Source organism: Natrix helvetica (genome assembly GCF_964273705.1).
Source record: "Natrix helvetica genome assembly, chromosome: 5".
In the NCBI taxonomy this organism is placed as follows: Eukaryota; Metazoa; Chordata; class Lepidosauria; order Squamata; family Natricidae; genus Natrix; species Natrix helvetica.
The window spans coordinates 110,791,254-111,057,441 of record NC_138551.1 but is presented as its reverse complement, the minus strand read 5'-3'; the positions used below and the strand labels follow the sequence as shown (position 1 = coordinate 111,057,441).

Here is a 266,188-nt window from a genome sequence, read left to right as displayed (position 1 = left end):
TATCTATAGAAGTTGACATTCCTAGAATTGTATGTTACAAGTTTAAGTAACGTACATCAAGCTTACTTATTTTTTTGTATAACCTATACAAAGTTATATGCAGAAGAAACAACCTGGAGGCTAAAAAACACACACACTTACAAAGGGCTTGGGTGTCTTTCAAAGCTGCTCTACAGTTTAATTGAACACTAACTTTTTGCCCTCACATGTTACTCATGAATCAACCCTTCAGTCTATCTGAATATTCTTTTTTTCAATTGAGGTGGAGATAGCATCCATACATGGGTTGACATTGTCTGCCTTCTGATTGGACTGAGTCTGATTAAAATTAGTTAAGACACGTCCCTTGTTGCTAGCCTTACCCAGTTTTTTGACTCAGTCCACTTTAGGGACGGTAGTGTCATTGAATATCTCCTGAGAATATTGATCAAATCATTTGGATATACTGTGGTCATGATCTTATTCCAGTGTTTCTTGCTATTGGGACTAAAAATTGACCTTGAGCGGTCCATCTGGGTTGGAGCGTGAGACCTTGGGGACATAGCTTGCCCTATAACACACTGGCTTGCTCCTGAGGCGCTGTCCAGGTGGGAGAGAGTGAAGCCCTCTTTGACTGGTCACTCACCGTGACTACGTTACCAGCTTGTCTTTGAACAATCGCAACTGTTGCCATAGCTCTCCTCCGAAAAAACATGGCTTTGACAGCTGGAAAGAACTGAGGCTTTCAGATTGCCGGCTTGACAACTCCGGCACAACTGTCTTTGAAGTGGCTGTGCAGCTACCGTTTCCCTCAGTTCAGCTTAACAAAGAGGCGGCTGGAGAGATTGACAGGAGGCGTGTTCTGCGGCGCCGCTTCTAAAATAGCTAAGGTGGCCGAAGCAAGGAGAGCGGGGGGGTGAGACGGCTTTAAATCGCTGGTGCGCCGCTTCTGATTAACCGGCTAAGTCGCACCGCAGCTGCAGCCAGCCCTTTGACTTGGCTGAGTTGGGCTTCCCATGCTTGCCTGAGAGCCAGGAAAGCGATCTGCAGGGAGGCAGGTGAGTGCCCCAGACAAACCAGGGCCATAAGCTTCAGTTTTAATTTACTGTCGAGGCCTCAGCAAACGTTTAAAGAAACATGTGAGCCGCCATTTTGTATTAATTTACTGTCGAGGCCTCACTGAACGTTTAAAAGCATGAGCTGCCATAAACACCTCAAGTCTAGGGGGGTCTGGCACTGAATTGCAGGGACACATTTTGCAAGATGTTCAGTTTGGAGCCATGGGTAGCAGACCTGTGACAGCCGCTTTCACCCCTATAGCTGCAGGGCTCCGCCCTGATATGCCAGTGCCCGCTATGGTAGTACCTAATATTCAGGAAGACATTTCTTCGGCTATTGCCCAGGACATAGCGGCTGGCCTGCAGCAGAGGTCTGGGACTGCCCAACTACCGCCTCCTATGGCTGATCCGCCTGCTCTGATGGTCCCATCAGTGCAGCGACCTCTGTCACTGGCTAGGTCCCATGGGAGCCAGTCTCCTCTTTCAGAAGATGGGGAGATTAAGGATGCAGAGTTCTCTGGAGATGAGAAGCCTGTTCCAGAAAAAGCCCCATTTTTGGGGTTATTCCAGCCGGTACACTTCAAGACCTTGCTGACTAAGGCCAAAGCATCTGCTACCTGCATGGCGTTATGAGCTGTGGCGGCACCTGCACGGTCTTCCTTGTTTTGAATTGGATTTATATGCCGCCCTTCTCCCAAAGGACTCAGGGCGGCGTACAACATTAAAAAACACATATCACAAAAGTTAAAAGGAAATTTGATAAGTATCCCAAAAAACAAACCCAATTAATATAACAATAACATTTTAAAAATTAGATAAAATTAACAGGCCAGGCCGACTGGCTGGAAAAGCCAACTTTTTAGGTCACGTCGGAAGGACCAGAGGTCGGGAATTATGCGAAGCTCCGGGGGCAGCTCATTCCAGAGGGAAGGCGCTCCCACAGAAAAGGCTCTCTCCCTGGGGGTCGCCAGCCGATACTGTCTGGCTGATGGCACCCTGAGGAGGCCAACTCTGTGGGATCGTACTGGATGGTGGGAGGCTACTGGTGGCAGTAGGTAGTCTCGCAGGTACCCTGGGCCAAAGCCATGGAGCGCTTTGAAGGTCATAATTAGTACCTTGAATCTCACCCGGAAAACAACTGGTAACCAGTGCAGGCCGCCTAAAAGGGGTGTAACATGGGAGCACCTAGGTACCCCCATGATAACCAGTGCGGCCGCATTCTGGACCAGCTGAAGCCTCCAGGTCTCCTCCATTCCTCTCCTCCACTACCCCTCCATGTTTCCTTATTCATTGCCCGATGTCTCGTAATCCGGACAGACAAGCCCTCATGAATTTGGCTATTCAACATCTCCTGGACATCAGGGTGGTTCAACCTGTTCCGGATGACCAATTACATCAGGGGTTTTCTATTCTTTTTGTCATCCCTAAAGCCTCGGGGGGTTGGAGAGCAATTCTAAACCTGAAATGCCTCAATCGGCAGTTCAGATACCACTGTTTAAAATGCATTAGTTGCAGTCCATTTTGACAGGGGTGCAGGAAGGTGACTTCCTCACATTAATTGACTTGACGGAGGCTTATCTGCACATCCCGATTCTGCCCGAGCATCGTAAATTCTTAAGATTCGGTTACAGCATTACCGTGTTTCCCCCAGAATAAGACAGGGACTTACTTTCTTTTGACCCCCACAAATGTTGGTTAGGCCTTATTATCGGGGGGGGCTTATTGGTTTGAGGTTGCCAGGTGGCTGCTCTCTTGCGAGCAGCTGCCTGAAGAGCCTTGCACAGCCTCAGGGGCAAACGGCTGTATTGCGCTGTCGCAGCAGCGCAGCAGTGCAACAAAGCCGCCATGAGGTGACCACGCTCATGAGCAGCCACCCAGCAATCCTTTCTAGCCGGGCAAAGCGCCACTCACCGACCAGTAATATCCCAAAGGCGCTAAGCCGCGTGGTGCTCTGCCGGGCTGGAAAGGGAGGTTGCACGAGCGCCTGTCCCACCAGAGTCATCCAACAGCCACCCCACAACCATAGAGCGTAGTCCCAGAGTGGCCGCTGCCGGAAGACTCAACAGCAGATCTCCGGAGTTTGGAAGTTGTTTATGCTCGGAGCATGGTGGTGGCGGGAGTAGGGCTGCAGCGGCAGCAGGGCCAGGGCATGGTGAGGCTGGGAGGCACGCAAGCTGGGGGCAGAACAAGTGCTCGCGCAACCTCTCTTTCCAGCCGGGCAGAGCGCCACGTGGCTTACCGCCTTTGGGATATTACTGGGTTGGTGAGTGGCGCTCTGCCTGGCTGGAAAAGGGTGTTGCCTGGCGGCTGCTCGAGAAAACAGCTGCCCAGCAACTCCCCACTCCAGCTGGGCACAGCGCCACCCACCAACCTAGCGGTATCCCAAAGGCGTCAAGCAATGTGGCCTTTGACCCCTCCCCCCCAGCTCCTGCGGCTTTGCGCCTTCAGGATATTGCTAGGTTGGTGAGTGGCGCTCTGCCTGGCTGGAGGGGGGGTTGTCCAGTGGGCTTATTATTGGGGGAGGGCATATATTTTTGCCCACAGGAAAAATATGGCATGGCTTTATTATCAGGACATGTTGTAATTTCGGAGAAACAAGGTATCAGTACAAGGCCCTGCCATTTGGGCTTTCGTCTGCCCCCCCCCCGGGCATTCACCAAGGTGCTGGCAGCATTTGCAGCACACCTGAGGCTCTTGCCCATTCGTGTCCAAGGCTACCTTGATGACATGTTATTGCAATCCAGGTCACTATCTGGAGCAAGGCAAGACCTTGACTTAACTATACGCAGCTTGGAATCCCATGGCTTCTCTATAAACATGAAGAAAAGCCATCTTGAACTTACCACCCGGATATTACACCAAGGGGTGTGGATTGGTTCCATCTCAGGTCAGTTGTTCCTGTCAGAAGATAGATAGGAAAGCATTAGACACTGGTTGGGGAGGTATTGGGTTGGCACAAAGTCTCCCTGGCCACCTTATCCCGCCTACTAGGGACCTTCAGTGCTTTCTCTTACCGTTCCAGAAGGCTTGCAGGGGTACATCATTGCTGAAGGTCACCGTTCTGGTGGACATCCTCCGCTCTGTCCGTTGGTGGAAGTCGACTGCCATTACCAGGGGCTGCCACTTCAGGGTGGTTCACAGGGTGACGGTTACCATAGATGCCACCCCGTATGGCTGTGAGGCTCATCTGCAAGTGCAGATGGCCCAGGGGCAATGGGACCAGGTGGACAGGACTCACAACATAAACTGGTTAGAACTCAGAGCCATCCACTTGGCCCTCCAGAGATTCCTGGGCAGTATAGCCGGGCAACACATGCTAATCTTAACGGACAACATGGCCTCCAAAGCCCACATCAACCAGCAAGGCGGCACGAAGTCCAAGACTCTTATGAGGGAAGCCAGGGATCTGGGCCTCTGGGTGGAGAGGCACTTGGCTTCATTGACTGTGGAATACATCTCGGGGTGGCGAATGTTCGGGCCGACTGGCTCAGCCGGGCCAAGGTGGACAATGCGGTATGGTGCCTCCACCTGCATATCTTCTGACATCTCGGCCCATTTCGGATCGCCAATAGTGGACCTATTCGCCACTCCAGACAATTTGCAACTTCCGCGCTTTTACATGAGGTTCTGGACACAGGGTGGAGGGGACAGACACTCTCAGGTGTCAGTGGCTCCCTGGCTTCTTTATGCGTTCCCCCCGCTGTCCCTGATTCCTCGGGTGTTGTGCAAGGTGATCACCGAATGGACAGAGGTGATCCTGGTGGTCCCGCATTGGCCACGACAGCCGTGGTTTGCCGACCTACAAACCCTGTCGGTGGGCAGACCCTGGAGGATCCCTCAGACTGCAGGTGCCCTCAGCCAGGGTTCGCCGGAGTATCCAGATCCTCAGTGGCTCCAAGTGACCACCTGGCGCTTGAGCGGGACTCTCTGAGGGAGGACAATCTTTCCTCCAGGGTCATGGGCACAATCCAGGCCTCCAGGAGGCCTTCCAAGGTCCACATATATGACACTATGTGGCATATTTTCTGTAAGTGGTGTGACAAAAAGTCTATTCATTCCCCAACTACCTCTGTGCCACAAGTATTGGAGTTTCTGCAAGATGGTCTAGAGAAAAGGCTATCACCCAATACGTTGAGACGGCAGGTTGCCGCTCTGGCCATGATTCTGACTTGTGGGGAGGGATAGCCTCTATCCCACCACCCAGCTGTCAGGAGGTTCCTAAAAGGGGCAGTCAACCTGAGACCACTGGTGGTTCACTGTTATCCCACATGGGATTTGCCCAAGGTTTTGACTCTTCTAACGGGAGCCCCCTTTGAGCCCTTTTGTTCTGTGGAACTACAGTTCCTTACTTGGAAGGTGGCCTTTCTGGTGGCCATCACCTCCACCAGGAGGATCTTGGAACTGCAGACTCTGTTGGTGAGGGAGGATCTTTGCATCTTCCACACCAACAGAGTTGTGCTTCGATTATACCCTTACTTTTCACAGACGGTCTCCTCTTGGTTCCATAGGGTGCAATAAGTCCTTCTGCCCCTCTCCTGCTCACCCCTTGGAGAGACACTGGCACAGGTTGGATGTGCAATGGACCCTTAAGGTCTATATCAGTCACCTTTCTTATTCGTCTCCTTTCAGTCCAAGACCCTAGGTAAGAAGGTGTCTGCCTCTACCATTGGCAGGTGGCTCTGCAGTTGTATAGCCAGGGCATACATTTTGCAGCATCAGCCAGTACCTGAGGGCATAACAGCACACTCTACGAGAGCGCGGCCACCACGGCAGCCTGGGCCACACAGGCTTCTCTGGAAGAGATCTGTCAGGCAGCTACCTGGGCTTCACCTTCCCCATTACCATCTATAAAATAGATAAGTTTGAGTGCGGCATTTGGCTGCAGGGTCTTACAAGCAGTTCATTCTACTGCAACTATTTCAGATCAGTCTGATTCCTTCCTGTAGGGACAATTGGGCTTGTAATATGTCCCATGTATGGATGCTATCTCCACCTCTATTGAGAAAGGGTGTTGGCACTTACCTGATACCCCTCTTCTAATAGGGTGGACATAGCATCAATCTCTTCCCTTCTTTGACTGATCTGTATCGTTTGTGTGCTATAAGAATACGCTTTCATGTTATGAGTTACAAAGGGATCTGTGTTAACACGTTACTGTAAATATATGGTTTGTTTCTCTGGTTTGACACGTTTGTTTACTAAAAGGTTTGTCCGATGACACGTTGAGTCTGTCTAAGTTCTTCGCTGAAAAGCTAGGAACAAGGGGCGTGTCTTAACTAACTTTAATCAGTCCAATCAGAAGGTGGACAATGTAGGAAGGAGGAGCCAACATCGCGACGATACAACGTGCGGTCTCGACATTCCGATTGATACTTTTGCCGCTGGACAGTCCATTTGGACCTAAACCATCCCACAGAGACAGTGATCAGGAAGACAAAGCCTTGCTGGTCTCAGGGACACCGCAAAGTCCCTGATTGAACCAAGGGAAGCTCTTCAAGCCTGCAGTAAACAGGCAGCCCCAGGCTGATGAAGTTGGGATGGCTCCGGAAGGAAGGAAGTGAAAAGAGAAAGTGAGTCCATCTGGTGAGATATTTTTTCTATTTTGAGAAAGACTGCCCAAAGAAACTTTTTCTTAAGCCAAATTAAATCCTTAAGCAAAAGAATTAAGCGGTGAAATTAACCTATATTGGATTGCTCTGGACAGCTTTTTTTTTCTTTGTAACTATATTTTGTAGATTGAAGTGCTTGCAACATCTTTTGTTTCTCCTCTTAAAGTGAATGGATTAATTTTTCTTCCGTTTTTGTTACTTTATTTTTTGACTTTTGGATTAAAACCTTCCTTTTTATTTTAACAATTCTTCCTATTATTTGTTATTAAATTTCATTAAAGAACTTTGTTTCCTATAAGCCAGAGATAAATATTAGAAAATGAAAGGTAGCAACACTGCCACTCGGACTCAGAGGCTGGAGTTTTTGAAACAACATATTCTCTTTTCCTCTTTGATCTTACTGACTTTGTAGCTGAAGGGTTTGCAATTTGTTTACAGAAACTGATAAAGAGCCAAGGGCACAAATTGTTTTTGAAGGTGCTCTTTGAGAACTATTTTGGCAGGGGAGAAAAAGGAGAGAGAAAAACAGAATTCTTCTCCTTTGAAGAGCATAAAATAACTTGTCTTTAAGTCAATCTAAAATAAAAAAATAAAAGAGGCCTGGAAGGCTAGAGTGGCAGTGGTGTAAATTCACCACAATAAAGGAAAAAAATATTTCACTATCTGAAACAATTTAAAAATGATGTAATTTGTTCACAAGAAACACATATTAGGACACAGGATCAGAAATATTTGATGAACGCAAGATTGGGACCATACTTTGTGACATCTGCTCCAGAGAAGAAAAATGGTATAGTTATATACTTAAGAAAAGATTTAAAGGCTGAATTAATTGAAGCATATCCTCAAGGAAGATATATTGCAATTGAACTACTAATAGAAGGAAAGAAAACACTCTTAACAGGAGTATATGCTCCCAATCAACAACAAGAAAAAATTTACAAGTTGCTTCATACTAAATTAACACAATGAGATTATAGATCATGTATACTATTGGGTGACTGGAACGGAGTACTGGACACCATCAAAGATAAGAAGAGACTACTGCAAAATAGTCAAACACAAACAAGACTGCCTAAATCCTTTTTTGAGTTGATGGATGATATGGAACTGAGAGACATTTGGAGAGAATGGAATGTTAAAGAACGGGACTTACATTTTTTTCCGATAGGCATCAATCCTTTTCCAGAATTGACTTCATACTAATTACAAATGATTTACTTTCTAGGGTGAAGAAGACGAAGATATGCCCGAGAACTCTAACAGATTATAATCCGGTTTGGATGGAATTGGAATATAGAGAGGGATCTAGGACAGTGGTTCCCAAACTTTTTCAGTCCACCGCCCCCTTGGTGCTACAAACTGATCCTCAGTGCCCCCCACCCAGTGGTGGAATTCAAATTTTTTTATGACCGGTTCTGTGGGCGTGGCTTGATGGGCGTGGCTGTGGAAGTCATGTGACTGCGTGGTTTGCATGAAGGAATAAAGATAGTAACAGTAAAATTCAAAACTGTAACAATTAATTGCACATTTATTCAAAATCCAATTTAAAAACCTTTGTAGTTAGTTAATTCAACAAAATTGTTGAACATGATCCAGTGATACCAGGTTTTCAAAGTCTGATAGTCATTTATCAAGAACCTTAATAACTAGTAACTTAGTAAACTCAGTAAAATTAAGTAACTACTTCACTGTTCAGTAAAACCCAGGGCCTGAGGCTGTTGCTATGCAATGCGAGGTCCGTTGTTAATAAGCCCCCCCTCATTTACGATCTAATTTTGGAGGGGGAGCCGGACCTCGCGGGAATAACGGAGACCTGGTTGGGCCACGAGGGAGGTTTACCCCTCGTGGAAATGTGCCCACCAGGCTACCGAGCATTTCACCAGCCCCGGGCCCAGGGAAGGGGCGGTGGGGTAGCAGCGATTATTCGGGAGGATTTAGAGCCGAGGGAGTCCATTGTGCCACAGACGTCCGGGTGTGAATCCCTTGTCGTGAAATGGGGCCCTGGGAGACAGTTGGGCCTGCTGATAGTATACCTGGCTCCTCGCTATACATCAGCGGCCCTGCCTGAACTCCTCGAGCTGATCGCATCGGTGGCGGTTGAGACCCTCAAACTCTTAGTGATGGGGGATTTTAACCTGCCATCGGTGGGAGAAGCATCCGAGGGGGTTCGGGAGTTCATGGCTTCCATGACAGCCATGGACCTGACTCAATTGATTCAGGGCCCGACACACGAGGGAGGTCACACCTTGGACCTTGTTTTTGTCTCTGGCCAGTGGCTGAGTGATCTGGGAGGAGGGAACTTAACCATCACTCCCCTGTCATGGTCAGATCACTCACTCCTCCGACTTGACTTCCCTGGTGCTACCCCCCGCTGCGGGGAGGCGGAACCGGAAAACACTAGATGGTTCCGCCCCAGGCGCCTGATGGAACCAGATAGGTTCCAGATGGAGCTTGGGCCACCTCCTGTAGCCCTGACCCGCCCTCAGGTAGAGGACCTGGTGGTCGCGTGGAACAATGCGACTACCGGGGCCTTGAACCGGGTGGCGCCTTTGCGGCCTCTCCGGCGGCAACGATCCACCCTGGCCCCTTGGTTTACCGAGGAGCTAAGGGTGATGAAGCGCCGCAAGAGATGCCTAGAGAGTCGTTGGAGATCCTCCCGTTCCGAATTTGACCGAACACAGGTACGAGCCCATTTAAGGATGTACCTTGTGGCATTGAGAGCGGCCAAACGTCAATATTGTGCCGCTCATTGCATCCGCAGAGAACCGCCCTGCCGCCCTGTTTCGGGTGTCCCGCTCCCTCCTGTTTCAGAGGCCGCGGGAGGCCCCTTTACAGGGTAGGGCAGAGGAATTTGGGAAATATCTGCAGGATAAAATCACTCAAATCCGGAAGTATTGGGTGCCTTTCAGTGGCCCAGTGGAGACGTCCGTGGCGAGTCTTGAGAAACCAATCTGGGAGGAGTTTGACTTGGTTGCCATCGAGGATTTGGACAGAATGCGTGGACGACTGCGACCTACCACATGTTTACTGGACCCGTGCCCCTCCTGGCTTGTACTGGCATCCTGGGAGGTTACACGTGACTGGCTCCTGGGCCTAGTGAACGCTTCGTTGGGTGAGGGGTCTCTTCCGGCCGCCTTGAAAGAGGCGGTGGTGAGACCCTTGCTCAAGAAGCCTTCCCTGGACCCTACGGAGCTGGCCAATTATCGTCCTGTCTCCATCCTTCCCTTTTTGGCGAAGGTTGTAGAGAGTGTGGTGGCTTATCAGTTTCCACGACATCTGGAGGAAAATGATTATCTAGACCCGCGCCAGTCCGGCTTTCGCCCCTGGCACAGCACAGAGACGGCCTTGGTCGCGTTGGTGGATGATCTCTGGAGGGCCAGAGATTGGGGTTGTTCCTCTATCCTGGTCCTATTAGACCTCTCGGCGGCTTTTGATACCATCGACCATGGTATCCTGTTGCACCGACTGGAGGGGTTAGGGGTCCGGGGCACCGTTTTGCGGTGGTTCGGCTCCTACCTTTCCGGCCGGACGCAACGTGTGTTGGCAGGGGAGCAGAGGTCGACCCTAAGCCCCCTTACTTGTGGGGTGCCACAGGGGTCGGTCCTCTCGTCACTCCTGTTCAACACATACATGAAGCCGCTGGGTGAGATCATTCGTGGCTTCGGGTTGGGATATCATCTGTACGCTGATGATACTCAGCTGTACATTTCCACCCCGAACCACCCCAACGAGGCCGTCGAAGTGATGTCCCGGTGTGTTGAAGCCATATGGGTCTGGATGGATGACAACCGACTCAAGCTCAACCCCTCCAAGACGGAGTGGCTGTGGGCTCCGGCCCCCCGGTTCAACCAGTTAATTCCATCTCTGGCCATCGGGGGCGTGGAGCGGGCGCGCAATTTGGGCGTCCTCCTGGATGCCCGGCTGTCCATGGATGACCTTGTGACAGCCGTGGCAAGGGGGGCGTTCCACCAGGTTCGCCTGGTGCACCAATTGCGCCCCCTATTGGACCGGGACGCCTTGCGCACAGTCACTCATGCGCTGGTGACGTCTCGCCTGGACTACTGTAACGCTCTCTACATGGGGCTTCCCTTGAAATGCACTCGGAGACTACAGTTGGTCCAGAATGCGGCCGCGCGGGTAATTATGGGGAGTACAAGGTACTCCCATGTGACACCTCTCCTGCGCGAGCTGCACTGGCTTCCTGTGGTCTATCTGGTGCGTTTCAAGGTCTTGATAACGATCTTTAAAGCGCTCCATGGCTCAGGACCTAGTTACTTGCGGGATCGTATATTGCCCCATACATCCCTGCGACCCATTCGCTCGCACAGAGAGGGACTTCTCCAGGTGCCGTCCACCAGACAGTGCCGAGGGGCGGCGCCTAGGAGCAGAGCCTTCTCTGTGGCGGGCCCAGCCCTGTGGAATGACCTCCCTCCGGATATTAGGATTACCTCTGACCTCCGCTCCTTCCGTGTAAAGCTCAAGACCCACCTATTCCAAGTAGCTGGCCTGGCTCAACCATTGTTTGATCATATCGCTCCTGACGGGTTTTTAATTTTGTAATTTTATTTAGGGGATTTTAAATTACGATTTTAATTGTTTCCATTCATCTGTCTACCTCCTCCACGTACACGTATACGTCTATATTTTTGTGTATGTATTGTCCATTTTTGTATTTTATGTGTCTTTTATTGTACGCCGCCCCGAGTCCTTCGGGAGAGGGTGCGGCTAACAAATAAAATTTTATTATTATTATTATTATTAAATTCTTAATGTGATGGATGGCTTGATGAAGTGATACCAGTTTCCCAATGTCTTGTTTTAAGTCACTTAGCAGGAGTCTTAAATCACCATGTTCAGTAATCTGGAGTTGATTTCTTTGCTTGGAGACCACACTGAAGCTATGTTCCACCAAATATGATGTTGGAAATGCAACAAGGAGCTTCTTAACCACTGTCCATAGTGCAGGATAGCGACCAGAAATTTCTTTCTGTAACTAAAACTCTTGGTACAATTTCTTGAACTTTGGCTTCAGCTCAATGTCACCAACATTTGCTTGAATTATTTGATGAGATTATTGCATGGTACCTAGGGATTCCCAATATGGAAAGTGAGAATGGGAACATTTTAACAGATCTATATGTTCTTGGGTTATAATTTTCACTAAAGAATCATGGGGATGGAAAGGGAAATATAGACAATGGAGTCCAATCCCCTACCTCAACAGTTTGGAAGCAAAGAATGACTCTAGCAAAATGTAGCCTTTTACCTCTTTGGGGAATCATTTATTATTATTATTATTATTATTATTATTATTATTATTATTATTATTATTATTATTATTATTATTATTATTATTATTATTATTATTATTATTATTATTATTATTATTATTATTCCCAATACAACTCATGCAAAGGGTCATCTACAACTACATTACATTTTCCACACTCATATTTGTGATTCCTTATAACTTCTTTAAACTAAACATTTTTAGTACAAATCAACGCATTGACATATATATCACTAATGCAGTTTCCTATCTCTTCCATTGACATAATTAACACCTTATGTATTGAATACAAGTATATCAAGTATAGGTTAAACATGAATTGAATAACATCTAATTCAAATGTATAAGCTGTGAATTTATTATATAATCACAGGGAAACATTGCACTTATGCCTAAGTCCACTACCCATGGACATTATAAGACAAATAATTTATTTATTTATTTATTTATTATTTGAACTTATTAGTCGCCCCCTCTCCCCACAGGGACTCGGGGCGACGTACAAAAGCAACAGTCAAAACAGTGTCATACAGAGGAGGTAAAAATAAATAAATAAATTACAATACTCAGAAAGGTTAAAACCCCAATAACATTAAAAATGTAAACAACTAAAATTAACAATTAAAAATGACCAAGGGGTGGAAAAGTTGTAGAGTTATGCCAGGCCGGCTAGACGAAACAGGTGGGTCTTCAGTTTACTACGGAAGGAGCGGAGGTCGGTTGTTGTCCTAATGTCTGGGGGGAGGTCGTTCCAAAGGGTAGGGCCCGCCACAGAGAAGGACCTACTCCTGGGCACTGCCCTCTGACAATCTCTAGAGGACGGCACCCGGAGGAGACCCTCTCTGTGTGAGCGAATGGGTCGCAGGGATGTATGGGGCAGGACACGATCCCGCAGATAACTAGGCCCTGTGCCATGGAGCGCTTTGAAGATGGTAACTAACACCTTGAAGCGCACCCGGTAGGCCACAGGAAGCCAGTGCAGCTCGCGCAGGAGAGGTGTTATATGGGAGAACCTCGATCTCCCCATAATTACCCGCGCGGCTGCATTCTGGACCAACTGCAGTCTCCGGGTGCACCTCAAGGGGAGCCCCATGTAGAGAGCATTACAGTAGTCCAGGCGAGACGTCACCAGCGCGTGAGTGACTGTGCGCAGGGCCTCCCGGTCCAAAAGGGGTCACAATTGGCGCACCAGGCGAACCTGGTGGAACGCCCCCCTCGCCACGGCTGCCACATGATCTTCCATAGCCAGCCGGGCATCAAGGAGGATGCCCAAATTGCGTGCCCGTTCCACCGGGGCTAATTGTTCATCCCCGATGGCCAGCGATGGAATGTGCTGGTTGAACCGGGAAGCCGGAAGCCACAGCCACTCTGTCTTGGAGGGGTTGAGCCTGAGCCTGTTGTCACCCATCCAGACCCGCACGGCTTCCAGACACCGGGACATCACTTCGACGGCCTCGTTGGGGTGGTTTGGGGTGGAAATATACAGCTGAGTGTCATCAGCGTACAGATGATATCCCACCCCGAAACCACGGATGATCTCGCCCAGCGGCTTCATATATGTGTTAAACAGGAGAGGCGAGAGGATCGACCCCTGTGGGACCCCACAAGTAAGGGGCCTCGGGGTCGACCTCTGCTCCCCTGTCAACACACATTGCGTCCGGCCAGTGAGGTAGGAGCGGAACCACCGCAGTACGGTGCCTCCGATCCCCAACCCCTCCAGACGGCGCAATAGGATACCATGGTCGATGGTATCGAAAGCTGCCAAGAGGTCTAATAGGACAAGGATGGAGGAACAACTCCCATCCTTTGCCCTCCAGAGATCGTCCACCAACGCGACCAAGGCCGTCTCCGTGCTGTGACCGGGCCGGAAGCCGGACTGGCGCGGGTCTAGATAATCAGCTTCCTCCAGGTGACGCGGGAACTGCTGAGCCACCACACTCTCAACAACCTTCGCTAAAAAAGGAAGGTTGGAGACAGCTAAAACTATCTTAGCTGGCTGTTGTAAATATTACTCTGCTAATTCAACAAGAAATGCTACTACATGAATTCTTAATGCAGAACACAACTAAAAGTGATTTTAGCAATTTTCTTTCCAAGTTAATTCAAAATGTATATCCAAATGTTCCTCTTATTTTTTCCCCAAGCACTAGGGAGGATTATATTCAAAACCAGACACTTTTGCTGTGTGTGTGTGTGTGGTTTTTTTTTTTTTTTGCTTGCTTCTGGTCTCCAGAGTCAGAAGGGCCAGTTGGGACCCCCAGAGGTCATCTAGTCCCACCCCAGACAGCGCCTCCCCACCCCACATTCCCCAGCCCCACCTCCTCTGGGAAAGCTCCGGTGGGGGGGGAATGCAGAGCCCCTGCAGAGAGCCCCTGCTGCTCTCCCTCACCCTTCACTTTTACTCCTTCCCTCTCTTCGCAGGCCGAGCGGCCGCAGCATTACTGGGACGGTGATCATGGATGTGCTGTCGCCCCGGGGAGGGGAGGTCTGGCCGCCAGCAAAGGGCTTCCGCCGAGGCACCCCATGCAGGCAAAATAGCGAGCGAGCGAAGGAGGATCAGGCAGGGCACCGAGGCCCCTTCGCCTCCCACTTTGTCTTGATGAGGTCGCTGCAGCTGCGGACGGACGGAGGTAGCCAGAGTGGTGGGGAAGCCCAGGGGGCGGGCGAGCAATGGAGGATCAGGCAGCTCTCTCGCTCGCCCGCCCCCCGGGCTTCCCCACCACTCCGGCTACCTCCGTCCGTCTGCAGCTGCAGCGACCTCATCAAGACAAAGTGGGAGCGAAGGGAGGCGAAGTGGCCTCCTTTTGATCACTCGCTCCCCCTGCCTGTCCGCACTATGCTAGCCCTGCTCTCACTGATTGGCTGGCTCACCAATCGTCCCGCCCACCTCTAAGAGCCCTATCTATAGAAAGCCAAGCAGAAAAAAAGTTAACTGGGTTTAGATAGGGCTCTTAGAGGTGGGCGGGGCGATTGGTGAGCCAGCCAATCAGTGAGTGGGCAGGGCTAGCATAGTGCAGATGGGCGGGGGAAGCGAGCGATCGAGCAGCTTCTGAATGGGCGGGGGTGAGTGAGCAAACTTGTTCTGAATAGCTCGCTAGAGGAGGCCACCTCCAGAACTCCTTTGCCACCCCTCTTGCCTCTTACCGCCCCCCTGCTGCCCCCCTGGCCTCTTACCACCCCCCTAAGCCATCTCACCGCCCCCCAGAGGGTGGTAGCGCCCACTTTGGGAACCACTGATCTAGATGGTAACAACTAGTCAATTTTAGCTCATTTCAAAAAAGAGCTGGACCAGGCTGATATTTGGATCAGTGAACAGGACATCCCCTTAGTAGGAGAAGATCAACATGACTTCCCATTTACCGTGCTTTTAAATGATCAGAATTATAACTCATTTTTAACAGATAATTTCCTTTACAAAAGGCATTTTAAAAATATTGTTCATACAATGTTAATTTTTAACGCAATTAAGTACTGCATGCATGGCTCCATTGATTTCTGATGTTCCTCTTTTTAAAAAAAATCATTGTGATGATCCTCATTATCATCATCCAAAAATAAGAGCAGAAAACTAATAAGAAAGTCAGGAACCAGCATTTTGGAAGATTGATTGATTGATTGATCATATGGTATCTACAAACATTATGCAATCATTGATATACAACACTAATAAAACACAAATTTTGAAAGTTAACCAGATATCAATATGCAAAAACGAAGCAGGAACAATTAGGAGGCAGGCAGTATGAGTTTCTAAGAACAGGTTGCTGCATGTGTTTTCACATCTGATGCCATTTCTAAGAGTAATAAAAAAAGATAACAAACAAATCTTTCAGGTCATATTGTCTAAACCATTAATGCAATGCATGACATGTGCATCATGATGGATGTAGACATAATGCATGCAAAATATCTTCGGACTGGAAAAAGAAGAGGAAGAGGGACAAGAAGAAGATGATGAAGAGGAGGAGGAGGAGCAGCAGCAGTAGCAAGCAAATATTTTGAAAAAGTCTGTTCAAAATGCCATTCTATTATTGTCACGAAAACTACATGTAATGTCGATACGAACATGTAATGTCCGTATGAAAATTGAACTCTAGGAAATTTGAGTAAATTTTATAAAATTCTCCCTGTTGTTTCTCTGAAGAAGGAAGATTCATTCAGACATTTGCAAACATTACTTTAAATCCACTGATGCAAACTGGAAGATTGATTCAGAGTTACTCTTTTGCCTATACTTCATAGACAATTGAACCATAATTTTCCATAACATAATTTCAAATATCGGGGACACTGAAGAACAAATAGAATAACAGAATATATATACACAGAGCAGGGGAGGGGGGAGAGATCCTTGATGAGCAATCTTTGTCTGTCTGTTTGTCTATGGCAAGGAGCAATCGCTTTAAAAACATGTGGACAACCTTGTATATTTTGGACCAAAATATAACAAATTAATGTCCCAGCTCCTCAAGGACATTTCCAATAGATAGTTAACTCTCTTGAGCTTCAAAAGCAAGGGAGGTGTTGACCAAAAGAACCCGGGACAAACGTTTCTTCCTTTCTTGTAGACATTTCCCATAATTTGACTATTGATCTTCAACCACTTTGTAACTCAGAGCTCTTGTCTCTTGGGAATGAGAGGGTTAATCGAAAGCCAGACTTCCAACTTTCCCCTTTTAAAAATGCCACTGTGGCCTTTTATTGAGTTAAAAATGGCTTTTCTGAGAATGAAATGGGCTAAGGTTAATGGGCGTGGGGAAAGAGTTAAAGTATCCCCATGACTCCCTATCTTTTCCAAACATACTTAGCATTTTTAAAAATAAATTGGCACAATTTATAAAATGTAAAATATCAGCTGCTGTAGTTTTCTGACATCCCCGCCACTAAACAAGCTTCATATTTATGGTCTTGTTATGCTTGCAGCCGATCCCTCCTGCATTTATCACTGCATAAGTGAAGGCAGCCTATGACGTCTCTCTCCTTCCCATCCATATCGACACAACCTGACTGTCAGCTTGCTCTGCAGACTTCTTGCAATTGCAAGAATGGAGTGACACAGATGGTCATTAAAAGAGATCCAATATGTGTTCATTTATGTCTCAGTGGCCTCACCTATTGTGGATGGACCATCTGTTGTATTAGCACAAGTTAGTAATATGTTTCCACAATACTAATGAGCTAGCAGTTGAAGCTTGACAGCTTCGGATAAGATTAAAAGTAAAGATAAAGGTTCCTCTTGCACATATGTGCTAATCGTTCCTGACTCTAGGGGGCAGTGCTTATCTCCATTTCAAAGCCGAAGAACCAGCTGTCCAAAGATGTCTCCATGGTCATGTGGCCGGCATGACTCAACGCCAAAGGCGCACGGAATGCAACAGCAAAATGGTCCCTATTTTTCTACTTGCATGTTTACATGCTTTCGAACTGCTAGATTGGCAAAAGCTGGGACAAGTAATGGGAGCTCACTCTGTTACATGGCGCTAGGGATTTGGCCTTTCTGATCGACAACTTCTGTTTGGCCTTCTGTTTAAAGTTTAGCATAGGGCTAATTCCAGGAGTTAATTCCAAATGCATCTGGAATGGAGAACTGTTATGGAAGCTTCCAGTGAGGGGAAGATTTCAAGGCGATCGGCAAAATTCAAGATACTTCATATTAAATTGGTAAGTTTCTATTTTAAATGTGCACAGAGATGAAACATAAAATGAAATATAGTCTATTTTTGTTCAATCCACAGAACTGAAATTAATTCGCTTTGACTCTAAATACAGTTAGTAGATCCCAGAAATTAAGCAGGGAACTCACAATTATATAAGTAAAATTACTGTGCAGGCAACCCATTCCATATTTCAATTGAATTCATGCCAATTCAGTTTTTTACAATAGCAGCTTTCTGTTCCAGAAACTGAAAGTCTTCCCTAGAATTTCAAGTCCCACCATTACAGTTTACTGCTTCATAACCCCTGCAAATGTTTCTTTATAATAAGCATCAATTCTCCAAATTACCATCCTTTTCTGAGTATAAGAAACACCCCCCCCCCTAAAAGAGGTGGAAATGTTGGTGCATCTTATATACTGAATACAGCAATTTTTGGCCTCCTGAAACCCTGCTCCGCGGATCCGTTTTCAGCAAAAATGGGGCACGCAGAGGGTTTCAGAGGCCTGCAGAGTGCTCCTGGGGGCTGGGGAGAGCAAAAATGACATGCCTGGGAGGGTTAGGAGGACAAATACGGGACTGTTTTTCACCCATTTTTCGCGAAAAAAATGGGGCACACAGAAGTCTTGGGAGCCCTGTAGAGTGCTCCTGGGGGCTGGAGAGAGCAAAAACCAGATGCGCGGAACCCAAAGACTATTATTATTCTTGTTTTTCTCTGCGAATTTTTGGTGCGTCTTATACTCTGGTACGTCTTATAGTCCAAAAAATAAGGTGACTTGGTTAGAACACGCTTGGAACAACCATATTCTTTTATTAAATGATACTTTCCCCCCGTCATACTAACCATGAATTGATTCGATTTAGAGCAAAATGTCATGAAAATAAATTGGAATAATTGTATATATTTCTTTTCTTCCTTTTTTTTTAATTAGAAGTTTTAATAAATTTTACAAATATTGCCCCTTCCCCTACGCCCCCCCTCCAACCCTCCCTCCCCCCAACCTCCCAGAGCAAAATACAGGGTATAAACATTTGACAATCATAAGCTAACATAAGCTAACTGATTTTCAAACCTCCTCTTTCCCGTATGTCTTGCATTATTTTAAGTTTTATTCTTGGTTTCTTCCCCGCCCAGACAAAGTTATTAATACCTTTCTGCCATTCTTCCAAATTTGCATCTTTTTAAAGAATTGGTATCATTTGAAAGAGAAATAGAAACTTAGGCATTTTTACTGCTGCTATCCTTCCCAACAACAACAATTGTAGTTTTTTCCATTTATTCATCTCTAACTGTATTTTATGCCATAATGGTTCATAATTATACTTATATAATTTCCCATTTGAGGTTGTAATGTAAACTCCTAAATATTTAACCTTTTCTACTATCTCGCATCCTGTTACTCTTTCTAGTTCTTCTTTTTGATTTGTGGTAATATTTTTAACTATCATCTTTGTTTTTCCTAGATTTATTTTGAACCCAGATACTTGACCATATTGATTAATTATGTTCATTAAACCTATAGCTGATTTCCCCGGTTGGGTTAAGGTTACAAACAAGTCATCCGCAAAAGCTCGTACTCTATATTCATAATGCCTCATCTTAACTCCCTGTAGGTCATCTGACCCATGTATTCTATTCAACAATAACTCCAACGTTAAGATAAACAATAATGGAGACAGGGGACACCCCTGTCTTGTTCCTTTTTCAATTTTAAAGGATTCTGTTAAACTACCATTAACTATAATTTGTGCTGTCTGTTTCTGGTATATTGCCTTGATAGATTGTGTGAAATACTCTCCAAAATGCATCTTTTGTATTATTTTTATTAGAAATCGCCAATTCACTTGGTCAAATGCTTTCTCCGCGTCTAAGAATAAAAGCGCTGTGGGGACTTGGTTGTTCTTCCCCAAATATTCCAATATATTAACAATTTGTCTTACATTACTTTTCATTTGTCTCCCCTGTATAAAACCGGATTGATCATTATGAATCGTTTGTTGTATAATTGACATCAACCTATTTGCTAATATTTTAGCAAAGATTTTATAATCTGTATTAAGTAATGAAATAGGTCTATAGTTTTTTGGCTGAGTGTGGTCCTGATCTTCTTTTGGAATCAGGGAAATAAAGGCTGTTCTCCAAGATGGTGGCACCCTTCCTTCCATTTGAATTTTATTAAATAATTCCTTAAGAGGATCTACCATTTCTAATTGTAACTTTTTATAATAAACCGCTGTCAATCCATCTGTACCTGGGGCCTTCCCAATTTTTAATTGCTTAATTGCCAGGAGAATTTCCTCCGTGGTTACAAGTTGATTCAGTCTTTCCCTTTGTTCATCTGTAACTATAGGTATTTTCTCTTTCTCCAGATATCTATCTATATCTAAACCTTGTATTTTATCACCAGCGTACAATCTAGTATAATATTCTGAGAAAGCCTTTTTAATCATATCCTGCTGATAAACTTCTTTGCCTTTGTATTCTACTTTCTCTATAGTACGAGACTTTTGTTTTTTCCTTAACATGTATGCTAGCCATCTACCTGGTTTATTTGCATTACAAAAACTATTATGTTTAGCATATATCAGATTAGTGGCTACTTGATCTGACATCAACATATTGAACTGCCCTCGCAGTAAAGTAATTGCTTCTCTTGTCTTCTTATTATCTGGGTTAGATATTAATGCCTGCTCTTTCTTTTTTATCTCTTCTTCTAATTCCCTTCGTTTTTTCCCCTGTCTATGCCTATATAGATTGTTCAAATTTATTAAAAAACCTCTCATGTAAGCTTTGCTTGCATCCCAAACAGTTTCCATCGATGTCCCCTTATGCATGTTAAAAGCAAAATATTCTTTCAATAGTTTTTTACATTCTATAACATTTCTCTCATATCTAAATAAATTTTCATTTAACCTCCAAGACCTCCTAGATCAGTGGTTCCCAAAGTGGGTGCTACCGCGGTGAGATGGCTTAGGGGGGCGGTAAGAGGCCAGGGGGTGGCAGAGGGGCGGCAAGAGGCAAGGGGGGCGGCAGGGGGGCGGTAAGAGGCAAGGGGGGCAGCAAAGGAGTTCTGGAGGTGGCCTCCTCTAGCGAGCTATTCAGAACAAGTTTGCTCACTCACCCCTGCCCATTCAGAAGCTGCTCGATCGCTCGCTTCCCCCGCCCATCTGCACTATGCTAGCCCTGCCCACTCACTGATTGGCTGGCTCACCAATCGCCCAGCCCGCCTCTAAGAGCCCTATCTAAACCCAGTTAACCTTTTTTCTGCTTGGCTTTCTATAGATAGGGCTCTTAGAGGTGGGCGGGACGATTGGTGAGCCAGCCAATCAGTGAGAGCAGAGCTAGCATAGTGCGGACAGGCAGGGGGAGCGAGTGATCAAAGGGAGGCCACTTCGCCTCCCTTCGCTCCCACGTTGTCTTGATGAGGTCGCTGCAGTTGCAGACGGATGAAGGTAGCCGGAGTGGTGGGGAAGCCCGGGGGAGCGGGCGAGCGAGCGAGCGAGAGAGCTGCCTGATCCTCCATTGCTCGCCCGCCCCCCGGGCTTCCCCACCACTCTGGATACCTCCGTCCGTCCGCAGCTGCAGCGACCTCATCAAGACAAAGTGGGAGGCGAAGGGGCCTCGGTGCCCTGCCTGATCCTCCTTCGCTCGCTCACTATTTTGCCTGCATGGGGTGCCTCGGCGGAAGCCCTTTGCTGGCGGCCAGACCTCCCCTCCCCGGGGCGACAGCACATCCATGATCACCGTCCCAGTAATGCTGCGGCCGCTCGGCCTGCGAAGAGAGGGATGGAGTAAAAGTGAAGGGTGAGGGAATGCAGCAGGGGCTCTCTGCAGGGGCTCTGCATTCCCCCCCCCACCAGAGCTTTCCCAGAGGAGGTGGGGCTGGGGAATGTGGGGTGGGGAGGCGCTGTCTGGGGTGGGACTAGATGACCTCTGGGGGTCCCAACCAGCCCTTCTGACTCTAGAGACCAGAAGCAAGCAAAAAAAAAAAAAAAACACACACACACAGCAAAAGTGTCTGGTTTTGAATATAATCCTCCCTAGTGCTTGGGGAAAAAATAAGAATTAGCAGAGTAATATTTACAACAGCCAGCTAAGATAGTTTTATTTGTCTTATAATGTGCATGGGTAGTGGACTTAGGCATAAGTGCAATGTTTGCCTGAGATTATATAATAAATTCACAGCTTATACATTTGAATTAGATGTTATTCAATTCATGTTTAACCTATACTTGATATACTTGTATTCAATACATAAGGTGTTAATTATGTCAATGGAAGAGATAGGAAACTGCATTAGTGATATATATGTCAATGCGTTGATTTGTACTAAAAATGTTTAGTTTAAAGAAGTTATAAGGAATCACAAATATGAGTGTGGAAATAATAATAATAATAATAATAATAATAATAATAATAATAATAATAATAATAATAATAATAATAATAATAATAATAATAATAATAATAATAATAATAATAATAATAATAATTTATTTGTTAGCCGCACCCTCTCCCAAAGGACTCGGGGCGGCGTACAATAAAAACATATAAAATATACAAATGAACAATACATATACAGATAAAAATAAACACATACACGTACGTACACATATACATGGAGAAGGTAGCAAATATATAAAATAGAATTTAAAATTGACAATTTAAAACACCCTAAATTAAATTACAAGATTTAAAAAACCCGTCAGGAGCGGTAAGGTAAAACTATGGTTGAGCCAGGCCAGCTAATTGGAAGAGGTGGGTCTTGAGCTTTGTACGGAAGGAGCGGAGGTCAGAGGTAGTCCTGATATCAGGGGGGAGGTCATTCCACAGGGCTGGGCCCGTCACAGAGAAGGCTCTAATCCTAGGCGTCGTCCCCCGACACTGTTTGGTGGACGGCACCTGGAGAAGTCCCTCTCTGTGCGAGCGAATTGGTCGTAGGGATTTATGGGGCAGGATGCGATCCCGCAGGTAGCTGGGTCCTGTGCCATGGAGCGCTTTAAAGATCGTAATCAGAACCTTGAAACGCACCCGATAGACCACAGGAAGCCAGTGCAGCTCGCGCAGGAGAGGTGTCACATGGGAGTACCTTGTACTCCCCATAATCACCCACGCGGCCGCATTCTGGATCAACTGCAGTCTCCGAGTGCATCTCAAGGGAAGCCCCATGTAGAGAGCATTGCAGTAGTCCAGGCGAGACGTCACCAGCACATGAGTGACTGTGCGTAAGGCATCCCGGTTCAATAGGGGGCGCAGGATAGAGGAACAACCCCTATCTCTGGCCCTCCAGAGATCATCCACCAACGCGACCAAGGCCGTCTCTGTGCTGTGCCCGGGTCGGAAGCCGGACTGGCGCGGGTCTAGATAATCATTTTCCTCCAGGTGTCGCGGAAACTGATAAGCTACCACACTCTCTACAACCTTCGCCAGAAAGGGAAGGTTGGAGACAGGATGATAATTGGCTAGCTCCGTAGGGTCCAGGGAAGGCTTCTTGAATAAGGGTCTCACCACCGCCTCTTTCAAGGCGGCTGGAAGAGACCCCTCGCCCAACGAAGCATTCACTAGGCCCAGGAGCCAGTCCCGTGTAACCTCCCAGGATGCCAGTACAAGCCAGGAGGGGCACGGGTCCAGTAAACATGTGGTAGGTCGCAGCCGTCCACGCAGTCTGTCCAAATCCTCGATGGCAACCAAGTCAAACTCCTCCCAGAATGGTCTCTCAAGACTCACCTCAGACGTCTCCACTAGACCACTGAAAGGGACCCATTCCTTCCGGATTTGAGCGATTTTATCCTGCAGATATTTCCCAAATTCCTCTGCCCTGCCCTGTAAAGGGGCCTCCCACGGCCTCTGAAACAGAAGGGAGCGGGACACCCGAAACAGGGCGGCAGGACGGTTCTCTGCGGATGCAATGAGAGCGGCACAATATTGACGTTTGGCCGCTCTCAATGCCACAAGGTACGTCCTTAAATGGGTTCGTACCTGTGCTCGGTCAAATTCGGAACGAGAGGATCTCCAACGACTCTCTAGGCGTCTCTTGCGGCATTTCATCACCCTTAGCTCCTCGGTAAACCAAGGGGCCAGGGTGGATCATTGCCGCCGGAGAGGCCGCAAAGGCGCCACTCGGTCTAAGGCCCCGGTAGTCGCATTATTCCACGTGACCACCAGGTCCTCTACCCGGGGGCGGGTCAGGGCTACAGGAGGTGGCCCAAGCTCCATCTGGAACCTATCTGGTTCCATCAGGCGCCTGGGGCGGAACCATCTGATATCTTCCGGCTCCGCCTCCCCACAGCGGGGGGTAGCACCAGGGAAGTCAAGCCGGAGAAGTGAGTGATCTGACCATGACAGGAGAGTGATGGTTAAATCTCCTACTCCCAGATCACTCAACCACTGGCCAGAGACAAAAACAAGGTCCAGCGTGTGGCCTCCCTCGTGTGTCGGGCCCTGGATCAATTGAGTCAGGTCCATGGCTGTCATGGAAGCCATGAACTCCCGAACCCCCTCAGACGCTTCTCCCACCGATGGCAGGTTAAAATCCCCCATCACTAAAAGTTTGGGGGTCTCAACCGCCACCGATGCGATTAGCTCGAGGAGTTCAGGCAGGGCCGCTGATGTATAGCGAGGAGCCAGGTAAACTATCAGCAGGCCCAACTGTCTCCCAGGGCCCCACTTCACGACAAGGGACTCACACCCGGATGTCTGCGATACAGTGGACTCCCTCGGCTCTAAGTCCTCCCGAATAATCACTGCTACCCCACCGCCCCTTCCCTGGGCCCGAGGCTGGTGAAATGCTCAGTAACCTGGTGGGCACATTTCCACGAGGGGTAAACCTCCCTCGTGGCCCAACCAGGTCTCCGTTATTCCTGCGAGGTCCGGCTCCCCCTCAAGAATTAGATCGAAAATGAGGGGGGCCTTGTTGACAACGGACCTCGCATTGCATAACAACAGCCTCAGGCCCTGGGTCTGCAGCTCCTGACCACCTAGTACGCGGGGGTTGGTACAAGCGACCGGGTGTGACCAACAACCACGGTCTCCCAACCGACTACGGGTTCTTAATCTGTCCTCGCACCTGCCCCTCCCTACGACCGTTGGAATCAAAGAGCCCTGTATTGGAACGATATCCTCCCTCTCCTCCTCCCTTCCACTCCCTCCCCTCGCGACCACACCTAGTGACCTGGCTCTATGTAATGTAGTTGTGGATGACCCTTTGCATGAGTTGTATTGTGGAAAATAAATAATAATAATAATAATAATAATAATAATAATAATAATAATAATAATAATAATAATAATAATAATATAGTTGGCAGTAGGGAATGAGAACTATGGAATGGTTAATATCAAGCGAGGAATTTTCCAGGGTGATTCACTTTCACCTCTTCTCTTCATCATCGCGATGATCCCACTATCAGTAATCTTAAAAAAAATGAAATTAGGCTACCAAACAGCCAAAGAAGCTGAAAAAATTTCACATTTATTATATCTGGATGATTTGAAACTCTATGGAAAGTCAGAAATAGAAATCCAATCACTGACAAACACAGTCCGAGTATTCAGCACCGATATTTCAATGCAGTTTGGCATGGAAAAATGTGCCACTGTATCCATAAAAAGGGGCAAAATCACTACATGTGAGGGAATTGAAATGCCCAATGGCCAACTAATTAAATGCAACGAAAATGAAGCCTACAAATACTTAGGCATTTTGCAGTTGGATAACATCAAACATGGACAAGTAAAAAATATTGTCAGGAGAGAGTACACCAACAGAGTTAGGAAAATTTTGAAATCTAAATTAAATGGTGGAAATACAATCAAGGCCATAAATACCTGGGCAATACCAGTTATAAGATACACAGCTGGTATAGTTAACTGGACACAAGCTGATTTGGACATTTTGGACCGAAAAACCAGGAAACTAATGACAATGCACTACAGTTTACATCCACGTGGTGACACTGATAGACTATACCTGCCCCGAAAATCAGGTGGCAGAGGATTATTACAAGTGAAGCAAATAGTTGAAGAAGAAAAACATGCACTAGCTGATTATTTAAAAGAAAGTCAAGAACATCTATTAATCGAAGTAAAGAACAAAAATCTACTGAAGGCCCAACAGACGAAACAAGAATACAGAAAAGATGTGATAAAATCAAGAATGGAGAGTTGGCAGAACAAAGCCTTACATGGTCAATTTCTGGAAAAAATAAAAGATAAAGTGGACAGTGAAAAAACTTGGTTATGGTTAACAACAGGTACATTAAAGAAAGAAACAGAGTCACTAATCCTGGCTGCACAAGAACAAGCTATCCGAACAAATGCCATTAAGGCCAAAATCGAAAAATCCTCTGATGATGCCAAATGCAGACTCTGCAAAGAAGTTGATGAAACTGTTGACCACATACTCAGCTGCTGTAAAAAAATTGCGCAGACTGATTATAAATTGCGGCACAATTCAGTAGCACAAATGATCCACTGGAATTTGTGCAAAAATTATAATATTAAAACAACAACAAACTGGTGGGAACATAAGCCTGAAAAAGTCACCGAAAATCAGATGGTCAAGATCCTGTGGGATTTTCGTATACAAACAGACAAAATACTAGTGCATAACACACCAGACATCACACTGGTTGAGAAAAATAAGGTTACAATCATAGACATAGCAATACCAGGTGATAGCAGGGTTGAGGAGAAGGAACATGAAAAAGTCGCGAAATACCAGGACTTAAAAATTGAAATCCAACGATTATGGCACAAACCAGCAGTGGTAATTCCAGTGGTAATCGGCACACTGGGTGCTATTCCAAAAGCACTGGAATTACATTTAAAACAGTTAAAACTTGACAAAATCACCATCAGTCAAATGCAAAAAGCTGCACTGCTTGGATCTGCACGTATATTACGAAAATACGTTATGACGTCCTAGGCCCCTGGGTGGGGCCCGACTAGTAATCAATGCCAAATCCGGCAAATCAACTGGCCGCTGTGATACAATTGTATAATAATAAATGATTCCCCAAAGAGGTAAAAGGCTACATTTTGCTAGAGTCATTCTTTGCTTCCAAACTGTTGAGGTAGGGGATTGGACTCCATTGTCTATATTTCCCTTTCCATCCCCATGATTCTTTAGTGAAAATTATAACCTAAGAACATATAGATCTGTTAAAATGTTCCCATTCTCACTTTCCATATTGGGAATCCCTAGGTACCATGCAATAATCTCATCAAATAATTCAAGCAAATGTTGGAGACATTGAGCTGAAGCCAAAGTTCAAGAAATTGTACCAAGAGTTTTAGTTACAGAAAGAAATTTCTGGTCGCTATCCTGCACTATGGACAGTGGTTAAGAAGCTCCTTGTTGCATTTCCAACATCATATTTAGTGTGGTCTCCAAGCAAAGAAATCAACTCCAGATTACTTAACATGGTGATTTAAGACTCCTGCTAAGTGACTTAAAACAAGACATTGGGAAACTGGTATCACTTCATCAAGCCATCCATCACATTAAGAATTTACTGAACAGTGAAGTAGTTACTTAATTTTACTGAGTTTACTAAGTTACTAGTTATTAAGGTTCTTGATAAATGACTATCAGACTTTGAAAACCTGGTATCACTGGATCATGTTCAACAATTTTGTTGAATTAACTAACTACAAAGGTTTTTAAATTGGATTTTGAATAAATGTGCAATTAATTGTTACAGTTTTGAATTTTACTGTTACTATCTTTATTCCTTCATGCAAACCACGCAGTCACATGACTTCCACAGCCACGCCCATCAAGCCATGCCCACAGAACCGGTCATAAAAAAATTTGAATTCCACCACTGGGTGGGGGGCACTGAGGATCAGTTTGTAGCACCAAGGGGGCGGTGGACTGAAAAAGTTTGGGAACCACTGTCCTAGATCCCTCTTTATATTCCAATTCCATCCAAACCGGATTATAATCTGTTAGAGTTCTCGGGCATATCTTCGTCTTCTTCACCCTAGAAAGTAAATCATTTGTAATTAGTATGAAGTCAATTCTGGAAAAGGATTGATGCCTATCGGAAAAAAATGTAAGTCCCGTTCTTTAACATTCCATTCTCTCCAAATGTCTCTCAGTTCCATATCATCCATCAACTCAAAAAAGGATTTAGGCAGTCTTGTTTGTGTTTGACTATTTTGCAGTAGTCTCTTCTTATCTTTGATGGTGTCCAGTACTCCGTTCCAGTCACCCAATAGTATACATGATCTATAATCTCATTGTGTTAATTTAGTATGAAGCAACTTGTAAATTTTTTCTTGTTGTTGATTGGGAGCATATACTCCTGTTAAGAGTGTTTTCTTTCCTTCTATTAGTAGTTCAATTGCAATATATCTTCCTTGAGGATATGCTTCAATTAATTCAGCCTTTAAATCTTTTCTTAAGTATATAACTATACCATTTTTCTTCTCTGGAGCAGATGCCACAAAGTATGGTCCCAATCTTGCGTTCATCAAATATTTCTGATCCTGTGTCCTAATATGTGTTTCTTGTGAACAAATTACATCATTTTTAAATTGTTTCAGATAGTGAAATATTTTTTTCCTTTATTGTGGTGAATTTAAACCATTAACGTTCCAGGTTAGAAATTTAATTGTCATCTTCAGCTCCCTGAAGCTTTCTAAGAGCTGCCTGGAAATCTTGCTGGGATTTCATCTTTGGTCTTGCTCCCCCCCACAGCTTCTGTGTTCGTATTTGTAATTTCTTGGATTATTGTCTGGGCTTGCTGCATCTTTAATTCTTGCTCTTTGCGTTTAGTGGCCGCTCGAGTTTGTCTTTGTTCCATAATTTATTCTGTCTCCTCAGGTAAATCCAAAGCTTGAGCAGCTCCCGCTTGTACCTGAATATCTTGCTGTCTGGTCTTGCCTGCTTCTTTTCTTCCTCTAGATCCTGGGGATGGAGGGTATTCAGCCTTTAATACATTGCTATAGAAATCTCTTGCTTTCCAAACTGAGTTAAGACGATATCTTTCTCCTTGATAATTCACCACCAATCCGGCTGGGGCCTCCCATCTATATTGTATCTAGCGATTTCTAAGTTCATCCACTAAAAATGCGTAATCCTTTCTGGATCTCAACATTTTTGGAGGGATTTCGTTCAATACTACCACGTCTTGTCCTGCCACTTGTAACTTGTTTTTGTAAATTGCTTGCAGTATTTCATTCCTAGTTTTCCTGGTGACAAAATAAATTACAATATCTCTTGGTAGTTGTCTCTGTCTGGCAATCCATGAATTGACATGGTAAATTTTATTGATCTGCCAGGCACACTTTACCTTTGGTTCACCAGTTAATTGAGCGAAAGCTTCAGCAAAAATATCTCTCAGATCTTCTTGGTTATGTTCTTTCAGACCTCTTATTCTTAAGGCAAATTCCATTGTTCTGTATTGTATCATTGTAACTTCTGCCTCTGATTTATCAATTTTGCTTTGTACCTCCTCAACTTTATTCTCCAACTTGATTAATTTCTTCCACCTTCTCATCCAGAGATGTTACATAACCAAGTAAACCCCTTAAATGCATCTACAATGTCCTCCCTAATCTGTTGATTACGGGTTTGGATTAAATCTTTAATTCCAGACATTTCCTCAGACACGTCTTTAAAAGCATTTGAAATCTTTTCCTCCAAAACAACGGCTTGGTCCTTTAATGCATTTTGGAGAGCCTCAAGTGTCAGAGTTTGTGTTTCTACTGGGGGTAATAAAGATTGTAATTTCTGTGTCTGGGCTGGGGAACTTCCAGCACTCTTGGAAATGCTTAGTTTTGTTTGTTTTGAAGCCATTTCCAGATATTCAAACAAACTTTTCAACAGCCGGTTTATTGAGTCCAAAAAGTCCACCTATTCCCCCAGATTTGTTAGCTAATACTGTTTTCTTTGATCTTAAACTCTTGAGTCTTTTAACATCGTTAGCAGGCAGTTAACAAGTGCTGTCCCTTTTAGGTTTCACTTTCTACACATCCTTTGTTATTCAATCGCCATCTTCCTTTAAGTCCCTTTGTCTTCACAGAGGGAAGTATATTACATCGGAATTAAGGTTTGTACTTAGAATTATATTCACTCCTGTTTTGTTCTGCCTGCGTATCATTCAAATATAGATTTAAACATTGACAGCAGGGGTGGTCATTTCGTTTCTGCAAAAGCAGAAGCATCCTGGACGAGAAGCTATGTCGGGCTTCTGGGGAGCTCTCACCCTTCGTGCCCCAGAATTTCTCCTGGGGATCCTGGGGAGCTCTACCCTCGCCTGTCTGCTCACCCCCCTCTTTTTCTTCCTCTTTTTTATTGAAAGACAGAACAAACCCAGTAATTAAATGTCTCAGAGCCTCAAATTCTTCAACATGATATAGTACAGTTAATTACAATGCTGGGATTTAACATCATTATTTCTGTTGCTGCCTGAGGAATGTTGGGCAGAAATGATATTTGTAAAATGCCAGCCATACAAATATTTTAACTACAGCTTATTAACTGATCAGAAAACCAAATTCATACACATAAAATGGTTTTTTCATTCAACATATCATGGTTTACACCAGTGGTGGGTTTCTGCCGGATTGCACTGGATTGCGCGATCCGGTTGGTCAATGAACCCGGAAGTAAGTTCCTGCCCCGCCCCTGTCATGGGACGGCGCTTGCCTGCGCTCCACCAGGCTTGGGCGCGGCCGGAGAAATTTCTCTTCTCAGAAATGTCTTCAGTGGAGCAGTGGCAGCCTACGTCCCTGTCAGGCGCTCCACTGAAGAAACTTCTCTGGTCGCGCCCAAACTGGTGGAGCGCAGGCAAGCACCGTCCCGTCGCCAGGGAGACAGTGAGTGAGGTGAACCATGTGGTTGCTCAGATCACACGGGCGCAGCCCGAGAAGACATTTCTGAGAAGAGAAACGTCTCCGGTCGGGCTGTGCCCGTGTGATCTAAGCAACCATGTGGTTCACCTCACTCACTGTCTCCCTGGCGATGGGACGGCGCTTGCCCGCGCTCCACCAGCTCAGGCGCGACCAGAGAAGTTTCCTCAGTGGAGCTCCTGAAAGGGACACAGGCTCAGCCTGCCAGGCTGCCACTGCTCCACTGAAGACATTTCAGAGAAGAGAAACTTCTTCGGTCGCGCCTGAGCTGGTGAAGTGCTAGAAGGGGGTGGGTGGGGGAAGGAGCAGAAAGGATAAAAAGGAGAATGAAAGGGAGAAAGAGGAGGTGGGGATAATGGGATCCTTGCTGCTTTCTGAGCTTGGTGGTATTCTTACAGACATTTGATTACCAAACTAGGTAACATCATCAGTGCTAGAAGGGAGTGGGGGGGGGAAGGAGCAGAAAGGACAAAAAGGAGAAAGAAAGAGAGAAAGAGGAGGTGGGGGATAGTGGGATCCTTGCTGCTTTCTGAGCTTGGTGGTATTCTTACAGACATTTCATTACCAAACTAGGTAACATCATCACTGCTAGAAGGGAGTGGGGTTGTGGGAAAAGGAGGAGGAGGAGAAGTCGAAGGACAAAAAGGAAAAAGATAAGGAGGGAGAGGACTGTGGGGTCCTTTGGTGTTCTCTGAACTTGGCCGGCAAGCCACTCCCACCCGGTCACATGGCCGGCAAGCCTCTCCCACGAAGGAGGCCACACCCACAGAGTAAACCCACCACTGGTTTATACATTCAAGTGATGCAATGATTTCTTTTGCAAGAGCCAGGCAAATTTGAGTATCAGCGAGACAAAAGCAGCATCCATTACAATATAGTCCATCTTTAATCAGTTTACCACAGGGGTCTAAGACCATTCTTAGACATAGAATATACTTTGAAGTAGGCTGCATCGTGTCCATCCACTTCAATGCTCCAAGTTTTTATGAGCTATTTGTCAACTTGTAAAGCGTTGCCATGACTATCATCAGGTTGGCATTGGAGGGAGGATTCCATGTATACCTTCGGCCATAGTTGGATCTCAAATTTCTACAAGTTTTGGTGAATGTGATTTATGACCCAGACAGAGGGGAGGAGACACAAGGGTAAACTTCAAATGCAATTAAGCGAAAGTCAGTTTCGGCTCCACAGAAGAGCATGCCACAATGTTGATCCTAATAAATGAATTGATTTCTTTTGAACTTCGTGTTGAGGCTCGTAAATTAATTAGGTCATCTTCTGGGAACTTCACCGAGAGCTGAAACTGACTTTAAAAATCAATCAAGATTTCCAGGTTTCCTGAATCCCGGGCTCTCCAAGCACTCCCACAATAATTGGGGTGCTTGGAAGGAAAATCAGGCAACCATGGCTGAAGACAAAACTCCAGACAGCCCAGCAGCAGAAGCAAGAAAGGATAAGTACTGGTGGAAATTAGCCCCTAAGGCAGCTGAAGTAGAGTTCCCTTAGCCTAGTCCCCAGATACAGGGAAGGGTCTCCAGCGAGCTGGCAAGGGTGGACTGGAGGTGGGACTGTACACAAGCCAGGCTCCCAAAGCCCCAGATGGAATCCCTGGAGAGTGCAATAGAGCAACAGAGGGAGGATTTTGACCTGACCACCCTTGCTGATGAGGAGCCATCATGCCACCCAAAAGAGAGGGAGGAACATCTGATCCTGTTGAGGGGACTGCAGACTGGAGCATAGCCCCCCTCCTCCACCCCATAGAAGGAGAAGGAGCCCAAAACTGCAACCTATGCCTCTCCCAAGCAGCAGGCAGGCTGTCTAGGGCAGGCAAACCCCTCCCTCCCTCTGAACTAGAGGTGAGGAACACAGCCAGCCATATCAGGCACAAACATACAGAGGCCGACAGGAGGTTGGAGGAGTAGGGCTGAATGACCCGCCCCAATTCAGGGGAAAGTTTGACGGGGACTCAGACCAGCTAGCTCTATTCCTTGATTCAGCTGATATCCACCTAGAACGCCATGGGCACCTCTACCCATCCCACAGGGCCATGGTGAATACCATCAGAGAGGGGCTAGAGGGAGAAGCAAGGGAATGGTTAGCAGCCCTCCACAAGAGGAGAGCCCCCCAACTGCAAGACATAGATGTCTTCCTGCAACTGCTAGAGGCCAGATTTGAGGAGGTGGAGGAGGACCCATATGCAGAAGAGCAACTCAGCAACCTAAAGCAGAGGGGCCGCCCCATCAAAGAGCACTTCCGAGAATTTAGGAGGGTCATACGAAGGCTACCCCCTTTACCAGAGTGGCTGCTGGTGCATTTTTTCAGAACAAGCCTGGACAAGCAAATTGCCCAGGTAACTGCATACTGCGACATCCCAAATCGACTCTCTGAGTGGTTCCAAGTAGCAACAAAAGTCAACAGCGGACTGTGCACCAACAACATGAGAAAGCAACCAGACACAAAAGAGAGAGGTCAACCTGACCTGAAACCACCCAGCCAATGGGGAACCACAGCACTACAGCAGTCTCTGAGATCAGCCCTCCCTCTAAGTCCACTGAAATGCTGTAGATGCGGGGGGATGAGCCACATAGCAGCTGCATGCCAAACCCCAGCCCCAAAACCAAGCGCAGATCCACCACCCAATGAGGCCCCAAACAGACCACCAAAACATCTGGGAAAGCCCTCCAAACTGCAGAGGTCCCTTCCTCCTCAGGCGATAACAACCAGTCACCTGAATCATATGACAGCGAGGACGAGGGAGAAAATGACCCATGGTGAGTGAACCAATTCACCCTTTCCTTTTTCCAATGTGCCTCACATCCCCAAAAACAGGAAACCAAGGGGATTTTCAAGCACTAATAGACTCAGGCTGCAAGAGGTGCTTGATCAACCTAACCAAACTTCCTGAAACTGGGGATCAGAGCAAAAAGACTGGTCCACCCAATCCAGTTCAAGCAGGTTGATGGGTCCCTAATGGGAGGAGTCTATGCCACCCAACTGACTGAACAGTGAGGCTCGAGCTAGTGGCTCACTGGGAAGTAATTTGATTCATAATAGCCCCCAAAATGACAGACACAGTCATACTGGGACTTTCCTGGCTAGACAAGTGGGGACTGACCATCTGGTGGAAAGGGGGTACCTGCAGACTTAGGATATCAAGGGGCCCCCAATCCCTCCAACACCAGCTAGCAGAAACACCATCCACATAGGAACTCCCCCAAAAGAGCCCACAAGAACAACTGGCAACTACATCCGACAAAACCCCAGAGGCCGAACTGATTCCAATGGAAAATCAGGACCTCGCAGAAGTATTCAGTGAGGCCAAGTGCGATGTTCTGCCTCCTCACCATGAGATAGACTGTGCCATCGAAATCATCCCCAGGGAAAACTACCCAAGCCCAAACTGTACACCATGACGCCCCAGGAAATGCAAGAGATGCACAAATACTTAGACAAAAACCTAGCAAGGGGGTTCATTGAGCCAGCCAAGCCACGGGTCATGGCACCAGTCCTCTTCAAAGAGAAAAAAGATGGAACTATGAGATTGTGTGTGGACTTTCGAGGGATAAATGGGATGTGCGTACACAACGTATACCCCTTCCCCCCCATGAAGGATATGCTATCTCAGTGATGGCGAACTTATGGCACATGGAGTCATTTGTCAGGGCACGTGAGGTGCTGCCCTGTCAGCTGGCCAGCGCGCATGCTCGCGCTGGCCAGCTGAGTTCACCTTCTTAAAAGCCATTTTTTGCCCTCCCCAGGCTCCAGAGGCTTTATAGGAGCCTGGGGAGGGCAAAAAGAGCCCCCTGCCCCCCTGGGGCCCTCCAGAGGCTTCAGGGACTGTCCAGAGGCTTCCCTGAAGCCTTCGGAATGCTTAAAACCACCCTACGAGCAAACCGGACTTCTGGGTTGCTCGGAGGGTCGTTTTAAGTGTTCCGAAGGCTTCAGGGACCGTCTGGAGGCTTCCCTGACACCTTCAGAGCGCTTAAAACGACCCTCTGAGCAAACCGGAAGTGACCGGGTTGCTCGGAGGGTCATTTTAAGCGTTCCAAAGGCTTCAGGGACCGTCCGGAGGCTTCCCTGAGGCCTTCGGAATGCTTAAAACATCCCTCCGAGCAACCCGGACTCACTTCCGGTTTGCTCGGAGGGTGGTTTTAAGCATTCCGAAGCCTTCAGGAAAGCCTCCGGATGGTCCCTGAAGCCTCCGGAGGGCCTCCGGGGGGGCGGGGGGCCTCTTTTCGCCCTCCCCAGGCTCCTATAAAGCCTCTGGAGCCTAGGGAGGGCGAAAAAAGCATGTAAAAATGGGGGGGGTTTCACGCGTTGTGTGCGCATGCGCACTGGGGGGGTCGCATGTTGCATTATGGGTGCGGCACGCCAGCACATGCCCCCCCTGCGCTCCCCCCACTTGTGGCACGCAAGCCAAGAAAGGTTCGCCATCGCTGTGCTATCTCATCTGGCCAAGGGAAAAGCATACTAGCAAGTACGTATCAGAGAGGGAGATGAGTGGAAAACAGTATTCAACTTCCCCCTAGGGAGCTTTCAATTCAAAGTGATGCCTTTCAGACTGCAGGGGGCTCCAGCGATATTCATGCAGTTAATAAACGAGGTGCTGCATGAGCACCTCTACAAGGGGTTTTTTGTCTACCTGAATGACATCCTTATCTACACGGAGACCATGGACGACCACATACTCCTGGTCTGCCAAGTACTGGAGAAACTTCTGGCAGCCAACCTGTACATCAAGGTATCAAAATGCGAATTCCACCATGCACGGTTAGACTACCTGGGTTACCAAATGTCAAATGAGGGAATAGAGATGGACCCAGACAAAGTACAAAGCCGTCTTAGGCTGGCAACCCCCTCACACCTGCAGACAGCTACAAAGCTTCCTAGGGTTCGCGAACTTCTACAGGCAATTCATCCCCTCCTTTGCAAAAATTGCCAAACCTCTAACAGACCTCCTGAAGACAGGGAGCCCAGGAACGGAATGGATCAACTGCGGGCCGAGGTGAAGGGGCCTCCTGCACCTCAAAAATAATAAGATCTCCCTGAAAATATGGCCAAGTACTTATTTCAGGGATCAAAAGAAAATAATACCCTGTCTTATTTTTTGGGAAACATGGTAGCACTGGTTATGTTACCTAGTTGAGTAATGAAACACCTAGAAAAAAACAAAAACAAACTCGGGCTCAAAGAGCATCAAGGACCACAAAATATAAACTAATTTTCAAAAAATTTATTGGATATCTCTATAGGACACTATAGGACAGTGATGGCGAACCTTTTTCGCCTCGGGTGCCAAAAGCACATACGTGCGCACTATCACACGAACTCGAGTGCCCACCCACATAACTTAATATCCCCCCTCACCTGTGTGGACCGTGCATTTTTGCGCAAGGCTTCCTCGCCACTCCCTGCTCTGGCTGCTTCCCTTTGGATAACACCCAGTGAGGGGAGAAGTTGCTCTGCCACTAATGGGCAGAGATTGGGGTGGGGGTGGGGGGATGCTCAAGTGTGCTCCTGTGTCAAAAAACCTTCCCTTATCATTCTCCTGTGTAAAGATTGGGCCCTTTTTACAATGGCAGGTGTGAGTCCAGTTGCTAAATTCTCCCCTTCTATTAAAGAGGATCCTGGGCACTACAGTCAATAGACAAATGAGGAAGGGAGCTGCTGGCACAGGGGAAAGAAAAGCAGCAAGGAAATAAGGAAAAGCAGCTTTTTCCCCTCAAGGTGGCTGCTCTGTTTCCCCCCCTCCCCCGTGCTAGCACAGAGGATCCTGCCTGGTCCCTGCAATCCAAAGGGAAATGAGGAAGAGAGCAATCTGCATGAGGGAAAAACAAGCAACAAGGAAAGAAGAAAAAGCAGCTTTTTTTCCCTCAAGGTGGCTGCTCTGTTGCCCTTTTCTCCATTTCAGCACCACTCCATGGAGCCTGCCCCACCACCCATCGCCCAGGTCCTGGCTTCTCCCAAGCATTTCTTTGCCTGTTTAATTTCCCCTCCGTAGCATTTTTCCATCGTGTTTCTTGCCGTTTTGGACAGGAAAACAAAGTTTGTGGGACTAAAAAAAACTCCTTTCAATCAATCAATTCCAACTTTGCGAGATCTCTCCCCCCCCCCCAAGTTGTAATTGATTGAAGTTTTGTTTTAGTCCCACAAACCTTGTTTCTCTGCACACGATGGCAAGAACCGCGATGGAGCTGGAAATCAGGTAGGCAAAGAAATGTTTGGGAGAAGCGAGGACCTGGGCGATGGTGGGTGGGGCAACCTCGATGCCATATCACTGAAATGGAGAAAAGGGCAACAGAGCAGCCACGTTGAGTGAAAGAAGCCTCTTTCCTTGCCGCTTGTCTTCTCCCCCTCCCCCCTGCTGGCAACTCTCCCCATTTCCCTGTGGATTCAAGCGATCGGGCAGGATCCTTTTTAGTAGCAGGGGAGGAGGAGGGAACAGAGCAAGTGAAAGAAGCCTCTTTCCTTGCCACTTGACTTCTCCCCCTCCCCCCTGCTGGCAACTCTCATTTCCCTGTGGATTCAAGCGATCGGGCAGGATCCTTTTTAGTAGCAGGGGAGGAGGGGGGAACAGAGCAGCCAGCACGAGTGAAAGAAGCCTCTTTCCTTGCCGCTTCTCTTCTCCCCCTCCCCCCTGCTGGCAACTCTCCCCATTTCCCTGTGGATTCAAGCGATCGGGCAGGATCCTTTTTAGTAGCAGGGGAGGAGGGGGGAACAGAGCGAGTGAAAGAAGCCTCTTTCCTTGCCGCTTGTCTTCTCCCCCTCCCCCCTGCTGGCAACTCTCATTTCCCTGTGGATTCAAGCGATCAGGCAGGATCCTTTTTAGTAGCAGGGGAGGGAGGGGGGAACAGAGCAGCCAGCACGAGTGAAAGAAGCCTCTTGCCGCTTGTCTTTCCCCCGTTCCGGCAGCTCTCTCCTCATTTCTGGTTTGCATTGGGCTGTTTTTCGCCCTTTGGAGGCTTCAGGGAATCCTCCGGAGATTTAAAAAAAAAACTATCAAAAATCAGCTGGCCAGCGGGCGCATGCGCCCTGGAGCTGACAGGGCAATGCCTCGCGTGCCATCAGAAATGGCTCTGCGTGCCGCCTGTGGCACGCGTGCCATAGGTTCGCCATCACGGCTATAGGATCTAAGTTCTCTTTATATTGTTACTGTCATTCACTAGGAAAACTATCTGCGCTGGCGCCTCTCTGAATCTCATAAAACTAATTGCATTAAATTAGTTTTTAGCATTAACTGTAGCATTAAATGTACACTTAATATCCTTGAATAAGCAGGAGAAAATTTTGCCAAATTTATTCTGTACAGGAAATTTTCCAATTGCTCACCTGTTATCATTTCTTTCGAACTCTAAAACAATTATAGCAATCCAAAAATTGCCCCTCAATTATTATGTTTTTTCCCAAGGGAATCTTGCACAGTATTGTTTCAGCTGAGAAGCTATCATTTTCCAGGTTTCTGCTATTCCCAATTGTTTGTTTATTTAATACAGTTAAATGAATATTCATGTGGTTGATTAAGTGCCAGTTTAGCAGACCTGAAAGGCATTTAGTTCCACAGTAAAATTTATCACATACATATTCAATGCCTCCTTTTTCTTGCCTTTCTAAATGAGTACAGTAAGCTTTTCTTCCTTTCGCTGCTTCTGTACAGCATATGCTGTAATTTTAGCCTGTGTAAAACCTTTAAATATATTTCAAACTCTTCACATTTGTTGACCCTGTATTTCTTTGAAAAAGTAAATCTGAAAGTCTTTTTGGGGTAGGTTGATCAAGAAATAGAATTGGATAGGATAACAGAGTTGGGAGGGATCTTGGAGGTCTTCTAGTCCAATCCCCAGCTTAGTCAGGAAACCCTATAGCATTTCAGACAAATGGTTGTCCAATCTTTTCTTAAAAGCTTCATAACTTCTGGAGGCAAGTTGTTCCACTGATTAATTGTTTATAATTAAAATGGTGGATCATGTCATCATGACATACACTACAGCTTAAATCAACTTGCTAAAAATCATAATATTACAGGAGCATGATCAGATTTTATGACAGGATCTATAAAAGAGTGCAAAACTCAATTGACGTAGTGGTCAAGACTTTTTTTTTAAAAAAAGTAAAAACATTTGAAACAGTGGCTGATTTTGGAAGCTACTCATTGCTTTCTCAGGATGCCAAGAATTCCCAAGGATGACAAGCAAAACTGAGATGTCAAAGAAAAATCCAGAAGGAGGCTGGGATGAGCCCTTTTCATAACTGCCAAGTAACCTGCGCAGACACAGTTGTTATCAGGGTTGTAATGATATGTGGGAATGACCTTAGGACATAGGACAAGGAGAGGCAGCTAGGGCAATGGTTGGACAACTCAGTGTGGGTGGGGCAAGGATCTCCAAAGGCACCCCCCCCTAATTTCTTCTATTGTAAAGCAGAAGGGGGTGGGGAAGATAAGTACTTCCAGACTCACAAGATTCTGTTAATAAAATTTTGCAATGAAATAGAAAAAACCTCATCTATTGTTGTACTGAGCCATGGTGGTGCCAGTGGTTTGCCAGTTCAAATCTCACCAGGCTCAAGGTTGACAAAGCCTTCCAGCCTTCCAAGGTTGATAAAATGAGGACTCAGATTGTTGGGGGCAAGATCGCTTAGAGCAGGTATTGGCAACCCGTGGCTCTGGAGTTGCATGTGACTCTTTGGGCCCCTTGCTATGGCTCCCTGCTGAACCGGATCCCACCACTGGTAAACCCCCCACCCCGACCCTTGCCCTCCCCTCCCAGTCATTCCTCACATGAGAAAGTAAGGGCAATGGCAGTGGATGGAGACTTGCTCCATATTCCAGAGCAGGATCGAAGCGGTCCTGTACTTGCCTCTTCTTCTGGCCCTTGTTGGTGCTGTGCACACCTTGGTTGCTCAGGGAGACATGCGACTTTCTCTCTGCCCCAGAGAGAACACTGACTCGGCCTGGCTGTGGCTGATGCTAGTGCTTTAGCCGCCTCCATGGCCTGCTCGCTGCTCTTGCAGCACCTTATATTTAGCACGCTTCACAATGGGGAGACAGCATCCCCTGCTCCTCCTGTAGCCCATTAGGACACGGAGCTTCGGTTGCTCGGAGAGATGTGTGACTTTCTCTCCACCCCAAGACACTTGCCTCACCTGGCTGTAGCCGATGGTCTGCAAGGCACTGCAAGAGCAGCGAGCAGGCCATGGAGGTGGCAAGTCACATGAACCCTCCCCCCCAAGCCATGCCTACCCAGGTTTTGTGGCTCCTGATTTTTTCTTTTCTGTGGGAAATGGGTCCAAATCAGTGACGTGCGGTGAGATTTATGGCTGGTGAGGCTGGTGAGGTCATCAGGAAGGCGGGGAATGGGACCACGTGTGCTGGAGGCTGAGGCTGCCTCAGCCTCCAGCACACGTGATCCCATTCCCCGCCTTCCTGAGTGTGCTCCGCCGGCTCGCGCTCCGCAGTCCCCAACAGCAGCTGCTTTTCAGTGCTTTTCTGAGCTTCTGGCATTTAGGACATCCAGCTATCTACCTAAACGCCAGACGCACAGAAAAGCTCTGAAAAGCACTTCACCTCCAAGGCACTTCGTCTTGATGACGTCACCGCAACTGCTGGGCGCGGCCAGGCGGATGTAGCCAGAGCGACGCCGAGGCGGTCCGGGCGGACGAAAGAACGAGCGAGCGAGCGATGGAGGATCAGGCAGCCTGATCCTCGGTCACTCGCCCGTGGACTGCCTCGGCGCCACTCTAGCTACCTCCGTCCGTCCGCGCCCGGGAGCTGCAGAGGCAGAAATGTTGTCGGCGCTCCCGGATGACGAAGCCACGAAAGCGACTGGGGAATGAAGAGAACCTTCCTGCCTCTGCTGGACTTCGTGCACTCCTCGCAACTGCAATATACGTCCAGAAGCGGCTTTTGTGGCTAATGGGGTTTGGGCTTCCAGCCCAACAGCCCCTGCCACTTCTGGACGTCTTTTGCAGTCGCGAGGAGCGCGCAGGGTACAGCGGAGGCAGGAAGGTTATTGGCGCTTCCGAGAACCCTCCTGCCTCTGCCGGTTGCCCAGCTGGCACCGCCCTGCGCGCGCACCTCCTCCTCCTCCTCCTCCTCCTCCTCCTCCTCATCCCTCCTCTTCCTATTCACTCCCCAAAGGCTCTTCTCCTTACCGGAGCTTAGCGGGAGTCGTGTAAAAGGGATGGGAGGAAATATATATTATTATTATATATTATTATTTCATGATGAGAGGTGAGGCTCTGCCTCCCCTGCCTCCCCTGACGGCACGTCCCTGGTCCAAATGGCTCTTCGAGTGTTTAAGGTTACAGTCTCCTGGCTTAGAGAGAGCTGGAAAGTCCTGTGAAGCTGTATATAAGTCTAAGTGCTATTGCTATTGCTACTTCCTGTCTGGTCTACATGGTAAGGCTGACATCTATCTGTCAAGTCTCAAAGCACTACTCTCCCCCTGCCCTCTTTACAGCCCCCAAACTAGGGAGGGTCTCTTCTCAAGTCCTTGCCCCACCAAATTCCTACTGTGCCTTTCATCAGATTGCTCCCTTGGTTGCTTCTCATTGCTCTGTCTCCCAGGGTCCTTTCCATTACAGGAGCTGACTTCCACTCAAGTGTATCGTTTCCTTTTTTTTCTATGATTCTTGCCTCTGTAATGCTTTTGATTTTGTTTGTAGAGTTATAAATAATGCTGAACCAATAGCACTGCCCTTAGAGTTCACGTAAGCATGACATTTCCATATCTCTGGAAAGTAAAGTAAGTAAACACACACACACAAACACCAGGGTACAGCGCATGGTGAAAAGGGCAATATCATTATTGAGGACAGTGTGTCAAGGCCTGTTGCCCTCAGAAATGAACAAAGTTATGAGAAGGCAAGCAAGACAGACTTATTTTTATATTATTATATGAGCAATGATACTATTGGTTCCCCAAGGAAGAAAACATTCAGAACAGAGATTTCCCAGAAAAGCCTTCCACAATGGAAATAGCTGGAAGTAAAGAGGTCTTCTTCCTGAAGTAAATGGTTTTCTTTGGCGTCAGGAAATTTTTTTTATTCTGAAATTATTTATCACCTACTGGGTTACATGAGCCATCAACCCATTATTTGCCATTTTGTCTTGACCACGCGAGGCACACTTGATATTCATAAGTTTATCAAATTGAAAAACAGTATCATAAAGAACTGATTTCTTGAGAGATTCCAAACAACCAGACCTGTCTACTAAGAAATTGGAGAAAAATACACATCTCAAGCCCCGACAGGTGCCTTCAAAATAATGGCATTATTTTCCCCCCATATTCATAGCAGGATGCCAATCAAACCAACAGTGAAGCAGACAGAACTATCAGCTCTGTTTTTCACACTACATTTGAGCTGTGGGTCCTGTTTTGTAGAGAAAACATCGATTGTTAGTATCAGCAGTTTTATTGTTTCTTGCAATGCCTTTCTTGAGAAAAGTAATAAGAGTTTTCAAATATCTTCCCTTACAACAGTAGACTTGCTCAGCTTCAGCAAAATTCCTGGTTACTGGCTACCAATGCACTACTTAGATTTAGAACATACATAAAATAAGACTTGAGGACCCAATAGATGTTCTCAGAAGCGAGTGGGAGGCTTCAAATGACAGAGATTTCTGTCATATAACACTTAAAAGCCAAATTAATTTACACTTTTTAATCAGTTTAAAAGACTCAGTATCCATATGGAATGGAAATGCCTCTTTTTAATAATTGTTACCATAACAACTAGGTACTAATTTACCCAGAGCAACTTCATATTTCAATATAATTTCAGGATTTCACCTAGGGACTTTCTGGGCTGAGAACCTAGGTGCTCACAATGCCAGTAACCTGAATCACAGTTTCAAAGGATGGCCAGTCATTTAGACACTGAAGATTCAGGAATAAGGGAAGAATCAGCCACGGTTATTTGTAACATATTCTATATCTATCTATCTATCTTCTACCTATCTATCTATCTATCTATCTATCTATCTGTCTGTCTGTCTGTCTGTCTATCTATCCATCCATCCATCCATCCATCCATCCATCCATCCATCCATCCATCCATCCATCCATCCATCAATCCAGTTGAAATTGTCCTAATCTGTCCTGGCCTGCCCATTTGAATTTTCTTCCATCCTTACTTGCCACTGTTTACCAGAGAAGAAGACAGTACTTGCATTTAAAGAGTGAGAGATCCAGATCTCTCAAACTGCAAGGATCTTTTAATATGTGGAAAGTGAGAAGGCAAGGCATGCTTCGGTACAGAGACCAACCAGAAGTGGCTCTTCTTTTAATGGGTAAATTAAAAGATATGAGGTACAACAGCGAACGCAAAGCTCACAAATCAAATGCCAATAAAAGCAGGGAGCATGGTGCCTGGTCTGTTCAGCCATTTCCTCACCCCAATTTCAGCCTATTTCCCTCTGCCGAGCCAGCACGACCAGGGCTAATTCACTCCCTGTCTGGTCAATGGTCTCAGCTCGCTTTCAAGGGTTTGCCCTGTCTGGAGGGAAAGCTGTAATTCAAACTCCCTTTAAATGAGATGTAAACAAAAAGAGGAGAGGTGGCAGATTTTTTCAAGCTCTGCCGGGTGATTTTACAATAGCAAGTAAACTGTCATGCTACAAATATTTCACTGAAGAGGGAGGTCTTCCTGCCCTGCTCCCAAAACGGAGGCTTATAAGTGCTTCCTTTTCCCTGGGCGCTTTCCAGGGCTATGAAGTGGAAATGGAGGAACCAGAATGGCCCCTGAGTCTAATGCTACAAATATTGGGATTCACCTGAGATTTCTTGTTTTCAGCTCAATCTATAAAGTGCAGATCAAAGGTGTTGCTCGTAAATACCCTGATCATAAAACATATGGAACCTGATTCCTGTGTCACAAGAATTACTCATTGGAATGTCTCAGTTATTTTTGTTTTCTCTGCAGCCCTCACTTCCTTTGCAATCCAGCTGCATAAATGAAGTGAACTGTCAATTTCCTATAAAGGTTACAATGGGTGAATTGAAACCAGTTGATTTAGGCAGTAGACATACTTTTGAATACCTTCAAGTCACTTTTGACTCCTGGCCACTGCCTGAACTAATCGCAATAATTTCCTGCTCAATATTTTTGGAAGTGCTTTGCCATTCCCCTCTTCCTGGGACTGAGAAGACATGGCTGGCTTAAAGTAAACTGGTTCGTTTCCATGTTTAAGCAAGATTAGAGCTCATGCTTTTCGGTTTCTGGCCCAGTGTCTTTTGTTTTCGAACTGTGGTGTTGGAGAAGACTCTTGAGAGTCCTTTTCCTAAAGGAAAAGAGCATTGGTACCTACCTGATACACTTCTTCTAATAAGGTGGAGATAGCATCTATGCATGGGTTGACACTGTCTGTACTCTGATTGGACTGAGTTTGATTACTAATTAATTTATGTACTATATAACCCGCCCCTGTGAGTGGCACCACCCAGTTTCTGGTGAAGTAAAGAAAAACAGACTCAACGTGTTATCCACAAAAACATCTTTAGTGAATTAACTGAATTGTAACATATAAGGTGCAGGTAATGAATCGGAGCAATCCTCAACAGCAGGACTGAGAAATGAAAAGGTTTCCCCAAAGGGTGGGGCTGGATGCTATCTCCACTTTATTAGAAGAAGCGTATCAGGTAGGTACCAACGCTCTTTCTTAATAAGGGTGGAGATAGCATCCACGCATGGGACATACCCAAGCTTGGTGTCCTCAAGGGTGGGAAGGTGACCGTCCCGGTTGTGTTCTGTCAGCCTGAACAGCCTGCATGACCCTGCAGCCAAAGGCTGCATCTGCCGATGCAAACTTGTCTAACTTATAATTCCTAATGAACGGTGAAGGAGATGCCCACACCGCAACCCTCCAGATTTTGTCCAAAGAGGCCTGCGTAGCCCACGCTGTGGAGGTGGCAGCGCTCCTCATAGAATGGGCTGTTATGCCCTCTGGGGCCTCCTCCTCCTCGGCTGCATAGGCTGCCTTTATGCAACACTTGACCCATCTACCAATGGCCATGGCGGAGACCTTCCTGCCCAAAGACGAGGACTGAAAGGAAATGAAGAGTGCCTCTGATTGCCTAATTTCTGATGTGCAGTTGATATATATCTTAAGTGCCCGATGCACGTTGAGGTTGTGCCATTGTCTCTCCAGCTGGTTAGTTGGGGTGTGGCAGAAATTAGGGAGCACCACCTCCTGGGCTCTATGGAACCATGACCCTACCTTCGGCACAAACGATAGGTCCAGCCTGAGGACCACTCTATCCACATGGAATTTACACAGGTCATCTCAAACCAAAAGTGCGTGCAATTCCGATATCCTCCTGGTGGATGTTATTACCACCAAGAAGGCAACCTTCCAGGTAAGTAACTCGAGGAAATCTCCCTCAGAGGCTTGAACAGAGGTTTGACGAGAGCCCCAAGCACCTTGGTGAGGTCTCAAGTTGGATACCAGTGCACAGCCGGCGGCCGCAGGTTACTAACCCCTTTTCACTCCAGGGTGATGTGATAGAGCCTGTCCTCCACCCCAGGTAAGTATGGTGTCCAAGGCCACCACCTGCCTCCTAATGGTGTTAGGTGATAACCCCCTATCGAGCCCATCCTGCAGAAATTCCAGGACTTGAGGAATGGTGGAGTCCGTCATAGTAATCTGTTTGTCCAAGCACCACTTACTGAAGGTTTTTCATGTGGCATTGTAAATATGTGCCATAGAGGGCCTCCTGGAGGCATGTTAATGACCCTGGCAGAGAATTGGTCCTCCCTCAGAGTGAGCCACTCAACTGCCAGTCAGTCAGCTGAAGCCACTGGGGCTCCAAGTGTTGAAACGCCCCCTGGTTGAGGGCAATCTTGTCCGGTGGAATCCTCCAGGGCCTCTCCACCAACAACGTCTGAAAGTCGGCAAACCACAGCCGCCTCGGCCAGTGAGGGGCCAGGAGGATGATTTCTGCCCTGACCTCAATGATCCTGCAGATAACCTTGGGGAGGAAAGGCACTGGAGGGAAGGCATAGAGGAGGCCCCTGGGCCATGGGCTGCAAAGGGCATCTGTTCCCTCTGCTCCTGGCTTGTGGAATATCTTGAAGAAACTGGGGAGCTGAGTGTTGGAAGGGGTGGCAAATAGATCTGCGATCGGAGCTCTGAATCGTTGCATGATCTCCTGAAAAAGAGAAGGGTGCGGTTGCCATTCAGCCTGGTCTACTGTGTACCTACTTAGCTAGTCAGCTCTAATGTTAGCCTCTCCTGAAATGTGTTCGGCTACGAGGGAACAGAGATTGCTCTCTGCCCACATTCTTAAAACATTAGCCTCCAGCATGAGATCCCTAGATCTGGTACCTCCCTGTCTGTTTATGTGGGCCTTGGCTGTGATGTTGTCCATTAGGACCAGCACATGTTGACCTTCAATGTGCTGTTGAAAGCTTATTAGAGCCAATCTAATGGCCCAGAGCTCCAGCCAGTTAATGCTCCTATTGGTCTCCTCCTGTGTCCACTGACCCTGTGCCATATGCGTGCCCATGTGGGCTCCCCAGCCGTACAGACTGGCATCAGTGGTGATGGTGATCCTACCCTTCACCCTGAAATGGCATCCCTTCTCTAAGGCTGGGGACTGCCACTAACAGAGGGACTGCCGGATCTCCCCAGAGAGCTTTACCCACCTCAGAGAGGTGTGATCCTCTCTGAGGTGGGTAAAGGGCAGTAAAAACCATTGGAGATCCCTTGTATGTAGCCTAGCTCAGGGCACTACGGCGATGGCCGAGACCATCTTTCCGAGCAGCCTAGATAGAGCGGCCAGTGATACCCCCCAGCTCCTGATTACCTCAGCCACCAGTTGTCTAAGACTATCAATCCACTCATCAGAGAGGGAGACCCTGGAGTCAATCCAAGCCCCTAGATGGAGGATCCTGGTGGTGGGCGTGAAATGGCTCTTAGCCTCATTAATTGAAAAGCCATGGGCTCGCAACACATGTATTGTGGTGTGGAGGTCAGCCCTGTCCCTGTCCTGAGAGGTTGATTGTACCAAGAGATCATCTATATATAGCTGTACCCTGATTGGCACTGTGCGTAAGTGAGCTGCCAGGGCCACCAGAACCTTAGTAAAGACACGGGGAGCAGAAGAAAGGCAAAAAGGCAAAGCCGTGTATTGGTAATGACAAAAGTTATAACAAAAACGTAGAAATTGGTGGTGCTCCTGCAGAATGGGTACGTGCAAGTACGCCTCCATGAGATCGATTGAAGTAAAGAGAGTGCTCTCCCGTGTGCCTTCCTAGATAGTCTGCAAAGAATGCATTTTAAAATGTCTATACTTAATAAACCTGTTCAACCATTTTAAATCAAGGATGGCTCTCCACCTCCCACCGCCGCCAAGGCCTTGAGAATGACAAATAACAAGTAATAGAATCCCTGACGGATTTGGTTGGCGGGCACCACCTGGATGGTTTCAATGTCTAGTAGGTGTTGAATAGCCGATCTCATTAACAACCGTCTCTGGGGATTACTGGAAACGGGGCACTGAAGGAAGGACCTAGAGGGTGGGAGATGAACTCCAGGGTCAGACTGAACCTGACCGTGGTTCTAACCCTATCAGAAGTCGTGGCCTCCCACTGATTGGCGAAGTGCCACAGCCTTCCCCCAATGGGGGGCCAATCCTGAGCTAGGTTAGGTCTTGCAGTAGTATCGGTTACCGGCCCTGTGAAAGGGGTGCTTGGATCGACCACCCCTCTGCTGTCTATACTGCTGCTGCCTTGGGCATTGGCCGAAGCCACCCTGCTGATGAAACCCAGAGGGTGAGTAGTCTGAGTGTCCTGTCTGAAGGGTTGTCTTCTAGGGTAGAGGGCAGCCCGGATGAACCCTTTTTTCGGATTAGAGGGCTGTCAGGCCTGCAGAGGTTCCTTTAAGAACCTTTGGCCTGCCACATTTTCTTATAATTTCCTATGCTGTTTCATTAGTGTAGTAATTGGGAGAGGGGAATAGAAGCCAAGGTCATCTTTTGTCTCCACACCTCGACACTTGACCGGAAGAAGCTGGGTGGAGATGCCAGCGTGGAAGAAGAATATTGGGCCATGTGATTGATTTATGGGTGTGGGGATAGATCATAAACTTTCAACTGGGTGGAATTCCAGGATGTAAATCAGAGTTGGAATTCCACAGATGTGCCAACATACCTGTATTATTAAATTGGAACTTTAAGGATGATTCTGCCTTGGACTTTGATTTATTCATGCATGGTATTTGAAACGCTGACATTTTTTTACTTTTATAGGGGTACTGAATCCCAGTTCTGACTCAATCCTGGGCAGGATGAAATTTCAGTGAAGATGGAGGAAGAAAAGAATGCAGCAGAGAAGGCTAAGGATAATGGATCGCTTGTATTTGTCGATACTATCTATGCACCTTCTAAAGAAATAGTTGACGCTGCAGAAGCAAGGGGAGAGAACTTCAACTGGACACCTGGCGAAAGGAACCAAAACCCAGGCTTCCCTCCCAGACGGAATTAGACCTGTGAGATGAAGCTTCAGGATTTATAGCTTCTCAGGAATGCCTGCTAGAAGGAGAGCCCCCCCCCCAAGGGAACTCCGACAGATGACTGGATGATGGCCAGAAGGTCTAATGAGTGGAGATCTCAGCAGTCCTCACGCAGTCATGCTTTGATGGGCCTCCAAGACCAATTCGGACTGCTAAAAGTGAGTGAAATCAAACACCTCGGCCCCCCAGGACCACCTACGTGGAGCCTGGCAAAGCCCACATTATCCTTTTCCAGCAGAGAAACTGCTGCACAGTGGAGTGGAGATCTTGGCTCCTTGCACGCAGCCACCAGCGAATCAGCACCCCCCCTTCCTCGAGTGCAACAAAATTGGGAAGTTAAAGCCAGCCAGCTAAAAGGGGCCTGGAACACATTCATCTCCCCCCAGCTGCAAAGGGGTGGCTCTGAACCCATGAATCAAGCAACCCCAGGGTGGGCTTTCTTCCTGGGTCATGGATGGGCTCAATGTCAGTGGATGCCTGCCCCTTCCCAGCAGATGGCGCCATCCCAGATAGCTGCCCCTAGGCAGAACCAGGGACTGGGACCACTACTGGGCCTAGCCCCCCCCAGCAATGCCTCAACAGGCTTTTGCCCAACCGATGGGTGTGGCTCAACAAAGGGGCTTACCACCCCAGGCAGCAGGCCAACAGGCTGCTCTGGTTCAACTTCTAACACCCCCACGTTTTCGTGCAACGTTCGATGGGACCCCAGACAAGCTAGCTTACTTCACGAATCGAGTATTGGCATACGTTGACCAAGTAGGCGCACAATACCCGACGGATTGAGAATTGATCCAAGAAATAGCAGAGGGGATGAATGAAGGAGAGGCTGCACAATGGATAGCGGAACTCCATGAAGAAGCAGCTCTTGAGTTAGATGATGTAACGGGGTTCATCCAACTGATGCGTGCCTGATTTTACGATGTGGCCCAACATGTGGATGCTGAAGACCAGATCCAGGAATTACGACAGGGTGGTCATCCCGTGAAAGAACTAGTTCGGGAGTTTCAGAGAATAGCTGGGAAACTACGATACGAAACTACGAAACTACGCCAGAAAGACTCTTGGTCTATACGTTCAAAAAGGCCTTAGATCCCAAATTGAAAGAAGCTTCTGCCATAAGGGGGACCCCAGATCGTCTCCAAGATTGGTACACCACTGCAATCATACTGGACCATGAAATTAACACCTATTCAAAACCTGGTACCAGAACCCCTGCCAAAAAACCTTCGGCCCACCAAACGCAGAGGCAGCAACCTGAAGAAACCCCACCAACCCCTTGTTCCGGGGACCCCAAAATAAAGTGCTACTGATGTGGTCAGCTTAGCCACCGGGCATCAAAATGCCAGGCTCCAGCCCCGGTTCCACAACCGCGCCAACTACCTGCCGGAGCAATGAAAAAAAAAAAACCAGAAAACCACCAGAAAATACGCCTCTCTCAAGTCCAGCTTGGTGAAGATCTTGCCTTTAGCCAACTGGTTCAACATATCTTTCATGAGGGGGAGGGGATAGGTGTTCTTTTTGCATACCGCATTCAAAGCTCATAGATCCACACAGAGGCGAACTCCCCCATCTTTCTTTTCTCTGAAGAGCACTGGAGCTGCTACTTTCGATTTTGCTGGTTCAATAAAACCCCTTTTAAAATTGGTGTCGATCTAATTCCTCAATTCTATCATCTCCTTGGGAGTCATAGAGTACATTTTTGGCTTTGGTAAGGTTGCCCCAGGTTTATTTATTTATTTATATTATTTATTTATATTTGGTGCTTCTAGACCGCCCCCTCTCCCAGAAGGGACTCGGGGCGGTGTACAGTCCATAGAGAATATCACAAAATACAATAAAAAATTAAATATGTACAGTTTGGAGGAGGTTAAAATGCAATTAAAAGAACTGTACAAAGCTAATATAAATATAAATTTTTTAAATCCCTAAAACAGACACAACAGATTAAAAAAACCCTAAGATAACCAGATAATAATACATACGTTTGAAGTCTATTGCACAATCTGTGGGGTGGTGAGTTGGAAGGTAGTTTCTGTCTTCCTCACTTAACACCTCCACCAGATCCCAATAGATCTTTGGGACTCGTTGGATTCCCGGAGGTTTGGTGTCTGCTGCGGTAGCTGCAGGTTCTGGATGGTTTGGGCTCTTGGTTCCAATCGTTCCTGGGTGGCCTTTGGCTCCACCAGTGGTAACGGCCCAAACTCAATAATCAATTTTCTAACGCTGTCCTCCCACTTTATAGTAGGTGCCCACTTGTCCAACTATGCAAGTCCCAAGATAATTGACTCCTGCATTCTAGGGGCCACGATGAATCTGAGGAACTCATAGTGGCAGCCTACCGTTAGCTTTACTAACTCGGTGATCTTCATAGCCGGAGCCCCACAATTAGGGTTCCATCTACTTGCTCAAACCGAATAGGATGGGTTAGGGGTCTTGTGTGTATACCTAGTTGCTCCACTATTGACATGCTGATTAAACAGCGGGTGCAGCCGGTATCTACGATCACACCCACTTCCCCTTCTACCCTCATTTTTGGTACTTGGAGTTTGGCTTTTATCTGAAAGGGGTGGATAGGTGCACTCACCATTGGGTTGTCTTCGGCATTTTCTTCTTCTTCTTCCTCCTCCTCCTCCTCCTCCTCCTCCTCCTCCTCCTCCTCCTCCTCCTCCTCCTCCTCCTCCTCCTCCTCCTCCTCCTCCTCCTCCTCCTCCTCCAAGGTGTCAGGGGCTTCATCATTGGCATGGCTCTCTGCCTTCGTTGGCTGTTGTACCAGATGACTCTTTTCTGGTGTATTCCTGTTTTTTTTTTCATTGCTCCAGCAGGTGGTTGGCACGGTTGTGGAACAGGGGCTGGAGCCCAGCATTTTGATGCCCTGTGGCCAAGCTGACCGCATCAGTAGCACTTTATAATGGGCCCCAAGGAACGAGGGGTTGTGGAGGCTTTTCAGTTTGCTGCCTCTGCGTTCGGTGGACCAAAGGTTTTTTGGCAGGGATTGCAGTACTAGGCTTTCAATAGGTGTTAATCTTGTGGTCCAGTATGATTGCAGTGGTGTACCAGTCTTGCAGACGATCTGGGGCCTCCCTTACGGCACAGGCTTCTTTCAGTTTGGGATCTAAGGCCTTTTTGAATGTGTAGACCAAGAGTCTTTCTGGCCAGTATTGTAGTCTCCCAGCTATTCTCCGGAACTCCCAAACTAATTCCTTCACGGGACAACCACCCTGTCACAATTCCTGGATCTGGTCTTCAGCATCCACAGGTTGGGCCACATAGTTAAATCAGGCGCGCATCAGTTGGATGAACCCAGTTATTTCATCTAACTCAGGAGCTGCTTCCTCATGGAGCTCTGCTATCCATTGTGCAGCCTCTCCTTCATTCATCCCCTCGGCTATTTTTTGGACCAACTCTCGATCAGACGGGTATTGTGGGCCTACTTGGTCAACGTACGCCAATACTCGATTCAGGAAGTAAGCCAGCTTATTTGGGGTTCCGTCAAATGTTGCAAGGGAACTGTGGGGGTATTGGAGGAGGGGGTGCTGGTGGTTGAACCGGAACAGCCTGTTGGTCTGCTGCCTGGGGTGATAAGCCCCTTTGTTGTGCCACACCCATCGGTTGGGCAAAAGCCTGTTGAGGCATTGCTGGGGGGGGGGGCTGAACCCGGTGGCGGTCCCCATCCCTGGTTCTGCCCAGGGGAAGCTGTTGTGGCCCAGCAGGTGCCGTTGCCGCTGCCACCAGACTACGAGAGTGAGGGCCCCTACGAGTCAGCTCCAGAGGAGATGGGGGACCTGGACAGGGTTCAGATGCTGAGCAGGGATCCGAGGGTCTGGTCGGCCACCAGGAGGCGCCTGAGGCATGGAGCAGCAGTGAGAGCCAGAGGAGGGGGGCTCCCGATGCCATGCCTTGGAGCAGCGGGGAAGAGTCACGAGACAGTGAGTCAGAACTCAGCAGGGAGTTTCTGGACGCCCGTTACCGCCGCGCCCATAGACGCAAGGAGCGTGGGAGTAATTATAGGCGGTAAAGAGCTCTCAGCTGCTGTTTGGGAGGCTCCCTTTCCAGGTTATAAAAGGGTTGACTGTGCATACGTCCTTTGCAGCAGTCAACAGAAGACTTATGCCAGAAGTTCTAGTCTGGAATTCTAACAAGCTGGATAGCTGCTTTTGTGTTCTGTTCCCGTGAGTTTTGTCTTGGTGGCTTGCTGCCACGGAACCTCTTGTTTATTTGTGCAATAAACCTTGTTCCCTTGTACTGTTCCGGAGTGTGTTCTGTGTGGGCAACGGAGGAAGGGGGGTCAGAACAGGAAGCTATCTGGAATGGTGCCATCTGCTGGGAAGGGGCAGGCATCCACTGACATTGAGCCCATCCATGACCCTGGAAGAAAGCCCACCCTGGGGTTGCTTGATTCATGGGTTCGGAGCCACCCCTTTGCATCTGGGGGGAGGTGAATGTGTTCCAGGCCCCTTTCGGCTGGCTGGCTTTAACTTCCCAATTTGGTTGCACTCCAGGAGGGAGGGGTCCCGATGTGACTGATGTTGGGTTTTCCCCAGCAGTGAGGGGTTGGGTTGATTCGCTGGTTGCTGGTCGTGTGGAAGGAGCCAAGATCTCCACTCCACTGCGTAGTAAATTCTCTGCTAGGAAAGGAGAATGAGGGCTATTCTAGCCTCCACTTAGGTGGTCGTGGGGCCCCAAGGGGTTTGATTCCACTCACATTTAGCCGTTCGAATTGGTCTTGGAGGCCCATCAAAGAATGGCTGCGTGAGGGCAGCTGGGGTGTCCATTCATTAGACCTTCTGGCCATCATCCAGTCTTATGTCGGAGTTCCCCTGGTGGCCCCCTCTCTTTCTAGCAGCTTCCTGAGAAGCTATCAATTCTGAGGCTTCATCTCGCAGGTCTAATTCCGTCTGCGAGGGAAGTCTGGGGGTTTTGTCCTTTCGCCGGGCTCCCAGCCGAAGTTTTTTTTCTCTCGCTTCTGCAGCTTCAACTATTTCTTTAGAAGGCACATAGATAGTATCGACAAACACAAGTGATCCGTTATCTTTAGCCTTCTCTGCTGCAATTTTTTCTTCCTCCATCTTCACTTCAATTTCATCCTGCCCAGGATTGGGTCAGAACTGGGATTCAGTACCCCTATGAAAGTAAAATTTTTAAATGAGAGTTGGTATAATGTCAGCGTTCCAAGTATCATGCAGAATTAAATCAGAGTCCAAGGGAAAACTTTCCTTAAAGTTCCAATTTAATAAGACAGATATCTTAGCACAAACGATGCCCTCGACGTGATGCCCCGGCTGTGATTTCCGTCATCCCGATTTGTACATCTTGTCCCATCTTTGACGATAGGGGGAGAAATTTTAGCCCCCTCAGAGAAGGCTCGCAATCTGAGAGTCCTCCTGGATACGCGGCTTAGTTTAGAAGAACACCTGACGGCCGTGACCGGGGGGGCCGTTTACCAGGTTCACCTGATACGTCAGTTGCGCCCCTCCCTGGATCGGGATGCTCTGTGCACAGTCACTCATGCCCTCGTCCTTTCTCGCCTGGACTACTGCAATGCTCTCTACATGGGGCTGCCCTTGAAGAGGACCTGTAGGCTTCAGCTGGTCCAGAATGCGGCCGCACGGGTTGTCATGGGGGTACCTAGGTGCTCCCATGTTACACCCCTTTTAGACGGCCTGCACTGGTTGCCGGTTGTTTTCCGGGTGCGATTCAAGGTATTAATTATGACCTTTAAAGCACTCCATGGCTTAGGCCCAGGTACCTGCGAGACCACCTACTGCCACCAGTAGCCTCCCACCATCCAATACGATCCCACAGAGGTGGCCTCCTCAGGGTGCCATCGGCCAGACAGTGTCGGCTGGTGACCTCCAGGGGGAGAGCCTTCTCTGTGGGAGCGCCTTCCCTCTGGAATGAGCTGCCCCCGGAGCTTCGCATAATCCCTGACCTCCGGTCCTTCCGACGCGCCCTAAAAAGTTGGCTTTTCCAGCAAGCCGGCCTGGCCTGTTAATTTTAACTTATTTTAAGTGTATTGTCTTTTAAATTCAGTTTGTTTTTTGGATATGTGTTCTGACCCCCTCCTCTTGTATACCAAGACACTCCAACACAAAGTCTCTTCAAAGATGTTTATTGACATACAGGTTCCACCTTGGCAGCAATCCAGCCTGCCAAGGTCAAGATAGCACTCTGGGCAGCAATCCAGCTACAGCGACACCCCTTGGCAGCAATCCAGCTACCAAGCTCCAGATAATCACCTTAGCAGCACTCCTGCCTACCAAGGTCCAGGGAACAGATTGACAGCAATCCAGGTAAACCCTTTGGCAGCAATCCAGCTTGCCAAAGTACGACACAGATCTGAGCTTCTCCAACTCCAATGATCAGTTGATTCCTGCAAAGGGTGTGTCCACAAGCAGTCCCTTTATAGTCTGGAGAGGAGTCTAATGATCAGCAGCTGAGAGCCATTACCTCCTGTAATTGCTCAATTGCTCCTTACGCCGGGTAGCACGTCGGTAACGAGCATCTAATAGCTCACTGCTGATGTCTGACTCACTGTCCTGTGACTCCTCCCCACTGCTCCAAGGCATGACATCAGGAGCCCCCTTCCTTTGGCTTTCACCACTGCTCCATGCCTCAGGTGCCCCCTGGTGGCCAACCAGCCTCTCTGCGCCCTGCTCAGCGTCGGAACCCTGTCCAGGGTCCCCCACCTCCTCTTGAGCCGACTCAGAGGACACCTCGCTGTCGGAGTCTGGTGGCAGCGGCAACGGCACCGGCTGGGCCACAACAGATATGTATTTAATTTTTTTTAACTTTTGGGATGTGTTTTTTTTTAATGTTGTACGCCGCCCTGAGTCCTTTTGGAGAAGGGCGGCATTTAAATCCAAACAAACAAACAAACAAACAAACAAACTTTGACAATAGGGGGAGAAATTTTAGCTCCCTCAGAGAAGGCTCGCAATCTGGGAGTCCTCCGGCTTAGTTTAGAAGAACACCTGACGGCCGTGACCAGGGGGGCCTTTTACCAGGTTCGCCTGATACGTCACTTGCGCCCCTTCCTGGATCGGGATGCTCTGTGCACAGTCACTCATGCCCTCGTCCTTTCTCGCCTGGACTACTGCAATGCTCTCTACATGGGGCTGCCCTTGAAGAGCACCCGTAGGCTTCAGCTGGTCCAGAATGCAGCTGCGCAGGTTGTCATGGGGGTACCTAGGTTACACCCCTTTTAGGCGGCCTGCACTGGTTGCCGGTTGTTTTCCGGGTGCGATTCAAGGTATTAATTATGACCTTTAAAGCGCTCCATGGCTTAGGCCCAGGGTACCTGCGAGACCACTTACTGCCACCAGTAGCCTCCCACCGTCCAGTACGATCCCACAGAGTTGGCCTCCTCAGGGTGCCGTCGGCCAGACAGTGTCGGCTGGTGAACCCCAGGGGAAGAGCCTTCTCTGTGGGAATGCCTTCCCTCTGGAATGAGCTGCCCCCGGAGCTTCGCATAGTCCCTGACCTCCGGTCCTTCCGACGCGCCCTAAAAAGTTGGCTTTTCCAGCAAGCCGGCCTGGCCTGTTAATTTTAACTTATTTTAAATGTATTGTCTTTTAAATTCGGTTTGTTTTTTGGATATGTATTTAATTTTTTTTAAACTTTTGGGATGTGTGTTTTTTTAATGTTGTACGCTGCACTGAGTCCTTTTGGAGAAGGGTGGCATATAAATCCAAACAAACAAACAAACAAAAAAACAAACAAACATCTGTGGAATACCAACTCTGATTTATTTCCTGAAATTCCACCCAGTTGAAAGTTCATAATCTTATGCCCACTCCCATAAATCCATCACATGGTCCAATCTTCTTCTTTCACCACGACAACTCCACCCCCTGGTTCCGGTCAGGTGTCAAGGTGCGGAGACAAAAGATGACCTTGGCTTCTAGAAAAGAATGACAACAACACATTCCACAATTCTACTCCTTTCTATTCCCCCCTCCCAATTACTACACTAATGTAACAGTATAGAAAAATAATAGAAAGTGTGGCAGGCCAAAGATCCTAAAAGAAATATAATTGCAGGCCTGACAAAAGGTACAAGACAATGTTGTCCCCTATCCCCGCTGCTGTTTATATTAACATTAGAAGTTTTAGCCAGGAATGTACTTAAAGAGGAACAGATAAAGGGACTAGAAATTAAAAAGGAACAATTTAAGTTACAGGCTTTTGTGGACGATCTAGTGTTTGTGTTAGAGGATCCTATAAAGTCTGGTACAAAACATATTGAGGAATCGACAGAATATGGGAAAGTAGCAGGTTTAAAGATAAATATGACAAAGACTAAAATGCTGCTTAAAAATATGACATCAAAATCGAAAGAGTAGTTAACGAAGAAATTGGGTATCCAAACTGTCAAAAAAGTCAAATATCTAGGTGTACATTTATCTGCGAGGTGTGTGTCCATCAAAGAAGATAACTATACTAATTTGATCAATAAAACTAAGAAAGGTGGAAAAACCTACAATTGTCCCTGATGGGTATGATCACAGTCATAAAAATGAATGTATTACCAAAATTTCTTTTCCTATTTCAGAATATTCCCATTAAATTAGAAAAAAGGATTTTTTAAGGATTTGAATCAATTGGTTTCGAAATTTATTTGGCAGGGAAGAAAACCGAGAATAAAACTCAAGGCTATCCAAGACACTAAAGAAAAAGGAGTGATTTGGCGTACCAGATTGGGAACTTTATTATACTGCGGCCACTCTAACATGGTTAAAAGAATGGATAATGTTGAGAAATAAAAGATTACTCAAATTGGAAGGTCATGACCTCCAAGTAGGATGGCATACCTTCCTTTGGTATAAAAAAGGACCTGCAGACAAATATTTCAATAGACATTACATCAGACAGTCCCTGTCATTAATATGGAACAAAATTAAACACGACCACTATACCAAAACACCCATTTGGCTATCTACGATAGAAGCATACATACACCCAAATTTAATTAATATGGAAAAATAGTTACATATAAAGAGTTATTGAACAAACAGGGGGAGATCAAAACTAGATTAGAATTGGTATCACAAGGGGTACAAGTAGAATGGTGGTCTACTTACAGATACAATCAAGGTTTGCACAGGATAGGAAAAAGGAAGGTATTGACAAAGATTACACAATATTAGATAAACTTTTGATACAGACAGAAAACAGGCTGATCAAAGTGTTGTATAGATTTTTGCTGGAATATAAACTTGAGGAGGAACATGTCAAAGAATCTATGGTTGCCTGGGCGAAAAATTTCAGTTATAATGTGGAATTGGCTAAGTGGGAAAAACTTTGGATACTTAATCAGAAACTAACAATGGCTACGGCGTATAAAGAAAATCTTTGTAAGATGTTCTACAGATGGCATCTCCCCCCAGCACAGCTCTCTAAAATGTTTAAAAATATGGCCCCCAAATTGTTGGAAGTGTAAAAAAACACCAGGCACTTTTTATCATATGTGGTGGACGTGCAATGAGGCAAAAAAATATTGGAAAATGATTCAATCATGGTTAGAACAAATGGTGGGAGACCAAATCTTGTTTAAACCAGAAATTTTTCTCCTAGGTATAATACTAGAGGGGTATAAGAAATATGTGCTTTATCTAATTATACATGTACTAACTGCGATGTGCATAACTTATGAACGATATTGGAAAAAAGAAAATACACCATCAGAGCTAGATATAATCAGAAAAATGTTGGCCTGTGCAGAAGCAGATAGGCTTACTCTTGAACTTAAAAATAAAGGGTAATCAGAATATTTTGAAGTCTGGAACAGATTTTATGATTGGTATATATAAGACAAGGTGACAAGACTGGAACAAACTGTATATATTGTGATTGGACAGAAGGATAGACAATGTATTAAATAGGTTAATTGTTAATGGTTGAGACTAGCTGTATATAATGTGAATGTATGGTCACTTCTACTTTGCGATACTGCATTGTTTTAAATGTAAAAATAATAAATATATATTTAAAAAGAAGACTTTTAAAGGATTGTGTTGAAGAAAACAGTGACAAAGAGATGCCTGGTGTGTGACTATGAATGACCCCCTGCCTTCCCCTCAATCTGTCCTCTTTGAATGGAGTCAGTGCTCAGGCAGCAGAGAGGTCTGAAGACCTGTAAGGGTTTGCATGAACAAAGAAGGGAGACGTGGGAGGAAGGTGTTAAAAAGGAATTGGAGGCCTCACACCTGTGCAACAGGTTTGGGAAGCGACTTCAAAGACTTCCATTAAAAATAGATACGGTGCAAAGAACAAAAGTAAACAGGAGAACCGGCTTCTTTCTGGCAGAAGAGCTCGGCAGGGGCTTTCCTGCTAAAGAGGACTTCAGCTTTGAGGCTCAACATGATGTTGATTAGTGCAAATAAACCTTTAAGTGAGGCACCTTTTCAGAAATTGCAATCAAACTCTGAGACTGGGGCTTCAAAAGCTTCATTAACTGCCCCCACACCAAATCATCTCCCAACGTGAGCCCCACTGAAGGACTTGAGTGGATGGCAAAGTCACTCTCTCTCAAGTTCTTAGCTGGTCCCAGTTGATTGTTTTTGCAAATAGGAAACAGCCTGGATAAAGAAACAGGCATATTAAAAGAAATATGAGGAAATGGCCTCCTGAATACTAAAGAAAATGTGTCAGGAAAGGACTATGACATGACATGAAATCTAGATTAAAAGGATAATGCTTGGCATATTGTAGATCAGCCAACAGGTAGAAAAGAAACCCGTTAAATATATTTAGAGAAATGTTATGTAAGAAAAGCACATTTCTTTCCCATATGCTGATGTACAGAAAGTTATTTGACTAAAAGGATTCTAACAACAGCAGCAAGTAACAACAACAACAACAACAACAACAACAAAACAGATTTTAGATTGCTTCCCTTGGATCAGAGAAATTTAACATGCCATTCTATAAGAGCCAGAGGTCACGATAATCAGATTGGCATCTCAACAGAGTGACAAATATAGAGAATTTCAGTGAGGTTTCCTAGAAATTGTAGGAGGAGAGCTGTGTTAGTCAGTCTGTGAAAATGAACAAGGGGGCAGGAGCAGTTGAGCACCCAGGTGGCATTTCCTCATGTGCCCGCTGTGAAATTGGGCTAGCATAATGTGGGAAAGGGGCTTGTGGTGGGGAAGAAAAGGAAAGAGGGCACAGAAGGGGGGACAGGATAGCAGTCTTCCAATATTTGAGGGGGGATGTCACAAGGAAGAGGTGGGCCAAACTATTTCCCAAAAGCATTTGAAGACAGAAGAAGCAATGAATGAAAATTAATGAAAGAGAGACCCAATCTCAAACAAAGGGGAAATTCCCTGACAGTGAGAACAATCAACCAATGGAATCAAATTGCCTCCAGAGGTTGTGGGTGCTCCATCACTAGAGGCTTTTAAGAAGAGATTGGACAAGCAGTGGTCTGAAATGCTAGAGGGCAGTGATGGCGAAACTTTTAGAGACTGAGTTCCCAAACTGCAACCCAAAACCCATTATTTATCGCAAAGTCCAACATGGCAATTTACCCTGAATAATGCAGCCTTACTACCTAAAATAATGATAAACAATGCAGAGTTCAGCTAATTGTTCTAAGAAAAATGTCATAATGCACTTTTATACCCCTTCATTTTTTTTCTGCTTTTGAAATATTACATTTAGCAACAATAAATACCTTTTGTAATGTCATTTCTCTCTTTCCCTCCCCCTCTTTCCTCCCTCTCTCTTTCCCTGCCTCTCTCTCTCTCTCTTCCTCTCTCTCTGTTTCCCTTCCTCCCCCCTCTCTGATCCATCCATCCATCCATCCATCCATCCATCCATCCATCCATCCATCCATCCATCCATTCATCTATCTATCCATCCATCCATCTAGCCATGTTCTCCTATCTAGCTTCACGTGTCATGTGAATCCAACCACTTGGGCTGTTGAGGGAGAGTGGAGGCTGGAAGGCAAAGCCAAGCATTAGAGATCCACACAAAATAAGGCAACTCCAACCTGGATCCTGTCGGGGAGACCCCCCCTTTCCCTCTTCCTTTCTCCCCCAGCGGGGGGCGCAGACAGCCTGAGCACAGCTCCCTCCTCAAAGGCCACCAGCAAGCAAACAAACGTGACACTCTGGGTGGGAGGCGGCAGTGTGGAGCCCCACCTCTGGCTTGCGAGAGTGGAGAAGCCAGGCCGAGCACCTTCCCCGCCACCGCTGTGGTACTGGCAGTGGCCGAGAGGGATGCGTCTGCCGAACAATTGGAGCTGCGCTCAGCAGAGTTTCCAAGCGGGCTTGGTGGGGCCACTTAGTGGCAAGACCCCAGCCCATTTGGTTCGCTTCAGCACGGGATGGGAACGCAGAAGGCAGAGGAAATCTGTGTCTCTCAGTGTTCAACCCTCACAAACTCCTTTGGGGTGACTTTTTCTGCTTTTGAAACATTATGTTTAGCAACAATAACCAAAAAAACCTTTTGTAGTATCATTTCTTTCCTTCCCCCCTCTCTCTGTGCCTCTCTCTCTCTCCCACCTGAAGGAACCCCTGAACTGGTGCTGGGTGGTGGGAATGATGTCTGAAGGCCGACGAGCCCAGGAGCAGCACACCGACACTCAGCTGACTGGTGGGGAGTCGGGGCATCCCAACACCGGCAGCTCTGCAGGAAAAGAAACTGCTTTTCTTTTGCCAACCCAACGCAGGGTGGCATTGTAGCTCCGCGTCATAATGGCTTTCAGGAGGAGGATGGGACCCCACCTTCCGTGTTGTGAAGTACACGAGTGAAAATGTTCACTCAATCAATTCCAAATTCATGAGATCTTTTTCTTTTGCAAGAATTGGAATTGATTGAGTGAAACATGATAGAGAAACACTTTTAGAGCTGTGCTGGGGTGACTTCACGTGAGCCCACAGAGAGGGTTCATCACGCCACATTTGGCACATATGCCATAGGTTCACCATCACGGGTATAGGGTGTCCTGCTTGAGCAGGAGGTTAGACTAGAAGGCCTTCATGGTCCCTCCCAACTCTGTTATTCTGTTCTTCTTAAATCAGTATCTTTTTCAACTAGCACATTTTATTAAACAACATAAGCTTTCATGAGCTTGGTCTAAACCCAAAGGAATGGAAATTCTACAGCTGATAATCTCAAATGGACTTGTAACACATTTTACACTCATCCCGGCTGACTCGTGTAGCAAACTCAATGGCAACTGACCCATTCCTTTTGGCAGACTGATGCTAAGGCATTCCTTTTCATTTCAGCAAACAAAAGCTGCTCCAGGCACCAGTATTTGAATCTGAATCATGCTAAAGACTACCTGAAAGGGCCAGTGAAGGCCTCTAGAGAAGCAATTTCACATTTGCTGTCCAACAGCTGTGATGAGTAATGGAAACACAGCTTTCCTTCGCCTAAAGGGTTTTTCAGTCCCTCCTGAGGCTTTCCAGACTCGTATCATCATTCGGAGTTCTGAAAATTCACAAGGATGTGTAAAGATCAAAGTCCTCAAGAGGCAAAGATTAATTAATTGGATTTCAGCACCTTACTCATTGAAAAACACACAACTGATAAGAGTTCTACTCAGTATAATTTCCCTAGTCTTCCAGGATGTTTTTCTTGGTCAACCTTCTCCTTGTTGGAAGCCATCCATAAGTTCAATGATGGTGGTTACTCTTCCAGAAAAGGAGAGTGCAAATGCCTCTTTCTGATGTTTACAAAGATACGTGTTTCTTATTTCAAATCCTCTGCAACAGATTAATCCTTGTGAAGTAATATTGACAATCGGGATTCTTCTCCTTCATACCCCATGCAACAATTCCCCGATGCCTCTTTTGACATTCCTTCATCGCTGCCACTAGTATGACTGTAGGAAACCGATTTTAGCTTAACTGGATGAATTGCAACCATTTTGTTTCCTTTGCATCTCCTGAGGCTGAGAAAACGTTCTTCTCCTTCCTCGTTGCCTTCCAATCTTAGCCCAAATTGTGATGCATGTGAGGAGGTGGCAATCTTCAGCTGTTCCATGGATGAGAGGACTTGCATGGGTTGTTGCACTGCTCTAAAACAAACACCAACATGATGTACTCAGAAAATTGTGTTTCGGAGGAAGAAATCCAAGAAACAAAGAATCACAGGAGCCAAGTATTGCTGGTGGCCTTATTGCTGAATATCCAAGCAGAGAAGAGGCCGTGGTTTTTCCCTCCCTTGTAGAACTAAGGATGATCTGGCATAGAGTGGAAGATTCTTATTCAATTTCTAGGCTGGCATCAGAGGGTAACATACCAAAGTCATCTTGGGGTGGAACCCATAGCCTCTCCCTGCCCCCTTTTTCTTTCCTGCTGGGATCTCAACAACCAAGTTGAGCTGCTACTTATTATTATGTAATGTTACCTATCTCACCCTGCAGGAGCCAGGAACAGGCGCTTAGTGGAACGAATCCTGAAAAAAAAACACCACCCCAAAACAAACCCCAAGCTTTTTGGACTTCGGGCGCCCACTCGGCGGCCCCAAAGCGCCTGCCTTTGAGCCAGACGCGCATGCGCAGCCTCTCCGGCACCGCTCAGCCAGCGGACAGCGGCTCCCCGGCGGGCGGGCGGGCAGGTAGGCCTCTCCCTAGGTCGTCCCGACTTGGGGGGCGCGGCGTTTGCGGGGTCTCAGCCCCGTAGGATACGTGGAGGGGGTCGGCCAGGCTCCCGCGGCACCGGAGCCCCTCGCAGCCGCGTTTGAGGGTGACGTAGGCCGCAAAGCAGGCCAGCGGCCTGTTTCCCTCCAACCGCGTTGCTACGGTAACTGAGCGCCGCCGTTGAGGCGACCCGCCCTCTGCCCGCGCGGACGCTTCTCTCCACGGCAACCGGTCCCGCCCTCCCTCCCTCTGCGGAGAAGCTTGGGTTTCCAGGGCAACCGAGCCCCTCCTCCCCCTCCCTCAGGAAGGAGGCATTCTCCTTGCAGAAGCTGCTGGGGGGGGGGGGGGGCGAGGGCCGGGAAGGGCCTTCTCTGACCGGGAAGGGCGCCAGCCTTGCAAGAAGCAGAGTATCTGGGGCCGGGGTTTCCTCCAGGCAGCCTCCCAGCATCCCCCAACCGTAGCCCATGGGCTCCAGAGGGAGGATGGGTGGGGCAGAGGGGCACAGGAGGTTCAGGGGCTGCTTGTCCGGGGACTTCTAGGCGGCCAAGGGGGGACAACGAGGACGAGGAGCCTTGGAGTCTCAGCTGGAAAAGAGGCCCAACAGGCCTGGCCCTGTTTCATGGGGGCTAGGTAGGTAGGTAGATAAGTACAGAGGGATGTGGATACATAGATGGATCTGCTGCATATGGGTGGGTGGATGGGTGGGTGGGTGGACGGTTGTTTGGTAGATGTTTAGTGGATAGATGAGAAAGAGGAAGGAAGGAATTCTTAGGTATGGTTATTAATCAAGGATTGTAACAAAAAAGCACAAAGCAGCGATGTCAGCAGGATGTAGTAAAAAATGTCATTGGGATTTGTGACATCACAATTGAAGCTTTGCTTTTTCATGGCTTCTGTCCTGACTTGTTGACAATATCTTTTGGATAACCTTTGGGATAACAGCATAGCAGTAAGAAGGACCAAACATTCGCTTGCTGAATTTTACATACCATAAAGCCATATTTTTCACTGTTTAAGGCAATGGATTACTTTATCAGTGAGCCATTCAAGGTAAATCAATCTGAGGGCCCTGAAAATGTAGTTATTAGTGGAGTTTGGAGGCCTGTAAAAATGGCTACATGAAAAACATGAGTTGTGATTTCAATTATTCCATTATCACAATGGCAAATCCAACTACCTAAGTAATTTTTTTAAAAAATGTTCAAGACTGTTACATGGAGTGTATTAAAATGATCCAAGAATAAGGCTCTTCTGAAATTTGGAATTGTAATTTTGTATAAATATAAACTAATAGCAATGGGTGGAACAATAGCCTTAGAACTGACAACGAATAAATCAAAATGATGGATAATTTCGCCTTTTAAGATCAACCATCAACAGTAAAGGAACAGTAAAAATAATGCATAGACTACCGCTTAACTATAGCAGCTATGAAGGCCTTGAAAAAGATATTTGAATTCTATGATGTGCTTATATCTAAAAAAATCAGAATTGTGCAAACTGTGGTATTACCCTTGATACTCCATGGAAGCAGAGGTTGGATCTCAAAGAAGCAGGATAGGAAGAGTACTGATGCTTAGAACTTTAGTGTTGAACAGTCCTGAGTACCACGGACAGTGACAAAAAGAATAAATGGATAATCAACCAGCATTTTCACTGGAGGCACAACAGTCAAATTATTCTACTTCATGTTATGTGATGACCTTGGTCTCTGAAGAAAGCTCTAATGCTGGGAAAGATTTAGAGTCAGAATAGAGATGGAAGAGACCTTGGAGATCTTCTAGTCAAACCCCCTGCTCAAGCAGGAGATCCTGTACCATTTCAGACAGATGGCCATCCAGACTTTTCTTAAAACCTCCAGTGATGGAGCACCCACAACTTCTGAAGGCACGGTGTTCCATTGGTTGATTGTTTCTTCTTAGTTCTAAGTTGCTGCTCTCTTGGTAAGTTTCCATCCATTGCTGCTTGTCCTGCCTTCAGGTGCTTTGGAGAAAAGGTTGACTCCCTCTTCTTTGTGGCAGCCTCTCAAATACTGGAATACCTGCTATCATGTTCCCTCTAGTCCTTCTTTTCTCTAGACTGGCCATACTTAGCTCCTGCAACCATTCTTCATATCATATGTTTTAGTCCCCAGGCCTTTAATCATCCTACTTGCTCTTCTCTGCATTTTTTCCAAAATCTAAACATCTTTTTGAAATAATGTGACCAAAGCTGGATGCAGAATTTTACCCAATATGATCTTACAAAGGTTTTATAAAGTGATACTAATACTTGACATGATCTCGATGTCAGGAAAGAGAAGAAGACAACAGGGTGCCAAGTGCTTAGCTTCAGCGATGATGAGGGCACAGTTGGAAGACTGATAGACCAATTTAGAGACAGATACCTAAACCAGATACTTCACCATACATTTAATTATTGTATTCAATTTGCAATTTATCACCAGTGCATTCAGTTGAGGTGTGCCTTTGGAAGCCTTGTTTTTGAAAACAATGAAACTGAGGAAGGATTAAGGTATTCCCCATCCCTACCCCACATGCAGTGAATTTAGTGGTTGGCTCAACTATATATCTTTTTTTTAAAAATCAAAGTGGATGCAAAAATTGCTGAGGTATTGCTCCAAACTATTCTTAGCAGTTTGTGGATATCCATTTATTGTCCAACTGCTGCCTTTGTATTACTGGGTGATAGTTTTAGGCCATGGAGCACAATGGGATCAGTTTTTGTCCCATTGGGAATATCATCAGGATTTAAAACTTTTAATTTAATTTTGGGGAATGAGTTATCATCAAACTCTTTTTAGATTTTCTGTTTTATCTTTTCTCCTGTGCGCTGCTTGGAGAGTCCAAGCATGGGTTAACACAGCCTATCTGCCCAAGGACTGAGTTGATTTTTTCCCTTGGTCACGCCTCCTTTGCCTCCTTAGGTCCAGTTTTAAAAACTCAGTCCGCCCGATAGGACTAGTTTTGGGGAGCTCTCAGTCATTGGACAGATAGGCTGGGCTCTCCAGGAGAAATTAGTAAGAATAGGATTTAGATTAGGAGTTTATTAGGATTTTTCCCTTTTCTTTTACCTTGAGTTTTAGTTGCTTTGTTTTGAAAGTAATTGGATTATAGCTGTCTTCTGAAGCAACGGTCGAGCCCCACCTGCTGCATTACGCTCGCAGCGGGTGGAACAGCTGAGGCTACTGGTCTGGTGGCTGCCAGCGAGTGTGGGGATGACTGGCGCTCTCCGCGCATCTCTGGCCGCTCTTCGGGAAGAAATTGGTGAGATCTACTCCCTAGCGTCTCTTCACGCTCGAGAGGGTGCGGTGGCCATTTTGGAAGTGACGCTTTGGCGCGGTTTCCAACGGCCGCTAATTAATTTCCTGCCGGCTGCATCCCTGGCCGTCTAAAAATGCGCGAAAGTCGCAGCAGCCATCTTTTTTGAGGAATTTGGGAGGCAGACGGCAGCAGACCACCGCAGCTATTTGCACCTCTCCGCCTCAGCGCAGATCACTGCCAGGGGTTGTGAGGGCCTTTCCGAGGCCTGATCTCCCCTATCAACAACCCTTGTCCTAGGGGGGTGGCAGAGGAGTGTCCTGGTGTCCTTATCCAGCCTCCAGCCTCAGCCTGATCTGCGGATGCTTGGGAGCCGGCTGGCCAGCGTCCAGTGCCCTTTCCTGCAGCTGCTTCATCCTCCATCCGGTCCATCCACCCTACTTATGGCTGATGAAGGTTTGGAGCAATGGGAAGAGTTGGCAGGGCCATCTGCGAAGCGCAGCAGGCCAGATCCCTCAGGCCAAGTGAGAAAAGGAAATAAGGGCCCAGGGGGGAAGGTTTCCCACAGTTCCTCTGGGAGGAGGGGCCCTAAACACCAGGGGGACAAGAAGCAGGAGACCCCAAAGGATAGGCCTAGTAAGCCCCAGGCCCCTCATCCTCCTCAGGCCTGTGAGGCTGGGCCGGGATCTCCACTGCCCAGACTTGAGAGAGAGGAGTCTCTCTCTGATCGAGAGGATCAATCACCTTCTCTCAGTGGTAGAGATTCCCTGTCTGGCTCTCCTGCAGCCTCCCTGGGTTACCCAGACTCGCCTAGTTCTTCAGTAAGGGAGGAGTTGGAACTTTTCCAGGGTTGCCTCCACGTGGAGGACTCCATGGCACCCGTTAGAGAAAGATGCTGAACCCCTTCTAGGCCTAGGCCTGTAGAGGACAAAGGGCCGGCTCTCTCAGCTGAAATGAGGGAGGTTATAGCCCAGGCTATTTCCCAGGGAGTGGTTGAGGCCATGCGCCAAAAGGAAAGTAAAAGTGGCAGGACCCCTAGGGCTGCACACCCCCAAGCGGAGAGTAGGAGCCGCGGCCTCGATTCCCCAGGCACTTCTGTTACCACAGAGGTCTCTGTGTGGGAGGTGGATGCTGCGGATGAGTTTGAACTATCGGAGGATGAGGACATGCCTCCTGATAAGCCGGCTTTCATTGGCCTCTTCAAACCATTGTTTAAAGCTATCTTACACAAGGCCAAGGCCTCTATGGAGTTCGGGGCCAAACCTAAGGACAAGGCCATTCCCTCTACTTCCCAGGACCTTAAAGTAGGGCTATTTAGTGAGACTGCCCTGGACCCGGAGCTTATCCCAGTCCCTGACTTGTTCATGGACGTGGTACAGCACCAATGGGTACAACCAGGTACTCTGGCCAACCCCAGTGGGGAAGACAAGGCCTTGTACCCTCTGGAACCAAAGTTGGAGGATATGTTAAAATTGCCGAGGTGGATGCCCCAGTGGTCTCTCTGACCTCCAATTCGACTCTTCCGGCAGACCTATTTGAGGGCCTTAAGGCGGAGGACAAAAGATCTGAAAAGGCCTGTCATAAAACGCACCAGGCGGCAGCCTGGGCGATTAAGGCATCCGCCTTGCCTCATTCTTCACAAGGGCATCCTTGCTCTGGCTACGCCAGCTGAGATCTAAGCCTCCCTTGAAGGCTGTATTGATCTGGCGGCATGATCTTAAGATCATTACAACCGTGGAATACTTAGCGGTTGCTTCTCTAAATGCAGCGAAGTTTGCCTGCAGAGCGCTGGCCTCCAATGTGACTTCACGTTGCCTACTGTGGCTTCGACACTGGCAGGTGGACATGAAGGCCAAGTGGAAGCTGGCTTCAGCCCCATTCAAAGGGGGGCTTCTCTTTGGGGACTCCCTAGGGAAATTTATGATAGAGACAAAGGATAAATGGAAAGTTCTTCCCTCTACCTTCAAAAAGAGTGAGAAAAAAAGTTCTGGTTCCTTCAGGAAACAGACCTTTTGGACACAGGAAAGTGCCCAGGCATCCACCTCATCCTTTCCCTATCAGAGGTCCTACAACCAGCCTAGTGATAGGAACCAGGACAGAAACACCTTTGGCTCCAGGGGCAGACAACACAACCAGGGCTCCTTTCGAAGGTCCTTTCGAGGGGGTTCCAACAACCGCCAGTTCAGATGCGGCAAATGACCGCCAGAGCAACCCTCCCATCGGGTGCCACCTGCAACTTTATGCAGACCGTTGGGAGGGAATTACCATGGACTCGTGGATCCTGAACACCATGAGGGCTGACACTGGAATTCCTGTCATTTCCAGTACGAACATTTGTTTGTTGCCCTCTGGCCAAGAACCCTGTAAAAAGGTTCCTCATGCAGGCAGAAATTGACCATCTTCTGCAAATAAACACCATAGAGCCAGTTCCCCCGGGCCAGGAAGGGACGGGATTTTACTCCATTCTCTTCTTGGTCCCCAAGAGCTCAGGGGAGTGGAGGGCCATACTAGATCTGAAGCGCCTGAACCAACATCTGGCCTACAAACGCTTCAAGATGCAGTCCCTCCAATCCATCCTAGACTGTATAAGGCGAGGTGACCTGCTTATGTCCATCGATCTCAAGGAGGTGTATCTACATGTGCCAATCAACCAGTCCCACAGGAAGTTCCTGCGGCTGTGGTACAACAGAAGGCACTATCAGTACAGGGCTCTGCCGTTCGGACTCTCGTCCGCCCCCAGGACATTTACCAAGCTCCTTGTGGCTGTGGCGGCTCATCTGCGCACTCGTCCCATCCGTCTGGAATGTTACCTAGACGACATCATCATTCACAGTGACGCATTTGCTCACCCCACTTCCTTCTAGCACTGATCATGTTAGCTAGTTGGATAATGAAACATCTGCTAGACAACAGCCATGCTCAGATTCAGAGAACACCAGGAACCCCACAGTTCTTCTTTTCTGCCTCAGCCTTCTCTCTGCAAACCCTGCTCTTTGCTAGCACCAATGAAGTTACCTAGTTGAATAATGAAACCCACCAACCTCAGAGAGCACCAAAGACCCTACAGTTCAACCCTGAGCTATAAATATTCTCTTGATAACGCAGTGTGTGTTTTATTGTAAGATAACCATCATGTGTTGTCTGTTTTTCCTTTTACATAGTTCCCCATCAATGAAGTATGAGTCACTTGCGGTTGCTCGCTGATACTCTGAAATGTTATGGCATTTCTTCCTTTGTGAAGAAGAATGTAAACAGGACAGTATTTTGGCCAAGTCGGCCTTATGTTTCCCCTGGAGTCAAAGAACCATTTTTGAGTGGGAGCAATTCAACCTATGTTGAAGAAATGTATTATGCATGGCTTGAAGAACCAAATAGCGTGCATAAGGTAAGATTTATGTCCCTTAGACTTGTTAGGATACTTTAAAATGGATGTTTGTGTTTCTGTTTCCTCTCTATGTGCCATGTGTGCTCCTTCTTTATTCAGATTTAAAATACAGATGAGAAAGTCCTTTCAAAAATGAAACTTTAATTAATAGGGGATCATCAGCAGGTTTCTTCCTCAGTTATTCGACCTTTACGGTCCTCTTATATTATTCTGATTTCCTTGTGATTATCTTGTGTCCTGAAATCTAGTATATGCTTCTGTGCAGCATGATCTGTTGCAGACAGAAGAGTGGCTAGAAAGGAACTTTATTTGTACATAGTTTGTTAATTAAGTTAGGAGTTCTTGTGCTTTGTTATTTCTCAACTTTGGCATAGCAATATTGCATTGTAACTTCAAAACTTTAATTATTTGGAGTTTCAGGGCTGTTTTCGTTCACAAAGTCTAAGCTATTAGATTTGTTGAGAATATCAGCAAATTGGGTTAGGGGTCTTGAATCTATGTGAATAAAATAAACATTTATTACTAAACATTTAAATAAACTTTAAGATATAAACTTTTATAACTAACATTGTTACTTAATAGCTTGAGACACATTAAAATGAAATTTCATTAACTACACCTCTCAAAGAGTCACTACCTCCAATGTACACTACATAAACATGACAAAAATATAAATAAATAAATAAATAAATAAATAGATGATGATGCATTTACCCATATATATTATATGGCACAGAGAAACAATACAGTCTAGTAATGAAAATATACTATCATTGTCTAACAAGTCCATATCTCATTTATTTTCCAGAAGATGGGGATTTTTGTAGTAGATAAGCAGAAATATTCAATGGCAAACTCCTCTAAGGAAATTTGATTCACCAGACCATAGTTTATTCAACCAGTTGGACTATGTACTATCTGCATGACTTTGGTTCATTCAACATGCTACACTTCAGTGTGGTTGGCTAGCAGTATGTGGGTCATGCAAACCTATTTATAAAGTGAGTCAGCATTATGGGAGCTGTGTTGTGAATTATTCAGCAAACCATGGATCAGCCAGTCACAGCTTACTAAATTTTGGCAATGTAGGAAACCACCATAAAAACAAGGCAGGATTGAAATGGATCACTGGGTAGAGGAAAGATCACTATATAAATCCATTGGTCATTTCTGATTCTAACTGATGAATCCAAATGTAATAGGACTTTTAACAACAACAACAACAACAACAACAGCAATAATAATAATAATTTCTTAATACATTTTCGATGGCTGCCTTTGGTTTTGCAACAAGGATGATAATAGGATACGTGTGAAGACCTGAATGGGCGGTTCAGGATAAGGAAGTAGGAAAAAAGATGTCAAAGCAGGGCTTCTGTTTGGATCAGTACATCAGAACTTCCAGCTGACTGCCAGGAACCTCGAGCTCAGGGGAAAGTGAAACGGAATTACTTTGAAGACCAAGTTGAGGCAGGTCTGACACAGTATGACATTATTGAAATTTTGCCAGGTCTAAGCTAACCATCTCTCCCTCCTCTCTTGCCCTCAACCATCTTTTTTAGTCTTGGGATTTATTTTTCCGTAATGCTACTGCTAAAGCTCTTCCTGGACAGCCCCTCCCTTCATCTTTGCCAGACCTTTCTGAAGCGAAAACGTCCCTCATCCAAAGCCATGGGCTGACTAAAGCACCTGGTAAGGCTGAGAAGCTGGTTGAAGACCATCTGGCGGTCCAGTCCTTGATCAGAGCCTATCAGGTAAGTGAACAAGAGAACTCTCCTCCGTTTCCATTTGAAAATGTTCTTGGAAGTTTTTAATAAACTTCTGCCAAAGTTGTCCAGCTTTATATTATCCTGCTGAAGGAGACATTTGATTTTGTGAAGGTTGTTAATCTAATTTCTACGGGTTTGGACAGAAAGGGTACCACCAGGCATAACGATACACTGTTGTTCTTGGGTGATTTTAACAGGGAAAATAATTTTCACTCTATCCCATTTCTGTGCCAAATTCAGTAGTGTCCATCAGATATATGAAGCCAAAGAAACAGGAAGGAAGGAGCACAGACTTAAACTGTTCACAACAAGCAACAATCTTAGAAATTGCACTGAATAATCTTAGAATCTTAGAAATTGCACTGAATAAAAAAGCATTGCAGTGTACCAGCAATATACCAGCAACAGGAATCTATTCATTAATAAAATAGAGGAAGGTAGGGAAGGAAAGAAGGAAGGGTGGATATGGGACATCTATTGCAAGGGGAAATCAAAGAAAGCTGCCAAGCCAAGGCCTTTGAAAATGAAATGACCTTTGACACTAAAATTTTCTGTTAGAGAGGGTGAATGGAAGAGACAAGACTCAAGCTTCAGCAACAACAGCTCTTTATTAAGTGACAACTATGTACAATCCAGCAAAGATTCCTTTTATAGGGAGCTGTCAGACCTCTCGACCAATCACATTTGAGTATTGTTCCCACCAGATCAGAGGATCTTGGTGGAAACTACCATACTGGCTGTCAGTATGTAACATTTTCTGTTTCTTCTTCAGAGAAGAAATGGATTTACTGTGATGTAAATACCAGCTGAGCAGAATTGAAGAGAACTGTTTAGAGTATAGTCATTCTAAGTGGAGTATGTTCAAAGTACAGAAACTGCCGTCATCTCTTGTAAATTGACCAGAAGCACCATTATCTCATCCAGTGCTGTATGTGCAAGTAGGGATTTCAGAAGGAAAAGTCCTATTTCCCAATTCTCTGACTCTTTCATTATATTCAGTGTCCCAGGAGTACTTTTATCAGAACTGTGTATGTCCCTGGTTAATATACTGACCAGGCGATTGAGTGATAAGAAATTTATTTCATAACATAAAAGAGTTGTGTTGGTGCAGTGGTTAGGATGCAGTATTGCAGGCTGACTCTGCCACTGCCAGGAGTTCAATCCTGACCGGCTCAAGGTTGACTCATCCTTCCATCCTTCCGAGGGAGGTAAAACCCAGATGGTTGGGGGGGACTAGGCTGACTCTGTAAACCACTTAGAGAGGGCTATAAAGCACTGTGAAGTGGTAGATAAGTCTTCAATGCTATTGCTATAACTTACTTGTTTCTAAACATCCACATGTGCACACCAGAATGGGACAAGCCACCACAGCCAACTTGCCATGAGCAACTGGCCAGGGGACAACTTCATGGGATTCATTTACTTCCTTTTATTTTTGTTGACTGTTTTTGTCAAGGAATTATTTTATCCCTTACATCAAAGGAAATAATTCCTACCATTGCCAGCTTTTGTAATGCTTTGGTAAATAATAAAAGAATCTAATCCCACATGGAATTGGCAAGTTGCCTGTGGTGAGTTGTCCTAGACCCCGTGCCCATCTGTTTAGAGAATATTTAAGTGAATTAAAGCCTAAATTGAACTTATCAGAAAGGTTCTACACATATCGTATCATGCACAAATATAAGAATAACCACATAAGTACCAATTTGGGAATATTCACCACTGAAATTTCCCAGTGCTATTTTGTGATGTCAGTAGATAGAGTTCTTGTTATAAGGAACGCATCTTAGAATTTTAATTTTGAAATTAATTTGAAAATATTTTTTTAAAAAACTAATTTAAAATTAGAATTAGAATTTTAATGCTTGCCATGGATATAAAAATGCTTTTCATTGCTAATTGGGCCAGATTTTGCAAACTAGGTAAGACAAGATTTCCTATAATTCCCATACCCGTAAATGATTGGAGTTCTTATCTTCAGTTTGTAGGGCACTACAAAGCCCAGCTTGATCCTTTGGGGATTCATGCCGTTTCTTTTGATGCTTCCATGAATCACTGTAATTCCACAAAATTTGGTGAGCTTTTATTGATTCCGTTTAGTGTGATATTTGTTCTTTTCTTCGCCTTTCCTACTTCCCTTCTTTCCCACTCTGACCTCTTCAGATCCGGGGACACCACGTGGCTCAGTTGGATCCCTTAGGAATCCTGGATGCTGATTTGGATTCATTCGTTCCATCGGATTTAATCACTACTATAGATAAACTGGGTGAGAGTTTTAAACCACCTTGGTGTAAATTAATATCCATAGTCAGAGGAATGTCTCAGGAAAACAAAATGCAGCTGGCAAGTTAGTTAAACATTGCAATTTTCTTTCCTACTGGAATGTAGCAGTCGAATCTTCTTTAGTGAGATTGTCCTCTAATTATGTGTATTAGTTTATCATAAATAGATTAGCATTTTTATATGTATATGGATTGTTGTGTATGTTCATACATACATTGTATACTTAACTGAAGGGGGCCTCTGTGTGTGTTTGTCTGTCTGTATAGGCCTGAGAGAGAGAGGTTTTTATGTAGCAGGAATCTGGGATGAACTTTAATAAATATTCAGAAGTCCTCCCAAAGGTGCTTTTTCAAGAGCCAACTGGACTTTCTTTGTTTTGCCTTGAAGATGTTTCGTTTCTTATCCAATAAGCTTCTTCGAAACTTCTTTGGAAGAACCTTCTTGGATGAGAGCGAAATGTCTTCAAGGGGAAAAAAAGTCCAGTTGCCTCCTGAAAAAGCACTTTTGGGACAACCATGACCTATAGTATATGACTAAAAATCTCCATAAACATATTCAGAAGTCAGTTCCCTCTTCAAAAATTAACTAAGAAATTAACACCAAAATAAGAAATACTGGGAAAGAAAATATATATTTCAATAGATAAGGCATTAACTTGTATCATAATGTCTTGAAAAAATGGCTCGCATGGTTGCAGAAATCTCCAAGCGAGTACCAAATGTGTGTTCACTCTACATCCATCTTTGACTAAGCAGTTATAATGGAGGCATTCACACCTCCTATAAGCTGTTCTAAATGTCAACCATGTCTTACGGCGTAGCTTGCTTAAATCTAGTTACACAGGGCTCCCTCAGTAAATCATGGCTTAGCCTTGTGTATTGTGTGAATCCAGTCAGCACGCAACACTTCTTCTCCCCATGAGAAGGCAATTCTTTGCAGAGAAGGTCTGAAAGGGAAGAAGGTGAGCATGTGTCAGGTGGAGATCCTTGGGAGGGTGGGACCCTTGTTTGATTTTGGCTTGCTGCCTTCCTCTCTGCTAATCATGTCACAGAGTTTTATGGCTTGTACGAATCCGACTTGGACAAAGTCTTCCGATTGCCCACAACCACCTTCATAGGAGGAAATGAGACGATGCTTTCTCTACGGGAGATTATCAAGCGACTGGAGGTCAGTGCTGTTGCTTCTTCTCCTGAATGGGACTTGAGCGATTTCCAATCTTCCACCAACATGGACAGGGCAAGCCACTGGCATATAAAAAGAGAGCAAGCCCCCCCACTTCCCTTCTAGCCCTGATGATGTAATCTAGTTGGGTCATGAAACGTCTTCAAGAAAACTACTAAGCTCAGAGAGTCCCAAGGATCCCAACAGTCTTGATGACCCCAAGTAGCTATCATTTCTTGCTACAAATTTTATTTAACTAGCTGTTGGTGGTCAATTAATGTCCATAGTCAGAGGAATGTCTCAGGGGGAAACAAAATGCAGCCAGAATTCCTGGGGGATTTGAAGGAGGTAATCCTATGGGGAGTAGGGAGAAACACAGCCTTTTCTATAAGGTGGAGCAATAGACTTTAAAGGAAAATTTTATTAACTTGTCTGTCATGCCCCCCTTTTCATTTATACATCTATTGCCTTGCTGTCCAGAATACCTATTGTCAACACATAGGGCTGGAATTTATGTTTATTAATGATGTGGAACAGTGTGATTGGATCCGGCAGAAGTTTGAGATGCCCGGCGTCATGAAATTTAACAACGAAGAAAAACGGACGTTGTTGGCCAGACTGGTACGATCTACAAGGTATATTGGAAAGATGTGATAAGCGTGTGTGGTTGAGATCTACCTTAGAAGAACCTCTCAGCAAAGCTGTCTTAGCTGTTTAGTAAATACTTAGGGTTTCCCCTCCCTCTGCATTCATAGGACAGGTTGAGGCAAAGAAACCGTAAAAACACAGCATTTGGGGGGGCCCTCATCACAGTTAATGAACCTAGCCACTAATGCCTGTCCTCTCAAGAATGTTTAAATATTAATTTCACAGTGTTCCACAAATACAACATTTGTCTTCCCTGGGAGTATTTATTCAGCGAGACAGCCGTAGATCACTGTTGCCCAAGTTTAATTAAAATAAAAATGAATTCCAGACAGATGCTTTTAATAATTGGGTTAACATGGCATTTGATTGACAGGCTGTTAACCGCACTTCAAACAGAAGTTTTGCTCATTTATCTTTCTGGAAGTGGGGCAGCGGGACCTTCAGCCACACAATTTCTGCTGCTTGTGCTGATTAACATTAGACGGATTGGTTTAATAAAGTGGGAAGGCATTTCTTAGTATCTAGTTTATATACAAGAAGAACAGCTCCTTAATAGTGGCTATATGGAGGGATTCTGATCCTGTATATTTCTCCTCTCCTCTCCTCTTCCTCCCTCCCTTTATTTTATTAAGGAATCCACTCCTGTTTACTTGTTGCTGATAAATAACTATGCAGTACTCTTGTATTCAAGTCAATTTCTAAGATTGTGATAGTTTGAGGTTATTATACTTGCTACATCAATGGATGTTTTCTTTTTGTTTTAGCAACAGACTTTAGCTTGCCCATAATAAATGGTTGTTTTTTCACTTCCTTAGGTTTGAGGATTTCCTGGCTAGAAAATGGTCATCAGAAAAGCGCTTTGGCTTGGAAGGATGCGAAGTCATGATTCCTGCTCTTAAAACGATCATTGATAAATCAAGTGAAATGGGAATTGAATATGTTATAATGGGCATGCCCCACAGGTAATTGCCTGGCTGGGTCATTTAATCCCTGAGCAAGGCACTGCCTTGCAGTTCCTGAATATTATCTCAGATTTGGGCCTCACTTTTGTTTTTAGAAGTTGGCTGTGGAATGCTAATAGGAGTCGCGGTGGTGCAGTGATTAGAATGCAGGACTGCAGGCTACTTCTGCTGACTGCCAGCTGCCAGTAGTTCAATCCTTACCAGCTCAAGGTTGACTGAGCCTTCCATCCTTCCGAGGGGGGTAAAATGAGGACCCAGTTTGGGGGTCAATAGGCTGACTTCATAAACTTCTTAGAGAGGGCTGTAAAGCACCGTGAAATGGTATATAAGTCTGAGTGCTATTGCTACTAACATCAAGACACACTTCTAGAGCAGCATCGGGAACAAATCACAGTTGCGTATTGACAATAAATGAATCTCTTAACAATAGCAGTAGTACTTATATACCGCTTCATGGTGCTTTACGACTCTCTCTAAGCGGTTTACATAATCAGCCTATTACCCTCAATCTGGGTCCTCATTTGACTGACCTTGGAAGGCTGGAATGCTGAGTCAATCTTGAGCCTGGTGAGATTTGAACTCCTGGAGTGAGCAGTGAGTTAGCCTGCAATACTGCATTCTAACCACTATACCACTACAGCTCTAGATAATAGGTAGGTAGGTAGGTAGAATAGCAATAGCAATAGCCATATCACTTACTTATATAGCGCTTCACAGTGCTTTACAGCCCTCTCTGAGTGGTTTACAGAGTCAGCATCTTGTTCCCAATAATCTGGGTCCTTCTTTTACCGACCTCGGAAGGATGGAAGGCTGAGTCTACCTTGAGCCTGGTGAGATTTGAACTGCTGGCAGTGGAATGCAGAGTCAGCCTGCAATACTACCTTCTAACTTCTGCGCTTTAACATTGCATCAGTCTTTTTTGACACAGGACTAATGAGAGCTTAGGGTAGGGAGTGGAAGGGAATTATGTCAATCGTGGTTCACCAATTGCCTTTAGAATGAGACTGGGTGTGGGAACACAGTTCACTGGAAGCGTGACTAACATTTGCCAGAGATCTTGGCAGAGGAAGCTTGAGTTTGGATTAGAAGCCAGTTTGACTGCATTGAAATCTAAGCTATGTCAGGCTTCCTCAAGTAACAAACCACATTCACATTCTATGAACGAGAATTTGTTTTCTCAGCAGAGTGACATATTTTTGAACAAGAAGATTGCATTGTATATCGGAAGAATTAAAGAATTAGAGGCAGGGAATTTTGCTTTTCATAAATAAGTGCATCATCTACTTTCCTAAATATCTATGAAGATTCTCAACTATCCAGGTCATTGTTGTCCCAGAGGTGTCTCCCCCCCCCCCCCCCAAATCAACTGGATTTTCTTGCTTATTTCTTTGAAAACATTTTGCTTCTCATCCAACAAGCTTCTTCAGCTCTTCTCTTTGGCTGGTAACAGCTAATAGCTAACAAATTCCACATTTACATGGAATATTATTCCTGATTTTTAAGGGTTTTCTTTTTCATTTAGCGTATTACCGTGTTTGCGCTAATCCATTCTGTTACCAAGAACATTCCTCTTCATTGCGGGAGAGGCACCTCAAATCTTTTTTTCTTTTCTTTTTAAAAAAACTTTTATTTTTATTTTGTTTTTATTTTATTTTTAAGACAAACAAAAACAAAACAACACATACAAAAAACTTTCCTCAATTTCATCAAACATGTCATTTGGTTACAGGCTTTTGTGCATCAATTTTTCAATTAGAAATAAGATCACTGGTTGTCCATCAAACTTAACGAAATACATCACTATCATTGAGCATCCTGTGTTCAGGTTACCATTACTAATCCTTCATTTCAAACAAACTTTATTTCCACTAAATCTTTAATTATCTATTAATCAACAATAAATCTTTATAAAATTATAAAATCACCTATCTCTATCTATTGGCCTTACAAAAAATAAAAATAGTAATACTAATAAAAAAAATATTTCCCATTGACTCATATTGTACATCATTACTTTCAATTAACCACAATGTCACCAATCATCCATAGAGTATAGAATACTTATAGTGTAACATATTCAACTCCAGTAATAATTTTCCATTGTTAATCCAAATAGTTATTGAATATTTCAATTCATGTTATGTATCAATTATTCATTACATCATCATTAGTCCATTTAACATACAAAAATCTTTCCAGTATAACATGATCACTACTTACAATTATACATAATGTTCAAGTCATCCCACTCTTATACATTAGATTCATTATTGTCCTTTATATATCATATGATCAAGCACTCTATTTCATAACAAAAAAAACTTTCATAGCAATGACTATGACTTGCTAGTAATTCATAGGTAAACAATTTCCAAGTTTTTTTGTCTAACCATTGGTAAAACAAATCCCATACCTTATAAAGTTGCTCGTCCTCTTGCTCTCTAATTACAAATGTAAGTTTACTCATTTCAGCACATTCCACTATTTTCCAAATAATTTCCCTCTGTTGGTATTTTCTCATTTTTCCAGTTTTTGGCAAATACAATTCTAGCAGCTGTTAAGACATTTACAATCAAATATTTCAAGTCCTTCTTGTATGTTTCTGGTATGATTCCCAATAAAAAGAGTTCTGGTTTTAAGTCTATGTGTTTATGTATCATTTTCTCCAACCACGAAAATCTTTTTTTTCTTAGAATCTCCTTTATTGTTTTTTTTTAATTTTTTTGCTTTGCTGTCAATGTAAATTAAAGTTCAAAGTAATAAACCTTCATCATACGAATTTTAACATTTAATGCTGTTGCATGCTGCTTTCCCCCAATTCTCTTGTGCATTGTTCCCAACAATTGGCAGTTTAGCCATTCAGCTTATTTTCTGTTTATTAATGGTCTTCTAATTTCAGCAGTTTGTCTCATCTTTTAAAACAATTCTGTTCACATTTAGATGAGGTATAAATATACTGATAATATCATTTGGGAGAAAAATAGTAACATTTTAAACCGTGATGTATGACACCGATCACTGATCTTAGCCATTGATTATATGGTATAGATTTGTTGATTTTTACCACTTGTGATTTATTTTGGATGCTTTTTCCCCCCCAGAGGAAGACTGAATGTGTTGGCAAATGTTATTCGAAAAGAACTTGAACAAATATTTTGTCAATTTGACCCAAAGCTTGAAGCAGCAGATGAGGTGGGAAAATATCCTTTCAACTTTTCCAAATATTGTCGGCTACAATTGTTTGTCTTGATCATGCTGCTGTGTGGGTATTTTGGGTTTTGGCAACTTGATCAACTTTCCATAAAAGCTAGAGTGACCATTTGTTTAATTAATTTTGATGCTCTGCCATATCGCTGAACAATAATTGTTTATGTTGTACATTAAATGTTTTTTTATTAAAAAAAAGAATTCTACCCTTGATGTATCAGGATGTCATTGTCTGTGGAGATTCTCAGTCATCCAGGTCATGGTTGTTCCTTCATGGAGCTTTTTCAAGAGGCAACTAGACTTTCTTCTTCTTGTTTTTTCTTTGAAGATGTTTTGCTTGTCATCCAAAGAAGCTTCTTCAGTTCTGAAATGAAGAAGCTTCTTGAATGAGAAGTCAAATGTCTTTAAGGAAAAACAAAGTCCAATTGCCTCTTGGGAAAGCAACTTTTCCAAGAGGCACGTAGCATTTATTTCTTTTAAAGTAGCTTTGAAGTCTTCTTCTGCTACCTCTGTGAATATTAAATTGTTGCACCGAATGGTGGAATGTCAATAAATAGAAAAGGATGACTACCAGAAATTCAGGTGACTACCAGAAGCCAAGAAAGAGACACAGAAAACTGTGTAGTTTTCCCTAGCCTCTACTGATTATCTGGAGTTTTGCACGCCTATTCTGGAAACCATAGGTAGAATAGATGTACTATCAATTATTTTGCTGTTGGGTAATTCACAAACTTAACAGATAACATAAACACTCTCCTGCTAGGATTCAACTAAGTTATGAAATAAAGAACAAAACACAGGTCAAGGAAGCTCACATTTACAAGAGTCAGCTGCAAACTTTGAATTCTTGGTATAGATGCAACTGGACTTTCTGGTTTTCCTTTGAAGACCAGAAAGTCCAGTTGCCTCTTGAAAAAAAGCACCTTTGGAATAACCATGATCTGGATGACTGAGAAGCTCCATAGACTCTTGGTATATTGTATTTTGCTGATTCGATAAAGACATATAAATAAGTCAGAGTTTAGGTAAAGAAATCATTGCTTAACATTCTGCCAATCGATCCTGGGAGCCTATGTGTATACTAACGTTCCTAATTTATGACTGCCTAAGGGATCTGGAGATGTAAAATATCATTTGGGAATGTATCACGAGCGAATCAATCGAGTAACGAACAAAAAGATCACCCTGTCCCTTGTGGCCAACCCATCTCATTTGGAAGCGGTAGATCCTGTTGTCCAAGGCAAAACCAAAGCTGAACAGTTTTACCGGGGGGATACCGAAGGAAGAAAGGTAACATTGTCTTAATAGTTTTGGTCTTGTGTCATACAGGTTCCATTTTCAAAGCTCATTTTGCCTCCATTTATAGAAAATAAGTGGGAAATCACCATGGATGTTCAGTACAAACCATGATGGCACCCAAATTATGTCTGGCATGTCAGTGTTATCATTGTGCAACCTAGACGGTCTAGAACAACTTGCCATGCCCAACTCAGTGTGGGAAAATTCACTGTGGGACAATTCTATGCAGGATAACTCAAGAGAGAGACAAGTGAATTGCAGTGGGCCTTGTCTTGCTTTAAGTTTGAACCTTCTCAAGTTTGGAAGTCCTCCAGGCTGGGGTGAGCTGCAGTTCTCTACTTGTCCCTCTCTTGAGTTAACCTGTGTTGAATTGTTCCACGGCAAGTGGTCCCACAGTGAGTTGGCCGCCGTGAGTCAGCCAGGGTGAGTCAGCCAGGGCAATATGGAGAGAAGCTGGATTATTTATGAGCTCCAGAAGCTCTTTTAGAGAATCTGGCCCCAAGACATTGAGGACACTAAAGGCCATAACCAGTAGTTCTCCAGCTGATGGCGCAAGAGGGTCCAGGAATGGGTTGTTCAATCCTTATTTGCCCAAGAGACTGAGTCAGAATTGAAGCCACACCTCCAGCTTCCCCTGCTGATATCCAATTCTGACTCAGTCTTGCCCAAAAAGAGATGTAATTTTTTTTGCTGTGAGTGTAAATTGGTTTCTTTTTCAGAATAGTTTTTCATTTATTTCTTTCGCTTATCTTTAATTTATTAAGTGGAAGGAAGGTGTTTGAACTTGGCTCACAAGTTCTTTCCCACCGGTTTGTGTTAGGATAGTGAATTGTGCGGGTTGGATTCTCCTGGAGGTTCCCAGGTTCCTCGCAAGTAAGTGCCGGCCATCGGAGTCTATTGCAGCTCTGCTCGGCTTGATTCCGATTACTGGCTCGTAAGAGGCCAGGTCTTAGCGTTCCAAATATCATGCAGAATTAAATCATTTTCCAAAGCAAAGTTAACCTTAAAGCTCCAATTTAATAAGACAGACATGTTGGCATTATGCTATGAAATTTCAACTCTATTTTACATCCTGTGGGTTCACCCAGTTGAAAGTTCATATCTTTCCCCACACCCCATAATTCATCACATGTTCCAATCATCATCTTCCACACTGGCATCTACACCCCTCTGCTTCTGGTCAGGTGTCGAGGTGCGGAGACAAAAGATGACCTTGGCTTCTATAAAAGAATGACAACATACATTCCACAATCCTACTCCTTTCTATTCCTCCCTCCCAACTACTACACTAATGAAACACATAGGAAATTATAAGAAAGTGTGGCAGGCCAAAGATTCTTAAAGGAACCTCTGCAGGCCTGACAGGCGGCCTATCTCCAAAAACCCCACGTTGTCTGCAAAAGAAGTAAAAGTATTCATTACTATACACATTTAACCACCTCTGCCTCCCCCAGGGGGACCCTTTGGCTTATCAGGGAACTTCTCATGGAATTGTTTCACTAATTTATCCGCTTTCAGATCCCAACTCTTCACGCATGTAGCTTCGGACAAAGGGTATCCCTTCCAATGCACTAAATATTGTAAGCGACCTCTATATAGCCTGAAATCTAATATTTTTTTCACCTCATAATGTGTTTCCCCTTCTACCACTACGGGAGGAGGTGGAGCTTGGGTGGATGGCCTTATGCTAGACCCCCTTACTGGCTTCAATAAGCTACAATGGAATACCGGGTAAATTTTCCCTAGGAGTCTGGGTAGGCTGAGTCGAACTGTAACTGGGTTAATTATCTTTTCTATTGGGAAAGGACCTAGAAATTTTGGACCTAATTTCTTACTAGGCATCCTTAACCTTATGTATTTAGTAGACACAAAAACTTTGTCCCCCACTCAAAAGGGGGGTTGTAGGGAGCGATATTTATCAGCTTGCTTCTTGTAGGCTTCTGCCGCATCTGCTAGCGCCCTTTTCGTATTTTCCCATCCCTTCTTTAGTGCCTCCAGCCATTCATTCAGAGACATGGAGGAGGGGGGTTCTTTAGGTAGTTCAGGCATGGGAACGAATTCCATGCCACTGGTAATCTGGAAAGGAGTTAATCCTGTACTGCTGTGGACCGCATTATTATATGATACTTCGGCGAAGGGTAGCAAGTCCGACCAATTGTCTTGCTGATAGTCCACATAACACCGGATGTACTGTTCCACCATTGCATTGGCCCTCTCTGCTGCTCCATTTGTGCTGGGATGAAATGCTGAACTGAGTCCCTGTGTGGACCCGATCAATTTTAGGAATTCTCTCCAGAACTTGGCGGTGAATTGAACTCCATGATCTGAAATGATCCTTTTTGGTACCCCATGTAGGCGATAAATGTGTTTCACAAACATTTTTGCTAATTTCTTTGCGGATGGTAGGCCTGAACAAGCGATAAAGTGTGCTTGCTTGGAAAACAAATCAATAACTGTCCAGATTACTCTAATACCCTTGCTATCTGGAAGCTCGACGATGAAGTCCATTGCTATCTCTTCCCATGGTCGGCTAGGGATGGCTACTTGTTGTAGTAGTCCAGGGGGCTTTCCTGGCCGGGTTTTCATTGTGGCACAAGTAGCACAGCTTTTTACATAATCTTCCACCTCCGACCTCATCTTCGGCCACCAAAATTGACGTCTGGCGAGGTGGAGAGTTTTCAGGAATCCGAAATGACCTCCTAGTTTCGCATCATGATTCTGCTGTAGTACTTGCAGTCTCATCTCTGCAGGGACGTACAGTTTGGACCCCTTCCAGGCTACGCCATCATTCATCGTTAGGATGTCCTTGTTGTTGTTGAACCATGGGCCTGTCCGGAGGGCCGCTTTCAGTTCGGTTTTCAGCTTATCTTGGCTTCGAGTGGTGACTTGAGCTGCCTTTTGGTGGGAAGGAGATATGATGGGGTGGACAACTTCTTCCTTTTTACTGTCAAACTGGGGTTTTCTCGACAACGCATCTGCTAATAAGTTCTTTCCTGCGGGATGTGTTTTATTTCAAATTTGAACCTTTGGAAATATTGGCCCCAACGAACTTGTTTAGGGGATAACTTCCGATGGGCAAGGAGAGCTTCGAGGTTTTTATGATCAGTCCATACCTCGAACGGTATATCCCCCCCTTCCAGGAGATGTCTCCAGGTGAGCATATTCCACCTGATCGCGAATGCCTCCTTCTCCCAAATGGGCCACCTTCTTTCCGTAGTGGTGAGTTTCTTGGAGATGTAAGTGCAAGGTAAGAGGTGGCCTTTTTTATTCTTTTGCAGTAGCACCGCGGCTATCACGACATCACTGGCATCCGTTTGGATTATGAAAGGTCGCTCTGGATCGGGGTGTTGCAATATGGGTTCTTGGGCAAAGAGCCGTTTTAATTTCTCAAAAGCCTTTTCACAATCTATTGTCCATTTTAACGGTTGGTTTGCTTTCGGTTTAGTTGGGGAAGGCCCGGTTTTTAAGAGTTTGGTCAATGTTAGGGCAATTTCAGCGAATGTCAGAATAAACTGCCTATAAAAGTTTGCAAATCCAAGGAAGCTTTGTAATTGTTTGCGAGTGCTTGGAGGTTTCCAATCTAACACCGCTTTAACTTTTCCTGGATCCATTTCTACTCCTTCCTTGGAGATACGATACCCCAGGTAATCTAGCGAGGTCTTGTGGAACTCACACTTTGACAACTTTGCGTATAGTTTGGCAGCCAGAAGTTTTTTCAGGACGACCAGTTTCACATGTTCTTCCAGGGTCTCAGAGAAGATCAAGATGTCATCTAAATAGACGAGTACGGTATAGGTGGTCGTGTAGCACTTCATTTATGTACTGCATGAATACTGCGGGTGCTCCTTGTAGTCCGAAACGCATGACTTTATATTGGAAGCTGCCCAGGGGAGTGTTAAAAGCAGTCTTCCACTCATCCCCTTTCCGGATTCGTATACGGCAGGGGTGTCCAAACTTTTTTCAAAGAGTGCCAGATTGGATGAAGTGAACATGCTGGAGGGCCGAACATTTTTCCGAACATTCTTTGAACAATTACATTTAAATGCAAATGAATTATGAAATGAAACTCACTTAACGACGCTCTTGCTTAGGAACCAAAATTTTGGGCTCAATTGTGGTCATAAGTTCTCTTTCTTTTTCTTTTTCTTTCATCTCTCTCTCCCACTTTCTTTTTTTCTTTTTCTTTCTCTCTCTCTCTCTGGCTGTTTGTCTCTCTCTCCCTCCCTCCCTCTCTGTCTCCCTCTGTCATTTTGGGGCTGCCAGTTGGGAAAGGGGCTTTGCTCCTGCTCTGGGCTGTAATTGCGCCTATGTTTTCCACGGCGTGGAGCAGCGGCGAGGCTGTGCGCGGCCAGCGATGATTCCGGAGGCCATCAGTGGGGGGCAGGGTCCCCCCTCGCGTTCCTCGTCTTCCCTGATGGCCCCCGGAGTCATTGCCGGCCACGCAGAACCTCGTTGCTGCTCCACGCCTTGGAAAACAGGCGCGCGCGCACAGCTCAGAAAATTACAGCCTCCGAGACTTCGTAACGGCGGGAACTTGTTGTCACCCGCCCGGGCTTCTGCAGAAGCTTCCCTCCAAAGCCTTCTGAGGGAGGAAGGGCCAGTTGGGAAAGGGGCTTTGCTCCTGCTCCGGGCTGTAATTGCGCCTATGTTTTCCACTGCGTGGAGCAGCGGCGAGGCTCTGCGCGGCCAGCGATGATTCCGGAGGCCATCAGTGGGGGGCAGGGTCCCCCTCGCGTTCCTCGTCTTCCCGGATGGCCTCCGGAATCATCGCTGGCCGCGCAGAGCCTCGCTGCTCCACGCTGCTCCACGCCGTGGAAAACATAGGCGCAATTACAGCCCGGAGCAGGAGCAAAGCCCCTTTCCCAACTGGCCCTTCCTCCCTCAGAAGGCTTTGGAGGGAAGCTTCTGCAGAAGACCGGGCGAGTGACAACAAGTTCCTGCCATTGTGAAGTCTCGGAGGCTGTAATTTTCTGAGCTGTGCGCGCGCATTATGCCTGCTCCTGAACCAGGATACAGGCACTCACTGGCTCCCAGGCCTGGGCCCAGTCATGACATTGGTGAATTTGAGGACTTGCCTGATAACATTCAATCACTTATTCATCGAGCCATTGCACATGGCATAGCCCTCCAGGGTCACCCAACTGACCAGCCGGACGTGGAGCTGTTGGAGGCCAAGCGCAGACGTATCCAGGATCCGGTTCCTTGCCCAGACAGACACAGAGAGAGGTCTCTCCTTCGCTGAGGAGCGAGGTTTCACTCCAGGAAGAGGAGGAACAAAAGGAGACGGAGCTTTCTGATGATGAAGGTTTGGCACCGGATTCCCCTGCCTTTGCCGGTTTGTTTCCTCCTAATTTGTTCCGTTCCTTGCTATTTAAAGCCAGGAGCACTGCAGCCGCTGAGACGGAGAAGGACAAAAAGAAGGAGAAGGAGCCCGGGACCGAGGCTTTGACTTCTAAGGCAGCACCAAAGAAAAAGTGTTTCTTTGTGGAACCCATGGCACAGAAAGAGGAGATCCCTGCACCGAAACTGTTCTGGATGTCATCCAGAAGCAGTGGGCCAAGCCAGGTACTTTCCCCACCCCAGGTGGGAATGACAGACAGTTCTATAATATGGAGCCTAATTTCTCCCAGGCATTACAGGTTCCAGAGGTGGACGCTCCTGCAGCCGCCTTCGCTTCTCCAACTCCCATGGTGGTGAGTGATGTGGCCAACAAATTAAAGGCAGAAGAGAAGAGGACTGAACTGGCGTTGCGTAAGACCTTCCTGGCGGCAACATGGGCGATTAAGGCCGCTTCCTCTGCCTCCTTCTTCAATCATGCCACGCTGATTGAGCGCACGATGTGAGGCTGCTTCAGGACATCAGCAAGGTTATGGCTGCGACTCAGTTTTCTTGGATGCGACCTTGAACGCCGCTAAGTTTGCCTCCAAAGCTCTTTCTTCCTCGGTTTCAGCTAGGCGGATGGTGTGCCTTCGAAACTGGCAGGCAGAGGCCAAAGCAAAGTGGAAGCTGGCGGCCGGCCCATATGCAGGGAAAAAAGCTATTTGGTGAGGTTCTGGACCCAATCCTCATTGAGGATAAGAACAAACGTAAGGTTTTGCTTGCCACAACTAAAAAGCAGGAACACAAGTACACACCATATACACGTAGGGCGCCCTATAGGGGTACTGACACAGATTATCATTACCAGCCTAGAAACTTTCAGCCACGTCAGGACAGGGGGCTGGATAGGTCTTCCTATAGGGATAGGTCACGTTTCCAACCCCAGGGTAAACGGCCTTTTCGAGGGGGGGGGCTCGAATGAGCGGGTCTGAACGGCTCCCATTGGTGGCCAGTTGGTGTTGTTTGCCGAACGATGGGAGAATACTGCTTCGGATCTCTGGGTCCTCAATACGGTAAAGTTTGGCCTGCAACTAGAATTCCTTTCCGTCCCCCCGAATTCTTTTCGTACATTTACATCCTCCAAATGCGCACTTAAGAGACAGCTCATGCGTCAGGCAATAGACCACATGATGGAGATCCAGGCGGTGGAGGTGGTTCCCCAGGAGGACCGGGGCAGGAGGTTTTATTCCAACCTCTTTGTGGTTCCAAAGTCCTCTGGGGGTTGGACCTTAAAAGACCTTAAAAGGTTGAATCGCTACTTCTTGACCTTAAAAGATTGAATCGCTACTTAGTTTACAAATGGTTTAAGATGGCCTCCCTTTGTTCCATTCTTGAAGATATCAGGGAAGATGACTACCTCACTTCCATTGATTTGATGGAGGCTTACCTTCATGTATCTATCCTCCCTGAGCATAGGAAGGTCCTTAGGTTTTTCTATGCTGGTAATCACTACCAGTATAGGGCTCTTCCCTTCGGCCTTGCCTCGGCTCCCAGGACTTTCACGAAGGTCCTGGCAGCCCTGGCTGCTCACCTCAGAACGGTTCCCACCAGACTTCATTGTTATTTAGATGATATTGTCCTCCAGGCAGAGTCGCCAGAGCGATCCCTTCAAGATCTAGGCCTGACAGTGGAGACCCTGCAGAAGTATGGGTTCTCCATAAACTTCCAGAAGAGCCACATGCGACCTTCTACCAGACTGTTGCATTTGGGAGCAATCATAGATTCCTCCTCTGGCATGGTGTTTCTGTCCCAGGATCGCAGGGCTAGTTTAGTGAAACTGGTCAACCAGGTGCAGAGAGAACGGTGTGCACCCATAATCACCTTATCTCAGTTGTTGGGGAAGATGATTTCATGTATAGATTTTGTTCCCTGGGCGAGGCTCCATGCTAGAAACTCTTCAGTGGTTCTTGCTCCCGTACCAAAGGAACAAGCCCAGTGCCTCGTCTTTTCAGGTTCGAATACACCCCCCCCCCACGTGAGACTCTCCCTAAGGTGGTGGGTTTCCCCAGCGCTAGCCAAAGGGTGTGTGTTCAGGGGGCCAGAAAGACTTACTCTGACCACGGACACGAGCCTTTATGGCTGGGGATCGTTGCTGGGGACACAGCTGGCCCAGGGTCGCTGGTCCCCTTTGGATCTTACACATAACATAAACTGGCTGGAGCTGGCTCTTCGACACTTTCAGGCCCTTGTAGAGCAAAGACACGTCCTACTTCTGACGGACAATGTGGCCACAAAGGCGCATGTAAACAGGCAGGGAGGGACTCACTCCAGAGCCCTCTGGGTGGAATCTCAGCGCCTGGGTCATTGGGCAGAGAGGCACCTGTTGTCCATCAAGGCAGAGCACATATCCGGAGATGCCAATCACCAAGCAGACTGGCTCAGCAGGGCCACAGTGGACCAGACGGAGTGGAAGCTGGAACCGGAACTGTTCGAAGAGATTTGCAGCAGATTCGGACGGCCAGTGGTAGACCTCTTCGCATGCCTGGAAAATGCCCAGCTCCCCAGGTTTTTCACGCGATTCCAGACTCAGGGAGCGGAGGGGAGCAGTGCCCTACGCAGCAGGTGGCCCCCAGGTCTGCTTTATGCATTTCCCCCACTTCCACTGATTCCAGGGGTGTTGGGGAAGATAGTGAAGGAAGGGGCGGAGGTAATCATGGTCGCCCCATACTGGCCACGCAGACCTTGGTTCACGGATCTTTTAGGTCTATCCATTGTCAAACCCTGGAGAATCCTGCAGAAGATCTCCCTACGCCAGGAGGTCCTGGTCCATCCGGAGCCTCAATGGCTCCAGTTGACCGCCTGGTATTTGAGAGGAAGATCTTAAGAGAGGCAAGGTTCTCCTCGCGGGTGATACGAACCATCGTTGCTTCCAGATGCCCTACCACGACCAGGATTTATAACACCACGTGGTCCACTTTTTGTACTTGGTGCCGTAAGGCGCGTGTGGACCCGAAATGTCCCTCACTCACTAATACCCTGGAATTCCTCCAGGATGGGCTCAATAGGGGATTGGCCCATAACACACTTCAGAGTCAAGTCTCGGCCCTGTCGATTGTCCTGGTCTTGGACGGCCGGGAGGGCCTAGGCCATCATCCGGTGGTGAAGAGATTTCTACGGGGGGGGGGGGGGGGGCGGCAAATCTTCGGCCCCCGGTAGTTCACAGGTTCCCATCTTGGGATTTGTCCACGGTCCTCCTGGCCCTAGTGGATCCTCCCTTTGAACCGCTGAGGACCGTGTTCTTGCAGTTCCTCACTTTAAAGGTGGTCTTCCTAGTTGCCATCACATTGGCTAGGAGGATTTCAGAGTTAGGTGCCCACTCTGTCAGGGAGGACCTTTGTATTTTCCAACCTAACACGGTTGTACTGAGGCTTGATCCCGCCTTTATCCCCAAGATAAATTCCTATTTTCATAGGGCCCAGGAGTTAATTCTACCGGACTTCTGCCCTAATCCCTCTCATAGAAAGGAGAAGTCGTGGCACAAGCTGGACGTTCGGAGAGCCCTCCATATTTACATAAAGAGAACGGCGCCCTCCAGGAAAACAGGTGTTGTTTGTTTCTTTCCAGCCTTCTGCCAAGGGGTCATGGATGTCCTCCTCTAATATTGGATGCTGGTTGCGAGCTTGTATTGCCAGGCCTTATGAGGTGAGAGGCAAATCAGTACCACAGGGGATAATGGCTCATTTGACTAGGAGTGCGACCACCACGGCTGTGTGGAACACTCAGGCCCCAATTGGTGATGTTTGTAGAGCTGCAATGTGGGTTTCCCCTTCACCTTTTATTAAGCATTATAGATTGGGTGTGTTTGCGTCTGCAGAGGCATCATTTGGGCGTAGGGTGCTGCAGGGGGCACATGCTCCCTCGGGTGCCACGAACCAGTGAGTTCCCACCCTAGGGACTGCTGCTTTGATATGCCCCATTCCTGGACCCTCCTGCGCCATCAGCTGGAGAAGGAACGTTGGTCCTACCTGAAAGTTCTTCTCAGCATGGCGCAGGACAGTCCAGGTCCCACTCTAGTTGTTGTTTTTGGTTAGGTCTGTGTCCCCGGGGGCTGCTAATGCTGCGGGCAGGGCCTGTTCTTCTTTTGTTTCTCTAGTTGGAGCTGCGCCTCTTCGGAATTGGATATCATCAGGGGAAGCTGGAGGCATGGCTTCAATTCTGACTCAGTCTCTTGGGCAAATAAGGATTGAACAACCCATTCCTGGACCGTCCTGCGCCACGCTGAGAAGAATGTTCAGGTAGGTCTCTGTATCTCCAGAAGAAGTGCTTCAGGATCTGTGGAAATACAAAGATCTCCTTTTCAAAATCATTACAGCAGCCGTATCTTTCCAGACCCACTGGTAATTTTGAGAACTGCTCTTGGCTGAAGGCATGAAGTGGTTCTAGGGTGCAACTTTTAAAGTATTGCACAAATCCTTAAAGAAACACCCACAACTGGTTCGTGCAACTGCTTCACATTCACAGCTCCTCTCCCAATGTGCTTGTATCACCTTCATAATCATCTTTGTGAATTCCATCCCAAAAGAGATAATGCTTGTTTGTAAGATGGTTGGTTGGTAACTTACATGTATTATTTTTAAACCCATTACGACTTAGGTTATGTCTATACTTCTACATGGAGATGCAGCCTTTGCTGGTCAAGGAGTGGTTTATGAAACATTCCATCTGAGTGATCTTCCACCATACACCACAAACGGCACTATTCATGTTGTGGTCAACAATCAGGTACAAAGCAGAGACCGTCCTTAAGAATTTGAGTTGCATTAGCATCTTTCAACAGCTCTTTGTGAAGCTACTGTAATAGATAATAGAATCTATGTGACATTTGGTCCCCCATGGAACCACATTGTTCTTTGGCAGAAAAATATGTCTTAAGAATTACAGCTCTCAGAAGATCCAGTTAACCAGAGTTGTAACCCAACACATTTGGAGGATATTAAGTTGGAGATTCCTGGCTATGGGAATTTGGTTCATTCTCTCTTTCTCCCTCCCTCCCTCTCTCTCTCCTTCCCTCCCTCCCTCCCTCCCTCCCCCTCTCCCTCCTATCATCCCTCCCTTCCCCCTCCCTCCTCTTTCCCCCCCTCTCCACTCTCTTAAAAGCAAGTGTCAGCAGACCAAATAATATTGTGTTGCATATGCAGGTTAACTCTGAATTTAAAGCAAAGTCATGCTTGTTTAAACCAATCTTGAATTGCCATGGTGTGTAGATTTTGTTTTCTTTGTGTCCTTTGCTACTGAAAATGATTTTTTATTGCAGAAGAAAAGAATGAATTAATACTTTTTTTAAAAAAAATCAGTTGTACAACAAGCATATGATACTGTCATAGAAGTCAGTACCAAAAACTAAATCTCAGATACTTTAATGACTCCAATAGAAGACAATTCTGGTTTGTACTGTGGAGTCCTCAGTGCTCTTTGAGCCTGGTGGTTTTCTTGCAGACATTTCATGACCCAGCTAGGTAACATCATCAGTGGGGTTTTTATTATTATTACCTAATTTGGCAATGAAATATCTGCAGGCAAAACAACCCAGTTCAAAGAGCATCAATGAGTCACTTGAATAGCTTTCCAGAACAGAGAAGTGAAAGAAGAGGAGCACTGCAATTACTTGGTTAACCAGTTTATCTCACGTTTTAGATTGGTTTTACTACAGACCCACGAATGGCTCGGTCCTCTCCCTATCCGACAGATGTGGCCCGGGTAGTCAATGCGCCCATATTCCACGTGAACGCTGATGATCCAGAAGCAGTGATGTATGTCTGCAGTGTTGCTGCTGAGTGGAGAAACATTTTTAACAAAGACGTGGTTATAGATCTGGTGAGGGTTCTTATTCTTTACTCAAGTGGGTGTCTAAACATGGACATAAAATATTCCTTCCTGTGCGTCCAGGAGAGTTTTTTAAAGCAGCCTCTTTTTAAAGCAGAAAAGTGTGTTTTCTGCGGCTGCGGCTGTAAAACGTCTCCTGGGAATTTCTCAGGAGCAAAGCTGTTGTGAGAAGAGACCATCAGTGCAATCTTGCCTTTAGAACCCTAGACTCTGAAGGAAATGCCTGCACTTTTCAAATGCTGATCCTTATGTTCTCCATACAGAGAGTCCTGAATGTGAGACAGTGTGAATAAGCTGAATGATTCTCTTAAATGTATGTAGAAGTCAATGAAAAATAGGATCTCAGGCTGCTGTGATTAGATGCTTCACTCTGCAGGAAACCAAAGAAATTATTCTCCTCTTAAAAATATACCACTTATGCTTGCCAACAGTTCATATTTTGCTTTTTTAAAAACTTGCAATAGGGTGGATAGCAACAAAGAACATGCAATGCTAGAGGTGATTGCTAGATTGATGGCATCCACCTCTATTATGTATTTATTCTTGACGTGTTCCTTTGTCATTGTTTATTTTATTGTTCTATTATTTTACTTCTGTTTACACACCTTTCATTTTTCTTCCTTTTTTACGACCTTCCTTTAGCCTCTGATACTGGCTGGTAGCCCTACAGTGAGATAAGTGGCAAACAAATTTAACAAATAAATAAATATATACATATCAACAATTCATAGTTTAGTAAGTTTGAGCACCATTTTACATGGAAAATGGCAAAAAGACATAAAAAAAGAAAGAAAGAATTTCTTCGCTCTGTTTAGAGTGACTAGACTACAATTTCATCCTGATGTCTATGGACATTCTCAGTCATCCTGGTTATAGTTATCCTAAAGCTGCTTTTTCAAGAGGCAACTGGACTCTCTTGGTTTTTTCCTTGGAGACATTTTGCTTCTCATCTGAGAAGAAGCTGAATAGCTGAAGAAGCTTCTTGGATGAGAAGCAAAACGTCTTCAGGAAAAACAACAACAAAGATAATCTAGTTGCCTCTTAAAAAAAGCATATTTGGGACTTCATCCTAATGAAAACCCAACCTTCCTCTGCAGGTTTGTTATCGAAGACGAGGCCATAACGAAATGGATGAGCCCATGTTCACTCAACCACTGATGTACAAGCAGATTTCAAAGCAGGTGCCGGTGTTGAAAAAGTATGCTGACCAGCTGATTGCCGATGGGGTGGTCACGCTGCAAGAGTTTGAGGTAGACCGTGGCGATGGGGGATGCTGTTTTTGTGACAAGGAATGTTGCCGTAACCCGTTGCTCAAAGTTGGGCATCTTTCCGCTGATAGTAATTTTTCTATATGTAACTAATGGTGGAACCAGGTTGTTACTTCTAAGCCTTTACAAATAAAGTTACATTTTAACATTTAGCAACATTAAGCAAAACAAGAACAAAGACCAGTAGTCATGATGTGTCCATAATAACCAGAAAGGTAACAAGCAAATCAGGGACAAATGGGGCCTAAACCCCAAGATAACTTCTCAAAGATTACCAGTATCTATTCTGAGTGTCTCAGGACTTTGGAGAGATGGAGTTCGGTGTCATTGGAAGGAAGAAGAGATCACAGAGAGCCACCAAGGATTGTGGGTGCCTTACAGAGGTGGTATTCAGCCAGTTCGGACTGGTTCAGGCGAACCAGTAGCGGAAATTTGACCTGGTTCAGAGAACTGGCAAATACTACCTCTGGCTGTCCATTTGCCCCACCCGCCCGCTCACTGCTCACCCCACCCAGTCACTCCTCACATCCTATGCAGCACACTGGGTCCTCGCTTGCGCATGTACACAGTCTCTGCTCTGCGCCTTGCCTTTCTAAGCTGCCTTCCCACACAGTGCTTGCGCCCCAACTGACCCCCCCCCCCCAATCTGCCTGCTTGCAGGTACGCTTGCGAATCTCACTATCCTTCCTCCACCATCCCCGGAGCTTACCTGGCTGGCTTCGCTGCCAGCACAGCTCCATCCCAGTCGGTGGCGCTGGCTGCAGCCTAGCTAACTCCCCCACTGTCCCTGCCTCTCTTCCCCTACTCCCTTTCATGATTCCCTGCCTTCCCAGCAGTTCCTGTGGCCAGGCCCACTGCCCAAGCTTGCCTAGAGAACCCAGGCAGGCCTCAAACCACACCTCCCTCCGGGCCAAAGCAATTTACTTGGCCTGCGTTTTGCTGCACTCAGCCAAAGGGCCAGGGGGGAGATAGAGTGCAGGCGGCGGGGGAGGGGGAATGCACAGGCGCAGGTGGGCTGCAGCAGTTTGGGTAAGGTTCTTTACTGTCCCATCTGTAAAGCGCTATGGCGGAGAGGAGCAGCTGCTGACCTGGAGAGCACATGAAGCCACTCCAAGTTTTCTCCAGCGACCTGTTTTCTCTTCCCTGCTGCTTTTGCTGGGTCTTGTGCAGCACAGCAAAATTTACTTTAGCAACCGAGAGTTGCCGCTTTGGGTCCTGTAAGTCCCACTCCCATCCAGAAAACGGTGTAGGCGGCAGAGAGAAACAGCATTCAATCTGGCTGCTTCTCTCTGCCACATGCAGCACTCTCCCAATGGGAGTGAAGTCAGACCAAAAGCTAAATTTGCTGTGCTGTGAAAGACGCTTTCTCATTCCCAGCAAGAGCAGCAGGGGAGAGAAAACAGGTCGCTGGAAAACAGGTGGAGGGCTCCATGTGCTCTCCAGTCAGTGGCTGCTTTTCTCCCCTGCTGTTCAAAGTGCCCAGTCCTCTTTGTGACAGAACTGGTTAAGATGTGGATGGGGGATCACCAAGAGACTCTCAGTTTTATCATAGCCCCCAGGATGGAATGGCCCCTCATACTTGGTTTACCCTGGCTCCGGAAATGGAACCCTCATGGGATATGGAGGAAGAGCCTGTTGCACATCCATTCCAACCAGCCAGGGAAGTGGGGTGGAAAAAGCCAAAGCTGTGAAGGAATTGGCAGAGGCAGCAAGCAAAAGCATTACTGGGGAGGAGAAAATCCATAAGGAATATTGGTACCTCAGGGAGGCGTTCAACGAGGGGGCTTTGGATGTGCTCCCATCCCATCGCCCCACGGACTGCAGTATAGAAATCCTGCCAGGAGTGAAACTCCCTAAGCCAAAGATGTACTCGATGACTCCGCATGAACTGGAAGGATTGCAAAACTTTGATAAAAACTTAAAACAGTGTTCATCCGACCTGCTAGGCCAGGGGTGGCTGCGCTGGTATTGTTTCGTGAAAAAAAAGATGGCTCTCTTCGTCTTTGTGTTGACTACAAAAACCTTAATGCCATTTGCGTAGAAAATGTTTACCCGTCACCCCTGATGAAGATCATGTTAGCTCATCTGACCAAACGGAAAATTTTCACTAAGCTGGGCTTCAGAGAAGCTTACTACAGAGTTTGAATTAAGGAAGGGGAGGAGTGGAAGATGGCCTTCAATTGCCCTTTGCATTGTTTCTAGTTTAGTGTGCTCCCGTTCGGGTTACAGGGGGCACCAGCGGTGTTCATGCAATTGATAAATGAAGTGCTGTATGAATATCTTTACAAGGGCGCCTCTTGACGTGAGTAATGTCAAGTTGACCACACCCACTCAATCACATGACCACCCAGCCACACCCACTCAATCATATGACCATCCAGCCAAACCCCCTGTCAGGCCTGCAGTGGTTCCTTTAAGAATCTTTGGCCTGCCACACTTTCTTTCATTTCACTATACTGTTTCATCATTGTAGTAATTGGGAGGGGGAGAATAGAAAGGAGTAGAATTGTGGAATGTGTTGTTGTCATTCCTTTATAGAAGCCAAGGTCATCTTTTGTCTCTGAACCTCGACACCTGACTGGAACCAGCGGGGTGGAGTTGTTGGGGTCAAAGAAGAAGATTGGACCATGTGATGGATTTATGGGAGTGGGCATAAGATTATGAACTTTCAACTGGGTGGAATTCCAGGAAGTGACTTCAGAGTTGGAATTTCACAGATGTGCCAACATGTCTGTTTTATTAAATTGGAACTTTAAGGATAACTCTGCCTTAAACTCTGATTAATTTCTGCATGATATTTGGAACAATGACATTATTCCGCCTCTCCCTATAAAAATTTTACTTTTATAGGGGTAGTGAATCCCAGTCTGACCCAATCCTGGGCAGGACGAAATTTCAGTGAAGATGGAGGAAGAAAAGAATGCAGCAGAGAAGGCTAAGGATAACGGATCGCTTGTGTTTGTCGATACTATCTATGTGCGTTCTAAAGAAATGGTTGAAGCTGCAGAAGCTAGAGAAAAGGAACTCCGGCTGGGAGCCCGGCGAAAGGAATCAAACCCTAGACTTCCCTCGCAGACGGAATTAGACCTGCGAGATAAAGCCTCAGGATTTATAGTTTCCCAAGAATGCCTGCAAGAAGGAGAGGGGGGAACCAGGGGAACTCCGACAGATTACTGGAGGATGGCCAGAAGCTCTAATGAATGAAGATCCCAGCCAACCTCACGCAGCCATTCTTTGATGGACCTCCAAGACCAATTCGGATGGCTAAACGTGAGTGAAATCAAATCCCTCGGGCCCCTCTGGTGGAGGTGTTAAGTGAGGAAGACGGAAACTACCTTCTACCTCACCGCCCCACAGATTGTGCAATAGACTTCAAACCTGGGGCAACCTTACCAAAGCCAAAAATGTACTCTATGACTCCCAAGGAGATGATGGAATTGAGGAACTACATCGACACCAATTGAAAAAGGTGTTTTATTGAACCAGCAAAATCGAAAGTAGCGGCTCTTCAGAGAAAAGAAAGATGGGGGAGTTCGCCTCTGTGTGGATCTACGAGCTTTGAATGCGGTATGCGAAAAGAACGCCTATCCCCCTCCCCCTCATGAAAGATATAATACAATACAATACAATAGTAGAGTTGGAAGGGACCTTGGAGGTCTTCTAGTCCAACCCCCTGCCCAGGCAGGAAACCCTATACCGTTTCAGACAAATAGCTATCCAACATCTTCTTAAAGACTTCCAGTGTTGGGGCATTCACAACTTCTGGAGGCAAGCTGTTCTACTGATTAATTGTTCTATCTGTCAGGAAATTTCTCCTCAGTTCTAAGTTGCTTCTCTCTTTGATTAGTTTCCACCCATTGCTTCTTGTTCTACCCTCAGGTGCCTTGGAGAATAGTTTGACTCCCTCTTCTTTGTGGCAACCCCTGAGATATTGGAACAATGCTATCATGTCTCCCCTAGTCCTTCTTTCTCTTAAGCTAAACATACCCAGTTCCTGCAACCGTTCTTCATACGTTTTAGTCTCCAGTCCCTTAATCATCTTTGTTGCTCTTCTCTGCACTCTTTCTAGAATCTCCACATCTTTTTTACATCGTGGCGACCAGAACTGAATGCAGTATTCCAAGTGTGGCCTTACCAAGGCATTATAAAGTGGTATTAACACTTCACGTGATCTTGATTCTATCACTCTTAAGATCCTTCTGTATCTTAAGCCTATCTTCTGGAGTGTTGACTATTCCTGCCAGCTTGGTGTCATCTGCAAATTTGATGAGTTCCCCATTTATTCCCTCATCCAAATCATTGATGAAGATGTTAAAGAGTACTGGGCCTAAAACAGAGCCTTGGGGTACTCCACTGCATACTTCCCTCCATGTAGATGCAGTTCCATTGAGAACTACACATTGAGTGCGGTTGGTCAGCCAGTTACGAATCCATCTGGTGGTGATGCTGTCTAACCCACATTCTTCTACTTTATCTAGTAATAGGTTATGGTCTACCTTATCAAAAGCCTTACTGAAGTCCAAGTAAACTATATCGACGGCATTCCTCAGGTCCACTAATTTTGTCACATTATCAAAGAATGCAATAAGATTAGTCTGGCATGATCTGTTTTTGACAAATCCATGTTGTCTTTTGGCTATTACTTTGTTTGCTTCTAGGTGTTCGCAAATTCATTGCTTGATTATTTTTTCCAGAATCTTTCCTGGTATTGAGGGTCAGGTTGATAGGTCTGTAGTTTCCTGGATCTAATTTTTTTCCCTTTTTTGAAGATGGGAACCACATCAGCTCTTTTCCAGTCCTCTGGTAGTTCCCCGGTGTTCCAGGATCTCTGAAAGATATAATTCAGTGGTTCTGAGATCTTGTCTGCTAGTTCCTTCAGAACCCTGGGGTGTAATCCATCCGGTCCTGGTGATTTGAACTCTAGGGTAGACAGGTGCTCACTTACCATTTTCTTCCCTATTTCAATTTGTGTTCCTAATCTGATTGTGGTGCTGCTTTTGATAGGTTAGACTGTTTTATCCCTTTGTGTAAAGACAGATGCAAAACATGAGTTAAATAGTTCTGCTTTTTCCCTGTTGCTTGTCACCTTCTTGCCACTTTCTCCTAGCAATGGACCAATTGTTTCCTTAACTTTTTTCTTGTTTTTAACATGTTGGAAGAAGCTTTTTTTGTTAATTTTTACTTTTGTGGCGAGCCTTTCTTCATTGTGAGCTTTCCTCACTTCACTTTACAGGCTCGAGCTATTTGCTGATATTCTGCCTTAGTTATGTCCCCCTCCTTCCACTTTTTATACTTACGTTTTTTGTCTTTCAGTTTGTCAGATAGTTCTTTATGCAGCCATGCTGGTTTCTTTTGGGAGCTGTTATTTTTCTTTTTCATTGGTATTGTGCTAGACTGGGCTTTTGTAATCTCATTTTTCAAAATTTCCCAAGCTTCTTGAGTTGTTTTCCCCTTGAGGATTCTCATCCATGGAATTTTTCCCAAGCTCTCTCTAAGTTTATTGAAATTAGCTTTCTTAAAGTCTAAGACTCTAGTTTGACTTTGTTCTACTACTTGTGTTTGCATAACGTTGAATTCCAATATTGCATGGTCACTTGCCCCCAGGGTTCTTATGGCTTCAACACCTTCTATCATTTCCTCTCTATTAGTGAGAATTAAGTCCAATATGGCTGATCCCCTTGTTCCCTTCTCTACTTTTTGGAAAACAAAGTTGTCTGCTAGGTTTGTTAGGAACCTGTTGGATCTTCCACTTGGTGCAGAGTTTGTTTCCCAGTTGATGTCAGGGTAGTTAAAATCTCCCATTACTATTGTGGTGTGCTTCCTACATACCTTAGTTAGCTGACTAGCAAAAAGTTCATCTACTTCCTCTGCTTGGTTGGGTGGCCTGTAGTATAGACCTATGGCAATGTCATTTCCCCCACAACCTTTAATATTGACCCAAATGCATTCAAGATAGTTCTCATCATTGTTGTGCTCTATTTCTTAGAGACGTAGTTATTTTTTATATATACTGCAACTCCACCTCCTCTTTTATTTGGTCTATTTCTTTTAAATAATTTAAATCCTTCTAGCTGTATGTTCCATTTGTCGGTTTCATCCCACCAAGTTTCTGTAATGGCAATAATATCGTATCTGCCCTCTTTTACTTGAATTTCTAATTCGCCCTGTTTATTCCTCATACTCTGTGCATTGGTCTATATGTTGAACCACTTGGCTAAAGGCAAGATGTTTACCAAGCTGGACTTGAGAGAGGCGTATTACCGTATACGAATCCAAAAAGGGGATGAGTGGAAGACCGCTTTTAACACTCCCCTGGGCAGTTTCCAGTACAAAGTCAGGCCTTTTGGACTACAAGGAGCACCTGCAGTATTCATGCAGTACATAAATGAAGTGCTTACATGACCACCTGTACCGCGGAGTACTCCTCTATTTAGATGACATCTTGATCTTCTCTGAGACCCTGGAAGAACACGTGAAACTGGTACGGCAAGTCCTGAAAAAACTTCTAGCTGCCAAACTGTATGCAAAATTGTTGAAGTGTGAGTTCCACAAGACCTCACTAGATTACCTGGGGTATCGTATCTCCAACGAAGGGGTAGAAATGGATCCAGGAAAAGTGAAAGCGGTGTTAGATTGGAAACCTCCAAGCACTCGCAAGCAACTGCAAAGCTTCCTTGGATTTGCAAATTTTTATAGATAGTTCATTCCGACCTTCGCTGAAATTGCCCTACCATTGACTGAGCTATTAAAGACGGGCCCTTCCCCAACAAAGCCGAAAGCAAACCAACCATTAAAATGGACAATGGACTGTCAAAAAGCCTTTGAGAAACTGAAACAGCTCTTTGCCCAAGAGCCCATATTGCAACACACCGATCCAGAGCGACCATTCATAATCCAAACGGATGCCAGTGATGTCGCGATAGCCGCGGTACTACTGCAAAAGAGTAAAGAAGGCCACCTCTTCCCATGCGCTTACATCTCCAAGAAACTCACCGTTACTGAAAGAAGGTGGGCCATTTGGGAGAAAGAGGCATTCACGATCAGGTGGAGCATGCTCTCCTGGAGACATCTCCTGGAATATACTGTTCGAGGTCTGGACTGATCATAAAAACCTCGAAGCTCTCCTTGCCCATCGGAAGTTATCCCCCAAACAAGTTCGCTGGGCCCAATATTTCCAAAGGTTCAAATTCGAAATTAAACACATCCCCGTAGGAAAGAACTTGTTAGCAGATGCTCTGTCGAGAAAACCCCAGTTTGACAGTAAGAAGGAAGATGTTATCCACCCCATCATATCTCCCACTCACCAAAAGGCAGCTCAAGTCACCGCTCGAAGCCAAAATAAGCTGAAGACCGAGCTGAAAGCGGCCCTCTGGACAGACCCATGGTTCAACAACAACAAGGACATCCTAACGATGAGTGATGGCTTAGCCTGGAAGGGTCCAAACTGTCCATCCCTGAAGAGATGAGGCTTCAAGTGCTACAGCGGAGTCATGATGCGAAACTAGGAGGCCCTTTCGGATTCCTAAAAACTCTCCACCTCGCCAGGCGTCAATTTTGGTGGCCAAAGATGAAATCGGAGGTGCAAGATTATGTAAAAAGCTGTGTTACTTGTGCCACGATGAAAACCTGGCCGGGAAAGCCCCCTGGACTAGTGCAACGAGTGGCCAGCCCTAGCCGACCATGGGAAGAGATAGCAGTGGACTTCATCGTCGAGCTCCCAGACAGCAGCAGTAATAGAGTAATCTGGACAGTTATTGATTTGTTTTCCAAGTAAGCACATTTCATCGCTTGTTCAGGCCTGCCATCCACAAAGAAATTAGTGAAAATGTTTGTGAAACACATTTATCGCCTGCATGGGGTGCCAAAAAGGATCATTTCAGATCGCGGAGTTCAGTTCACCGCCAAATTCTGGAGAGAGTTCCTCAAATCTATTGGGTCTACACAGGGACTCTGCTCAGCATTTCATCCCAGCACAAATGGGGCAGCAGAGAGGGCCAATGCGATGGTGGAACAATACATCCGGTGTTATGTGGACTATCAGCAAGAAAACTGGTTGGACTTCCTACCCTTCACCGAAGTGGCATATAATAATGTGGTCCACAGCAGTACCGGATTAACTCCTTTCCAGATTACCAGTGACATGGAATTCGTTCCTATGCCTGAGCTGCCTAAAGATCCTCCCTCCTCCATGTTTCTGAATGAATGGATGGACACACTACAGAAGGGATGGGAAAATGCGAAGAAGGCCCTAGCAGATGCGGCAGAAGCCTACAAGAAGCAAGCTGATAAACATCGCTCCCTCCAACCCCCCTTTCGGGTGGGGGACAAAGTTTTTGTGTCTACTAAATACATAAGATTCCTAGTAAGAAATTAGGTCCAAGATTTCTAGGTCCTTTCCCAATAGATAAGACAATTAACCCAGTTACAGTTCGACTCAGCCTACCCAGAATTCTAGGGAAAATCTACCCGATATTCCATTGTAGCTTGTTGAAACCAATAATGGGATCTAGCATAAGGCCATCCACCCAAGCTCCCCCTCCTCTTGTAGTGGTAGAAGGGGAAACACATTATGAGATGAAAAAAATCTTAGATACCAGACTGTATAGAGGTCGCTTACAATATTTAGTGCATTGTCTGAAGCTATGTGGGTGAAAAGTTGGGATCTAAAAGTGGATAACTTAGTGAAAATATTCCATGAGAAGTTCCCCGACAAGCCAAAGGGTCCCCCTGGGGGAGGCAGAGGTGGTTAATTGTGTATGGTAACTTCTAATTTTAATTCTCTTTTCTAGAAACTGTTTTCTTTTTGAAGAGAGGCTGCCTGTCAGGCCTGCAGTGGTTCCTTTAAGAATCTTTGGCCTGCCACACTTTCTTTCATTTCACTATACTGTTTCATTATTTTAGTAATTGGGAGGGGGAGAATAGAAAGGAGTAGAATTGTGGAATGTGTTGTTGTCATTCCTTTATAGAAGCCAAGGTCATTGTTTGTCTCCGCACCTCGACACCTGACCGGAATCAGCGGGGTGGAGTTGTTGGGGTCGAAGAAGAAGATTGGACCATGTGATGGATTTATGGGAGTGGGCATAAGATTATGAACTTTCAACTGGGTGGAATTCCAGGAAGTTACTTCTGAGTTGGAATTTCACAGATGTGCCAACATGTCTGTTTTATTAAATTGGAACTTTAAGGATAACTCTGCTTTGGACTCTGATTTATTTCTGCATATTTGGAACACTGACACCCACCCAATCATGGCCACCCAGCCACATCCACCAAGCCACACCCACAAAACCGGTAGTAAAAAATTTTGAATCCCACCACTGGTGCCTTGTCAAGCAAAGTTACTTTAGAAAACTTGCTTCAGGCTCTTAAAGAAGAGTAGCCAGATGTCATTTAAATTATTATTGCATTTCTTTTGCCTGGGATCAAAGAAACATTGCTTCTATAGTGTTTTTCCCCTATTCTTCCCCAAATAATTGGCTTGATATTGAATCCTAGTCATTGTAACTTGGAAGGCCAGACGTCTCTCATGTACTATGGTGATTTAAAAAAAACCACAATGGGATTCTATTTATTTGTTTTTGCTTGTATACCCTGTTGTTCCTCTGGTCCCTAACCCTAACCCTTGTTCATGGTGAGGAGGGGGGCATCTCTTTATCCTCACAGTGGATTAAATATTAGGAGGTAGGGGTCTGAAGAAACATCAGGTGAGCTCATTGGTCAAGTGAGGACTTCAGTTTTAGAATATAATGGTGTAACCTCAGGGACTGAATAATGATTAGGGCAGCAGAAGGCTGCATCACTCACGGGGTCACGATGAAGGACTCACGGGGTCACATCCTTCCTAAGCTGCATCCAGCATGGCCATGGTTGAGGGCCTTCTAAAATCTACACATGATCTTCTGGGTGATTTATAAATCATAAATGAGCAAGACGTGGTTGATAGACTTGAGTATACAGATAGTTCTGATATGTTTCTGGGAAGATAGTCATGCAGATTTGGGAAATAATAAGAATGTTGGGTAGATGAATGTTTGCAACTGAATAGTCTTTCTTCTGTTGAAACTGCAGTTAATCATAGTTTTCAGCCTAGGACTATGGCTGCTAGCTTTTAGATACATCACATTTGGACTTTAGTGTTACATCTGTACAACCAAGATGGATATAATGTCTCTTAGTGTATCAAATTAGTCTTGTTGCTTAGATTTGGAAATAATGTGATGGTTCCTTTCCCATACTGATATTTAATCAGTGGATTGGCACTCATTTACTTGTGGACAAGATTTAATCCACATCAAGAAGGCTGTCAGCATTACTCAAGGGAAAAAAACAGAAAATGCAAAAGAGGAGACAAAAGATTGATTCTGGATAAGAGTTGGTTAAAAACTCACTCTCTGATTGAACCACTAGTTCCAATCTGTGATTTCTCCCTCGCCCTCCTTCTATTCTACAGGAAGAAATTGCAAAGTATGATAAGATCTGTGAAGAAGCTTACACCAGGTCCAAAGATAATAAAATTCTCCGTATTAAACACTGGCTGGATTCCCCATGGCCAGGTAACAAGGTTGTTGGCAACTGCATTGAGATGCTCAGCTTTTCAGTATTCTCCCCCCACCCCCACCCCAAGCATGGTTAATGGTGCACGTAATGTATTTTGATTGGTTAAATATTGTTATTGTTGGGGTGATCAAGGGCATCGGCATGTGAAACATGAAAAAAGGGGCGAAATCCCATTGGCTCAATTATGGGTGCCCACTTGACTGTTTACACACACACACGCACACACACTCCCCAGCATCCTTTGTTGTGGTGACAGCTTTCTTATTATTTTTTTCCCTAATTCATCCTACATTTGTCCCTTTGTGGACCTCTTCAAATATTAAATTTGCAAAACAGAAGCTGTTGCCAGCATGTTTGAGAAACAAAATGGAAGTGGTACCTTCAGCAAATCTCCCTCCCCACAAAAGAGGTTAAAAATATATCCATCTTCTATCCTAATCATATCTTTCTGTTAAGGTCTCTGAAACAACCAAGCCAGAAAGTCTTTTCAGCCTAAAAGTGGTTTGTCATCTCCATAGAAATCATCAAAAGTTGGCTGGGCAATATGCCTGAATAAGTACATAATATCTCAGAATATATAATATTAATCAGTGGGTCTGATGTGGTGTAAGAGGTTGAGCCCTTTCTCAGGGACTTTGGCCTCGGAAGTAAAATTTTGCAATAAATTTGATTAAAGAAAAGAATACAATTAACTTTGTTTCTTCTTGGAAAGCACTTTTGGACTTTGTGCAGGAGATGGGGAAAAATCAATTTTGGGTTTTGCTGTTTAGATTGTTATTATAGAATAAAAGTTTGTTATTATAGAAATGGCTAGTATATATTATTATGTAAAAGTAAAAGTTAAAGTGGTATCAGTGGTGGGTTACGACTGGTACGCCCCGGTATGGGCATACCAGTGCCTGCCAGGAGCACCAGGTACAGTGCTCCGGAGGGTCCACCCGCCCGCCCATGCTTCTTACCGGTATTTGAGGTTTTCGGGACTTCCGCGCACGCTCACGGAGTGTATGGTGCCTGCGCGGTGCTCCGCCGAGCAGCTGGAGTGTTGCAGATGCGTCGTGGGCAGTAAGTACGCGTGTGTGCGTGTCTGCTGTGCGCGTTCATGTGGTGGGCACCTGGCCCTATTGCACCGTACCGGTTGCAACGGGATCTGGAACCCACCACTGGGTTGTATGTTACCTTATTGTCAAGCTTGTCCCAGCTTGGATATTCAGGAAAGATTAGATTAACAGAGCTGGAAGGGACCTTCTAGGTAATCTAGTCCAACACCCGGCCCAAGCAGGAGACCCTACACCATTTCCGACAAATGGCAGTCTCTTCTTGAAAGCCTCCAGGGATGAAGCTCCCACAACTCCTGAAGGCAACTTCTGTTCCATTGGTTGATTGTTTTCACTGTCAGAAAATTTCTCCTTATTTCTAGGTTGAATCTCTCCTTGATCAGTTTCCATCCATCCTTGTCTGATTTTCAGGTGCCTTGGAAAATAGCTTGACCCCATTCCACTCTGTGGCAGCCCTTCAAGTATTAGAAGACTGCTATCATGTCTCCCCTGGTCCTTCTGTTCACTAGACTAGCCATGCCCACTTCCTGTAACTGTTCTTAATATGTTTTAATCTCCAGTCCTCTAATCATCTTGGTTGCTTTTCTCTGCACTTTTTCTAGAGTCTCAACATCTTTTTATAGTGTGGTTGATCAAAACTGGATGCAATATTCTAGGTGTGGTCTTTGTAGAGTGGTATTAGTACCACAAGTGATCTTGATTGTATCCATCCGTTAATGCATTTTAGGATTGCATTGGCTTTTTTGGCTGCTGCAGCACACGACTGGCTCCTATTTAGTTGGTTGTCCACTCAGACTCCAAAATCCCTCTCACAGTCACTGCTATTAAGCCTGGTTTCACCCAGTTTATATGTGTGCTTTTGGTTTTTCTTACCTAAATGTAAGACTTTACTTTTCTCTACATTGACTTTCATTTGTTAGATAGGACCCAGTGTTCAAGTCTGTCAAGATCCACCTGGATCTTGAGCCTATCTTCTAGGGTGTTAGCTATTCCTGCCAGCTTAGTATTACCTGCAAATTTGGTAAATTCCCATTCTATTCCCTCATCTAAGTTGTTTATGAAGAGTTTGAAGAGAACTGGGCCTAAAATGGAACCTTGTGGTACTCCACTGCTTATTTCTCTCCATGTAGACTTAGACCCATTAAGCACTACTTGTTGAGTATGGTTTCTCCAATTGCAAATCCATCTGGTGGTAAAGCTATCTATCTTACGTTTTTTTAGCTTACCAAGAAGTAGGTTGTGGTCTATTTTGTCGAATGCCTTACTGAAGTCTAAGTATATTACGTCCACAGTATTTCACTGGTCTACTAATTTAGTCACTATGTTGAAGAATGAAATAAGATTAATTTGGCATTATCTGTTTTTAACAAACCCGTGCTGGCTGCTAGTTATTACTTTACTCATTTCTAGATGTTGGCAGATCTATTTCTTAATTATATTTTCCAGAATCTTCCTGATGTTAGGCTGATTGGTCTGTATTTCCATTTGTAGTAAAAGGTGTACTTTTACTCAAAGCCAAGTGGTTACAGCATAAGCAAAGCAAGATCTGAGGATTCCCACATAAACCCAGTAACTTTCTCTTCTCCCAGGCTCTTCCCCACCGCCTTTGTCATCTTTGTGTAATGTCCAATAAGGTTCAAACCAGTTGTTTTGGTAACAGTTCTAAAATTTAGTGTCTCTTTGGTGGGCATTCCCACTCCGTTCCTATGCTTGTGTCCTTGGGTTGTTCAACCGTGGTCTCCGGTTGGCTCTTCTGGTTCTTGTCATCTCTCCTCCCTATATCCTCCCCATCCCCCATACTTTAGGACAGGCTGCCATCAAAGCAAAGCGGGGCCGCAGTGGTGGGATGGCAGTTGGGATTCAATGCTTTTCTTTTTCTTTTGACCCTTTCCCCTGCACTTTTCCCCCGTGACTTGATAGTGAAATACCAAGACAGCCCTAAGCTAATAATATCCAGTCTTTTACAGAGTATTCCTGCTTCACATTGGGTGAAATCTGAAGTGGTGGGAAGAGGAGAAGATGGAGATAATGCTGCTATCAGGGAGATTTCAGTATAGGGAAATGGCCCTCATGTCCATGTTTCCACCACTTCAGTTTGCACCCAACGCGGAACAGCAATAGTCTCCCTTCCAGCTCTATTCTGATTAATGATTAAGTTGGATCAGTGTTATATTAATTTCTAATTTGGCCTGAGAAGATATAAATGGGCACTGAGAATTTAACATACTTATAACCTATAATCATTGAGAAAAATGAACCAGTGGAAGGGCTTGCCTTCAGAAGTTGTGGGTGCTCCAACACTGGAGACTTTTAAGAAGAGGCTGCACAGCCATTTGTCTGGAATAGTATAGGGCAGTGATGGCAAACATTTTTTGGCCCGCATGCCATAAGTGGAGGGAGTACAGGGGGGTTGTGTGTGGGCATGCCACACTCATAATGCAATGCGCAACCCCCCCAGTGCTCATGTGCACATGACAGGCGCTTCCCCCCCCCATTTTTTGCATGCTTTTTTTGCCCTCCCCATAGGAGCCTGGGGAGGGCAAAAAAAGGCCCCTGCCCCCCGGAGGCCATCTGGAGCCTTCAGGGACCTTGAAGAGGCTTCCCTGAAGGCTCCGGAGGACTAAAAAAGACTCTACGAGCAAACCAAAACTGGCTTCCAGTTTGCTCGTAGGGCCGTTTTTTGTCCTCCGGAGCCTTCAGGGGCCTTCAGGAGGTTTCCCTGAAGGCTCCGGAGGCTTAAACCGACCCTAAGAGCAAACTGGAAGTCCGTTGCTGAGCTTCCGGTTTGCCTATAGGGCTGTTTTTTTGTGCTCCCGGAGGCTTCAGGGAAGCCGGGGGGGGAGGAGGGAGGCTGTTTTTGCCTTCCCCAGGCTCCTATAAAGCATCTGGAGCCTGGGGAGGGCGAAAAATGGCTTTTAAAAAGGCTGAACTCAGCTGGCCAGCTCGTGCGTGCACGCTGGCCAGCTGACAAGGCAACGCCTCGCGTGCCCTGACAAATGGCTCCACATGCCACCTGTGGCACCCGTGCCATAGGTTCACCATCCTGGGTATAGGGCCTCTTGCTTGAGTAGGTGGTTGGACTAAAAGACCTCCAAGGTCCCTTCCAGCTCTGTTCTTTTGTGGCACCTTTTGCTGCAATTCATGAAGAGAGAGAGAGAGGGAGGGAGGGAAAGAGAGAGACTCAATGGTTTTGCATACTTTTCCAAATGTCTTTATTTTCTAGGGTTTTTTAACTTGGATGGAGAACCGAAGAGTATGACCTGTCCTCCCACAGGCATCCCTGAGGAGCTACTGACACATATTGGCCAAGTTGCCAGCTCTGTGCCCCTTGAAGGCTTCAAAATACATGGAGGTGAGGAACAGCTTCCTTCCTTCCGGGTTGGGAACATTCGCTTCTCTTCTCTTCTAGACAGTGCTGGGCCTTGGATCCCACAAAGATGCAACCTTTCCTTTTCTCCCTGGTTCCAATGATGGTTTTCTGAAGAGGAAGCATTTACTCCCACTTCACTCCACGCTAGCACTGGGCATTATCACTGTTTGAATCTTAATATCGAATTTGAATGTCAGGTTCATTAATTAGGCTTTTCTAAGAAACTGAATGAAACCATCAGGAAGAAATCATTAGCTTTAATGACCTAGGCAAATATCACGTTGGAATTAGTGCTAGCTCAACGGTAAATGAAGTAATAAGGTAATAAAGTAAATACAGTAATAGCAGATGTTCTTATTTAATGTAAACACGAGTTTTGTGCCTTTTATAGTGGAGCTCATTGTACCTGCACATTCCTCCAAGCGAACATGCAAAGTTTAAAGAAAAAATGTTTTTGATGATGGACTATTTTAAAAAAAGTAGAAAGAAGAAATAAGCCAGAAAAGCAGGGTTGTGAAGGAAATCAAAAGTTGTATCTACTCCAATGTTTCTGTATCCCTACATTTAAAACTCCTCTGCTTCAACAGGTTCTCCTAACCACTGTCCAGCTTCTCTAAGGAGTCAACTTTCTCATGAACTAACTAAACACATTTTCACATCTTTGTATCTCTAGTCATGTTGTGTAGGTCTAATAGCAAATTATTCAATCAGCTGGCTATATTTTATTAATTTATTTTCCTTCCTTTGAGATTGATCCACAGGAGGTTTGGGCAATTACAATTCCCGAGAAGGCTTTATTGCAATGCTTTCAATTATAATTCTCTAATGTTTTGTGTCCAAGTGGCATGCAATTAACAAAAATGTTCTTACTAAGTTACAATATAATTACTCATTAGGAAGCATTTGAAGGAAGTCATGCATACAAAGTATGGCTAATAGCAGTTCTATAGTTGCTAGAAAGTTTGATAGATGAATATTTGGTTAAATCCAGATAGACATTTCTGGATCACTGAAAAGTAACCTTCTGCTTGTTACTTTATGAGCATCTGTAAATGTTTCTAATGTTGAAGAGACAATTTACTGATTTGATTTTAGTTTATCAGACATACTAGAGTTGAAACTGTCAGTTGCAACAAAGTGAAATCTTGCTTGGTCCAGTAAGTATTCACAGAGCTTTTGCTTCTTTTGCGAAATGTCACAAACTTAGCAAGTCATTCATTCTTCCATGAAGGAAATGCAGAATGGGCTTTATTTGTTAACTAGCGGGTAACCCAGCATTGCCTGGGTATTTATAGGCGTCAAAGCATTTATCTGACAGGGAGCCATTGACAGGGGCCTTTCTTCCCCCAACTCCCAGGCCAATCATCCCTGCCCTCTCCCTTCCCCTCCCATGCGCTCATCTTTCCTGCCATGTCTACTATCGTGGCACTTTGCCCCAAATCCATCAGGTGCTTCCCCATTGGTCCACTGGAGGGCAAATGTCAGAGGAAGCTGTGAAGGAAGTGACATCACAAACAATTGCCACTCTGGGATGCCGCACTCGCTCTTCTTAATGGACCAGGCATTTCAGAGTTATGCTTTAACACACACACACACACACAAACACACACACATCAAGGGTGTCTTACCCCCCACAGTATTTTTCTCCAGAGAGTAAGTCATCTGTGTACCAGGTTTGGTTGAAATTACAGATGACAACCTCTGGAAACAAATACTGGGGTGGGTGGGTAAGACACCCCTGGTATGTATGTGTGTGCAACAAAATATACTTATTTTGTTGCTTATTTCATTTAAAATAAAAAAGGTAGGCATTTAAATCAAACAGGCAGAGGTTTACAATGGTAACAAAAGTGAGAGGTGAATGCTTAGATGTTTGGGGAAGATAGATACCGGTCTAAGGATTCAGTTTTAAACACAAATATATTATCAGTATGAGGTGTAAGGAGGATTAAGGTATCAATTATTGTGAGGCTTTATATGTATACTCAAAGTATTATGTGATTTAACACCGACAAGGTAAATAATAAGACAGGACTGGAACCTAGCAGGAACTTAATTGCATGGAAGTTTTGTGCGTTGAATCGGAGTGCAGCAGCTAGCAGAAATGCATAATAGTCAAGAAGGAAAGTGAATTAAAAGTTTAATGAGACCACCTTGGAATCCTTGTATTATGTCTTTCAGCTCTTTGGGATAACTGATCTAGATGGTATTTATGTATTTATTAGATTTTTATCCCCACCTTTATTTTATAAGTAACTCAATGTGGCGAACGAGCATAATATTTAATATAATATACTTCTTCCTCCTTCTGGTTTTGCTTTGTGAGTGAGAACAAGTAAATAGGTCTCCAATCACGACTCCTTTTTTCTCATGCCATCTTTAGGACTTTCTCGGATTTTGAAAAGTCGACTAGAAATGACCACAAACCGGGTTGTTGACTGGGCCCTGGGAGAATACGCGGCCTTTGGGTCCTTATTGAAAGAGGGCATTCATGTCCGGTTAAGTGGTCAGGATGTAGAACGGGGGACTTTCAGGTGAGTTGTCAATCATCTGCCATGCATTGGGGAGAAAGCATAAAAAATTTATGGAGATAAATCCATCATCTAGGTTGTCCCAATGACGCTTTTCTAAAAGACAACTGACTTTCTTGGCTTTTCCCTTGAAAATGTTTTGCTTCTCATCCAAGAAACTTCTTCAGTTCTGACCGAAAGTGGGGAATGCAAGGATTGCAAAGAACTGCAAAGTATATAAATCCTTCTATTCTCCACCATTCAATCAGAATGGAAGAAGCTTCTTAGGTGAGAAGTGAAACATTTTCAAGGGAAAAAAACCCAAGAAAGCCAAGTTACCTTTCGGACAAACATAAATGTTTCAGTAAGAGTTGGTGCTCATATTGGTCTGCTTCAAAATTAGTGTGCGTTGTTGGCATGCATATTTTCTGTAATGCTCGGAATGTTAGTTAAAAGCAAGATACACTTACATGGGCAGCAGAATACAAATTTCCGAATTTCTTGCAGAAACTGACTGCAAGAATTCTTAGAAGTGTCAGGAATAGACTTTTTTTGTTTAAATGTGGATAACAGAAAAAAAACTGCATGAAATTTTGATGATGAGAGTGTCACGTCAGCTTTCAAAGAAATGTGGACACCATTCAGAAATTGCTATTCTAATGATCATTTGCTTTATAAATATGATTTAAAATTTTACAATTTCCAAAGGAATAATTGTCTCTCTCTCCATATGGTTTAGTAAAAATGACAAAGATTACCCACCCCCTACAGAAATCGTTATTTATTATGGGCTAACTCCTCCCTGTTTTATTCTGAAAACTAGTTCAGCATTCAAGCTTGCTCTTTTGTTTTTAAATGAGGTGAGAAGCGAACTACCGTAAATTTGCTCTCTCAATTAGCTTTTCATAGTCATTCTCTCACCTTTGAGCCAAGCTGGTCTCGTTTTTTATCATCTTAATTTGTTTCAGAGTTACACTTTGCTAAGAGCTTTTTGCTAGTTGCATCAGGAGATCAAAGCTCCTGCCTGCAGCTTGGGAAGCATATGTCCTCAGAATAGCTATTTTCAGGGTAATGGCCCCTTTTTTCCTTTCATGGTTCTAGAAGTTGAACATATTGGTGTGTTTCAGTCAGTTAGTCTTGCTTGGGGAGTTAATGGATTACAGTAATTACTTCAGTCATCTCTGTTTTTAGAACGGTCCTGGGTGCCCCATTCTAATGCTGCTTAATGGTGCTCCAGGGGCTTCTAGGCAGTCAATGTGTGCAGGGAGGGTAGCAAAGAATGCAACGGCCTTGAGCATTGCTTAAGCAGGTGAAACCAAGGAGGCACGAGGCAAACTGCTCATGTCTAAAAGCAATGAGCGATAGAATTTCGCAGCCGTAATTTGAGGGAAAGCAGCCATGTTGTGTAATAGCTTCCACACTTTATATTTTATGGAGTATAACTGCTTATCTCGAAAAACTTCATGCATTGCATAACAATGGTGCCAAAGTTACCTTTTGTGGCTGAGAGGGAGCAGCATCCCGTTTAAGGGCTTCATTCCATTCCTCCAAATTATTATTTTTTAAAGAATTTTTGATGTCAGTATATTGACATCAGTTGTGCATTCATGCAATCTTCAGGTTGGGAAAGCATGTGAGACGCCAGCAAGGACAGCCCTGATTTAAGTTGAATGTAAGGTTGGAAATTCCTTTGGTTAAAGGCAAACCACCATATCTTGGCCTGAATCCTTGCAATGGTCAGAGAGAGACTACTCAATGAGAGTTGCCTATGGAGATCCTCCATCATCCAGGTCATGGTTGCCCCAAAGTTGCTTTCCCAAAAGGCAACTGGACTTCCCTTGTTTTTTCTTTGAAAACTTTTTGCTTCTGTTTCAAGAAGTTTCTTCAGTTCTTGGATGAGAAGCAAAACATTTTCAAAGAGAAAAGCCCAGTCGCCTTTTGGAAAAGCACCTTTGGGACTCAATGAAAGTTCTTGCAGTAATACATTTTAGGTTGCCAAATGTTCAGTGTTTCACATCTCCATTGCATTTCCCCCCCCAAATTCTTTTCAACTGGCTTGCTGAAAACTTTGGTAGCCATCGCCACCATGTGCTGCATGATCAAAATGTGGACAAAAGGACTTGTGTTCCTATGAATCACCTGTGGGAGGAACAGGCTTCTTATACTGTGTGCAATAGCTCTCTTTCAGAATACGGAGTTTTGGGTAAGTTAGATGGTTTTCTTTGGAGTTATTTAGTTTAAATGGATGCGCATAGCTTTGATAATCAGATTGAACTATATTTTGATATCATGTCATTGTATTTATTAGATTTTTCTAAAGACAACTTGTGGCTCTTTTTTTAAAAAAAAACCTTCAGCGTTATATTCTCTAAATGAAATACCATTTATATATATAGCATAAAAGGAGTGAGTTGTAAAAATTGTAAAAGAGAAAAGCAAATAAAGAGGCTTATGGTATGAGTGTTATGATGGGTATGAAAGTGGGAGAATAATGGCTTTAACATTTTTAATAGCGTGGTTTAAATTTTTTAAAAATGAAATAACATCTGCTTCCTGGAATTCCTTGAAAAAAGAGATAAAAGATGTATATTACAATAAGATATAAAATTGCAGTAGCAAATATTATAATTAGGCAAAAGTTATGGAACTATTTGATGTTTCACGAATTCTTTTAATTGACTTTTAAGTATATTGGTACAAAGATAGTTACAATGGGCTCCTCAGATAAAAATATTGTTTTCATAACCTTTGCTTTAGTTGCTGGGGCCATGACAATGTTAAAATATCTAGTATCCTTCTCATAGGAAGACATATTTAATGATAACTGCGGCAAGAAGAAAATATAGTCTCATAAGCAGAAAATATTTTACTTATTTACTCAGACACTGGTTGCATTTGCATTGCATTTGCGTTGCACTAGAGGTTGCTGGGAGGAGTGGCTCAAGGTAGGTTGGAGAAAACTGGGACTTTATCAAGTAGATCAAGCTAGCGACCTGCACACCTAATGGCTTATGAATCATACAACTAAAAATCACAAACAGGGAGTCTGCAAGAGAATATGTATTTGCACTGACTCTGTTCAGGCATTTGACCTTCTGACCAGAAATGTTCATCTGAGCAAAATTATAATCTTAAACATCAGTAATTTGAAAACAGCAAAAATTCTCCTTGGTAAGTGTTTGTGTGATTACAATTTTATTTTAGAATGTTTGGTTTAGTTCAGTACGAGACTTATTTTGCACTCTTTTGTGGCACTCTTTTTAAGTTTGGATACTGGCCTACTAATAAACAGACTGCTGGCTGACATGGACAGATTTCTTCTCCGGAGTCTTTCGTTTGTGCTCTTCAGGCTGAACAACTCAGCCGGCCAACTCAGCCAGTTTGTTCTGTTGAGCTGCCCTGCTATCAGCCTCTGTCTTCCGCAGAGACCCTGCAGGAGAAGGATAGAATGGACATCGGTTGGATCTGGTAGATTCAGAGCCGTGGATGTAAACACGAAGCTTTTGGAGTGTCCCTGCATAATAGATATAGTGTCCTTGTTGAACGCCTCAGTTGTTAGAGTTGTCAATTCAGGAAGAATGTGGAGATTTTGAAAGATATGAAGGGTCTGCCTGGTGCTACTGCCAGGCTACCAGCTGCCAGCATAGCTGCCAGCAGACTTGGATGATGAAGAGGTTGCGGAAGAACTTGGGCCAGTTCTGGAGCCTGGGAAAGACTCTGATGGATGCTCAGCATCGGACACAGAGATAGCACCATCCAGCATTTCCCAGCCACTGGAGAGACAGCTGCCTGGAGTCAGAGATGAGTGAGGAGGAAGAACAGCTGGGGCCTGTTCCAGATGTGCGTATGTGCAGAGCAGATAGGAGAGATGAACAACGGAGGACAAGGAGTCAACTCGGGAAGCAAAGCACACATGGATGCTGAATGGCCCCTTTCTGGCTGGAGAATAAATAGAAAGAAAGGGAAGTGGTTGTCATAGGAGACAACACTTCTTATTTCTGGAGATTTTGCTCATTGTGTTTCGTGCGACAAAGACTGCCTTGCCAGAACTGAGGTTTGTCTATTTGAACTGACTTAATTTTCAGCCTTTCAGCTGGGAGCTCACGGCCTTGCAATTATCATAACAAGACTGATAAGGCCTATTGCTTCAGTTAACTCCTTGCAGGACTCTTGCCTGGACTTTGTGGGTGAATGCAGTTAATTCACAATGTAAATAAAAAGGATTTTTCTTTGCGAGGAGTCTATTTCTTGCTTCTGCGAAGGCTGGGTCAAAACAATCTTCAGCTGCCAGCTGAGGACCTTCCCCATGTTCCACTGCATTTTAAGTACATGCCACACCTTCCTCCTGTTCCCTTCTGGCTCCACTCACCCTTTCCCAAATTTCTCTGCTTTTTGGCTTTCCCCCCCCATCCCAACTCCCCCCCCCGCCATCTTTTCTGTCAAGATATCCAACCAAGCTCTCTTTGGAGGAGGAAGGTGTGGCGTGCACTTAAAATGCAGTGGAACATGGGGAAGGAAGTCAGGTCATCCGTCTTTAATGAACCTGTCTCAGCAAAGTCTCTATGCTGTGTGGCCTGGTGGATAGATATCTATGTACAGAGATCACATTGGTTGCCTACTGTGGACTCCTGAGGCGAAGTGCAGTAGTGGCGCGTCTTCTCAGATTCAGGAGCCAGCGCTCCCCAAAACATCGGTCGATCTGCGGGACAGTCCCCCCAGAGTTCAGTGCCCGTTCCTCAAGGCAGTGTAAGGAGTCTTGGAGACTCCTGGGCGTTGGTTTTTCTGAGCGTGCTGAGTTTTGCGGCTAACCCTCCATTTTGGTCAAAAATATTTGGCTACAGAGAAAAATGGAGCCTGTTTTTTTAAATTGTTTTTGTGCTGCCGCAAAGGCACTTTCTTCCCATCTGGAAACTTTTGAAAACGACAATGCCGGGCATCCGTCTCCAGTTTGTTTGTTTGTTTGTTTCATTTCGACGGAGAACAAGCGATGCCACCATTAATTGTGTCCCGGCTCCTGGTACAATGCCAGGGTGGAGGGAAAAATGTTGGGGAGACTTTTCCCCTCCATTCTGAAGAAGCTACAGAAATCTTCCCCTCACTTTTTTTCCCTATTTCTTTTTCTTCCTTTCTTTTCCAAGAGCAGGCCAGCCTCGAGGTTGTGCAAAGGCTGAGCATTAAAAACCCCATCTCTATTGGTCTTCAGCTGGCAGCTGAAGATTGTTCTGACCCAGCCTTCACAGAAGCAAGAAACAGACTTCTTGCAAAGAAAACCCCCTCTTTATTTACATTATGAATTAACTGCATTCACCCACAAAGTCCAGGCAAGAGTCCTGCAAGGATTTAACTGAAGCAATAGGCCTTATCAGTCTTGTTACGATAATTGCAAGGCCATGAGCTCCCAGCTGAAAGGCTGAAAATTAAGTCAGTTCAAATAGACAAACCTCAGTTCTGGCAAGGCAGTCTTTGTCGCATGAAACACAATGAGCAAAATCTCCAGAAATATGAAGTGTTGTCTCCTACGACAACTACTTCCCTTTCTTTCTATTTATTCCCCAGCCAGGAAGGGGCCATTCAGCGTCCATGTGTGCTTTGCTTCCCGAGTCGACTCCTTGTCCTCCGTTGTTCATTTCTCCTATCTGCTCTGCACATACGCACATCTAGAACAAGCCCCAGCTGTTCTTCCTCCTCACTCATCTCTGACTCCAGGCAGCTGTCTCTCCAGTGGCTGGGAAATGCTGAACGGCCCTGGTGCTATCTCTGTGTCCGATGCTGAGCATCCATCAGTCTTTCCCAGGCTCCAGAACTGGCCCAAGTCCTGGCCAGCCTTTTGCGACACAATCCAACTGTTTGGATAGATAAGCCACAGGTTGTTGCCTACTTCCCTTTTCTTGTGTCAGGACTCCCAGAGCCGTGCTGCCTTTTGTATCCTCAAAGAGATTAAAGGGTTTTTCCAGATTGGGGAGTCCCATTACCGAGGCATGAGATAATTCTAACTTTAAGGCTTCGAACGCCCATTTCTCTTTTAAACCCCAAACAAAGGATTCTTCCTCACCCCCCTTCGTGGACTCATAAAGAGGCTTGGCTAGAAGCGCAAAGTTTGGAATCCATATCCTGCAATATCCTGCCGTGTCCAAAAATCCCTGTAACTCTTTCTAGTCGTTGGTTCAGTAATTCGGCACACAGCTTCTTTTTGCTCGTGTCCTATGCCCTCTGTCCTCTGTCCTCGACTTATGGTGTACACTAAGTATTTAACTTGGGGCTTTACCAGCTGAGCTTTTTGCCTTGAGGCATGATAGCCCTTGTCCATTAACAGATGAAGCAGTTGATTGGTATTTTCCCAACAAGTCTCCTTCGTCTGTCCGGTTACTAAGATATCATCTACATATTGGAGTAGCACATCTACGTCTTTGCAAGGCTGGAAATCTTCTAGGTCTGAGGCTAAGGCTTCACCAAAAAGGGTAGGTGAATTTTTAAATCTTTGGGGAAGCCTAGTCCAAGCATACTGCCTCTTTCAACCTGTTACTGGGTCTTCCCACTCAAAAGCAAACAGTTTTTGACTGTTTCTATGTATTGAGATGATGAAGAAGGCGTCCTTCAAATCTACCACTGAGAACCAATTGGCTGAGGCTGGGATCAGGCTCAAAAGGGTATATGGGTTGGGAACAATGGCATGGACCGTGACTGTGGCGAGATTCACAATCCTCAGGTCTTGAACTGGCCTGTAGGAGCCATCAGGTTGTGGTATGGGTAGAATTCGGGTATTCCAGGGGGATTGTATTGTTCTTAGAACGCCTATTTTCAAATATTTGACAATATGGTCCTGAATTGCCTGTGCAACGGGGAGAGGATAACTTTTCTGTCTGAGGCAGGCAGGCACGGCTAGAGGCTTCACTTTATAATTATTGGTGCATGATGAGAATGACCGTTGTCTTACCTGAACGGTCGTTCTCGAGGCGCTGCGGGAGAGTCCAAGGAAGGGTTAACACAGCCTGTTTGCCCAAGGACTGAGTAGATTTTTCCCCTCTGGTCACGCCTCCTTTGCCTCTTCAGGATCAGTTTTAAAAACGAGGTCTTGTCCGACTAAGACGCCCTCAGCTCGCACCTGTATACAAAGAGAGTCTCGATGCTATCCAACAACCCTGGGCGGGTCTTGGACTCTCCCGCAGCGCCCCGAGAACGACCGTTCAGGTAAGACAATGGTCATTCTCCAGTGCGCTGCTTGGAGAGTCCAAGGAAGGGACATGCCCAAGCTATTGTGTCCCAGGGCGGGAAGAAGTAGCATTGTCCGGAGCCTCAATAACCTTCTGCAAAACTCTTCCTCCAAAGGAGGCTTCGGCAGAGGCAAAGGAATCGATCTTGTAGTTTCTAATAAAAGCTGTGGGTGATGCCCACGTGGCCGCTCTGCAGATGTCCAGAATAGATGCCTGAGTCGCCCAGGCCGCTGTTGTGGCCGCACTTCTGGTGGAGTGGGCCGTTACATGTGCTGGAACCGCCCTGCCCTGGAGGTCATATGTCATCTTAATGCAAGCCCGCAGCCATCGTCCGATGGTCGATGATGATACTTTGCGACCCAGCGTGCCCGGTTGAAAAGACACAAAGAAAGCCTCAGAGTGTCTAATGTCCTTAGTCCATTTTAGGTAAAGCCGAACAGCCCTTCGCACGTCCAATTTGTGCCACCTGCGCTCCTTGGAGTGTTGAGGGCTGGGACAGAAATTCGGGAGAATTACCTCCTGAGATCTGTGAAAATGGGAATTTACCTTCGGCAAGAAGGCTGGATCCAGACGCAGGATGACCCTGTCTGGATGGATGATGCACAGTTCCTCTCTGACCGAGAAGGCAGCAATCTCAGACACCCTTCTGGCTGAAGTGATCGCTATAAGGAAAGCGGTTTTAAGAGTCAAATGTCGCAGAGAAACCTTCCTCAAAGGTTCAAAGGGAGCAGCCATTAATGCCTGTAAGACAAAAGGTAAGTTCCAGGTTGGGTACCTATGTACCACCTGAGGTCGTATGTTGGAGGCTCCCTTCAAGAAACTCTTGACCTGAGGATGGTGACTCAGGGACTGAGAATGATGTCTAGACAGAATGGTGGACAACGCAGCAACCTGACGCCGGAGGGTAGCCGGAGCCAGGCCCTTGTCCAAACCCTCCTGAAGGAAGTCCAATAACTGTGGGATGGATGCCCCAACACTGTCAATGTCCCGTTGTCTGCACCAAGTAGAAAATGCAGACCAAGTCGCCTCATAAATGTGAGTTGTAGCTGGACGTCTGGAAGCTTGAATGGTCTGGATGACCTTGTCTGAGAGGCTTTGATCTTTCAGGAGCTGCCCCTCAAGCGCTAATTGCAACCACTGGGGCTCCGGATGATTGATGGCCCCCTGACGCAAGGATATCTGTTCTGGGGGAATCTTCCACGGTTTCTCCACGGACAGATCGACCAGATCTGCGAACCAGGATCTCCTGGGCCAGTGTGGAGCCACCAGGATGACCTCCGCCCCCTCCCTCAGCAGTTTGTTGATCACCTGCGGAATTAGAGGGAGGGGCGGAAACGCATAAAGTAGGCCCGAAGGCCAGTTGGTCCTCAGGGCATCCGTCCCCTCTGCTTGCGCCGACTTGTAGCGGGAGAAGAACCGCTGGAGCTGCGTGTTTGTCGCCGTGGCAAACAAGTCGACCTGTGGGAGGCCGAACCGTCTTACCACCTGGGCGAACAGGTCCGGATGTAGTTGCCACTCCGAGTTGTCGATGGTCTGACGACTCAACCAATCCGCACTCACGTTGCTGGTGCCGGAGATGTGATCCGCTCTCAGCGACGCTAAGTGGATCTCCGCCCATCGACCCAGGGCTTCTACCTCTGACATGAGCCTTCTGGAGTGGGTGCCTCCCTTTCGGTTCACATGGGCCTTTGTGGCCACATTGTCGGTAAGCAGCAGAACGTGGTGACCTCTTAGCTGAATCGCAAATCTCCTCAGAGCAAGACGGGCTGCCCTGAGCTCCAGCCAATTGATGCTCTGGGCTGCCTCCACGCTGGACCACCTGCCTTGCGCCAACTGTCCCTGGCAATGCGCTCCCCAACCGTACAGACTGGCGTCGGTCGTTACCACAATTCTGTCGGGTTCCCTGAATAGACAGCCCTTCTCCACCGCCCGTGACTGCCACCAACTCAGAGAACGTGTCACTTTCGGTGGAATTCGGACCTTCCTGGTGGAGTTGCTGATCTTTGCTCTTTGCATTGGAAGCAAGAACCATTGCAGCTCCCTTGCATGGAGACGTGCCCAGGGAACAATGTTGAGGCAGGAAATCATGATCCCTAACAGTTGGGATAGCTGCACTATCTGCCAGGCCTTGTTCTTGCGACACAACCGGATTCTGCTCCTGAGATTGCGGAGCCTTTCCGGGGACAGAGACACCTGGCATGAGACTGAATCGATTATGGCGCCCAGGTGTTGGATGCGCATAGCAGGGTTCATGTTGCTTTTCTCCACATTTACAGAAAACCCGTGGTCCTGCAAGGTGCGAACTGTGATGTCTACATCTCTCACCGCTTGTGGACGAGTTCTCGAGTGAATGATGATGTCGTCCAAATAGCACTCCAGATAGACGGGAAGCTTGCGCAGGTGGGCCGCCACAGCCGCAAGAAGCTTCGTGAACGTTCTGGGTGCAGAAGAAAGTCCGAACGGAAGAGCCCTGTACTGGAAGTGCTTTCCGTTGTAGTACAGTCGCAGGAACTTTCTGTGGGAGGGATGAATGGGCACATGCAGATACGCCTCCTTGAGATCGATGGAGGTGAGCAGATCTCCTTGCGTATGCAGCTTAGGATCGACTGAAGGGACTGCATTTTGAAGCGCTTGTAGGCCAGATGTCTGTTCAGGCGCTTCAGATCTAATATGGCCCTCCACCCCCCTGAGCTCTTGGGAACCAGGAAGAGAATGGAATAGAACCCCCTCCCTTCCTGTTCCGGGGGAACTGGCTCTATTGCGTTGATTTGCAGAAGATGATCTATTTCTGCCTGCATGAGTGACCTTTTTACGGGGTTCTTGGCTAGGGGACAGCGAACAAAGGTTCGCGGAGGGAAAGACAGGAACTCCAAGGTTAGCCCCCTCCTTATGGTGTTTAAAATCCACATGTCCGTGGTTATTTCCTCCCAACGGTCTGCATAGAATTGCAGGCGGCCCCCGATGGGAGGAGAATCCAGGTGGTCACTTCCCACGTCTAAATTGACGGTTGTGGGAGCCCCCACGAAAGGGCTTCCGAAAGGAACCCTGATTGAATTGCCTGCCCCTGGTAGCAAAATTGTTTCACTCCTGGGACCTGTCAGTAGATTGGTTGTATGGCCTCTGGTAAGGGTAAGATGAAGTGGAGGCCTGGGCGCTGTCTTGCACCCGAAAGGCCTGCTTTCTGAATGCACCCGGGCCCTTCTTGTCAGATTTCTTGAAGGTGGACGGAAGGATCTTCCTCTTGTCCTTCGTCTCAATCAAGAACTTCTCTACGGAATCCCCAAAGAGAGTACCCCCCTTGAATGGAGCTGAAGCTAACTTCCATTTCGCCTTCATATCCGCCTGCCAGTGCCGTAGCCATAGCAGGCGGCGAGAAGTGACATTGGACGCTAGCGCCCTGGAGGCGAACTTCGCTGCATGCAGGGAGGCATCAGCGGAATATTCCACGGCCGTAATGATCTTGTTAAGATCATGTCGCCAACGAGATGCTTCAGATGGAGGCTGAGATCTGAGTTGGCGCAGTCACAGCAAGGATGCCCTCGTAAAAAACGAGGCAGAGGTGGAGGCCTTGATCGCCCAGGCGGTCGCCTGATGCGTCTTGAGACAGGCCTTTTCGGATCTCTTATCTTCTGCTTTTAATCCCTCTAAGAGGTCAGCAGGAAGATTGGAGTTGGAGGTCAGAGAGACCACCGGAGCATCTACCTCTGGCGTTTTCAAAACGTCCTCCAATTTTGGTTCTAAGGGGTACAATGTTTTGTCTGCGCCACTGGGGTTGGCCAGGGTGCCTGGCTGCACCCATTGACGTTGGATAACCTCCATGAACATGTCAGGAACTGGTACTAGTTCAGGGTCCGGGGTGGTTTCACTGAACAGCCCTGCCATGAGATCCTGAGATGCAGAGGGAACTGCCTTGTCCTTAGGCTTGGCACCAAGCTCGGTAGAAGCTCTGGCCTTGTGTAAAATAGCCTTGAACAAGGATGGCTTGAAGAGGCCCGTAAAGGAAGGCTTGTCTGGGGGCATGTCTTCATCCTCCGAAAGTGCAAATTCATCCGCGGCCTCTTCCTCCCACACAGACACCTCCGTGGTAACAGAAGTGCCCAGGGAATCAAGGGTGCAGGCTCTGTTCTCCCCGGGGGGACGAGCAGCCTTAGGGGCCTTCGCACATTTGCCTTCCTGTAGCCTCATGGCCTCCACCACTCCCTGGGAGATGGCCTGCGTAATGAGCTCCCTCATTTCAGCTGACATAGCTGGGCCCTTGTCCTCCACAGGTCTGGATCTGGAATAGGCCTGAGCCTTGCCACCCTTAGAAGGATCCCTATGATCCTCTGCATGGAAACAACACTGGAATGAGGGGAGATCCTCCCTCACTGAAGAGCTAGGAGAATCTGGGTAACCCAGAGAGGCTGCAGGGGATCCTGAAATCGAATCTCTGTCACAGAACGAAGGAGACCTATCCTCTATATCATCCACCTGCTCTTCCTCCCTCTGATTGGGTGGAGAAGGAACTGGCCCAGCCTCACAAGGCAAAGAACTGAGGGGAATCTGGGGCCTAGCAGATTTTTCTCTAAGAGACTCCTGCCCCTTGTCCCCGTGGATCTTGGGGGCCTTGCTCCCAGCTGAAGAATGGGAAGACTTCCCCCCTGTGCCCTTATTTCCCTTTCTCCCTTGGCCTGAGAGATCTGGCCTACTGCGCTTTGCAGATGGCCCTGCCAGCTCCTCCCTTCGCTCCAAACCTTCGTCAGCCATCTGAAGAGGTTGGCTTGAATAGAAGAGGTCGCTGCTGAGGGAAGGGCAATGGACGCTGGCCCAACGGCTCCAAAGCGTCTGCAGATCTTGCTAGGAGGCTGAATCTGGCACCAGGACACTCCTTGCCGCTCCCCCTATCGTTGAGAGGGACTTTACGCCTGCCAGAGACCCAGTCAGGCCCTTGCAATCCTCAGCGGCGATCTGTGATGAGGCGGAGAGGCTCTGGGAACTGCTCTTGCTAGCCGGTAACTATTGGAGCAATAAAATGGCCGCCGCGCTTTTCGCGCGCTAAAAATGCAGCCCAGGATGCAGCTGTCCTTCTATTGGCTGCCGTTAAAAAGCGCACCAATGCAACCCTTTCCAAAATGGCCGCCGCGCTCTCCCGATCGGCTAAAGACGCCGCCTGAGGAAGCAAGGTTTTTTTTAAAACCTCCTCCTCAAAACGGCCAGGGACGAACGGGGGATTGCCCTCGTCCCTGCGCTTGCCAGCAGACGCCGGACGAGCGGCCTCACTCGTTCCACCAGCTGTGACTAGGACCAGCTGGGGAGCACGATCGTTGCCTCAGCCTTCTAGTAAAATTTAAAAGAACCTTTACACATTTCTCAAGAAAAAATCCTGAATCACCAAAAAAAAATAACAAAAAAAAATTGGGGAAAAATCCTAAAACTATACTAACTGTTCCTTAAAAAGGGAAAAATATACTGGGGAACTCAGCCTATCTGCTCAAAAACTGAGAGCTCCCCAAAACTAGTCCTATCGGGCGGACTGAGTTTTTAAAACTGATCCTGAAGAGGCAAAGGAGGCGTGACCAGAGGGGAAAAATCTACTCAGTCCTTGGGCAAACAGGCTGTGTTAACCCTTCCTTGGACTCTCCAAGCAGCGCACTGGAGAAGCATGGCCTGGTGGATTATCTTCTGCCCACAACTGGTGCACCTCGAACTCGTGCCAGGTATTGGGGACCTGGCTCTCATAAGTCACCAGTACTCGCCATATCTCATCTGGGAGGTGCCCCATCATTAGGGCCATCTTATCTTCCTCAAGGGACAGGGTAGCTCCCATTTTGCATAGGATGTCACGACCCAAAAGAGGAACTGGACATTCAGGCATGTAGAGGAACTGGTGTTCTATATCTCTTCCATTTAGGGAACATTTCAGGGGCTTTAATACAGGACAACGATTTATTAGATCATCAACCCCTTGGATATTTAATACATTATTGGAAGCCAAGGGTTTTGTAATCACGGATCTAGACGCTCCTGTGTCTACCAAAAAGGTTACATTATTGCCCCCTATCTTCATTCGGACCAAGGGTTCAGGGAGGCTTGACTAAACCCTGGTCCCCTTCAGTCTTCAGACGGCTCATCTATTGCGGCCAAGCCTATAGCTTCCGTCCCTTTTTGGTGCCGGTTTCAGCCTTTTCCCTGAAATCCATGGGACTTCATCCCTCTTCCACTTCTTCCTCTCTGGGAATCATAAATCTTGATCTCTTGAGTCAATTGTCCAGGTTCCATTCTTCTATTCTGTCGTCTTCCCTGTCCCCTTATTCCGACTTCAAGTCTCTTGGGACACTCTAGTATCCAGTGGCCTTCTTCCTTACACCAATTACATCGACCTCTGCTCTGGGTTTTGGAATTGTTTGACAATGCAACTGCCAGCAGTTCAGCTTTACGGTGCATCCTGTCATCTTTCTTCCTTTCTTCTACTCTGTCTCTATTCACAAAGACCTTTCGTGCAATTTCCATTAATTAGCTCATATTCATTCCTAAGGCCCCTTCTTGCCTCTGGAGCTTCCGTTTACTGTCCGGGGCACTCTGATATGAAAGCCATGACTAACATGTGGGCATTTTCAGGATCCAGAGGATTGATTGGGGTGCAGGTTTTATACGCTTCAACCAGCCTTTGGAGGAAGGCTTCGGGACTTTCGTCCAGTTTTTGGATTACAAGAGAAGGCTTGGACATATTCACTGGAGGTTTTGCAGCCTGTTCTAAGCCCTGAAGAATTAATGCCTGATAATCCCGGAGGGAGTTCATGTCTCCGTAGGAATCCCGTTGTGGATCTTGTCTTGGAAACTGTAAATTTAGCGCAGCCTGAAGGTTCCTCCGTCCGCGGGCTTTAGGATTTTTTCAATGGCACTACTTAATCTTTCTCTCTCTTCACCATTAAGGAGAGTAGTCATCAACTGTTCCAAATCCTGTCAGGTTGGATTATGGGTTTTAATAATAACCCTGAACAAGTCAATAACCTCTTGAGACTTAGCGGACAATGGTCTGTAATGTTTCCAATTTAATAGGTCTGTAGTGGTGAACGGGACGTATTGAAATAGAGGCTGAATTTCTGGCTGTCCCTGTCCATCTATAATTCTTTGATTCACTTGGTGAAGTGGGGCTAGGAACTGACTTCTGGTTCGGGCAGCAATGGGAGAAGTCCGTTGGGTTGCAGGAGAAGGGCGTCTGCTAGAAGGACTTTTCACTTTTTGCTTTTCCCTCTGGTCACTTTGTCCTACTGCCCCTTGATTATTACCACCACTAGCATTTTGTTGCTGCCTTGGATGATAAAGAGGGGCATATGGAGGGGGACCTTCCTCTTCATAGGGTGTGGTCTTTTCGAGATGACTCTTTTTAACATGACATTCGCCATTTCCTCTCATTCGAGCCACACAGACCTTCATGGCTTTCATTCTGCATTTACGAAGCCAGTCAGGATTCTGCTGTACTGCTATTTGCCACTGGTCAATATATTGATACTGATCTGGGTGGCCAGTTTTAGCACCTGTTACAATCTGATGTACTTTTGAAATGATGTCTGGATTAAAAGTGCCTTAGGGCTTCCACCCTACATTAAATTTTGGCCATTCATTCTCACAGAATCTTTTCAAATCCCCGGGATTGGGATTGGGATCTCCATAATCTCCACTAAAAGCTTTTTTAAAGTTTCTCATCATGCATTGAAGAGGCGTTCTAGAAACGCTTCTTCCATTTCCCATGTTCTATTTCTAACACACTTTCCACTGACCTGCGGCCCCAGAGACTTACGGTCACCAACAGGAACTGCAGTGGCTTAACCACCCACACAATTCTAGAGCCTCATTAGGATATGCCGGTTGCGTTAGGAAGGGACTCAGGGGGGTGATTGGGCCCTCTCTTCCACTCTTAACCGAGTGGGTCTATAATCCCCACAATACTTGCCTGCAGGCATTTTCTTTTCTCAGCCGGCGTAATTTTGTTGACCTGTCCTGATCCCAGTCAGATTCTTGGATCGGTGGGGTCCACCGGATGCCCGAGGGAGGTCGTCTGCCCAATTCCAGAGAAAATCTTCAACGGTGCAAGATTGGGCGATACGGCCTCGATGGTGCACCGGTCGGTACTTTCCGTCCTAAGCGAAATATCGCTCTAAGTCCTGCTGCGGTCGCCAGAATTGTTGCAGAAAATGACAGGGCTTAGATGTCTCAGGATTCAAGGAGAAGTTTATTGGCAGCCAGGTTCAGAAAACTAATCAAAGGCTAGTATTGTAAGTTCTGAACTACCTTCATCATCGAAGCACACATTCTTATACATTCTCAAAAGCAGCGCAACACGGAAACACTTAACTCATTTCTTATTGGTTATCTTAAGGAAAGAAGCCTTATAAGTAGATATTGTCTTACTTCTCCTTTTGTCTTGGGCCATAGGTACCAACTACGTGTCCTTGTATGAACTTTAGCTGAACCCGGTGGTTATGGGCTTTTGACATAAGGACTTTTACTGGAACCTTTACTGGACTTCTGTGGTTTAGAGCTTATGACATCTTCCTGTTTTTGTACACGACTTATAAGTAGGCTTTTATTTCTTCCTTTTGCCACATCTTACTCTTATATTTTAATTCACATTTTTATCCTGCTTTACCAGGACCGAACTGTCTACTTAAGACATTCCTATTATATTGTGTGTGCATATGTGTGCTTGGGAGGATGGGTGTGTGAATGAGGGTGTTGTCACTGAGGATGTAAAGCCAGGATGAGGCACCTTGTCCCTTTGATGACTTGTGGACTTCAACTCCCAGAATTCCTGAGCCAGCCGTGCTGCCTTGGGGGTTCTGGGAGTTGGGGCCCACGGGTCATCAAGGGGACATGGTGCCCCACCTCTTGATGTAAAGCAACGTCCAAATGCTCGGAGCATCTCCACGAAGAGCAAAGAATCTTTGGAAAACAGTTGGATATCCATTTGGATGTTGTGTCTGATGGGCTAATTTGCAGTGCTTCTCTGGGTCTGGTTGTCGGTGAGGATTTCACTTCCAAGACTTTGTTTGGGGCAGGAGCGAATTCAGGAGAGTGGCCCCTAATCCTTGATAATTCCCTAATCCTTAATGCTAAAACTCCATTTATTTCTTAAGAGTGGGAAGGTCCTGAATGATGAAAATGTACACATAATCCTCGACATAACGCCGTCCATTTAGTGGACTGTTAGAAGTTGCAACAGTGTCAAAAAGGGGACTTATGACCGTTTTTCAGACTTACAACCATTGCGGCATCCACGTGGTCATGTGACCAAAATTTGGATGCTTGACGGTTGACTCATGAAGGTTGCAGTGTCCTAGGGTCCTGGTGTTGGAAGAAATGTCCATCTGGGTTTAGTTCCAAGTGGGGCAAAAGACACTGGAAACACGGAGGCTGCTTGGAAAGATGGTTTAATGGTGGACAGGATCACATGGCTTGAGCTCCTGAACAGAAAAGGGGGGATCAGATGCTTCCAGATGTTGGGTGAAGAAGAAAAAGAGTGAGAAAGATGCTGAAAGTACCTGGTTTGATGCCCTCTCTGGCCTTTGATCTTGATTTTTATTGATTGGTTGTCAGACTCCCATGGGGCCATGCAGGAGCAACTCTGTAGGCTGTGTTTCGAGTCCAAGTTTGGTTGAGCATTGCTTCTTTTCAGGCGCCCTATGATGAGATGGGTAAAGGGCTAATAGTATCATGCCTTAATCCCATCACCCGGGAGCTGAAGGGGGAGATCTTTGTTATGTGAAATAGACTGGCTCAGGCATTTTAATGGCCCATTGACAAAGGTGGGGGCTATTAAGAGTTAGTCTGTTTCCTGCCTACAAATATGTTTCTCCATTTCTGATCCAGGGAAATATAATATTCTGCCTTCTTAATATTTCCCAGAATATTTCATTTTTCTAGCAGAGGGGTGGGTTTTAATTTCCTACACTGAGATAAACTTTTGTGACCTTCTGAGAAGCAATGGGGAAGCCAGATGCATTTATCAACTTGTTTTCAACGTAACAACTGCAGTGACTCACTTAACAATTGGGGCAAAAAAGATAGTAAAATGGCCAAAACTCACTTAACAACTGTCGTGCGTAGGAACTTCCAAAGCACCTGAAAGCAGGATAAGAAGGAATGGGTGGAGAGAAGGAGAGAATCAAGGAGAGAAGCAACCTAGGAGGAATTTCCTGACACTTAGAAGAATTAATCAGTAGAATGGCTTGCCTCCAGAAGTTGTGAGTGCTCCAACACTGGAGGTTTTTAAGAAGAAACTGGACAAGTATTTGTCTGAAGTTGTATAAGGTTTCCTGCTTGAGCAGGGGATTGGACTAGAAGACCTCCAAGGTCCCTTCCAACGCTGTTAGTTCTGTTATTCTGTTATTCTAGTCAGGAATGTGATGTTGATGTTGTTGTGCATCTCGACACTAACGATCTGTCCTGTGCAGAAGGATTTCCAGAGCTTGGGACAGGAACTTAGCAGGAGAGGCCGTAGTCTTTTTCAGAGGTTTTATCTGAATATAAGGAGCAAAAAGGGAAAAGCTCCAGGTTATGGTGGAGTTAATATGTGGCTGGTATGAAGCGGAAGTTTTGATTCTGTTAGTCAGGGTGTCTGCAGTTGGTCCGATGAAAGAGATGGTTTGCATCCATCACAGAAAGGGACTGAGTTACTTAGCACTAAATTCAGGAGTTTTCTGGAGAAGCATTTAAACTTGGGGGACAGAGGTTACGGTAATTCATACATAACATTTCTGTCCCCAGCAATCTAAAACTAATAAGGTTGTTGGTGTTTCTAAACGTAGATGTTTGTACGGTTAAGAATTGGGTTGCTGTCAAGAAAAATCAAGATTTTCATAGTGTGGCACCATACTTGGTGTATGTGTTACGGTGAAAGACCGAAATCTGGTGAATGTCGACATTCACCGGTGAATGTCGACATTCACCAGATACGCTTGGTGAATGTCCGAAAATACCCTTATCCTCTCGACACTCGCTTCCTCCTCGCTTCTTTTTAAGCGTCTTCTATTCGCGGAGTTTTTTTTTTTATGTCGATCGCAGGATCGCAGGTTTTTTTTAAAAAACTCCGCGAATAGAAGACGCTTAAAAGGAAGCATATCTACCTCTCGGCTCCTCGCTTCCTTTTAAGCGTCTTCTATTCGTGGAGTTTTTTTTTTTATGTCGATCGCAGGATCGCAGGTTTTAAAAAAAAACCTCCGCGAGTAGAAGACCTTTAAAAGGAAGCGAGGAGCCGAGATATTAGGGTAAGGGGATTAGGGTAAGGGTGTCGAGAGGATAAGGGTATTTTCGGACATACACCCTTACCCTAATCCCCTTACCCTAATACCTCGGCTCCTCGCTTCCTTTTAAGCGTCTTCTATTCGCGGAGTTTTTTTAAAAAAACCTGCGATCCTGCGATCAACATAAAAAAAAAAAAACTCCGCGAATAGAAGACGCTTAAAAGGAAGCGAGGAGCCGAGAGGTAGATATGCTTCCTTTTAAGCGTCTTCTATTCGCGGAGTTTTTTTTAAAAAAACCTGCGATCCTGCGATCGACATAAAAAAAAAACTCCGCGAATAGAAGACGCTTAAAAGGAAGCGAGGAGCCGAGAGGTAGATATGCTTCCTTTTAAGTGTCTTCTATTCGCGGAGTTTTTTTTAAAAAACCTGCGATCCTGCGATCGACATAAAAAAAAAAACTCCGCGAATAGAAGACGCTTAAAAGGAAGCGAGGAGCCGAGAGGTAGATATGCTTCCTTTTAAGCGTCTTCTACTGGCATAATTACAACTGTCCCTCCTGGCAAATGTATCATTATCTGGTTATTTTAGGGTTTTTTAATCTGTTGTGTCTGTTTTAGGGATTTTAAAAAATTATATTTATTCAGCTTTGTACAGTTCTTTTAATTGCATTTTAACCTCCTCCAAACTGTACATATTTAATTTTTTATTGTATTTTTGTGATATTCTCTATGGACTGTACACCGCCCCGAGTCCCTTCTGGGAGAGGGGGCGGTCTAGAAGCACAAATAAATTGAAATTGAAATTGAAATTATTCGCGGAGTTTTTTTTAAAAAACCTGCGATCCTGCGATCGACATAAAAAAAAAACTCCGCGAATAGAAGACGCTTAAAAAGAAGCGAGGAGGAAGCGAGTGTCGAGAGGATAAGGGTATTTTCAGACATTCACCAAGCGTATCTGGTGAATGTCGACATTCACCGGTGAATGTCGACATTCACCAATTTCGGTCTTTCACCGTAACATATGCACCACACATGGTGTATGCGCTAATGAAAGAAGTGGTGAGGAAGAAGGGAAACTCAGACACAAAACAGGTTATATGGAAAACAAACAGTGGGTCAGTCAAAAAGGACTGAAATGCATATACAGCAAGGCACAAAGGATGAGGAAGAAACAAGGTGAAGTAGAAATACAGGTACATGAGGGCAGATACGACGTTCTTGCCATTACCAAAACTTGATGAATGAAACCCACAAATGCTAGAGGAATTTAAATTGTTTAAACAAAGCAGACCTAATAAAAATGGAGGTGGATTTGTGCTACATATAAGAAATAACTACATCTCTACAGAAATACAGCAGAAAACCATCTTGGATGCATTTGGGACATTACAAAAAGAAAAAAGAATGACATTGCCATAGGCATACACTACAGGCCACCACAAAAAGTTACTTTAATATAAAAGGGTGGGACAATTTCTCTTGATAACAAACATCTCTTTGGGGATAGACTAGGAAAGGGTTTAGCATAGTTACAGAATTCTCCAACTTTTGGGTGGGACAGGCCACGATACTGAAAGGTTTAGCATAGTTATAGAATGGACAGCAGGTCTGACTAGATATAGTATTTTTACAAGCCAACTCTATATTATATTTTAATCCCTTTTGACAATAATTTAATAACCCTCTCTTATTTCTGGGTTTTTTTTTTAAAGAATTTTATTGGTTTTTACAAATTTACAAATATTTATAGGAAAAGGGTAAATAGGTATAAAAAATTTTGACAGCTACATCATGCGAAAGGTGGAGATCCCCCCAAATCTCACAACTTTTACAGAAAAAAAAACATCAAAAGTTTAGAAATAGACATTGGCAGCTTTTTGTTTTACATTATATCATCAATATATTCAATCAACTTTTATGTCACTTCCAACAATTACATTATAACAACAATTGCAATAGTGTTTCAAACTCATTTTTGTGACCTGAGTCTTTTCACTGTTGCATCCTCCCCCCGTCTGCTGGCAGAGCCACGGCCCCTCCCTCCATATCTTGTGTACTGTCCTCTATTTCATCTAGGAGGGCACTATGTTTTTAATGAAGGCCTCCGCCTCCACAACTGTATTAATTCTAATTCTGCTGCCCTCCCAGAAAATCAGCATTCCTTCTGGCAATAACCATCTGAACCAAATTCCTTTATTATATAATTTCTTTGATAAAGAGGAATATTTCTTCCTCTTATCTCTTACTTTCTTCGGAAGTTGTTTAAGAACGGTTATTTCTTTGTCTTTATATTTTAATGGTCCCACCCTTTGAGCTCCTAAGACCTCATCTCCTGTAGTCTTTCTAAGAAATTTAACATGTATTTCCCTTGGAACATTGTGCGTTCTAGCGTATGCTGAATTGATCCTATAAATCAAATCAATATCCCACCATAACTGTTGTTTATCTCTTTTAATGTATTCTGCTAGGATTGTGGTCATGATCTCCTTAAGGTCTTCGTTCTCTGTTTCTGACAGGTTTTGAAATCTAAGAAAAAAGGACATTCTTTCAAATTCCATCTTTATCATATGATTTTCAAATTCTATATTCCCCTTCTGAATTGTCTTAACCTCTTCCCTCATCCCAGTCACGTCCTCCTCCAACACACCTATTCTCTGTTTATTTTGTGTTGTTTGTTGTTGCGTTTCTCTGAGCTGATCGTTTAAATCCCCCAATTATTTTTTCAGTTCGTCTTGTCCCTTCATAATAGTTTGAAACATTTGGGCAACAGATAAATCCTTTGAACTCTCTTCAGTTGTTTTAGGTTGTAGAAATGAAGCCAATTGTGTCTGTTGTGTAATTGGACTGGACGTAGAAGATGTCGGGGCCGAAGATGCCTTGCCAGGCGGTAACTTTTTAGGACCCATATTAAGTTCCGAGATAGCTATAAGTCTATACAAAAGAAATGGCGTCTGTGGAAAAACACAGCCGGGAGAAATCGTGAGGCAAGCAAGCCCAGAGGAGAAAGTTAGTCTTCCTACACAGCTCCATGCCAGATGATATAAGTCAAATGTTCCAAATCCCAGGGAGATACGTGAAAGGAGAGGCTCCTGGAGATCTCTAGGGTGTGAAATAGTACAAAGCCAGAAATTCTTTCAAAAGGGAAATTTCATTCATAAAAGCAAAGAAGAAGGAGGAAGTTGGCCATCTTGGCTCCGCCTGCACAGGGGATCAGAAAGCAACATGTCCAAAGTTTCCATAGAATAGTTTAAAAGAATCAACTCAGCAGTCATCTCTTGCAATTGTAGCAAAAAGTCATTCTCCCATTGCTTAAAGGAAGTGAAAGTAACTTTTAACTCTCTCTCCTCCGAGACAGAAGGATATTCCGAATGCCGCTTTTCTGAGGGGGTGTGGAAACCCCCCCTCCAATCTTAACACTTCAAAAGATTGAAACCAGAATTTAGAGAAGCTGCTGTTCATAAATTGAGTAGCTTAAAAAGAGATTGAGGGAGACTTCCCACCTCACCGCATTTCAGCTGCAACATCCGATTGATTATTTCCTTCCAGGCTCCGCTTGGCGAAGGCGCGCAGCAACATGACAGCGCCACCACGCATTTCCCACGCTCCCCGGCTCCTGGGGTGAAGTTGGAGACCCCCCCTGCGGCTGCCGCCGATCCAGGGGGTCCCAACAAGCCGCCCTATGGCAGGGAGCCCCTCCAAGGCCCCCTGTGCTCCTAAAAGGAGCCCACCGAAAAGACGAGCAGCAGACACACACGTCCGTCGCCCTCGGGGACCGGAAGTCATCTCATTTCTGCTTTTCTTCAGCTAGCAGTGAGCTAGCTATTTGGAGCCTGGTAATGAAAGGGGACCACCGTCATAAGTGGAAATGCTTCTCCCTTGATGCGGCCCATGTTAAAACAGCTTCGCATGTATAATATTGACATTAATTCTCTGCAATAGATCCGATAAATTCAAGGTGGCCTTTTCTCTTGAAATAGGTTGCAGGCTTGAGTCTCTGCGGTCTATAAGTGACAAATACATGAGACCTGCTCCAGAGAGTTTGCTGCAGACCATGTCAAGTGTCAGAATATTCATGGACTGGAATAGGACATAGCAACAGGTCAGTCACTGGGGACTGGCTGGAATAAAAACATGGTAACAAGGTCAGCCAATGTATAGCCATGGCAACTGGATCTGCCAATGGGAACTATTTGATGACTGAGAGCCATGCCAGATGGCTTGGAGCCTGGGTGTGGCTTTCCTATGTAGCTCTGAGTCTGTGCAAGATAACTAATCTAGTCTGAGCTCTGAACTCTGAACTGAAACCAATCTCTCCTCTGCCTGTGTTTTGCCTGTAACTACTACCACGTTGGAAGAATCCGCTGTTGGTGTTGTACATTGACTCCTGTGTTATTATGTGTATTAAAAAATTAATGAATCCAGCTGAATCAATTACCTGTGTGGACTTTCTGGATGTGATTTCTGCAACAAACTCTGACATCAATGACCCCCGTCTCAGTTCTTGGGACATCCTGAAGGATGCAAGCGAGTGAATTGTCCACCTAGACTGTGGTGACATGACCTGGGTGGGGGGAATTGAAATCAGTTGTGATCAGAGGGTTTGCCACTTGTGCCACAAGGTCTCTGATTTGTATATCTCTACTTAATGATAGAGATGTGGGAAGAACAATTTTCAGAAAGCAACATTATTCCTGTTGCAATGCACTGCCTAAAGATTGAGGAGGTAATTAGCTTTGCAGTAATCTTTTTTTTAATGTATTTTGAATTGACTTTTGATGTCATTCAGCATGTTTGCCTGTATCAGGGACTGCGTCCAATTCTGCCTTTCAGCTATCAGCCTTTCTGAGGTTGTGGTGTAATTTTTTTCAGCCATGTTATTGTTATTATTAATATTATGTTTAATTAGAATGGTCGTTTCTTTGGTTGCCTTTAGGCTGTTAAGGAACAAAAATATTTTCCTGTGAATCAGGTTAAAATGTAACACTATAATATGAACCCAGTAGTCAGAAAAGAAGAAAAGCACAAATCCAAGGAACAAACAATTTTAACTAAAACATAACAAATATCAACTCTAAAAAAGTATATTTTAAAAAAAGATTCAGTCTGGAATAATAATGGATTGATGTTTGGCACATTTGCTTAGGAATGATATATAGATACTTGATAGAAACATACGGATTCTTGATTGATTGATTGATAGATAGATAGATAGATAGATAGATAGATGATAGATAGATAATACATAGATAAATGATAGATAGGTGATAGATGATAGATAGATGATAGATACATACATGGATGATAGATTGATAGATTGATAGATTGATTATAGGCAGACAGATGGATGGATGGATAGCTGGGTGGGTGGGCAGGCAGGCAGGCAGACAGTTGGAGAGATAGATTGAAATACACATCCGATGAACTCTTACCTATATATGTATGGTTTTTTCAGGTGTAGTGGAAGCAGCAAAGCAAACCAGGGAAAGGTCTGCCCAAGGTAGCCACTGTGGCTGCAATCCCACATCCCAACTGTCCCACGGGTACCCCATTTACCAGATGCCATGGAGTCCTTTAAAATGCTCCAATCAATCAATGTCTATGAAGGGGCCTCTCTGATGAAGGTTGCTGCACCCAAGTCGCCCCTGGCTTCCCTTTGGCCCAAAGCTCTTTGCCCCGGCATGGCTTCCTGCTCTGGCTGGCTGCCCAAGCTCTTCGTCACTCTGGGGTTGGTACCTTGGAAAAAAGAAGAAGAAAGGCCGTAGGTTGGCTCTTCTAGCTGTTCTTTCACAGGTAGGGAAAAAAGTGAATTTCAGATGATTCTTTGAGGAAGGCTTGGCTCCTCATCACTGTACAGAGAAATACATGAAGTTTAGCTAACAATAGCATGGAAGCAGTTTAATATTATTATCTTCCAACGTGTTTTTGGACTTCAAAATACGGTTAACAGCCCTGGAATTTGTTGGCAGCCTCCAGCCAATTTCTTATCAGAGCTGACCCTACTGTCTTCAACTCAGTAAATTTAACATGGAGGATGGAACCAATTAACGTTCACCAGGTACCTGCAGAAATGAACTGGATTTCAAGAACTGCAGAATGATTTTTCCATATCGTTCTTTTTTCTGTATTTGTAAACTCAGGCTGTAGGTAAGGAAAATGGGATAGCCATTTGTCTGAGTGGTCTAGGATTTCCTGCCTAAGCAGGAGGTTGACCTAAAAGACATCCAAGGTCCCTTCTAAGTCTGCTATTCTATTCTATTATCTGTCACTTTCTTCTGTAGTCATATTGTAGAGAAAAGTAAAGTCTTACACTTAGGTAAGAAAAACCCAAAGTACACATATAAACTGGGTGAAACCAGGCTTAATAGCAGTGATTGTGAGAGGGATCTTGGAGTCTTAGTGGACAACCAGCTAAATAGGAGCCAGCAGTGTGCAGCAGCAGCCAAAAAAGCCAATGCAATCCTAAACTGCATTAACAGAGGGATACAATCAAGATCAAGTGAGGTACTAATACCACTCTATAAAGTCTTAGTAAAACGACACCTAGAGTACTGCATCCAGTTTTGGTCACCACAATATAAAAAAGATGTTGAGACTCTAGAAAAAGTGCAGAGAAGACCAACCAAGGTGATTAGGGGCAGTGGTGGGATTCATTTTTTTTTTACTACTGGTTTTGTGGGCGTGGCAGGGGAAGGATACTGCAAAATCCCCATTCCCTCTCCACCCCACTAACCTGCTTTCCAGCTCCATTCTCCTGCGCAGGGCAACAAAAGATCATTTGAACCTTCCTGAAGCTGGGATTGGAGCTGCTGGATAGAATGGGGGTGAGTCAGAGAGACAAAGAGACTGAGGTGGGGGCCCGCGCTAAAGCAAAATAGCAATAATACATTCTGGATTAGTGTGCTTGAGATTGTGATTTTATTTTATTTCAAAATGACCGGCTTAGTTCAATGTAATAGCTGTTTTGCACCTGTCTTTCGCAGTACTCTTTTCAAATTTTGATACTGTCCCCTTTGTAAACAAATTGCTAGTCTACATAGACAGATTACCTATTTAGAATCTGTAATCTGTGCTCTCCAAGCAGAAACTAGGTGTCTACTTCAGCCATTCCACTCTATGGAGATGCCATGCTATCAGCCCCCTCTGCCACAAAGATCTTGCAGGAGAAGGGCAGTCTGGACAACCGTGGGATCTGGCAGGTTGAGAGCTGTGAACCATAAACACAAAGCTTTTGCTGTGACTCAGCAAAACAGATATAGTGCCCTTGCTGACCTTAATGTGGACACTAAAGAGATAGGTCAAGGTAGTTGTGATAATGATGACTCAAATAAGCAGAGGATCGTGGTCCAAAATGAAGAACTTTCTTCAGAAAGGCGAAATGGGGAATCAGGTATCACACATCAGTCGCAGAAGAAGAGCAAGGTATACAAAAAGAGAAGCCACCTTCTGGTTGGTGATTCAATCTTAAGGGATGTAAATTTAGGAAAGGATATGGAGGTTTTAAAAGAGGTCAGGTGTCTGCCAGGTGCTACTGGCAGCAGAGACAAGATATGCTTAAGATAGTCAAGAATGCAAGTAAGGACTGTGATGTTGATGCTATTATACATCTTGGCACTAATGATCTGTCCCAGAAAGATGTACTTTCTGTGCAGAATGATTTCCAGAACTTGGGGTATGAACTTAATAGTATAGGTTGTAGGCTTATCTTTTCAGAGGTTTTACCAGTATATAAGGAACAAAAAGGGAAGGGCCAGCATGTAGCAGAGTTTAATGTGTGGCTAAAGGAGTGGTGTAAAAGGGAAGGCTTTGGTTTGTCACGATGCCTGTAGCTGGTCCAATGAAAAACTGTACAAAAGAGATGGGTTGCACCCATCCAAGAAAGGGACTGAGTTACTTGGCATTAAATTCACAGATTTTCTTGATAAACATTTAAACAGAAGAGCGGGGACAGAGAATTAATAGATACAGAACATTTCTGTCCCCAGCAAACTAAAATTCATAGGGTTATAAGTGCATGTAACATAGATGTGTGTGTGCGTAAGATTATCACTCCTGCTGTCAAGCAAAACCAAGCATTTAATAGTGATTGCCATACCATGTGCATGAATCACACAAGTGGCAAGAAAATAGGGACAGTCAGGCATAACACAGGTTATGTAGACAGTAAACACAAGGTCAATCAAAATGGACTCAAATGTTTATACACCAATGCACAGAGTATGAGGAATAAACAGGGCGAATTAGAAATTCAAGTAAAAGAGGGCAAATACGATATTATTGCCATTACAGAAACTTGGTGGGATGAAACCGACAAATGGAACATACAGCTAGAAGGATTTAATTTATTTAAAAGAAATAGACCAAATAAAAGAGGAGGTGGAGTTGCACTATATATAAGAAATAACTACGTCTCTACAGAAATAGAGCACAACAATGATGAGAACTATCTTGAATGCATTTGGGTCAATATTAAAGGTTGTGGGGGAAATGACATTGCCATAGGTCTATACTAGAGGCCACCCAACCAAGCAGAGGAAGTAGGTGAACTTTTTGCTAGTCAGCTAACTAAGGTATGTAGGAAGCACACCACAATAGTAATGGGAGATTTTAACTACCCTGACATCAACTGGTAAACAAACTCTGCACCAAGTGGAAGATCCAACAGGTTCCTAACAAACCTAGCAGACAACTTTGTTTTCCAAAAAGTAGAGAAGGGAACAAGGGGATCAGCCATATTGGACTTAATTCTCACTAATAGAGAGGAAATGATAGAAGGTGTTGAAGCCATAGGAACCCTGGGGGCAAGTGACCATGCAATATTGGAATTCAACATTATGCAAACACAAGTAGTAGAACAAAGTCAAACTAGAGTCTTAGACTTTAAGAAAGCTAATTTCAATAAACTTAGAGAGAGCTTGGGAAAAATTCCATGGATGAGAATCCTCAAGGGGAAAACAACTCAAGAAGCTTGGGAAATTTTGAAAAATGAGATTACAAAAGCCCAGTCTAGCACAATACCAATGAAAAAGAAAAATAACAGCTCCCAAAAGAAACCAGCTGTTAGGGTTCTAAATACCATCCAGAAATAAATCATTGTCCAAGGCAAAACATCCTTAAAGGTCCAATTTATTCTACAGGCATGTTAGCGCGGCTATGGAAAATTCCAACTCTGAATTACATCCTGTGGGTTCACCCAGTTGAAAGTTCATGATGTATCCCCACACCCACAAATCCATCACATGTTCCAATCATCATCTTCCACGCTGGCATTTACACCCCTCTGGTTCCGGTCAGGTGTCGAGGTGCGGAGACAAAAGATGACCTTGGCTTCTACAAAAGAATGTCAACAATCCATTCTACAATCCTACTCCTTTCTATTCCCCCCTCCCAACCACTACACTATTGAAACAGCATAGAAAATTATAAGAACGTGTGGCAGGCCAAAGATCCTAAAAAGAACATAACTACAGGCCTGACAGGCGGCCTCTCCTCAAAAGAAAAACGTTTCCTGCAAAGAGAATAACATAAAAGTTAACATAACAAAATTAACCACCTCTTCTCCACCCAGGGGAACCCTTTGACTTCTCGGGAAACTTCCCATTGAATTGCTTTACTAACTTCTCCACTTTTAGGTTCCCACTGTTCACCCAAGTAGCTTCAGACCAAGGGTAACCCTTCCAATGCACTAAGTACTGTAAGCGACCCCTATTCAGCCTGAAATGTACAATTTTTTCCACCTCAGATTGTGTTTCCCCTTCTATCACTACAGAAGGATATTGAGCTTGGGTGGATGCTCTTATGTTAGACCCAATTACTGGTTTCAACAAGCTACAATGAAATTCTGGGTCAATTTCCCATAGACTTCTGGGTAGACTGAGTTGAACTGTAACTGGGTTAACTATCTTCACTATTGGGAATGGACCTAGAAATTTTGGACCCAATTCCTTGCTAGGCATTTCTAATCTTATGTATTTGGTAGATACAAAAACATTGTCCCCCACACGGTAGGGGTTTTGGAGCGAGCGATGTTGATCATCTTGCTTCTGGTAGGCTTCTGCCGCAACTGCTAGAGCCTTCTTCGTATTCTCCCATCCTTTCTTTAGCATGTCCCTCCATTCACTCAAAGACATGAAGGAAGGAGGTTCTCTAGGCAGCTCAGACATGGCAACAACTTCCATGCCACTGGTAATCTGGAAACCTGCTAATCCTGTGCTGCTGTGGACCGCATCGTTGTACGCCACTTCGGCGAAGGGTAGCAAGTCCGACCAGTTGTCTCGCTGATAGTCCACAAAACACCGGATGTATTGTTCCACCACCGCATTGACTTCCTCTGCTGCGCCATTCATGCTGGGATGAACCTATGAGCTCAGTTCTTGTGTGGACCCAATGGATCTCAGGACCTCTCTTCAGACTTGGCTGTGAACTGGACTCCGCGGTCTGAAATGATCCTCTTGGGTACTCCGTGCAGGCGATAAATGTGTTTCACAAACATTTTCGCTAATTCGTTTGCGGATGGCAATCCTGAGCAAGCAATAAAGTGTGCCTGCTTAGAAAACAAATCAATAACTGTCCAAATTACTTTATGCCCACTGCTGTCTGGGAGTTCCACAATGAAGTCCATTGCGACCTCTTCCCATGGCCGTTTAGGGCTCTCTGCTGCAGGTGCTGTAGGTTCTGGGCTCTTGGATTCAATCATCCACGGCTGGCCTTTTTCCTCCTCCGAGGCCTCCCCCCTGGTAGGACTCTTCGCCACCTGAAGTTGGGGATCCTCTTCCAGAGTTCGGTTGGACATTTCCCCCTCTGAGGCCTCCCCCTTAGTTGGACTCTTTGTCACCTTCAGTCGGGGATCCTCCTCCAGAGGCTGTTGGCCCAGATGACTTTTCTGTGCTGGCATCTGGGGCCCTCTCTTTACCACCATGGGGATTGGTACACACATTTGTTCTTCGGCAATTCCCTCCTCCGAGGCCTCCCCCTTGGTAGGACTCTTTGTCACCTTAAGTTGGGGATCCTCTTCCAGAGGTCGTTTGCCCAGATGACTTTTCTGTGCTGGCATCTGGGGCCCTCTCTTTACCACCATGGCGATTGGTACACACATTTGTTCTTCGGCAATTCCCTCCTCCGAGGCCTCACCCTTGGTAGGACTCTTCGTCACCATAAGTTGGGGATCCTCTTCCAGAGGTCGTTTAGGCTTTTCCTCCTCCGAGGCCTCCCCCTTAGTTGGACTCTTTGTCACCTTAAGTTGGGGATCCTCCTCCGGAGATTGTCTGCCCTTTTTCTCTTCCGAGGCCTCCCCCTTGGTAGGACACTTCCTCACCTTAAGTTGGGGATCCTCTTCCAGAGGTTGTTGGCCCAGATGACTCTTCTGTGGTGGCATGTGGGACCCTCTCTTTACCGCCATGGTGGTTGGAGCGCACGTTTGTGGCATTGAGGCTGGAGCCAAGCACTCTGACGCTCTGTGGCCACCTTGACAACAATGGTGGCATTTAATTGGGCCCCACGAGGAATGGAACCTAGTTACATCTCTAAACTCAGGAACCGTTCCATCACACTGCCTTGCTCTCCAACTTGCAGCTGCCCCCTTGGTAAACCCTTCTTCCATGGTGGAGATTGCTTCTCTGTAGGAAAGTGGGGTAAGAACCTTTTGGGCATTTGCAGATGCACCTTGTCCCGCTTCCCATCTTGCAGGCCTGGCTTTGGTAATCCCTTCTTCCATGTTGGTGATTGCTACTCTGTAGGAAGGTGGGTTAAGAACCACTTGGGGCCTTGCAGGCACACATTTTCCCGCCATCCACACTGCAGGCCTCTGTTTGGTAATCCCTTCTTCCATGGAGATTTCTTCTCTGTAGGAAGGTCTGGTAAGAACCTTTTTGGGCCTTGCAGGGGAGACTGGAACCGGTGGGGAGGTCAATCCCTTGGTTGGCCACTGCCCAGCTTTCTGTTTTAGGCCCAGTACTCTTCAACATCTTCATCAATATGAGCCAGCAGTGTTCAGCAGCTGCCAAAAAAGCCAACACAGTTCTAGGCTGCATAAATAGAGGGATAGAATCAAGATCACATGAAATGTTAATACCACTTTATAATGCCTTGGTAAGGCCACACTTGGAATACTGCATTCAGTTCTGGTCGCCACGATGTAAAAAAGATGTGGAGATTCTAAAAAGAGTGCAGAGAAGAACAACAAAGATGATTAAGGGACTGGAGACTAAAACATATGAAGAACGGTTGCAGGAACTGGGTAGCTTAAGAAAAAGAAGGACTAGGGGAGATATGATAGCAGTGTTCCAATAACTCAGGGGTTGCCACAAAGAAGAGGGAGTCAAACTATTCTCCAAGGCACCTGAGGGTAGAACAAGAAGCAATGGGTGGAAACTAATCAAGGAGAGAAGCAACTTAGAACTGAGGAGAAATTTCCTGACAGAACAATTAATCAGTGGAACAGCTTGCCTCCAGAAGTTGTGAATGCCCCAACACTGGAAGTCTTTAAGAAGTTGTTGGAAAGCCATATGTCTGAAACAGTATAGGGTTTCCTGCCTAGGCAGGGGGTTGGACTAGAAGACCTCCAAGGTCCCTTCCAACTCTACTATTGTATTGTATTGTAAAAGAAGATCGGCTGGGAGGCAGCAGGGGCAGGTCCAGCTTACTCAAAATTTCTTCTCCAGAACCTGCCAGAATTGGCTGAATGCCACCTCAGATTAGGAGGCTGGAGACTAAAACATATGAAGAACGGTTGCAGGAACTGGGCATGGCTAGTCTAGTGAAGAGAAGGACCGGGGAGACATGATAGCAGTCTTCCAATATTTGAGGGGGTGCCACAGAGAGCAGGAGGGGGGTCAAGCTATTTTCCAAGGAACCCGAAGGCCAGACAAGGAACAATGGATGGAAACTGAACAAGGAGAGATTCAAACTGGAAATAAGGAGAAATGTTCTGACAGTGAGAATAATCAACCAATGGAACAGAAGTTGCATTTGGAAGTTGTGGGAGCTTTATCCCTTCAAGAAGAGACTGGACTGCCATCTCTCAGAAATGGTGTAGGTCTCCTGCTTGGGCAGGAGAGATGACCTCCAAGGTCCCTTCCAACTCTGTTAATCTATATTTATTTATTTATTTATTTAAGTAAAATGAATTCTACAATTGGAAGTTTACTATTCCAGCTTATTTAATTACTGCCTATCAAATTTCCCCATCATTCTAGTTTTACTTGAATACTCTCATGCTTAACTTTTTTATTAGTTTATAAAAATATAAAATACAAGGAAAAAACCTATGAAAAGTAATAGAAGAGGGAGGGGAAAAGTGGGTGCAGTTTAGCAGGAGAGTAAAAAAGAAAAAGGCACCGACTTCGGACACTCTTTAGCACAATAGAAGGTAACAATACAACCACAACTTTTTGCTTTTACATAACAATCTGTCCAAGCCATTTCTATAACAATAAGCCTGTCTAGTTTACAAAAACAGAATCAAAGTTTTTTTCTCTTTTGCATTGCAAACACAAAATGCCCCATCAGCAGGTCTATCACTAATAACCCGGTTAGATGGGACAAACTATGTTTCCTGGTCTATGAAATGCAGCCTATCCTGCGTAGTGAGGGATTATGGGATGCTATACAGAATCCACGGGACGTGACTTGGGATCCAGATGACGAGGATGGTGCCAAGAAGATAGCAGAGTTTCAATGATGCAACAAACGAGCATTGTGTATAATTGGTCTAACACTGACTGACCAACAATTAGTTCATATTTGTCGGGAGAATTCTGCAGCAAGATGTTGGGAGAATTTGAAGAAGATTTATGTACGTGATACTGTAGGTGCACATATACATCTTACCTGCAATCTGTTTAGGGCACGTCTTCTGAAGGGTGGAGATATGTTAGCTCATTTAAACTTTATGAAAGGGGTTTTCCAAGAGCTACATGAAAAGGAATTTATTTTCTCAGAATTAGATCAAGTCTACATCATTCTGTCCTCACTGGATGAGAGTTATGATGATTTTGTATCTTCTCTTGAGGTCCTAAAATTATCCACCAGCAAGCAACATGTATCTTTGGCAAATGGATGGAGGGTGAAAGCATCTGGTGAACATGAACATTTAAATGAACATTTATCCATATTGTATATACCTAAACTGAAATTTAATTTATTATCAGTAAGGACTCTAGTTAATATTGGCTATGTAGTAACCTTTAGGGGAGATAAATGTATCATTGAAAAGGAAGGTAATAGGGTTACTGCCAAATTAACAAATGGTTTATATTTTATATCTAAATAAATAAATAAACTTTAATTTATAAACCGCACCCTTTCCTAAACAGGACTCGGGGCAGTGTACAGTCATATTAAAACAGTATGAATACAAAATATAGCTATACATTAAATATACAAATAGGTACATGGAGGAGGTAGGATGTGGACTGTACAATATTTAAATAAAATACAAATAAACATTAAAATACCCTTAAAAACTACCCAATAAGATGTTTGCCAGGAGGTTAAAATGGGACTATAAATCAGTTAAGCCAGCTAATTGGAACAGGTGGGTCTTAAGCTTCTGTCAGAAGGAGCGGAGGTCGGTGGTAGTTCTAATATCGGGGGGGAGGTCATTCCAGAGGGTTGGGCCCATCACAGAGAAGGCTCTGCTCCTGGGTGCCGCCCGTTGACACTGCTTAGTGGACGGCACCCGGAGGAGTCCCTCCCTGTGAGAGCGGATTGGTCGCAGGGATGTATGAGGTGAGATGCGATCCCGCAGGTAACTAGGTCCCGTGCCATGGAGCGCTTTGAAGATAGTAACCAACACCTTGAAACGCACCCGAAAAACCACAGGCAGCCAGTGCAGCTCACGCAGGAGTGGTGTTATATGGGAGTATCTTGTCCCTCCCATGATGGCCTGCGCGGCCGCATTCTGAACTAGCTGTAGTCTTCGGGTGCATCTCAAGGGGAGCCCCATGTAGAGAGCATTGCAGTAGTCCAGGCGAGACGTCACCAGCGCATGAGTGACCGTGCGTAAGGCATCCCGATCCAATAGGGGGTGCAATTGGCGCACCAGGCGAACCTGGTGGAACGCCCCCCTTGCCACGGCTGCCACATGGTCGTCCATCGACAGCCGGGCATCAAGGAGGACGCCCAAATTGCGCGCCTGTTCCACGGGGGGCAGTTGCTCGCCCCCTATGGCCAGCGATGGAATCCACTGGTTGAACCGGGGCGCCGGTAGCCACAGCCACTCAGTCTTGGAGGGGTTGAGTCTGAGTCTGTTGTCCCCCATCCAGACCCGAACGGCTTCCAAGCACCGGGACATCATTTCGACGGCCTCGTTGGGGTGGTTTGGGGTGGAAATGTACAGCTGTGTGTCATCAGCGTACAGATGGTATCCAACCCCAAAACCACGGATGATCTCACCCAGCGGCTTCATGTATGTGTTGAACAGGAGGGGCGAGAGGACCGACCCCTGCGGCACCCCACAAGTGAGTGGCCTCAGGGTCGACCTCTGCTCCCCTGCCAACACACATTGCGTCCGGTCGGAGAGGTAGGAGCAGAACCACCGCAAAACGGTGCCCCCTACTCCCATCCCCTCCAGCCGGCGCAATAGGATACCATGGTCGATGGTATCGAAGGCCGCTGATAGATCTAATAGGACCAGGATAGAGGAGCAACCCCTATCTCAGGCCCTCCAGAGATCATCCACCAACGCGACCAAGGTCGTCTCTGTGCTGTGACCGGGCCGGAAGCCGGACTGGCGCGGGTCTAGATAGTCGGTTTCCTCCAGGTGACGTGGGAACTGTTCTGCCACCACACTCTCTACAACCTTCGCTAAAAAGGGAAGGTTGGAGACGGGACGATAATTAGCTAGCTCCACCGGGTCCAGGGAAGGCCTCTTGAGTAGGGGCCTCACCACCGCCTCTTTCAAGGCGACCGGCAAGGACCCCTCCTCCAATGAAGCGTTCACAAGACCCAGGAGCCAGCCTCGTGTAACCTCCCAGGATGCCAGTACAAGCCAGGAGGGACACGGGTCCAATAAACATGTAGTGGCTCGCAGTCGCCCACGTCACCTGGAGGAAACCGACTATCTAGACCCGCGCCAGTCCGGCTTCCGGCCCGGTCACAGCACAGAGACGACCTTGGTAAACTAACAGTAAACTAACCTTGGTAAACTAACCTTGGTAAACTAACAGTTGGTTTAGCAATATATAAACCAGGATGGTAGTACTGTTTCTTTAAGTACTGCTGTAATGTGATTGGCTGCTGTTACCTCAAGCAGCCATAAGAGGGAGCCAGAATGACTGATAGCTCTCTGTTTGTTAGATGCTGATCGGTGGATGTATCGTGAGTTACTTTGTTTTTGCTGCTGTTACCTGCTTTGTGTGCTAAACTGATTATTTGATACTGGACTGTGTTCGAAGGAATATTCCTTAACTGAGAACATTAAGAACTGACAAACTGAACCGTGTATGACTTGGACTTTAAATTGAACTCTGAATACCTCTATATTTCCACATAGTAAACTACTATTATTTATACTATTCGGTGTCCCTGTATCTGGTTTGTGCGTGTTCTTCCATACCACTCTCATTACGCTTCTCTGTACACTCGCTCTCTTAATGGGGAGCTTACTTACTTAACAACCCCCACCAGCTTATCTTCATAGAAGAGAATCTTTTTCTTCTCGGGGGAATCTATCAAGTCTCCAATACTTGTAATGTGTTTCAGAACCTTTACCTGAGGATTTTTTATTGAGAACAGGGTATTTATATAACAGAAATAACAGAGTAACTGAGTTGGAAGGGACCTTGTAGGTCATCTAGTCCAACCCCCCCACCCAAGCAGGGGACCCTATACCATTTCTGATAGATGGCAGTTCAGGCTCTTGGAAGTTTCCAGTGATGAAGCTCCCACAACTTTTGTAGGCAAGCTGTTCTATGATTTAAGTGTTCTCACTGTCAGATAATTTCTCCTTATTTCTAGGTTGAATCTCTCCTTGATCAGTTTCCATCCATTATTCCTTGTGTGGCCTTTGAGTGCTTTGGAAAACATGTTGATCCCCTCCTCTCTGGCAGCCCCTCAAATATTGGAAGATTGCTCTCATGTCTCCCCTGGTCCTTCTCTTCACTAGACTAGCCAAGCTCAGTTCTTGTAACCGTTCTTCATATGTTTTAGTCTCCAGTCCCCTAATCATCCTGGTCGCTCTTCTTTCTACTTTGTCGAGAGTCTCAACATCTTTTTTATAGCACGGTGACCAAAACTGGATGCAGTATTCTAGGCATGGTCATACTAAGGCTTTATAGAGTTTTGCCCAGTCTATATGTGTACTTTTGTTTTTTCTTACCTAAGTGTAGGACTTTACTTTTCTCTACATTGAATTTCATTTGTTAGATAGGGCCCAGTGTTCAAGTCTGAGCCTCTCATCTGGGATGTTGGCTATAACTACCAGCTTGTATCATCTGCAAATGTAGTTAGTTCCCCTTCTATTCCCCCATCTAAGTCCTTTATGAAGATACACACACAGTCATATATTAGCACATCACATGGGCAAGTATTTATATTCTTTTCCCTCCCTTTGACTTAAGTTGAAGATAAAGTCTTAATGGGCAACACACAATTTGTACCCTTACCAATCTTGTGACCTATTTCAGTGCAAACATTTAGGAAAAGATATCTCGAGGGCAGAAAACGAGAGAGACAAATGGCAGGGGGGGATATTTTTTTAATCTAAAAGACATTATCTGTCATAGCAACACAGTCATAAAGACAAATAGCTTGATGTTGTCATGTGATAAAAAGTAAACTAGGTTAGTGTCATTTAATGTTTCCATGAAGTTTCCAGCTCTGCTTGAAATCTTGTACTGTGGCACAACACAACAGAATTGCAGAGAGTTTTCTTGGTATTTTCTAAGTCAGTATTTTACTGTAAAAGTGTTAATCATTTTGTAGCGGGGAGGGGGGAGTGATTCATTTAACATTTGAAAGCATTCCAGATAAATTTAGAATACAACCACTTTAAAGAATTGAAACTGCAGCAACTTTGGCCTGTATCCACATGTCATGTTTTAAGCATACTGCACTTTTTTTCTACATTACTTGAATTAATTTTCTATCTCCATAGTGTGTCAATAAGTATACCATACAAATAAACAGAAGCTAGATTTATTCCCAGACCTATGACATTTCTTAACTGATGTATAGTTTTTCTAAACTAGTTTAGATTAGTTTAAATACAAAGGCTGAGAACTCAAGTTTCAGAAACCATGATGATTTCCGAACTGGAAACATAGAATATGTAGAAGACTTTTTGACAGACAAACCATAAGGAATAGAATATAGAATTATTTATTGGCCAAGTATGATTTGAACACAAGGAATTTCTCTTTGGTGCATAGGCTCTTAGTGTACATACAAGAAAAGAAACATTTGTCAAGAATCATATGGTACAACACTTAATGATAGTCATAGGGTACAAATAAACAATCAATATCAATATAAATCATGAGAGGAGAGCTGATGGCACAACGTGCAATCTGGGTGCTCCGAGATCGCAGTCGAATTTCTGCTGCTGGACGGTCCATTTGGACCTAAACCATCCCACAGAGACGATGATTGAGAAAGGCACCTCCTGCTGATCTCAGGGACACCGCAAAGTCCCTGAAAGATCTAGGAATAGTCCTTTTTTTCCGGCGACAGAAACGCAGCTAATGAAGCTGCTGAAGTTGGGACAGCTCTGGAATGGAAAGAAAGTGGAAAGAGAAAGTGTGTTGAATTGGTGAGGAAATTTTATTATTAGAGGAAGAGACTACCCAAGAAAAATTTTAAGTTAAGTTAAGATTGAAGACCGAAGACTGTAGCCGGCGAGATTGATCTGCATTGAACTTAGTGTGTTATCTAGTTTCATTTTTTTTTCACAGATGGAACTTTTGCAGGGACTCCTTATTTTTTAAACTGAATGGATTAATTCTTTCTTCTTCTTTTTTCACTTTTGCTTATACCTATGGATTAAAATTCTCCTTTTTTTATAATGCTTGATTTGATTGATTGGATTGCTTTTGATCTCCATTTAAGGGGTTTTTTCTTTCTTAAGCTTGGAATATAAAGAAAATAATAAGGATTATAAAGAGTGTTGTAACAACAAGAGGAAAAGCAGTTACACTGCCACTTAGAGGCTGGAGGCTGGAGACATTGTTTTTTTCTTCTTTCTCTTTGATCACTTGAAATTCGAGGTTATTTCAGTTTGTTTACTGACAGTGATATTAGGAAGAGCACAAGTTGTTTATACAGGTGCCTTTTGGTAGTTCTATCACTAGTATTGGAGGGAAGACAACATTTTGACTTGAAAGATAATGAATGAACCTGTTTGAAGTTTATTAAAATAGCCTTGAACCCTATAGTGGCAGTGTCTACAAAATTAAAAGAATGGCTCAGCAGGAAAAAAAACTGTAACATTGCAAATGATTATGTTTGAAATTCAAAATCTATTAGTTGTGACATAGAGAATTGAAAAGAGATTGGAGAATATGGAATACAAAACAGAAAAATCTGATGGAGAAACTGAGGATGTTTACCAAATAAAGAAAGTGGAGAACAGAGTTCAAAAGATGGAAGAAAAAAAATGAGCAAAGAGATAAGAAAACTGTGGATATGGACAACAAAGTGAGCATGGTTGGTAATGGAAAGAACGGAATATGGAAAGGGGAGATAGATGGATTGAAACTCTACCCCAGACTTCAAAGCACAGAAAAAGAAAAGAGAAAAATTGACTGGGATAAGGAGAGAAATCTTGACAGAAGCACTAGCGATAACCAAAGATAAGCTGATGGAAAGAACAGATGTTGGGTTTCAAGCTTTTATGAGATACAAAAGGAATAACATGTTGCCAAGAGAAGTTTATACAAGATTTATTAAGAAAGTAACTAGAACATTAATGCTACAAATGGCAAGAGATATAAGACCGTACTATTACTGGAAAGATACAGGTTGATGCAATGAAAATGTATAATAAAAAATTTAAGCTAAATTTAGTTTACTAGTAGTCTGTATAAAATGAAGCGACAATAGCTATAGTTAAATAATGATTAATAATAATAACAATACATAAAGATATATTAGTTTGATAATATTATAATATTATAAATTTTATATAAACAACACATGGAGATTATGAGAGGAGGTTTAAAAGTTTTATCTAGAATATGTTATAAAGATCTATTGTGATTGGATGATCTTAGGGTGATTTAATGGAATGTTATCATATAATCCTATTCTAGATTTTGAATATTATATATAAAAGGATGTAAAAACAATTATAGTCAAATTAAGGTTGAGATATAATAATTATGATATACATGAATATAGGTGAATTTAAAATATGCAATTTGATATGAAAAGCAGGTGGTGACTGGAAGAGATGCATGTAAATACTGTAACCAACTGACACACTTTCTACAATTTGTAATGGAAGATGGTTTTTTTATTTTTATTTTTATGCTTGTTTGTCCTTGTTCAAAAACAAATAAAAATTGTTTTTTTAAAAAATATCAATATAAATCATAAGGATACAAGCAACAAAGTTACAGTCCTGCAGTCATAAGTGGGAGGAGATGGGTGATAGGAACGATGAGAAGACTAATAGTAATAGTAATAGTAATAGTAATGGTGAATGGTTTGACAGTGGTGAGGGAATTATTTGTTTAGCAGAGTGATGGCATTTGGGAAAAAACTGTTCTTGTGTCTAGTTGTTTTGGAGGGTTTCTATTAATTAATAACGATTAAGAGATCTAATAAGACCTTATTTTAGCTTCTGATCCTGGCTGGGAACTCTGTTTCCAGTGTGTCTAAGCATGATAGGAAGTATTCAAAATGGATGTTAATTAATATACGTTTTGGTGTAATTTTTGTATAACTTGGCATTTTTGGTGCTACTGCTGTTATTATGTTGTTATTGTCATCCTTGGGATGGTGACATTGTTCAGTGGGTGGCATTCCTTCCTTTGAGAGCAGGGCATTGGATTTTCATTTTAATGTGTGCTATTATATATACGGATAAATGACAATAAAGGTCGTCTTATCTTAATTGTGTTTCTCTGGGCTCTGGATGTTCTCTGATCTGGTTTCCCATCCTCCAGACATTTAGCACATCTCTGACTACACATCAAGTGCTCAATAATTCAATCCTGAACTATACTGTAGATACAGGCAATCCTTGTTCACTGACTGTTTGCAGTTACAAAAATGATGAAAAAGTAACGTTGTGATCAGTAGTCACATTTTTACAGTTTTTGCAGGTTGTAGGAAAGGAAAGCTGAAGTCCAATCCTAAGCATGGCCACGGTTTTACGATGCTTCACTAAACATCTGATTTGCCAGTCTCACTTGTGGGGGTTGTCATTAAAGAAGGACTCCGTGTATTTTCCACTAGGGCACTAGTCCCTTGTTGGGAGAGGGGGCGGTCTAAAAATCTAAGAAATAAATAAATAAATAACAGTTAGGTTTAATCAAACCTTTTCCTTTCTTGCTTTCTTAGGTTTTGAACTTGGTTTTGCGATGTCGAGTCCCAATGCGCTTGTGTGTTGGGAAGCTCAGTTTGGTGATTTTCACAACACTGCCCAGTGCATCATTGACCAGTTCATCAGTTCTGGGCAAGCCAAGTGGGTCCGTCACAATGGAATCGTCCTTCTTTTGCCACACGGAATGGAAGGAATGGTAGGCCTTTTGCCAATCACAATAAGACTTCCGGGCCTGCAGGAAGCAATTCATTTCCTTACTGAAGCTTTGAAATAATGCATTTTTTCCTACGTATTTTGCCTTTCCTGTTTAAATACGCTTTTAAAATATAGTTTTTAAGAAGAGATGGGACAGCCCTTTGTCTGAAATGGTATATAGGGCCTCCTGCTTGGGTGGTTGGGGGTTGGACTGGAGGACCTTCAAGGTCCCTTCCAACTCTGTTACTCTGCTTTTCTGTTATTTTTTCTGTGGTCATGTGTATCCACCTCATGAAGCTCAAAGAGAGTCCAGAATAGGTACAGGACTGTGATGGCGAACCTATGGTATGCGTGCCAGAGGTGGCATGCAGAGCCCTCTCTGAAGACCAGCTCAGTTCCACTACGCATGTGCGCATGCCTCCTGCCGGTCAGCTGGTTTTCGGATCTCTGCCATGCCATGCCATGCCATGCCTGCATGGGGGGCACATGGAGGTTGCGTGCGCATGTCAGGGGGACAGGTGCATGTGGTGAATTGTGCATGCATGCGTGGGGGTGGAGGGAGTGCAAGGGTTGCACACGCATGCATGGAGTGCACATGGGGGACTCGCACATGCATGATGGGACATATGCAAGGGGGTGTGCATTACATTATGTGTTATGCATTATGCACATTGCGTTATGGTCGTGCACATACTTTCTGCACACAAGAACAAAAAGGTTAGCCATCACTGGTATAGAATTTCCTGCTTTGGGCAAGGGGTTGTCTAGAAGACCTCCAAGGCACCTTCCAACCCTATTATTCTATGTTCCACCTGCTTGAAATAGGCTCATAGAAGAGTAGGATTAGAAGAGGACTTTGAGGTCCCTGGTCCAGCTCCCCTGCCTGGTTCATGAATCCTCACACCTTCCATTGTTCTTCTGTAGTGTGAATCTTTTGCAATGAATAAAAATATTAGTGAAGAAGATGGCAAATGTTTTTAGGGGATTTAATGTACACCAAGAATAAGCCACACTCATTCTAGTAAGTCTAGTAAGATGCTAAGAGATTTTTTAGAGTTATAAAGCATTCCACAGTTATAATATACACACATAGTAATGAGCTACTAAATCTCCATGGCAGCCATTGGTGGCAAAGGCTACGGCTTCAACTCAACTGTTTGAATCAAGTGATATAAATTCATGTCATGATTCAAGCAGGATTTCTACTGTTAAAATATCTTGCTGGACCAGCTTACATATTATGCAGTCCTTTGTAGCTGTTGATTTTGTACTGCACTTTTTCCGGAGCAATTCTGCCCAAAATGGCAATTTCATTTGGATTAAGAGGGTAGATAATTAAACTTATTTTCTTTCAAATGCTGTAACTATCAGGGTCCGGAGCATTCATCAGCCAGGCCGGAGAGGTTCCTTCAGATGAGTAACGATGATCCCGATGCATTCCCTGTAAGTAGGTTGATTGATTATCTATCTCTTCCCCTGCTCTTTCATCCATGTTAATAACGTTTCCTATCAATCACTGGCTTTAGACCACCAATGATATTAATTGAGCAGACTTGCAAAAAAAAAAAGCCAATGTATAAACTATCTGGTGGATTAAGCATACCTTCTTTTGACAGTGGGAAGAAAGCCCTTCTGCATATACGCATTATAATCTTCCTTTGCTAAGAAATCAATAAAATCACAACTAGGTTCACCACATATAAGTAAAATATAAAATGTGCACGGACAGATAGTGGACCAATTAATACATACTATTTACCTGATGCAGGAACTCAAAATACAGCAAACAAGACCTCATAGACACCAGTCAAATTATCTGATTTTAGCAGATTTGCCACATGATTTACAGTAGGTTACATAGACCACATAATTTAGTGTTTTCAGTCATTACATTTATCCAGAGAAGCTTTGGCTGAAATATTCAGTTTTTAAAATATATCAGGGAAATTAACTATGGGTTTGCTCACCTTCCTAAAAACTGGCACTTAAGAGGCAGGGAACCCCAAATATTGGAAATATATGCAGTTTCATGGCTAGTTGCTAAGAGTAGATTGATCTTCCCTAGTGGAAACAGAGGAATGGGATTTAATCCAGGGTCCCAAGACTAAAGACCCTATTTGTGGAGTCCTACCCTTTATACACAAAATTGCTCCTAATTGGAAAAATGTCAGTTTATGTCAGGCGTGCCTCATTCAGTATCCAAGAAAGAAAACCCCGACTCCATTGAGTAAGAGATAAAGCTACTTTTACTAGACATGAAATGTAAGCAGCTAAAGAAAAGCAAGATCAGAGACAAAAAGGCGCAAACATTTACCCAGGCCCTCTTCCCAATAACCCAACCCAATGTCCAATCTGCAACTCCCAAAGATGTTGTGTGGGGTGCATCTTCAAGTGGCCTCATGGTATGCAGAGATGGTTGACTTTGACCAAACCTAAACACAAGCCATCAGCATGTGCAGAAGATGGTGAGACCAAAACTCCCTTCATGAATCTCCTCCAGCACCTGCAATTCCCTTCCCAAATACCACAACCCCCCATCCCCATTACTATGGCAGCCAATAGCAAGCAAGCAAAGTAGAGGCTGACATTCGGCCCTCCTGAAGAAAGGACATCATCCCTGGAGAAAAAGATAAAACAGACAACAGCAATAACAAAACATATCACAACTAGGGTTTATCAGGATATCTAGAATGGAACTTTTGCAAGAGTTTAGGAGCTCTGACATCGGGCTTATTCACCCACTCAGCATGGGATGGAGGGAAATGTTTCCAGGCCACCAAATATTGAATTCATCCCCTATGCTTCCTGGAATCCAGGATTTCCTTAGCCTCAAAATAATGTTCTCCTTCAATAAAGAGGGGAACGGGGTGGGGGTTGAGGTGAACACATTAAAGACGTATGTTCCGGTTTTAGTAAGTTCACATGGCACACGGGATGGATTCTCCTAAGGGTTTTTGGCAATTCCAATTGCACTGTGACAGGATTCACAATTTTAACAATGGGGAAAGGACCCACATATTTAAGACCAAATGTCTTCGATTTCTGGGTAGTCTGAAGAAATGTAGTGGACAAGAACACCCTATCCCCAACCTGATATTCTTTTGGCTTTGACCTTTTTTTATCAGCTTGTTTTTTGTGTGCTTGGTGAGCCGCTTCTAAGGCTCTATGAGTCATAAGCCAGAAACGTTGACGCTGATCACTCCACTGAGACAAAGATAAGTTCTGTGGTTTCTCCCGAGGCAATTCAGGAATAGGTACAAAATCCTGGCCAAACACTACCTTAAAAGGAGTCATTCCAGTACTGCTATGTTGCAGTATGCCATCTCTGCATAGAGCAAGAGGTCAACCCAATTATCCTGTCGATAATTGACATAGCATCTAAGATACTGCTCTAGAACTGAGTTAGCCCTTTCACAAGCCCCATTCGTCTGTGGATGGTGGGTGGAAGTTAGACCCTATTAACTTCAGGAACTCCTTCCAGAAGAGGAAGGTGAATTAGACCCCCCTATCTGAAATAATGCATTCAGGAACTCCATGTAACCTATACACATGTAAAATAAACAGTTTAGCCAGTATTTTTGCCAACGGAATCTTGGAACAGGGAACAAAATGCACTCGCTTGGAGAACAAATCTGCGATCACCCAAATGACAGTATTTCCCAGGCTTTCTGGTAACTCAACAATAAAATAAAATCCTTCCATGGTGCACCAGGTTGGGCGACACTTTGGAGTAGTCCTTGAGGTTTTCCTGGTGGTCTCTTTGCCGCTGCACAAATGGGACAACTAGCAATGTAGGATTCTATGTATTTTTTCAGAGAAGGCCACCAGAACAGTCTTTTAACCAAATGTAATGTATTCACGAAACCAAAATGCCCAGACATTTTTGAGTCATGGGCCTGTTGGAGGACAACACTTTTTAGACTATCAGGAACATACAGCTTGGCTCTTACTCACGCAAGGCCATCCTGCATGGTGCACTCATCGGAGTGTGGCTTGAACCAATTATCAGATGCAAGGCTTTCCCTCAGCCTTTTTGTCAAATCAGTGGGCACCTCTAAATCCACTTTTCCCTGGCTCCTGGTGACCACTGGAGCAGCTAGGTGTCTGGTGGGAATGACTGGATGAATCACCACCGATCTGGCAATGTTGTACTGGGGTAGCCAGGACAAGGCATCAGCCATAAAGTTCTTTCCCCCAGGTATGTATTTTAGTGTAAAGTGAAATTGGTTAAAATATTGTGCCAGGGAACTTGTTTAGGCAACAGTTTCCATGGGGTTTTTAACACTTCAAGGTTTTTATGATCAGTCCGTACCTCAAATGGGTGCTTAGCCCTGTCAGGGAAATGCCGCCAAGTTAGCAAGGCCCACCGGACTGCAAAAGCTTCCTTTTCCCAGATTGCCCATCATCTTTCCATTTCTGTTAATTTTCAGGGGCTGTAGGCGCAAGGTTGCAGATTCCCATCTGCATTCGTTTGGAGCAACACTGCTCCCATGGCCACGTCACTTGCATCTGCTTGGACCACAAAGGATGCATCCATGTCAGGGTGTTTTAAAACAGGTTCAGCTGCAAATAGCCATTTCAGCTTCTCAAAAGCTGCTTAACATTCCATAGTCCATTTCAAAGGCTTACTAGGCTTTGCTTCTCCCTTTGATTTTACGAGATTCGTCATTGGCAGTGCAATGCTAGCGAATGAGGGAATAAATTGGCAGTAGAAGTTAGCAAATCCCAAAAAACTTTGTAGCTGTTGGCGGGTGAAAGGGGTCATCCATTCTGTAACAGCCCGGACTTTCTCCGGATCCATTTTGATACCCTCATGAGAGATGCGGTACCCCAAATAGTCAATTTTTTCCTGGTGAAATTCACACAGACAATTTGGCATAAAGTTCAGCGGCTCGGAGTTTTTTCAGGACAAGTTTTATGTATTCCTCGAGTGTTTCCGTATAGACGAGGATGTCATCAAGGTAAACTAACACCCCTTTGTACAGGTGTTCATAAAGCACCTCATTAATCAACTGCATAAAGATGGCTGGTGCCCCCTGTAGTCCAAATGGGAATACTCTAAACTGGAAACACCTCAGAGGGCAGTTGAAAGCAGTCTTCCACTCATCTCCTTCTTTTATTCAGACTCTGTAATAGGCCTCCCTTAGATCTAATTTAGTGAAAATTTTCCCCTTTGCCAAATGAGCTAACATATCCTTCATGAAGAGTAAAGGGTACACGTTTTCCATGCAAATGGCGTTCAGGTTTTTGTAGTTGACACACAAGCGAAGAGAGCCAGCGTGGGGTCATTGAGTAAATCTGTGGTTTAGGGAGTTTCTCCCCTGGGAGGATTTCTATGCTGCAATCAGTGGCGTGGTGATGCGGGAGCTTGTCAGAAGCCCTTTCACTGAAAGCCTCTTTGAGGTCCCAATACTCTTTCGGAATTTTTTCCTCTCTCAATTTTTTCATGCTAAAAAGCTGCTAAGTCCATTACAGCTCTGGCTAGGTGGGAAGTCTTGCCCTCCCCCTCTGTTGGCTTTGCCGAACAGATGCATAGCTACCCTTTCCGCCAGTTCACCTGAGGGTTCCATTTCTGCAGCCAAGATAATCCCAGTCTGAAGGGCCAGTCCATCCCCGGCGTCATTATGAAACTCAGGGATTCTTGGTGGTCCCCCACCCGCATCTCCACTGGTTCGGTTACAAAATGCCTCCCTCAGCAACTGACCTATCCAACTGGCAAAAGACAATGAGTACTTTCATAGTTCTCAGTCTTAAACCCATTTTTTCCACCACCTCAGGGCTAATTACACATTGGGTGCAGCCAAAATCTAAAAGGGCCAGCATCTTCCGCTGGGCACCGGTCAAGGGAACTTTTAATTCTTCTGGGATGGTCATGGGGCCCAATTGGGGACTTACCAAGGGGTTGTCATCAGAGTCAGTTTCACTTTTTCCCAAAGAAGGAGGGGGTTCCTTCTCCTCCTGGCCTGGAGGAAGGACATCAGCAACTTCCTTGCCTTTCAAGCCTGTTTCACGGTGTTTCCCTGGCTGCCAGTTGGGTTTCTTCCCTCCAGCCAAAGACGGTTTGGGGCCAACACACCATTGATCTGGGCTTGGTTGCAGATCCACCTTTTCCTGCCTCTTTTGATGTGAGGGGGGGTATCTTTGTTCCAGCCGCTGCCTCCACAGTATCGATTTCTGGCTAGGTCAATCTCCACATCAGCTGCCAGCACATACCAGTATTTCAGGTCATGGGGGGAGGGCTGTTCACACAGCTCTGGTACACATCGTCTTTAAGGCGTTCTAAATACCATGTATGAAATAAATCATTGTCCAAGGCAGAATCTTCCTTAAAGTTCCCATTTATTCATAACAGGCAAGTTAGCACGGCTATGGAATTCCAACTCTGATCTTCTTCCTGGAATTCCACCCAGTTGAAAGTTCATGATCTATCCCCACACCCACAAATCCATCACATGTTCCAATCATCATCTTCAACGCTGGCATCTACACCCCTCTGCTTCCAGTCAGGTGTCGAGGTGCGGAGACAAAAGATGACTTGGCTTCTATAAAAGAATGTCAACAATACATTCTACAATCCTACTCCTTTCTATACCCCCCTCCCAACTACTACACTATTGAAACAGCATAGAAAATTATAAGAAAGTGTGGCAGGCCAAAGATCCTAAAAAGAACATAACTACAGGCCTGACAGGCGGCCTCTCCTCAGAAGAAGAGGCAGAGGCGAGGAAAAAGGAACAAAAACCCCTGGGGCCCCCAGAACCACCCGGGTGGAGGCTAGCAAAGCCCACATTATCCTTCCCCAGCAGAGAAACTGCTGCACAGTGGAGCGGAGACCTTGGGTCTTTCCACACAGCCATCAGCGAATCAGCACCCTCCCCTCTTGGAGTGAAAAAAAAAAAAAAACTCACAAAAACTCACATTTAGGCGTCGGAATTGGTCCGGAAGGCCCATCAAAGACTGGCTGCGTGAAAGCGACTGAGATCTCCATCCATTTGCTATCATGTCAGGCCTGTAATTATATTCTTTTTAGGATCTTTGGCCTGCCACACTTTCTTATAATTTTCTATGCTGTTTCAATAGTGTAGTAGTTGGGAGGGGGGAATAGAAAGGAGTAGGATTGTAGCATGGATTGTTGACATTCTTTTGTAGAAGCCAAGGTCATCTTTTGTCTCAGCACCTCGACACCTGGCCGGAAGAAGATGGGTGTACATGCCAGCGTGGAAGATGATGATTGGAACATGTGATGGATTTGTGGGTGTGGGGAGAGATCATGAACTTTAACTGGGTGAACCCAGAGCATGTACTTCCAGAGTTGAAATTTCCATAGCAGTACTAACATGCCTGCGGAATAAATTGCACCATTAAGGATGTTTTGCCTTGGACAATGATTTATTTCTGCATGGTATTTAGAACCCTAACATTATTTCAACTCTCTACTTTAAAAATATTTCACTAGCTCCCTCCCCCTATCAAGGGGGAAGGGCTGGTGATGGAAGATCTGGTGATGTGGGTCTCGGCATTCCCAATGCTGACCGGGACAGCGTAAATATCAGCGAAGAATTAATGAGAAGCTTTTGGTGATAAGAAGAGGAGTACGGAACTTCAAAGGCAATGGAATGCTGTTTCCAGTTTAATTGCATCTGGAGGAATGCAGGAGGAGACGCGACAAGACGAAGGAAATCTCAGACGGACTTCTTCAGCAAAATTGTGAGTGCATGCTCCCCCTCCTTCCCCCCCAGCTTAGAAGCAAGATTGGAAAAAAAAAAAAACACCCTTAGAACGGAGGTTTGGGCTCCTTCCAGACGGCAATAAATGAAATGGCATATCACCCTGCAACTAGATGGGAGAGAGATTCCCTTTCAAAATGGGAATTTCAAAGGAGGCAGGAAGAAGGAATTTTTCCAGCATCTGTCACTTGCAAGCCACCACAAATGGGGCTGCAACCAGTAAATGAAGCAAATTGGGCAGTAAATTGGGCTTTCCTCCCAGGACTTGGATGGAAAAGATGCTACTTACAAACTCCTTTGCCATCAGCATGGGGAAATGCTCCAAGCCAGCAGAGGGCACCTACTTGGCCCATAACTCATCCAAGCCAGCAAAGGGCACCTACTTGGCCCATAACTCCTCCAAGCCAACAGGAGGGTCCTTGGCACGTAAAACCCCCTAGCCAGCCATCATTGGTTGAGCTGCAACCTGTGAAGCAGGCAACCCCGGGATGGGTCTTAACCCCAGGTCATGGATGGGAGGGATGCCAGTGGGCACCTGCCCTCCCTCAGCAGATGGCACCATGGCAGAAAGCTGGGCAGTGGCCAACCGAGGGATTGACCTCCCCACCGGTTCCAGTCTCCCCTGCAAGGCCCCAAAAGGTTCTTACCAGACCTTCCTACAGAGAAGAAATCTCCATGGAAGAAGGTATTATCAAAGGGAGGCCTGCGGGATGGATGGCGGGAAATTGTGCGCCTGTAAGGCCCCAAGTGGTTCTTACCCCACCTTCCTACAGAGTAGCAATCACCAACATGGAAGAAGGGATTACCAAAGCCAGGCCTGCAAGATGGGAAGCGGAACAAGGTGCATCTGCAATGCCCCAAAAGATTCTTACTCCCCCTTCCTACAGAGAAGCAATCTCCACCATGGAAGAAGGGTTTACCAAGGGGGCAGCTGCAAGTTGGAGAGCAAGGCAGTGTGATGAAACGGTTCCTGAGTTTAGAGATGTAAATAGGTTCCATTCCTCGTGGGGGCCAATTAAATGCCACCATTGTTGTCAACTTGGCCACAGAGCGTCAGAGTGCTTGGCTCCAGCCCCAATGCCACAAACGTGCGCACCAACCACCACGGCGGTAAAGAGAGGGTCCCAGATGCCACCACAGAAGAGTCATCTGGGCCAACAACCTCTGGAAGAGGATCCCCAACTTAAGGTGAGGAAGTGTCCTACCAAGGGGGAGGCCTCAGAAGAGGAAAAGGGCAGACAATCTCCGGAGGAGGATCCCCAACTTAAGGTGACAAAGAGTCCAACTAAGGGGGAGGCCTCGGAGGGGGAAAAGCCTAAACGACCTCTGGAAGAGGATCCCCAACTTAAGGTGACAAAGAGTCCTACCAAGGGGGAGGCCTCGGAGGAGGGAATTGCCGAAGAACAAACGTGTGTACCAATTGCCACGGTGGTTAAGAGAGGGCCCCAGATGCCTGCACAGAAAAGTCATCTGGGCCAACAACCTCTGGAAGAGGATCCCCAACTTAAAGTGACGAAGTGTCCTACCAAGAGGGAGGCCTCGGAAGAGGAAAAGGGCAAACAATCTCCGGAGGAGGATCCCCAACTGAAGGTGACAAAGAGTCCAACTAAGGGGGAGGCCTCGGAGGGGGAAATGCCCAACCGACCTCTGGAAGAGGACCCCCAACTTCAGGTGACGAAGAGTCCTACCAAGGGGGAGGCCTCAGAGGAGGAACAAGGCCAACCGTGGATGATTGGATCCAAGAGCCCAGAACCTACAGCACCTGCAGCAGAGAGCCCGAAACGGCAATGGGAAGAGATCGCAATGGACTTCATCATGGAACTCCCAGACAGCAGTGGGCATAAAGTAATTTGGACTGTTATTGATTTGGTTTCTAAGCAGGCACACTTCATTGCTTGCTCAGGATTGCCATCCGCAAACGAATTAGCGAAAATGGTTGTGAAACACATTTATCGCCTGCATGGAGTACCCAAGAAGATCATTTCAGACCGCGGAGTCCAGTTCACAGCCAAGTTCTGGAGAGAGGTCCTGAGATCTATTGGGTCCACACAAGAACTGAGCTCAGAGGTTCATCCCAGCATGAACGGTGCAGCAGAGGGAGCCAATGCGGTGGTGGAACAATACATCAGGTGTTTTGTGGACTATCAGCACGACAACTGGTCGGACTTGCTACCCTTCGCCGAAGTGGCGTACAACGATGTGGTCCACAGCAGCAGAGGATTAGCGGGTTTCCAGATTACCAGTGGCATGGGAGTTGTTGCCATGCCTGAGTTGCCTAGAGAACCTCCTTCTTTCATGTCTTTGAGTGAATGGATGGACATGCTAAAGAAAGGATGGGAGAATACGAAGAAGGCTCTAGCAGTTGCAGCAGAAGCCTACCAGAAGCAAGATGATCAACGTCGCTCATTCCTAAACCCCTACCGTGTGGGGGACAATGTTTTTGTATCTACCAAATACATAAGATTAGAAATGCTTAGCAAGGAATTGGGTCCAAAATTTCTAGGTCCATTCCCAATAGTGAAGATAGTTAACTCAGTTACAGTTCAACTCAGTCTACCCAGAAGTCTAGGGGAAATTGACCCAGAATTTCATTGTAGTTTGTTGAAACCAGTAATTGGGTCTAACAGAAGAGCATCCACCCAAGCTCAATCTCCTCCTTTAGTGATGGAAGGGGAAACACAATCTGAGGTGGAAAAAATTGTAGATTTCAGGCTGAATAGGGGTTGCTTACAGTACTTAGTGCATTGGAAGGGTTACCCTTGGTCTGAAGCTAACTGGGTGAACAGTGGGAACCTGAAAGTGGAGAAGTTAGTAAAGCAATTCAATGAGAAGTTTCCCGAGAAGTCAAGGGGTTCCCCTGGGTGGAGAAGAGGTGGTTAATTTTGTTATGTTAACTTTTATGTTATTCTCTTTGCAGGAAACGTTTTTCTTTTGAGGAGAGGCCGCCTGTCAGGCCTGTAATTATATTCTTTTTAGGATCTTTGGCCTGCCACACTTTCTTATAATTTTCTATGCTGTTTCAATAGTGTAGTAGTTGGGAGGGGGAAATAGAAAGGAGTAGGATTGTAGCATGGATTGTTGACATTCTTTTGTAGAAGCCAAGGTCATCTTTTGTCTCAGCACCTCGACACCTGGCCGGAAGAAGATGGGTGTACATGCCAGCGTGGAAGATGATGATTGGAACATGTGATGGATTTGTGGGTGTGGGGAGAGATCATGAACTTTAACTGGGTGAACCCAGAGCATGTACTTCCAGAGTTGAAATTTCCATAGCAGTACTAACATGCCTGCGGAATAAATTGCACCATTAAGGATGTTTTGCCTTGGACAATGATTTATTTCTGCATGGTATTTAGAACCCTAACATGTTTCCTGAAAAGAGAATAACATAAAAGTTAACATAACAAAATTAACCACCTCTTCTACACCCAGGGGAACCATTTGACTTCTCGGGAACCTTCCCATGGAATTGCTTTACTAACTTCTCCACTTTTTGGTTCCCACTTTTCACCCAAGTAGCTTCAGACCAAGGGTAACCCTTCCAATGCACTAAGTACTGTAAGCGACCCCTATTCAGCCTGAAATCTACAATTTTTTCCACCTCAGATTGTATTTCCCCTTCCATCACTACAGGAGGAGATTGAACTTGGGTGGATGCTCTTATGTTAGACCCAATTACTGGTTTCAACAAACTACAATGAAATTCTGGGTCAATTTCCCCTAGACTTCTGGGTAGACTGAGTTGAACTGTAACTGAGTTAACTATCTTCACTATTGGGAATGGACCTAGAAATTTTGGACCCAATTCCTTGCTAGGCATTTCTAATCTTATGTATTTGGTAGATACAAAAACATTGTCCCCCACATGGTAGGGGTTTTGGAGCGAGCGATGTTGATCATCTTGCTTCTGGTAGGCTTCTGCCGCAACTGCTAGAGCCTTCTTCGTATTCTCCCATCCTTTCTTTAGCATGTCCCTCCATTCACTCAAAGACATGAAGGAAGGAGGTTCTCTAGGCAGCTCAGGCATGGCAACAACTTCCATGCCACTGGTAATCTGGAAACCCGCTAATCCTGTGCTGCTGTGGACCGCATCGTTGTAAGCCACTTTGGCGAAGGGTAGCAAGTCCGACCAGTTGTCTCGCTGATAGTCCACAAAACACCGGATGTATTGTTCCACCACCGCATTGACTTCCTCTGCTGCGCCATTCATGCTGGAATGAACCTCTGAGCTCAGTTCTTGTGTGGACCCAATGGATCTCAGGACCTCTCTCCAGAACTTGGCTGTGAACTGGACTCCGCGGTCTGAAATGATCCTCTTGGGTACTCCGTGCAGGCGATAAATGTGTTTCACAAACATTTTCGCTAATTCGTTTGCGGATGGCAATCCTGAGCAAGCAATGAAGTGTGCCTGCTTAGAAAACAAATCAATAACTGTCCAAATTACTTTCTGCCCACTGCTGTCTGGGAGTTCCACGATGAAGTCCATTGCGACCTCTTCCCATGGCCGTTTAGGGCTCTCTGCTGCAGGTGCTGTAGGTTCTGGGCTCTTGGATTCAATCATCCACGGCTGGCCCTTTTCCTCCTCCGAGGCCTCCCCCTTGGTAGGACTCTTCGTCACCTGAAGTTGGGGATCCTCTTCCAGAGGTCGGTTGGGCATTTCCCCCTCCGAGGCCTCCCCTTTGGTAGGACTCTTCGTCACCTTTAGTTGGGGATCCTCCTCTTGAGATTGTTTGCCCTTTTCCTCCTCCGAGGCCTCCCCCTTGGTAGGACTCTTTGTCACCTTAAGTTGGGGGTCCTCTTCCAGAGGTTGTTGGCCCAGATGACTTTTCTGTGGTGGCATCTGGGGCCCTCTCTTTACCACCGTGGCGATTGGTACACACGTTTGTTCTTCGGCAATTCCCTCCTCCGAGGCCTCACCCTTGGTAGGACTCTTCGTCACCATAAGTTGGGGATCCTCTTCCAGAGGTCGTTTAGGCTTTTCCTCCTCCGAGGCCTCCCCCTTAGTTGGACTCTTTGTCACCTTAAGTTGGGGATCCTCCTCCGGAGATTGTCTGCCCTTTTTCTCTTCCGAGGCCTCCCCCTTGGTAGGACACTTCCTCACCTTAAGTTGGGGATCCTCTTCCAGAGGTTGTTGGCCCAGATGACTCTTCTGTGGTGGCATGTGGGACCCTCTCTTTACCGCCATGGTGGTTGGAGCGCACGTTTGTGGCATTGAGGCTGGAGCCAAGCACTCTGACGCTCTGTGGCCACCTTGACAACAATGGTGGCATTTAATTGGGCCCCACGAGGAATGGAACCTAGTTACATCTCTAAACTCAGGAACCGTTCCATCACACTGCCTTGCTCTCCAACTTGCAGCTGCCCCCTTGGTAAACCCTTCTTCCATGGTGGAGATTGCTTCTCTGTAGGAAAGTGGGGTAAGAACCTTTTGGGCATTTGCAGATGCACCTTGTCCCGCTTCCCATCTTGCAGGCCTGGCTTTGGTAATCCCTTCTTCCATGTTGGTGATTGCTACTCTGTAGGAAGGTGGGTTAAGAACCACTTGGGGCCTTGCAGGCACACATTTTCCCGCCATCCACACTGCAGGCCTCTGTTTGGTAATCCCTTCTTCCATGGAGATTTCTTCTCTGTAGGAAGGTCTGGTAAGAACCTTTTTGGGCCTTGCAGGGGAGACTGGAACCGGTGGGGAGGTCAATCCCTTGGTTGGCCACTGCCCAGCTTTCTGCCATGGTGCCATCTGCTGAGGGAGGGCAGGTGCCCACTGGCATCCCTCCCATCCATGACCTGGGGTTAAGACCCATCCCGGGGTTGCCTGCTTCACAGGTTGCAGCTCAACCAATGATGGCTGGCTAGGGTGGTTTATGTGCCAAGGACCCTCCTGCTGGCTTGGAGGAGTTATGGGCCAAGTAGGTGCCCTCTGCTGGCTTGGAGCATTTTCCCATGCTGATGGCAAAGGAGGTGGCCAGTGGCATCTCATCCACCCAAAGTCTGGGAAGAAAATCCAATCTGGTTTTGCTTCATTTACTGGCTGCAGCCCCATTTGTGATGGCTTGCAAGTGAAAGATGCTGGGCAAATCCCTTCTTCCTGACTCAGTTGAAATTCCCATTTTGAAAGGGAATCTGTCTCCCAGTTAGTTGCAGGGTAATAAGCCATTTCATTTATTGCCGTCTGGAAGGAGTCCAAATCTCAGTTCTAGTTTTTTTTTTTTCCCAAGCCTTGCTTCCAAGCTGGCCGGAAGGAGGGGGAGCATGCACTCACGTTTTGCTGAAGAAGTTGGTCTGAGACTTTCATTCCTCTTGTCGTTTCCAGTGTGCATAATCTTTTTCCCTCCTGCATTCCTCCAGATGCAATAAATCTTCAAACAGAAACTTCCTTTGCACTTTGAAGTTTCGGCACTCAGCTTCTTATCACCAAAAGCTTTCTCATTATTTCTTCGCTGATATTTTACGCTGTCCCGGTCAGCGTTGGGAATGCAGCACCCCCCATCACCAGCCCCCCCCCCATCGAGGGGGGGTGCTAGTGAATTATTTTTAAAGGGAGAGTTGGAATAATGTTAGCGTTCTAAATACCATGTATGAAATAAATCATTGTCCAAGGCAGAATCTTCCTTAAAGTTCCCATTTATTCATAACAGGCAAGTTAGCACGGCTATGGAATTCCAACTCTGATCTTTTTCCTGGAATTCCACCCAGTTGAAAGTTCATGATCTATCCCCACACCCACAAATCCATCACATGTTCCAATCATCATCTTCCATGCTGGCATCTACACCCCTCTGCTTCCGGTCAGGTGTCGAGGTGCGGAGACAAAAGATGACCTTGGCTTCTATAAAAGAATGTCAACAATACATTCTACAATCCTACTCCTTTCTATTCCCCCCTCCCAACTACTACACTATTGAAACAGCATAGATAATTATAAGAAAGTGTGGCAGGCCAAAGATCCTAAAAAGAACATAACTACAGGCCTGACACCATCCTTGTAGCTGTCCATCAACGCCTCCTGGGACCACCCCCGCATATGCAAAGACAGCTCGCAAAACTCCTGAGTGTGCCACCGACCTCCTCCCCTGGGTTAGGATTTTCATCCTGATTCATGCCTTCTGATTTGCGAGGGGGTCATCAAAGCGTTTCCTCAGGGCTGTCATAAATATGTTGTAATCCCTCAGCAGGGGGGAATCATCATTATGCAAGGCCACCATCCAGGCAGCGGCTTTGCCCTCCAATCCATAGTAACACTTCTCACTTTGGCAACCTCCGATGGGAAATCCTCCCCATACTCTTGCATGTAATTCCAACCCCCCTCCCAGCTCTTTGGGATCTCCTCCATACATGCATAATCAGAAGTAAAATTAACTGCCCTCAGTCCGTAGATTTCACCTCCTGGAACGGTTTCCCCCACAGCAGATTCTTCTTTTGGCCCGGTTGCTGAAGAAACTTGGTGCTTTTGGAAGCCAGCTTGAAAAATCTTCCATTTCTGTGTCAGAAGGAAGGAATCCCTCTGAACGCGTTTCATGTCTGTCTTTTTTCTTTTTCTTTCTTGGCATGGCTAGAAAGTTGATTTTAAGCGTACCTCAGTAGCTATAATTCATTCTTTCTAATTAGCCTGGTCGCTTATCTCTTGAAGATAACTTGGAAGTAAAAACCATAAATTATATCCATCCTTCTGCTGCCATTATTGTCAGGGGAAAATTTCACCCTGAGCTAATGAGGTCTGGAATCGACAGCTTTTCCAAACAGCATATCTTCAGCAAGCAAACTTTCAGTTCAGCTAGCAAACAATTAACACAGTGACATAGAAAGCCAAACGCCCCTAGCAGATGGCCTGAAAGCCATCTACGACTTCCTAATACCTCCGATCCATCCCTCTCTAGCAATTCAAAGACGACTTTGAGGTTTCTCAGCTCTATGACTGCAATTGGATTGTGGTGAACTGCTCAACACCAGCCAGCTATTTCCACGTCCTCCGAAGGCAGATACTGTTGCCCTTCAGGAAACCGGTAAGTCGTGAAGTGGTTGCATTTGTCATTTATGCATCGCCTGTAATAGCACTGGCAGTAGCCCTTAGACTTATATACCTCTTCACAGTGCTTTAAAGCACTCTCTAGGAGGATTTGCAGAGTCAGCCTCTTGTCCCCAACAATCTGGGTCCTCATTTTACCCCCCTCGAAAGGATGGAAGGATGAGTCAAGTTTGAGCCAGTCAGGATCGAACTGCTGAACTGCTGGCAGCCAGCAGTCAGCAGAATTAACTGCACTACTGCATCCTAACCACTGTGCCACCACAGCACCACGATTGCGTGCAAATTACCGATTGTAAGAGGTTGCATGAGAGAAGACCAGACTGATAATCCCAGAACTGACCTCAAGAATGGAAACAATAAACAAACATTATACAGTAGTCCTCAACTTACAATAGTTTGTTTAGTGATTGTTGAAAGTTACAATGGCACTGAAAAAAGTCACTTATGATCATTTTTCACAGTTACGACCGTGGCAGTGTCCTCTTGGTCACATACTCAAAATTCAGACATTTGGCAACTGACTCATATTTATGACAGTTGCAGTGTCTTGTGGTCACACAATCCCCTTTTGCAACCTTCTGACATGCAAAGCCAGTGGGGGAAACCAGATTCACTTAACAACCCTAACTGAAGAACTGCAGGGATTCACTTAAAAACCGTGGCAAGAAAAGTTGCAAAATAGGGCAAAACTCACTTAACAAATGTCTCACTTAGCAACAGAAATGTTGGGCTCAATTGTGGTCTTCCTATCTGGATGTTATTTTTCTGCCCGTTTTGAATATTGATATTTAGCCTTCCCTATGATATAAAAGCTGATAAAGCTTTCCCACCTTTTCCAGTCGATCCAGGCTATTAAGGAAGGGGCCAGGGATTCCAAGGGATGAAAATTGCAGGATTCAATTTTCAGAGATATTTTTCTGTTCTGCCAATTGCAGCTTCCACATATTTTGGTTGAAACCATTTGGAAATTTCCGTAGAACCTTGGGTTATTTAATTTTTATTTTTTATTTTATTTTTGGTGGTGGTGGCTTTGATTCATGAAACAAACTGGGAGATTCCTTTGAGTTATCTTTAAAAATAATTGTTCGGGGGGAGTTGCAGAACTTTATTTAAGAGCAGGACCCAACTTAATCTAACTGATTAGTAGAGGGACATTTTCATTGGGCTGTTTCTCTTATGGCCTCACCCAAGACCTCTCTGAATTGTAAACATTTCTGCCTTTGATTCAATGCTTGCTTGAATATACTGGAAACTATGTACTAACTGGTGACAAACTCACATTTTAATGATTTTACAGCTGATTATCTTCACCCCTAAGTCATTGCTGAGACATCCTGAAGCAAAATCTAGCTTTGATGAAATGGTGCCAGGTAGATTTGCATGTTTTGGAAACGTTTTGCTTGCTGTGACTTGCTTCTTCTTACACTGCATGGAATTATACTACAGATGCCCCTTGTATAACAGGGGAGGCAATCAGAACTTCTAGCAGTTCAGGCTTTCGGGCTGACCCTGCGGGATTTCCTGTCCTCTGCTCAAATCCAGAGCATCTGCAGCCATGGGGAGAGTGGGGGTGGGGAGGTGGGAGGAAAATAGCGACCCACCAAAGTGCCTGAAGATGGGGCTCAGTTTTGCTGAAGCTGCTGGGAGGAACGAGAGTGGAATCCTGCCTGTATTCACTTGGGAGTCGGGTCTCCTTCGATACGTCCTCTCTGACTGGAGCATCCTATCCTGCCATGATCCATCAGCTGAGAGGGAAATCCTGTCCCTCCTCTGAATTCCTGTTTGTCAGTGTTCTGGCTCATGTTGGTTTTGGGGTTATAAAAAATAAAAGGCAATCTCATGTATGTGTGTAGGGTTAAACATACATATCAGTATGCCTGTAAGATTAAACAAACATACATACAAGCAAGCTTATAGGTGTCTTTAAACTTACACACATACATACATGTGGCAACTTTAAGATGTGTGGACTTCAACTCTCAGAATTCCCCATTCCGGCTAACGTTGGCTTTTGGTCTATAAAAAATAAAAGGTGATCTCATGTATGTGTGTAAGATTAAACAAACATATCAGTATGTACATAAAAATAAAAAACATGCATATAATCAAGCTTATATGTATGCTTAATCTTACACACATACTTGCAGGTGGGAAATTTAAGATGTGTGGAATTCAACTCTCAGAATTCCCTAACCACTAAAAATACTGGTCAAGAAAGCACATACATATGGGCCGTGATCTTGTAGAAACTGATTCCTGGGAATCTGGACCAGCAGGATCTAACTTCATCCCCTGTTAGCCTAATCCTCTGGGAAGGGCGTAGCTTTCTGCATTGCCCATTCCCTAGAACAAGGGTGTCAAACTCAAGGCCCGGGGGTTGGATCTGGCCCACTGGGTGCTTAAATCTCCACTCTGAAAACAACAAAGGATTGGCCCGCAATGCCTCTGCCAGTGAAAACGGAGCTCAATTTTCACTGGCAGAGGGCTGCAGGAGGCTGTCGCAGCCGAAAACAGAACTGGAGATAACTGGAGCACCATCCTGGCCACCACAGGGGCCCTTGACATGAATGACGTGGAGCTGGCCACGCCCATCTGGCCCCCGAGATCAAACACAACCCTTATGCAGCCCTCAGTGAAATCGAGTTTGACACCCCTGCCCTAGAACTTCTCTGCAGAAAATCATGAATGTGGAATCAGAAGAATAAGGAATACTATTATTCCTCTTAGTCTACTAATCACGTTAATGTTTCATCTTTGGGTTTTATAGTCCAATGTTGTATGTTGTTCCTAGGTACCAAGTTTAAACGTGTGATTGCAGAGGAAGGAGTTGCCGCTGAAACTCCTGGGGATGTGAATCGGGTGATTTTCTGTACTGGGAAAGTGTATTATGATCTTGTTAAAGAAAGGAAAAATCAAGATCTGGAAAAAGCAGTGGCTATAATCCGATTGGAGCAGGTAAAACGTGTACCATAGAAGCTCTAGAACATTTGTTTTAGAAACAATTTAACATTTATGTGGTAATTAGAATCAAACTTTGATTTTTTGATTAATCAAACTCCAAGCTGTTTTTATTTTAATTTGTTTTGTGAGGAGTCCTTGGTGCTCTCTGAGCTTGGTTGTTTTCTTTTTTTTGTATATAAAGTTTTTTATTTTTTCATTTTTATAACATGTAATCACATACTATTACATAGCCAACATCATATTGTATTATTAAATGATTACATCAATTCATCTTACCATCAACTCCCAAAAACAATTATTGGCTCTTCTGCTCTCCATACACCATGTTTATGCCTTATCCATCACTTCCTACTCCCTCTGTCCTCCCCCTCCCTACCTCCATTCTTCCCTCTGTTATCCTTCTCTTCTCTACTTCCCCTTCCTCCTTCCCCTTTCCACTCCTCCTTTCTCTCCTCCTCTTCTCCCCCCCACCCCGCCTTCACTCCTATCCCTCTCTTTTTCCCTTATCTCTCTCCTCTACTTCACACTCTTCATCTCATTTACTTGGTGTATTTCAGCTTTTGAGCAAGCTCCATTTTATGTTGATGGTATTTATAATTCCTTTTCAATATACAGATTTAATTTTAACATATATCTTCCTCCTTTTTAAAAAAATAGAACAAAAAAGTATACATATATACAGTAGTCATTGTGCTTTTAAACCCCCACTCCCCCCACCCCCAACCTAATTTTGGCTGAGATGTAGATCTGGTTACAATTCCCAGCTATTCTCATCATTATATTTATATAATTATACATCCTTACATGCCCCCAATTTGTGATTCCGTCTTTAAATCTCAATAGTTTCCCGTTGTAAGTATATTTCATGTTCCCTCTCCATTTTTCCATATCTTAGATTAGATTACCCTTAATTGTCTATAAATGGCAATCTGTAAGGGCTCCTCTCCTAACTTAAGAAAGTGAAGACTCTTGAAATGGATTATTTCAAAAGGAACCTTTAATTAAGAAGAATGGAAGCCGTTAAGGCAAAGCAACATCTGAATCCCCTTAGGCAATGCAAGTAGAATTAAAGTGATAGTAACCTTTCCCCTTTTGTCAGAATGCAGTTTCTGGCCAATACACAAGTGTGAAAATGTTTCCTTTGCCAACTGCCCTGAGAGCTGAATAAACATATGTACATTCCCATGGCTATCTTTCGTTAGACATTAAAGTAAGATAGCCCACATGGCCATCATAAACATCCCTCCAGAGGTACTGAGATCTCCGGCCTCCCGGCGCCAGGAAAGCAGTTGTAAAATATCAGTTGTCATGGGCATCTCCAATAAATTACTCCGAGGACCCCCTCCTCCAAATTGAATGGCAGTATCGCGTTTAGGGACCTGACACAATCCTTACTGTTCTATGTTCATTACAATTCCCTTAATCTACTATATAGAATAACAAGCAGTAAACATCTCACTTTGTTCATCAGCTTAAAAGTTCTATATATGGCCATATAGTTTCATATATTTTAACCCATGCTTAATTGTCCTTCTATTGTCATATTCAATCAATTAGCAACTCAGTTTAATTATCATGTATAAAAGTGAATCACAAACCTCTGCTTTACAATCTTCCCAAATCAGTTTCATATTTGTCCATATTCCATATATTTTAATCTTTATTTAATTATCTTTCTATTATCATATTCAACCAGTTAGCAACTCCATTTTATTATTTAGGAATAAACCCCTCATCTTAGCTTTATATTTTCCCATATAACAATTTCTAGTTGTCTGATTTTTTCCTAGTAAGCCTTTTGTCCCACTTCTCTGTTCCTGCCTTCTCCCTTTTCTTTATTTTGACATATCCACCCTCTTCAATTTTCCCCAAGCCACCGTCAAAAAGATCTTTTATATTTCTCTTTGTTGGGGCGTAATCTCCTGCTTCAATTTTCCTTATGCCACTGACAACCTCCAAAACATCTTTTGTCTGCTTTTTATTCCCTTTTGTTGGGACACATCCCCCTTTTACAATTTTCCCTATACCACTGCCAAGTCCGATGGTGTTTTTTGTCTGCTTTTAATTTCCTTCTGTTTCTACCCCTTCATTATCTTGCCCCCTTCTTCTTTGCCTTCTTCTTTAAAAAATAATAATAATAATAATAATAATAATAATAATAATAATAATAATAATAATAATAATAATAATAATAATAATAATAATTCCTGCTTCTCTGGGTTCAGAATTCTATTTAGGCTTGATTTTAATGATTTATGCATATTTTTTATAATTTCACATGATGTCCAGTTCCAAAGTTACAGTTAGTTATACAGTTCTTACTTCAGAGTTCTGGTCCACCTTAAATTTATCTACTTCAGCTGCTGTGGGGAAGAGTGACAGGAGCCATCTTGGTCTTTTTTCATCCAGTTCCAAAATTGAAGTTAGTTATTCAAGTCTTATTTCGAGGTTCTGGTCCACCTTAAATTTAGTTAATTCAACTACTGTGAAACCGGAAGAGAAGCTAGAGCCATCTTAATCTTTTGCAGAAAAAAAGGAAAAATAAAAACCCTTTGTATTTCCCAGTTCTTGACTTTGTTATTATTTCCTTTCCTTGCCCTAACCCTAACCCTCTCCTCGCATTGGTCATAGCTGCTCGAAATATATTAATTGGAACAAGCTTGTATACAGCCAAAACTCGGATATGTTTCTTCTTCGCCTCCTGCTTTTCCAAGTTCTGATTTATGGCAGTTAGTTAATTAGAGTTTCCCATACAGGCAAGATTAGGTTATCAGTTGTCAGTGAGGAGATAGTGCTTTTTTCTTGATCTTTCTCCCTTGTTGCATTCCATCTCTCATTAATTGGAATTGCTTAAGATATGTCAGTTAAAAGACACTCGGACGAAATAAATCTTCACGCTCCTAGACTCCTTTAAAAACACAATCTTTTTAAGTCGGAAGTCAAATTTAGAGTTAGTATTTGAATGGGTTTGTCACTTCTCTGCTTTCTCCCTTTCTGTCCAAATTGTTTCAAACAAATGGCTTTTTTGGAGTGGGGGTAGTGTTTCAACCCTCCACTTTCCTATTCTTTCTTTCTTTTTGAAAAAATTCCAGTCTCACCATCAATATTATTTATGCTCTCAAGATTCTTTGCCTTTTCCAAGTTTGATTTATGGCTGTGGGTTAGATGAATTTTCTTACCGATCTTTCATCTCTTCCTCACATTCCTGTTCATTTGCTTTGGCTGGAAGTCAGCTTCTTGTGCAGCATGTTGCGATGCTGCCGCCCCTACTCCAATTCAGAGGGCAAATCTCTGACCTGCGAGGGACCTGTTGCCTCCCCCTGTGTCTGACTCCAAACTGTTTTTATTTTATTATTTTTTGTGATGAGTCCTTGGTGCTCTCTGAGTTTGGTTGTTTTCTTGTAGGTAGCATCACCAATGCTACCTAGTTTGGATCATGAAATGTCTGCAAGAAAGCAACAAAGCTCAAAGAGCACCAAAGATCCACAGTTCTCCTCCTCCTTTTCCTCCTCCTCGTAGCACTGATGATGTTACCTAATTGGGTCATGAAACATCTGTAAGAAAACAACCAAGTTCAGAGAGCACCAAGGACCCCTCATTTTAACTCTGAGCTACAAATATTTTCCTTGATTTGATTTTTTTTTGGCAGGAAAAATACCAGAAAAAAAGAATAGTAGTATTCTGTATGTAGATTTCATCAGGTAATATTTTAATCTTGGCATCCACTATCACAATCAGAACAGCTTTTATTTGAATGCAATTTTCTGTACTGAAATAAAAGCTGTTCTGATTGTGACAGTGAATGTCAAAGTTAAAATAGTACATGATGGAACCTAGTTTATCATATAAATTACAAATCCATCTTTCCTCCACAAAGTTTTAATAATAATATTGATCATTTGCATCATTATTGTGACACTACTTGTCACTGCCATGTTTCACTCCATTTCTTTCATTTGCATTTTGTTAAAAGCCCTGGTGTCGCCAATAGATATTTGAATGAAAACCTCTTTCTTCTGCTTTATTTTGGTTTCATGATATTAGCCAGTAGTGCATGGCACAGTAAAGAGTCCGAATGTTCTCATATTTACCTTTAAGTATTGCATGCTGTAGATTTTTTTAAAAAAAGTAATTCAGATAGGCTTTTGAATTGATGTGAATCCTCCTTGGCGTAAAGATAATAGTTGAAATTCTTCTGGCAAATGTATGTATAGTTCATGAACCAAGAACTATGTACTTTATTATTATTATTATTTTTATTTTGATATTTATCAGACAAGCCATACAAATTTCATTCCATTAAGGGAGCATTGGTATTGAAAACAAATGATACCAATCAGCTTCCTCTTAGAATACTTAGATCCCAAGTAGTTTAATTTTGGTGATTTAATTTCATAATAGTGAAATTTAAGAAATATATGCCAAATGAAAGTAGCTGCAAATATTTGCACTGATGTAAAACCCACAAGAAAAAGCTGTACTAAAAAGTAGTAAAGTAGTAAAACTGCTAACTAACCCCACGGTTGACTAATCTGATGTTGTCTGTGTGTGGGGGAAAGTATTATTTCTCCTTGGATCAAGATGCAGGATCATTTCTTTACTCATCATTTGGAGTGCAAGGAGCCTTCTTCAAGTGATCCTGCCTATTCTGTTTTGCACGTGGGCTGCTGTCAGGCATGAAGAATCAGATGTTAAGTTCCAGTTAAGCTGATTCATTGCTCAAGTCTATAGACAAGATTCTAGTCAACTAGCTGTCAGGTTTCCGAAAGATGTCCTAATTAACTTATGAGCCTCGAGCCATGTTTGAAAAGAAATCCAGTCTTTTATTAGGAGCAATATTTTGGCAATAGCCACATGGCGTCAAATCTGACCTCACGTAAGTTACGGCTGAACTTTGCCCCTATTTCCCCCTCTCCTCAATCTGTGTCATAAATCACATTATACAACAAAGTGCTCCAGCAGGTTGTAGAATTTCATGCCTCACAAGCCTGCTGTAGTAATCTGAGATCTGACAACTACCAAGTTTTTAAACAAAAATCATCACCAACATTCCTATTTTAATTTGCATTTTCAAGCATGTTCTCACACATCATCCTAACAGATGGAGGTCTGGAAGGATATAACAAATAACTGCATCATAATCCTCATATCTCTGGCAGAACTGCAGACTGCTTGGTTTGCTTTGATTCATAGATTGAATAAAACCTTCAAGCCTCCCTGTTGGTGTGCATGGGAGACCCCGTAGTGAAGCATTTGGGGAATGAGATGTGCAGCTGCAGAATGTGACATCTTTATTGTTCAGAGGGTTCTTTGATGTTTTTCCTCTAGATCTCACCATTTCCTTTTGATTTGCTAAAAGAGGAAATTGAGAAGTATGCTAAAGCCGAACTTGTCTGGTGCCAAGAAGAGCATAAGAACATAGGCTACTATGACTATGTCAAACCTCGTTTCCGGACCATCGTCAATCATACTCGACCTATATGGTAACAATGCTTGCATTGGATATCAGGGATCACCCAAAAATCATTTAGCACCAGGCAGTAAGCCTGACATTTGCAGTCCATGGAGCATGTTCAGCCAGTATGTTGTATTTCTTCTAAGCTGGATCGGTGGGCCCCTATGGAACCTAAATAGACTACATGGGGGAATCTGCTTGGAGCACTGATATACATAGGGATCTGAAAGCTTTTTGGAAAATAGAGTGAAAAAATTTGGAAGACCACTTTGCTCACAGAACTGGGTTGTACTTCTAGTTGCCCATGTGAGATGTGGATGCTGTAGCAGACACCTATTCAGGCTTGCTAGTTATCTCCTGTATAATCAGCCATTCATTGGAAATTATAGCATTAGTAGATATTATTACATCCACACATCAGAGAAATATCTCATTTATTTCCTCTTGTATCTTAAGGTATGTTGGTCGGGAACCAGCTGCTGCTTCAGCCACAGGTAACAAAAACACTCATCTCGTCTCGCTCCGAAGATTTTTGGATACAGCCTTCAACCTGGAGGTCTTTGAAGGGAAGACATTTTGATCCTCATCATGGGTTCCCTTGCTCCATTATCTAGAATGTATGTATTTATGGAAGGAAGGCTGTCACGATAAAAAGGGAGTGAAAGCTAGTTGAGGGTTTCATTTTTTTAGGCAGGGAAGTAGTCAGCTTCTTCAAAAGAATGTCAAACTAGCTGTATGTATGGTGTAAATGTTAGAATTAACTTCTGATTCTGTTAATTTGGCTTTAAGAATTACAGCACTGCTACCTCTTAGTGGAGAGACAGCCAAGTAGCCCAAGTCTTCTGCTTTAAGACTGGCAAGTAGTTGCCAACATTTCTAGTGATCTCTCCTTCTTTGTTAACTTCCTGTAGGTATAAGCAAGATATAGATTTAGCCAAAATTCTGTTTTAGGTACCTAGTTTACTCTTTAGGGTTGTGCTGAGAGAAAACCATGCACTTACTGTGTGTATCATCATCAGAATTCACAAAATCGGCAAAGGTAGTAAACAAAAAAGATGCAGAGGTACAACAGATATATTAAAAATAGGGTTGTGGAGTAATTCTGCCGTACTATATCAATACTTCATCTTGCAACCTAGGTTGGAATTTTTGATAAAAAGGGGCCAAGAAAGTTGGCCAAAGTTATGTTGCCCTGTATATTGTAAAATGTAACCATGGTGGTAATCGTAAGAATAATAAAATAAGATGCATCAGAAATATTTTGCCAGTATTTGACTCTGTGGCATCAAGTTGGTGTTGACTCTTCACAACCGCATAGAAAGCTGAGATATGGTAAAGAATTTAGAGTTTTTCTTTAAAAAGCATTTCAGAGAGAATGGCCAAATGCAGTGTAAATAACAGTGAGTCCATATATTTCTCAAGAAAGATCATCTCAGTGGATCTTGAAATATTTTCTGTCTTCCTTTCAGTAATAAATGCTCTTGTAGCTGGAACTGATCAAATTAACATACAGACAAAAATTTAAAAGCATGGCTTTCCGCTATTGTTGTTTGTGGGTTGGATCCTTCTGCTTTAAAAATAAATATATCCAAGACATGAAAAGTAAATAATAACCTATAAGAGTTTGGTTTATTTGTGGTTTTATGACAATCTCATCTTTATGGATGGATCCTAGCATCCTGCTCGCCAAAATATTGACCTCTATTATTGTTGTTGTTGGTATTATTATTCCATCTATAGTTTGATTTGATGTCTTAGCAGTTTAATCCTGGTAGAATTGCGAGACAGAGAACATATTTTGAACAAACTTAGTTTTATTTTTTATACCAACATTACTACAGTAAAGTTAATAGGTTTTCCAGGTGTTACTTTTCTGAACCTTCAGGCCATTTAAAAGAAAACCTACGAATTAGTAGAAAGAATCCTTTGTTCGTGTTTTATTTTTTAAAAGTTTCCGAATTCTTCATGATTCCTGTGATACTTAGCATGCTGAAGGAGAAATATCTATATCTCAGTTGTCGACACAATCTTTTAAACAGCACCTCAAAAGTCACCTTTCTATGCAGTCTAGGAGTCCATTAAGCTGCTTTTGGTTCAGTTCTCTGTATCATTTGTTGGCCTTTCTTCTAAAATGAGACTAAAGCTGAGCCTCCTGACCTGTTGATGGAAATTCAGGGAAGAGACCAGATGGGTTTTTTCAAGGGTGATTCCTTGCACCACGAATGATCCTGTCTTGGGTCTGGATAAACTTTCAAGTGGGAAAAGTCAAACCTTGCACCGGACTAGTGTATTTAAGACTCTCTCTTGGGAGAGAGAGCTACTGAACCTGCTTTTTCCAGAAGGCAACTGCATTTGCTTGGTTCAGAAATAAAGGAGTTTCTTGAATGAGAAACAAAATGTTTTCAAAGAAAAAAACCCAAGAAAATCCATTTGCATTCTGGGAAAAAACACCTTTGGGACAACCATGACTTGGATGATTGAGAAGCTCCATAGATCATGAATAGCTTCACATTTAGCAGCAGGGAAATATGCTGTGGATTCTCGATGATCCTATTCCACACAGGAAAGAAAAACCTTTTTCATAAACTCTGCTAATTCAATAGAAATGGACAGATATGAGTTGATTGTCATTAATACAAAGCATACCTTACAGTGTTGGCAAAGTCCTAGTAGTAACACAAGAGGCTCTGTCAAATTCGTGGCTACAGCTAATGACATGTCACGGAAAGAGATAAAGCAAATAATTTTATTGCCATAGTCAGGAGAGATCGTTATGCTTGCAATTCAGCCCTGGAAGTCTCCCTTCCTGTAGTTCCATGCTGTACTATATCAATCTCTGCTACCTAGAATACGATCGTTTTGGATTGATATGAGAAACTGGTGATTTCAATTTTTCAAGTACTTGAAGTAGGGAGATGGATGCAATTGTTTAATTTTATTTATATGTTATTGAATTTATTTGCCACCCATCCCATAGCAAAAGCCTCTCTCTATACTCTCCATATAATTTAATTTTATTAAATTTATAGACCGCCCCCTCTCCCCAAAGGGACTATAGCAGGAATACAGTAGAAAGGCGGTTCTTGGGAAGCTTCAACACACAACTAAGCCATGCAATGCAGCTTTGATCATTGTTCTCCCCCTGTGGCCAGGGGGTGGGCAGGGGGGTGCAGGTGATTCCAGAAGGTGGGGAACACTTCAGAAGATCAAAACGAGCATAGAAAAGCACAAGGACAAAAAGGCTCCAAATAATTAGATATAAAACAGAGAAGTGATTTGTGAATTGGAGACCGTACTGTTTTGGCATCAAGGTAGAAAACGAGTCTTTTTATTTTTTGCCTTCCTTAGTGAGAAATGGGTTTTTAAAAAAACAAAGCACAACAAAACTTCAGTAGGCTTTTAAGACTACCTCTCGGGCTTCTTGGCAAAGAGGGTCCAGCTTTCCATCTCCTCCTGAGAGAAAGAGAGCAAGGGGGGATGGTGATTAATAGATAGAAATTCATAGCACATCAATGGATCATTTCTTTTTTTTTTTAAACAAAATTTTATTAGTTTAAAAAAAAATCAAGGAAAGGGGTAATGGGTAAAATTACAAATTTTGACAGTTGCATTATGCAGGAAATGGCCCTCCCCCCCATTCTCATAACTTTCATTTATTAATACATTAGATTGTTGCTACTTAGTAGTATTTTGTCAGCATAAACTTTTATCTTCAAACAATTTCAATCATTTTATATCAAACAGATTTTCTAGTTCATTTTTGTGATCTGAGTTTTCTCAATGTTGCCTCTTCTCCCCCCTCCAGCAGAGCTCCGGCACCTCCCGTGTCCTGTATGTCCCGTATAGTATCATCAGGTTTATCTAGGAGGACTTTATTTTTTTCCATGAAGGCCTCAGCCTCCATAGTTGTGTTGATTCTAACTCTCGTGTCCTCCCAGAATATTAGCATACCTTCTGGCATAAGCCATCTAAACCACACCCCTTTCTGGTATAATTTCTTCGCTAGAAGCGAATAGTTTTTTCTTTTATCTCTAATTTTCTTTGGGATTTGTTTCAGAATGGCTATTTCTCTATCCTTGTATTTTAGTGCTTGCCCCCTTTGTGCACTCAGAATCTCATCTCTTGTGGTCTTTCTGAGAAATTTAATATGTACCTCCCTTGGAACATTGTGTGTTCTGGCATATGCTGAATTTACTCTATAGACCAGGTCCATGTCCCACCCCATCTGTTGTCTGTCTTTTTTAATATATTCAGCCAATAATTTGTCATAATATCCCTCAGATCTTCATCATCAGCCTCAATTACATTTTGAAATCTAAGAAAAAAAGACATCCTTTCAAATTCCACTTTTATCTGGTGGTTCTCAAGTTCTTGGTTTCCTTTCTGCACCTCCTTCACCTCCCTCCTCATCTCAGCCATCCCCTCCTCCAAAAGCTCCAATCTCATGAGTTTTGGATCGCCCGGTCTTGGTTCTCTCTGAGCTGCTCGTTCATTTCTTTCAATTGATTTTTTAAGTCCTCCTGCCCCTTTAAGAGTTGTTGAAACATCTGTTGAAAGTCCACCTCAGGGGGCTTAGGCTGGAGCAAAGAAGTTAGTGTCTGTTGTCTGCTGGGGCTGGACGTTGAAGATGCTGGGGCGGAGCCAGCAAAACCCGGTTTCCCCGGTGGTGGTCTTTTAGGTGGCATTGTAGTAAACAAAGCTCAGAGATGACAATGTCAATACAGAGAGGAAACAATTGGGAAGGTGGATAGCCAAGAGAGATCGCGAGGCAGGAAGTCCAGACAGATAAGGACCTTTTCTCAATTCTAGTTCCAGGCAATAAAGCAATAAAATCCTTTGTTCCAAGTCCAGGGTAAAATGTAACAAGAGATTTCTCTGAGTGTCACGGAGACAAAGACAAATGCCAGCAGTTTCTGTGGGTGGAGTCAAATTTCAAAGTACATGAAGACGAAGGAAGTGTGCCATCTTGCCCTGCCAACTCTGGGATCAGAGAGCAACAAACCAAGAGTTTTCAAAGTTTTCAGAAGGAAACAGATCATCACCTCATTTTCACAATTACAGTAAAAGAAAATCTGCGTTTGCTATGAGTGTGATTTCATTCCAGGCTCCCCCCCCTCCTCCTCCTCTGGGGGCAGAGAGCAGAACAGTTTAAAGCCGCTTGTCCGAGGGGGGGGGAAATCCCCCTCCCTCCAGTCACAGTTCCCAGGAACAGGTTGAACAAGTTTTTTCAAAGGGCTGACAGTCTTTTTATTTTCCTTCACTCATGAAAGGAAACGGGGGGAATCTCCATCTCACCGCATTGCAACTGCGTCCTTCAAATCTTCAGTTTGTCCAGCTGCCTCAATGCAAAGACGCCGCAGCGCCTCCCCTCTTGCCTCCCGATGCCTAGGGTGGATCATTTCTTAGCCATGAGTATATAGAGCGTCCCACTGAGATACTTCAGCCCATATTGATGCCATTGGCCACTTACCGAAATCTAAATCATTAATGTTGCACTGGAAGACGGTCTCTCCATTCACAATCAGCTGCACATCATTCCAATCGGGAATTTGCTGGAGAACAATTTGATGCCCGTCTTCTTTTAACACGGCTGCAGTAGAGCAGGCAGAAAACAGGGTTCATTCCCAAAGCTGTTGACAACCACAGTACATGAAGATTTCACAAGATTTAATTGCAAGATTAATAAGAATGACAATGATGATAGAGACCTGTAAACAGAAGCAGAACTGTGGCCAAAGAAAGCAAAGGGAGGACCCAGAGTCATAGGGGCCTTGGGCGCAATCCCAATAACATCTGGATCACCACCACTGGAACACCTTCATCAGCATTGACAAATTCACCACCAGTCAATTGTAAAAGGCAGCTTGACTCAGAACAGCTTCCATCCTGCGATGATACCTCTAGCTCCATCACACAACCACATCTGCCTCTCCCGGGTCCTTGGAAGGACTCGATAGGTGGACAAAGCTGCCCAATCCAATCTAGACACCTGACTGACTGTCTGACAATACAACGATAGAGCCTTATTTTTCCCACCCTGAGCCAACTCCCTTTAAATCTCCCCCATTCCTTTGCTTTTTCTAAATTAAAGACTCAACACAACGTGTCTTCATTGGAGAGTTGTGTGACTCTCAGAAAATCCTCACTGCTTCCTACCTGAGCTGGAAAAGAGAAATTCTGGTCATGGTTTCTCCCATGCCAAGTTCTACAGGCTTTAAATTGTCTTATTCATAATTCATACCTTACAGAGAACTATGGTTTGTGTAGCTGTTTATTTATTTATTTTTCTTGCCTAGTCAAGGAATTTTAAAAACAGATTCACGCAGCAAAGACAAAACCAAACAAAGCAGATTTTTTTAAAAAGCGGCATCTTGTGGGTCTCCCTGAAATAGACCTTTGTTTAGACATTGTCAGGAGTTAACTTGACTTTCTTTCCTCAGCCTTCTGCTAATAGAAGGACTCTTAATTTTTACTCCAGCCTTTTCTCTTTCTGGTTTCTGTTTCTCCAATGAATACAATACATTTAATTTATTTAATATGTTGAACATGTACTAGATAACAGGTATAAATATAAACATGGACATGAACAAGGAATGAGTACAAGTAAATGGGGACAGTAGGACAGGGACGGTAGGCATGATGGTGCGCTTATGCATGCACCAATTTATTGATACAGATAAATAAATTGCCGGATATGGTATTTTCTTTTTAAAAAAATATACTTTTATTGTTTTTACATTTAAAACAGTGCAGCACCGCAAGGTCGAAGTGACCATACAATCACATTATATACATATATTATATTATTTATATTACATTTATTAAATTTATAGAGCGCCCCCTCTCCCCGAAGGGACTCGGGGCGGTGTACAGACAACACAATAAAAAACAGTATACAAAATTAAATACTCTTAGATACCCCTAAAATCAAATTAAATACTAGGCTGTACAGTATGATAAAAATTAAAAACAACCTAAAAACCTACCCCTAAAAATTTAAAATACAGGCTAGAAGGATTAAAACTATGGTTAGGCCAGGCCAGCTAGGTTGAACAGGTGGGTCTTAAGTTTCTTGCGGAAGGAGCGGAGATCGGTGGTTATTCTAATATCGGGGGGGAGGTCATTCCAGAGGGTCGGGCCAATCACAAAGAAGGCCCTACTCCTGGGCGTCGCCCGCTGGCACTGCCTAGTGGACGGCACCCGGAGGAGTCCCTCCCTGTGAGAGCGAATCAGCCGCAGGGATGTATGGGGCAGGATGCGATCCCGCAAATACCTAGGTCCTGTGCCATGGAGTGCTTTAAAGATGATAGTCAACACCTTGAAACACAAAATGAGTTTATACAAATAAACTCATCCAGTAACTGGCAGCCTACTTAATACATTATCTATCCTTCTATCCAATCACATTATTTACAGTTTGTTTCAGTCTTGTCACTTCGTCTTATACCAATAATAGAATCTGTTCCAGACTTCAAAATATTCCGATTCCCCTTTATTTTTTAGTTCAAGGGTGAGCCTATCTGCTTCCTCACAGGTCAAAATTTTCCTAAGTATATCTAATTTTGATGGTGTATTTTCTTTTTTCCAATACTGTGCATAAGTTATACGTGCTGCAGTTAGTACATGTATAATTAGATAAAGCACATCTTTCTTATACCCATCCAGTATTTATGCCTAGGAGAAAAATTTCTGGTTTGAACAAAATTTGATCTCCCACCATTTGTTCCAACCATGATTGTATCATTTTCCATATCTTTTTGCCTCATTGCATGTCCACCACATGTGATAAAAAGTGCTTGGTGTTTTTTTTTTGGTTTTTTTTTTTTGCACTTCCAACAATTTGGGGCCAAATTTTTAAACATTTTGGAGAGCCCTGCTGCAGGAAGATGCCATCTGTAGAACATCTTATACAGATTTTGTTTATAAGCCATGGCCATTGTTAGTTTCTGATTAAGTATCCAACGTTTTTCCCATTTAGCCAATTCCACATTATAACCAAATTTTTTCACCCAGGCGACGATAGTTTCTTTAACATGTATCTTCCTCAAGTTTATATTCCAGCAAAAATCTATACAGCACTTTGATCAACCTGTTTTCTGTCTCTATCAGAAGTTTATCTAATATTGAGTAATCTTTGGCAATACCTTCCTTTTTCCTATCCTGTGCAAACCTTGATTGTATCTGTAAATAAGACCACCATTCTAGTTGTACCCCTTGTGATGCCAATTTTAGTCTAATTTTTAACTCCCCCCATCTCTTCAATAGCTCTTTGTATGTGACAATTTTTTCCATGTTAATTAAATTTGGATGTATGTATGCTTCCACTGTAGATAGCCAAATGGGTATTTCAGTATAATGGTCTTGTTTGTTTTGTTTTGTTTGTTTTTATTGGATTTATATGCCGCCCTTCTCCCAAAGGACTCAGGGCAGCGTACAATGTTAAAAAACACACATCCCAAAAGTTAAAAAGAAATTAAATACATATCCAAAAGAAACAAACCGAATTTATAGGACAATACATTTAAAAATGAGTTAAAATTAATAGGCCAGGCCGGCTTGCTGGAAAAGCCAACTTTTTAGGGCGCGTCAGAAGGACCGGAGGTCAGGGATGATGCGAAGCTCCGGGGGCAGCTCATTCCAGAGGGAAGGCGCTCCCACAGAGAAGGCTCTCCCCCTGGGGGTCACCAGCCGACACTGTCTGGCCGACGGAACCCTGAGGAGGCCAACTCTGTGGGATCGTACTGGACGGTGGGAGGCTACTGGTGGCAGTAGGTGGTCTCGCAGGTACCCTGGGCCTAAGCCATGGAGCGCTTTAAAGGTCATAATTAATACCTTGAATCGCACCCGGAAAACAACCAGCAACCAGTGCAGGCCGCCTAAAAGGGGTGTAACATGGGAGCACCTAGGTACCCCCATGACAACCCGCGCGGCCGCATTCTGGACCAGCTGAAGCCTCCGGGTGCTCTTCAAGGGCAGCCCCATGTAGAGAGCATTGCTGTAGTCCAGGCGAGAAAGGACGAGGGTATGAGTGACTGTGCACAGAGCATCCCGATCCAGGAAGGGGCGCAATTGACGTACCAGGCAAACCTGGTAAAAGGACCCCCTGGTCACGGCCGTCAGGTGTTCTTCTAAACTAAGCCGCATATCCAGGAGGACTCCCAGATTGCGAGCCTTCTCTGAAGGGGCTAAAATTTCTCCCCCTATCATCAAAGATGGAACAAGATGTACAAATCGGGATGACGGAAACCACAGCCACTCAGTCTTCGAGGGATTGAGCTTGAGTCTGTTCCTCCCCATCCAGATCCGCACAGCCTCCAGGCATCGGGACATCACATCGAGGGCATCGTTTGGGTGGTTTGGGGTAGAGATGAAAAGTTGGGTATCATCAGCATATTGATGATACCGTACCCCAACACCACGGATGATCTCGCCCAGCAGTTTCATGTATATGTTGAACAGGAGGGGTGAGAGAACCGACCTCTGGGGCACCCCACAAGTGACGCGCCTGGAGGTCGATCTCTACCCTGCAGTCAACACAAACTGCGACCAATCCGACAGGTAGGAGGAGAACCACCGTAAAACGGTGCCCCCCACTCCCAACCCCCCGAGTCGTGGCAGTAGGATACCATGGTCGATGGTATCGAAAGCCACCGAGAGGTCTAATAGGACCAGGACAGAGGAGCAGCCCTATCCCGGGCCCGCCAGAGATCATTGACCAACGCAACCAATGCCGTCTCCATGCTGTACCCGGGCGTGAAACCCGACTGAAACGGATCCAGGTAGACAGCTTCATCCAGGTACTGGGGAAGCTGACATGCTACCACACTCTCGACAACCTTTGCTACAAAGCGAAGGTTGGAGACCGGACGATAGTTGGCTAAAGAAGCTGGGTCCAGGGAAGGCTTCTTAAGGAGGGGCCTCACCACCGCCTCCTTCAAGGTGGTGGGAAAGAACCCCTCTCTCAATGAAGTGTTGGTAATCGCCTGGAGCCAGCCTCGTGTCACCTCCCGGGAAGCCGAAACTAACCAAGAAAGACACGGGTCCAGCACACAAGTGGCAACACTGAGTCTCACCATAATCCTGTCCATGCCTTCGGGGTCACAGGATCAAACCCATCCCAGATTGTCTCCTCAAGATTCATCCCCATCGGCTTGCCCGAATCTACCCAATCAGAGTCCAAGGCTGTCCGGATCTGAGTGATTTTATCCTGCAGATACTGAACAAATTCTTCAGCCCTACCCTGCAAGGGGTCTTCCCCAGTTCCTTGGTTAAGTAAGGAGTGGGTCACCCTAAACAGGGCGACTGGGCGGTTGTCTGCAGACATGATAAGAGCGAAAATTTTTTGCCGTTTTGCCGCTTCTATCGCCACTAAGTAGGATTTAATATGAATTCTTACTAGTGTTCGATCAGATTCGGACTGGCTGGCCCTCCAGCCACTCTCTAGGCGTCTTTTCCGGTGTTTCATCTCCTGGAGCTCCTCGGTAAACCAGGGAGCCATCCGGGATCGACACCGGGTCAGAGGCCGCAAAGGCACAACGCGATCCAAGGCCCCAGCGGCTGCCCTATCCCAGGCTTCCACTAGGGCTTCAGTTGAGTTGTGAGCAAGGGATTCAGGAAAAGTCCCAAGCTCCATCAGGAACCTTTCGGGGTCCATCAGGTGCCTGGGGCGGAACCATCTAGTCGGTTCAGCCTCCCTGCGGCAAGGGGTAGCAGTATGGAAGTCAAGCCTGATGAGGAAATGATCAAACCATGACAAGGGTTGAATAGAAATATCCCCTAAATCTAGATCATTCATCCACTGCCCAGAGACAAAAATCAGGTCGAGCGTGTGTCCCCCATTATGGGTAGGGTCTTGAATTAACTGAGTTAGGTCCATAGCTGTCATGGAAACCATGAACTCCCGAGCTGACTCGGATGTCTCGCCAATGGAAGGCAGATTGAAATCCCCCAGGACCATGAGCCTGGGGAAATCAACCACCAATCCAGCTGACACATCCAGCAGCTCCAGCAGGGCTGATGAAACATAGCAGGGAGACAGGTATGTAACAAAAAGGCCCACCTGAGCTCCAAGGCCCCACTTCACAAAGAGGGACTCACACCCGCCTATCTGAGGCACAGTGACCTCCTGAGGTCTGAGACTTTCCCTAATAACCACCGCCATCCCCCCGCCCTTGCCCTGGGCTCTCGGCTGGTGAAACGCCCGGAAGCCTGGTGGGCATAGTTCACTAAGGGGCACACACCCCTCATGGCCCAACCAGGTCTCCGTAATGCACGCCAGGTCCGCTCTACCCTCTTGTATGAGGTCGTAAATTAGGGGAGCCTTATGTACCACGGACCTGGCGTTAAGCGACACCAGCCGGAGACCAGGGTCCTGTAATCCCGAGCACCCAGGGGTGCGAGAAGGGCGATGAGGGTCGGAACGCGCAATCGCTCTTAAACAGCAAACCCGCGTCCTCCGAACATCATTTGGCCCTCGGTCCCCACCATATCTGCCTCTCCCACAAACAGTAGAGATGGTGAACCCCGCAATGGAATGGCTTAATGTCTCCCCGGAATCCCAACCCTTCCTAGCCCTCCCAACCCGCACCCGTTAGTTAGCTCTGGCCTGTGCCCTGGCAGACTCCCCCTCCCAAGCCTGTCTGAGCCATCCAAATCAACCCCCCTCCCCCCTTAAAATTTGGTTTAAAAGCCCCTGTAAAAAACCCTTAAGAAGTCTCTTCTTCGCATGCCACCTCTCGGGATCCCAAGATCCATCATTAAGGAAGCGTCTTGATAGGTCAGAAGGCCATCCCCGGGAACGGGGGAGTTCCCGGAGGGAATAAAGTTATGTCGCAGTATAACGTAGAGGAGAGGGTGGCATCAACCAAACGGGATGACATCATGGGGAGATGACATGTCCACAGGGGGGGGGGGAGCCAGCAGTGTTCAAGGGGGTAGCAGGAAGCTTATGTCCATCATAAAAATAGTCGGTTTTGGGGACAATATGTAAGGGTAACGGACAGCTGTCCAAAATCGCAGCAGATGCTAGCTTGCGAGGTGGTGAAGCGGCCAGTGATGGCGGCAACAAGGACCGTGGCGGCATTGGTGGCTGCTCCAACTCCGACTCCAACAGCTAAGCTCCGCCCACGCCAGCCGCACTCACATCCATTGCCAGGGCCGCACTCCGTTGACCCAGTCCATAATACCACAGGAGGGGTGGCCAAATGGCACAGTACGGTGGTCCAGGCAACGGCGGTAATACCAGGGGGGCCCAACGAAGCACCCCCCCACTTCAACCGCGCCCACGTCAACTCCCAAAGCCATCTTCCGCTGGCGTCAATATCCATGCCAGCTGCCTCAGCCCCTCCCCGCTGATCTAATTTATCATGTTCATAACCAAGGGGGGAGGAGCAACCGGGATAACACCACGGCATGAGGAGCGGCAGCTGTAGAGACCCCAGACTGGGCATCCCGCCGCCACCGCTGACCATACCCACGCCGGCTGCAGAGACCCCAGGCCGGGCGTCCCACCCCAGCTGCTGACCACACCCATGTCGGCAACCGCTGACGCTCTCCATTCTCCTTTCACCGCTAACCGCCCCATTTCACTCACGATGGTCCGGCTATAAGGCAGGACATCGCAGCTCAAGGGTATCCCCGAGGTCCCAGGAAGTTCTCATAACGACCTGGAACCAACGATGGAATGGGGTACCCCTGCAAGCCCCAAGAAGGACAATCATCTCCCCGAAGCTCTCCTCAAACGCGACAGGACACCATCTTGGGCATGCGTAGTAGAAGTAATCTGTTCGTGTTTAATTTTGTTCCATACTAATAACAGGGAGTGTTCAATGTAGTGTCTATAAAAATATTTATGTGCAGATTCCTTTTCATACCATAGGAAGGCATGCCATCCTGCTTGGAGGTCATGACCTTCCAATTAATCTTTTATTTCTCAACATTAACCAGTCTTTTAACCATGTTAAAGTGGCCGCAGTATAATAAAGTTCCCAATCTGGTATGCCAAATCCTCCTTTTTCCTTCGTATCTTGCATAGCTTTGAGTTTTTTTCTTGGTTTTTTTCCCTGCCATATAAATTTAGAAACCAATTGATTTAAAATCTTTTAAAAAACCTTTTTCTAATTTAATGGGAATGTTCTGAAACAGAAAAATAAATTTTGGTAGACATTCATCTTTATGACTGCGATCCTACCCATCAGGGACAAGGTCTTGTCTTGTACCTTTTTGTATTGCTATACTTTGCGTTAATTCACCATTAATTATTACTTTCACTTTTTGATTTGTACATATTGCTCTAATTGTTTTTATAAACTTATCCTCAAATTTCAAGTGTTCCAATTGTTGATGTAAAAATTCCCAGTTCACATTTTCAAACGGATATGGTATTTTCTCTTTAATTTGGGGGGGATGTGAGCATACAGGTTTTGCTCTTTTCTAGAGGCAGTCATAATGTTTTCCTTCTTTGGAGAACTTCACAATTGCAGGAACTTTTATCTGCTGGTGCTGATCCACTTCAGCCTTTCTCTACAAGCCAGCTGTGGCTTCCCTCTGCCCCCTGGTCCTCAGACTGAATTTTAATTTAGCTTCTTGATGAATGACAGCAAATTCCACCAGCAAGAAGTCCGGTTAATGAGGCTCTTGAAGTTTGGGCAAAGGTTTCGCTAGACTGGGAGAGGTGCCTAAGATACGCTTAGTGCTTTCTGGAGAGACTTAATGGGTCTGTGCAATCAGCAGAATGCAAAAAAATAAACTCTCTCCCCCTGCGCTGCCACTTCCCCCTGTCTGGTGACATTTTTCTGTTCTGCTTCCCCCAAAATAATAATAACAATAACAGCAGCAACAACAAGAAATATATATAGTATACTAAATTATCTAGAAAGTGCCAGTAGAGATAACATCTCCCCACCCCACCCCGGATTGGCATTGATGACAATTATGTCAAATTATAATTGAAGCCTATTACATGCTATTTGGGATTTGTGAAAAGTCTATTAGGGCTTCTGTTTGAACTAAGGACCAGCAACAAGGCAGTCATCAAAATCCTTTCTAAAAATATTAGGAATTGATCTGTATGGATCAAATCAAATTGTGAATGTTTTAGCATCAACCAGAAAGTTCCAGCTAGTGGGTGGTTTAATTTTTAAAAAATCATAAAAATAATTAAATAAGGCCCGAGCAGATACGGCATTTGTCTTTGGATGCCAGTAACAATTTTATATTATACTTTTCAATAACAGTATAACAAACGTTTTTCATTTTGCATTTTAACTGTATTTATGCTGTTAGAATGAATTTGAATTTTGGCCAGGAAGTTTTTGCAAAAATAAAGCCTAAACTTTAAGGCACATTCCTGATAAGTTCACCTTTGGGAAATTTAAGGGAAATTTTCTTTAATCAGAAAATTCTCAGTTCTCCAAGGCTCATCAGATCTGACAAAATCTAATGTGACTGATCCAATGCTCTCCTAATTGCTTCAAAATCCATAGGATGATTCTTTTCTCGGCTTCCATTTAAAATATTGACCTTTTGCCCCTCGATTGTAGTTATCCAACACACCTCCCTGCTCTTGTTTTGCCCACAAGTACAATCCTGTGAGGTAAGTTGGTAGAGAGAGAGAGTGACTGGCCTAAAGTCACCCAGCTGGCTTTTACGGATAGGGCAGGACTCATGTGCTCTTGCTTTTGTGTGTGCATTTGTAGACACATACACATACACGTACGCATGTACATACATAGGTTTATATATATTCCTTGATAAAATTTCAGGTTGGGCATGAGCTGGTATTCTTGTTCCGATTTTACATCTACCCTATAGGCCCATTTATGTATAAATCAAGCATTACAAAAAAAATCCATAAATTTCCCTAATGTTTCATTTTAAAAAGCCAAACTTTGACTTTATTCCCCAAAATAAAGAAGATCAAAAGTCTATAAGATCCCTGGAGCTGAGCTTCTATCAGCTCCCTCATTATATTATCTTATATTTGTATGTAAATCATATCATTTTGCATTTGGACATGTATATTAACATATGTAATTTCTATGCTACCGCAGGGAATCTGGTTTCACTATCCTGGTTACAGAAAATACTGTGGGCAATTCTGTCCCTAAAAATTATCTTATGAGCTGAGAATACGTGAACATGCAGCCAACTAACATAACCATGAACCTTGGCCTACCTGCCAATTAAGTTTTCTGTTATTACTAAAGGTCTAATTAGATCATTCAGTAGCAGCGTTAATCGAATTTCCAATTTCCTTTGCAGGACAAATGAAGCTGCGTTAGGCAGTAAGCATCCTTACTGTAACCAGGATACAGTATAAAACCACAGAAGTTGTGGGTGCCTTACAAATAATGAAGAAAGAACTGAGAAAGAATTGAACTCCTTCCAGGATAACAGTTTCCTCATCCTAACCGTTCACTTCCCAGAAGAGCAACAAAGTTCATTAGGAGGGTAAAACATAGAAAGAATGGTTGCTGGAGCTGGGTATGTCTTATGAAAAGAACTATTTCATAAGACTTTTCATAGTCTTATAAAAAGAAGGACTGGGGGTGACATGATAGCCGATAGAAGGTATTCCAGTATTTGAGTGGCTGCAGGAAAGGCGAGAGGGTCAAGCTATTCTCCAAAGGCAAGATAAGAAGCAATGGGTGGAAACTAATCAAGGAGAGAAGCAACTTAGAACTATAAGACAGAAATTTCCTGACAGAACAGTTCGCCAGTGGAACGACTTGCTTCCAAAAGTTATGAATTCTGCAACACTGGAAGTTTTTAAGATGTTGGACAACCATTTGTCTGAAATGTATAGGGTCTCCTGCCTAATCAGGGGGTTGGACTAGAAGATCTCCAAGGTTCTGTTGTTCTGTTCTTATTCTATTCCAATTCCTGTTCTGTTCCAATTACTGTTCCGTTCTATCCCAAGCCATCCCATCCCATTCTATTCATGTTATGGGTTCCTTGGGAATAAAACTAAGCAGATACAAATTGTGTAAAAACTGTGGTTATTATAAGAAAAGGCAAGGACTTTTCCTTATAAGCGAAGTGAGGAAATGGGTGGTAAGTGTTGGCTTTGGCTTTGAGGAGTGAACAAGATCCACGAACTTCAGCATAATAGGCAATTTGTTTTCAATGTGCATCAGCAAGAAGTATTAGAAAATGAAGTCTTCTTTAAAACAAGTCAAAAATGATTTAGAACATAAAATCACAGGGCTGAAAGGGACCTCAGAGGTCTTCTAGTCCGACTTCATGGACATGTCATCCATGTAGCTTCCTTGATAATGACATGGAAGCATTTATATCTTCTACATTAATTTCTGGAAAGTTTCCCAATCTCAGTCTACAATGTGGGTAATTCATGGTGATTTCCCTTCTATCTTTTAACTAGTTTCAACCCTGTTTAGCTTTGTAAGTTCAGCTAAGTAGGTTGAACTGGTTGTATGAAAAGAAGAATTGTTAAAATGAATTCTCCTTTCATGATCCCACAGAGCAATTGTTTTCTTTGCTAGCAACACCTTTGAGGTTAAACCCACTCACCTAGGACTAACTCTCGTTGAACCCAGTAAATAAGACCTTCTTGAACACATGTTTGTTTGGGGACTTTCACCTAGACTGCCCCATGCATTGTTCGACACAGGTGGTTTGTGGAAGATACAAATAGAAATTTGCATATTTTGTGTTGATAACAACTGCCTTCTGTTCAGTATTAAAAGCATTCACAAAGCACACCAAAATGACATGCAAGATGCTTAGATGGTTTGTAATTCAGAAAGAAAATGACTTTCTTGTTCTCACAGATAGCAAAAAGTTGTAAGCTTTTCTGAAGTGTTCATCTTCTTATCAAGCAGAACAGAGAACAGAAAACAGTATAAAGTCTCCCCCAAAAGGAAGCAAAAACTTTAGTAACAACTACCACCACAGTTGTTTTCCATCAGAAAAGAAAAGAATTCCATGCACATTTCTTTCTTAATTTATTGGGTTTAGTAGGGGAAAGCATTTCTCTCAGTCGGAAAAAATGTTGGAAGAACATAGAACATAACAGAATAACAGAATTGGAAGGGATCTTGGAGGTCTTCCAGTTCACTTCCCTGCTTGACCAGGAGACCCTATACTATTTCAGACAAGTGGCTGTCCAGTCTCTTAAAACCCTGCAGTGGTGGAGCACCCACAACTTCTGAAGGCAACTTCTATTCCCACTGGGTAATTGTTCTCATTGCCAGGAAATTTCTCCTTAGTTCTAGGTTGGTTGTTCTCTCCTTGGTTAGTTTCTATCCATTTTTTTCCATCCAGTGAAAGAAGCAAGCAAGTAAAGAATTAGAAGTCTTTTAACTTAAGTGAATTTTCATTCACTTATTGCAAACAGAAATTGGCATGTTTAACCAATGCCAGGTTAGTGTAGAAGCCAAGATGTTCACCTGAGAATTCACCCAAAAATTGACCATTTTCAGATGTCTGTGGAAAGGACAGATTTATTAGTCAGATGGTTTATTCAGCTTGGACTAAGCAATGCATGAAAGGTGAAGCTAACTCTTTAGCTTCTGAAGGCCCACAGGAGGTCACCTGACAGCCCATTTTGTTCTTTTTTCGGGGATGGCAAGGATGAAGGATGAGGTTCCTAAAGTACCTCAAACATCACAAAATGGGCAAACACCATGCAGCCAAAATCCAACGATTTTGTTACATTTCAGTAGTGGAACTCAAAATGATGGTGGGGAACTGTAAATTGTAGGGTGGGGTTGGGGGCCACACGTGGCCTGCCTCTGCCACCCACGAAGACTGCTTCCATGCAGACCTCTTCCTTCCAGGCATTGACTTCTTGTTCCCCTTCTTCCAACCTGCCAGAACTAATTCTTCCACCCCACTCCCCCTGCCTGCACCACCATCCTGCCATTACTGATGAAGAATGGATGAGAAGCGAAACGTCTTCAAGGAAAAACAAAGGAAGTCAAGCAACTTTGGGGCAACCATGACTTGTATGACTGAGAATCTCCATACACCGTTCTTCTCTCAGCAAGAAGCAGTGGATGTCACGCACCTTGCATGCCCTCCAGGCGAAAAGTCCTGTGCTCCACCACTCCACAGCTTCGATAAGGCCCATATTTGAGGGTCACCAGAGCATTCTTTGGCATTGCTGGGCTAGCTATAAGAAGACTCCCAAGGAATGAGAAAGCAAACGGAGGGTGGAGCTGAAACATGTCCTTCTCTGCTGCCTAGGAAGCTCTGGTGGCTTTGACATCACCCACAGTAGCCATGGCAAAGCTTGTTGTTTCCTTGGGGACGCAGTGTCACAAAGGGAAAAAAATGTTGGGGCTCAATTCTGTGGTGCTTCATTTGCAGAGAGATAGAGAGAGAGAGGGAGGGAGGGAGGGAGAGAGATTGATTCTGCAGAACTTCAAACTGGCACATTGGTTGGATTTTGATAACTTGGTGAAGGTGTGTAGCCTTTTGTCATACACTCCAACTAGTCATTTTCCTAATGATGTGGGTACTAAAAACACCTCCATTGGATTCATAATACCATAATTTGGCTTTTAGATGAGAACCTGGTGTGAATTCAGCCAGTCTATTCTCTGAACCGTAGCTCAGCATTATAGTGAAACACATTAACGTGGCTCCTTTCCCCTGAAGCTTCATAGGCCTGAATGGACCTCTACAACTTTTTATTTATCAAATTTATTGGCTGCCCATCTTATTGGAGTCTAATTTCATCTGGGGATCTTATGGTTCCTCTTCAACTGCAAGAGGGAGGCTCTTTGCAGTCCTTTGAGGCTTAGGTTAATGTTCTGACCCCCCCCCCCCCTTCTTCCCTCGCCAACACAGAACACACTCTGGACCAAAACTACTTCAACAGGATTTATTGCACAGACAGACAGACAGATCCTTGACAGCAATCCACCACGACTAGACTCTCAGAACCCTCCGGCACGAAGTCACGATAGCAGCTATCCAGCCTGCCAAGCTCACAAGACGGAACTTTCCCAATAGTTCCTACGTTGACTTCTGCAAAGGGCGTATGCACAATCAGTCCTTTTATAGACTGGAGAGGAGTCTACTTATCAGCAGCTGAGAGCAATTACCGCCGGTAACTGCGCACTTGCTCCTTGCGCCTGTGGATGCGGCGGTAACGAGCATCTAATAACTCCCTGCTGATGTCTGACTCACTGTCCTGTGACTCCTCCCCACTGCTCCAAGGCATGGCATCAGGAGCCCCCTTCCTTTGGCTCTCACCGCTGCTCCATGCCTCAGGCGCCTCCTGGTGGCCGACCAGACTCTCCGATCCCTGCTCAGAGTCAGAACCCTGCCCAGGGTCCTCCACATCCTCCAGAGCTGACTCATAGGGACCCTCGCTGTCGGAATTTGGTGGCAGCTCCAACGGCTCCTGCTGGGCCACAACAGGTTAATATTGGCTGCCAAGACTGAGAAGGTTAGGCAAGTATCCCAGGATTGGGACCACCATTCTGTCCCCAAGTTGGCTTCAGGACCACAGTTGAGACCACATAAAAGACATGAGGTTGGAACTGGGGAAGAGAGGGACATTTTATTTGCTCTACTCCAGCATTTTGAGCCATCTGGAAGGAAGTAACTTGCATCAGTCACTGGCCCCAGATCCAATAGGAAATTTGATGGCAAGTTAACCAAATTTGAAGAACTTGCAGAGGATAAAAAGGGAAGCATTGGTTTTGTGAACCTCTTGGCTTCCATTCCCACTCTTATTTTGGGGGAGAAGGCATCCCATTCATTTAAACAAAAAGAAACCAGTCCCTTTGTTGTTGAACTCTGGCAATCTACTTCTGGTCTTTCCTCCTGTTGGTTCCGCCCTCTGGACTCTCTTGCTCCCTCCAGGTGAGATCTTTACCTGCCCTTTTGGCCTCCTGAAAGGCCTTGAAGACAGGGCTCTGCCACTGGGACCCCAATGGGGGTGCGGCACTTTGGAGGTTACTAATGGAGTGGAGAATCCCCCCCCCCCACACACACACCTCCTCTCCCTATGCACTTGGCTCCTTCACTCTCCACATGGGTCAGTTTTATTTTAACTCAGTTGTAAAGTCCTACTTGAATTTTAAACTGTCTATTATTTCTATTTATTTAGATGCATTATAGAAGGCCTAAAATCACCTCTGGTGAAAAAGGTGATATACAAATAAATAAATAAGCAAATGAAATATTAGCCCATATTAGATATAACTGAGGTACATAGAAAGCTAGTGTGCAGGTCATAGGTTGTCCTCTTTGATGGAAATGAATGATTGATTGATTATGTGCCATCCAGTTGGATTTTGACTCTTTGCAACCACATCAATAGATTTCCCCCCCCCCCCAGCAAAATCGGTGTCCAGTTTGATTCAGAATAAAATCCACCACTTGTTTTTTTTTAAGTTTGCTTTTTATTCACTACTCCTTTGCAATCAACAATCAATGGACTGTAAATTCTTAGTGTATACAATGTGCCATGAACTTCGAAACTGACAACGAGAACAATTTGATACCTGGGAACTCACAATCTGTAGCCCATACTAACCACAGAGGCAGCAAAATACATATTTAGATTTGGCATCGATCAATATGATATTATAAAAATAAAATATTGCTAAAATATTGACTTTAATATAGCACACAGTATAAAAAGTTGGGATATATTGTCACCTTCTTACTACATCATAACTCTTATCAGCTTACCTGAATACGGTTCAATCCATATAGCCACAAGAGGATCAAAAGCAACGCTTTTCTTTCATCTAAAGAGCATCTTCTCCTTTTTTAGCCCAGATATTCTCTTTAAAAAAATTAAGCAACCGATCTCTCTCCTGTGTGCTGATTCATATACTTGCCTGCCCAAAATGTTACTTTTGTATTGGATCAAACCAGATGGGAAATTGACTCGTGAATGCAGTTAACCTGTCTTACTTTTTTTTCAGTATAAAAAAATAATCCTTGCTCACATCCACTGGGAGGAAGAAAACAAAAATCAGAAAATGTATAGATGCCAATAAAGTGCTTAGTTTATGTGTGCGTTCAATACATATTGCATAAATATGTAAACGTTTTTATAAATAAAAAAATAGCAGCTGTGAAAACTGCGAAGAGTAAAATCCACTGACTGTTTTGATGCTTCCACAACCCAGCCTACCAAGATACCCAAATCGGCCTTTGCTGGTACATCCATCAAAGCTCCTTCAGATGACACACACACTCCTTTTTTTTTTTTTTTTGGTATCTGCAAGGAGCTTTGGGAGCTCCATTGGGACACGTTCAGTGGGTTTAAAGACTAGCCCCAAATCACTTGGGTGGGTGGAATTTTGTTGATGGAAAGCTAGAATTGCATACTGTGCTGCTGTTCTCTCTATATTGTGTCACCACCAACCTGCTAGTGATGGAGAATTTGGTAACTAGCTTCCTTTGGAAATCAAACCTTCAACTGCAAAGATTCATTTTTTCCCTGGTTGGAACCTACAATCCAGATAAAGTAAGGTAAGAAAACTATGTTCCTTAGAAACCAAGGGATCTGATCATTAACCTTTAATAAATCAATATTTTTGTCTTCATGATCTCCAACAAACCTTCAGGGCATGCATCCTGCAAGTCCACAACCAATCCGTTTTCTACATTTCCCATTAGATTTGCATAGATAGCCATGATATATACTTTTCTAAGTTGCAAAGTAAAATTGCATTCTCTTGTTTGGCTACAACTTACTTTAACTGACATGGAAACCTCCCTGAAACTCAAGCAACCACAAAGCATGCACATACTGTAAGAGAAAAATAGTATATTCACATAATAGGATGGTTTGATGGAAGGATGCCCAGAATATAAATTGTTAAGTTTTGCTTAACAATGCATGGTCAAGCATTTTGTCCAAGAGACATTGCTTTATCCATTACATTGGACTGAAACAGGACTTCAGCCGATACTTTGTCAATTTTCTCGAAATTTCCCTGAATCTAGTCTTCTTGGTAACACCCAGTTTTCATCTGAATGCATACTTGTTTCTGGAATCTGCGTACAGAGCATTTATCTGCTGCTTCATTTATTTCTAGGAATTAACTTGAATTGCTGGGAAAGGTTCAAGAAAAGGCCTTATATTATGTAGCACAAAGATCGAACTGTTTCACTGCAATAACTATTTCATGCAAACTAGATAATAGATCAACCATTTCTCAGAAGAATTTCTAGACAGATGGGTCTAATGGTGGAAAGAAGAAAGGAACAGCCATTCAGGAAAAAGCAAATGTATATGTAAACAGATACAGCCAAGAAGAGATAGGACTTACATTATTCTTTTTTAACCTGGCATTTTTCAGGTATGTTGAGTTAGCTTTGAACAGATTCTACCTCAAATTGTGTGTCCCTTTATGGCCACTACATTTTAAAAAGACCCAGAGAAAATGGATTTGGTTTAGACAGAGGCAACCAGAAGAAGGAAGGGACTAAAAAGAGTCCTATGAACAAAGATGGTAGGAAATGAGGACCTTTAGTCTAGAGAAGACTGAGTGGTGAAATGGTGGCCATCTCAAAAGACTTGAAAAGGAGAGTCAAAAGGTGCTCTCCAGACTGCAAGATTACTGGAGAAAAATTGCAGGAAGGCAGATTCTGATGGAATGTTAGGGGTAAATAACCCTTGCAGGAAAACATGTTGACAGTGTGGAACCAATGGTGGAGTGTTGGAGGCTGTCTGTTTTAATTTGAGGAAAGGGCTAGTGTGACAGAATATAGTCTAGTGTCACAGGAGAGAGGGGTTCCCTCTCGGAGGGCAAAGAAACAGCAGAGCTTGGAATGTCTGGTAGGCAGGAAATAGGCTAAAACGGTTCCTCCCTATCAATTCACAGACTAAATATATCTGTAGATATGCAGATAATTGCTTTAATCTGGCAAGATTCTGTCTGTAAATGAACAACAATAAACTACTCTTGACATAACTACATGTCCTCCTTGATTCTCTGGGCCTGACAGCTACAATTGGATTCTGCCTCTAGAAATATGAATTTCTAAGTCCATCATTCCAGGACTGCAGTTCCAAGAGCTTGGGATTTGAAAAGTAGTGAGTTGGGCAGTCTGCCTTACTAAAAGCCAGGACATTAATGTAATTAATAATAATGTAATTATTTCAGTACAGTTCACACTGACAGACTAGATTATCAGAAAGACATCTCCCCTAGTCCTTGATGGAGGGGTCAAGTATTGAACTACAGTTACAGACTGCATGCAGAGGAGGCCTTCAGTCTGTTAAGCTCTGATCCTTCCAAGAAATAGCATTGTCCTGGCATATAAAATCCCCATCTGCCTAGCAGAATCTCCTTGGCCTGCTTCACAGGCCATTCTGGAACAGCCTGATGATAACACTTGGATCTCTTACAGTAGCTGGAGTTGAAACTACAAACCTTGCGGGTCTTTTTCTTGTGCTCCTCCGTTGTGCCCTGATGATGTTTACTACCCTAGTAATGAAGCATCTTGTAAAAAGACAAGCTCAATGAACACTAGGAATTCAACAATTAAACCCTGAGTCACATACATGTAACATCTTTTTTTCCTAATGAAACAATTAAAACATGCAACACTTATTACAACTTACTTGAAGACAATATAATACAGGTACAATAACAGGTAAAGCATTTGAGATGGTAACTCTAGAAGGCATTAGGAATGGGGTTGAAGGGCAGGAGGAATAGCTACTACTAAGGCAATGGTCAGTGGGACCTGAGCCTGGATCAAGAGAATAATCTTAGAAAACATCTCAGACAAGCCCACTCAAGTTCCCAGGAAGATAAAATGAGGGAGGAGAAAAGCATGTTCAGCCTTGCAATATTGTGTTGTTATTATAGCCATTGCCTGACTGATACAACATCAGCTTCTTAGCCTGGCTTACCTTTTAGGTAGACAGTAATTAATTAATTAATTAATTAATTAAATCTGGATTCAAAATGGCCTTTAGTAATTGAAGAGAAGGAAAATACCTTCCAATCTTCATTGGCTTCTAACCCAATCTTCTCCAGAAGATCTAACTATGCTCTTGTGAAAGATATTCCTATAGTAGGTTCTTGGAAATATCTGACTGACCTTCAGCATCATCTATGGCGCCCTTTGGTTTCTCTCGAGACCAAGACCACATGGGCCAATTGCTCAAGAGGACAAAAAGAGGACAGGGTCTTTCCAGGCCAGCAGGCTCTATCAAAACTGGGAGTAACATATCCATCCTTAAAATGAGGGACACACATCTTTCTAGGAGCCTTGCTCTTGAAATTGTTAATATTGTTAGCACAATATCATTTCTTAGGTCCTTCTGTATTTTTTTAACTGTTTGCATTGGCTTCGTCACTGTGGCTCTTTGTATCCTGCTTAGACTGAAGCGATATATAAATTTCATAAATGAATAAATTATAGAGAGTTGGAACTCATGCATGAGATATATTGCACATTCACAGCAGCTATTTCTAAAATACTAGCATTAACTGCTTATTTCACATTGAGATGAATTGCATGTAATTTCATTCTTTGGGTCAAACATTATTCACACATTTGCTCTGTGCAGCAGTGAAATGTCAGCTTTCTCAATAATTTAAGCTCCCGTTGTGATAAATAGGGATAGGAATACTCGCTTAAAGAAAAATAAAGTTCTCCTGCCTCCAATAAATAGCTGGCATTTTCACAGAAACATCACTCTACATTAAGAACATTTTGCAGAGAGGAGGAAGGAAAAGACTGCAACATGCATGGAATTAGGGTTTGGCTACTGGAGGACATCCGTCCAGTTTAGCTTGCTGGCTTTTCGAGGTCAACCTGGATTCGCTACAGAGCTCTTTCAAGTCCATTAGACTTTCACTTATGGCTTTGACAAATTGGCTGGAAGAGGTCTCTCGACAGTTTTTGAAGCTTGAAATGCAGAATAAGATATACTGGGACTGTGGATTGTAGCAAGCCCCATAGCCTTGAGGAATCACCGGCCCATAACAGCAGAACATCTCCATTGTGGTAGGAACCTAATTTTAAGTACAACAAAACAGGATTAAGATAAGATGGCCAACTTAAGGCCTCCCGCCCACCACTATGGAGCTCTAGGGATGCATCAACAATGAGCTGGTTTTGGGATTGTCATTTTGACAGTGAAAGGAGGAGAAAATGGCTAAACCCATTCAGGATCAGCATCTTCAGTTCATTGAACACATTTTAAAATATTAATTAAGCTCCAAGACAGAGACCAGACATAGTGCTTGGATTGTAAAATTTATTATTATTTGACCCATTCAAAATCACAAAACTGCATCTCACCTATTTTGGGGGATTCATTGGAGAAAGCAGTTATGTTTGGAAGAGTTAGTTGTAAAAGGAAAGCAGGCTGCCAAAGAACACAGTGGCTGGACACCATCAAATGTGACACCAGCCAGAGCATGCAACAACTCAAAAAAGTGCAAATGTCAGGGATCCAAGTAACACCCCCAACAAAATAAGACTCCAAGGCTTAAAGTTCCTCAAAGTTCCATTTTATTAGATATGTCATATTGGCACATCTGGGAAAACCCGAATCTGAAAGCTTCCAAGTTTTCCCCACCCAGTTGAAAGTTCACAATCTATGCCCCAAGCCCACAAGTTCATCACATGGTCCAATCAAGGCATTATCCCAACTGATTCGCGGGCTGGAGGCTAAAATGAAAGAATAACAGTTGCAGGAACTGGGTATGTTTAGTTTAATGAAAAGAAGGACTAGGGGAGACATGATAGAACTGTACAAATATTTAAGGGGCTCCTAAAAAGATAAGGGGGGGTGTCAAACTATTTTCTAAAGTGCCAAAAGGCAAGACAAGAAACAATGGATGGAAACTAACCAAGGAGAGAAGCAACCTGGAACTAAGGAGAAATTCCCTAACGGTGAGAGCAATCAACCTAGTAGAATGGCTTCCTTCCGGTTCCAGCTGCGGTTCGCGATGGGCAAGCTTTGCTCGCCCTGCGCACTCCTGGTGGGCTCCCCTTTGATCAGGGGGGGCACAGGACGCCTTGGAGGGGCTCCTGCCGAGGGGGCGGCGTAGCGGGGGACCCCCTGTGTCGGTGGCGGCCGGGGGGGCTCCCCGCATCACCCTAGGCATCGGGAGGCAAGAGGGGAGGCGTTGCAACATCTTCGCGATGAGGCAGCTGGACAAACTGAAGATTTGAAGGACGCAGTTGCAATGCGGTGAGATGGAGATTCCCCCCGTTCCCTTTCATGAGTGAAGGAAAATAAAAAGACTGTCAGCCTTTTGAAAAAACTTTCAACCTGTTCTTGGGAAGTGTGATTAGAGGGAGGGGGATTTCCCCCCCCCCTTGGACAAGCGGCTTTAAACTGTTCTGCTCTCTGCCCCCAGAGGAGGAGGAGGGGGGGAGCCCGGAAATCACGCTCATAGCAAATGCAGATTTTTTTACTGTAATTGTGAAAATGAGGTGATGATCTGTTTCCTTCTGAAAACTTTGAAAACTTTTGGTATGTTGCTCTCTGATCTCGGAGCTGGCAGGGCAAGATGGCACACTTCCGTCGTCTTCATGTACTTTGAAATTTGACTCCACCCACAGAAACTGCTGGCATTTGTCTTTGTCTCCGTGACACTCAGAGAAATCTCTTGCTACATTTTATCCTGGACTTGGAACAAAGGATTTTATTGCTTTATTGCCTGGAACTAGAATTGAGAAAAGGTCCCTATCTGTCTGGACTTCCTGCCTCATGATCTCTCTTGGCTATCCACCTTCCCAATTGTTTCCTCTCTGTATTGACATTGTCATCTCTGAGCTTTGTTTACTACAATGCCACCTAAAAGACCACCACCGGGGAAACCGGGTTTTGCTGGCTCCGCCCCAGCATCTTCAACGTCCAGCCCCAGCGGACAACAGACACCAACTTCTTTGTTCCAGCCTAAGCCCCCTGAGGTGGACTTTCAACAGATGTTTCAACAACTCTTAAAGGGGCAGGAGGACTTAAAAAATCAATTGAAAGAAATGAACGAGCAGCTCAGAGAGAACCAAGACCGAGCGATCAAAAATTCACGGAGATTGGAACTTTTGGAGGAGGGGATGGCTGAGATGAGGAGGGAGGTGAAGGGGGTGCAGAAAGGAAACCAAGAACTTGAGAACCACCAGATAAAAGTGGAATTTGAAAGAATGTCTTTTCTTCTTAGATTTCAAAATGTAATTGAGGCTGATGATGAAGATCTGAGGGATATTATGACAAATTTATTGGCTGAATATATTTAAAAAGACAGACAACAGGTGGGGTGGGACATGGACCTGGTCTATAGAGTAAACTCAGAATATGCCAGAACACACAATGTTCCAAGGGAGGTACATATTAAATTTCTCAGAAAGACCACAAGAGATGAGATTCTGAGTGCACAAAGGGGGCAAGCACTAAAATACAAGGATAGAGAAATAGCCATTCTGAAACAAATCCCAAAGAAAGTTAGAGATAAAAGAAAAAACTATTCGCTTTTAGCGAAGAAATTATACCAGAAAGGGATGTGGTTTAGATGGCTTATGCCAGAAGGTATGCTAATATTCTGGGAGGACACGAGGGCTAGAATCAACACAACTATGGAGGCTGAGGCCTTCGTGGAAAAAAATAGATAAACCTGATGATACTATACGGGACATACAGGACACGGGAGGTGCCGGAGCTCTGCTGGAGGGGGGAGAAGAGGCAACATTGAGAAAACTCAGATCACAAAAATGAACTAGAAAATCTGTTTGATATAAAATGATTGAAATTGTTTGAAGATAAAAGTTTATGCTGACAAAATACTATTAAGTAGCAACAATCTAATGTATTAATAAATGAAAGTTATGAGAATGGGGGGGAGGGCCATTTCCTGGATAATGTAACTGTCAAAATTTGTAATTTTACCCATTACCTCTTTCCTTGATTATTTTTTTAAAACTAATAAAATTTTGTTTAAAAAAAAACCTAGTGGAATGGCTTGTCTTCAGAAGTTGTGGATGCTCCATCATTGGAGGCTTTCAAAAAAGACTGGACAACCATTTATCTGAAATGGTATCAGCTCACCTGCTCGAGCAGGGGGTTGAACTAGAAGACCTCCGAGGTCTCTTCCAACTCCATTATTCTATGTTCTATGTGACTTCTTCACTGGTTCCACTCCACGATTTGACTGCCAAATTTGGGAATTATTTCAGGACCTTCTTAGGAGATGCTTTTGCTTTGGAAAACAAAAGCTACGAGTCCAATTTTCTTCATCCTAATCCATTTTGAATGATGATAATTGAGTGGATGGACAACCAAGATGGCTATGCTTGTTCTTTTAATTGGATCATTTTATTATATATCTTCTGCAGTCTACAGATTTGCCAATTTAATCCAAAAGTAATCAGATTTTTGAGCACACCCTCTGTGAGTTCAGGGGAAGCCATTAGTCTTGAAATAACGTTATTCCTTTATTGTCAATTCTCTTTCATTGGCAACCTACTAATGTGAAAGATAGTCATCTTCCCCTTACGGTCCCCTTACAGGGAACAGTTACTGAGTGTACATTTAAGAGTTGAGCTTATTCAAATCTCAGAGATTTATTATCTTGAAAATGCCTCGGAGGCAGTAAATTTGCAAGAAGCTATTTCTTATGGACCCCCGAGCCCTACGTCCGTCGTTCTTTTCTTTTTTCCCCCTTGTTTGTTTTGAGTTTCAATATTGTTGCGGAATGCAAACCTTTCTTTAAAAGCAAAATGCTGGAGGTTAAGGCATCCTTACGCTCCTGCCTTTGTTGTGTGCAGGCTTTCAAAAGTGGCATTTAGCTTTTAATGGCACAGGACAGGCCATTAGTCCCACTAACAGAGTTACAGAAGAAGCAGATAAATTTGCTGTATGCCAGTCAAAGGCCATCAAGCTATTTAGATTCCTTCCCCCTCCCCCCATTTTCTTCTTAGATCCATGGATGGTTTCTTGGAGAATTTATGTAAGGATGTCTGGCTTACGCACAGTCGCATCTGAAAAAATCCCCAGACAGCATGATGAGATCAAATGATTTATTAGATTCCTAGTCTGCACTGTGCATTAGAAGCTTCCCTCTGACCCTTTTTTGAAAGGCAAAAAAAAATCTGACCTTCTGTATCTCATGCAGAACGTGAATACAGTGGTTGTTAACATAGTTTGGTGGGTTAAGACTGTGTGTGCACAGAAATGTTACACTTGCAGGGTGAGCAGCTCAAAGAATCCACAAATGAAACGATCTTGACTTGAGGAGCAAAGGGAGAGAGAGCAGTTTGGATCTTCATGCTTGGCAGCTCTTTTCAAACACTTGCAAGGAACACTTCATAACATTTGAAACCAGCCATATGAGCGAAGGCTGAAAGAAACCAGCAACCCTTCTGATGGAAGGATTCAATAAGAACGCCTAACCTGGAGCCTCATTTGATAGAATATTGAGGTGGGGTGCTTTGAGCACCTGCCTGCCATAAAATTAAGATTAAAAATAAATAAATTGAGAGAAAGAGAATTCTTAAATACCTGGCATCATTTCTTTATTTTATTCTTTTTATTACATTACTTGTCTCCCACCTCAACTATGTTTACAAATTATTCAAATGGCAAACACATTTGATATACCTTCCTTCTCCTCTTATTTTCTCCACAACACCAATGAACCTTAGAGGTGAGTTGGCTTTCATGCCAACTAGGCGAAACTAGAACTCACCACCTCCTGGTGATTGGCCTAAAGTCACCCAGCCAGCTTTCATGGCTAAGGCAGGATCCAAACTTATGGACGCATAGTTTCTAGCCTGGTGTCACTGGGCCAAACAGACCTTCATATTAAGGATATTGAATCAATTAATTTTAATTTACTTTTAATTAAATATATTTATAAATTCTGTTCAGTTTAGTTCTTTTCTCAGTTCTTCCCACTGTTCTGCCTGCTTGGCATATTGCTTAAAGATTAAGCATGAAGCTTTGACAGAATAATAGTTTATATTTCTGGTTATATTTTGCTTGAACGCCTCTCAATCAGCTTTGATCCACCTTTTGGGGAAGAGAACATTGATTTACCATATTTTTTGGAGTATAAGATGGATCTTTTTCTCTCAAAAAAGAGGCTGAAAATCTGGGTGCATCCTATACACTGAATACAGCATTTTTGGCTTCCCGAGACCCCACCCCTTCACCAAAATGGCCATGCATAGCCTTTAGGAGGCTTCCAGGGTGTTCCTGGGAGCTTGGGAGGGCAGAAATGAGTGAAAAACGGGCCTTTTATTGCTCGTTTTGGGGGGGGCAGCCCCCAGGAACCAGTGACGTGCGGTGAGGTTTATGGCTGGTGAGGCTGGTGACGTCATCAGGAAGGTGGGGAATGGGACCACATTCCCCGCCTTCCTGAGCATGCTCTGCTGGCTCGCGCTCCGCAGTCCTCGAAAGCGACTGGGGAACGACGAGAACCTTCCTGCCTCTGCTGGACTTTGCGCGCTCCTCGCGACTGCAATAGATGTCCAGAAGTGGCAGGGGCTGTTGGGCTGGAAGCCCAAACCCCATTAGCCACAAAAGCTGCTTCTGGACGTATATTGCAGTCGCGAGGAGTGCGCGAAGTCCAGCAGAGGCAGGAAGGTTCTCGTCGTTCCCCAGTCGCTTTCGTGGCTTCGTCATCCGGGAGCGCCGACAACATTTCTGCCGCCGTACATCCCGGGCGCGACCGGACAGATGTATATAATATTATAATATTATAATATTATAATATTATAATATTATAATATTATAATATTATAATATTATAATATAATAATATATTTTATATATATATATATATATATATATATATATATATATATATATATATATATATATATATATATATATATATATATAGTATATAATATCATATATTATTATTTCATGAAGAGAGGTGAGGCTCTGCCTCCCCTGCCTCCCCTGACCGCACGTCCCTGCCAGGAACACTCTATAAGCCCCCTAAAGGCTATTTATGCCCTTTTTGTGAGCAAAAATAGGCCCATTTTTGCGAAAACTGGACCATTTTTTGCTTGTTCCCCCCCCCAGCCCCCAGAAGCACTCTATAAGCCTCCTAAAGACTATTCGTGCTCTTTTTTTGACAAAAAATCTGGCCCGTTTTTGCGAAAAACAGGTCGTTTGGGGAGGTCTGCAGAGTGCAAAAACTTTTTTTTAAAATTTGCCTCTTCAAAATTTTGGTGCGTCTTATACTCCAGAAAATATAGTACTTAAAGTAGTGTTTACCATTTGTTTAATTTGTTCCTTACCCATGTTTATTGCCCAAACAGACAGCTGTTGGCTATTCATTTCTCTTGTCAAAAGCACAAGAAGTGAAAAGTCATAACATTTTAAAGAGTCGTTGAGTCTCAGAAAGTCTTTACCGGCTTCATCTCAAGTTGTCACTGATTCATAAGGACTGTCACAGTGAGAATAATGGAGATTCCTTCCTCTGATTAATCCCAGGAAAATTTCACTTACCTGGCTGGTGGAGAGAACAAATCGATTGCTTGTCAAATAAGTTTCATCAGTAAAGAAGTCTGGCAGTTCTTCGAAGTTTTCTCTGGCCGTCTCTCGCAGTCCCAATAAATGGTTGTCGATAGCCATGCCTGTAATAGCCTGTGCCCCAAACAGGAGAAAGGAGGCAGAATCGATCATTGCACTAAGACACCAGCCTATCAATTTCTACTTTGGGATTTAACACAAAACCATTTCCATTTTGAGAAAACAGAATAGCAGAGTTGGAAGAGAGGTCTGCTAGTCCAACCCCCTGCTCAGGCAAGAAGTCCTATACCATTTCAGACAAACAGTTGCCTAATTCCTTCTTAAAAACTTCCAGTGATGGAGCACGTATGATGTCTGGAGGCAAGTCTGGACGCAAGTCATTCCACCGGTTGATTGAAAGGATGCTATGATGTCAGCCCAGTCCTCCTTTTCATAAAACTAGAAATACCCAACTTGTGCAACCGTTCTTCATATGTTCTAGCCTCCAGCCCCCTAATCATCTTTGTGGCTCTTTATTTTTACTCTGTGGACTCTGTGGCAATGTTCAGCTTGATATTCCTACTTCTAAAGAAGTGGAAAGTCAAGAAGGACATAATCCTAGCCTTGCTGTTTGAAGGAACTCTACTGAACTCAATGAGATAAAGTAAAGAGGAGAGAAGATGACCTTGAAAGAGATAAGCAGGATTTGTTGAGGATGGAGCTTTTTTAAAAAGAGGATGGAGCTTTTTGAAAAAGTGAAATAACATTCAGAAATGGTTCGGGCATAATCAGAGTTGCAAAATTTTGTTATCACAATCAGTCTCAACAAAACAAAATGCTAATCATCCTCTAGATTTGATTTCCTGGTTTGGTCTACCAAATGGAGCTGACAGACACACCTCAGAATTTCTTCAGTCTGTTTAGTCCTGGATTGGATTGAGCCAGTCAAGAATCTTATTTGTTCACTAGTGCTGCTTCCTGGATTTGCTATTGTTCTTATTTTATCCTATATTTTTAATTCTATATTTTGAATGCTTTATGTAAATTTGTATAATTAATCTTGTATCTCCCTTCTAGGATTTTTATCATTTTTATCATAAAAGCAAAATGTGTTTAATAAATTTATAGGGTGGTAATATTAAACTACTTTCATTAATGTTTACAATAGTGTGTCTAGAAACTTTGCAATGCCATGTAAATTGTATGTTGACTTAGGACAATTTTTCCCAGACTGCAAAAGAGAAGATGACAATGAAAGACATGGAGCGTAACATGTTTATGGGTATAAAGTGGGGTTCTTTATTTAAAAGACTAAAATTTTCCATCCAAAAATTAAAAAAACAAACCAACAGCCAGGTTCTTACTGCTACAATCTAACAATTTCATTCATTCTTCAAAGCTTTGGTTCAACAAATATTCCAAGAAAAGAATCAAGAACTGTCCATTGATCTTTAGGAAAGCAAAAAACCAATGTTGGCCTGTCTGACATCAGAACAAGTGCATAGCAAGGTGATCAAACTGAGGTCACCATGGTTTCCTCCCATCACAAGAAATGGATTGGAGGATCAATGAAAATATTTTCCTATCTAGTGTGATTTATAAGGCTTTAAGCACTGACATCCTTCCAAAGTAGATTAATGTCCTATCTGAAGAAAAAGAGGCCGCTGCGTCCTAACACAAAGGAGGTGCCAACACATTCTTCACAAGTGTGTGTGGGTGTGGGAGGGAGAGAAAAACTTAAATTATTTTTGCTAAGGGTACAAAGTTTAATTTATCACAATCATTTGCTGAGCAAAGAATAATGAAACTATCTAGGCTATCTAGGCTGCACCTGGAAGAATTGCTTCTGGAACAAAGATTGTGAAGGAAAGATCTCAAGAACTTGGAAAGAGCCATGCTGGATTTGGCTCTAGATCCAATTAATGCAGCATTCACTTGGGAAACAGATGAGGTGGAGAATATACATGCCAGGAGTTACTGCTAACTGTGATGGAATGATGGCCAGATCTTAGACACATGGAAAATGGAGCCACGCCATTACAGAGCAACACATCCAGAGTGGTATTCAGCTGGTTCTTACCGGTTTAGGTGAACCAGTAGGGGTGGCTGCTGGATGCTCCGCCCACCCACCCCAATGTAATGTGCGACCTTCTGCTCATGCAATCACATTTGCAAACCTGTAGCGAAGGTAGGTGAATCCCACCACTGAACACATCCCTAATAGAGGAATAGAATCAAGATTAATTAAGGGGTTAATACCACTTTATAATGACTTGGTAGCACCACATATGGAATATTGCATCCAGTTTTGATCACCACGATATAAAAATATGTTTAGAGTCTAGAAAGAGTGCAGAAAGACAGGAGCAAAGATAATTAGGGGATTGGAGGCTAAAACATATGAAGAACAGTTGCAAGAATAGGGTATGTTTAAGGAGTAGGGGGAACATGATAGCAGTCTTCCTATAACTGAGGAGCTGCCACAAAGAAGAGAGAGTCAAGCTACTCTTCAAAGCACCTGAAGGCAAGACAAGAAGAAACAGACAGAAACAGAAGCATCCTAGAACTAAAGAGAAATTTCTTGACAAGGGGAGCAATTAATCAGTGGAACTACTGGCCTCAAGAAGTTGTGGGTGCTCCATCACTGGAGGTTTCAAGAAGAGATTTGACAGCCATTGGAATAGGTTGTTACAGAGAAGATTACTTAGTTCTGGGGATGAGGAAGAGGAGGTGAGGGACTCAAAGCTTATGCTAGGTATAAACTGATTTGGAAAATCTTTGGCAGGCTTTCAAAATTCTATTCTTTTGCCCTAATTAATGATAAATATATTTCCAGAAATTCAAGCCTTACAGGTTTCAACATTTGCTTTTCTTATTGGAATTATAGATGGTTTCTTGGTCTCAAAATGACTTCAACATACAGAGATTTGGTGGGTGAAAATTTGAATATTTTTTTTAGCCTGAAGACCACATTAGGATTTTAAATAAGGCTACCTGATCTGGGATGCAAAAGTCTCAATGGCCACTAGATGGCAGCAACTGTACCTTTGCTACCCTCTAGCGGCTGCATAGTTGAGTAGCAAGCAAGGGATTGTACATTAAAAAACACATGAATGCATTTGAAAGCAATTTTATCTATGTAACTCATTCTACAGGTATCTTTCTTGAAATATTTAAAGCCCAACAGATTTATATCAGACATCAAGTTGAAAATAAACAAAAATATTCTATTTCAGCCTCCGATTTCTTGAAAGTGAAGTACTTCTATTTCATAGTCATCACTATCACTAGGATAAGTTATGAACTTTTTTTCATATAGTAGATGCTTACCAAAACAGTGTAATTGGTCTGAGCAGTTATTGCACTCTTAAATAGCTGCATTTTTTCAGAATTCTGTAGATAAAACAGAATACAGAGATTTTCCAAATTTATATATCCACGTGGACAATCCCATTAATTTTAATTCAGTGATTAATTCCTTTAGTACAGTTCTGCATTAGGAGTAGAACTGATTCTAAACTAGAATGCAAGTTTGAACAATATTTGTTCAGTTTGAAATCAGTTTGAAAATTCATGGTTAAGTTTCAGGCTTCAAGTGAAAAATAGAGAAAAAGGGTGGAATGCTGAGTGGTTGTACAGAAACTGATGGAGTTGGCAGAGTTGGCTAAATTGACAATTTGGTTCAAAGAAAGGAATATAAGTACTTTGGTTTCTACTTGGAAACCATTTCTGGACTTGGTGCTTGAGGTGGAAAAAAATGAAACTTTGATTTTGGGTTTTACCTATTAGATTGATTTTTCATTATGGAAATGGCTAGTTTATATTAGTATGGAAAAGTAAAAAGTTGAGATCCTTGTTAATGCTTTATTCTACTGCAACAGAGAGAGTCGGAAGTCAATATCTTTTTTTTCTCTCCTCCTCCTCTTCCTCACTTCTTTTTTCCCCTTTCCCTCCCCTGGGTTTTACTATTTGCTGTTATATTTTATTCTGTAATCTAATAAAATGTTAAAATACTGGATACTGAATATGCCAGTCTCCGTAATACTGTAGATATTGATTTATCCTTGTGTTATAGGCATGGAGAAAGAACATACACAAAGTTGTAACAGTCCAGAGATAGGCTGTTCTGTCCAACCTACCTTATGGCTGCCTTCCCCAACATGGTGCTCCCCAAATCTGATGGATTACAACTCTTAACATCTCCACTCAATATATCTGAAAGCTTCCCCAGAAGCCATGAAGATTCAGATTCAATCTAACTGAAGCCAGCACAATGTACGCAGTTTTAATACTAACAAACCAATCATTAAATGCTTCAGTGGCTGAAGAATTAGCTTGGTGTACTCAGCAAAAGAGTAGCTCACCACATGCAGAAGCTTTTAAAAGTAGCTACACCTTGCAGGCCTGCTCTCCTCAGCTGCAATGACAACCCAGGGACAGATAAATATGAATGCTTTAAAGAATTCAATCTGATGCTATACTGCTATTTCTTTTCTCACTTGCTTTGAAGCACCTGCTGAAAACCAAAACTAAACAATGCCCAATTTTACTGATTCTGCAATGCATTATAGTTACCCTTAAGGTGAGTTGTTACAGCATCATTTGAGCTTACTAAATGGGTATAGCTTAGCATAGGATTACTTTTAACTCACTATCACTGGGCATCTATCAAGGATTACCGTACTTGCCACCAATGAATTCATTACAAAATCCGGTATTTCTTCTCTTTCTTGCACTTCCTCTCTATACACCTGTCCTCTCTGGACAAGCAAAGAAGTAAAGCATCCCCCAACCTATCTATCTCAAACCATTTATAGAGTGAATGATCCTCTCCAACAGTAGATTTGACTTCTTAGCTGTCTTGGGTACTTGAGAGGAAAGACAGGAATAGAAATGGAATGCATATATAAACCTGAAACATAAGCCAAAGAGTCAGAGACCTGGAGAGCTGATTTCTTATCTACCATTCCTTCTGCAAACGTTAACGCTTCAGGAGTGGCAGAGCGGATGTTGTCTACCCTCCCGCATTCATAGCGACGAAGAGAAGCACTTTCGTAGGTGGGAACCAGCCTCATGTTCAACCTACAATGGAACAACAATAGAATCCTGATTTGATCATTCCCTTATTATAGAAGCTCTAAACAGCTAGAAGAAAACAGTAGCATCCTGATCCAGGTGTATATTTTACTATTGTATTTTCCACTGGGTTTAGGACTTCCATTTTAACTATGGGAAGAATCTAATGGCCAACTAGAATTTTGGGCCTCCCAACTCTGTTCTAGATTAAAAAGTGGTGGAATCCTTAGAGGAGTATAAAGATGTATCCTACAGAATATAAAGTTTAATTGATTTGGATTTGGATGTCCATTCATCTCCACAAGTGACTCTGGGTGGCAAGCAAACTTACAATTAATCAAAAACAAATTCTCATCAGAGATACAAAAATTAAGAAGCCCAACACCTAAGGAAATGTCTTGTTACATCTAGACAGACTACCTAGTTCTATCTAGACTGTGTGTGGAATGGCTGGCTGTGTGTCCTCTTTTGCAATTGTGAATTCTTTCTTTAGAAAGTCTTCCAATTAGATGGCAGTACTAGTTAACCTTTGGTAGAACTGGAAAAGCTAAGCAGGATGAGTCCTAGTTAGTATTTGGATGACAGTTCACTAAAAAGAAAATTTTAGGATGACAGCCTATATGGAAAATGAAAAGAAAAAAGCACTTGAAATATATCAGTGTTACCAGGAAAATTACAGAGAGAGCTATGAAGATTGTAGGTAGGAAGTGAGCTGAAGTCAAAAGCCATCCATTTCCAGATTCTGAATTTGTGTCAAGAGTTCTGAAGTCAGTGTGTAAGTGGTGGAATTTATGTGGCTACAGCATCATCAAACATCATCCCATAGCATTGTAACAGGATTACAGAGCTTTATAAAGTGGGTCTTCCCCAAAAGATTCCGATCAGGTTATACTTTGGTTGGACCCTGGAAATGTTGTATTACCTTCTTCGGTTCCTTCTGGCTACCTTGAGTGTGAGAGGGAAAAATAATCATTCAACTTATCTCCATGACATCCAGAAGATAATTTGGACTGGGAAGGATTTATTTACTTGTTTCTGTATGGTAGGATAGTTCAACCATCCCTCTGAATACCCCATGTGGGAAGACACGGTAGAAAAACCTTGAATTTTCAGACAACAGGTCAGAGAAGAAACCAACATCTCAGGATCTTCTCCATAACTCTACCTGAAGGTGCAGAAGATTGGTGGCCTGCTCTGAACTTGATCACTCCAGGCAGAGAACCTTTGAACAGCCTGGACTTTTGACCACAAAGTAGACAGCAGGCTCTCCTGGAACTCCACTGAATTATATGCTTCTTTATCATTCATTGGCCTCTAATATGCTTTCATTGTGTTCTTTATCAACAAACACAATCCCAATTCTATGGTCCTTGCTCTCCCTGGGATCTAGAATGCTGTTTAGTTAAAGGCTCTCAATTCCATACCCATCCCAGCTGCTCACTCCTGTGTAATGTGTAGCTTTGCCAAAACAATCTGTATTAAGGGAAGCTATAGAGAAAGCCGCAGGTCATTTACAGACTAATGGAGAGAAGGACACAGCAGGCAATTTGGCCCAGACTGAAATCTGTGCGGTCAACGTATTTCCTTCATGTACCGGAAAAAAGCCAACTGGAGTGCTACTTGGATGTAGGCATCTGGACTCATCTTCTGTTTTTTGATAAATTCTTTCCCATAGTTTTCAAACTTATAAGCAACAAAATCCAGATTCTTCACCAGTCTAGAAAAGAAGAAAGAGGAATAAGTGTGAGAAGTTCACACCATCTTTTTAAAAAATAAACATGCTTCTCCTGACAAGCCGTCCAAATCATTGGCAGCATTGTGTCCATAAAAAGCTTGAAGTTCAGGCATTAAACTCAGTTCCCAGACATCTGATGAATTGTTCAGTGCAATTGAAGCAGCTCTACATCTCCTCTGAGACCTGGAATAAGCAGTTCAGGAGAAGCAGGTTTACAATCAGAAGCACAAGTGTATGCAAAGAGCCATGGCTTGAATTCAAATGGGCTGCTCTAGGATTCAAATTAGTTCCTTTTACTCTCATGGCAGCGGTCGCTTGCTGGAGCTCTAGACTTATTCCTCAGACTAATTAGAGAACACTTTGTGCACTCACAAAGGGTAAAAGTTTACATAAAATGCAAAGACTAACATTTACTTTATTTCCCCTCTTGCTTGGTGTTATGATTAATGCAACAGGAACACACTGACAATAATACACAGGACACCGCCGTGGTGGAGGACGGAGCTGAATCCTGCAGGGGCTCAGCCCTGCTCCTTTGCTTGGATGTTTTCCCAGATATTTATATATTTAACAGAGCTTTCTGAGGGGCATTTGACTTACTTCAAAGGTTGTGCACAGCCCTGGCATTTAATATATTTCTTTGCCATTTTTCAAGGCTGGGATTTTTCTCAAGGTGCTTCTAATGCAAAAGCAAAATAGGAATTGTAAAATAAGCAAATGGAAAAGAAAATGTAACGGAAATATCCAACAGCAGAAAAGAGCTTTTCCTTTTAGGGACGAGCCAGAGAGAACAGATGTTTTAAAAGAAGAAGCTTTCAATGAAACCACGATGCCTCTTGAGGAAGCGAATTTTCTGATGAGACGTCACAACAAAAATAGTTTTTCCTATACTGCCTATCTTACATTTGCTAATACAGAGTTAACCTGCAGCCCTCATATCTCTGCATGAAATATAGAATTATGACTACAGATGAAAAGCCTGATGGAACCAGAAAGGTTCCAGACGGAGCTTGGGCCACTTCCTGTCGACCTGACCCGCTCCCGGACGGAGGACCTGGTGGCCGCATGGAATAGTGCGGCCGCCGGGGCCCTAGACCGGGTTGCGCCTTTGCGGCCTCTCCTACGGCAAAGAACCATCCTGGCCCCTTGGTTTACCGAGGAGCTGAGGGTGATGAAACGCCATAAGAGACGCCTAGAGAGCAGATGGAGATCTTCGCGTTCCGAATCTGACCGAACACAGGTAAGAGCCTACTTAAGGACATACCTTGTGGCATTGAGGGTGGCCAAACGCCGATATTGTGCCACTCTCATTGCATCCGCAGATAACCGCCCTGCCGCCCTGTTTCGGGTGACCCGCTCTCTTCTATCACAGAGGCCACGGGAAGCCCCTCTGCAGGGCAGGGCAGAGGAATTTGGGGAATATCTGCAGGATAAAATCACTCAGATCCGGAGGGAATGGATCTCCCTCAGTGTTCCAGGGGAGACGTCTGACGCCAGTCTTGAGAGACCATTCTGGGAGGAGTTTGACTCTGTTGCCCCCGATGATTTGGACAGGTTGCGTTGGCGACTGCGAGCCACCACATGTTTATTGGACCCATGTCCCTCCTGGCTTGTACTGGCATCCTGGGAGGTCACACGAGGCTGGCTCTTGGGAATGGTGAACGCTTCGTTGAGTGAGGGGTTCCTACCAGCCGCCTTGAAAGAGGCGGTTGTGAGGCCCTTACTCAAGAAGCCTTCGCTGGACCCAACTGAGCTAGCTAATTATCATCCAGTCTCCAACCTTCCCTTTTTAGCGAAGGTTGTAGAGAGTGTGGTAGCTACGCAGTTCCCACGCCACCTGGAGGAAAATGACTATCTAGACCCGCGCCAGTCCGGTTTCCGACCCGGGCACAGCACGGAGACGGCCTTGGTCGCGTTGGTTGATGATCTCTGGAGAGCTAAGGATAGGGGTTGTTCCTCTATCCTGGTTCTGTTAGATCTCTCAGCGGCTTTCGATACCATCGACCATGGTATCCTATTGCGCCGGCTGGAGGGGCTGGGAGTAAGAGGCACCGTTTTATGGTGGTTCTGCTCCTACCTCTCTGACCGGACGCAATGTGTGTTGGCAGGGGAGCAGCGGTCGACCCTGAGGCCACTCACTTGTGGGGTGCCACAGGGGTCGGTCCTCTCGCCTCTCCTGTTCAACACATATATGAAACCGCTGGGTGAGATCATCCGTGGTTTTGGGGTGGGATACCATCTGTACGCTGATGATACTCAGCTGTACATTTCCACCCCGAACCACCCCAACGAGGCCGTTGACGTGATGTCCCAGTGTCTGGAAGCCGTACGGGTCTGGATGGGAGACAACAGACTTAAACTCAACCCCTCCAAGACGGAGTGGCTGTGGCTACCGGCCCCTCGGTTCAACCAGCTGACACCATTGCTGGCCATTGGGGGCAACCAACTGGCCCCTGTGGAACGGGCGCGCAACTTGGGCATCCTCCTAGATGCCCGGCTGTCTATGGATGACCATGTGGCAGCCATGGCAAGGGGGGCGTTCCACCAGGTTCGCCTGGTGCGCCAATTGCGCCCCCTATTGGACCGGGATGCCCTTCGCACAGTCACTCATGCGCTGGTGACGTCTCGTCTGGACTACTGCAATGCTCTTTACATGGGGCTTCCCTTGAGATGCACCCGAGGACTGCAGTTGCAGAACGCGGCCGCGCGGGCAGTGATAGGGAGTACGAGGTACTCCCATGTGACACCACTCCTGCGCGAGCTGCACTGGCTCCCGGTAGTCTTTCGGGTGCGTTTCAAGGTTTTGATTACTATCTTTAAAGCGCTCCATGGCACAGGACCTAGCTATTTGCGGGATCGTATCCTGCCCCATACATCCCTGCGACCAATTCGCTCTCACAGGGAGGGACTTCTCCGGGTGCCGTCCACCAAGCAATGCCAGAGGGCGGCGCCGAGGGGCAGGGCCTTCTCTGTGATGGGCCCAGCCCTCTGGAATGACCTCCCCCCCGACATCAGGACAACAACCGATCTCCGTTCCTTCCGCATGAAACTCAAGACCCACCTGTTCCGACTAGCCGGCCTGGCTTGAATTATAGCTATTCTAATCCCTCTGGATACAATTTTAAATTAGGTTTGACTTTGGGTGTTTTAATTGTTTTTTAATTGCTTTTTGCTGTTTTAATTGATTGATTATTTATTTATTGTGTGTGTATAATGCTTTTTGTATATCTCCTCCTTGTCATTGTCATTATTTGTTATGTAGTAAATTTTACGCCGCCCCGAGTCCCTTGGTGGAGAGGGTGCGGCATATAAAAATGATTAATAAATAATAAAGAAAGAAAGAAAAGGAAGGAAGGAAAGAAGGAAAAGAAGGAAACAGGCGAACGGATGAGAGAAAGGCAGGAAGGCAGGATATCCTTAATCACATATAACATATTTTTCTGCACTTTCTTCCACCAGCAACAACTCTGCTTTTTGCTCTTTACTCCCCCAGTATCTCCCCACAGTCAGTCAATGAACCCCCTGTCTATTTATTGTGCTCCTCAGATTAATCCTTGAAAACCTGCAGCCCTCATATCTCTGCATGAAGTTGAACTACCAGGGAACTCCTTGTACCTTTCCAGTTTTTCCGCAGAAGAAGCCAAGTGACTCTGAATTTCTGGAGAACATTTCCACCGCAGCCTCCTTGGAGCTGGAAGCTCACTCACAGAATCTGCTCTGACCAGTTTCTTTGCTCCTTCGTTCCTGTTCATAGAGAAGTAGAGGAGTCCAGTGTTTGGTTGGTTGATTCATTAGTTTTGTGACCTGCCTTTCTGAATCAACTCAGGGAAAGTCTCCCCATATATTATGGCTTCTGAGTCAGAACTACTTTGACAAATTACAGGAAATATTTTTTTTTCTGTCTGAAATAAGAGGTTGAGCTTGGTTCTTGGTTTCTATGTAGGATGAATCTCACCCTCAAAAATATGGAAGCTGTTGTCTTTTGTGGCAATAGCTTCTTTTTGTGTTCGTCTCAGTCTACCTTACAACCCTCAGATTCGTTGGTGGCCTTTTATCTGGTTCACTGACAAAAGAAACCAACATAGCACGAAGTCTCTAGAAGCTAAGTCCAACCTGAACTAGAACTTCCTCCCCCCCATCCCCTATTTCTCCTTTGAGTCAATAGCCTTAAATTTGGGATTGTTTTCTTTTCTAGTAAGTGCAACAGAATTTACATATTACTCGTTCCATCCCACTGCTTTTCTCCAAGAGGAGAAAATGCCTTCAGTAAGTATTTCCTTCCAAGATTTGGCCAAGTATGAAGGTGTCCATCATGTCTAGATTCTGCACAGCCTTACAAAAGGAAGTAATGAATAATAAGGAAGACATTCCATTAAGTGGAGTTGGCTTCAAGTTATTTCTGAAATCTGAATGTCACTGGAAAACATGCAATGCACACGTTGAAGTGAAAAGGCAGATGGTTTCTTAGAGCAGCTGAAGATAACTTACATATGCTTCAGCAAGTGTTCGATGCACTGCACAAGAATGATCCCATCAAATGGAGAGTGTTCACACACTGTTCCACAGACTCCATCTCGTCCTACGACAAACTTAGCAGGGACATTAAATTAAGCAGAAGTGAAATATGGATTTAGTAACTCTTGAGTTCAAAAGAATGCAGTACATTTTGCCTTAAAGATATCTGTTAGAGAAATAGACAAGCCAGTATTAGAACTGGAGGCTGGATTTGTTTTATGCATTATCACAGAAACATTTTTAAATTTCCCGGTGTAACAATATCCAAAGGTCTTAAACTTAACATAGTTGGATGATGTGAAATATCAAAAAAGTTGAAAGGAAGTGTAAAAGCATAAACATGTCATAGGTTTTTTAAAAAAACAACAACAGAGTGAATGATGCTCATGAAGATATTCAATAGGGAGTCATTCTACTCCTTTCCAAGTGTTCTCTCTTATCTTTACTTCCACACAGAATAACAGAGGTGGAAGATCTGTAGTCCAATCCCCTGCTTAAGCAGGAGACCCTATATTATTCGAGGAGCCAAAGAACAGGTGGTCAACCTATATTTTCCAAAGCCCCTGAAGACAGGACAAGAAGCAATGGATGAAAACTAATCGAGGAGAGAAGCAACCTAAAAAAAAGGAGAAACTTCCTAACAGTGAGGACAATTAACCAGTGGAACAGCTTCCCTCCAGAAGTTGGCACTGAAAGTTTATAACTGGAAGTTTTTAAGAAAAGGTTGGACAGACACTTGTACAGAATGGTATAGATCTCCCACTTGAGCAGGGGGTTGGACTAGAAGACCTCCAAGGTACTTCTGATTCTGTTATTCTGCTATTCCATGTGAAAGTGAAGATGTGAGAGAATGGGAAAATAGACTTCACAATTACCGTATTTTTCAGTGTATAAGAAGCTCCGAAGTATAAAACACACCTAGCTTTTGGGGAGGAAAACAAGGGGGTGGGATCTGCTTTGGAATCCCAGCAATTTGCTTCCTTACAACAAACAGAAAACAGTACAGAAGATATACACTGTTTGTGGTGTTACATTTCAGACTATACTTATACAGATGCTGTTAAAATTGATGTGGCTTTCTGGAAGTATACATTATTCTCTGCTATTTAAAAGAAGATACAATAGCACTGGGTCTTTTCAGATCAAGCATTTATTTTAAAAAATTTCTTCATTTTGTTAAGTTGTCTAGAACAATAATAAAGCAGTCTTTAAAAAATAAGTCTAATAATTTGAACATTCTATAGGCATTTATAGTTATTGACTTACCTTCTTGCAGCAAACAGCAAACAGCCCAATTAACACAAGAAAAAGAAATCTGCCTCTACCTCACAGCAATTTGCCTTGTGGAGCAAACAGCAAGTTTCACTTTCAGTTTAAGTGTCCCTCTGATCATCAGCTGTTTCAGGCTGCAGGATTGCTATAGCCTATTGTAGCCTCTGCAAGCCCCATTTTCCCTGTTTGCCCCGTTTGCTGCAAGGAGGTAAATTGCTGGGAGGCAGAGGCCAAAGGGTGGGGGACGGTGGTTGGGAGGGTGGGGCTACATTCAGTGTATAAGATGTACCCAAATTTTCATCCTCTTTTAGGGGGGAAAAGGTGCATCTTATACTCAAAAAATACAGTATGTATTGCTGGATAACTTGAAGCAAGTGATAAGTTGAAAAAAGAACCCGGGATAAATTCCAATGTTTCCTTCCTTTTCTCTTGTGGAACCATCTGCTTCCAATGAACCAGCGATCACTTCTAGACTGTTCTGTGAAGGAAGGAAGGAAGGAAGGAAGGAAGGAAGGAAGGAAGGAAGGAAGGAAGGAAGGAAGGAAGGAAGGAAGGAAGGGGAGGCCTTTAAAGACAGTCGGTCTGGTTGGGTCATAGCGGTAGAGAGGTGGGCTTTGTTGAAGACAGACCTCCTGCAGAAGGCACATTTGGACCCAGATCCATTTTTGGCTTCTTAAGCCTGGAAAGGAAGCTCTTTTCTTTAAGAGTCCCACATTGTAGCCAGATCACAGGTAGTCATCGATGTCCGACCACAATTGGGCCCAGACTTTATGTTGTTAAGTGAGAAATTTGTTAAGTGAATTTTGCCCCTTCTTATGACCTTGCTTGCCACTGTTGTTCAGTGAATCACTGCAGTTGTTAAGTTAGTAACAGGATTGTTCAGTGATTTTGACTTTCCCATTGACTCTGCTTGTCAGAAGGGGATCCCGTGACCCCAGGACACTGCAGTCATCATAAATATCAACCAGTTGCCAAGCATCTGAATGTAAAGAACATGGCCATGGGATGATGCAATGGTCATAAGTGTGAGAAAAGCTTGTAAGTCATTTTTTTCAATGTGATTTCGAATGGTAACTAAACACAGTTGTAAGTCAAGGACTATCTGTAGAAGATCTTCATTACCTCCCCCCATTCAGCCAGGGATCGTTTTGTGTGTGCTGTTCCCCTCTGCTGGTTGTGGGGACTTACCTGCATAGACTTATCATACCAGCGATTGGCGCCATTTCTAGGGTAGCCTCCACCATGGAGAAGCTGCAAAGCCCTGTTGGTGTCATTCAGCTCTTCTCCAGCTGGACTATCCAGGCAAACCAAGCACAGGCTTCGTTCAATCATATCAAGGGAGTCTCGGTTTGTAGAATCTAGAGTAGAAAACTATTTGCTCAGAATAATGGCAGACTATTCCTTGATTTTCTGCTCCGAGATGCAATTGTTATGCTTTGTACACACATTCTCTGAGAAGTCTAAGCGTGCAAGTATTTTGTTACTTCAGGATGAAGCCAGTGGAAGTTTAGGTTGAACAACATTTGGGTTTTTACCCATCAAGGCTGGGAGGAAATTAGCTCTCAATGCACTTTGATTGACTCCCCTCTACAAATTCATCTGCTGAACCTGGAAAGCACCAAATCTCTTTGGTAACTTGATGGATTTACGCCTGGACATGTAGTCATATGCATTTTATGAGACCGACATCTGAAATCAAATCATTCAAACTGGACATTAGATAGTCTTACAATCTAATCTTTGTGGGGTCCTTGATGCTCTCTGAGCTTGGTTGTTTTCTTGCAGACATTTCATTAGCCAACTAGATGACATCATCCATGTGAAAAGGGAATGGGGTTTACACACCCAAGCACTGATGATGTTGGCCAACTAAACTAAATGTCTGCAAGAAAACCACCAAGCTCAGAGACCACCAAAGACTCCACAGTTCAACCCTGAGTTACAGAAATTCTCTTCTACTGGTAATCTAATCTTTGCCTAAGGAAGCCTTGAAGCCTGTTCCACCTCTCAGAATTCCATGAGCAAATTCCTTACCTCAATAGGCTCACAATAGGAAATGTGAGCATTACAATTTATGAAAATAAGAAGTGTCTTTTTAGATGGGACCAGAGATCTCTCTTGTCTGGGATGAGATGGGTCTACTTGGGTATAGGAGGACACTCTGAGCCCACAGAAGGGGAGAACTTTCAGCAACCTCATTTCAGTTTTTGTAATGTGGAAACGAGGCCTAGATGGATATTTCTTAAAGAAGACATAATAGGTGGGCAGGCTCCTTTGAAATTGGGCTTTTTTGATATTGTCCCCAAAATTAAACCTGGGTATGATTTTAATCTGGGTTCAGATGTGGTCGAGAATTAAAATATGCCACCTGCTAAGAATGATTGGAGTGTTGCTCTGTAGGATTTCCAGACTTCTTGACAAGTTAAAAGGAATAAGTAAGACGGGCTTATTGGATTATTATTACTAGTGTTATCAGTATTGTTATTACTATTGTTGTTGTTATTACTGTTATTATTAGACTGTAGGCAACACAAGAAATCGCCAGGGCAAAGGGAAAAAGAAAAGGGGAATGGAAAAAGGCTAGAAAGGGGACAACTGCTGTTGAGGGCAACTCTGCCAAAGAACTGGATGATGGGGGTTGGGTGGGACTCCCAGGTGGCTCTCACTGACCTTCCATGAGGATCGCCCTGGCTGTGGCCCACTCCAGCCTTCCATCCGAGGTCAGGAGACCAATTGGAGGCAGTATCTCTTCCTCGGTCTCCGACATCTTAACTATCTTCCGTAACTGAGTGAAAAGGTCTCCTTCGCTGAGACGCCGGAAATTAATCACCACATCCAAAACAAAAAACTGCGGAGAAAGAATCAGGAATGAAAAGAGGAGGATGGTTTCATCTTTGAATCAAGGGACAATGGCTGCTGCCTGAAGGCCATTCTTCCCTTGCTGATGTCCTCCTGGAGGCAATTCACAACTCCTTCCTGCTTGGCCTACTCACTGTCTGCCCCCTCCCCATCATCAGCCTCTGAGCATCAACAAATGCATTCAGATGGGGTCAAAGCAAAATTGAACGAGGCATGTTTGTGCCACACATTGGCCAGCTAGACTGGCGAGACTTTTAATTCCAAGACATTGTTTTACAGTGGGGGAAGTGTGAGAGGCGGATGTCAAAAAAGTCAAAATGGTGGCTACAACCATACAAAGCGTCACCTTTTTTAATTTATGTTTGTACATGTTGAGCGTATAAAAAGGGGTGGGGCTCCCATCACATGATCACGGCTGCCATTTTGAGGCTTCTGAGATGTGGATTCACCATAATATAGAGTAGAAGTAAATAACTTTTTGATCCCTTTTTAAAAGTCCTATGGTGCTGTCCGGCTCCACTAATTTCGATTATAACTGGTCAAAAATTGCCAGCGCTGTTTCCCTTTGTTTTGGTGGATAACAGAACCAATTAGAGTAGAAATTTAAAATAGCTGGTAAAATCCAGTGTTTAGGGAAATTGGAATTAGAAGACCCAGACTAAAATCTTCACTAGATCACAGACTCATTGCATGATTGGGTTAATCACTTTAGCACAATACATTTTACCTTGCAGGATTGTAGTTGTGGAGATACACCTGTTTAATCTACCCCACAGTCATGTCTACCTTATTTTCCTCATGCACTATGTCTCAAAATCTTTGAGAAAACTTGGTTGGTAAATATAATTAAAAATTACTAACTTTAAAAAAGGAAAAAAAGTATAGCTTTCTCTGGAGAAAAAGGAAACACACAGAAAATCTGCCAATTTCAGTCTCAGTCTGTGAGGTCCTCAGGTTCTTGATTGTGACTCCAATCACCAAGAGTATCTTCAGTTTTGCTTTGATGGCCAAAAGTCAATTGAGAAGAAGGAGGCATTCATTTGGAACAAACTTTTCACTTCCTTTTTTATTTCTTCTCAAACTGTTTGTATGTTTTTGCCTCCTGAAGCTTCCCAAGAAAGCAGGGCTCTTGAAACTGCAGTTGTTCCAAAAGGAGCTTTTATTGAAAGGCTTGTGATAGCAAGAGGCAGGAACTAAATCTTCCCACTTAACGACCAGCAAATTTAAAGCAGTGCAAACAAAACCCCTCCCAGAGCACAGCGATGCAGAAACAGAAACTTCAGACAGAGTTCCCTCCAATCCTCCCCGCTCCCACCAGAATGCCAGCCTCCCAATAGAAACATATGGTACCTGACACTTATGGGTTTTGTTTTCACGCATTTTTTAAAAAATTCCAGCTCTATGGAGTTCAATCCCCAAAATTCTCAGCACTGGCTGCATTGATTGGTGAATTCTGGAACCTGAAGTTCACACATCTAATGATCACCCAGACGAGGTAAAACTCCCATAACCTGAATTTGCATACGATCTTGATCAATTCAAGAAAAGTGGGTGAGGGTAGATTTAAAAAAATAATAATAACGTAGGATTCAGATGCCCTCACCTGATTGTTGCAAGCAACAATGATATGATCTGGTTCAGGCATAATATTGCTTTTCTGGGACACAAGGGTGTCCTTGGTATGTCCTGGAAGACGATAAGAAGAGAAGAGTCCGTAGTATTGCTTCATACAAAGAGGGTGACCGGACAGTTGTCCACGAGCAAAATCCACAGGGAGTGCGTGGCTGGAGGAACAGAATAAGAGACAAAACATAATGTCTGTGTGTAAGGGTAGAAAGAAAAGAAATCTGATCAGATCAACTAGAACCATGAGAGATAAAAACAAAGTATTGGTAGATGGATGCCAAAGCCATCATTCTTAACATGTCCATGTTCCAACCATATACAATTCATGAATGAGCACTGGAGAAAACACAGTAATAGTCAATAATAAGGACCAAAAATGTCTACTTCTTCCTGTCTTGTAATCCTCTGCTGGACTTTGAAATCTCAGACAGAAAAATATGAGCGTGTTGCCATGCACGGCAGAGCTCTTTCCGCCAGAAACTATTGTAATTTTTTTTGGTGGTGAGGCAAGGAAGATATTAGATGGACTTAATCCTTTCTAAAGGACAGGCAAAATTGCTAGGACAATGTGATGTCTAATGATGTGTAAGCTGCTGGCTACGCCCGGTCGTTTGTACCAAGTCGTTTGTCTGGGTGGTCAGGAGCTACAGAGCCAGGGCCTGCGGCTGATGCTTTGCAATGCAAGGTCTGTGATTAACAAGGCCCCCCTCATCAATGAGTTGATCTCAGAGGGGGAGCTAGACCTTGCAGGGATAATGGAGACCTGGTTGGGCCACGAGGGCGGTTTGCCCCTCGTGGAAATGTGCCCACCGGGTTTCCGGGCATTTCATCAGCCCTGGGTAAGGGTGGTGGGGTGGCGGTAGTTATTCGGGAATGTTTGGAGCCGAGAGAGTTCACTGTTCCTCAGATACCCGGGTGTGAGTCCCTTGGTGTGAAATGGGGCCCAGGGAGGCAGTGGGGCTTGCTGATTGTATACTTGGCTCCTCGCTATGCATCAGCAGCTCTGCCCGAGCTCCTCGAGCTGATCTCGGAAACGGCAGTTGAGACCCCCAAGCTTCTGGTTATGGGGGATTTCAACTTGCCGTCGATGGGAGAGGCTTCTGAGGTGGCTCGGGAGTTCATGGCTTCCATGACGGCCATGGACCTGACCCAATTAGTTCAGGGCCCCACTCACGAAGGTGGTCACACACTGGACCTTGTTTTCGTATCTGAGCAGTGGACGAGTGATCTGGGAATGGGGGATTTAGTCATCACGCCCCTGTCATGGTCTGATCACTCATCTCTCTGGCTGAACTTCCCTGGCGCTACCTCCCACTGCGAGGAGGCGGAACCAGACTGTCTAAGCTGGTACCACCCCAGGCACCTGATGGAACCGGATAGATTCCAGACGGAGCTTGGGCCAATACCTATAGCCCTGACCCGCTCCCGGTCGGAGGACCTAGCGGCCGCCTGGAATAGGGCGGCGGCTGGGGCCTTGGACTGGGTTGCGCCTTTGCGACATCTCCTGCGGCAGCGATCCACCGGGCTCCTTGGTTTACCGAGGAGCTGAGGGTGATGAAACGCCACAGGAGACGTCTAGAGAGCAGGTGGAGGTCCTCACGCTCCGAATCTGATCGAGCACAGGTAAGAGCCTACTTGCGGACTTACCTTGTGGCATTAAGGGCGGCCAAACGTAGACATTGTGCCGCCCTTATTGCGTCCCCCGATAACCGCCCTGCCGCCCTGTTTCGGGTGACCCGCTCCCTCCTAGCACAGAGGACGTGGGGGGCACCCCTGCAGGGAAGAGCAGAGGAGTTTGGGGAATATCTGCAGGACAAAGTCGCTCAGATCCGGAGCGGATGGGCCCCCTTCAGTGGACCGGACGAGCCGTCAACAGCGAGTCTTGTGAGACCACTCTGGGAGGAGTTTGACTCTGTTGCCCCCGAGGATTTGGACAGGTTACGTGGACGGCTGCGACCCACCACATGTTCAAAGGACCCGTGTCCCTCCTGGCTGGTACTGGCATCCTGGGAGACGACACGAGGCTGGCTTCTGGGCCTGGTGAACGCTTCGTTGGGTGAGGGATCCTTGCCAACCGCCTTGAAAGAGGCGGTGGTGAGGCCCCTGCTCAAGAAGCCTTCACTGGACCCAACGGAACTAGCTAATTACTGTCCAGTCTCCAACCTTCCCTTTTTGGCGAAGGTTGTTGAGAATGTGGTGGCGCAGCAATTTCCACGACACCTCGACGAATCCGAATATCTAGACTCACGCCAGTCCGGTTTCTGACCCGGGCACAGCACGGAGACAGCCTTGGTCGCGTTGGTTGATGATCTCTGGAGGGCTTTTGATACCATCGACCATGGTATCCTATTGCGCCGGCTGGGGGGGATGGGAGTCGGAGGCACCGTTCTACGGTGGTTCAGCTCCTACCTCTCTGACCGGACGCAATGTGTGTTGACAGGGGGGCAGAAGTCGACCCTGAGGCCACTCTCTTGTGGGGTGCCACAGGGGTCGGTCCTCTCGCCCCTCCTGTTCAACGCATATGGGAAGCCGCTGGGGGAGATCATCCGTGGTTTTGGGGTTGAATACCATCTGTACGCTGATGATACGCAGCTGTACATCTCAACCCCAAACCACCCCAACGAGGCTGTCGAAGTGATGTCCCGGTGTTTGGAAGCCGTCGGGGTCTGGATGGGGGACAACAGACTCAAACTCAACCCCTCCAAGACTGAGTGGCTGTGACTACCGGCACCCCGGTTCAGCCAGCTAACTCCATCGCTGGCCATAGGGGGTGAACAACTCCCCCCTGTGGAGTGGGCGTGCAATTTGGGCATCCTCCTAGATGCCCGGCTGTCTATGGATGACCATGTGGCAGCCGTGGCAAGGGGGGCGTTCCACCAGGTTCGCCTGGTGCGTCAATTGCGCCCCCTACTGGACCGGGATGCCCTACACACGGTCACTCATGCGCTGGTGACGTCTCGCCTGGACTACTGCAATGCCCTCTACATGGGGCTTCCCTTGGGACGCGTCCGAAGACTACAGCTAGTCCAGAACGCAGCCGCGCGGGTGATTATGGGGAGCTCAAGATACTCCCACGTGACACCTCTCCTGGGCGAGCTGCACTGGCTACCTGTGGTTTTTCGGGTGCGTTTCAAGGTATTGATTACCATCTTTAAAGCGCTCCATGGCACAGGACCCAGTTACCTGCGGGATCGTATCCTCCCGCACACATCCCTACGACCAATCCGCTCTCACAGGGAGGGACTACTACTGGTGCCGTCCACTAGGCAGTGCCAGCGGGCGACGCCTAGGGGTAGGACCTTCTCTGTGATGGGCCCAACCCTCTGGAATGACCTCCCCCCCGACATTAGAACTACCACTGACTTCCGTTCCTTCCGTCAAAAATTAAAGACTCACCTGTTTCGATTAGCTGGCCTGGCACATTCTTAGTTTTTACCTCCCGGTGGATATATTTTAATGGGTAATTTTGGGTAATATTTTAACTCCTGGGTTATTAGAGCTCTTAATGTACTATATTTATTATTCTATATACAGTCTTGCAACCTCCTCCACCTACGTATTTAATTATTTAACTGTTTTATGTATGTATTTTATAACGCATTTTAGTGACTGTACACCGCCCCGAGTCCCTTTCGGGAGAGGGGGCGGTCTATAAATACGAATAATAAATAAATAAATAAATAATAAAATTGCCTACAATTTGGGAGAAGCTTGAGATGCTAAAATTGAATAATAGTATCATATTAACGTCTTATTCTAAGGACAGTAGAAAAATTAATAATTATAATGTTTTGTAAGCAATGTTCTCTAGAGACACTTGTAAAAGACCTTGTGCTAAACTAGATGGAAACAGCAGAATTGATGAATTGTTTGGCAAAATATCCTATCACTGCCTCCTCTGGAACAAAGGTCCCCCCCCCTCAAATCAAACTGTTGAGTCCCAGTGCTGAATCACTCAAGATGCATTTGAATAAATTCAAGGATTTTGAGCGCAGGTAAAAGCATCTCTCCCCCCTGCCCCCTCCCGATTGTTTCAACAAATTAAATCAACCCAATCAAATTCAAATCACATCAAATCCTATTTTATGGAGATGATTCAATTTTCAAATAGTTCTGGACAAATTTTTGACTCTGTTTAGATTGATGATCTGAATGGAATGATTTGAATTGGATAATAGCCTATCATAGTCTGGATTGAAGAAGATTTATTGAACAGATCTGAAGCAGGAATGGAAGGGAGTGCATTGTTGAGTTAAAGTGTAATCTAACACAGCAGGATCACTCAACACAAGACATAGCACGTGCAGTCTGGTTCAGCAATGCTAACAAACATACACTGGCCCTCAATGGAATGGCTATTAAAAAACTGCTGTGCTTTGGCAAATGATCATATCTATTCATAACAACATCTTAATTTCCATCCACACGGGTCTAGTTTTGTTATGCTGCTCAGTGTTATAACATCAGGATTTCATAAATCCTTCCTGCAAGGAACTGGAAATGGTTGCCTTTTGTTGCCAAACTATAATTCTGGGGTGCACAACTTTTCCAGGGCTGAAAAGGACCACACTTGGGCTTTTGAACATGATCACTGGAACCATCCTTCCAGGAGTAATGGGTGGAGACAAGGGCAAATGAACATTCTTTGCTTTTCATTTATCTTTTATTTTCATTCAACTGAAATGTCATTGTACTTCCAATTGTGTCTTCTATAATTTCCTTCATCTTAAAAAAAAAAGGAAGGGATGATGGGAGGATGGCCTTCAGCCCTGGGATCGTATGTCATTTAGCAACGTTGTTTCTGCCCAGAAAATACACTGTGCATAGAAACAGTTTTTGTGCTTTTCAGCTCTTCTAATCTTCAGTCTTCTTTCCAAGCAGTTCCAGAGTCTGGGACTAAAGTCAGATGTAATCTTGTTAATTGTTCACAATTTATTGTTCACAATTGTTCACAATTTATGGGACTTGCCCCTAAAAGCGGTACGTCTAAATTCCATCTACAATTCTCCTTGAAACATGGTTTACTTCGAGAGAGTGACTTTGTTGCTGCATGAACGCATCTCAGCCCCCTTTTGTTTCTGTCCCTCATTTAAGAAGGAATTCTATTTGTAAGAGACAAATGGTTTACCTGTCCAGCAGAGCTTTATAATCCAGAACTCCAGAAATGAGATTGGCCGCAAACCTAGAAGTCAAAATATAGAAGCCCTATAGGATTTCTGTAGCAAGAAATTATATACACATCATTGTCATCATCATCATCATCATCATCATCATCATCATCATCATCATCATCATCATCAAATTATCATCACTAAATTATCATGGTGGTCCTTTGCCAGCTGACAATCAAGGAGCAGCTTGATAGATTGTCCATCAGTATTAATTGATCTTATTACTTCCATTTTTAAATCTCCTCTGAAAAGGAATGGATGAGATTCTCGGCTAATTTGTCCTGCAAAGTAGGTTAGATTCCTGATATGGCGTGTGAATTCAAACCTAGGTCTTCATTGAATCCATTGTTTTAACAATATATTAAGGAAGTCTCTTAATTAAGTTTCTTGAGCCTCTTCAATTGCATTACTCCTTGAGGTGGGCCAGCCAGGAGATGCCTGTGGTTTAGCAAAAATGCAGCAGGACAGAGCTATTTTAACGCTCCCAATCCTCTCTTTCCCTCACAAATTCTTCCTACAAAAGGATATCTTTAATCTTACTTTATTTTTTTCCTGAAGACAGGCAAACAGGATCATGGGTTAAAAGGCTGTAGAGATTCTCAGTCATCTAGGTCATGGTTGTCCCATGACACATGAGGACATAGATAAACCTCCAAATGCTTCAACAACCCTCTAAAAGGATGCAAATGACCAGCTGTCTGCATGGAATGTAAATCCTTCCATTCCCCAGCTCTGACATTCCCCTGTCAGTGCTGAAGAAGGTACTTGGATGAGAAGTGAAATGTCTTCAAAAAAACCCCAAGAAAGTTCAGTTGTCTCCTGAAAAACCACCTTTTGGAACAATCATGAGCTGGATGACTGGGAATCTCTACAGAATTTAGCTATACAATTTGGGATGAAGGCCCTTTGAATGGTGTGGGAATAGGAATGGATTTCCAAAGGAAACATTGCAGACCACAGGAACCAGGAGTGCTACTCCGGTGACCCTGAGGACACAGATAAACCTCCAAGTGCTTCAACGACCCTCTGAAAGGATGCAAATGACTTAGCTGTCTGCAAGGAATATAAATCCTTCCATTCCCCGTCATCCTGTCAGAGCTGAAGAAGTTTCTTGGGTGAGAAGCGAAACATCTTCAAAAGAACAAGCAAGAAAGAAAGTCCAGTTGTCTCTTTAAAAAGCACCTTTGGGAGGATCATGGATTGTTTGTTTCAAGCCAGCTTTCATTTAGGCTAGCCTTAACTACTAATGCTTTATGATACTGTGCAGACTGATATTTTGGATGCATTCTCTGTTTTTCTCTGAACAATTTTTAAATTACAATTGTCTTATTGCAGTTCATATCTGGTCAAGATTGTGTCTGGACAGCATTTTATGTTTCCTCCTCCTAGTTTAAGGTTTCTCTATAGGGCTCCAGCAGACGGAGGCCTTTTCCAGGTCAGGATCTGTGCAAATAACAGATGCAAAGCAGGAAAAAAAAATAGCTGCCACAATGAAGCTATTTAGTTTATAGACAAACCAGCACTGATAATACCTTTTTAAAAGATTCTGAAGAAGAGCTTCTGGTCAGGGATGTCATTCTGCATGTCAATAACATTTGCAGATCTAATGATTTAACCAGCATACATTGGACTCAGGGAGGGCTAATTGGAAAGCGGAGGCTGAGATGCAACTCAGATGGAAATGGAAGTTATATGCAGAGCTGTCGTCCTTGTGCCTCATGACAGAATAAATAAGAAACAAGGCTTTGAAGACTTCACTAGCATTGGAATTCGTAGATTGCACTCAAAGTAAAAGGAGATGAAGCATATAATCCCATTAGCAGAACAATCTCGATCAAGGCATTTAATCAGAATTTCAATATTTTCAAATTGCCTCTGTACTTTAGAAAATGCTATCTAATATGACCAGCAACTTATATTCAGGGAAGCCTTGTTGTAATAAAAAAGAAGAAATATATCTAAAAACATTTTTTTAAAAAGGAACTTTGGAAATTTTTAAATGAAAAGTCTCCTTTAACTTTGTCTTGATTTGAGGTGGCTACATGGATGTGGCAGCTACTTCTTCCAAATACTAAGATTAATCTTCTTTTTGGGGGATCAGCCAAGCTTCTTACAATATTAGAAGCTATCTATTACATTTTGTACCTATTTCAACATTTGAATTCTTAGGCAATATTATTAATTGAACAGAATTAAGGGATGGCCAGGACTTGCTAGAAAAATACACAGAAAAATTTACTATATTTTTCGGAGTATAAGACACACCAAGGTTTTGAATTAAAAAAAAAGTTTTTGCACTCTGCAGACCTCCCAAAAGTGGTCAGTTTTTCACGAAAACAGGCCTGTTTTTTTTCAAATAAATGGCATGCTCCTGGGGGCTGGGGGGGGGAAATTGAGCAAAAAATGGCTCATTTTTTGCTCATTTCTGCCCTCTCCAGCCCCCAGGAGCACTCTGCAAAGCTCCTAAAGGCTGTGCACGGCAATTTTGGTGGAGGGGGTGGGGTTTCAGGAGGCAAAAAATATATATGCTGTATTCAGTGTATAAGATGCACCCAGATTTTCAGCATCTTTTTTGAGGGAAAAGGATGCATCTTATACTCCGAAAAATACATTGCATAGGAGAGAGAGAGAGAGAGAGAGAGAGAGAGAGAGAGAGAGAGAGAGAGAGAGAGAGAGAGAGAGAGAGAGAGAATAAGTATAAGTATAATCTTTATTGTCATTGTACTAAGTACAACCAAATTGGTTAGGAGAGAGAGAGATTCAATAGATCTGAGAGAGAATCCTCTCTGTAGAGACCCCAAGAAACAAGAAAAGATCTTTTCCTCAACTTGCTGCCTTCCAAATACGTCAATAACTCCTAGAAACCCTGTAGTCTAATATTGATCTGGATAGATCAGTTATAAAATAGCTTCTTATGTTACTTCTATATATTGTGCCATGTTGCTTAATTTATAATGTTAAGACTGCAATGCTAATTATATTTACCTGGAAGTTACCAATGGGACTTATTTCTGAATAATTATTTTAGTTTCCACCTTAACCTTAAGATAATGGTTTTCTTGGCATCACTGTGTTAATGAATACTTAATTTTGTTCCAAAATCATGGGAATATATTTTAATCCTTGGATTGGCAGTCATTAAATATAAGAATTTGGATTTAGAGATGGTAATTTCAGAATATCAAAGCATGTAAAATTAGCCCTAGATTCACTGCCACATATCTGAAGACTATCTAAATTGCTCGTTCATCCAAATCGTCCCACAATGATACTCATAATATATGAAAATGTCTAGGAACCATTTGTGTCCTATTAAAATAACCTTCTTTTCCATTAGTGCTTCATACGGATCCCACTTCAGGTTTTAAAAATGGCTAGCTTAAAATCCCAATGGTTCACCAAAGCACCTCTATTTTAACTCCACAATTCTGGGCAAGCTACAATCCAAAAGGCAAATGTTTTAGTTGCTCGGGCATTGCAATTTGTTGGAGTCTTCAATCCCGTCTGGCAGTGGCATCATTCAAGCAAAAGAGAAATGGGCCTTTGGTAGACAGGAGGGTCCAAGAGATATTTACAGGGGGGGGGGATAAACCATAAGTAGCAGAAACCATTTCCAGTCCAATTGATCTTCCCAGATCATTTTAATTTCCGAATCTATAGGTAAAGGCAGACACAATGAATATGTTTTTCTTGAGAAATGCGATTCTTAGCCTCCAGTTTAGAGCATTAGTGGAAAATATCATAATATCTCTGTTTTTGATATTTGTTTATCTGTTCTGACAAGCAGGCCAGTGTGTGTGTGTGTGTGTGTGTGTGTGTGTGTGTGTTTATACTTACCCATTCATACATATAACAACTACTCATTTCATTGTTCAGCTGGAGCTGTCTGTAGTTTATCTATTTTTATTGCTTTTATTTTACATGTCATTGTGATTTTATGATGCTGCTTGTGACTAATGTCTCCAGACAATGGAAAATGAATCAGAGGGGTGGGATATAAATTATCTAATAAATATGAAAAATAACCAAAACAGAGTGAAGGAAGAAAAAGCTGCTTCCATTTTCAACACAGGCTTATTTAAAGCAACATAAAGTGCAATCCTAACATGCTTCACCCTTTTAAAATTCAGTGGGGCAGGCCAGAATCTGGCTGGGCTGTAGCTGAGCTGGCATTAAAAAGAGTTTGCTTAATTGGTAGGCTGATGTCAGGCAGAGAGACGAAGGAGCCACTGGGGACTTGAAAGTTAAACCCATGAATGTCCCATGAATGAAGGTGTCCATTTCGATTGAGGTCGATTCTTCAGACAGTGATAGGAACAGAAGGATTTGATATTCTTTCTGTCTATGGAGATTCTCAATCATCCAGGTCATGGTGGTCCCAAAGGTGTTTTTTTTCCCCTAAAGGCAACTGGACTTTCTTGTTTTTTTCTTTTGAAGACGTTTTGCTTCTCATCCAAGAAGCTTCTTCAGTTCTGACAGGATGATTGGGGGTGCAAGGATTTATACTCCTTGCAGACAGCTGGTCATTTGCATTTGACTCTAAGGACACAGATAAACCTCCAGGTGGCCTCAACAATTTTCTAAAAAGGATGCAAAGGACCAGCTGTCTGCAAGGAATATAAATCCTTCCATTCCCCACTATCCTGACAGAGCTGAAGAAGCTTCCTGGATGAGAAGTGAAATGTGTTCAAAGAAAAAACAAGGAAGTCCAGTTGCCTCCTGAAAAAAGCACCTTTGGGACAACCATGACCTGGATGACTGAGAATCTCTACAGAAGTTTGCCATACAATTTGGGATGAAGACCCTTTGGATGGTTCCGACTGAACAGTGGAGGATGGAAGGATTTATATTCTTTGCAGGTTGTTAGCGCTCCTTCTGAGAGTCATTGAGCCCACTTGGAGATTTATCTGTGCCCTAAGGGTCATCTGAATAGTGCAAATGAGTGTGGAGCCTTCTTGGGACTGCGGAAAGGACCATATGGTAAACACAGCCTGTGTTTATAACATATATGCCTGTTTATCCAACATATATACAGTATATACAACACAGTATATATTCCCTGTGTTGTAAACACTGTACATATTCTCTCTCTCAATCTCAAACTCTCTGTGTAAGTAGGTGGAGGTGAACGCTTCCAGAGTTAGGAATATGGTTGCTTCAAGATGTCAGCTTCTGAACAACCTTAGCATGAATTTGGAAGCCGTGTCCTTTTTAAAACCTATGTTGCATTGGGATACAGGGGAAAAGAGTTGAGATTCAATCAGAGAGTTGTGGCCACCATCTTGACTTTTTTTGACACATCTTTTTTTGACACATAATGTGACAAAATTAGTGGACCAGAGGAATGCCGTCGATATAGTTTACTTGGACTTCAATAAGGCTTTTGATAAGGTAGACCATAACCTACTACTAGATAAAGTAGAAGAAGGTGGGTTAGACAGCATCACCACCAGATGGATTCGTAACTGGCTGATCAACCGCACTCAACGTGTAGTCCTCAATGGAACTGCATCTACATGGAGGGAAGTATGCAGTGGAGTACCCCAAGGCTCTGTTTTAGGCCCAGTACTCTTCAACATCTTCATCAATGATTTGGATGAGGGAATAAATGGGAAACTCATCAAATTTGCAGATGACACCAAGCTGGCAGGAATAGCCAACACTCCAGAAGATAGGCTTAAGATACAAGGAAGTCCAGATACAAGGATCTTGACAAACTTGAACATTGGGCACTATCTAATAAAATGAAATTCAATGGTGAAAAGAGTAAGGTTCTACATTTAGGCAACAAAAATGGAATGCACAGGTACAGTATAGATGATACCTTGCTCAGTAGCAGTAACTGTGAAAGGGATCTTGGAGTCCTAGTGGACAACCATTTAAATATGAGGCAGCAGTGTGCAGCAGCTGCCAAAAAAGCCAACACAGTCCTAGGCTGCATCAACAGAGGGATAGAATCAAGATCACGTGAAGTGTTAATACCATTATACTTTATAATGCCTTGGTAAGGCCACACTTGGAATACTGCATTCAGTTCTGGTCGCCACGATGTAAAAAAGATGTGGAGACTCTAGAAAGAGTGCAGAGAAGAGCAACAAAGATTATTAGGGGACTGGAGACTAAAACATATGAAGAACGGTTGCAGGAACTGGGTATGTTTAGCTTAAGAGAAAGAAGGACTAGGGGAGACATGATAGCAGTGTTCCAATATCTCAGGGGTTGCCACAAAGAAGAGGGAGTCAAACTATTCTCCAAGGCACCTGAGGGTAGAACAAGAAGCAATGGGTGGAAACTAATCAAGGAGAGAAGCAACTTAGAACTGAGGAGAAATTTCCTGACAGTTAGAGCAATTAATCAGTGGAACAGCTTGCCTCCAGAAGTTGTGAATGCCCCAACACTGGAAGTCTTTAAGAAGATGTTGGATAGCTATTTGTCTGAAACGGTATAGGGTTTCCTGCCTGGGCAGGGGGTTGGACTAGAAGACCTCCAAGGTCCCTTCCAACTCTACTATTGTATTGTAGTGTACTATCCTTCTGGTTGACAGACCTGATTGGGAAGCCCCAGTTCCCAAACTCTGCTGTTCAGATGAGCATAGAGATACCCAAAGGCCCAGAATGATTGTAAACATGAAGAAATAATTTAGAGACGATGCCATTTTTGTTTAGATGGCTCTATTTTGGTTCTTCACATTTTTTTCCAAGACAGAATAATTATGTATGGAGTAAAGGATAGGTTTCATCAGGTGTTTGAATGTGGATGGTGGGTTAAATTCACATGCATTTCAGCAGTCTTTCATTCAGAAAAGAGGAGGACTCAAAACAGAAATTCAAAATTGGCCGTGGAGCTGGAATAAAAATAAATAAATATATTTATGACTTTCCTGTGCATCATTTGGACTGCTGTTGGTCATAAAGTGATACAGATATAGCCGGAACAGAATCTTTGTGGTCTTCGGTGAGATACTTTACCTCAGTTGATCATCTGCTTCTTGGAACTGTTGGCAAGCAAAGATAATTCCTGGGCTAGAATTGATGGGAAGAGCTGATCGGTTATTAAGATACATGTCATCTAGCCAGTATTGCAATACCTGAGAGAGAGGGAGAGAGAGAAAGAGAGAGAGAGAGAGAGAGAGAGAGAGAGAGGGAGGGAGGGAGGGAAGGAGGGAGAGAGAACATGGCCTTTTACCATAAGTACATTTTTCTTTCTATTGTTTAAAATGTATTTGTGCCCCACCTTTATTATTTTCATAAATATCGCAACATGATGAACATTTCCAACACAATTTCCTCTTCCTATTTCCCCACAACAATCACCTGTGAGATGGTTTGGGCTAAGAGAGAGTGATTGGCCAAAGACATCCATCTGGCTTTCATGGTTAACTAGAACTCACCTCCTGGTTAACTAGTCCCACCATCATGGGACTAGAACTTGCCCTCTCTTGCTTTCTAGCCTGGTGCCTTACCCAAACTGGGACTCGATTTTAATATTAATGTTCTCTGATGACTGCAGGTCTACAGTCATTCTTCCTTTCAATGTTAATCTCCCATTGTCTTCAAAAAAGTAAGTCTGTAAATAAACATTTGTCTGTATTGATAATGCCTCTGTGATATCCGAGCACCTCAACCAATTCCTTGGTGGAGGGAATAAAGGGGAAAGAAGTGTGGACCCCAGTGTGATTCTAGCTCTTTTCACATGTTCTATGATGAACATATTTGAAGTTGAAGGGCAGAAGACTTACCCAGTTTTCCATTTGTTCATGTCTTTCAAGAAGCTTCTTCTGAAGGAATTCTCCCTGGCCTCCTGGTGCCCCAAACTTCTCCACAAGAGTCTTGGTTTTCTTATATTGTTCTTCAGTCACCAGATGTTTCATGCACTGAAGGTACCTATCTAATGTTTGCTGGAGGGAGGGAACCGGGAGCTTAGGCAGCACCTAATGAAAAAGAGTCTAAGCCATTAGTCACGGAATATTCCCATGGCATTTTGTTTTACAAAGCTATTTTTTGTAGTTGAACTTCTAACCTACCACACACTTTCTTTCAGGTTCTTTCTAGCACAATATTATTATATGTTAGGAAATATCTTGCATAGAAGATGTAATTTGCTACAGATAATAAACCCTTGCATTGGAGAAGACTTTTGAGTGTCCCTTGAACTTCAATCCAGTCAATCCTAAAAGAAATGAACCTTAACTGTCCTTTGGAAGGACAGATCCTGAAGCTGAAGCTCAAATACTTCAGCCACCGAACGAGAAGAGAGGATTCCCTGGAGAAGACCCTGAAGTTGGGGAAGATGGAAGATGAAAGAAGAAGGGGGCGACTGAAGCCAAAACTTTTATGCTTTGAGAGGATTTGTGAAGAGGGGACATCCTGAGCATTTCTTTCAGTTCAGAAAGAACTCACGTCCTTTGTCTTTGACCTTGAAACTTTATGGTTGATGATCTAAAAGTCTTTGTTACCTTCTTTCCTTCTTTTGCTTTTTTGGGGGTATGTGTGTGTGTGTGTAAATGAGGAGGGGGATATTAGTTGATTTCTAGGTAAACATCTATAGAATTGTTCAGTACATCCATAATCTTAATCTTAATTGACAATCCTTCTACCTGAGCATTCATTCTAATTTGTTTTCCACGGATAAGTGAATTGTTCAATTTTTAAAGGCAGCTTCACTCATTTCATCCATGAAGAGGAACACTGTGATATCTGTTCCTCTAAACCAGGGTTGTCCAACCGTGGCAACCTTAAGACATGTGGACTTCACTCCAAGAATGCTGGCTGGGGAATTCTGGGAGTTGAAGTCCACAAGTCTTGAAGTTGCCAAGGTTGGACATCCTTGAACTAAGCTCTTCTCCACCCCAATGGAAATTCCCCCATCCCCACCCTTCCAAATGCAACTTCCATTCTGATGCCTCTTTCCATCCCTCACCATCTCATCTTGGCTTTGGGTGCCATTTTCTTTCTTTGCTGTGATCTTCTCTCGGATTGGCATTTTGAGTCTCCTCTAGAGCTTTTCAATAGATCACAAAACCTGAAGGAAGCAGAGATAAACTTAACATTGGAATGCTTGGGTCAGGCATTACATACCTGGATAAATTATAGTCTTTGTAGAGGAAAATCTAAGAAATAGACTTTAACAGATGAAGAACATTTCACTACAATCTAGAACCAAATCCCTCTTGTGTCTCCTTTTTGTTGCCTTCTAGCTACAATGGTTCAGAAGCTAGAAAGTAGAAGGTGAATCCTAAAATATTGCAGGTGACAAAAATATTCTCTATTTTTTTCTCCCAATTTGTTTCAACATGCACTTACTCTTGGTGTGGTGGCACTTATTTGCAGGAAGGAAAATAAAATCCTACCAAATTCTTTTTGATCATCAATTTGTTCGGGGGGGGGGGGGGAATTGGGCTCTCCAAGATGAAAGGATAACACATCAAATGTTCAACCCTCTGTGAAAAAGATGAGAAAATTGAGTCCTGAGCACAATTCAGTCTGTGTTTATAAATGTGTGATCAATTTGGATAAATACAGGACTGGACAATACAACCACATAGGAAAGTGAAGGTGGAATCTCCCATCCAAGAAGAGAAGAAGATCTTTCCATGACACTCTAATTGCTATGCCGAATGCCTCCCAGCCAAATGTCAAATACAACATGTACTTATTTCTCAAGGATTCCATGCTGTAGAAAACTTAATTATGCCAAAGGCAAAAATGCTCCAGAGGCCTTTATGGACACTTCTGTCCAGTTTGATTTAAGGGGTCAGGCAAATGCTAGGAGTCAAATCAATGCTGGCTGCGTTTATTGTGTTGAACTTCTCATGCCCCATCCAGCCAGTGGACCTGCAATGGGGAGATTGAAATTTAGGAGGTCCTGTGGCCTTCGCCATCCTTCCACAGCAAAGAGTCATCTGCAACAAAAGGAAGGGAGAGGGTAGATTGATCCGACTTTAAATCATGGCTTGAGTCAGATTAGTGTGGCTGATTCACTCAGGACCCACCCAAAGCCTCTCTCAACTGTAAGGGGAAAAACAGGACATTCTGAAAATCTTCAGGAATACAGGCAACAAGGTTGTGTGGGCTCCAATGGGAGGAAATTTATGACTTGCAGAATAAAGAGGGAGAAAGATAAAAGAGAGAGAGAGAAAGATGAACAAGAGAGAAAAAGAGAGAGATGAGAAAGAGAGAGAGAGATGAAAGAGGGAGAGAAAGATGAAAGAGAGAGAAAAAGAAGAGAAAGAGAGAGAGAAAGATGAAAGAGAGAGAAAGAGAGAAAGATGAAAGAGAGAGATGAGAAAGATGGAGAGAAAGATGAAAGAGAGAGAAAGAGAGAGAGAAAGAGAGAGAGAAAGAGAGAGAAAGAGATGAGAAAGAGAGAGAGAGAAAGAGAGAGAGATGAGAAAGAGAGAGAGAAAAAAGAGAGAAAGAGAGAGATGAGAAAGAGGGAGAGAGAGAAAGATGAAAGAGAGAGAAAGAGAAAGAGAGAGAGAAAAGAGAAAGATGAAAGAGAGAGAGAGAGAGAGAGATGAGACAGAGAGAGAGAAAGATGAGAGAGAGATGAGAAAGAGGTAGAGAAAGATGAAAGAGAGAGAAAGAGAGAGAGAAAGAGAGAGAAAGAGCGAGAGATTAGAAAGAGAGAGAATGAGAGAGAGAGAAAGAGAAAGAGAGAGATGAGAAAGAGAGAGAGAAAAAGAGAAAGAGATGAGAAAGAGGTAGAGAGAGAAAGATGAAAGAGAGAGAAAGAGAGAGAAAGAGAAAGATGAAAGAGAGAGAAAGAGAGAGAGATGAGAAAGAGAGAAAGAGAAAGATGAAAGAGAGATAGAAAGATGAAAGAGAGAGATGAGAAAGAGGGAAAGAAAGATGAAAGAGAGAGAGAAAGAGAGAGAGAAAGAGAGAGAGAGAAAGAAGAGAAAGAGAGAGAGAAAGATGAAAGAGAAAGAGAGAGAGAGATGAGAAAGAGAGAGAGATGAGAGAGAGAGGGAGAGAGAGAGAGAGAGAAAGATGAGAGAGAGAGAGAGAGAGAGAGAGAGAGAGAGAGAGAGAGAGAGAGAGAGAGAGAGAGAGAGAGAGATGCATTACCAAAGACAGGAGTTCAAGATGGAGAAAGGAAAGGAAATAAATGGTATTATAAACAGTTGTACCATTCCAGCTGGGGCATTTCTTATTTTCAATTTCAAACATCTTGAAGGTTTTAAAGAAGGAGAAGGAGAAATCATATTTGCCTAATAGTGTCCTGTCTAAAATTTCTGGCTGCAGTTGGGATGATTCAGACATTTCGTTTCTCCAGATGTGGGTGCTTCACCTCTCTCTTTTTGTATTTTTTAAAAAAATAACTTGATTGATTTTGCAAAACAAAAATTGCAAACTTGAAAGATAAAGAAATAGAAAAGGGAAACCTGAAAATAAAACAGCTCAGGAGAGGAAAAGAATAAACATGCAGAGGGAAAAAAAGATTAAAAGAATACTTCTGACTTCCTTTAGGATAGTTATAGAATAAAAAATAGAAGCAACTCTTAACCTAAGGCAGCGGTGTGAAACTCAATTTCATTGAGTGCCGCATCAGGATTGTGGTTGACCTCAGGGGGCCAGGGTGGGTGTAGCTATCTTGACATAATTCGTGTCGGGGTGGGTGGGATGCCTGTGGTGGCCTGAGCCCTCTGCCAGTGAAAATGGCTCCTGAGCTCTGTTTTCTGCTGTGACAGCCTCCTGCAACTCTCTGCCAGTGGAAACAGGGCCTGGGAGGGCCACGTGCAGCCCCCAAGCTCTTATGTCACTGACAGAGGCTGCAGGAGGCCATCATGGCAAAAAACTGAGCTTGGGAGGATGGCACGTTGCCCTCTTGAGCTTCGTTTTTGCTGACAGAGGCAATGTGGTCCAGTCCTTCACTGTTTCCAGGGAGGCCCCACGGGCCAGATCTAAGCACCCCGTGGGCCGGATTCATCCCACGGGCCCTTGAGTTTGACACCCCGATCGAAGGTTTCTCCTTTTGTTTTTCTAAGGATGTAAGGAAATAGGTCTCTTTTAGTGAAGTCCTGTGCTCTTATTTGGAGACTGTGTCAGTATTAAGTGAAAAGAGAGGAAAGAAGAGAAACAGGGCAGCAGGGAGTAGGTGATATTTTATGACTTCAAATATATACAGTAAGTGAGTCATTACTGGGTAATATCAATATGTGTGCTAAAATGGGTGAAAATCTCTTTAGATTGAGAAAGTATCAGGAAGGAAGGAATGAGAAATGGGAAGGGAAGGAAGAAAGCAAAGGAAGGAGGGAGGCAGGGGCGATGGAAGGAAGGAAGGAGAAAGAGTGGGGGAGGGGGAGGAAAGGAAGAAAGGAAAGGAAGGAGGAAGACAGGTGGGGATGGATGGAAGGAAGGAGAAAGAGTGAGGGAGGGGGAGGGAAGAAAGAAAGGAAAGGAAGGAGAGAGGCAGGGGGGATGGAAGGAAGGAAGGAAGGAGAAAGAGTGAGGGAAGGGGAGGGAAGGAAGAAAGGAAAGGAAGGAGGAAGACAGATGGGGATGAATGGAAGGAAGGAAGGAGAAAGGGGGAGGGAGGGGGAGGGAAGGAAGAAAGGAAAGGAAAGAGGAGGCAGGGAGGATGGAAGGAAGGAAGGAGAAAGAGGGAGGGAGGGGGAGAGAAGGAAGGAAGGAAAGGAAGGAGGGAGGGGGAGGCTGGCTGGCTGGCTGGATAGCAGGAAGGAAGGAATTCCCCTCACTATTGTCTTTGGTGGAAGCAGCTTCCCCTTCGAGGGCACCTTTCCTGAAGGCTGCAGGGGAAAGCCCATTTCCTTGAGTTCACAGATGCCCAGGTCCCACGGGCTTCCCTGCTGTCCTTGTCTTCTCCAAACTGAAAGGCCTGATCTGAGACCACCAGATCCTTTGTCAGTTCTAAAGATGACGCAGGATTCGCTTTTCTGTGGCCATTTTCCCCAGAGCCCCACCAGGAGAGGAAGGAGGGCTCCAAAGGTTTGGAGAGAGGGGCTTGTGAAGCTGGTAGCTCAGAGAGTTCAACCCTTGTTCATTGGATCCCGTCTCAGGGTTACCATAGGTTTCTTGGTTAAAAAAGACAGAGACCCACTTCATCCTTGCAGCAATATATGAGGATGGGAGAAAAGCTTCTTTGCCTCTCTCCTTCGTTTCTAACTGGGGAGACAAAATGGAAAGAATTTCCTAGAGAGCTTCTCCAAAATCTCTTTGTGGAGGGTGTCACCCTCTCATTACGGAAGAGAGAAAAGGGGAGAAATGAAGAATATATTTTATCTTTAATCCTTCAAGATACATACAAGCTTTAAATAGCATGCTGCAGCTTAACTATTATAACAGAAATATTCTGCCATAAATTTGAATCCACAATTGGAAACATTTGTTTTGTTAAGAAATTCCATTACTGCAACACACTGAAACATATTGAAAGCAATTGGAAGGGTCTTTATTTTAAACCTGCCTAAGTTAAGCTTTTCTGTATGCATAAAAATTAAATATCTCTCCCCCCCCCCCTTTCTGTTTGAAGGTTTTGGATTGTGGATTTTCCCAGTTCTTTCTTCCCTGGAGCATTTTTTTGGGAGGCTTAGAAATGCCATTGCTTTCCCACCTCTGTCTCTGAGGGTCCTTGGTGCTCTCTGAGTTCGGAGGTTTTCTTGCAGACATTTCATTATCCAACTAGGTAACATCAGCAGTGCAAGAAAACCACTGAACTCGGAGAGCATCAAAGACCCCACAGTCTTTCTCTTCCCTCCCCCCACCTCTCCTCTTCCTCCTCCTCCCTGCAAACCCCCTTCCCTTCTAGCAATTATGATGTTACCAAGCCACCAAAGATACCTCTCTTCTCCTTGAGCTACAATATTCTCTTTTATTGGCATCATCTCTGTCTTTCTAATCAGAAGAAGGGGAGTCCTTGTGGAAGATCTGTATTCATTCTAAACCAAGGAGGGAGGAAGGGAGGGAGTTGGGGAGGAATAAACACAACACAGGTTAACCTAGGCCTTCTCTTCAGCCCCCAAAGAGTTGTCAGTGTGCGGGAGAATGCCATTGGCATCGCAGCTTTATTCCCTGGCTGTTGCCTTGGCTTGCACCTGGATTCCTTGGCTTTTGGCTGCCTGGACCTTGCTGCCATCACCATCTGTCCCTGCATTATGCTAGAGGGACAGTCACAGGGCTGCCCTTTCACACACCTCTGATGGAAGCCAAGTGCTTGACAGGAGAACAGAACGAAGTTCCTGCATGGAGAGGCAGAGATTTTGAAAGGGGCTGTTAACCAGCCAGGATATTACAAGGCTTGCTAGCTGGCCTTTTGCTCCTGTGGCATTCTATTAGTCAAGAAACACATTTTGAAAAGAGCACTTCCGATCTCCCAAATATTATTGAAAACAATCTCTCTCTCAATCTCTCTCTCTCTCTCTCTCCCTCCCTCCCTCCCTCTCTCTCCCCCCCCTCTTCCCTCTTTCTTCCCTCTTTCTCACTCTCTGTCTCTGTCTCTCTCTCTCCACACCCTAAGTGGGGAATGGAAATAAAACAGAGTCAAATTATACAATCCATTTGAAAGAAAACTGGGCTGAAGCCCATAAAAATCATTTTGTCAATGTATCAGTATCAAGAAAATCACACGCACAACAAAGCTCCACCCCAACATCCAGGCCCCCATCCAGGGGATTAGAAATTTCTAATCCTAAATCAATCCCATGGGTTGCAATTGACAAAACTGTCTTGTTTAGCTTGGCAGAAACAGAGAGGTGGAGGAAAGAGAGATTTGCTCAGGTTTTTCTAGGCAGCCATCTGGTTTACAATGACCACCTGTGTGTTTCCACTTGGATGCAAGTGTTGATTTACAGAAAGAAATCAGACAGAAATTCACTTGCATCAGGGTAAATGCTCCCCATATTGGACACATGATGGGCATGCATGCCATGGGAATGGCACTGCAACTGGAGGGAAAGATAGAGACCCAGGACAAAACCACTACATTCTTATATGGACCCTCCCTTGGGAAATCAACTAATTGCAACAAAGAACATTCTAGAATGCAGTTTCCTGGCCACCAGTTCCAGAAATAAACAAGAAACGGTCTATTGATGGACAGGCACAATTTTTCTTCTTAAAAAAAAGATGCATGGTGGCTGCCTGCGGCCTTATCCATCATCTCTGATTAATTTTTCTCCCTGTCAGAACATTTCTCCACAGTTCTAGGTTGCTTCTCTTCTTTGCTTCTTGTGCTGCCTTCAGGTTCTTTGGAGAATAGCTTGACCCCCTGTTCTTTGTGGTAGCCCCTCAAATATTGGAAAACTATCATGTCTCCCTTACTCCTTCTGTCCACTAGAGTAGACAAACCCAATTCCTGCAACCCTTCCAACCCTGGGTGAACTGGTTGCTAAATCTCTCTCTCTCTCTCTCTCTCTCTCTCTTTCTCTCTCTCTCTCTCTCTCTCTCTCTCTCTCCCTCCCTCCCTCCCTCCCTCCCTCCCTCCCTCCCCCTCTCCCTCTCCCTCTCCCTCTCCCTCTCCCTCACACACCCTATCAAAGTAGATCCTGGGCGCTGTGCTGCAATGGAGAAACAGGCAACGGAGGGAAGGAGGGAAGGAGCAGGGAGACCAAAGAGGGGAATGCCCTCGCTTCTTTGCCTACCTGATTTCCAGTTCCGTCGCGTTTCTCGCCGTTGTGTGCAGGGAAAGAAAAGTTGGTGGGGCTAAAAAAAAAAATTCAATCAATCAATTCCAACTTTGCGAGATCTCACCCCCCGCCCCCCGCGAGTAGTTGGAATTGATTGATTGAACTTAATTTTTTTTAGTCCCACAAACTTTCCTTTCCCATGCCCACGGCGGCGAGAAACGCGAGGGGCCTGGAAATCAAGTAGGCGAAGAAGTGCGTGTGGGGAGCGAGGGCAGCTGGGCGCCGGGCGCTGAATTGTGCCCGTCCCTATCCAGCAGCTGCCCAGGCCCACCGGAGGGAAAGCCAGCACTTAAACGCGGCGGCCTTACAGGCCAGGAATTAGCTACCGGTTGTCCCAAACCGCTGCGATCCGACTAAGCTGGACAGACGCTACCTTGAGCGTGAAAAGGTGAGAATCAGACAGCGCCGCGCGGCCGTCCCGCCACTTCCACGCTCCACGCCACTTCCAAGCTACAACAAAGGCTCCCCACTTTATTTTACAGTGAAAACGCTCGAAGCGATTTCCTAGAAAAAAACTATTTCAGGGTTTTCTCCCGGTTTCCGCCACCGGTTCTCCGCCCGCCCGGCTCTTGAGTCCGACTCCCCTCCCCACAAGAGCAGCCCTTTGAAACAGGGAAAGAGGACGGTCGGGAGAACGAAGAGCTCCCGCCTTCAGCTGGGCGTTTGGACTTGCCCGACCATCAGCCGAGCGGATTCCGGCTCTGGAGCCTCCCCGAACGCCACAGCCCGGAAGAAGGGAAAAGCCCCGCTCGTCTCGGTTCCCCATCGGGCTGGCTCCACCAAAGGCCGCCTGCCGGTCTCGCAGCCAGCTGCCTCCTGAAGTTTCAAGGGGCGCCACGCAGCAAGTCCCCCCCTTCTCCCACGCGCGTCCCCCGGCGCTTGCTGTGGCTGCGCTGCTTCCTCCTTAAGCGCCATTTGGTCTCCTGACCGGTCGTCCAGATTCCTTTCTCTTCGGCTCTTCAGGAGCTACAAAGGCCGGCAAGGAACATCTAAGTAAAGCCAACCCAGTGCCTGCATCTGCCCATCTGGAAACCTACCCCTCTCTTTACTCCCCCCCCCCCAAGGACCCTGATAGGGAGAGTAAAAGGCAGCTTAGCGAGGTTTTCCAAACATCCCCTTTTCAGGGAGTTGCTCACTTATGTTCGCACAACCGAATTAACTCGAGTTCTGGCTCCTCCCAAGCACATTCGCCTCTCGGCGGATCCAAGCGGGCTGGAGGATTGCATCCCGGAGCCCAAAGAGCCCTCTAAGCCAAAGGGACACTGAAACCGGCTTCTTCGTGGGTCGTGTGAACGGAGCCGCCGACTCTTTCCCTGGACGCGTGTTGCCGGAAAGCGGCTCCGTCCCGCGGGAGAACTGGCAGGTAGGGCACTTACCTGGGACTGGAGCGCCTGTGGAGCCGGCGGAGAGGGGAAGACTCTTTCGGCCGGGGAAGACGTTCAAGCGGCTGGGCGCGTGCTGCCTTCGGCGGCGCTGTCCGTGGTACCTCCGGCGGAGCTCCCCTGCCTTCTTCGGCCGCCGGGCTCCCGTCCTGCGCCTTCCTCTCCGCCAGCCCGCTACGGGCGACGAGGCAGAGCCGGGAAAGGCAGAGGCCGGGCGAAAAGGGGGCTCCTGTCGCTGAGAGAGGCCGGTGTCTGCCCGCCTCTCCTTGGCGGACCGGCTCTTCACCGCGGCAGAGCGCAGCGTCGGCGGCTCCGCAACTCCGCAAACTTCTTGGCCAGGCGGGCAGGGAAAGGGGGCTCGGCCGTCCCGGCTGATCGAAGGGCACGCCGCCCGGGCATCTCCCTTTCTACCGGGCGACCCACTTGGCGAAGGCGGGCAGGAGTCCCCCCGGGCGCCCCGCGCTCGCCAACCCTTTGGCTCTAGGAAGGGAGCCGGGAGAAGCGAAGCCTGCGAGTCGTTGCGTGGGCTCTTCAAAGCAAGCCCTCCCCCTCCCGACCCTGCAATTTACTCCGCGGTCAGGGAGGCTCCGGGGGGCCGCTTGAAGTGCGCCGCGTCTTTGGCGGTGCGAGGGAAGGAGACTGCAGAGCGGCCCATCCCCAACCTGGCGCCCTCCGAAGGTACGGCTGGACTACAACTCCCGCCAGCGCCATTCGGAGGTTATAGGTGAAGTCGCTTGAAGGGGAGGAAACCAACGGAGGAGAGGCTGGAGGCGTCCAAGGTCTCGGTTTCCTTCACCTTCCTATGCCATACCTACATTTCAAAGTCCTTGGTGGTCTATACCAATCGGAGCGTGTGCCTGCTGGTGCTCTGCCAGCCTTTACTTGGGTCAGTCAAGAAAGTGGGCACCATAAATGGGATCTTCTGGATTGGCCCCTCCAGCCAGCCTTCATTAGTGCCTGGCTCATTGTCCCTTGGGTTGGGGCTCAACCTCTCCCAGGCCAATGATAGGGTGGGTTTTCCCCTCCCCCTCCAGGAGGGAATGACCCCATCTTCTGACACCCCCAAAACACACCTGTAGTCCATACTCCTTTCTGAAAAGGGGGAGAATAAAGACCCCACTTTCATTTTTTGGCCAGGCTAAAACTGCTGGATTAATGGGGATAATGTAGATTAAACTCTCACATGAAAAGGAGGTGGGTCAGAGCATTGATGCAAAGGAGATAGGGCTGTGTGTGTGTGTGTGTGTGTGTGTTTTCACAGGAACAGCCTTCATTTGCAAAGGTCATTGTTCAGAGTCACTTAGGTGAGATGGACAGGGTAAAATTTGATAAAAAAATAAGTCTTCTAAATAGTCAATGATTCTCTAACGAACAACTGGGGAAGGGAGGATAGACAAGAGAAAAGAAACCCCACAACACCATTCACCTGCTTACTAAGTATCAAACTCACTAAGCTAAGCTGGTTGTGGGAATGAGGCCCAACCTTTTGGATTTATAAATGACCCAGTGAAGGAGTTGTGTAAATGCAGCAACTGAATTTTCAAGTCCCTGTTATTATAGGGCATTCAGAACAATGTCTGTTAAAAGAATGTGGGAATCTTTGTTGACTGGGATGATCCTTCAAGCTGCTTCAGCAACAGGAATCAAAATGGGTCCCACTTTATGCAGGAAGAAAAAAATAGCTCTGTTGCCTGCACCAGACAGGTGTGTGTGTGTGTGTGTGTGTGTGTGAGAGACGATAGGAGGAAGTTTGTTAGTCTGTTTGTTAGTCTGCAAAGCTGTCCCCAGACTGCCCCCAGTTCTTTTCCAACAGAAATAGTTCTTGGATTTGCAATTCATGGTTTTCAGGTGGGCCTTTTCAGCACCTGGATGATGTTGAATGAATAAGCCTCGATCCTTCTCTTGACTAATGCCCAAGTCAGTTTCAAGGCGGCAACAGGTCATTTCTGCCTCTGCCACCATATCCCTTCAACCCATCTATCCATCCTTCCTAAGAGGGGAGCCTATATCAGTCTGCAAGCATTTCTTTGCTGCCCTCTCCTGGATGCCAAGAGTCTTGCATCCCGAAGCCGCTTGCTCTCCCTTCCATAAGGAAGAAGAAGGCTGCCATTTTACAAGGAGATCAGGATAGGAAAGATAGCGAAGGAAGTGGTGGATTAAGGCTCACCGGTGCCCTAAACACTGACAAATCTTGGTGCCCCTCCTTTGTACATACTGTATTTCATTGGGTTTTTTTTCTTTCTTTCTCAACTTTCTGGTGCCCCCTTGGGCCCGGTGCCCTAAGCACGTGCATAGTCTGCTTAATGGTTAATACAACACTGAGCAGAGGCATTTGCCAAAAACATCTGGGCTGTTGGATCTCTTGGGCCAGTCTCCTCCAGGCACGATTCTTTGGTTGCAGTCTGGTGGATTTGCACAGGACACACTTCTGACTAAGGGTAGATGAGCACAGCAATGTGGATTGAAGTGGAAAATTAAAACAATGAAGAATAAATTTAGCTCTCTTCCTTGGTATTTTTTCTTTCCGGTTTCTTTCCCTTCCTTCCATCCATCTTCCCTTCCCCCACTCTCTCTCTCTTTCCCTCCCCTCCCCAACACTCCTCCCTCCTTCTCTTCCATTTTTTCCTCCCTCCCTCCTTCCTTCTTTCATTTCTCCCTCCTCCCTCCCTCCTTGTTTTGGGCAGAATATTCAGAAGAAATCTCTGAAATAACACCCCTTCTTTTCCAGTTCTGTTGTAACTGGTCACCCTTCGAATTTAATGGCAACGTCGATTTATAAAAAGCGAAGTGCAGCCCCAACACTTGGTTAGACCCCTTCGCCTCACCAGGAGGCAGGTGGGAGAAACCAGGATAGGAAGAGATACGATCGGACACGAAGATTTCCGATTTCCTGGGCTTGAAGCAGCGGGGTCTGAAAAGGAAATCCGGGGTTGCTTTGGAAGATTTCGCGGATTTCACCGACTGGCTTTTACCTCCGAAGAGACACAGCCGCGAAGCTGCGTGCGGAGGAAAAGGAAATACGCGAAGCTCTGAGATCAAAGCGAGCAGCCAGGTCGAATCCTTCAGACAGGAGAAGGCAGATGGGTGGTCTGGAGCCCTCTCGCTGAGCCGGATGGGAGCCTGTTTCCTCCTCTCTGCCCTCCGTGAAGGAGAAGGAAAAAGAAAGCAGAAACGGTTTTGGAAACGTTCCGTTAATTAATTCCTCCGGTCAGAGACAGACTACTGCGGGGAAGTTAAGAAACCTTCGATTACCGTCCCCCATAATCCGCAGCTTCGGGCTGATAGAAATCGAGGGCTTCCCAAACTTACTTGAGATGGGGCGGGGGCGGATCAGAACGTGGCCACGCAAACTCTGTCGTGCGAAAAGGGGATGAAAGTGTGAAAAAGTCAGGCAAGGCATTTTGCGCAGCCGTTGGGAAGCAGAATAAAATTGACACGCCACGCAGTGAAATTGACCAGGCGGATGGAAGGATGGGGCTTTGGGGAAGAAAATAGATCGGGGAGGTCTCTAGTTGGCTTGGAAATCAGAGGACGGTTTGCAACCATCCTACAGAAATAGCGTAGGAGAAACATAGCGGGATCCGAAAGGGAATATAAATAAACCGTAAATCAAGGATCCTACAGGAAGTTATTGAGAAGTAACTAAAGCTAAGTAACTAAAGCTTCTATCTATAAGTAGCTGTCTAAACTTTGGGAAAATAAATGTGAGAAATTGCAGACCTGCATTCTACACATAGTTTGTGAACATAACTGTATCTGTCTAACGGGGTGTGGCAGCGATCTATTAGAAACAACTCTTGAAAAATTCTACTGCCTTCCAATCATGATTAAAACAAACAAACAAACAAACGAATAAACAGAAAACCCCAAACGGAACTGATTTTAAGAGAGACTAATTCCGAACCAAAATAAAAACCAAGCCAGGATGAGCCAACTGAGTTAAAATATTTGTAAAAAGAGCAAATTTCATGCTTGGGATTTGTTTATTAACAATTTAATTATCTTTTATTGGTGTGTGTGTGTGTGTGTGTGTGCGCGCATGTCCCTTTTGTAGCTTTTTTTTCTGGGAAGGATTAAATTATTGTATCTATTGTTTCAAAAATAATTCATTAACTAGCTGGATATCCCAAAATGCTGATTTTTTTAAAACAGAAATGGACATAAAAGTGCTAAGAATCTACCTGCCTACTATTTGCAACTGGAAGTTATAGATTTTTTTTAAAACTTAAGAATTAAGTTGTTGAGCTATCAAAGTAGATTAAAATTGTTGATCTTAAGCAGTTTTCCATGAAAATAATCTCAGCATATATAGTAGGTACAGGAAGGACTTTGGGGTAGATACTCAGATTCGACTCTAGTTTGTGTATTTTCTTTGTGTATTTAGGATTCATCTTAATGTGCACACAATAAAACCAAGACAAATATTCCCTGGAATGTTATTTATTCACACCCAGATGAATGGAAGCGTTTCAGACTAAAACAGAGTTTTCATTGACCAGAATAGGAGCACAATAGGAAATAAATAAATAAATTAAAAAACAGGTTACAAATTTGTCTTGTTGAAAAAATAACATAACATAATTTCCACTGCTGGCATTAAAATGTGAATCTGATGGAAAATTTCCAGGTGGAGATCTGTCTATAAATGTACAATATTTATGGAGATCCTGGATGTGTATTTTTGAAGCATCTGGTAAAGATGAAGCTGGTTCACACGTGCATAACTGCAATATATCTAGTGAGAAGACGCCCAAATCTAATGTCACAGACAGAACACTCAGATCATGTCACACATGCACAGCAGACATGGGGGAAACAGGGCACGTGCAGCTCGTGGCTTCCAACTTCACTATATTTTAATCAAGTATAGATAAAGTGTGCCATTGGAGCTGGGAATAAAAACAAAGAAAAATGAAAGCCAACCAAACTGATGCATCAAGGGTGATACATGCATGTGTGAACCAGTCTTAAGTCACACATAACACTGCTGCCCTCAAACCTTTGGCAGAACCGCAGAAAGCATGGGAGGTCTACCTTGTTTCTTGTAACAAGAAAGGACCAATACATCTATGCAATTATGCTATTTGGGGATAGACAGTTTTAATCTCAATAGAGTGATTTAAGTCGTAACTTGGGGAGGAGAGAAGGAGAGAGAGAGGGAGGGAGACATAGATTGAGATTTAGAGAAAGATTAATGTATAATACATTGGACATATGGAGACAATAGCTGAGACACTGTCCCTATTCAGATAGGACCTTCTAGCCAAGCCCTAAGTATAGTCATAATCTGAGGAATCATCCTCAAAAGCCCCTTTAAAGTCTCTTTGATAAGGATCTAGACTATTCTCTTCAAAATCCCCCACTGGGTGGAGGTTTCTACCCTTGGCTTTGCGTTTTTCCATCTTGATGGTATCGTATAGTCCTTTGGGTTCCTCATCAAGAAGGATGTTCCTCTCTGAGTGGGAGGGCTTCATCTGGCAAATGTTTTTGAGGGCCAGCAGGACCGGAGAATAGAGGACATTGACAAGACCCATGCCCAAGCTGAGTTGGGTGAAGCCAAATGAGTGGACAATCTCTCCAGCCACGATGGGCCCCAGGGCATAGGCCACCGAATAGGAGATGTCGGCAATGGCATAGACGCTGCCGTAGACGGACACATGGCGCACATCTACCAAGAAGGCAAGGGTGGGCAGAAGGGCCGTGTCCACCAGGGCAATGCCAAAGCAGATGCCACACAATGGGAGCATCAGTTGGCCAAAGTTCCGGCAAGCGGGCACCACGCAGGAGCTGGCCCCAATGATGACCATGCCTAGCGCCCCATAGAACCACTGCAGGTGGGGATACTTGTCTGCCAGCTTGATGGTGATGAAGACGCCCAGGACGTGGGGGAAGAAGGCTGGCAGCCAAGCCAGACCCATCTCCCACTCGTTGGTGTTCATGGTGCGGTTCATCCAGCTGGCGATGGTGGGCTCCAGGAAGGCCAAGGGGATGTTGCAAGTGGTGAGGGCCCCAGCCACCACTGCGATGTAGGGGTCGACCATCAGCCGGTGGATGGGGGTGCCCACCGGCATGTTCTCCCGGGTCCTGTTGGCGAAGGGCTTTATGGCCACCAGCAGCAGCAGGGCGTCCAGGAGGGAGATGGAGGCCAGCACCAGGAAGGGCGCCTGCTTGCGGGCGAAGCGGTACAAGATGCCACCAAAGGGGGGCGCCACCAGGCTGCCGAAGGAGATAAAGGCTAGCGCCACGCCCAGGGCGCGGTTGCGCTCCGACTCCTCGGTGTATTTGTCGGCGATGAGGGCCACCCCCGAGGTGTCGGCGAAGGCCGAGCCCAGTCCCTGCAGGCTGCGCGCCACGAAGAGGGTGCTGTAGTTCTCAGCGAAGGCGAAGATGAGCGTGGAGAGGAACATGACCAGCAGCCCGATCAGCAACGGCAGGACGTAGCCCACGCGGTCGATGAAGGTGCCGGTCAGCGGGTTGACCAGCAGCTGCAGGATGGCCTTGGAGGCGAAGAGCACGCCGATCTTGATGTCCTGGTTGTCGGCCCGCAAGGGCGGCGGGAGCAGCCCAGAGGTCCTGCTGGCGTTGCCGGCCCAGCCCCCGCCCGCCACACTGCCGTTAAACTCCAGGCTCTGCCCGGCCGCCGGCGCCTCCGCCGCGCCGGCGCCGCCACCCATGGTGGCCAGGTAGTCGGGGATGATGGGCACGATGACCATGTAGAGCATGTTGTCCAGCAGCAGCGCCACGCAGACGATGGCCAACAGGAGGCGCCGCTGGCGGTGAGCCTCCTGCAGGGCGCTGCCCAGAGCCTTGGCCCGCAGCCCCACCGCTTCGGACAGCTTCTCCACCGCCCGGCGGGCGCCCACCGAGTCGCCGGCCTCCTCCTGCATCCTTCCTCCTATGACTGCCGGGCCAGGGACGTTAGAGGGGCATGGAGCCGGGAGAACGAGGCTGGAGGGCGGGCGCGGGGGTCCTGCAGCCTTCCTCGTCTTCCTCCTCCTCGCGCTCTCTCTGCTTTCGGCTCTGCGGCGTCCTCCTCCACCTTCAGTGCCGCTTCCTTGGCATTCTCCGAGCGAGCTTCTTGGTTCCGCTTGCCCGGCCGCCCGGCACCCGCTGCCCGCAGCTCTCGCCGCCTTTCTCAGGCTGCGGAGGAGGCGCGCGGTCTTGTCCTGCTAAACCTCCGGCAGCTGCGCCTCTTCCACTCAGCCGCGCTTTGGCCGCGTCCCCATGGCGCTCCTGTAGGGCCGGGGTCACTTTGCTGTCGCCCGCCCTTCCTGCCCGCCTTCTGGGCTCTAGACGGAGCTTTGGGTCGCCGCGGTGCCCCCTCTCTGTCCGCCCCGGCTCGGCTGCGGCGTGCGTGAAGGGCTGCCTCTGGCTTCGCTTTCCCTGGTGGAGCTTCTCTAGCCGACGGGCGAGGGCAAGCGAGGGAGGCTGCCCATCAATCGGTCCTGCGTGGCGAGGTTGGCATCCCCTCTTCTTGCCTTGTTGGGTGGGTTCAGAGGAGCGCGGCTGGCCGGAATCTTCCCGTTCCCAGCATCGCTGGGGCTGGCTCAGACGGAGCGGCCCGAGAAAAGCTGCCTCTCGTTGCTCTCGGCGCCGGTGGAAAGTTGCGGGCTCTTCTTCTTTTCCCCTCCGCCCCCTCCGTCCCTACCCACGCGGGCTGGCTTCCCTCCTCCCCACCCTCCGATGACGCAGAACGAAGCCCCCTCCCGAGCGCTCGCTGGCCCGGCTGCGTCTCACTCGGCTAATTTAACACATGGAGGACTCGGAGCCAATGGCTGCCTCCAAACAGCCCCCGGGGGCCCGCGGGCGTGCTAGGCCGCACCTGGAGTTTGGAGAGGAAGGGCTGCGCCTGCTGGCGGGACACGTCTGGACAGGAAGTCCCTCGGCCCAGTTCCCCCCTTCCCAGGCCAGAGGGTGGCTGGATGGCAGCCTGACCAGGCAAGAGGCTGGTGAAGGACCCATTGAAAGGAAGGAGCTCTTCCTGTAAAGCCAAGAAGGAGGGGGAGCTGGTTGGTTTTCTTGCAGACCTTTTCATAACCCAAACTAGGTAACATCATCAGTGTCAGTCTAGCACTGATGATATTACCTCGTTTGGATCATGAAATGTCTGCAAGAAAACCACCCAGCTCCAAGACCAAATCCAGCAGGTTCTGACAAGTTCTGGAGAACCAGTAGCAAAAATTCTGAGTAGTTCGGAGAACTGGCAAATGCCACACAGTGTGGGGTGGGAATGGAGATTTTGCAGTATCCTTCCCTTGCCACGCCCACCAAGCCACACCCACAGAACCGTTAGTAAAACAAAATGAATTTCACCACTGCCCAAGACCCCTGAGCTACAAAGATTCTTCTTTAAACCACAATGTCTGCTGGCTGAGTTGGCATACACAGAATCATAGGGCTGGAAGGGACCTTGGAGGTCTTCCATCCAACCCCTTTCTCAAGGCAGTTGTCCAGAGTCAAATAGTGGTCCAGTTCTTCTTGAAAACCTCCAGCAATGCAGCATCCACAACTCTGGGAGAAAGGTTGTTCTGTTGATTGAAGTCTGTAAAGATTCATGATTGTCCCAAAAGTGCTTTTTCAGGAGGCAACTGGGCTTTCTGGTTTTTTCTTTTGAAGACTTTTTGCTTCTCATCCAAGAAGTTTCTTCAGCTCTGACAAGATAGTTCCATTGATTGATTATTCTAGCTGTCAGAAAATTCCTCCTTCTGTCCAGTTGGATTCTGCTGCTATGCGGATGTCTCTCCACTCCTGCTCCTCTTCCAAGCCCTGCCCATCCCTTGGGGCCTCTGTAAGGCAAGGAGAGACAAGGCCCAACTGCTCTTAGATACCTCCAGGATGCCAGGATTAGAGAAGAGACTCTATTTGAAACCCGGAATAGCTAAAAGTCCCCAGAGGGGTTTCTGGGTTGGGGAAGAGGAAGGAAGGCAATTCTCGTGAGGTCCTGGCTGACCTGGGATAAGTAGTGATAACCTGGCTCAAAATTCAGCTTGAATTTGCTAACTAAAGGAGGTAAGGACCCCAGTTTGAATAGCTTTCTAAGGGGAAACCTGAGAAATTCACCAGCAGTGTGGAATTGATAGCAGCGTGCCTTAAATGGAGGAGGAGGAGCTTCCGGAGGAATGGCGGTCGGCCGCTAGAGCTCCGTGTTCTGCGGGGCGCTTTCCGGGGAATTAGGAGTGCAGCCGGTCCCCTTTTCCAGCATGGGGGCCGGGTCCCCAGTAAACAGCTACCCTGGTTTCTTTTATGACCCGAATGGGTCCTCCAGGGTAGCTGGGTGTCTGGAAAAAGCATGAGGAACGTGAGGAACGAACTCAAAATGCAGCCGATGGGAGGAGGCGCCCGGAGAAGCCGCAGAGAGGCCGTCTGCATTTGGAGCCGATTGAAGGAGAGGCAGACGGCCTCGAAATGGCGGACGGAGTGTGAGGAGGCGCGCCGATACCAGCGATGCCGAATTTGGACTTCAGGTTGGAGGCTGGTGACCTAGGACCATCTGGGACCGTGGATTGAGGTGGCGAAGGCTGGAAGCACCGGACGCCAAATCCCTCGGCTTGCAGCTTGCTGTGAGAGGTAGCTGTGGGAACTATGGGAGGTTTGAAAAGGTTTAAAAACCATGTTGGCCGAATTTGGAGGATTGGAGACCGGCCGGGACCTTTGAGGCTGGCAAAGACTGGATGGATAGGCCGAGAAGGAAGCTGGAGGCCGATGGGAGGCTGGTGGGAGCGGCGTTGGGGCCTGGAATGGTGGTTTGGGGGCCAAATTTGCAGTTGCAGGCCAAGGCAGGATTAAAAGCCTAGGACCTGGTAGGAATAGGACAACGACTATGATTCAGGAGGCTGCATAGAAACTGGGGGGGGGGGAGCTTTGTTGGTGGATTGCCAGGAGGCCCTTGTCATCGTGCACTTGACTGCATCCCACCTATCCCCCCTTGCCGACTATTTATTAACAACTGCCCCGGATTCCATCTGCGTGAGCCCTAGAGGACTTCTTCCTACCCTATATGATTCACTGCTGATTGACCATCTGCCCCCTGCCTATTCCAACTACAGTCCAATTACCCCTTGCCATTTGCCACCTACCACCCACCGCCCCCACCTCTTGATTGTCATCTAACCAACCTATTACCATCACCCCCCCCATCTAAGTCTAATGACTGGACTATTCTGTTTTGCTGCAATCATGCTCTTCAAATTTTTACTGGATTATGACATCTTCAGCACAGACCCTAAGCCCCGACGACGAACTCTTTTAACACTTTATGTATTTAAGGTCAGACCTGATCCTACTGCGAGAGTCCCCCCTCTCGCAGGTGTGGCCCTCCGCCCTTTCGAGGGCCCACCTTGATGACGGATTTATTAATCCCGAGAGGTGGAGGAAGCGGAGACTCAGGGGGTTTTTAGTCAGTTGTTTTTTAAAAATTTGTAGGGGTGGGGTCTCAGGGGTTGTGGGGCGGGTGTGTCAGATCAGGAGCAATGTGAGAGCCGGGCCCCCAGGTGTGGTCGCGAGCAGAAGGGGCGGAAGGGAGGAGGAGGGGGAGGACACCATTCCTATACAGGGCTCTTTAATTCCAACGGTCGCAGGGAGGGGCAGATACGAGGACAGTTTAAGAACTTACAGTCGGTTGGGAGACCGTGGTTGCTGGTTACACCCGGTCGCTTGTACCAACCCCCGCGTTCTAGGTGGTCAAGAGTTACAGACCCAAGGCCTGAGGCTGTTGTTATGCAATGCGAGGTCCGTTGTTAACAAGGCCCCCCTCATTCACAATCTAATTTTAGAGGGGGAGCCGGACCTCGCGGGAATAACGGAGACCTGGTTGGGCCACGAGGGAGGTCTTCCCCTCGTGGAAATGTGCCCACCAGGCTACCGAGCATTTCACCAGCCCCGGGCCCAGGGAAGGGGCGGCGGGGTGGCAGCAATTATTCGGGAGGACTTAGAGCCGAGGGAGTCTACTGTGCCACAGACGTCCGGATGTGAATCCCTTGTTGTGAAATGGGGGCCTGGGAGACAGTTGGGCCTGCTGATAGTATACCTGGCTCCTCGCTATACATCAGCGGCCCTGCCCGAACTCCTCGAGCTGATCGCATCGGTGGCGGTTGAGACCCCCAAACTTTTAGTGATGGGGGATTTTAACCTGCCATCGATGGGAGAAGCATCAGAGGGGGTTCGGGAGTTCATGGCTTCCATGACAGCCATGGACCTGACTCAAATGATTCAGGGCCCAACACACGAGGGAGGACACACTCTGGACCTTGTTTTTGTCTCTGGCCAGTGGCTGAGTGATCTGGGAGGAGGGGACTTAACCATCACTCCCCTGTCATGGTCAGATCACTCACTCCTTCGTCTTGACTTCCCTGGTGCTACCCCCCGCTGCGGGGAGGCGGAACCGGAAAGTTCCAGATGGTTCCGCCCCAGGCGCCTGATGGAACCTGATAGGTTCCAGACGGAGCTTGGGCCACCTCCTGTAACCTTGACCCGCCCCCGGGTAGAGGACCTGGTGGTTGCGTGGAATAATGCGACTACCGGGGCCTTGAACCGGGTGGCGCCTTTGCGGCCTCTCCGGCGGCAATGATCCACCCTAGCCCCTTGGTTTACCGAGGAGCTGAGGGTGATGAAATGCCGCAAGAGACGTCTAGAGAGTCGTTGGAGATCCTCTCGCTCCGAATTTGATCGAACACAGGCACGAGCCCATTTAAGGACGTACCTTGTGGCATTGAGAGTGGCCAAACGCCGATATTGTGCCACTCTCATTGCATCCGCGGAGAACCGCCCTGCCGCCCTGTTTCGGGTGTCCCGCTCCCTCTTGTTTCAGAGGCCGCAGGAGGCCCCCCTACAGGGCAGGGCAGAGGAATTTGGTAAATATCTGCAGGATAAAATCGCTCAAATCCGGAGAGATTGGGTTCCTGTCAGTGGTCCAATGGAGACGCCCACGGCGAGTCTTGAGGAATCGATCTGGGAGGAGTTTGACTTGGTTGCCATCGAGGATTTGGACAGATTGCATGGACGACTGCGACCCACCACATGTTTATTGGACCCGTGCCCCTCCTGGCTTGTACTGGCATCCTGGGAGGTTACACGAGACTGGCTCCTGGGCCTAGTGAATGCTTCGCTGAGCGAGGGGTCTCTCCCGGCCGCCTTGAAAGAGGCGGTGGTGAGACCCTTCCTCAAGAAGCCTTCCTTGGACCCTTTGGAGTTGGCCAATTATCGTCCTGTCTCCAACCTTCCCTTTCTGGCGAAGGTTGTAGAGAGTGTGGTGGCCTATCAGTTTCCACGACATCTGGAGGAAAATGATTATCTAGACCCGCGCCAGTCCGGCTTCCGCCCCGGTCACAGCACGGAGACGGCCTTGGTCGCGTTGGTGGATGATCTCTGGAGGGTCCGGGGCACCGTTTTGCGGTGGTTCAGCTCCTACCTTTCTGACCGGACGCAGCGTGTGTTGGCAGGAGAAGAGAGGTCGACCCTACGCCCCCTTACTTGTGGGGTGCCACAGGGGTCGGTCCTCTCGCCACTCCTGTTCAACACATATATGAAGCCGCTGGGTGAGATCATCCGTGGTTTCGGGGTGGGATACCATCTGTACGCTGATGATACTCAGCTGTACTTTTCCACCCCGAACCACCCCAACGAGGCCATCGAAGTGATGTCCCGGTGTGTGGAAGCCGTACGGATCTGGATGGATGACAACCGACTCAAGCTCAACCCCTCCAAGACGGAGTGGCTGTGGGTACCAGCTCCCCGGTTCAGCCAATTAATTCCATCATTGGCCATTGGGGGCATTCAACTTGCCCCCGTGGAGCGGGCGCGCAATTTGGGCATCCTCCTGGATGCCCGGCTGTCCATGGATGACCATGTGACAGCCGTGGCAAGGGGGGCGTTCCACCAGGTTCGCCTGGTGTGCCAATTGCGCCCCCTACTGGACCGGGACGCCTTACGTACAGTCACTCATGCGCTGGTGACGTCTCGCTTGGACTACTGTAACGCTCTCTACATGGGGCTTCCCTTGAAATGCACCCGGAGGCTACAGTTGGTCCAGAACGCAGCCGCGCGGGTAATTATGGGGAGTACTAGGTACTCCCATGTGACACCATTCCTGCGCGAGCTGCACTGGCTTCCTGTGGTCTATCGGGTGCATTTCAAGGTTTTGATAACTATCTTTAAAGCGCTCCATGGCTCAGGACCTAGTTACTTGCGGGATCGTATTCTGCCCCATACATCCCTGCGACCAATTCGCTCGCACAGAGAGGGCCTCCTCCAGGTGCCGTCCACTAGACAGTGTCGCGGGGCGGCGCCTAGGAGTAGAGCCTTCTCTGTGGCGGGCCCAGCCCTGTGGAATGACCTCCCTCCGGATATTAGGAATACCTCTGACCTCCGCTCCTTTCGTATTAAGCTTAAGACCCACCTATTCCAAGCAGCTGGCCTGGCTCAACTTTGATCTAACCATATCGCTCCTGACGGGTTTTTAACTGGGTATTTTAATTATATTTAATTATCTAGGGGTTTTTAAATACTGTATTTTAATTGTTTTTATTTATCAGCCGACCTCCTCCTTGTGTGTGTCTCGGTATATGTCTCTGTTATATGTTTGTTTTGTCCACATATTTATTTCATATGTTTCATTGTACGCCGCCCCGAGTCCTTCGGGAGAGGGTGCGGCTAAGAAATAAATATATTATTATTTATTATTATTAAATGCCAGCTGCTGCAGGAAGTGGTAGGTTTATGGCTTTCCTTGAAAGAGACTCAGCTAATCCAGTGGAGCTTTTCTGGTGCCCTCCTTGAATGAATGGTCTATTTGTGTGCATGGAGGCCAGGATGGCCTTTACAAACAACCACATTTTAAAAAAATATGCTTTTATTATCTAGTAGTAAATATTAATATTTATTTTCTTATCACAGACAATAATAATCTGTCCCCTTAAAGGAGCAGAGGTTTTCTCTTATAATAATACTATAAAAAACTAGCACATGAAAAATTTGTGCTCCATCACTAGAGGCTTTTAAGAAGAACATGGACAACCCTCGATCTGGAATGGCAGAGGGTCCCTTCCCACATTGTTATTCTATTATTCTGTCATTCTAAATGGATGATGACTAGAGAGAAGTTCCCTGAGGATTGACTTCAGCACGAGTCCAAAAGCTCGGGAGAGCAAACTTCTGGCCTCTGTGACCGACCCAGGTTGGACCCTGAAGCATTATCGCAGGACACATAGATTTGTCTTCATTCGGATCGTGACTATTCCCTGTTCACATTATTTCAAGTTCCTTAACAAATACGAATCTCCTTGACATTCTGAAAAGCCAGGCACATACTAATAGTTGTAAGAGGAGATTTACTACATGGTTCTCTTGCAATGACTCCTTTCAGTTTAAGTTATCAGGGCCTCAACTAAATCTTTCTGTTTATTCACACGGTCTTTAATTCGATCCTGGGGATTTCATTTTGCGTATGGAATAGTACAGATGGCAAGTTTGAGGAGTGAGACTGATGACATAATGAACGACATTATTTGCAACTGGAGAATAGTTCAACCTGGATTTGAGTTACTTCTGAGAATATGAATATTACATATCAATAATGCTATTAATTTATATCAATAAAGGGAAAAGCTAAGGCTGAACAAATGTTTGAAAATTTTATTTCATGGTTTTGGTATTTTGCTAGTGAATAAATTAGAGTAAGATTACGTGATAGATCTGTTAGAAAAAAAGGGTGAATGGGTTAAATCAGGGGAATACTTTGACAAATATTGTTACCATTAGTTATGCTTGGCTACATTATATATGGTATCTTAGCAAGGTGTCCAGGCCATCTTAACGTGCTTGCATAGGCAGGCTGAGGAGGCCAAAAGGGGGAAAAACCAATTCAACTGGTCAGCAGATATTGTCCGAGGTTTTAAAGTAAAATGTCTTAAGTACTCAGGCTCAGAATGAACAAAGGCTTGCAAAAAAAGTCAAAGATAATTTTAAAAAGTTTCTTCCAACTTATAAGTAACAAGAAAAAATATATCAAGGAAACAGTTGTTCCACTGAAGAGAGAAGATGGCAAGGAGAGAAAGCAGAGCTGCTTAATTCATTCTTTGCATCGGTCTTCACGTAAAAAAACATTATAGCCCAACCTACCAGAAACATAACTCTAAGGGAAAAAACAGACCCAGGAAACTACAGACCAATCAGCCTAACATACCCAGAAGATACTGGAAAAGATAATTAAAAAAACAGATCTGCCAACACCTAGAAACAAAGTGATAACTAGCAGCCAGAATGGGTTTGTTAAAAACAGATCATGCCAAACCAATCTTCTTTCATTCTTCAACATAGTGACTAAATTAGTAGACTAGCAAAATACTGTGGACATAATATACTTAGACTTCAGCAAGGCATTTGACAAAGTAGACCATAACCTACTTCTTCATAAGCTAGAAAAAAGTGGTATAGATAGCTTCACCACCAGATGGGTTCATAACTGGCTGACAAACTGTACTCAACGAGTAGTCCTTAATGGGTCTGTCTACATGGAGAGATATAAGCAGTGGAGTACCACAAGGTTCTGTCTTAGGCCCAGTAGTCTTCAATATCTTCATAAATGACTTAGATGGGGGAATAGAAGGGGAACTTGCCAAATTTGCAGATTATACTAAACTGGCAGGAATAGCCAACACCCCAGAAGATAGGCTCAAGATCCAGATGGATCTAGACAGACTTCAACACTAACAAAATGAAATTCAATGTAGAGAAAAGTAAAGTTCTACACTTAGGTAAGTAAAACCAAAAGTACACATACAAACTGGGTGAGATTAGGCTTAATAGCAGTGACTGTGAGAGGGATCTTGGAATCTTAGTGGACAATCAGCTAAATAGGGAGTTAGTGCTTTGCAGCAGCAGCCAAAAAAGCCAATGCAATCCTAAATTGCATTAACAGAGGGATACAAAGAAGATCAAATGTGGTCCTAATACCACTCTATAAATCCTTAGTAAGACCACACCTAGAATGCAGTGTCCAGTTTTGGTCACTACAGTATAAAAAAGATGTTGAGACTCTAGAAAAAGTGCAGAGAAGAGCAACCAGGATGATTAGGGGACTGGACACTAAAACATATGAAGAACAGTTACAAGAAGTGGGCATGGTAGTCTAGTGAAGAGAAAGAACAGGGGAGACATGATAGCAGTCCTCCAATATTTGAGGGGCTGCCACAGAGAGGAGGGAGTCAACCTGTTTTCCAAAGCACCTGAAGGCCAGGCAAGGAACAATGGATGGAAACTGACCAAGGAGAGATTCAACCTAGAAATAAGAGGGAACTTTCTGACAGTGAGAACAATCAACCAATTGAACAGAAGTTGCCTTCAGAAGTTGTGGGAGCTCCATCACTGGAGTTTTTCAGGAGGAGATTGGATTGCCATTTGTCAGAAATGGTGTAGGGTCTCCTGGTTGAGTGGGGGGTTGGACTAGATGACCCATCCAACTCTGTTAATCTGTTAAAAAATTAATTATGGTCAAATTCTGTTTTTGCAACAGGCCATTTCAGTGGATCAATGGCTGTAAATTAACTTTACCAAATCAAACAATCAACCGATCATTTTGCATGTAAGTCAGCTCAATTAAGAGAGTCCGCTGGTATAGTCCTTGCTTGAAAATCACTCGTCAGATTACAAGTGAAGGAACAGCAGAAATGTGTCCAAGATGTTATAGTTGAATTGCAGAGTCTTTGCTGCTCTCTGAGCTTGGTTGTTTTTATGCAGTCGTTCCATTGCCCGAGTAGGTAACACCTTCAGAAGCATCCAAGATCTTATCCAGCTAATGAGACTTCTGCATGAAAACTTAGAAAGCCCCAAGGACTCAGGGTGAAGTCAGAAAGATTAAAATTTAGGTTCCATCTTTGGAAAGTTTGCATTCAGTTACAATCGTGCATTAGTAAATTAAATGAAAGAAAGAAAGAAAATTTAGCGCTCATCTTTGAAATGACTGGTGTGTGTTTGTGTGTCCTTGTGTCTCCCTAAATTACACTTTTTGTTTAGTATTAGTTTTCTATCTTTTGAAAATTGCATTTTCTCTCCCCCGACATGTTTTATTGCTGACTGTTTAAATTTGGTCTTTTATATCTGGTCTATTTGTATGTATGTATGCATGTATGTATGTATGTATGTATGTATGTATGTATGTATATATGTATGTATGTATGCAGTGATGTGCAGTCAGGTGAGGCAAGTGAGGCACAGCCTCACCACTCTCATCATGAAAAAAAAAAGTAAAAGGAAAAAGCTGAGCTAGTTGCTGCCTCACCGTGGATGACTCTGCTTAACCTCACTGGTGCTCTCCCTCCCCAAGTGTAGTGACTTCCTCCCCAGGCCCCCATTCATTTCTCTCTCTCACACACACAGCTGGATAAAACTATATAAAAATCTAGCCCAGCTGCACTGATTACAAGTTTGAAAAGGCAACGTGGCTCCACCTGCAATCAAACTACACTTGGGGAGGGAGAGCACAAGCGAGCACTGAGGAGACCACAGGAGGAGGCAGGAAGCCAGGCAAAGAGCCATGCTGTAGTACACACACTTCCCCCCAGCCTCTTTCTTTTGGAAGGCTCGGCTCCCCTCCGGCTTCTCTGCCTCTCCTCTCACCCCAGCCTGCCAGCAGGAGGGGGTGGGTGGGCTTTATTGTGTTCCAGGCATTTCCTACCCAGACAGCAGGCTGCATTTGCAATGGTGGAGGTGTTTGGGAAAGGCAGCAGGGGAAGGGGGGGGGATGGCAGGGGAGCTGCTTTCAAGCCACTGGAAAAGATATCCAATCCAACTTTTGGGTGTGGGGGGGTTTGTTTGAGAGTGAGTGAGAGAGGGAAGGGGGTAGGAGAGATAGTCCAATCCAACTTCTCTGTGTGTGTGTGTGTTTGAGAGAGGGGGAGGAAGGGAGAGAGGGAGGAAGGAGGGGAAGGAGAAGAAAAAGAAAAAGAAAGGAGCAAAGGAGAAAAACAAATGCTGTCGCTTTAAATTGGAACTGAGCATGCCTGGCTGTGGAATTCTGGGAGCTGAAGTCCACAAGTCTAAAAATATTTGAAACCCAGCACTGTGTCAGTGCCTCACCAGTCATAAACCTCACCGCACGTCACTGTATGTATGTATGTATGTATGTATGTATGTATGTATGTATGTATGTTTGTTTGTTTGTTTGTACGCACCTACTATCTCTCTCTCTCTCTCCATCCATCCATCCATCCATCCATCCATCCATCCATCCATCCATCCGTATCTATAATCTACCCAATCTTTTAGTTAAGAGAGAGATGGGGAAAAGCCAACCTTCAAATAAGGGACACGGTGGCTCAGTGGCTAAGACGCTGAGCTTGTCGATCAGAAAGGTTGGCAGTTTGGCAGTTCGAATTCTTACTGCCATGTAACGGACTTGTCCCAGCTTCTGCCAACCTAGCAGTTTGAAAGTATGTAAAAATGTAAGTAGAAAAATAGGGACCACCTTTGGTGGGACAGTAACAGCATTCCGTGTGCCTTCGGCATTTAGTCATGCCATCCACATGACCACGGAGACGTCTTCGGACAGCGCTGGCTCTTCACTTTTGAAACAGAGATGAGCACCGCCCCCTAGAGTCAGGAATGACTAGCACATATGTGCGAGGGGAATCTTTACCTTTACAACCTTCAAAAGGAACTGCATAAATTCCTTCTCTTTCTGTGTAAACTTCAGTTGTGGACAAGGAAAAAAGAAAGAAAGAAAGAGGAAGTTTCCTTTTAATGAAGATCAGACAAGCGATGGACAGTACAGGTAGTGCTTGACTTACGACACAATTCAGCCCAAAATTTATGTTTCTAAATGGGTTTTTCCCCATTTTATGAAATTTCTCGCCATCTTTGCTAAGTGAATTACTGCAGTTCTTCAATTAGTCACATGGTTGTTAAGTGAATCTGGTTTTCCTATTGACTTTCCTTAATAGAAGGTCGCAAAGGGGGAATCACATGACCCCTGGACACGGCCACCATTGTCAATATGAACCAGTTGTCAAGTATCTGAATGGAAATGAGGTGACCCTGGGATGCGGCAATGATGGTAAGTGTGAAAAACGGCCGTAAGTCACTTTTTTCAGTGTCCTTGTCACTCCGAATGGTTGCTAAACGAACTGTAGTAAGTCAAGGAGCCAGTTGGTCTTCAGGCAGAGGAAGCACCTCAGAAAGGTTGATGGCCGAACGGAAGCCAGGAGCCCCTTGCTCAGTGCCAGCTAGGCAAAGGCCCCCTTCCTCCTGGAGATGCACATCACGGCAGCAGCCTTGTGCGGGAAGGGCCTCTTCTTGGCTCTGGCATGGCTGAGTGGGGGAGAAGCTGCCTCTGCTTTATTGCCATGCCGCACTAGCACCAGCATCTTGGCCCCTGGTTGACAAGGCACTCTATCTGATTAAATTCTCTCTTTTAATCAAGGCTGAAAGCCATTCCCCGTCATGTAAATGGACTCTGTCTCACTTTGGGGGGTGGGTGGAGGGGGAGCAGGTCGTGTCTGGAAAACGCAGAGGCTGTTTTCTTCCTCTCAGGGGAACATTTGTTATCCTCTTATTAGCAAGGAGAAACAGGGGTTACATTTGCTAAGAGCTTTGCAAAAAACTCAGCCTCATTCAGCCAAGTCAGCTAGTTGGGGCCAAAAGGCTTGCGGAGATGTTCCAATGTGAAGTCCTGGGTTGCCCCCCATGGAGTGGGATCTTTGGATGGTCACTCCTGGCTATCCAAATGGTCCATGGGTTAGGAGCAGATGTGGGGCTGGGACTGTGCTGGGGTCCTTTGCAAACTATGGACTGAGAAGGGTCTCCTTCTTTAATGCCCCTTTGCTTGTCTGCTTGATGACAAAGTTAGCCATTCAGTCATGTCCCACTCTTGCACATCTTACACGGCTCCTTTGAGTTTTTCTGTGCCCTGGTTGGGGGTCAGCTGTGATGGTGTCCAGCCACCGTGTTCTTTGGTAGCTAGGTTATGTTTTGTTGCTAATCCTTGTCTGATTATTCTTGGCCTCTTTGTCATGGGGTTCAGCTTGTCTTTCAGCTTCTTTCATTGTGTTCCTCCCACACAGCCAGGGATCTACACAGGCCTTCCTGGCTTGACCCTTAATGCTTACAGTCTCCCTTGTCTGCTTCTCTCTCACACCAAAAGATACATGTTCAATGTCCATGATAAATCTCAAATCCTTGCTGGTCACAGGGACATCGCAAAGTCCCTGTTTGACCCAAGGGAAGCTCTCCAAAGTGGCGGTAAATAGACAGCCCCCAGGCTGACAAAGTGAAAGTGAGTCTATTTGGTGAGATTTTTTTTTCTTTGCGAATGATCGCCCAAAGAAACTTTTTTTTTCTAGGATAAATTAGTCTTTTAAGCTAAGAATAAAGCTGCAAAATTTATCTCTATTGGACTGCCTTAGAAAGTTTTTTTCTAAATCTATGAGTTGCCTTACATTCTCCTTCATATGTCTGCCTTCAATAAATCCTGCTTGATCATGATGAATAATCTCTTGAATAACCGGCATCAATCTGTTGGCTAGTACCTTAGCAAATATTTTATAATCTGCGTTCAGAAGAGATATCGGCCTGTAATCCTCTGGTTTCTTAGGGCCCTCTTTATCTTTAGGTATCAATGAGATAAAAGCCGCTTTCCATGAGGGAGGTATTTTACCTCCTTGTTGTATATTACAAAATAGTTGTGTAAGATATTCAATCATTTCCAGTTGTAAAGTTT

The 266,188-nt window shown here is 44.9% G+C and overlaps 4 protein-coding genes across 13 annotated transcripts; 1 reads left to right on the top strand and 3 right to left on the bottom strand.

The window, feature by feature from the left end:
* The first annotated feature begins 62,506 nt into the window (after nt 1–62,506).
* On the top strand, nt 62,507–176,380 carry OGDHL (oxoglutarate dehydrogenase L). Of its 10 annotated transcripts, none has more exons than XM_081955346.1 (23): nt 62,507–62,541; nt 68,985–69,208; nt 70,771–70,962; nt 73,141–73,243; nt 74,312–74,427; nt 74,902–75,056; nt 75,885–76,031; nt 79,133–79,223; nt 80,349–80,528; nt 90,510–90,638; nt 91,551–91,730; nt 92,837–92,989; nt 103,458–103,560; nt 107,843–107,971; nt 110,373–110,523; nt 112,575–112,702; nt 150,430–150,608; nt 151,979–152,050; nt 166,209–166,334; nt 167,655–167,727; nt 169,149–169,312; nt 174,647–174,801; nt 175,230–176,380. In XM_081955346.1, the coding sequence occupies exons 2-23, from the start codon at nt 69,002–69,004 to the stop codon at nt 175,351–175,353; spliced, it is 3,057 nt and encodes a 1,018-aa protein (XP_081811472.1). In that variant the 5' UTR covers nt 62,507–62,541; nt 68,985–69,001; the 3' UTR covers nt 175,354–176,380. The 10 variants fall into 10 exon arrangements, 9 of the variants coding, with proteins under 9 accessions (XP_081811472.1, XP_081811475.1, XP_081811470.1 ...); XM_081955349.1 differs by lacking the exon at nt 62,507–62,541 and adding an exon at nt 63,122–63,197 and having other exon boundaries at nt 74,959–75,056; XM_081955344.1 differs by lacking the exon at nt 62,507–62,541 and adding an exon at nt 63,122–63,197.
* A 1,611-nt stretch (nt 176,381–177,991) lies between these two features.
* Nucleotides 177,992–192,912, bottom strand: LOC309392408 (UPF0728 protein C10orf53 homolog). Its single transcript, XM_081953594.1, has 3 exons — nt 192,802–192,912; nt 180,244–180,363; nt 177,992–178,226 (listed from the first exon to the last, which is right to left on the bottom strand). Exons 1-3 carry the CDS (start codon nt 192,893–192,895, stop codon nt 178,162–178,164), a joined length of 279 nt encoding a protein of 92 aa, XP_081809720.1. The 5' UTR covers nt 192,896–192,912; the 3' UTR covers nt 177,992–178,161.
* A 2,196-nt stretch (nt 192,913–195,108) lies between these two features.
* CHAT (choline O-acetyltransferase) lies at nt 195,109–245,959 on the bottom strand. The gene is made up of 15 exons (XM_081956326.1): nt 245,476–245,959; nt 237,373–237,474; nt 236,192–236,383; nt 235,422–235,540; nt 228,411–228,464; nt 223,260–223,440; nt 221,468–221,645; nt 219,986–220,155; nt 217,499–217,599; nt 216,626–216,754; nt 212,870–212,992; nt 211,140–211,281; nt 209,530–209,592; nt 206,197–206,334; nt 195,109–199,741 (listed from the first exon to the last, which is right to left on the bottom strand). Exons 2-15 carry the CDS (start codon nt 237,433–237,435, stop codon nt 199,481–199,483), a joined length of 1,914 nt encoding a protein of 637 aa, XP_081812452.1. The 5' UTR covers nt 237,436–237,474; nt 245,476–245,959; the 3' UTR covers nt 195,109–199,480.
* Nucleotides 245,960–249,808: 3,849 nt separating this feature from the next.
* SLC18A3 (solute carrier family 18 member A3) lies at nt 249,809–252,368 on the bottom strand (the record flags this gene model as incomplete). The annotated part of the gene is made up of 1 exon (XM_081955750.1): nt 249,809–252,368. One exon carries the CDS (start codon nt 252,366–252,368, stop codon nt 250,752–250,754), a length of 1,617 nt encoding a protein of 538 aa, XP_081811876.1. The 3' UTR covers nt 249,809–250,751.
* Between the last annotated feature and the right edge of the window lie 13,820 nt (nt 252,369–266,188).

Bases quoted from the DNA above. Each gene is read 5' to 3' on its own strand.
- LOC309392408 (XM_081953594.1), bottom strand. From the start codon at position 192,895: ATGCCAAAGAATGCTCTGGTGACCCTCAAATATGGGCCTTATCGAAGC. The intron at 180,364-192,801 runs GTGCGTGACATC...GCTCTACTGCAG, and splicing joins TCGCCTGGAGGGCATGCAAG to CCGTGTTAAAAGAAGACGGG. The intron at 178,227-180,243 runs GTAAGTGGCCAA...TCTTTCTCTCAG, and splicing joins CATTAATGATTTAGATTTCG to GAGGAGATGGAAAGCTGGAC.
- CHAT (XM_081956326.1), bottom strand. From the start codon at position 237,435: ATGCCAATCCGAGAGAAGATCACAGCAAAGAAAGAAAATGGCACCCAA. The intron at 220,156-221,467 runs GTCAGTGAGAGC...TTTCTACTCTAG, and splicing joins CAGGGCGATCCTCATGGAAG to ATTCTACAAACCGAGACTCC. The intron at 217,600-219,985 runs GTAAGTCCCCAC...GTCCCTGCTAAG, and splicing joins GGTATGATAAGTCTATGCAG to TTTGTCGTAGGACGAGATGG.
- OGDHL (XM_081955346.1), top strand. From the start codon at position 69,002: ATGAGTCACTTGCGGTTGCTCGCTGATACTCTGAAATGTTATGGCATT. The intron at 79,224-80,348 runs GTGGGAAAATAT...TGACTGCCTAAG, and splicing joins AGCTTGAAGCAGCAGATGAG to GGATCTGGAGATGTAAAATA. The intron at 91,731-92,836 runs GTGAGGGTTCTT...CTTCCTCTGCAG, and splicing joins AAGACGTGGTTATAGATCTG to GTTTGTTATCGAAGACGAGG.